This window comes from Gavia stellata, chromosome 5 (assembly GCF_030936135.1).
Source record: "Gavia stellata isolate bGavSte3 chromosome 5, bGavSte3.hap2, whole genome shotgun sequence".
Classification (NCBI taxonomy): Eukaryota; Metazoa; Chordata; class Aves; order Gaviiformes; family Gaviidae; genus Gavia; species Gavia stellata.
The window spans coordinates 48,457,623-48,745,980 of NC_082598.1; the positions used below are offsets into that span (position 1 = coordinate 48,457,623).

Consider the following 288,358-nt stretch of genomic DNA (forward strand, 5'->3'; position numbering starts at 1 on the left):
TTAATACAGATAGTAAGCAGAAGCATATGCATAAAATAATCCGATTGGGATAAAGTCTGTAGCAGAAGAGGGAGCCTGTCACCAGTCTTGCAGGTGTGTTGAATAAAGCAGATACTGACAACAGTAGTTCCCCAGCAAGGAAGCTTTGATCAAAGTTGTTCAAATGGGCTCCTTGAGTTGAAGGATAGGGAAGATTCATGCGTTCATTGACTGTGAGAATTACCACAGGCTTCTGTTCCAGGTATGCCACTGCCCAAAGTGACTTCATACCTTTCTCTGCTTCAGTTTTGTCATCTGCAGAATATGGAGAATGATGTTGATTCTCTTTGCAAAGCACATTGAGATCTGTGGTGGGAAAGTGCTACGTAACCGCAAAGTAGTATTTATTATTAGGCTATTGATAGTTATTACACGTAATTCAGATAGTTACTGTGGCTTTTCCTTGCTCTATTTGAGTGAAACTTCTGCCAGCCCCATTCCAAAACCATGTGTGTGTTTCCTTTACGCTCATGTTACTAGAAGTAGAGTCTCCATGTCTTGTCTCACCTTCCCATCTCCCCTGAGATCTCCTGGCTGGAGCAGAGATCAAGCGGATAAGTGGGAAGCAGGTTCTGAAAATGGGAGGAGTAAGAGATGTGTGCAAATTCTGGGAATCCACCTCAAACCCCTACCCCACCTCTTCCCGCCACCTCCCGGTGCCCGCCCCCAGCTTCAGCCTGCTCCCTTAAACTGCTGCTGCCCTGTGCTGGGTTGAACAGTTTCGGCTGCTGACTCCACAACTCGCACCGAGCAGTCAGCAGCGCCCGGTGGGACAGACATGATGGTGCAGAGGTTACGCAGCTGGGCTCCCCTGGGGCCTCTCCTCTCCCTGCTCTTTTCTGCCAGCACGGCGGTAAGTGAAGATACAGTGTTAGAAAACACGTCGGCGCGGAAAGCACTGTCAGAGAAAATTAACCGAAAATGGTCTTCTTTCTTCTCTTCAGTACATTGCTACCAGAGAAAACTGCTGCATATTAGATGAACGATTTGTAAGTACCTGGACGGTTTTCTTTTATCTTGAGAGTCTAATTAAAGCTTTCCTATGCTGATCATTAACTACCATTATCACTTGTAGCTTTTTTTGATCTTCATTGTTATTTTCGATATTTATTAAATGCACTGCGCTTAAACCTTTTATCTATTAATAGAGGTATAAGCTTGGTAAAAATGTAGGGGAGGCTGCACTGTTGGCAAAAGCATGTATCCAGAAGACGCTACAAGTAACAGCATGCACCATTTTCTTGCTCTGTGTGTGTATGTACACTCAGTGTGAAACTGAACTGCCCCTGTCAATCCAAATGCTGCAGACAAAGTGGCAAATGCCTGCCCTTTTTTGTCCACAATCGGTTGTATAAGCAGTGCCTGAAAGTTCCCCTGCCCAAATATTCTGCTCTCCTTTTTTTGCTCCTGAAGCATTGCCAGTTATTTTTCCTTCCTCTTTAGGGTAGCTACTGCCCAACGACCTGTGGCATTGCAGACTTCTTTAATAAATACCATCTCACTATGGATAATGAACTGCAGGAAATGGAGAGAATTTTGCGGCAAATTACTAACTCCACAGGAACAGTAGAACATTTGATTCAACACATCCAAAGCCTCTATCCTCCAGAGAAGCAGACACTATCAAGTGAGAATATTAAAATAACTACACAACTGAAAAACATAATTTATGTTGTTTTCTTGGTTTCTAATTTGCCTAATTGCAATAATTTTATACCTTTGTCTGTTTTACAGATTCAGTTGATGATTTTACTAAGAAGTCCAAGAAAATAATTGAAGAAATTATCAGATATGAAAACACTATTTTGTCACATGAAAGTACTATACAGTAGGTATCTTCCACCTTTTATATCACTTGACATTTCAAATTGTTTTCCTTCTGTTCTTTTATCAAGTGCAGCTAAGGCTCCCTCAGAAAGGTTTTTTGTGCTCATGTGGACCATTGTGTCCACACTGTCATTAGTCACAGAAGGATCATGAGGATCTGATACTGCATTCTCTGCTCATCTGCATAAGCCATTAATTGTGCAAGAAGTGCAAGATAAGAATGTCAGGAAACATGGCGATATTTTTATTTATGTTTCTTTTGCTGTGCCAGCTACTCCTAAATTTTTTTTCATGACCTTTGGATATTTTATTAATTTGAGATTGTGCTGTAATGCAGAGTGTGTGGAATATTCGTACAATCATTCACTCTGGCTAATTTTGCTGCATATATCCATGAAAATTAGCTCAGTTACATGGATATAAATCATAAGTAACTATAAACTCAGTGGTAGTCTTTTGTAAATTGGCATTGAAAATAAAATTGAAAACATCATTAACTTTTTTAAATCTTAAGGATACATTTTTTGACCTGAATGTAGAAAAATCTCCACTTCTATAACATTATATCAAAGATAATTTAAGCATTCTGACACTTGCAGCAGTTTATTTACAGCATTTATGTTTTACAAATGCATCCATAATTAAAGAAAGAGGCATAATTTATCATTTACTTCAGGCGAACAAAGAAAATCTTTCCATAGAGTTATATTCATACATTAATTACTGGTTTGAGTTTTGCTGATTAGAGTCAAGTTTTGCGTAAGATTAAGTGCGTACTTTCGCATTTTACCTGGTTTCCTCAACTTTAAATATCAGTGCTAACAGAGGCACCCCCTTTTACAGGGGTGTATGTAGCTGCATGCTACATAGGTGAGGCATGTGTGCAGGGGAATGTGGGTTACATATTCAGAAACAGCTGAAACAACAAGCCATTTTTATGTCTCTCTGTCCAGACAGTTGACAGATACACATATATTGAACAGCAACAGGATCACACAGCTGAAACAGAAGATTGCCCAACTTGAGTCACTCTGTCAGGAGCCATGTAGAGACACAGCTGAAATACAGGAGACAACTGGAAGAGGTGCACAAAATGCTTCTTGTATGGTGGAGGGTTAATTCAGTTACAAGTATCGCCAGTTTGGCATCACAGCTATGAGTTATTTGTAATCTTATGGGCCATAGATTTCTGCAAAGATATTTAAGTTAGCAAGTTATGAAAACAGTGCTTGGTTCAATATAAGTGCTAGGTAGATGGTCTGCAAACAAGGCATTCAGGTGGAACGGAGGTCTTGCTTGGTCCTTTGGTCTTTTTGGCCAAAATATGACTATCCCAAAATGTATGCAAAACATGAGGGACATGAGTAGACTTTCCATGGACATAGGACAAACAGAAAATAGCTCATTATCACATTTCTATTGAGTTACCTGAAAAAAATTTAATTATTCCATTAGTTCCGTAAGTGCCTTTTTTGTTGCTGCAGAAATTAATGCAATGACTATATTTTACATCTAAGTTGCTTAAACTCTTACGTGAGGCTGAATTCCTCCTCATCTTACACAAGTCCTGTGAACTTCAGTAGGATTTTTTATGGCAATGACATTAAAGTGTGTGGACTAAATAGCTAACTTTGCAACAATGACATTTAGATGAATCGTATTTCTTGCACTAAGAAAGTTAGAATATCAAATAAATGTGAGTTTGGAACTGTAGCTAGATTAATAACGAACCTTTGAATATCTTTACTTCAGATTGCCAAGACATTGCAAATAAAGGTGCCAGAAAAAGTGGTCTTTACTTTATCAAGCCTCAGAAAGCCAAGCAGTCATTCCTAGTCTACTGTGAGATTGACTCATATGGCAACGGCTGGACTGTATTACAGAGGGTATGCCACTTATGTATTATTACCATGAACAAGCTTATTGCATCAGCAGTTTTTATTTGCCTGCATAAGTTACATATCTTTTTGATCGAGGTTTTTGGTTTTGTTTTTGGCTTTTTTTCCCCCCAGAGACTGGATGGGAGTGAGGACTTCAAGAAAAATTGGGTTCAGTACAAGGAAGGATTTGGACATCTGTCTCCAGATGACACCACTGAGTTCTGGCTGGGCAATGAAAAGATTCATTTAATAACTACACAGTCCACTCTGCCATACACCTTACGAATAGAACTGGAGGACTGGAGTGGCAAAAAAGGGTATTTACTCATGATGCTTCTGAAAATGACAGCTTAAAACCTACTGCTCCCACTGCTGCATCAGTTTGTATGGCTCTCTGAAAAAATGATGAGCCCTTAGACCTGCTAACATGCATAGGACACTGCTTTGGCTGCCTGAACTCACTGCTGTGACATCAGTCACCGTGTGTGACTTGTTGGCAGGGACATGTGTGTGTCTGAAGGCCACATGCTGGCAGCCCTACTTTATTTGGCAGAAGAAATCTGTTTCTTCTCTTCAAGTTTCTTCACATCTTATGCATCCTATGGACAAGATGATCATTGTAGTCCCTTCCAACTGAACTGTTCTATTTATTCTTTTCTTTTCTGTTCTATGTATTCCATTCTCCAGGAGGGCTTACTATCCTTGCTATTTCTTGAGACATCCACTCCTTCCTCCCACCAATAATTTCCTCATGAACTAAGTAAGCCTAAGCATTATGAACCTGTGAGACTGACACCTAGACATCACTGAAGACTAGTAGTCAGAAAATGTGATACTGGAGCACAAAAGTTGCTTGGATGTGTGTCATTGAACTGAGGCACATAGTCATGCAAAACCAATTCCTTTTCAAATGCTAGGATGCCATAAGTGCCTTTTCTGCAGTTCAAACACCTCTGTATTTTTCATTCGTGCATGTACTGGGAATGCAGCATGCTCATATTCACCATTATCCTTTGTTAACAGCACTGCTGACTATGCTGTATTCAAAGTGGGAAGTGAAGAAGACAAGTATCGACTGACGTACGCCTACTTTATCGGTGGTGAAGCCGGGGATGCCTTTGATGGCTTTGATTTTGGAGATGATCCAAGTGACAAATCCTTTACCTATCACAATGGCATGCGGTTCAGTACCTATGATAACGACAATGATAACTTTGCTGGCAACTGTGCTGAGCAAGATGGATCTGGATGGTGGATGAATAGATGTCATGCTGGCCACCTCAATGGCAAATATTATATAGGTAAAATATCTTCTAAATACCTATAACCCAGGACACCATGTTTCAGTGACAAATTAAAATGGGTCGCTTTCATTCAGTATGTTTTGTCATCCAGATCTCCCAAAGCTGGTGTAGCCCATTCTTTACAATAACTGTTAATACCAGCAGTAGGAACTCACAGCTGCTTTCCAGCCCAAAGTGGGAGAATCAGTCCTGAGAGAAGCAAGCCAGGGGGAGAAGGGTGGTGAGCAGGGCCTGTTAGCATGCCCAGGGATGCCATGGAGGTGTTAGTACCAGAAAAATGTATGGACACGTACATTAGAAAGCAACTAACTTGTTTTGCTCCAATTGATATTTTTTAGATGGTGTGTACACATCGAAAGATGCTGGTCCATCTGGATATGACAATGGCATTATCTGGGCAACCTGGCGTGACCGGTGGTACTCCATGAAGAAAACTGCGATGAAAATCATCCCATTCAACAGACTGTCAGTAGATGGACAGCAGCACAACTTAGGCAGCGCCAAACAGGTTCGACCACAGGACCAAGGAGATACTTAAAATGACAACAGAACATAGTTATAATTTCAAACACTGAGCATCTATAGCTGAAGTGTTAAGCCCACTGTATCTTAAAGAAGTTGGCTTTGTTTACCATTTTGTCACAGAAATGTTTGTACTTTGATTTTAGTATACCTTCCACATTACTACTTCTTTTAACAGATAGTCTTGTGATCAGAAATAATCCCCTGCCTTCATGGGCTTTAAATGCTAGATTTTTAATTTCCAACTAGTGTAACTATGTATGAACACTATCAACATGTCATCATAGCCTTAGGTACTTCTTTCTTTAGAAGAACACTAAAATACTCTCTTTTTTTCTGTTGTAGGTTGGAGACTCGTGAAGCTACAAGTTCACAAAGACTGATCTGAACAGGGAAAACAAACCTATTATCGCTTAGACACCGAACTTACCTAACATTACACAGTTCCGTTTTGACTATAAAACACTGTTGAATGTAAAATGCCCAAGCCTCTTCCCTGAGCACTGCTTACCTCTGTACATGTTTTTTTTTTTCTGTACAAATTCTCAATAAATTTTTGATTATTACAAAAAATCTGAACTTGTTATCTGTGTTCTACTGTTGGCCAAACAAAACAAAGTAAACTTTATGATGGTTGGAAGGTTACTCTGATCAAACCTGTTCGATTCAGTCATTCCTGAATTGCATGCCAGTAGTTTCTGCTCTTTGTTTAGAGGCGAGTGTTGGAGCTATTTCTCCATAAAATGTGGCTTGTTTCCAAAAGTTTTCATTCTGTTTTCTGATTAAATTAATTTGTGACATAGGTCAAAGTACATAGCAATTTGAAAGAGGCCTAGTTTACTGCTGAAGGCTACTTGACTGAGCTTACCATGAAGTAATCAATACATTTTCAATCAGGATGTGTTGGGAAGTATACTATCAATGACCAAGAACAGATATTTCACTCCAGAGCATACATATTAACAAGTTTCTCAAATATTACTCAGAATAAAAGTTTCATTTGCTATATAGCACATAGTATTACACTGTACAATCATTATTCCTGAGTACCCCCTTTTTATTCATAAATATTTAAAAATTAATCTAATGTATCTAGTGCCATTATCCAACCAAAAAAATGTTAAAATTTGCAGCAGAAATTAATTGTATTTTACTTGCATTTTTTTTCCTAGATCTGGTAATAATTTTCCGTGTGATCCACATGAGCAAACTCACAGCACAGATCAAGAACAGCAAAGTTTGCGATGCTGTCTGAATGTATTCACTCAGAGTATGTGATAAGTGCATTTGAGGGGTGCATTAGCAAATCAAATTCGGTTTGTGGATAAATTGCCCAACAAAAAATACACCCAGAGCTAGAATCTATATCCCTATGTCTATAACTTATATATATCAAGTTGATATATTGAGAAGTGAAATACGAAGTGTATTCTGGTCTTTATTTTTAGCTACTAGTGAGAGGCCTGGTATTTCTGAATAGCACATTCAAATGCTGTATTTTAAAGACAGGGAGACATTACACTAATAAGACAGATCTTAAAGGCAGTTTGTGCTGCCTCAACACTTTTCCGGTTTTGGTGCCCATGTCTCTAGCGAGGCTGCTGCTGAGCCTCTTTCCCTGGATCTGCGTCTCCATAGCGTGATAAACTGCTGTCCCCCTGTCATTTTTACTGAGGTTGTTTTGACTTAGTTGAAGTTTTACCCTTGGGCCAAAATCTAAGAGGAAGGCAGGTTTCTCAGGAGTAGGTGAGAAGCAGCCATCGTTAGCATAGGGTCAGCATGGGGTTAACAACTGTTTGGGATGAGGGACAACCCCTCCACACCACTGAACTGGTATATTTGCACAGCTCTGTTGCACCCATGCAACCAGCCATGCTGCATGGCCCACCACCAGCCTTGACACCCAATTCCTCGCCGAGCCAAGCAGTTTTCCTGAACGCTTTGTGCGGTGAGGCCTCTCCCGTGGTTCCTTGTAGCTGAAGCAGTATGTGTAGAGAGGCCGGGGCGAAGGATTGCGAGCTGAGGGTTGGCCAGCCCAGTCTGATCCTGGTTCTGCAAACAGCCACTTGAGTGGCGTTGGCCAAGTGCCTTCCACTTTCTGTTTTCAGTTTATGCCACCTATGACATGACTTTAAGGTTGTTATTATTTATATATTTGCAACATGGAAGTAAAAAACATTCCTTTCCCCTCTGTCACTTTGACTTCTGTATCCACACTCTGCTAGTCTGAACTGTGATTTGCCTCTCCCGGTTTAGCTTTTGGCCACAATGATTTATCTCATGTCAACCTGCTGTAACCACACACATTTCACTGGTGTGAACTGGCATTTTATGGGTTGCTCACCAGAACTAAGATTGGCTTAGTCTTCCAGTTGATTTGTTGATTGGTGTCCTAAGTTTTCACAAATCATTTTGGCCTCTTTGAAGAGGTCTGCTCCAGGGGTCAGGAGGGTCAGAGCTATCGAATCCAAGAAGGCTGATCTTTCAAAGAAGTCCTGTGCCAGAGTTCATCAGGGAGTCTGCAGGATCCCAGCCTGCAGTTATATTCTCTGGGCCCTGAAAGAAGACTGGTGAGACTCATGCCTTTTGGAGCTCCCTTCTACTGTTTCGAACTCTCTATCAGAAAAGGGCCTGAAAAGATCTCCTATTTCTTCTGATCTTAGAGGGAGAATAATACTCTCGGTATTATTTTTTGCAAGTAAATACATTGCAATTTGACTTAATGCCCCTATTTTGTATACTGAGAAGTCATAGTTCTCTTTTCTAAATCAGTCTTTATCGTACATGACCCTCAGACCATAGCCTATAGTGAAAGTCATCGGTATTTAGGCAAGCCTGTCCCCCTCTGAGCTTATAGAAGTTCATGATAGGATTTGGCATCTACCATGAGTTTGCCTTTCTTTCATACTTTGTGCTTGTAGTCAGTCTTCCAAAGACCACTGTAGCACAAACCAGAGGAATTTGGAACAGAAATACTTTCTCTTTTGCATGCTCACTCCAAAGCAAAAAAAAAAAAAAAAGGAAAAGTGGACAAGGAAGGGATAGTGGTAGAAAGAGGCAAATAAGGTGGGCTGACTGGAGGACTTGCTGGGTCCCTCAGTCCCTGGGACATTGCATGGGGAAAATGGGGGACCAGATGCTGGGACTGGCTAGTAATGAATTCAAAAGAATTAAGTAGTCCGAGGAGCATGTGAAGAGAAAGTGGAGCTGGAGCTGGGGCTCAAGGAGAATGGAGTCTGAGACAAGGTATCCAGAGGAGGGACAGGAATGAGCAGGTAAGAGGAGGAGAAGGCACTGCTTGGAAACTGGCGGTGGGGACTGGTGGTAGGACAGGAGACAGGGCCGGTGCTGGGCAAACAAGGGCTGGCTCACATCTAGGGCACAAGAACCAGAGTTAAATCCCAGACTCCCCAACTATTACTGTGGCAACCTGCCAAGAGCAGGGCAGCTGAAGTAGTGAACTGCACTTCTGTCCTTTGACCGTGAATTAAAGTTAAATCCAAAGTTTATCTAGCTCTTGGCCTTTAGCCTTTCAAACAAACACAGGGAGAAGTGAGCGGATGATTGCAACATGAAAGCAAAGGTACAGGCTGAAGGTCAGGCCCGGACTCAGCCCTCAACTGGAAAGCCTGAGGAGCTCCTCCTTCACCCCATTTTCACCCACCAATCCCCTTCACATGAAGCAGGAAACCCCTCTTAGCTTACCTAATGTTTATGATTGATTATCATCTTTTTCTAGTCCCTCTAGACTTGGTGGCCGAGTTTTCCTTGGACCAGAGCTTAAATTTTCTGCGTTTGAAAGTCACCATAGAGCTGTGCCCTCCATCAGAGTCGGAGGAAACGTGGCACATGCTACTGCCATATCCAGTGTTACACTGGTAGCCGGTACCTGGGACACCACCTAGCAAATTGTCACATCCTCTGTTAGCATGGTTGAAAAGGCAGAAATTCTTCTGCTTGACGTTCTGTGACTGGTCTTGATTTTTAAGGCCTATTAAATTACAAAAATAATGTTCGTAAAGTACTGAAGATCACAAAATCTAGGTCTTACAAATTGGGAAAAGCCAGAACTAAGGTGACATGTCACATCTGAATTCTGAAGGATGTTTTAGTTGTTGTGTAGGTTGTAACAAATGCAGCGAATAAAACCGGGTAGGGCACAGCTGATACTCTGCAGAATTAGGTGCTATTCCTGCCCTCATCACCCGGTTCCTGTGGAACCAGAGGCTGCTGGATGTTCCTCCTGAGCCCCGGCGCAGGCACAGAGCTATAGCTGCTGTCAGTGGGATCTGCACATATGGTGTGCTCTGAAGACTCAGACTATCCAAATGAATCCCCAAAATTAACTACTTTTTAGCTTAACCTTCTCACCTGGCTGTTGCAGCTGTGAAAAGGGGAAAGTCGTGCCCAAGGAATGAATGTTTGTAAAGCACTGGGGTAGCTGAGTGATGAGCACTGTAGGGAAATCCTTGAAGCTTTAAACAGTCTGCAGAGGATCATCATACAATGAAAAGAGTGTACAGCTCTGGGCAGCTGCTTGCCTGTGGATCACAATCCATGCTCCATGTGAGGAGGAAGGGGTTCGGTGGAAGAAACATCACATGTGATTCTGCGGTAAAGCAAAGTCCACGAGTGTATGCACAAGGAGAGCATATGAAGGTTGTACCTGCAATTCTTGTGTTCCTGAGCACAGAGGTCCTAAAGTTGTGATCTTTGAGCAGAGTTTTGCATCTATTATGGAGGCTAAATTAGAGCTTGTTGGTTTGAGTGGGAGACTGTCCACGGACCCCAGTATATTTTGGATGAAGCCCATTTTACTCTGTTCTGTAAAATAATCCTAATCCTGCAAGGCTTCCTCTCATTGTGGTCTTTCCCTCCTTTAAGCATTTTATTGTTCTCTGAGCTTTTTATAATTCTTTCACAGAACTGCTGCAACAGAGTGAACAAAACTGTGTTGGACTTGGAGTAGGGAAACATCACCGATCTAACCCCTGCTGAAGTTAGCAGCTGAGCATTTTGGTGTGTAAGTATATTTATTATCTGCTTTGAGTTCAGGAGCTGCCTTACGGACATTTATAAACCAAACAACACAGCCATGGCTGGCTGATCTTCAAACTGAGCAAAGGTAAGATGTGGTCTGTTTGGACCTTTGTTGCTCAAGTTAGTTGGGCTGTCTTGTTGCTGAAATCAGAAGAGGTTTGTTGCACCATAGTATTACTGGCACTGCATGGGATTCAACAGAAGACTTTACAAAGCATGTTGCAGGGAATTGAACTAAACAAAACATCTTGTTTCAGAATATTCACAAATAAGATACGATTAAACCTTTAATATAATAGAAACCCTTTATCATGCAAAATCAGATCCTGGTGGTGTAGGTGTTAATCAATGTAGCACCATCTTATTGAGCTCTTCTGCTACCTGAGGATATGACTCGCTATTAGTGATATTGCTATAAGTTAAGTTAGGTTTAAGAGGGTTTTCCTAGATAAGAGAAGCATGAAATGTAAGGTCAGAAATGGGAGGAAACAAAGGGTCCAGTTCAACTGCAGTGAACTTTACATGGAGAGGGTTCAAGCCTCCTGAAGGCAGAAAACAAGAGGAAGAGCAGAGGAAAGGAGGATAAGACAAAATCTGAGAGGCTGCTGGAACTGATCCAAAGCTAAAATCAGCTATTTTGAATTAAATATGTTGTAAAATGCCAGAGTCAAGCTTAAACATGTCCCTCTAAAGCAGAATATGATAATGATAAGAGGTTGTAACCTGTAGATGATGGAGTTTTGTGGATGTCATGCTGTTTTAAAAAGCCAAGAGAGAATTTTGTTCTTTCAACTGATTAGGCCCACATTTGCTCGAGCAAGGGTTTTCTTGCTCTTTCCTTCTCACTGTGGTGGCAACTTTTGAGATGGGCAGCATCTCTCAAGTGTCTGTAAGCCACGTACAGCACTCCCCAGTAACAGTAAGGCTTGTTATAGAGCTCACAGCAGCAGCGCATTATCATCAATTGCCACACACAATCTATACCCATTATACAAATATTTAAGGAGCTGTGACTCCTTAGGAAGATTTAATTATGCTTAACATCTGTTCTGGGACATTTTCAAGTACCACTCTACTGTGCTCTTCATAAATATGTGTTCATTTCAAACAAATCCTACTTGATAAAAAATTATAATATACCATTTGTGTAAGAGACAGCATAATGTTAAATACATCATGCATTATACAAACACCAGTAAGGTCCAGCTGTAAAAACTGATGTCAACTGGGCTCTGCACTCCTCAGGAACTAATTTCAGTTGATGACCACATGGTCACTGTGATGACAGACTGTATGACCCTTTCTCAGGCTAGTACTTGCTTTGGAAAGGCCAGTGGATTTCACAGCAGTGGAACACAGTCACCCAGAAAGGGCAAACCAATGACTTCCTTTTCCAAATATCAACTCTTTGATTATGCTAGCTAAATACAGATCGCACAGAGTGTGTGTCTTCCAGCAGGTAAGTACTGCTAGATCCCACTAGGTCCTGCATACATTGTAGTTGAACATCCAGTTACGAGAAACTAAGCTTTAGACAGATTTTTTTCCTGGAATACATGGTGTTGCCTGCATGTTGGTGTTGTACAAACTTATCTGGAGCAAATAACCTCAGAAACTTGTGCAAGAGGCATTAGGTAATCACCTAAGGGGGACAGGAGCATTTGGCATGTTTTGTCTCCAAACAGAAGGGAGCATAATGATTAATCTCAGCTTCGCATTAAGGTTTAAATTGCACCAAAAGACTGGTGAAGAGCATCCTCTCAGTCAGAGTTCTGCTTGCTCTTCTCCTGAAGATGACATCAATGAGGATCCTCTGTGTGTTGCTGTGCCTCAACTTAGCCTGGGTATGAGTTTGCTTACTTGATTCTTTTCATAGCTTTCTGTTTTGAAGAGTGAGCATTTATTTAATGTTCATTCATTAGACAGATACATTTTGGCTGTCACCTAGCTCGTAAAATTCAATGCACACACATATGCACAAGCTTACTGTAACTACTTCACTGCTGGACTTTCATCAGTAGTCCTTGAGTATCCAGCTCTCTAGTTTTGCTTAATTCAGTTTTGCTGATTCTGCCTGGCTTCAGGAGCTGCAAAGGAGATACATTAGCATGAATTCAAAGGTTCATAGGTGATGCTGTAAGTCTTAAACCTAACTGACTGGATGCTAGTGGCTCCAGCCAGTTAGGAATTTTCATGTTTATTAGGGTGAATTCTACCTCCTTTGGACAGTACTTCAGCAGGATTTTACACCTACAGATGACTCACAATACCTTTATTATAAAATACACATAAAAAAAAATATTCCTGTGGCAGCAACATCAGGTTAAACTAGAGAACTAGAGCTAAGTAAGAATCAATTTTTAGATAAAGAAAGTGATAGACTTGATTTTCAACTCTGCTAATATAACCTTGCTCTTTTCTCATTTAGGTCTCAGCCCACAATCTTATGTTAGATTCTTTACATTTCTCTTTTTGACTGTTTTTTGAAGAATGTCAATGTTTTAACAAATGACAGAAATTATAGGGAGCAGATGTGACAAAACAGAAGCACTCATATTGGAGCTGTCAATGCTGAAAGGGCACAGAACACCTAAAAGTAAATTTTTTATTTGTTACTTCCAAGAGGCACTTGGCCCAGATCCTCAGGATGAATCAAAACAGCATGAATCTGCTGACTTTAATAATGACATTCCAGTTCCCCAGGTCCGAGGTTCTGGCACTGGAGGCTAGAATTACCAAAACTTTCTCTGCCGCAAAATTAAACAATAGTCATAATAGTAATTAATCATTAATCTTTTCAAGCATTAATTATGGTGCTTGAAAAGAACTTAAGGTGTGCAGAGGAATCCAGTCAGGCCTAATTACATCTCAAGCCCTAAAACAGGGCTTTCTTTTATGAGCAAGAATTATTTTCCAGTCCTTTACTGAGCGATAACACAGTAGGAATCCTTACAGTGTTTTAGCTTAGAATTAGCTTGTGTATATGCACTTTTGCTTCTCAGGTTTGAAGAAAATCTCAGTATGTTTCTCTTCTTTCCATTAGCACGGTGGAATCCATCCATCGCTGACATTGTTATGTTTATTACAATGTTATTAGCTTTCTTGCTCTTTATGCCAGGCAAAACAGTGCTACAAGTTTACAGTTAGCAACTGTGATTAAAATCAGAAACACTAATGGCAAAACTCTATTCATATATATCTTTAAGCCAGTTTTGTGTAGACTGAAGGTGGTAGAATGTAAATAGAAATTTAGGAATATTGCAGCAAATGGAAATAGATCATAGGATTTTTAAAGTATTTGCTTTAATTTAACCAGTTTCAATCTAATTCCAAGTTATTTTTATATTTACACACAGAACACAAGATTTCTGTGGAATAATATTATCATAATATACCCTGAGCATCATCAGCTTCCTTCATAGCAGCATTAATTTTAAGAGATGAAAAGCTTTATTCTAACAAAACAAACAAAATCATATCTTACAAGAAATGTCGTGAATAAAATCCTTGCACTGTTTGGTGTGATGCTTTTCAGGCGGCCGTAATTACCACGTCAGCTATGCAACTGAGTGTTTGAGGACATCAGCATTATGTTTCTGTTCTCTTGGCAGCTGTTTAGTTAATCTCAGTTTTGCTTTTCCCCTTTTTCCTCCTGGCAGGCACAAGATGCAGAAAGTACCTTTGAGAAGGAGGGTGCAGGAGTGCGTGGTCCCAGGATCGTGGAGCACATGTCCCAGTCCACCTGCCAGTATGAGAAGAACTGGCCCATCTGTGCCGATGATGACTGGGTGAGCAATGAGCTCTGGGGCAAAAGAGGGGCCCATCACTAGGGCGCTCACAGACCTCAGCCGGACCGCTACGACGGGTGCCACGCAGCCAGCATGCGGTTGGGCTTTAGGTCTGAGGGAGGACAGGTAACGCTTCACGTCAGGGCAGCCTGCAGAGATCTCCTACGGGAAAGAAAGAAAGAAAAAAAAGAGGAGAAAGAAGGAGGGAGAAGACAAGTTTGCAGGGGTGCAGGATCAGAAGAGAAAGTAAGTCTGGAAGAGAAGGATGAAATAAAAGAAGGCTATTCCTAGAAAAAAATGAGAAGGATTTCTTTTCAGAGTTTTGATATTGCCACTTTGGGACTTGGTAAGAGAAAGGCACGGGAAAGAAAGATGTGTGACAAAGAGGAGAAATAACTAGAAATAACTTACACTTCACAAGCCACTTTTTAGGAAGTCTGATGACAGAATGTGCAGTAAAAGATTCGTAATGATTGACTGTATGTCTTTATGTATAAGCTGTTAACTTGCCTCCCTCTCACCTCTTGCATCTCAGCCCATCTCTGTGCTACATTTATCTGATGAAACCTCGGTGAAGAGTTTTAGTCTGTAAGAACATTACGCTTTTCTGAGGAAAATTTTGCTTACATAAGTTGGCCTCTGACATCCTTGCTTGAACTGGACACCAAACTTCACCTTACAACAGCCCTTTGGGAAATATATATATATATAATTTCAGCCCTGAGGAACAGAGGAGAGGGAAAGTTAAGGGTTTACTTGATCCTCCCTTTATGGCAGGTTTCTGAGGATGCACTTCACTGATTTGATCACACCAGTGTCAGAGGCATAGGAGGTAAAGGATCAGCTCCCAGGTGGCTTGCTCTAAGTCACACAAGTCCTTGGAGAAGTCGTTGGATGAATAGTACAAGACATCTGAAGAGAATTAGCAGAATCTTGCCCTAATTTTTTTTAATACGTTTTCAGTGTTGGCCAAAAGTCTGCAAACATAATGTTCAAAAAAGGTTTACTTGTGAAGATTTTAACACAGTTATTTCCCTCTTCCAATCTTAGGGTACAAAATGTCCATCAGGCTGCAGAATGCAGGGACTGATTGATGAAACGGACCAGGATTATAGTCACAGAATAGACAAAATCAAGAAGCTGCTCGCAGAAAATCAAAACAACTATAAAAAATCCAATCGGGTAATTGTGGAAACCATAAATTTACTAAAACCAGACCTGGACAGTGCTCAGCGTGAGTATCTCACATCCAGTTTTATTATCCATTGCTGAATTATTCTCTTTTTTTGTGCATAAGCAATATGTAGTGAAAATATATACTGCACTGGACCTTGTTATCAAGAGCCAGAATGAACATAGTAATACAAGACTCTTAACTGCTAGCTAGTAAAATCTAATGTAATTTTTGCCTGCTCAATACTATGAGAAGTACATTCTTAATTACATGTTTTAATTACATATTTTAAAATACACTACTCTTTCAGGAAAGAAAATCACACATGCATAGGTGACTGTGATGCATTTCTGTTTCAGAGACTGATGAGACTTACGGTCATGTGTCAGGAGAACTGAGGCGGAGAATTGTGACATTAAAGCAGAGAGTTGTCACTCAAGTAAACAGAATTAAAGCTCTGCAGAGCAGCATCCAGGAACAGGTGGTGGAGATGAAGCGCTTGGAGGTAGGTAGCTGCTACGTAATTTCCGTTCTTTCCAGCGATTACATACAGAAAGAGGATCTATCCATTATACCATACATGGCGAGCGGTGCTCCCTGTGGAAAGAAAACATGATGCAACTCTCACAGGATCTGACCTGCTGATGCAAATCCCCAAATGAGATGGTTTCTGGGCATGTTTTTCTTTTCCTGCTGTGTGGGAACCAGCGTGAGCTCAGGAGGACTCCTAGTCCCATCTGCCACTTCTGCTCTCAAGCAGGCAGCAAGAATGTTGTATCTGCTGATAACTGGCTCTGTATGAGGCGTTTCTCCTCCTGTAATGAGTTGCTGAGCAGCTAGGATGAGGACAACGTGCCCTGTCCTTCCCCAGTGCTGCCACCAATGCCCACAGCCAGTGCTGGCATTAGAGCCCATGTTCCCAGGTTACAGCTGATTCCTCTGATGATAATGCAAGGAAAAGTCCTGGCTCAAACAGAGGTTTTGCTCAAAAGCCCATTTTGATCCCTGGATCAGAGATCCAGCTTTTGGATCATTTGGGAAAGCAATGGTACCCCCAGGACGGCAGGCCTCACAGCAGGGCCATGACAGGATCTGGGACAAGTCCAGTATCTTCCCCTCTCCTTGGAGGACCTGTTTCTGTCCTGGTCCCCAGGGAGTGTGCCCACCTCTGTAGCACTCCCGCCAAACCCAGGAAGACACCCCTATGTCCCAAGAATAAACGGAGCAGAGATTGGGAATGTGCTACAACATACTTCTCCATGGAGCTCATGCACGCTGTGCTATTGCACATGTCATATTTATAGTGGAAATAAACCCAGGGACGATTTCAAAACTGAGCTTTGCAAAAGCTCAGCCGTAGGTGGGAGGTACCAGGGCAGTTCCCACCTTTCCCCAGTCGAGTTAAAGAATACACTTGCTTGAGAAAGTCAGGAAAGCTCCCTAACCAAATTATTTCTGTTTATGTAGGTGGACATTGATATTAAGATCCGAGCTTGCAAAGGAACCTGTGCTAGAAGTTTTGATTACCAGGTGGACAAAGAAAGCTACGACAACATCCAGAAGCAGCTTACCCAAGCCAACTCCATCAACTTGCACCCAGAGCTTCAAACAATCACCTTGAGCACACTGAAAATGAGGCCACTTAAGGACTCGAATGTTCCTGAGCATTTTAAGCATAAGCCTCTGCCAGAAATGCAAGCTCTGAACATAGTTAATAACATCAGGCAGATGCAAGTGGTATTAGAAAGATCAGAAACAGACACAAACCCCTCCCGAGGTGACAGCTCGTACCCCATGGTAGAATCCAGGGGGGATGGACCTTCACACACCAGCAAATTAGTTACTTCCACTCATGGGAGAGAAGCCTTTAATCTGGGAGACAAAACCTCCTCCACTGTTCGTAGATGCACCAAAACTACCACCACAAAATTTGTCACTGGCCCTGATGGCCCTAGAGAAGAAGTAGTTGAAAAAATGGTTTCTTCTGATGGCTCAGACTGCTCCTTTTTACAAGGAGCAGGAAACGGAGGGGAAGGGAGCATGTACCATGTTGGTGGGACAGAGAGCTTCCACAAGCTAGAGAGTTTATTCCCTGATCTAGATTCATTTTTTACCCCTGACTCTACATCTACTGCTAGTAGGCACTTTGGTGGATCTAGCAGCGTTTCAACTAGCAGCCACGTAACTGGCACAGGCAGTAGTCGCTTCGGTAGTGGAGCATCCAGTCATTCAGGGAGTTACGGGGGGAAAGACAAATTTACAGACTTAGGAGAGGAGGAAGAAGATGACTTTGGAGGACTTCGCCTTCAGCCATCTGGATTCCCATCTGGCAGTGCAAGTCACTCCAAGACTGTAGTGACCAGCACCTCTTCTAGTTTCAACAAGGGAGGCTCCACTTTCGAAACCAAATCACTAAAGACCCGTGAAATAACTGGGCAGCTAGGTGGGGTGCAACATGATCAGAGTGCAGAGGATACCCCAGACTTTCAGGCACGCAGCTTCAGATCGTCAAGAGTGAAGCAAAGGACAGCCAGCACTGGGAAAGGTACACGGGCATCACAGAAGTAGTTATTGAGGTAGCAGAGCCAAACTCCATCCATAACCAAACTGACACATTGGTTTTGGATACTGCAGTACAACAGTGTGATGATAAATGCAAGCACTGTGTCAGTTTGTTGCCACCTCAGAAACAAAAAGGAAAATATTTCATTAATACTCGGGTATTATATAGACAATTCACAATTTAAGAAGTGTGTAAAGTTTTCTTTTCTGAATTCTTTTTAATGTTGCCTGTCAGTATACCTAGCGTAGTCCAAGACATGTTTAACAATTTTCCTCAGAACTATTGGTACTTGGATTCCTCTGAACCTTTTATTAAATTTTGCTGATAACTCCTGTCAAACCAGATCAACTTTTTTTTTTAGACTGTGATGATATCCGCCAGAAACACACTTTTGGTGCCAAAAGTGGCATTTTCAAAATCAAGCCAGCAGGATCCAGTAAGGTTTTATCAGTTTATTGCGACCAAGAGACCACTTTGGGAGGATGGCTATTGATCCAACAGAGAATGGATGGATCAGTGAATTTTAACCGGACCTGGCAAGACTACAAGAGAGGTTTCGGCAGCGTGGATGGCAGAGGGCGAGGAGAGTTCTGGCTGGGCAATGAAAACATACACTTGCTGACTCAGAATGACACTCTCCTTCGGGTAGAGTTAGAGGACTGGGATGGAAATGCTGTGTATGCAGAGTATATCGTACAGGTAGGGTCTGAAGCAGAAGGATACGCCCTTGCCGTGTCCTCCTACGAGGGGACCGCCGGGGACGCGCTGATCGCCGGCTGGCTGGAAGAGGGCACCGAATACACGTCCCATGCCCAGATGCGGTTCAGCACCTTCGACCGGGACCAGGACCGCTGGGAGGAGAGCTGCGCAGAGATGTACGGGGGTGGCTGGTGGTACAACAGCTGCCAGGCTGCCAACCTCAATGGCATTTACTACCTGGGGGGCCACTACGACCCCAGGTACAACATTCCTTATGAGATCGAAAACGGCGTGGTCTGGCTGCCATTTAGAGCTTCTGACTATTCCCTCAAAATTGTTAGAATGAAAATCAGGCCCATAGAAACGCTGTAGGAAGACAGGCTTTTAATATACATGTTACGACTACAAGTTGAAAAGGGTTTTTTTATATATATGTGTACGATGTACCTTTACCCTGTGAATTTGAAGGCAACTGGGCACATCTACGGCTTAAAAAATAAACACTGATTAATTAGCAACAAAACAGTTTTTTCATCTTACTTATAACTGACAAACCTTTTCAAGGAAATATTGATTTTAAAATCCTTTTTATATAAACTTTGTCTATGTCTTTGACTATGTCTTTGTCTATGTCTATGTCTGTGCATTTGGCAGCTCACACCTTGACTGGAGATAAAAATATTTATAATTGAATTATTTACTTTATTTAAAAGTGCTAAAGAAGTAAAAAAATTTAGAAGTATGCTCACCACAAACTCCTGCCTCCATGAACATGAACCATGAAAGTCTTATCGAGTTCGACAGTCATGCTTCTGGGCCATCTCCTCTCATTTCCATTTCAAGGGGAGCAGAACAGTGGTAGGAGTAAGTTCTCTCGCAGAGCCGCAGGTGGTTTGGGTTCTTACTTTTGCCACACACCTAACACGGAGTATACTTTGATAAGTGATGCATGCATTTTAGGACTGACTTTTAAGGATCTCCTAAGCTTTGGTTTTACAAATATGGAGATAGACCTTCCATCCCATTGATGAATTCTAGGTAGTTTACCATGTGTACTGTAGCTTCAGAATAAGATGGTTCATAACTCATCAAAATACAACTCCCAAAACAGGCTATAATTTTCTAGTGACCACTAAAAGGTTATGACTGTAACCAGCACAAGCAAGATGGGGAGCACCTGGATGGCTATGATATAGATTTCCTTGCTTTAGAATGTTTCTTGGCATGTGCCAAGCAAGGATTCTTCTACAGACAAGGGGTTTAAATCAGCAACTTGCTGACAGTGTGTGGTAAGGATTTTTCAGCAAGAAGTTGGCTGCATGGAAAACCAGTTATATTGGTTATACAATTACACAAGAACACGCTGTATATACCTTTATACCTTATGACATAAAATTACTCTGTTTAATATTTCTGTGCTTCTATTGAGAAACAAGCATGAGCAAACTTCCTCGCCTCCAATCTCACTGGCCAGCATGTTTCATACCATTTAACAATATCATCAAATACTGTCAAAGCAGCTCACTTTTAGCCTTCTTTCAGTGCTTCTCAAATACAGTCACTGCTAACATTTTCGGAGAGTTTGCTGAAGAGCAAAGACATCTTTACAGCCATGTGCGGAGAAGTGTCTGTGCTTTTGGAAAAGGCACTTCTGCTTTACGCCTTGTGTTTTTGTTCCCTAGCCTTAATGGAAGCCCTGCCTGTGGGCACGCTGAACATTTGTGCTCATGTAGTGAGATGCTACTATGATGTCTCCTCCTTGTCCTTCCGGGCTCCACAGATTAAATCAGCATAAGTGGTTTCAGATGGGAATCCATCTACCGCTAGTGATCTGGGTCCCCTCCCTTGTGGAGGAAGGCAGTCCCCTCTGAGAGATGGTTGATTCTGCCTACCAGGGTTGGGAAGTCCTGTCTTTGGGACAACCTCTGCTCCTGGCTACAGAGGGAGCCTAGATCACTAGCTTTGATGAAATACCCAACCTCCACCTACCCTATGACTGGAGTCGCTAATTGCTCTGGTCTGACGATAGTGATTGTGTGAAAGACATACCAGCCAGGTCTTCCAATACTGTATTTTATTCTATGATAAAAAGATGTGGGATGGTGGAAGGGATATTAAGAGGCACAGTATGTGAGCCAGGTCCCAGGAAAGGGCATATTTTACTCAGCATACAGGATCTGAACTAAGTGACTGGTGAACTACCCATTTGTTAGATACTATCTTTTCACTTTATTCCTTCTCAACTTGTTACACGGGTGGTTACCATACCTTTATGATATGAAAGAAAATGACCATCCCTTATTTGGTGGAATGTGTTTGCTTTTCCCTGGATAATACATAAATACTTAGGAATCATATGAAGAAAACTTTAGTTTCAAGGCTTTATTTAATTTTTAGAAAAAATTTTAAAATAATCCTCTCCCTCTTCAAATGTGGTATAGAAGTCCTTTGCAAACAAGTGAAACAAGTTGGGGTTTTTGCTTTTTTTTTATCAGCATTATTCTATAGTAGTTACTTCTGTCTTGTGAACAAATTAAAAATGGAACAAAATACACCTGTGAGTTATTTTCATCGGTCATATTTTGATTTACAGCTGACATAGCTTTTCACTTCACGTCACAATATGCTTGTACATACGTATTTGGTTCTCATATGTAAAGACAAGCCTGACTACCATGCCTAAAAAGATAACCATCTACAAATATTAAAAGAAAATCCCTGATGCTGTACGTTTTTATAACGGTTAATGTGGAAAGTATGGCCTGATTTTCATGCTCATCTTCTTCATGGAATACCACGATCCTTTCCAGTTCATCCATACAACACCATCATCTGTACCATGCTTTGCCATATCCCAGCTGTAGGTCCCTCCCCAATAGTATCTGCCGTTGGGGTTGGCGGAGTGGCAGCGGTTGTACCACCATCCACCACCATCTTCTTTGGAGCACTGTTTTCTTGGATCTGCAGTTAACCTGATGAGGGAAAAGAAAGTGTTAAGAGTGACAGATGAACTGTAAGCAAACAGATCATCAGAGTAGATAAACCTGCCCCTGTACTGAAATTTTCAAACCATGATAAACTTTTAAAATCCTCTACTGATGTAACTGTAAAAGATCGACCATGACAAGTGTGTGCTACACAGTACACTTAGAAGGTGAAGCAGCTAAGAAAAACAAGTCAAATTTTAGCTGCATCTCTTTGGGAAGTCATTTTAGTTTACCGATTATAATTACAATTACTTGCAGTTCATAATGAAAATTGCAATATCAATGCAATTTAAAGGTATAAACCAATGAGAACTGTACATCTTCCCCAATCTAAACAATTCCTTTATTCAAAAATATGTAATCAGGTATTAAGATAAAGACATAGCATATAGTTTAGAGATACAGTGCTAAATTAAGTGCTTTACAATTGAGCTCCTGTCTTCTGAGCAGGCAGAACTTTATTTTTCAAATAGGACATGCTACCTGTCTCTTTCCTCAGGACCAATTATGTGTTACTGGAGTGAGTACCAATATTCCTATTCAAGCAAGACAGTGGTCCTCAGCACTGCCACTATCAGTCTCTGACAATGAATGTATTGCATCCAGATTTGCCAATTTGTCTATGGTAACATCATTCACGGAATCAATAAAATTCAGTGTGCTCGCTTCTTACTTGGCTGTGGAGCAGCACCAACCTCATACATAGTTTTACCTGCCCCTGGCTACATCAGGGGAACTGCAGGGACATTTGGCTGGTAACTTGCAGGGATAAAACATATTTTAAGATATTATGAAATGCTGTGAAAACTAACAGCAAATTAGAGAAACAGTCTATATTCAGCTCTATTTTAAGGTCTATTTTTATTTTAAATGTCTAATGTAAGTACGTACCATCCATCATTGTCTCTGTCATAAGTACTGAAGAACATGCCATTGTGAATTGTCATCGTCCTGTTTTCTCCATGCACCTGTGAAGCTCCTTCCATTAGCGCGTTGCCTGCATTGCCTTTGTAGTTACTAACTGAAAGCTGATACTTGTTTCCTTCATTCTGTATGGTGAAACCTCCATAATGAGCTGATACTTTATCACCATTCCAGTCCTCCATTTCAATTAAAACTTCAGTTGGCCCTATTTTGGTAAGCTGACTGATCTTGTCATTTCCAAGCCAATATTCACCTGAGAAGCAACAAGTGAGAGCTCTGTGAAATAGACTTGACAATATACTTCATGGCAACTTTATGATTTGCCTATAGGTCTGCCGAAGCGGATTAGTTCATTTTAAAAAATCAAAGAGCTTCAAGAAATATGAGAAAACAGTTTCAGTAAGAAGAGTTCTTCATCTTTCATGCTCGGCGTTTTACCTGGTGTATCACAGTAGTTCTTCCCTCCACTCTTCGCAACATTTCCAAATCCTTTTTTATATTGATCCCATACTCTTCCGAAATTAACACTGCCATCCTGGCGGTTCTGAATCAAAGTCCAGCCTGCAGGAGCGACAGTATTTAGATTAAATTGCCATTGAGAAAGGAGCATGAAATGTTAAGATACAGCTCTTCTATCTTCATCTTAAGGTGAGCGGAGCATATGGCTTCCTTCCAGCAGGTCTGAGTTTTCACTGCTTACAAGCTCAGCCTTGCCATTCTTACTCACACTCGAGTAGCGCCTTGCTTCATAAGGAAAGGTGGAAAAAGCAGAACTTGAAGGACTGCCCTGGTCTTTTGTCTAGTGCATAGTAGCATGGCAAGAAATGAGCCAGGCCCTCCTTGCCTGCCCACTCATACATTGTCCATTCTCATCATAGTAAGATGTTTTTATCTACTAATCCCATCCCAACAATTTATTTCCATTTTCATTATAGAAGTGTCCTACTGTGCATCTGAAGATGACCAGCAAGACTTTTCCGAACAAGTCAATCAAACTTAATTCTCAAGTAATTACAAAAGTTATAACTCCATATTAGTTTGTATAAAATGCAAATTACTATTATGAATTTTTTGTAGCATCCACATTAATTAATATTTTAACAACATAGTTATTTCACACTAACCTCCATTATCTGTTTGCATGTCACAGTATGCTCTGTACGGTCTGGCGAAAGGATCTGGCTGGATGAGGTACATTTCGGATATCTCACCTCCCTTTCTGATAATATCCTCACATTCTGCAAGAATAAACCAGAGAGTCTGTTACTGAAAGACCTCTGAACTTCAACAATCTTCTTAACCTTGGGTTTGCTGATTATAAGCGAACAATTTTAAAGATATATCTAATTCTACTTTCATTTTGATTTCTGTCATACATCATGTGAAAGAATCAGGGAAGAAAGAACAGCGTACCTGCATTGTTCTACTTTTCCAAATAGAATGTCTAAAAGTTCAACCTGAGTGATGGAAGACTGTATACTTCTCAATGAGTTTTTGAATTAGACAAGCTTGTGAAAGAAAAACCTTTCTTGATTGAAAAAAATCAAGCGTACAGGTATGATAGTTGCAAAGGTATCACCTCCACGTTACAGAGACCCTGAAGCGCATATTTCTTTAAAATACTACTGGCCAATAATGAAGACTGATGCTGGGTAAGAGGATCTTTGGTCTGATCAATATAGGCATCCATGAAAGACTTTTCATTTAGGATCACTTTCTATTTTTTCTGCTATCCTAATCAATGACACAGGTTTCAGAGGAACGTTCACACAAATCAAATGATGCATCTATCAGTTTGCACAGTGATATAAATGGGAGAAGAGATGTTGTTACAGGTAAATGAGTACCTTTGCCTGAAACCACTGGAATATTACAGGAAACAACACATGGGGAGCGGCAGTAGTCCACCTGGGTTGCAATGGCATTTTCCAGTTTCTGTATCTTTTTGTGTAAAGAATCCACAACTGCACGGAGGACCCTGAGGCTAGAGGGGATGTTATTGTCCAGATTATCCTTTATGTAACTATAATGCAATTCCACTTCTGTGTTGTACTGAGAAAGTATATCATCGTTGTCTAGAAAAGCAAAGAGATGAAAACCAGATTAGTTTTCAACTTGTTTTCCAGTTATGAAATAATGAAAAGCAATGTGTAAGCACAATTTGAGAAGCCACTTCTTTCCTTAGCAGGGAGGAAGGATATGCATTTCCTTTGCATATTTTTCCACAATGTGCAAAAACTATACAGAGATTCTCAGGAAAGTGGTACATGTGTATTGTTACTTCTTTGCTAGCTAGTAGATTTATCAGTGGTGCTATATTCTGCCAAAAAAGTATAATTAGCTTCTTTCCAGGGAGCCATGGTGCCAAGCCAGGAGCTGGGCATAAAGGGATTGGATGGACATAGGAAAGCAGGTAAGGACGGAACACATGACCCTTATGTTTAGGGGCCTCATATGAACCTTGCCTTAGTATGCAATGCATTCCTTTGCCTCTCTCTAAGGATTTTTTCAAAGATTTAAGAAGACATGGTCATGGAACCCTACTTTGCTAGATATTCCACTGTATTTTTAATTTTGTTTAAAAGGTCCCATTAACAAGTAACAGTAACAATGCCAATAGAACTGCAATACCGTTTACACTAATAATTCATAGAAATAGCGTACCTTTTCTTTGTTTTTGCCTCTTTACCAATTTATCGTCTAGAACAGTCACATATTCATAGAAAGTTGTAGAGGTTTCAGACAGTTTGCTCACTTTGTCCTTTAGATCACGAACAACTGATTTCACATTTTTTTCCTGTTTTACCAGTGTAGTTTGCAGCTCACATCCAGTTGGACACAGCACTCCCTTAAAAAAAATAAAAAGGCCCATGAATAAAAGTCAAGATCAAAAGTTTCTAATCCCATCAGTAAATAACCATACCTTTGAACACACTGAATAGTTAGTAATGTGAGACCAGATATTTAAGCATCTAGATAAGAACTCAAGACATTCAACTTCTACAAAGAAGCTGCAGTCTGAAGAGCAGGAAGGAGCCCTGAGTGCCCCAGGAGGACTCTTTTGTTGAAGCTCTTGGGAAAAGCCCTCTCTCTTCACACTTTTTTGGTCCACTGTCTGCTTTACACTTTTCTGCGCTGTTAAATGTTCATGGTGTTAAGCCACCTGAACTATGATTAAAGCCTGTCAGGAACTACCGGGTGCCTCTGCATGTTTATATCTACCCCTTTCCTCTTTCACTAGCCGCAGGGAATCAGCCGTGTTCTCTACACCTTGTTATATGTATTTCACGTGAAATGGCCATATGGTTCATTAAAAAATTATCATCTCAAGAAGGTGAGCACCATTGTTTCTGCAACAAGCGCTGCACCGTCAAGGACAACAGGGTTTTAAAAAGAGGTGGGAAATTCTGAAGCCCCGTGGGAACCAAAATACACAGGCAGCAGTGGGAGTCTACCACAATCACGGATTCATTAAGCTTTAACAGACTTCATTTGTGGGAAACCTCCACACTCAAAATTTGCTGTCAGACACTAAGATGCCTCTCGGCGCTGTTACAGCTTGCATTTTCTGGCAGAGAGCACAGCAGGGACAGTGTGATAGACTACTGCAAGGCAGCAAGGAGGATGCTGGATCTCAGCGTGCCTGCAGGCTCTTCCTTAAGAGTTGGGGCAGTGGCTGAGGGTGGACTATAATTGCAGTTTGAAACAAATTTTGAGAAAGACATGGGAGGTAACTTTTTTTGGTCCCAAGGTTTCCATGATATTATCTGAAATTCAAGCCAGTTCTTCTGCAGAGCTTTTTTCCGTCCTTCTTAATAGTTACCTATGCAAAGCAATGGGGAAAGCGCAGACTAACCCCCAGATACATCCTTTCCTCATGTACGGTTCAAACCTCATCGCCCCATCTTCGCTGTAGGCTGTCTGACTGTGACTAATCCCACGGCCCCTGTGGCGTTACTCTTCTGAATGCAGTCCTACCAAGCTCAAGCAAAAAGATGCAAAGTTGGGCTGCTTTAAATGAATGACCGTCCCTCATTTGGTGAAGAAAAGTCCGAGCTGGGCACACTAGAAGAAGAGGACAGTCTGTTATCAGCTGCATCAACCGGCAGACACCCACCAGCTCCTCTAGAGGATGCTTGCAGCCACCAGCGTCGGGGTAGATGATACGTTCTTTCTTGTCGCCGGGCTTCACCCGCTTTGGGGGCCGGGGCTGGTATCCGAGTCCGCTGATGGGAGGTGCCACGGGTCGGAGCGTGGGGGCCGCTTCCCGCCTTTTGTCCAGGGGCCGGTGGCCTCGAACCCCGAGCTGAGGGCCCTCGTCCTGCAAAGCCAGAGGGAGAGGAAACTCGCTCAGTCTGGGATTGCTATTGTAAAATGTTATGCACAGGGTGGAGGCATCTGTTCAGCACTCTTTAGTATTTTAAACAGCAAAGAAAACCATGGAATGGAATGAAAAAAGCAATAATGGAAATATTGTACTGACATTATGTAAAAGTCATTGCTATGCCCTCCCTTGTAAGACTAGTCACACTCCCTCCACTTAGATATAGACAAACTAAAAAGCCTTCAAACCAAAGCAAAACAATATTTCAATAGTTCATTCTGACCAAGGAATAAAGTTTGTATAGTCCAGAGCCACTAAGCACCATGAAACCTGAAGTAGTAGGATATAAAAAAAAGTAAGTAGACGTTCTTGGGGCTAAGAAGAATATTCATCATCACATTATCAGTGTCCCAGTTTTTCATTGGGCTACAGGAAAATGTGTAAGGTCTCAGAAAATCAGGCCACAGTCAAATACATCATCAGGTCTCAGGGCACAAGCCAGCTATTAACTGATGGAACTGGGAAAACCATTCAATACCATCACTCAGGGCAGCTTTTTAGAGCTCCCTCTGATGCATACATTCCCCACCACTGCCAGAAATGAGAAAGTCCAAGAGGCCGAGCAAGGAAAACAGGCTTTGTTCTAAGCAGCTGTTGAAACTAAACCATTTGAACTAATTGTTGTTTGAAAAACTGGATCAAAATCTTCGACCAGCTCCAATCCCACTCAGACTTAGATACAATTAACAAACATTTGTAAGGATTCGGGATCAGAGGCTTCAAGTAGTTTCAAAAGTAGGCAGCACACAAATCACAAAATCGCTGAAAATGATTTAGCACAGTAGTCTTATCAGAGTCAATGTACAGACACAAATGCTTAGATTGTATAACAGAAAAAAATCTCATTTCTGATCACCCTGACCTATTTCATTTATGCAGGGATTTTCAAAATACGAAAAATGTACTGAGATCCTAAATTGTATTTCCCATTAAAATATTTTACTTAAACAAAACTAAATATAGGTTAAACTGTTATTTTAGATTGATCCACATTTGCCTTTTTGTTTAACAATTTTTACCTCTCCATTTCAAATGTAAAGCTATATGATCCGGCAGTCAATTTTTTTTTTCAATGTCTACTGAATCCATAGAAAAAGTTTTACTGTCTTTGAGACAGGACATGATTAATTACATATTTCTACTTTTTTGCACCTGACAAATTAATTGTCTTCAACATCATATGTCAACATTGCTAAATTAGTATCCTTAAATAAATTCAGCTAAACAACTAATCTTACCATCATATATTCTTCACTCCCTACAGAGAAAGAAAAGAAATAGGAAGAAAATATATCCACAACTAGAAAATAACTTTTGTGCAGTTACATATACACGAAGAAATAATAGAAATGTTATTTCTTTGAACAATTCAAGCGGAAAAAGAACGTGCACTGGATCATTTTTCCCCACAGCTTCTACCTTAGCTAACTCACATAAGCTGAGTAAGTCATGCATGCAATTAAATAAAATTAATCATTTTTACTCTTGTTATTATTATTAATTATGATCAGTATTACAACCTCCTCGTCATAGTCAGTAGAGGCCTGGGATTTAACGGAGGAAACACAGAGCAGGAAGAGCAGGAGTAGTTTCATGGTGCGGGCTTGCTTGAGCAGCTCAGTGACCTTCTCCCACCAGCAGCTCTGACAGGGAGAGGTCCTCTCTGTTCCTATATATTCAGGCAGCAACCCTCATTTCCCAGCTTGGCAGTGATAGGACCAACACTTCTGAGCAATCACGGTATCTCTGTTAATATTCAACCTTTCTCTTCACTGAACACCTGAATACATTTGTTGTTGAGCAATTTCTCTGGACAACTCTTATCTACATGTCCCAGAGACCTCTGTTGATGCTGGCATCAAATAAATGTTTAAATCCTTAAACGTACCTCCTGCTCAGATTACACAACGTTACCATTTTCTCAAAAATCACAAGCCTTTTAAAACAGCTGAAAAGGTGAACATCCAAAGAAAAGAAACATGGTCAGATGTCACAGTCTGTGACATCTCCTTTTTTTCCTCTCTGCTGAAAATTTGAATGTTTCAGAAATATCATATTAAATTTGAATTAAACTCACGTCATACAGATGGTTACATTGTTCTAAATAGTTCTGATGGTGCCTGGATAGGTATGCAAGCCTCTGAGTCTCTTTAAGTACAAGATAAAAAAAGAGTATATTATGTTCATTAAATTAATAATTTTGTGTGAAAACATTGTTTAGCTCTAATTAAAGATCAGGTTAATATTGTGAGCGCAAAACAATGTTATTCCATTACTTTAGAAATAGGACATTGCAAATGAATTAAAATAATTACATTTTACATATTAATTTGCTGTTTTCCTTTTTTAATAAAAAATGATATGTCATAAACATTATTTAAATATTTTTAATAATTTTTTAAAAGAACACAGCATGAAGTTATTTGTAATCATAGTGGAATACTCAAACATGTTTTCTGATGCTGTATAAGAATATGGCGTATCACTACTCTCATATTAGCAGAGTTTCAACATTTAGGTGTCTGAATATCCTGTGATTTTCTTGTGCATTATAAATGCTCATAATATACTGAATTAAATAAAATGTGCTGAGTGAGGGCCAGCACACTTTTCTAAAGTCATTCATATCAACGTCTGAAGACATGAAGACATACAAACCATGGGCTGAGGTCCCATTTCAAAGACCAACTTGATGGAGCGGGACATTTTGTGATAAACAGAGATGAGAACAGCTAAAATTGCTTGATTTAGGCCTTTTTCCTGTATTCGTGCTGTTGTCAGAGTTCTTGTAAACTAAATGGAGATTCCCAAAATATGAAAACTGTTTAACCTGGCTGGTTTAATTATTAAACAGCTTGGACTAAAATCAGCCATGGCTCAAGGAGCTGTTACTCCACTGAATTTGAACCCTTGCATGAGGATATCACCTCTACTATTAGATTTGGAAGAACACAAATTTCTCCCTACAGGCATTAAAGAAATCTGCCTGAGGCCAAAACTGACACCGTTAACATGTTATGTCCACTTAAATATGCTAGCCAAGATACTATCACTGATTCCGGACATCTAACCTTAAATACAGTTTTACCCCCATGTACCTCTGAGGGAAGTTCAGACACCCTCATCTTATGTATAAGGAAGGGACATAGTGATGCTGAAGCCTTGCCCAGGGCTTGGGGGTACCTCATGGTACAGTGGAAACACAACAAGGTCTCACCAGTCCTGAGCTAGAAACTTACTCTTAAATTACCCTGGCTCAGTCCAAACAAATCTTATGGTACGGTATTTGTCCTAAATCCATTCTGAAACCATCACCATGTTCTGCAGTAACTTACGGTGTCCCTCTTCACGCGTTAAGTGCTCTTCACCCCCTTATGAAGAAACATGGCTGTGTCCGTGCAGAGGGTGTCGGGGACCGGATGACGGGGGTTGGCACAGGACCCCCCAAGCCTGCTGCAGAGTCCCAGCACGGGAAACCTCCAGGCTTCATCTCCCTTCAGATGGGATTTCCCCTTTGAAACTCAGCCTTTGACCCTCCCAGCTCCAGTACTTCCCCAAGAGAGTTGGGTGGTTGTGTCTCCCTGGGGATTTACCATGAACGATACATGCATGTCATACCACAGCGGGTTTGCAGCTTTGTGTCAAATGAGCAGATGCCCCAGGATGGGGATCGTGCGACCGCTCATCTGGTAAGCGGAGGCCTTGTCTACGCTGCAAAGGTTTTGCCTGGAGAGTCTTATCAGCAAGAAACCAGTCCAAATCTGGAACCTCATACAGAGCACTCTATACTGGCAAACATACGCATATATAGAAAAACATTTTGCAGCAGAACTTAATCTACATTAGTTAGCATGCTGGTTATGAGATGTGATTTTTCTCTCATGCTTGCTTGCAACAATTACAGTTAGGCTGACGCTTTCTAAGGATTCAATGAAGCCTTGTGAATAACCAAAACCATGGCTTAAATTTCTTCTAAAAATTATATCAAAGAGGCTTTCTCTTCAAAACAGGACAACTAATCTTTTTTCCTTCATATTCCCTCCTCCAACTCACATGGTTAATGAGAAGCTGTTCCCGGACTTAACGTGGTAATGTTACCACAACACACCTGCTATTAGGAACTGTAATAATACAACATGGACCTGATGGTGTTCCAGGACATCCCTTTGTACAGTACTTTTGTACTGAAAAGGCACTTACTGGCAGAGATGTATGCATGTGTTTTTAGGAATGACTATTTGCTTACTGCCCCCGTGTTTGTCCTGCCGACGTGTCTGCCAGTGGTGCAACCCTCTTTACACAAAACCCCATTGGGCAAGTCACGGTCGCTGGATCACGGCACTTCAGAGCGGAATGTGCCCCCCAAGGCGGTCTTGGGATGGGGGAACAGAACCTTCTTGGGCCATGATGAGCTACAGTGTTTACGAAATTAAATATAAAAATAGCACTTGATTTAGAAATGTCCTTTTAAACAACTAGTGTTGTAATAGTGTCATACTATGAAAAGAAAACTGTAAACTTAAATGGTCATCTCTGGTGGGACGAACATCCTCATTTTTTGCTTTTACCAGCAACAAATATTACTTCAAAGGTTTCTTGTAAATGAGAATTAATGCTATCATTAATGAGTGGAGCTGTCACTTTGACGTTAAAACAGCACCAAAAGCACATGCAAACTACTAGTCATCTTCTTCTAAATAGTGATTTATAAAAAATTACATAGCTTGTTATTTCCAGAATTGCAGATGTAGGTGACATGCAAGGAGACATCAAGTAGCTGCATATAACAAAAATATTAATAAAGTGCATATTCTAATTAATATTGCTGACATGATTTATTGAAGTTGTGGGACTAAATTTCACCTTACACTAAATCTTCTAGAAAAAATGAAATCATTACAGAGATTAATTTGTCCTCTGGTTTTCTAAAGCATTACAAGGACACCAGGAAATAAGCAGAGATAATAAATTTCTGAGGGGAATGTTTACTTGTAAAAAAATGAGAACAACTACAGGGCCAGGGTGAACACTAATAATAATAGTAAAAAACAGCACATATGATTGAAGTTTTCTTACAAAATATAAACGGAGGTTTTTTTCTTGGACTGCTACAAGCATCTGTATTTCAAATTTGCTTTCCTTTAAAAAGGCAGTAAAAAGAAGTGTGATTTCTTTCAACAGACAATAGAAAGGAAACAACTGTACCACGATACTTTATATGTTGCCAGAGATTAGCCCTTAAACCATTTCAACACATCAAATCCACCAATCAGTCAACCAACCAGTCACCAGGCACACATTACTCTGTGTGTAAACTTAAAAAAACCCCTGTTTGAAATCCCTTGCTCCCAATATCTCCTTTTAAACCTTGTGTATCTTCAATCTAACCTTACCAGCCCAGGAGGACGCAACAGACTTGCCACATTTTGACACACTGCCCCATGGAGTTTGCACTCTAGGTTGCGATTTAAGCAAGGACAGATGATGCTCCCCCTCCTCGAGGTGCTGTGCTGACCTTTACTGGAGGCTCTGAAATCCAATGGGGATCCCCAGCATCACCGGTGGGACTACCGAAATAGGTCCTCGTGTTAAACACGAAACCTGGCTGGCTTGGCTTGAAACCGAGCTGGCAATGCTCCTCTGCCGTGGGTGGCACAACGTAATGGACATCTCACCCCCACCTCAACCCCAGACCAGGAACTGGGGTTTGAAGCCACTTGGAGCACATTTCTGGCTATCACCGAATCTCAAATAACTAAATATAAACCACCAGTGCAGCCACCAGAAATGATCCATCAGCTCTGGAAAAGAGAAGAGACGGTCATTATGTCAAGCAGGCAATTTGTGTGCCAGAAATAATCCCAGGCTAATCACTGAATCACTAAGGTTGGAAAAGACCTGCAAGATCATCAATGCCATCCTGTGGCTAATAAAGACGACAGGGTTGAATCAACAGATGTTGCACTGGATTATTTTTAGCCCAAATCAGTTTGCGCACAGACAGACGTAGAAAGGGTTCTGGGGTTGTTTAGCCTGGAGAAGAGGAGGCTGAGGGGACACCTCATAGCTCTCTACAACTACCTGAAAGGGGGTTGCAGAGAGGTGGGTGTTGGCCTCTTCTCCCAAGTGACGAGTGACAGGACAAGAGGAAACGGCCTCAAGTTGTGCCAGGGGAGATTCAGACTGGATATTAGGAAAAATTTCTTTACTGAAAGAGTGGTAACACAGTGGAATAGACTGCCCAGGGAGGTGGTGGAGTCACCCTCCCTGGAGGCGTTCAAGGAGCGTGTGGATGTGGCATTGTGGGACGTGGCTTGATGGGCATGGTGCTGTGTGGTGTGGGTGTTTTGGGTTTTTTTTGTTTGTGGTGGTGTGGGTTTTTTGTTTTGTTTTGTTTTGTTTTTTTGTAATGGTTGGACTTGAAGATCTTACAGGTCTTTTCCAACCTTAGTGATTCTGTGATTCTGTAAAGAAGAGTAATGTGGTGGCGGGGCTGCAAAAGATGTGCTTGCCAAATACCATCTTTAACTCTGGAGGACAAGACTTCCTGAATTTAAGAGCAGATGAGTGTGTGTGAAGAAACTAGGTGCGTATTTGCAATTTGCACATATGCGTTTGGTTATTCTGCTTATGAAGGCAAGTGAAAAATCTGCTGGAGCATCAGGATACATTTCGGAAAGAACCACAGCCTCTGCCCTTTCGCAACGCGCGCCTTGCCGTGAGACGGAGGGCTTGCCAGCTCGCTCACGCACAACTTCAGTCTTCGTGGAAAGGAGGTCCTGTGGACCTAAGCTAAAGATACTTTTTCCAGAAGGCAGTTAGCAGGTGTCACGGTTAGCATCCCGTATCACACTGTTTTCTCTTGTTTAGAGGTTGCATTTCAGTCCTGGGACTATTTTTCCACATCTGCCTCATTTTGTGTGGTTCCCTGGACAGGCTTTATCCTTGAGAACCCACGAAGAAAACAACACTTAAAAGCTGCAGCTGCACAACCCAAAAGAACGGCAAAGGCCAAGGATTTCTACACAACCAGGCGGACCGGAACGTATTCAGTCCCTCAGCGTGGGAACCATCGCGTAGACGTCACCTACTCCCTCATCACTCCGGGGCAGGTTTAGTGAAACAGCAGGTGCCTTTCAGAAAGCTGAATATTGCGCTCTTCTGGTCGGTACCCGCCACTGCAGCCCTCCCGCCGCGGGGGACGGCGCTTGGGGGGGCCGCCCGTAAGTGTCCCGCGTGGACGGCACCGCCCCCGAGTCGGACCTCACGGCCCGCCAGAGCCCGCGGGCCTCGAACCCGCAACCCGCCGCCCGCCGCGAGGGTGCTGGTAAGGCCCGCCACGCCACGCTAGGCCCCGCCCCTCTCCCTGTACCGAACCCGCCCCTCAAGCTCCCGCGCCCGTGCCTGCGCGCTCGCGACGCGTCGCTTCCGGTGCGGCGCGGGGCAGGCGCCGGAAGCGCCTCCATAGCGGCCCGCCGAGAGCCGTCGCGGGGGAAGTTCGCCGGCGCCATGGTGGAGGTGAGAGGCGAAGGGGTGGTCGGTCCGCCGCTGGGCCCCTCGCGTCCTGCCTGCCTCGCCGTTGAGGCGCCCCGGGCGGGACTGGAGAGCGCTCCCGGGGCAGCGGGGCGGATTGGGCCCGTGAGGGGACCGGGGCCGGCCGGGGCGGGGAAGCCGTGCGCGGACCACCGAGCGCCGCACCGCACCCCCCACCCTCACTTCCCCCTTGGTACGAAGGCGCTGCTGTGGGGATAGACCTTGGCGGTCCCTCCGCCTTCCCAGCCCCTGCCCGTTCCGCCCAGCGAGGTGCGCGCAGGAAGCGGGAGGGGTGTTTCTCGCCGGTCTGAGGGCTGTGGTCTCTGCCTCGCCGGGGCCGTGGTGCGGCTCCATGGGCCCTCTGGGTGTGGGGCAGGAGTAAGCAGTAGGCAGCAGTTTTGCTTTGCCAGACTTATGCCGGAAGCGGAATTGGTGCTGGAGCCTGGGGAGGTGATGCTGTGAGGTCCAGCCTCTGGTGGCTTCTTGGGTTTGTCAGCTAGTTAAGAAAACAGTAGCTTTTTTGGGAGGGTTGGGAAGTAAAGCTGGGGAGAAGGACACTGGTTTGATAGGCTGTGGCGTAGTTACTGTGGGGTGAGTATTGTGCAATTCCAAAAGGAAGTGGTGGTGTCAGGAGCATGGAGGAAAAGGCAAAGACTGCTACCGCACGTAACACTACTAGCTGTTTTCTACAGGACAGCATCTGTCAAAAATTATTTGTGGATGCTTCTTCCCTGTTGGGGAGGCATTGTGTTGTCTACTACTCATGTGGTGATTTCAACAGCTGCTGTTGTTGAATAGTAATTAGCTACTGTAATTCTTATTTCTTTCTCCAGTTGTATGAAATTCCTAACCCAATTCCGAATGCTGGTTTGTTTTTTTCATTTCATACTTGGAGCTTGCAGGAGCTCACTGAACCAGAGCAAAAAACTTTGTGTGGGTGCTGCTGAGTTAAGAGTGTAACAACCATTGCAAAATGTGTCAGTGAGTGGACAGCTTCCAGGGCAGGAAAACAGAACCTACAAAGAGCTTAGCAGGGGAAGCATCTGTGTAATGAATCTCGGAGACTGGGCAGCTGAGTGACACCCAGTGCCAAAGTTATTAATGTAGCTTCCAGTTTGTTGTCATTGTATGTCATACAGAACAAATACAGTCATGCAGAGGGTTTGGTTGTGTACCTAAGCAAGCAGACTGAGATTTCTAATGATTTTTTGCCCATTGGGAGGAAAAGATTAATAAAAAATTGATTTGTGCTGTTGATAAATATTCTATATAAGTTAATAGCTTTTTAATGCTGCTTGTTAGTTTCTGAATGAGATTTTGAATATGTTTTGATTTTAATAGCAAGCAAAAATTGTAAAAGGAAGACAAGTTTGGTCAGGTCTGATCCCAAGTTTTATCTCAGTAAACTGTGCTGTGCTTACGTAAAGTGATACAGTGCACAGACACTGATGATTGCTCTTGTTCTTTTTACAATGGTAGTGAAATAAAATTTACAGGAATGTTTTCAGAATCGGTTACTTTATTGCTTACCTATGAAAACAGAGCTGGAAAGCGTGAGGGGGAAAAAGCTTGCATGCTCATGGATTTGTCATGTAGGTGCCAGTGCAGAAAGTTTGATCGAAGTTTTTGGCTTGCTTTTTAAAGTCTTAACAGTTTCCAAGAAAGGGAGTGTTATTTTGAGTAAACACTGAATTGAAACAGTTAACAGATAAACTCAATTTTTTAGTCTCCAAGAAGAGCCATGTTTTCTGTGAACTAAATACTGCTATATCATCCAACAGTACTGACATCTGACATTGCTACTCAGTTCAATTTATGTTTCCATTTTCAATTTTTCATTTAGTAATGTCCAAATATATTTAAATATTCTTTTCTTTATTTTAGGAAGTCCAAAAGCATTCTGTGCACACACTTGTGTTCAGATCTTTGAAGAGAACCCATGATATGTTTGTAGCTGATAATGCCAAACCTATCCCATTAGATGAAGAAAGGTAAGTACTGCAATCAGTGAATTACTGGTATGTTTCAAAGTTTTAAATTATTTTAGTGATAGCACCACCCAAGTCAGAACTTCAGATGTTTCTGTAGAATTAACAGTGTAGTCTTGAGGGAAGAAAAAATACTAGAATTGTAAAGTAAGTTGCATAAAACCTTCTCTAAAATAGTTCAAAATTTAATAGTAATTAAGAAATTGAGGTTTAATCAGTATTATGCTTTACTCTTCCAACAGTCACAAAGTAAAGATGGCAGTCAAGCTGCGTACAGAGTACGGCTCAGTGTTACACATGCCTACTCTTAAAGAAAACTTGAGAGAGAAAGGAGGTCCAAACACCGGGGATCCTTACGGACACAAACAGTATTCTGGAAATCAAGGTTAGTTTGCTCTTAGTGGTATATTTGTCCTTTCTTTTGTGACAGTCTCACTGATGTAAAATCTGAAGAATGCAGTCCAGTGTTAATTATCGGAGATAAAGACGGAAATGAAAATACCATTTTTTTCATTGTTTGGTGTTGTTCTTGCTAGGGTCCACAGGAGGTAAGTGATTCAGAACAAGGAAGAAGTTTGTTTTGATAAAGGAATAATAGGATGCTGTGAATTTTTTACAGTAACTCATTAGTAAAATGAGAGATTTTTATGGTAACATTAGCATGTGCTGTACTTAAGTGTTAGAAAAGTCAGTAATGTATTTCTCCTTTTTAGAAGTTCACCACGGTCAAGGACATGTTCTTCTGTTGTTTTGTTTTTTCTTGTATTTTGTTTCATAGAATTTCTTCAGACTTCCTTTAGCTGTGCAACTCCTAAACCATAAAACTCTTTCTTTTAAATCCAGGGGGTTTTTCAGCCTATTTTTGATTATATATAAAACGTGTATGTATTGGGTAGATCCCATAAGGAAGCTTCTCTTCTAAAGAATGCCAAATGCCACCTTATATTAGTTGAGATTTTTTTTTAAGGTACTTCATTTGGAAGTATTCCGCGAGTAAAAGATGTTGAGAGATAATGAAACATTTTTTAAGAAGAAAAGAACCTTTTTCTTGTCCGATACCACACATAATCAATTGTCTTGAGTAGCTTAGGTTTCAGACACCCATGCTATTTGTGTACTTGAATCCTTTTCCATGATAGCTACTTCAAAAGGCATCTTTGGCAGTATGAAGATTTTTCTCTTGAGAGAGAGTCCCTCTTGATAACATGTGGCATCAGTATTTTAAAAATATTATTTTACTCTTGAGTTTTAGAAAACTGAGGTAACCAGAACAGATGAAATCAATGAAAATAAGAAAAGTTTAAGTGTAGTACACTAGCAGGAGAAACCAGTAATCGCTCCTATGTATGACCTGCTTTGTTTTCCTGTATTTCCTGTTTGAGTGCATCATTTGCAGTGCAGTATAAAATGTAATCATTAATACGACATTTTGTTGCTCTTCAGGACAAGAACTTGAGTATTTGATAACTGGTACGCATCCATACCCACCTGGTCCCGGTAAGTAAAATTCTGAGAGTGTTCACCTGGGATTTCTGCCTTCCTGTAAGAACTAGGCATCCTCCATCCTCACAGGAGCAGGCTTCCTGCTGCTGTAAATCCATAGCTAATACTAGTGGGAAATGCCATTGAAGTCTTTTGTAGTATTGATGCAGAGAGTTTTGCGGCTGATCAGTGCTCTGGGATAGGAGGGAGGAGGAGGATTTAGGTACAGATGCAGTCTTCTCACTAAGCCTCAGTGGATGTGAGCTTGCTGCGAGGCAGTCATTCATTTCCATGAGATTTCACCTCCTGTGGTAACATCATCACAAAAATGTTCTAGGAATCCCCTCTCTGATATTGTCTTCCCCTTTCTCTTGGAGAGCTTGACGAGACCCACATATCCCTGGTGCCTCCACTGTTGTGGCAGAGCTGCTCTTAGAATTTTGTTTTGAACAAGGCGGGAGAGGGGGGTGGTTCCAGCTAGAAAGAAGGTGAATGAAAAGAGGGAATGTATCCGGCTTTTCATTACCAGAGCAGAAAGGTGTAGGTATCACCACCTTGCTCTGAGAAAGAGACATTAGGGTCTAATAATTTTAGTGTCATTTGGTTTTGTCTGTGCTTGGAAGGGTTGTGTTTCTGTGTTGTTACATTGGACATTGCCAGTTGTCACTGATCAGTCCTGCTCTCTCCTTGTAGCAGTTTAGTTTTAGCTGCTGATCTTTTACTGTTAGTGCTTAAGTTTATTGCAAGTATGGTGGGGAATGTGTTATGGCTTGATTTGTAAGTTAACAAATGTGAGTGTTCAATGGACCCTCAGCCATTAAAAAAATGTGCATAGTTGACTAACTGTGGGGACAAGAATTGCACACAGAGGTTTCCTCAAGTTCAGTGTTCTTTTAATAGAATCAGATATGTCACGGTTAAGAATTAGATTTCTTTCATTGTTGTTTCTTGTTTTAACCTGAGCATCTCACTAAAAAGTTGTCTTTGTTGTCAACTGCCAGAGCTTTGGCTAGGAAAAGAAATAGAGAAATGGGAGCGGAATAAATTCACCACTCTGCACCAAAACTACACTTTGCAAAGAGTTTTAAAATTTTTTTTAAGAAGTGATCTGCCATTGTTAGGATGAGACTATAAATTTTAGATTGGGTATTAGGAAAAATTTCTTCACTGAAAGGGTTGTCAGACATTGGAACAGGCTGCCCAGGGAGGTGGTTGAGTCACCATGCCTGGAGGTTTTTAAAAGATGTGTGGATGAGGCGCTTAGGGACACGGTTTAGTGGTGGACTTAGCAGGCTTAGGTTTACAGTTGTACTTGATGATCTTAAAGGTCTTTTCCAACCTAAATGATTCTATGATTCTGTGATTATAAGTCATAGTCTGAAACTCTCACTTCAGCAGGGCTAAACCTTTTGTAGTTCTGGCACCGCTGCATGATGCCAATCACCACATAGGGATGGCATAATAAACCGCACTAAAGGACCTAAGTTAGCAAATACTTCTCAAGATCATGTTTACTTTTGTGATGTTTTTATTTCCATAGTAGTTGAAGCTGGATAAAAAGATGGACGCTACTCGTAGTTAGGCTTTTTTTGTTTCCAGTGACAGAATGATTAACATTTTCTGCTCTAGAAATTGTGTACCTGCATATGTAGTAGAATTAAGATGGAAAGGATTTGAGCCAAAATAAAAATATTAGTAGATTTGATTTGTGAAAAATGTCATTGAATGATGGGATTTAATATTAGAGGGGTGTGACAAGCCCTTGTTTGCAGGTGTATGTATACATATGTGTTTGTATAATATACTTTTTTTTTGTTTTTTTTTTTTTTTCCAAGGTGTGGCTCTGACAGCAGATACTAAGGTCCAGAGGATGCCTAGTGAATCTGCAGCACAGTCCTTAGCCGTAGCACTTCCTGCTTCTCAGTCCAGGTACTGCTGTGTTACTTTAACAGTTTTGTAAGGCAAGACACAGGAGTCAGGATAAGAGCTACTTTGAGTATTTTGAATGTGCTAATTTATAAAATGTTTAAAGACGCTACTTCTAGCGTGGCCAGGCGTCATTTTTCTATGCACATTTTTTGTCTTGGATGTCAGGAGAGGCAATGAGCAGAAGTTGGACAAGGGAAATTCTGTTTAGATAGAAGAGGAAAAAGTCGGGCTTTGTTTGTGGGTGTCTTCTATGTTGAGGTGGTCAGGCACCGGAACAGGTTGCCCAGAGAGGTTGTGGAGTCTCCATCCTTGGAGGTGTACAGCACTTGACTGGATGCAGCCCTCTGATACCTTATCACTTAGTGAAAGACAAAGTTGATTCCAATCCATCAACCATTTTCGTTCAACCTAGGCTGGATGCAAATCGGACAGCTGCTGGTGTGGGTGATATTTACAGGCATGCTGGAATATCTGAGCGTTCGCAGCCCCCTGGGATGTCTGTGGTGAGTTTGTTGCACATCTAACGTGAAAAGTACTAGTGTTCACCAGATTGCTTCTGGATTCATTTGTGTGTTGTGTGGAGATCTCCTGACTGAATAAATTTAATCAGTGTTGAGATGTCAGAGCGAGAAGGCTTTAGGTTTTAGGCAAAGAGGTAAGTTACAAAGCACAAGAGTAACCTTCCTTTTAACTTACAGGCTATGGTGGAAGCTGGTGGAAACAAAAATTCTGCGCTAATGGCAAAGAAGGCTCCAACCATGCCCAAACCTCAGTGGCATCCACCTTGGAAACTATACAGAGTAAGTTATGAATGTATGATGTGAACATGCATATGAAAGTAGATTAATATTTTATGTTTTATAAAGACCTCAAAGCCTAACTTTTGCTTCTCATTCACAAAAATGAAATCAAATAAAAAGTGATCACAATTAAGTTGTATATGCACTCTTTCCTTAAATAACAAAGAAATTGGATTACAAACATTTTTCATTCTATTTAGTAAATTATTTTGTGACTATTATTAATTTTATCCTTCTGTTTACATAGGTTTAGCTGTAGGATGATAAATTCATTAAAGAGTTTGTTTGTTTTTTCTTTCCTCGTCAGATTCTTTGGTAGAGGAACTCAAAGACAAGGTGCAAAATTTGAAACTAATAACATGTTAAAGAAATGCTCTAGCAATGTTAACATAATGAAATTGTCTCCAAAAACATTTAAAGGGAGTCAGTGTCTGAGTCAGCCAGACTTCTTTTACTTGCTATGAAAATGGGGAAAAAAGCTGAATACTTTAATCACAAATTATCTCTGCAGTTTAGATTGCTTGACTTCTAGTCTTGTTTTTGAATTAGTCTCATTTGCCTTTTAATTTTCTTAGGGAATAGTAATAGCTGTTCCCCCAAAATCTCATATGATCTTTAAACATTTTGGTGATGACCATGACAGGGTAGCTGAGTTGAAGGGAAAAATCTCTAAGCATATGTATTGGTTCAGATCTCGTAACTTCTCAGGTGCATCTGTTCGAATGTGTACATACTGTATTTTTCTTTTCCTAAGGGGCGGTTGCTTACTATGAAATTTAAGCAATTTTATAATTTGTCTGAGAAAGGGTGAATATTATTTTGGTAATGTCAGGCTTCCCTGATATTTAAAGATCTCATGCTCTAGTATCAGAATTGTATTGTTTTAGTACTGTTCATCTAAATATGAAGAAGTCTAGACAGCTATCTCAAATGTACATGGCTGTGGTCTCATCTAGTCAGAAGAATCCACCTTAGCTTTCCAAAGTATTTCTGCTTTATTTCTGCCTAAGAACTTTTGGTGTGTTCTAGGTTTTTTTGAAATGAGCTGTATGACAGTATGTGAAGTATGACATCCAATGAAAACACCTATGGGCTTTGATTTTAGCTGTCTGACCTCGGAGAAATTAGGGAAACAAAGGCTGATGTAAGCAAGCCATATATTGATAGAGCTTTTCTTGGGAGATCCATCTCCAGTATTTTGTTACCAGAAAGTTTCCAACATACTCATATTACCCCTTATTTGGGGAAAAGAACGTGGTGGTGTGCTTTAAGAGGTAGCTATTATATGGCAATGTGATTTAATAGCCAAGATTTTATATAATTGTTCTTTAAGTATTATTGTATAAGCACTATACAGCAGCATAAAGAACTTGTGCTTAAATACAGTCTTTTTCTGCAAAGCCTGCAGTGTTGAGCCACAGTGTTACTGACTCTCAAAGGATTTGAAAAAGTTGCTTATAGGAGCAGGGTCTTTCTGTACTGCAATTTCCTCGAGTCTGGTGTATGACCTGAATTTCTAGTAGTCTCTTCATTTAACTAAAGTAGAAATCAAGCTCTCTTCAGACCTGATTTCACATCTGACCTTTTTGGGGAGCATGCATTTCTTGGAGAAATTCCGATGTTGGAGAATGAAGATTGTATTGACAGATGTATGTGTATTATTTCTGATTTAGAAAAATTTTTGTTCTTCCTAAAGGTTATCAGTGGTCACCTGGGGTGGGTGAGATGTATTGCAGTAGAACCAGGAAATCAATGGTTTGTTACTGGCTCTGCTGACAGAACTATAAAGGTAAGAGGTTGGAAGAGAACACGATGAAGTTTGGGGGTGGTTTTTTGCTCTCTTATTTAAAAAAGTCTTCAGCCCTTGGAAACAATATCTTGGTTACTGCCTGCAGAATAATGCACTGCAGAAAATTTTTTATTACCTAGTCATAGAGGATTTCTGGAATGCTACTTCTTGAGATTTCATTTATTACATGGTAGTAGCTGGAAAGCAAATGTTTATGTTACTGTAATTTTTAACTTAAAATGCAGCAGGATCATTTACATCTGGGCTGGTTACCCAGACTCAACGTGTAGCTTTTACCTGTGTACCTCAGAATACCTATTTTGATGCAGATTTGGGACCTTGCTAGTGGCAAATTGAAATTGTCTTTGACGGGACACATCAGTACTGTACGAGGAGTGATAGTAAGTGCAAGAAGTCCGTACCTCTTTTCATGTGGAGAAGACAAGCAAGTGAAATGCTGGGATCTTGAATACAATAAGGTAAGCTGTAGTTTCTTTAATTGGAATTAATTGGTGGTGGCAAAAATAAAAATTAAAGCATTTAGAATATTCTTTCAAATATCCAGTTAAAGTGTGTATACGTTTTTTTTATTCATCTAGGTTATCAGACATTACCATGGTCATCTAAGTGCTGTTTATGGTTTAGACTTGCACCCAACAATAGATGTACTGGTAACATGTAGCAGAGATTCAACAGCACGAGTAAGTATAGCATTGTTACATTTTAACATCTTGATATGTCAGTGTGTTTCAACATCTTCCATTTGTGAAAGTGAATACTTACCAAAAATTAACATGAATCAAGATGAAAATACTAAGATTATTTACTCTAGCTTTGTCTTCCATTGTCAATAAAACTGAAGTGTCAATACACAAAAATGTAGTGTTACTTTCTGAGAATGTTTTATTTCTTAATTTATTAGGTAGACTGCATAGTATATATAGTATCCCTTAGTATCACTTAGCATTTAGAAGTTGGTATGGTTTTATGGTGACTAAGTTAACTGTATGCCTAGAAATTCAGTGGCAGGCTCCCTGCTCCCCTTGAAATTTGCCAGCTGAGGCAGTTGTGTGATGAATTGTTGGATGAAAAATACAACCTAAAAATAATTTTTTAATCTCTAGAACTATGGCAAGTTAATACATTGAATGTGCACCTGTTATTGACTTCTGTGACTTACTTACTGTGAATTCATAGATTTGGGATGTCAGGACGAAAGCCAGTGTGCACACACTATCAGGACACACAAATGCGGTAGCAACAGTGAAGTGCCAAGCTGCAGAACCACAAATTATTACAGGTATAGTGGGCATGGTTTCACAAGTAACATGATTGAAAAATCTGATCATGAGTGTATTTGTTCAGTAATTGTGAGGTTCATAATGTTATCTTTGTTAATTTACTCAATTTCTCTTACTAGTTTTCAGTTGAAAATGGGCCATTCAGTGGCTATTTCATACTATTAATGGAATGTTTAGGCAAATACAGCTATGCATTATTTGAACATTTTTCTGCACTTCCTTTGTTTCTGTTTTACATTTTTTGTTGTAGTATGTGTTGAGACTTGAATTTTCTGTGATATTTCACAGTTCTCCCCAATTCAGTTAAGAAGTGTCCAGTACCATGGTTAAATATAAGGTTCATCTTCTTTCCCATTATGTCAAAATCTAGCTTTGCTGTGTAACTACTTAGTTCTTGAATTTCAAACTGCATAAACAATTACAACCCAGCATCTTTCTCGTCTGAGGTGGCATTAGTATCATCTTTTTGTAACAAGCATAATATTTTTGTCTCTTTCACATGTAAAGTATTGGCTGCTTTATCAAAATAATAAGCATGAAAGAATCAATATGATGGTTTCTACTATTTTTTTTCTTTTCATTGTAGGCAGTCATGATACTACCATACGGCTCTGGGATTTAGTGGCAGGAAAAACTCGTGTTACTTTAACAAATCACAAGAAATCTGTAAGAGCAGTAGTGCTACATCCAAGACAGTAAGTTTTTCTCATTCTTTTACACTTTCACGGTTCATAACATTGGGTGGTGACAGAAAGCTAATGTGAGTGATGATTCACAGAAAGCTAATGTGAATGGTAAGGCATAATAATGTGAAAAACTAATGAGCTTAGAATGCTATAAAAATGTACATATCAGTTCTCAAATACCTTCGCTACACTGTGCTACCGAAGTATTGGCACTGGTGTACATAACAGTCCTGAGAATGTCTATATCCCACAGAATTTTTGTATGTGCCTTTGATGCAGTCCTTGAGAAATCAGTGACACTGGGCTTTGTAAGGCTAATAATAAATATGTAACTGAATGATTGTTAGCAGAAAGTGAAATAGTTTTGTAAAAGGGTACATGTGTGAATAATGCTAAAGGAGACAGTGATTACTACAAAGGGTTTTTTAATATGTGCTTCACTGCACAAGGCATTTCAGTCTAACTGGCCATAAAAAGAAACTTCTTATAAGTATTCAGTCTTTGAAGGTGGGTGTTGTTGGAAGTGCTCTGAATTTAGATACTATATTTGATGCATCGACAGTTGCCTGTTCAGATAAATCCCCATTAAAACAATGGAGAAAAGGAATTCACATAGAACTGCAGTACTTCAATATCTTAAAACAAAATTCTGTCAGTGCAGAAATTTAGAATCTTTGATGAGACTCAATTCTGATCCAATCTGTGTGTCTGAAAAATTATAAAAATCTCATGCTATGGCTGTTAGCTGTAGCAGAGAAAAACCCTAGTTTTACTTATATTCTGCAAAAAAATACTCTAGTTTCAGATTCATCAAGCGTATCTCTTTGAAAAAAAACTTGAAGTGTTTTTATCAAGCAGTAGCAAATGTCAGCCTAGTCTTTTTATATTTCACTATTTCTATTTTTTTAGTCTTCCAGTATTTTTTTTCCTCGTAATCCGTTTTTTATTGAAGAATCTATTAAATAGGCAGCAAATTGCTTAGATGTTGTGGCAACTGAAAATATTCCTACAGGTTTTTGTATGTGCTACCCAAATAACCCTGTGACTGCTTGCACATGTTAAAATGAGGGAATTGATTCTTTTGGGGTAACTCAGTAAAACAAATTCTCTTTCATAGTTCACTTTTTCACAGTGCTTTATTTTTGGTTTTGTAGTTTTGGAAGACTAGCCAATACTAGGGGGTTTTTGTTCTGTTTGTGGGGGTTTTTTTCCCTGTTACCTTTGATGATGCCCTTATACCTGAAAATTTGCCAGAATAACAATTGACGAGAACTTAATGTGCTTTTTACATATTTGTTTGCATATTAACATTCTATACGGCATAGGATTTATCATGTTTAGGTAGTCTATGGAAAGGAAAAGGAAGAGGAGAGATAAGTAATTCATGACTTCATAAAATTGCTTCATTTTATGTGAAGTAAAAATGTCAGAAAAGCAATTTTAGTGTTAAGTAACTTTGCAACTAGCGTTTAACAGTAGTTTCAATGGAGGACATTCGCTATCCCTGCAGCTATTTTGAACTTTAACGTACTGTGCTTATTTTGTTTCAGTTACACATTTGCATCTGGTTCTCCAGATAATATTAAACAGTGGAAATTCCCAGACGGAAACTTCATTCAGAACCTCTCTGGTCACAATGCTATTATCAACACACTGGCTGTAAATTCTGATGGTGTTCTGGTCTCCGGAGGTAAAAATGAGAAATACATGTTCATATTTCTTTCCCCTCTCCATGCCCCCACATATATATAGCTGGAGGTCCTTAGACAAAGGTGCTTGCTGAGCTCTCCCTTATCTGGACCTGTAAGCCTGCTACAGCATACAACTTCATTTGATAGTGAGTAGGGCCACTTTTATTTTCTTGGATGTTACTGAGCTGCATGCACAAAAATGTATTTGAAAGGACTTTTAATCTGCAGCAGGGAAGAGGTTTCCTTTTCTCAGTTCGCTGCTGCTGCAAGGCTTCAGAGTCCATCCTCTTGATCTTCTGAGTCTGAATCATTAGTGTCCCCTCGGGAGTGGTGTGGAAACTGGAAGCTGCCTGGGAGACATCTGGTTCTTTGGGGCTGCTCTCAGTTGGTAACATGTTGATGCAGTGAGAATGGATAGAGGGTATAGAAACATCTTGCTAAAGCTTGCTGTACTATTTAAACGTGAATTCTTCCCTGTTTTTTTTTTATGCAGTACAAATGTATTGGTTCTGTTGCCTCAGTTTCTTGCACACATTTTTTGATGTTATATTTGTATCATTTAAAAGATTGATAGCTAATCTCCAAATTTTATTTGGCTCTGTGAATCAAAACCATGTTTACTCAGCAATATTATATGTTCAAGTGTTCTGAAATTAAGGAACTAGCCACTTGGCTCCAGTGCCTATGGGAGGATTTTGTCTATTGTGATACATCGATTTAATTCTTTCACTCAAAAGCTTCAAGAATTTAATAATCATATGATATACTACAGTATTGTTAGTGGTCTGTGAGCCCCCAAAGTCTTGGAACTACTAGTTTGTGTTCATGTATCTGTGTTGTGGGGGTAGAAGGAGAATCCTGAATGCTTACTGTATCTGATCGGCTTAATGGGCATGGTGGTGGTTTTTCTTGGTTGATGGTTGGACTTGATGATCTTACAGGTCTTTTCCAACCTTAGTGATTCTGTGATTCTGTGAATAGTTTCATGTAAGAACATTTATTTCATATTGCAGGTAGCATTTTTGTATATATTAGTTACCCAAGCACTGTAATAAAAATATTTTGGTGGAAGTATGTGTTACTAAAACCATAATCTGTGATGTTCCTGAGAGTTTTATGTTTGTACAAAGCAAAGTACTTATGCAGACTTTTTTTAGTGACAAGCTTTTTTGAAAGTAGCTTCTAGAAATCCCAGCTGAAATCAGATCTTTTCATTAAGGCATTTTGTCTACATAGTAGGGAGATGGTGTGTTTTTAATGTAGATGCTGTTATAAACAGGAAATGAGTAAATACTGTGGAAAAAGGAAGTGCTAATATGACAGCTTGAGATCTGAGCTCTAGAGAAACAGTCCAAGATTCCATGGGAAACCAGAGTTAAAGTGGAAGGTTAAACCCAAATCTAAGCAGATACTTACGAAAAACATTTCTGTGTTTGTAAGCAGAGCATAACAAAACAAAGTAACAGTTAAGTTACACTTTGGATCACTGAAATGCATTTGGTCCCATTTAGTCCCACGTGCTTTTGATATGGTATGTTCTGTAGGCTAGGGATGTGGAGTAAGATGGAAGTGTGCTAAGCTGGAGTCGGAAGATAGCTAATTATATTGTCAGCTTACCCTGGTTATGTTTTCCAGTGTATATAAAGGGGGCCCTTGATTTTAAAATGTAGATAAAGCTCTATTTGACAACTGGCATGTTCATAGTGAGAGCAGGAACTTGACAAAATACTGGACTGGGCTCATATTTCATTCTTTATTATTTTGAAGATACTTCTAGAAGGTCTTTGTAGGACTTTTTTGTGTTAATAGTAGTTGAGGCTTTAGAAAAACTTGTTACTTCTCCACAGAAAAAAACCCTATCACTTATGAAGCAACTTACTACAATTGCCTTGTGATGTGGTGTGTTATCTCTGGGTTATCTGATGCAAAACCAGATGTGATTCTGAGGAAGCTTCCATCAGCCTTAGACAAGATCAGCCTTTCTTAACTAAGAAGGAAGCCAGTAGAAAATGGGAAACCTTGTAGGCTGTACTGAGCTATTCTACATGAATGTTATAGCTGATGTATTCCTGATGTACTAATTAGTTGTTCATGATACTGTTTTTAGAAAACTGATAGAAATTAACTGGTTAAAATACTAAGTATGTTTGTTTGTTTTAGCTGATAATGGTACTATGCATCTTTGGGACTGGAGAACTGGATACAATTTCCAGAGAGTACATGCAGCTGTACAGCCAGGCTCTTTGGACAGTGAATCAGGAATATTTGCTTGTGTTTTTGACCAGTCAGAAAGCAGATTGCTAACTGCTGAAGCTGATAAAACCATAAAAGTATACAAAGAAGATGATACTGCGGTATGTTAATGTGCCTTTTTTAATGTATTTTTATGAAATCAAAAAAATGTTACACATCAATAAGGGGCATGCAAAGACTTGCGTAATCCATTTTACTGAAGTTTGAAAGCAATGTGTATGTAATAACATTAAGAGGACAGCAGCTAGTTTCTGCACTCCTAATGTCTTATTAACTGCTGTAGTACAAATAAGTGTCAGGTATATCAACTCCTCTGCAAAAGTCCTGTGTGATAAAAGTTTGGAGAAATCTTAATACAATAATGTACATTGTGTTTTGAAGCCTGTAGGGGGCTGCATGTGGTTGTATTGATTAAAACATGGGAATTAGCAAAAAGATTAAATTTTAAGATTTATTGTACTTCTGTATATGATCTAGATTAGTCATTTGCCTTGACAGTTTTTAGAATTCAGAGTAAATAGCTTATTTTCAAACTGTTATTCTCAAATCTGAATCCATTTGCTAATGGAGAAGGCAATAGATTACTGTATAGTTTATTTGAGTATGTCTTCAGCAAAAAGAATATGAGGATTTTTATTAAACCTTGGAATTTTTGCATTAGTTAGACTTGGAGCAACTCTTAGATATAAAGGAATGTTTTATCCATTTTGCGATTGGGCAAACTGTAGACTCTGGCATCTGCCAATACTGATGTAGATATCGCTGGAAGGACTGTCTCTGGAATTTCTGTTCCTGTGCTTTGATCATTACAGTGTTGTTTCTGAAATGCCATTGGCAACCTTATTTTTTTCCTTGTTGGGGGAAAAAAAACCAACAGAACAAGACTTGTCATGTACTTCAGGCAGTGGGATGATACAAAATTTAATTTGGGTAAATTAATTACATAGTAGATTATCTAATTATAATGTTACATATGAAATAGGGTATATATACTATGAGAGTAATATTTTAAACTAAACCCTAATTACAGGTGAATTTCAAATTAAAAATAATCCTTATGAGATTTTTCTTTTTTCCCTTTAGACTGAAGAAACTCATCCTGTCAGCTGGAAACCAGAAATTATCAAGAGAAAGCGATTTTAGTGCAGCAACGTACTTATGCTGTAATTTTGTTTTGGCTTTCCGGAGAGCAGTCACATTTTGTTCTGCCTACAACGGCAGAGCAGGAAGTCAGTTAAGTCATTGCTATTTCAACATGTTTTATAATAAATTTTAATTCTCTTTCCCTTTGTCTTTTTTTGGTGTGATCCCAGCAAACCAGTTGCAGCTGTTAACTCTCTCTTTGTGGAGCATGTATAGTTCATGAAAACGATAGATGTGCAGGTGGTTACTTTTTTATATTAATCTATTGAGTTTAAGTCTAAAAATATTTTAATGAGCCAGGTTTTCTGAAAGACCCTTGCTTGACTCCAAAAGTTAATTGCAAATTTATGTATAGAAGCCATCTACTGGAAATTTCTCGAGTGACACTTTCAGATTTTAGACCAGTATTGTTTACTGTACATATGCTAAGTATATACTGTAATGGAACAGTATATATACTAAATTAGAGTAATAGAGTAATCAAGAAAGAAGCAAGACAATATAATAATAATGTAGTTTGCTTTATAAGCACAGCCACAGAACATTGCCAGTGCTGTGTTATTGAATGACATGGATCTTCAGAGTGTTTCTTTCCCTAGGAAAGCTTTCATATGCATCTACTCATCTTCACTCATTTCATTTCAGAGTGGACCTTCTATGGCAAGGACCCCTGCAAATCATACTGTTCACAGTCGTAACAGGGTTAGGACCAGTTGACTTTCTTTGTAAATCACCTGTTTGTTTTTTCTGGTTATCCAAAGCATGTATGACACTAGAGTACAGTGAACTTTTAAAACTGAGCTCTAAGATGAAAAGCTCTTAAGTCATTCCAGCCTTAATTTTACATGCTGCTGTGTCCCCATGACCTTTCATGAAAGAATTTAAAATATATAAGAAAAATATTACTGGAAGATAATTTGTACTCCTGAAGGGACAAATCTTTCATAGTGTTTACCAACAGTCACATAACAAGCAGTAAACATGTAAGCCTCCTTGCTTGCAGCTTATCTGTGATGTCTGTGCTGCTCTAAAGCACTTTTCCTTCACGGGGCATGGGGAGAAAAGTGTTAAGCCATCGAGCAATTCGGTTGTTGGCAACTTTGCTAGTGGTGTTAATAGCTGCAGTGGCAAGTGTGGTGCTGGGTAGATGCTGAGAATTGTTCTGTGGCCACAGCATTGATAGTAAGCAGTTCACAATAATTATTTCTATTCTCTGCCAGTCTGACATCTTTCAAATCTGGTATTTATGTTAAAGAAATGATGGTTACTTGCAATGTAACTTACAAAAAGCTAGTAAAACTAAGGGTTGTTTATATTATGAGAATTTTTGTCTTTTATGATGCACAGGAGGTCTTGTATTTATAATTTGAATGTTTGACAATGTTGTTTTAAGGCAGTCTGTGCTGCATAAATAACTGAATTTTGGTTGACAGCTATCGTCTGAAACATCTTCACAAAAAAGGGAGGAGAGTATTTGGTATTTACACGTTGGATTAAACATCTTTTATTTGGGTGATAATTTGTTTTTTTCTTCATTACAGCTGTTTTCATTTTAACTAACATAAGGGGAAAAAATACAGGTTGTGGCTTATGTGTATTTTATACTGCTGCTAATGCTTCATTGCAGAAATCGATGGAGCATTGGTGTGACGCAGAATTTTCTTGCTCACAGTGAAATACTCTGTAGGAAACCCAAGTGGAGAGGAATAACTTACTTGAAAAAAGGGGGTGGGTTTTTTGTTGTGGTTTGTTTTCTTGGGTTTGGGGTGTGTTTTTTTTTGAAGTGTCTATTACTTTTGATAATTTGGAATTGGGAAAGGGAAATTAGAGGTTTTGGCTCACAGTTCTAGCACATCTTCTCTGTACTGGCACTTTCCTTTAAAAACTGCATTTATTCCACTGTTTGTTGCTTTGAAGAGAGATTAGAAGGTCTCCTGCAGAACCTGTGTTTCTTCCCTGGACTTCACCAGGAAGCTGCTAGCATGGGGCAGTAGTTGCCAGGGCATTCTTTTTGTGCCCTGGGTAGAGATTTGGTTTGCAAATTAAAGGCTGTGCACTATTATTTGGAATAATACTTCTTTTTGGCTCTATAATATCCTGTCCAGTTCTAAGTGTGATTTTTTTTTAATTGTATTCTTTAACATTTTATTTGCACATTCATTTCCTTCTCAGCAGCTTTTTCTTCCACTTGACAGTAATGTGAATATCATCACACATACTTCTATAAGTATTATTTATGACACGTCAAGATTATCAGATTTCATTTAAGTGCTTCTCTAGTGCAAAGTAAGCCTAGATAGTGAGTTGTGATACACATAAATCTGATTGTGTAGGACGTAGTGACATTAGATTTGTCAACGTAAGTCATAAGATGAAGCAAAAGAGGAGGATCTGGTGCATTGGATGTATTTTCTGTGCTTCTGGAATGTGTCACGCTGCAATGTCAGTTAAAGTAATGTTGAACTGGAGTCTAATCTTAGAAAATTATTGTCACTTACTGCATAAAATTTGATGTTGTCTCCTGTATATGATCAAACCAAACACATTTCTACCACAAACCTTGGGTTTTGTTTTATACTGTACATAATTACAGAGAAGTAAGAAAATGTTTTTTGATTGTAACATAATTCAAAAAAGTGTAACTGGTAAAAGTGATAAATTTTAAGATCACTCTTTGCTGTATACTAAAGCATACAATGCAGCTAGAATACTGTCATTTGCTGGCAGCATGAAAGTTGTGCAGAACAGTATCTTTTTGGCAACTTTTTGGCTTACAGAAGTAAATCTTTAATAGACAGTTTCTTTTTAGTCCTGTTAGGTAAGAATTAAAGTGGTATGCCTGGTTTAAGTGACAGCAATTTAGCCATCAATAAAACCTTCAATACAATATGATTTCATGTCTCTTTTTCTGTTTTGTAGTAAAAAGAACAAAAAATAACTAAATATGTATTGAAAGTCAAAGTAATTTAGGATTAAAATTGATGACGGTTTCCCGTAGTACAGTAACAAATATTTTTGCAGATCAGCTGTAATGGAGAGAGAAAGTACTGATGCCTGTTTTATGAAGAGCTACCTATCTGCGTGAAGGGATTAGCAAAACAAATGCAGAATTTTTGATGAATTTTCTTTAATGTGTTTAAAATACATTGAAACCTCTCTGGACTTAAGTATGAGGTCTAGGACAGGATCTGGATGGGAGCAGTGTGGGTGGGAAAAAGCTTAAAGTTAAACTAATTTTGGTATGTCTGACTGGGAGCAAATTAAAGGGATATTTCTGTCCATGGCACATAACTGAAAATGTGGTCACAATGAAATCAATGGGAGTTTTATCATTGGTTTTTGTGTGGGTTTTTTTTTTTTCCTCAAGTGAGTTGGAAAAAACTATCAGTCTGGCACATCATGTATGTAAGTATCCACACAAGGTGCATTTTTTTTGTGCACAAGATGCATCATTCTTTTTTAGATGAGACTTTTAAATTTTTATTCATATGCCTAAGAAAATGGTGAGGATTTGGAAATTAATGAATGCCAGTAAGCCTGATCAGCTGAAAAGGGTCAACCTGCAATTTTGTTCTGTAAAATGTTACACTAGATTAGCAGGACTTGAAACTAGCATAAATACGACTTTCTAGGGAAGCTGTTCCATAAGCAGAATATGCAGCTGGTGAATCACTTCATTCCTTTGAAAGCAAACAAGCCTTCATGCAGTCTTCAAGCTCATTTCAGCTGAAGAGAGAGAAGCTTTTTGACTTGTTTTTTGTCTGTAGTTCAAAAACTTGGCAGGCAGGGAACTACCACTGGTGGTCATTTAGTTAGAGCTTATCACTTTGGGAGACTCCATCTGACACTTCTTTAATGGCAGCAGCTAAGAAACAGTTTTCTGGCCTTTATGTCTTGAAGCCTTATGAATTTAGTTCTGTGCTTAGTAGGTCAGATGTTGGCTGAAAACTGGCAAAAAAGCTGGATGAACAATGAATGGCCATCCCTGTCTAAAGATGATCCTTCCAAGAATTTTGATGCCCAGAGGGGAATCTGCATTTCTCTTTTTGATTTTCAGTAAGGTTCTGTAAGTAAACTCTGATTGCAGGGCTAGCAAAATGTAATTGCTTCTGTGAACACTTTTTAACATGCATTTTTCCTATGCTTCCTTATCTTAAAAAGAAAAAAAAGTTCATCAAGAGTCACTCGGTACTATAATTTCATCTAGGATGTGTCAGAAACTTGAAAAATACCAGCATAAGCATTCTCAAATTCTGATGGTGGAAATTACTTGAGAGGTTTTCCAGCAAAATGACGAAATGTAACCACGAGAATTTTCCCTTTAATTAATATGTCTTCTACCAATTGCTGCAAAGCAGCCCTCAGATCTAAAGCATGGATTAATTGGGGCACTTGCCTGCAAATCAGACCTCAACAGTACAAAAAATAATTGAGCTAAGTGCTTGTCTCCATCCAGGTAAGGAAGATTGAAATCACTGAGAAAACTACAGTTGAAAATAAGAAATCTTAAGTTTGCACAGGCTTGGGAAAACTGTACTGTGCTGGGGTTTTTCTTTCCTCAAAAAGCCCCACACCTTACACTTGTGTTTGAGAAGTGCAGATAATGTGTGTGAAACACTTGTTTTTGCAGCCTCTCTGCTTTATTTTCAGGGAGAGCATGTGTCCTTGCAAGACACCTCACCTTTACTCTTTCTGCTGCAGTAACAACTCTTGGGCTTTGGATGCTGCAAAAGTTGTGTTGTTTTGTTTTTTCCCCCAGCTGATGCAGAGGGCTGAAGGGTTAAGCCCTCCAGAGGAAGGGAGGGGCAATGCAGCATCAGCATGGATTGTGAATACCGAGGGCTACACCTAAAGAAAAGAAAGATGTTCTAGAGACCAGATAAGAAAGAGCTGTAATTAACTGAAATCTGTCAGGGAGGTGAAAAGGACAGTGGAAAAACTAAGGCTAGAAGAGACCAGAGCTATGACGTCTGAAAGGAAATACTTGAAAACATGCTACATCTACCTGCCAGGCTGGAGGAGAGGAGGTATTTCTGGATTAGATGAATGCTGCATGGGTATAAAAGAAAGAATGGGAGAGAATAGTGTGCTAATGTGGGTGCAGTCAATGGTGAAAATTAAAACGTCGGCATCCTGATGCAAATTCTTTTGACAGCAACCTATAAATGCATTTCTGAGAAGCGCTGGTGGTGTATGTATCTGCATGTTCTGGTACCCTCATGCTCTGAAGTATACTTTAGAAAATTCTGTGGCACATGAAGAATTGCAGAGCAATGCAGAGTGAGGAGTCTGGAGGGTTTTGCTGCTGCAGTGGGATTTCTACAGAGGAAGCACTTGAAAGTACAATTCTAAACAAGGCTTAAGAGGAAAGCGTGAAGAGTGAAGCCAAAGTTTGCACTGTGAATAGCTTAAAAAGATAGTGAGGGTGATTTTACAGCTGATTGAACGTAAGGATTACCTTACAACACTGAGTTTGTTTCTTTCTGACAGGTCAGTAGTGAGCTGTAGAATGAGACATGAGTTTATATCCACAGGGTATCATGCTGACAGGATGCATTGCTGTTGGGAGACTATCATGTGAAAAATAAGGGCGTAGCTCGTGCAATCAGAAAAACTTTGTGCTGCATCCAACAGCGCTTTTTTTTAACTAGGAAAAGACACTACGAATCATAATGTGACTTAACTATTTCCAAGTAAATCTCCTTGACAAGCAAGCTTCCTGCATTGACAACTAGAGATCTGCTCTCAATAAAGCAGCAATATAGAGTATGAATAGAAAAATTCCATACAAAAATTTGAACATGGCTTCGGCTGCCAGATGAGTCAAATTTCATGTCCTGTAAGTATATTAATTCTTTCCTGCTCATTCAATTTCTTTTCTTCCCATGCAACACAGTAATGAACATCTTTCTTTCAAAGAAAGCTTGGCAATGCAAACCTACCGGAATCGATCAATTCTGTTAATGACTCTTTTCTATTTTGGAACTGAAAATCCAAGTGAAGGAGTTTTATTATTCCGTGTTGCTCTAAATCAATGTTTAACAGGAAATTCAAAAGTAACTAGCGACTCAAACTCATCATGGTAGCTAAATGAAATTATAGATAAAAATGCTTGCTGCTAATTAAAATGAATGTAGTAAAATGAAGTGTATGTCTCCTCCTGAGCAAATCTGGGGTTTTTTAATTTATAGGTGAGGTTGTAAATGTCCTTTAATTACATAAGGGGAAAGAAAACTGCTCCTGGTGTTTCTCCAGTTTTAGTCGTGTTGGTACATGTGGTTGCCAGGTCAACAATGCAGTTTTTCTCCAGCCATTAAAATAGGATGACTGTGCTTAAAATGGCAAGATGCATTTCAAACTTTCACACATTGAAGAAAAGGTCCACACACTTTCGGTAACATAGTCCTGTGGTCTATGGTAGTGCGTTTTTAGTGTTTTGTTCTCTCTCACAGGTTTCAATTTCTCCTTGATTTTTTTTTTTTTTAAGGCAACTGTAGCCTTTAATGGGGGAAACACTGCAAAGAAATTGGAAGCTATCTATAGCCTGTATCTCCAGCCTGATTAATTATGACCTGGTAACGCCTTTTCTTTCTTTCCCCCAAACTTGTCCTGGCCTTCTTCCATCAACAGCATCCCCATGGAGCCTGCAAGATCCTTTGCTGTTCTGGAGAGCTTCACGTTGTCCAGGCGCAGTGTGCAGTGCTATGCATTGCTCTTCCAGGTCCTCACATGGCTCTGCATCAAACACGGTGACTGAACTATGCGGTGGGAGCACTTTGTGGTGGGAAGTTGTTCTTGGAGACGGGGAAAATACTGGCTGGATAAAAACTTACTTTCTCTCCTGATATGCAACCTGATGTTGACAGATGACTGTTCTCCCTCCATCCTCCCAGTTCTCACCACACTTGATTTTTCTTGAGCAATCCTTCTAGTGATACAGCACACTGTGTATAAAATGCTCCGGTGGTTGCTAGCAACGCCCCACACTGGTTTTAATAACAAAATCTGACAACAATTTTCACATTCTTGGCAGAATAAAGGCAAGTGATAAAGCCTAAGACTGAGTGAGACACACACTAAGGAAACCAAAACCAAAGTCAGGAAGACGTTCAAGTAAATCATGTCTGTGGGCTTTTCCTCTTTAACCTCCTGTTCTGCTCAGCGTCGTGCTCAGTAACAGTTTATTAGCCACAGCTTACTCTAGGATAAGTTCAGACCGACCCAGTTGAGACTGTCCTGGCAAATGCTTTGTATTGGTGAAGCTGAGCAGGGGAAGATGTGGTGGAGGAATGCCAAAATCTTTGCTAGTGAAAGGCTGTCCTCCTTGTGATGGGAAAGTGTCTAGCTATTTCTCTGTTTTACCAAGTGCTCTTTACTATTTTTGATTTCTTAAATCCCATAAATAGTTGCTATGAATAATGTAGTAAAAAGATCTAGTATTGCAGGTAATACAGGTCTTTAAATTAGGGTCAGAACTTCTAAGTTGTCTTAAAATTGTGAACATGTAAGGCTCATGATAATATGGTATCTCTTACTATAAAAAAATCACAGACAAGAAGCCGTTATCAATAACGGTCACAATTAGGAAACGGGAGAACTTTCTGCTCCTCAGAATATTGCATCTCCTTCCATGTCTTCAAAAAAAAGAAAAACCTGAATGTTGTTCTGTTCAAAGAGAAAACGGAAGGGGGGGGTGTGTGTTTAGAAAATTAATGGCCAGAACATAAATGTCCATGTGCTGTTCTGTAAATATATGCCTTACAGCCTGTTCATACTGAGGCAGTTCATTTGAAACAACTCTGATGATAACTGATACCTGTATGGAGAGAGGCACGTTGGATGTGAAAAACAAAACTGGTGATTATCTGTAGGACACACCTTACAATTAACCACCAGGAGCCAGCACATTTTAAAATAACACAGCTGTTGTCATTCATACCTCAGGGCAATACTGTGTTTTCACGCTGTCCTAGTTTTAAGACATGTCAGTTCACACATTTTTTAACATGGTGCATTTCTCTGGTGTAGGCATGGCCAAAGTAATATGTGGTGGAATTTAGAAATGTTCCTGTATGGAGAATACGCTTTGCCAAGAACAGGAAATCTCATCCTCTTTCATCTCTCTCCCTTGGTTTTTGTTGAAAGGTTTTCCTGCGCATTCTCACATGCAGTTCATGTAAAGTTACTTCTCTCCCTCAACAGAAGTGGAACAAAATTAGTATTAAGCAAGAGAGGGTAAAAGTAATGTTCCCTGAGACTTTACCTGGGAAAGATTAAAAAGTATTAGCTTTACTTTTTGTTGATAAGAAGATATAAAGTAGATACAGTCAGCTAAGCCTCTTGCAAGAATGCATTTGTCTCAGCTTTTTAAATTAATTTTCAGTGCTTTCAGATTTCCTTAGGCTGCTATAATTTCTCCCTGTGCAGGGGCCGATTAGGACATCGGCACAGCAGAGTGAAATTCTGCTTTCCTACTTCCTGGGCATACCATGTCCTTCCTCATCCTCATCCTACCTCTTCCAGAGAGGAGGGAGGTGGTGGGCAGAAACCCAGCCACAACCCTCTCCTCCTAACCCAGAGCTCTGCCCCTTCCTCCAGTTGTACCCGAAGCCTGTTTCTCTCTGTTTATTCATGAGCAGAATAAAGGAGTAATCTGTTGTTTCCCTCCTGTGCACCAGAGACCATCAGGGAGGTGAGTGTATAACAGGGAAAAAAGGAATGGTTTTCTTTTTTTCCTTTGGTGCTTAGAGGTGAGAAAGGGATCACCTGCTGGAAACACTGGAGCTGTGTTTGCAGGGTCATCTTCTAAAATTCACTGTGGAGTTTGTAGAAACATGAACTTTAAAAGTGCTTTGACAACTTTGTTTCTCCTGTCTGAAAGCATCACACAGGTAAAAATAGTGTTTGTGATCTACCATTTGCCACAATGAGCACTGAGTGCAGAGCTGCATTTTCACATGCTTTCCTCCAAAGAGTTTCATATGTATTTTTTTGCCTTTGAAATGGGCCTGGGCAGCATCACTGATTCACTCTGTTGGATTTCTAAGTTTTGTTTGGTGAAATCAATGTAGTTTAGGGAAAAGAAAGTCTACAGCTGAATATAAAACATAGCTGGCTTTGCTCACTGCCTCCCTACAGCAACTGTTGCTAGCAAACATAGAGCCTGAGCGGTAACTAAGCATGGCACCATGGGATCGTGCTCCTATAGCTATGACTATAGGACTGTATGACTATAGTTACTTGCAAAGCTTGGTCCTTACAAATTGCATTATCTCTGGTGATTGCTAGGATGGTTTTGCATCTAGGCTGCTGGTCCAAGATGCTAGTGTTGAAATATTTTTGCTGTTAAAAATAAAATGTTTCCCACATGGCTCGGGGTGGTCTAACCCTATCAGCCCTGGGGGCCATGTCCCAGTTTGGAGGTTTCCTCACAGGTGCAGAGGTAGATCCCTCCCTACGTGTCCCACCTCTTGCCTCCCTTTCCTAGGGATGAGTGGCAGTGACAGCAGCTTTGACAGTGCGGTATCAACTACTTGGAAGTGTGCCTGGCTGTTTGGTGCCTGAACATCCGTTCCCTGTCCCCTCTGGGACAGGGCCAGTAGGCTGAATGAAACATGTGCTAGATCAAGCCAGGCCACTGCTTTTGCCTGTGCTGCCAAACTTTGTTGGGGAGGTAGACTTCTTGCAGAGCTCCACCAGGCACCTGGGAGTGACAGTCTGTGGCCACCAAATTCCCAAAGTGCTGCTGATGGGCACCATGTCGGACTTGAACCGCTTCTTCTGGAGCAGCATCTTTCCTGGACTCCAGGACTGAAATCCTGGAGCCTTCCACCTTCTGGCTTCAGTGAAACCCCGAGACACAACTGGCCAAGGCTGATGTCCGTAGTAGCACAGCTTCCACTCAAAAAGCCCAGCCCCATCTCCCTTGTTATTAAAAATTTGAGATCTTTATGCCAAACCTAGCATGCTCCACAACTTAGCCATCTACTTTGCATGATGGACATTAAGCTAGAAAAATAAAGCATATGCACATTCCTGAGGAAATAAATTTGGGGAAGCTAAGTTTGCAGCTCCTCTTTCACATTCTTTTCTTCTCATTCTAAATGAAGCACCAAGACAGCAATGCTGTGAGTTGCACTGTGTGTGTGTGGCGAACCTTGCTGCTGCATCCCATAACGGAAGGAGGAGAGGAAGTGTTGCTTGTATATGCTCTGCTCTGAAGTCCTCTTTGCCTTGCCAAAATCTCTTCATTGGCATTTTCTCCATATCTGGCTCATTGGAGCCATGCATTTGTTTTCCATTAGTTGCCTCAGTTAATATGATGAGTTTCTTATTATTCTTAAATATTGCATTTTAAATGAAAAAATAACGCATGCTTTCGATGGTCTGATAAATTGTTGGAAGGTGATTTGCTCTCTTTGCCTCATGCTCCTCTTTTCACTCATTTTCCATCTTTTTTTCTTTGTTTCATTCTTTTTCTTTGAGCCAGACTTACTCACCCACACACCAAGTTTAATGTATTTTCATGTATGTTGTGCTGTACACAAAAACTCCCACTGTAAGCCCACGTCTGCCATGTACACCCTCAGGGAGAGCCCAGCTGACCTGTGTGCTGGGAACAGGACACTGGAGGTACCAGGGACAAGACGATGATAGGTGAAAAGAGCAAGGTGTGGTTAAGAAGCAGTATTATAATTTTTTAAATATTTGTCTTGCCTGGTTGCCTGACTCGCTTTCCATCTATCTCTACATTTTCCACATCTGTTCTGGGGTTTTGCTCCTTTAACAGAAGGAATTAGAAATAAAAAAATAAAAAAGAGTGCACAAGAGAATGAGTATTGAGAAATAATGTTGAAGTGAGATTTTTCATATGCTCTTTGTGTCCTATAAACCCACCACAGAAGTAGGACCATAGGATCAAGCCTTCCAAATTTCATACTATAAAGCTTCCTCTATGAAGCCCTTCGTTTTTCCTCTTTTCCCCTTTGCAAAGATTTAAGCCAACAGATAAGTCTTGCCTCATAGCCCAAAGGTCAATAAATCCACCCGATATACACCTGCGGGGAAATTAAAAAGTTACATTGTCCTCATGGCTGCATTTTCTAAAATATCTTCTCTCTGCCAGTACTTTTGGTCATAAGCCCTTTGCAGCAACTTCTGCAGTCATATTTGTGCCTTGTAGCTGTACTAGTAATAACAGGGGAGTTAATTTCTACCATACTGAGCAGTTTCATCTTTCAAAGTATATTCAGTTACAATCAGTTAATATTAATTGAGGCGAGGCAGAGAGAGAGGGTAAGCTAGACATGCTGGGGTGGGATGTTTTCATTCCTGTTAAAATGTTCTAACAGCATTAGTGCATTGCTTCTTTCTTTCATGTCCTTCCCCAGCTCAGAAAGCGATGAACTGAGGGATCAATATTTGTTCTGTCTAAACACCCATTTAAAACTCCAGTTTGAACCATTTTCTCATTTTTGTGCCCTCGCCTTTTTGCCGCATTTCTTCAAAGAGGGAAAAAATCCGCAGGCTGAGACATTACCCCAAGCGTTTTGTCTTTCTACCAGAGAGGTCAAATAACATGAAGTGGCTTCTGAACTTAGGCATACAAAAACTCCCTGCATCGAATGGCTGCTTTAGATCTAGGTTTTGAAGAGGGAATTGCATCTCTCAGCGCTGTGGTGAGGCTTTTTAATACCTAAACTAATGTGCAGGGGCAAAACCAGGCACAAGTTCACAGAGGAGTAATTTAGTAGGAAATCAAAGTCTCCCAGGGGAGAATCTTAACACATTTTCTCCTTCCCCAAAAGATACTTATTTTCCCAATGATCTCCCCCTCTTGGGGAGTTGGTTACCTGTTATCTGCACCAGTTGGATGTCCTCAGATATCCCACATTGCTGCCCGTGACTTGGGTGCATGGGAGAACAGGCTGCAGCCCCTGGGTCGTCACCCTGTACCTGCCTGGCCACGGTGCCCTGGCCAGAGGCAGCTGTTGGCAAGAGCCTGCCTATGACCCAGCCCACTGCAATTCACTGCCCGGTTTATTAGTACAAACTGAGGCAGTTAAGGTTAACTCACGGGAGCGTGGACTGGAGCAGATGAAATGCTGGCCTGGGTCTCGTCCTGTGGCTGCAGGGCAGCGACCTGTGCAGAGGAGCAGCAGAGAGCGGGGAGAGGTAAGTCGTGCGCCACTGCCGTGATGGCTAAGCATCCTCTCTGAACATTTTTCTCTGCCCCAACTTACTCTCCCTGGTGTTCAGGTAATTGCCCTTGCACTCATTGAGAGGAGTTTCAATACATTTCCCTGTCCTTAACCTTTCCACTTTACAGTTTATTCCTTGTTTCATGACTGACTGTGTTTGAAACTGGACATGGAGACGTGTACGAATGGAAAACCAAAGGACAGGTCCCAAACTGTGCTGTTACACACTATTAACAGCAGGGCTAGCATCCAACGAGTTCACTTGGTTATGCCAAACCCAGATTAGACAGTACAAACCCTGAAAATCTGGTATTGTTTTCTGAAGAAACTATTTTATGTCTATTTTCTAGCAGGGAGAGAAGACAGTGTTTTGGGGAAAGGAATAAATTTCTTCAGCTGTTGAGCAACTACAGAGCATCTGCCTAATATGCAGTATGCATATCCAAGGAAATGCAGGCAAAAAAGGTTTATTTTGGAATTTAGTGGATGAAATCCTGTCCAGTTAGAGTAAATGGGAGATTTGCCACTGAATTCAGTCAGGCCAGCGTTTCACCCAATACTTTTTACATATGTTTTTAAATGTTATGATATTTCATGAATGAACTGAAACAATCTCTGTAGAGAATATGAGAGGACTGTTCTCTACCTTGGGGGGGAGCAATCTTCATTTGTTGCTTACTCTATTGGGGTCCTTGGAAAGAAATATGGATGGGAGAGTCTTTACTACATCAATGATACATATTTTATCTTGTATCTCTCTTTTGTGTAATCCATCAACAGCAGCATTACACAGAGGTTAGCTGAGAAAGGAGCACAGATGGGAAGAAAATGTCTGACACCGGATCTGAAGGGGGCTGAGGTGGTGGTGTCTGGATGGGGCTTGAAACCCGAGGAGAAAGCAAAGAGAGTATCTTGCCCTTTGAGCGTGTCCATCTTAGGTTGTTCCAAGTCTAGGATCCAAAGGCCTGGTTGGGTTTCCAGTCTCATTCTGGCTGGATTTCTAAATGCTCAGGACAGCATTAGTAGCCAGGACAACCTTTTTTTTTCTTTTTTTTTTTTGTTTCTGTTTGTTGCCTGGCCAGGAGAGATTCTGATTAATCCTTCTGGAGACAGACCTTGTCATTTCATCCAGGCCTTTGCCTCCCAACAGCAGTTTCGTTCAACATGTTCCTTATGAAGATGCATGTTCCATCTGATCAGAAACCGATACCCATGGAGATCACGAGCTGGTTTTATCCCCCTGTGAGTGCATAGTGCCTGTGCTCCACAGTCTGCTTTGGCCACCTCTTGCCTTGATTTGAACATGTTAGTTTTGGCCTGGGAAGCTCCAGCAATCCGAGAGAGCTTGTCCTTTCCTGGCCCAGCCACCAGTTAGTGCTGGCCCCCAGCCTGGAAGGCTGCTAATGTGAGAGAGAAAAGGGGTAGCTGGAGAGCCATTTTCTGTTCAAGATGTTTGACTTAGAAACTCGCTTTCTCTTCTTGGTCAGAATGTCTCGAGTGGGGTGAATAAGTGGTTTGGAGCTTAGGGAAGGAGAGAAAGAGGATGAAGTTAATGTCCTGCTATTTTCTGTTGCAAGACTGCTGTTAGCAGGGAATTGGGGGAATCCTCTATTATTGTAACTGCAATCAGCTTAAATATTCAGCGAAGTGGAGTAAGAAGTGGCCACCCAGAGAAATAAAACCATAGCTAATATAAAGCCTATGTAAATCAGAGTGTGAGAAGGTATTACGAACAACTGGTAGGAGAAAAATGTCGGTGACGCTGTTGACTGGAGAGTGCAGAAGTCCCAAGCCTTTGCTGACAAATCGCCGTTGCCCAGCTCAGGTGTGGAAGCTGCAGGGCTGTTTGGGTGGTTTTGTGTGCAAGTAATAAGCTTGTTTTTTCAGAGCAACTTGGGTGTCTTCCATACCTGTGGTATGACTAATTCCCAGCCACGATAATTTACTTCCATGTAATTGAGAGCTGTCTACATTTCCAAATGGACCCTACAGTTATGACTATGTGGCTGTTATTTATGCAATTAAAAAGGTGTGTTTTAAATTAATAAGACAATTTAATTGCTCATTGCAAAAGACTTGCATCTGTTTAGCAGCCTAACAGTATGCAATTCTGAGTGGTCCAGATTATTCGTTTCCCCGGTACCTACTGAGTCCTGACTTCTAGTTGGTGCTTCTGCTACAGCTCTGTCAGGTAATTAACCTAGGCAATAACGGCATGAAATTGTTGCAGTAAATAAAGCATTTCAGATAAGTGCTTTGGTGCTCAAGCAAAGAAGCCCATGGGGATATTTCAACTCATTCTGATTTCCTTTAAAGATTATCTTGGCCACAAAGTGCTATTATTTGTCCTTGCAATATGAATTTTTTCTGGAAAGCTTTAACACAAGTTCTCTTATATCATAGTGTCTTATAATAAATTATCATGGTTTGGCTGATGTTCTGGTTTAAGTCTGCTCTAAAACAGAAGGAAGGAAAGTAGCCTAAAATAGCAATTAGAAGAAAGATTTGAGGGTCATGAATCATTTTCTATTTCTGTCACTACATTAGGTCTCAGCTCAGAATGCCTTGAAGCTGCAGGAAATCTTTTATTGATTTCAGTAGATTTTGGATCAGGTGCATTCGGTCTGACCTTGGACCCGTCAGGTGCCTTCTGTGTTTGGGAATGAAATGTGCATGCTCTGCTTACCCCTCTGACAGGATTGCTATAAAGCTTCCTTCATTCACATCTGTAGAGAGCTTTAGGACTCACAAATGAATGCAACTTCTTAAAGTACAAACGGTTATTTCAGTGCAGATTAATTCATTTTACCTTCCCACTGGCTGCCAATAATCTGTTCAGTGCAATGAAATCCTGACAGCCTGTGTCAACAACTGAGAGCAGCTCTTTCATGACAGAGAGAAAAAAGAGAGAGAAAAACAAAAAAGAGAAAACGCAGACCTGAACTCTTCCCCTTACAGAGAATGTCTTTGTGTATGAAAATAAAAATTGTGTCTGTCATTTCAAAAGGCCCTCTCATAAAAGAAATGCACGTTAAATTAAAACTGCTGTTATTTTTTTCATTCCATCGCAATACGGACCCCTCCTGGTTCTTGATGAAGAGCGAGGTGAAATATCGCACAAGTGAGCTACAGAGAAAATAACAGGCTGTTCCAAGCGCCTAAGCCAAAATGAGCATTCAGAGAGAGATCACTGTGTCATGAGCTCATGCTGGCAATATGTTTTTTTCTATGGGTGTAAACTGAGATTTGAGCCTGAGAGAGACCCTATATTGAGCCTCGCAGGAGCACTTTCATGCGTGTTTTCTTTAGCATCAGTGAAGAAGTTGCAAACTGCTCCCAGACCTAGAAAAATACCTACAGACCCCAGCGAGTCCCGCTGCCTGATGGTCTCCTCCCCTTCCCTCCCCACCACAAAACAATAAACTGAAGATGGAGCCGGAGATAAAACATCCAGATTTTACTGAGGGGACAATGTAATTTTGTCCTGTGTAACTATTTGGGTTTGTGTGGTGGTGTGAGAGACTTGCCCGTTTTCATGCGAGAGGTGGGGGGCAGATGTAGGGATGCAGTGGGCAGGGACATGATGGTCAGGGCTGGGAAGCCGAAAGGCAGAGCAAGACGCTGCGCAAGGCAGGCACGGTGCGGAGCCCGGTGTCCCTGCCCCTGTGCGGCAGCGGGGAGCCCACGTGTGTTGTCCCAGCAGCAGCTCTGCCTGTGCAGAGTGGAAGCCCCGGGGTGGCTGTGGCATCCCTGGGGAAGGTCCCTTCCTAGGGACCAGCCCAGAGGCCAGCTGCAGAAATGGTCTTTCTCTGGGTCGTGTGAAGGGGAAATGATGCCCTGGGCACAGCCCGAAGTCAGCAGAGCGCCCAATTTCTCTGTATTCTGAATTTTCAGTCAAGTAAGTACTGTGCTGCACAGGAATGATGGCATTTGAATTCACTAGGATATTTTACGCAATTCTCAGTGCTGTTTTGTTTCTGCTAGATGTGAGCGACACTGGGATTGCTGGTATGAACGTGTTCCTCCCCTCCCAGGCAGTTACACCTCCCTGCGCCTGAGGTCTGCTTCCAGCAGAGTGGAATCCATTGCTCATCCATTTCTACACCTAAACACTTTACAATTCCTTTTAAGAGTGTCGTATCTTTCTTACTGGCAAAGTCTGAAAAGCAGTAATTCTTTTCCTTGGTGTACTAAAAAAGGCTAGTCACTCTTGTTAGGAAAAATGTATTTAAAAGTAGATGCACTCTTCTAATCCCCAAAGTGCTGGCACCCAGTTTTAGAGTACGACTGAGGCCGGGGGGATCCCAGCGTTGGGAGGGGCCGTCCCCAGCTGTGCTGGCCCCGAGACACCTACTCTGACGGGCGGGTTTAGGAATCTGGTTTCATTTGCCTGATGGTATTGTTCAGCACAGTTCAGCAAAGGGATGCATTTCACGTTATTTTGAAAGAAGCAGCCATACAGCCTTTGATGCAGGAATGCAGGAGCAATGTGTTCAAGTCAGGCATGAACACATGGCAAGTGCAACTGAAATAGTGAGCTGGGCTTACAGACAGTTCTTGCCTAAAATTAGCTGTATGAATTTAGTCTTCCTATGACATTTTCTTGTTCCTGTAGCCACATTCTAGGGCATGTATGTATATGGGTTTAGAAGTACTGCTTTCCTTTTACAGTTGCCTATCAGTCTTCCTTTTTTCTCTAAATGCATTACAGAAGTTTATCTTAAGCCTTACTTAAAGGCTTGAGAAGCTTCTCCTTCCTATCCTTTTTGGCTGAGTTCATTCTGGAATACAAACACTGATTTCTATATTTATTGCTGAATGATACACGAAAGCATTGCAACCCATAAACAGTTAAAGGTAACATAGTCAGAGAGGTGAATATTCAGGAATACGACTGCAAGCGACGAAAAGACATTAAAAAAGAGATTTCATTGACAATTCTATGTTGGAGAACAATCTGCTTTGGGTGACTGTGTGATCTCCATGTTTGAAACTAAAACCACTGCTGTGACGCTGTGATCTCAAGCGTCTCATAGTTGACGTTCCAGCTACCAGAGCAGAAGATAGATAGCTGAAATTGGTAAAAGCCTGCGTTATTTTATTCTTGAGCACACCAGGAAAAAAAGGTCAGCAGTCACATACAGCTAGAACAGGCTGGGAAAAGCAAGCCCAAAGGCACTGCCTTGGGACGCAGGGGGTGTAGGTTGCATTGCTGACCCCCTGTGTGACTGTGGGCACACTGAGCTAGTGCGCAGCACACAGCTCTTCACCCCAACGCATTCACTATGCAAAGACACTAGTTGGGCTCTAGAAACTGTGATGGTGATATAGTTGGGGCTTTTCCAGCATATTACCCACCCTTTGGGTCTGTTATTTCAGGCTGGGGACCCTGAGGGTGGTGCTATGACAGCTCCAGCTGAAGAGCAGGGTCAGCATTACCTAAGGGCTCTCCGTCCATTGCAGGATGCAAATGTGCCCTATTATAAACATAATTTAATATCTGCGTGCGGTTTTCTGTGGAATGGTGATAATGAATCTTCTCAGCCCCATAAAGATTCTGTAAGGATATACTCAGTAAAAAAGGATGAGGACCTTGGATAATTCAGTGAGAGCACCATAAAAATAAGATTTCCCCCTACAGATGTGGAGTGGCTGGAGGAAGCTGGCAGAACTGCCTTTAAACGCAGCTTGTATGTGCTAAATTAAAATAGGCAATCAGCTTCTGTTTCTAGCACTCTGTTTAGCTTACTTTCAAGCAAATAGGATCCATTAATTAGGATTTGCACAAATGTGTTTTCACACATAGTAAAAATGGGTGCCTATCCAAAAGCTGCTAGGTGCTCCACTACCGCTTACTGAAATGAAATGAGCACAATTAGCCAGCAGCAGTTTACTGCCAGCGGCCAACAAAAACAAACCTGCTCCAGGAGGTAAGGCAAACATCTGCTCCCCTATGGCTTCTGGGGGGTTTCACCCCATCCAGCCGCTCCTCCAGCTGTCACCTCCCCTAAGAAACGTGTAGTACTGTATAACACCGTGCGCCCTGAAAATCAGCAGGTCAGGGCACTTGCGTACTGGGACAAGGATTGTGGATTTATAGCCTTATCTTAATAGACTCTTTAAGAAAGCAGGCAAACCTTTTAGGATTGTAATTGTGGTAGTGTCAGTTGGAGCACAGCAGCCAAGACTCAGGCATCCAAACTCCTTATGAAATTGTCATCTGGAAAAGGAGTGCAAAGGCTCAAAAACTGCTGGTGAATTAGTTGCTTTTAGTGTTAGTGTGCATGTGAGAAAAAAGAGAGAGAATAGCCAGGGGCCTTAATTCACACATGGATTACAGTATATTTTACTTTTAAAAGCAAAGCCCTTTTCTTATTTACAGCTATTTTAAATAATTACTTAGCTCAAACCGGCAAGGGAATCAGCTGGCATAGTGGCTTAGCATATTAAGATACAGCTTTATGTGTCGACCTTCTCTCCTCTCAGTGCCACAAGCTTGAGTCCTCAGCAGGGACTTCAGCTGATGAAGTGATAGCAGCAGGTTTCCAGATCTCAAGCACGCTGTGTGGGCTGCTCTTCTGCGATGAGGGCAGCTGCCCTGGGAAACTGCATTTTCATAGATGTGAAAGCCAGAAAGGAACAGTCTGATCATTTAGCCTGACTTCATTTTACTCGGTAATTCCTGCCTAAAGCCCTGTCATTTGTGGCTGAAACAGAACATGTCTGTTTGCTGTCTAACTTTGATTTAAAGACTGCAAGTGACAGAAAATGCATCCTGTCCCGTGGCATGTCATTGCAATCTTCCTTGCTATTTGCGTCCTGTTTGCAGTTTGAACTCAGTTAACAGACTTTTAACTTCCAAGTGCCGTATTTTGGCTTGCAGGCACCAATGGTGCTGTGCACAGCATTAGCCAACGTTAACATCGGCTAACTGACATCCCTGAAAGGAAATCTGGGAAGAGCTAATTCGAAGCAATCCTCTACTTGATGACTTCTTAGGTCTTCGGATATGATTGTAATGGTTTTGGTTTGCTTTCTCTCAGCCAGCTCTTGCTTTTCAAAGCCTCAGCGTTTAGAGAGAGAGATTTTGGAAGTGTAGGAAATGCTAGGATATCATATCCTGTAGATATGGAATAACGTCTCTAATGCTGCACTCACATCCCTGAGCTAAGAGGCTGCACCCGGATGAAGATTATCTGTGGATTTAGAGCTCATGCAACTACATTTGGTCATTGCATACTTTCGGTATCATCTGCAGTTCAGACAAACACATCGGATAACAAGGTTTAGTCCCTTTTTGTTTCTCACATCTGTGTCTTTTTTTCTTTTGTCCTTCTACACACATAGAATTTGACTACTGGATCTGATTGCAGGTTGTGATCTATTATTGTGTGAAAAAAGGTGATAATCTAGATAATCTCATACATTTTATGTGAAAATTCAACACAGCAGTAAAGGGAGGTATTATATCAAGGGAGTATTAAATCTGACCTGGGATTATATTTTATCAAGTTTTCTGGAGCTCACCTCTGAGTTTTAGAGAGACCGCTAAGCTCTGGATTCAGCCGTGGCAAGCAGATGGCAAAAGGCAGCTTTATGTGAAATGCAAGCCATGTAGTGGGAAGTTCTTGCGTGTTTATTCCTGGCCCAAAAAGGTGAACCTTTTGGCATCTTAAAAGGATTGCTTCAAATCTGCATCAGCTTGTCAGAATAACAGACAGCAAAAGAAAAAAGCCTTCCTTCTGTTTTAAAGATAACATTATATTAATTATGATATGGATTGCAAACCACATGAGGAAGTGAACAGCAAGCAAAAATAGGGTCCCACTGCTAGAGTAATAAAATCTGTGGGTAAGTTTATAAACTAAATGTAGATATATATATATATATAAAAATGGTTAGGATGTCAAAATCTGAATGAACACTTATCTAGCAGAATCTCATTTAATTCTGTTAATATTTATTTTCATATTTTATTTTATTTCCTGTTTTCTAGAAACTTTGTTCATAAAAAAGGATCAGTTACGTATTACGCATAACAAGAAATGTCTTCATCCTGCAGGGATAGTGGGATTAATATAATGTTAGTAGAAGAACATGTTCAAATTTTCCAGGCAGATCCAAATATACTTGAGCAATCATCTTGACACTTGGGTTTGCAGCTGGGAAGGTGTGGAGTAGAAACAGAATGGGACTGACAGCAAAGAGGCTAATGAAGATCCATAAGATGGAAACACAACATCTGGACGGATGGTTAGGCCTGGATGATAGCGTATGAGATAAGTGAACTAGAAATAAAGTTAATGTGAAAATATTGATCTGGGTAATCCTACTTAGACAGTTATATCTGAGTGACAAATTCTGAAATAATTGCCCACAGAAGGCAGCAGCAACATCCACTCCACAGACAGAGCAAAGGCATCACGGTACATCTGGAACGAAAGGAAAAAAAACCCACTACTACTCTTTGTACCATAGCCTCATAGCTCTCAAATCAGCATGGAAGTCTTTCCTACCTTTGAAGACAGACTCAGGTACATTATTTCCAATCAGATTCTGGCAACAACATGATTCTTCATCAGTGAAGGCAAAGCATCTCTTCCACAGCAAAATGAGTTCTGCAAATTAGTTTGTGATCAAGAGTGAAGGGATGGCAACCAGTAAAAAAAAATCACTCTTAAATACATTTCACTGCATTTATAAGGAAACCAGTCCTATACATATCTTTTTATTATAGTAACTGTGACAAGCCTTCATTTGGTCACCAGCAAATCTTTTGTGCAGCTGATACTCCTTGAAACAGGTGTTGCTGAAATCAATATACGTGTGCTTGGGGAACTATGAATAATGAAACACCTGATGCTCTGCAGAGTTAACGCTTTCTCCATACATGACGTATTCCAGGCTGAATATCCGTAGTGACCCCAGCCAGTAAGGCTGTAGACAGACATCCTTTCTTAGATCCAGCTGCAATAGTTGAAGACATTAGTGCTTCCTCACCCCACAATTTTGCCAGAAAGCTGATTTGTATGGGATCTCTGTAATAGGAAAAAAATCACTGGGGTTGACGGAAAGCATTGTTTCAGCATTGCCTAAACTAATCTTTGTCCTTAAAAGTAAACCCACAGAGGATCGGGGAACACCACCTGGTAGGCAGAAATGGAAGTGTGGTGCCCGCTGGCTTAAAGGCAGTAACAAGCAGCTGAGACTATACTGCCTTCAAACAGCACAGGAAATAACTTCATGAAAGATTTTTTATTTTTTTTTTTTAGATTTTATTTGCTTCAGCTCTGTCTGGAGCAGTTCAGCCACTCTCTGCCCTCAGCTGGCTGCTACCGCCCATCCGATGAGCACTGGAATGGATCCTGTAGGGCTCCCACCCTGCGTCAGCCCCGAGTCAGATGGTTTGGCTTAAGTTGCTGCTGCTGCTGCTGCTGCTGAAGATGGTTTGCCAGCGAGCTGCAGAAAAGGAAGTAGTCATGCTGCTTTACCACCTCAGCCCTCAACGTCTTCAGCGTGGGAGGGTCACATCTTAAGCTGCCACAGCTGTTGCGTGGGCAAGGCCATGTTTGTAGGTAGAATTAACTCTAATAATGATGGACTTTCATGGTTGTAACAACACTGTCTCTGTTTCAGTGATATTTTATGCTCTAGTATCCTACCACAGCTTTAGTTTGCTACAGTTTAATTCTCCTTGAAGGAAAAAGAATTTCCTATTAATCCAAGGAGGATTAAGCTACAGCAAATATTGATTTACAAATACAGGCCGATTAAATTGGAGCAGCTGATACAGTTATCACCTTCCAGTTCCCTTCCTTGTTCCTTTCCTGGAGGTTGGGTCCCTGCCACAAGGACAGCTGAACTGGCAAAGGGAGCTGCTCTGGGAGCACTGGAGTTCACTGCCTTGCGTAGTGGGGTAGAGCGATGCCCACGGAGGATTGCCTGAAGAGGCAGGGCTGGAAACTTCAATGGTTCAAAAGGGGCTTCACATGCTGTTCACCTGCCTACGAAGTCAGAGGTGGCCATCTCCAGGAAGGGGACGGGAGGACAGCTGGAGAAGTAACCATTATTGCTGTCTGACTGAGCATGCTGGCTCACAAACAGATGATGCCTTCTAAACTGGAACACAGAGGCATTTAGCATGCTTTAATCAACAGCCTTTGCCTTCAAAGAAGGTTATGCTCCTGTGCGCTTTTTACACTAGAAGACTTGGTAGATCTGAAGAGCTGGCAAGCGTCTTCACTGCGAGAGTGACCTGTTGAGGACATAGGAGGTAGCTAGTGCACGAAAACTTTGCAGCCTTACTTCTTTTGGGATAATGTCATTGCGGCAGCTTCCCTTCATGTCTTACGTGATGCCACTTCTCTTTTTTGTGTAGGTCAGCATGTCACTGGAAGACAGGGAACAGCAGGGGTAGCTAAATATATCCAGGAGACAGCAAACATCTCAAGATTTAGAAACTTCTGTTCATGATTTGTGGAAGAAAAGGAATGAGGTCATGAACATGGCAAAAGAGAGGGAGAGAAAAAAACTTGAGAAGGGAATGGAGGAAAGAAGAAAAGGCTCAGAGAAGACAGAAAGGCAAAGAAGGTGGAGGAACACTTACAAGGTAAGGCTCACGCTCACAGCAGACAGAACATCTGTAGTGTCCCAAAGATGTGGTACTCCTGGAAACATGCTGTAGTTGAGCAGTGCTTTTATACGACTTTACTTCTTATAAAACTGTTAAAAGTGCCCTGGTCTCACAAAATACACAAATACTGCCAGAACCACAGATAACTACGTCCATCTTATTTTTCCCCCCGCTATCTTCATGCATGCTGTATCTGAATACAGACCTTTGCTCTTTAGGCACTGCCTGACCTTGGCAACAGAAGGTTTTGTTTAGTTTTTCAGTGAATGTGCCTGATTGAACATGATTCACATGTTTTCTTAGTGACTGCATGGGCTGCATGGGACATGGCTGTTTTTCCAAACTTGTTGTGATTCAATGGAATTCAGGCATTTTCACATTGAACATCTGTGACTTGGGGAGGATCCATGTGTTTTCTCAATGAATATGAATGAAACTGGCAAGGGCCTCAGCATTTCCTTCTTGCTTCTATGCTTGTAATTATCGCAGTATATAAATATACAGAGACATTCTCAGAATGTGCCCAAGAAGATCTGACAAAATCTAGCTTTTGCTCAGCCCTGTCTCTTTATGCAAGGAGGCAAGTCAGATACAGTGGGTATGATCTCATGTGTCTCCCCTCCTGTGCATGCAGACACACACACGCACTAAGACTTCTAGACTTACTTGAGAACCTAATTCTCCCTCTTACCTGGATATGTGGAATTGTTAGGTCCTAACAGTGTTGGAAAAAACACTTCTCTTTCCCCTTCTCCTCCCCTGCGTGGATACATCAAGGGCTGTTACAGCAGCTTTGCCCCCTCCTCGGGGAATGGGTGCTCTGGCAGCGGTGCTCGGGTAGTTCTTCCGTGACTTGGAAAAGCGGCAAACAGCCAAACGGCTGCCCTCCCAAGTGCCCTTTCATAGGAGAGGACCGAGCTGCAGTAACTCCTCCTGCTACTTCCTTGTCTTTGCCTTGATTTTACTTGTCTGTCCTGGGATGAATTTACTTTTCTCTGACTGACTGCCAGACTCCCACCAGAAAGGTGAAATTAAGTTTGGTAAAGAACCAGTGGGAACAGCAAGAGACTGGTAACTGTTGAAGTATAGTACTTAGCTTTCGTAGAAAGATGGGTGGTTGGTACTTAGCATTTATATGATGCTGTATATTCTCAGTGTCACTGAAGAAACACTAATTCATCCTTAGACCATTCCCAGTTAGATATGGGAGTCAGGAAGAGTGAAAAAGGAAGGAAATTCTGAGCTCGCTGAAGCTGACGGAAGCTTCTCCTCAAAGCTTATTTCTGGTAAATGCTTCCCTGCCGTGCTGAGCACTACGTACTGACCTAATGCTAGGATAACGAGCAAGCCTCTTCGTGGAAAACGAGGACCAGAATATTAAGGCGAGAAAAATCCTTGCTGAATTGAGCAAACCCTTTTATCCTCGCAGATTTCTGTCTCATTTAAATTCTCCTCCTTCACGAGGCATGCCCCTGCATCTAGAGGCAGCCCGTGCGCTGATCACCGCTTTCCCCCATCAGCAGCTGAGCCAGCAGATTCCCTGAGGACTCAATTTCGGCCAAGACCTCTCCGACTTCAGGGCGGCCCTAGACCCTGCGCGACATGTCCGCGCGTGGGGGACGCCAGCCCCGGGGCGCGGGGTGGGCGGGAGGCCGCCCGGCAGCGCTGCGGGGGGCGGCGGGGCCCGGCGGGGCGGGGGCTGCGCGGGGCGGGGGCGGCGGCGGGGAGCCGCCCTCCCCGCCCCCTCGCACAGCCTTGTCCTTCCCGGCACCGGCGGCAGCGTACGGGATTTCCTCCCGCGGCGGCGGGGCGAAGCCACCTGCCCGGTGGCTGCGGCGGCGGCGGAGGGGAGCGGCGCGGTGCAGTGCAGGCTGCCCGCGATGCCGGCTTAGCGGCGGAGCATGGCGCGGCGGCTGCGGGGCGGCAGGTGCCGGGGCGGGCGCGGCGGCGGTCCCCCGACGGGGCGGGCGCTGGCGCTGCTGGTGCCGCTGTGGCTGTGCGCGGCGGGCGGCGGCGCGGCGCCGGTGTATAACCTCAGCCTGGCGGTGGACGAGGGGCTGCCGGCCGAGACGCTGGTGGGGGACATCCGCGCGGGGCTGCCGGCGGGCGCGGGGCCGCCGGGGGGCTTCCTGCTGTCGGAGGGGAGCGGCGAGTCGGCCGTGCTGGCGGACTTCCACGTCCAGCCGGAGACGGGCATCATCCGCACGGCGCGGCGGCTGGACCGGGAGCGGCGGGCGCGCTACAGCTTCGCGGCGGCCACGCTGCGCGGCGAGGTGGTGCAGGTGGAGATCGCGGTCACCGACGTGAACGACCACCCGCCGCGCTTCCCGCGGGACTGCCTGCAGCTGAACGTCTCCGAGCTCAGCCCGCCCGGCACCGCCTTCCGCCTCCCGGCCGCCCGCGACCCCGACGCCGGCCGCTTCGGCACGCAGGGCTACGCGCTGCTGGAGGAGGGCGGCGCGGCGGGGGAGCCGCCGCTCTTCCAGCTGCGCTACGGGCGGCCGGAGCCGCTGGAGCTGGTGCTGCTGCGGCGGCTGGACCGCGAGCGGGCGGAGGCGCACCGGCTGGTGGTGGAGGCGTGGGACGGCGGCAGCCCGCGGCGCCGCGGCCGCCTGCGGGTGTCGGTGCGGGTGCTGGACGAGAACGACAACGCGCCCGCCTTCAGCCGCGGCGAGTACCAGGCGCGGCTGCGGGAGGACGCGCCGCCGGGCACCGCCGTCTGCCGCCTGCGGGCCACCGACCCCGACCTGGGCGCCAACGGCGAGGTGCGCTACGCCATCAACCGCCGGCAGAGCGACCCCGACGGCTACTTCGCGGTGGAGGAGCGCAGCGGCGTGCTGCGCCTCCGCCGGCCGCTGGACCGCGAGGCGCGGGCCCTGCACCGCCTGGTCGTGGAGGCGCGGGACGGCGGCGCCCAGCCCGAGGTCTCCAGCGCCCTCGTCTCCGTGGCCGTGCTGGACGTGAACGACAACCGCCCCGCCATCCGCCTCCTCTACCTCACCGAGAGCGGCGGCCCGCGGGTCTCCGAGGGGGCGCGCCCCGGCGACTACGTGGCCCGCGTCTCCGTCTCGGACGCCGACGAGGGCGGCGGGGCGGAGGGCGGCGGCGGCATCGCGCTGGCCCTGCGGGGCGGCGACGGCGCCTTCGCGCTGCGGCCGGCCGGCGCCGGCGTCTTCTTCCTCTGCGTGGCGGGGCCGCTGGACCGCGAGAGCCGCGACCTCTACGAGCTGCGGCTGGTGGCCACGGACGGCGGCGCGCCGCCGCTCTCCACCGAGGAGCCGCTGCTGCTGCGCGTCGCCGACCTCAACGACGAGGCGCCCGCCTTCCCGCAGCCCCACTACCGCGCCGCCGTCTCCGAGGCCGCCTCCCCCGGCACCGCCGTGCTCCGCCTCAGCGCCTCCGACGCCGACGAGCCGGGCTCGCCCAACGCCGAGGTGCGGTACGCGCTGGAGGGCGAGCCGGCCGCCCTGGCCCTGCTGCGCATCGACGCGCGGAGCGGCGCCGTCAGCACCCGCGCCCGCCTGGACCGGGAGCGGCAGGCGGCGCTGGAGCTGCGCGTGGTGGCGCGGGACGGCGGGCGCCCGCCGCGCGCCGCCGCCTGCCGCCTCAGCGTCCGCGTGGAGGACGCCAACGACAACGAGCCCCGCTTCGAGCGGCAGGTCTACCGCGGGCGGCTGCCCGAGCACGCCGCGCCCGGCCGCTGCCTCCTGCAGGTGAGCCGCCGCCTCGCCGCGGAGGGGGGCTCGGCCGCCGCAGCGCGGGGCGGTCCAGCCGCCGCGGGGAGCGGCGGTGCCGTTGTTGAGCGCCCGGCCCGGGCGGGCGGCACGGAGCCGGTCTTTGGTTCGGCTCCCGGTGGGCACGCTCCGTGGCTTTCGGGCGGCTGCCCGCCGTGAGGTTGCCGCTGCTACTGAGCACTTCGACTGAACGCTGGAGCGCGATCCGTGGAGCGCAGTTAGTCGGTGCGTTCGTGATGCTCTAACCCCCACGAGTGCCCTTAAAAATACATTCCTTACCCCCTGAAACGTGTAGCATGGCGAAGGAGCGCAGAAGCTCGGACCTCCAGAGAGAACCAAGCATCCGCTCTCGTTAAATCCCAGAGGGAGCTAAACCGCCTGGGGTACTCGTGAGGGCTTGAGATGGTCCTCGGAGTGAAATCAGTGAGGGCCGTCTCTGAGGGTAAGCGGGCCCCACGCTAAAGCGGAGGGAAGGTAGCGCAGAGGGGTCTGAAATTGAGAAGCGCTTCTGGGGCTTTGTAGTATTTCCAGAGCCCTCTGCTAACGAAGAGAATCAATTCGCTCTGCCTTCACAGAAGCTGATTGGTGCTGGTAGAAAAAATGTTCCACTTGTCCATCGAAAACCCCCTTTATTCTTGGCCGGTGAGGTTGAGTGGAGGCTCTGCAGGGCCAGGAGTTGCCAGATAGCCCTTTTGCTCTTAGCTGGGAAGGACATTTCAGAATTTACACCTTTGAAGTGAGCAAAGGCTTTTCCAGCAGTAGAAGATTCACAGCCATTGATCCTAGGTGAAGGGACACATGTTTCAGAGTTTGTGCAGAAACTTACACGGATTTGGGGAAAACTCATGCTTAAAGAGGAGACCTAGGGAGAGTTGCAGTGTGTTTTCTCAGTGCTTTTGGAGAAAAACCATTCTGCTTTTATCTCCGGGTGGCCTACTTCATTTATTTATTTTTTTAAATCAGGAGTCGTCATTGGGAAGGTTGAGCTCGTGGAGCTTTTTATTTCGTATCCCAAGGCGAAAAGAAAATCCCATCACTACCCTTTCTTTTTCCTCCACCCCCGAGGAAAAAAAAAAAAAAGGATATCCTGCCCCGGTGGCCCCAGGAAAGCCCAGGAGAAAGCTGAAAACGTACTTCTAGAAGCCCACCTTCTCCCGGGGAGGAGCGAGGGGCCCTGCGGCCGCGCCGCCGGCGTCCGTGGTGCTGAAACGCAGCGGGGCAGAAGCTACCGGGGTGCCCTGCCGCAGCCCGATACCGCGGCTGGAGTTGATGAATAGCGATTTTTTCCTTTTGCTTTAATCAGATAGAAGCATACTGAAGGATTCCTGAAGCGTTTTAAAGAAAATAACCTGTGGTTGTGGTTTTATTAGTTTTTTCTTGTACTTTTTGGTATACTAATAGTGCAGATTTTCTAGCAGGTCAAACGTGTCACGTACTGTGGATATCATCCGTGGTGTACTGAATTTTGAAAGCGTCAGCATGCTGCCGTAATCCTCTTTGGAGAGTAGAAAGAAACAGTTAGGTCCTGATGGCTGAATGATCAAACCTGGGATATTAAAGCCAAAGGTGAACGCGAAGAAGGCCCAAGAGACGTGTGCAGGAGGAATAGCAGATGAGCATTCCATGGAGTGCCAGGGAAGGAAGCTGGTGTTTCTACTTGCTGGTTAATCTTGGATAGTCATAGTGATGTCCAAGTTTCATCCTGCATTGTATAGTAGGCTTAAGCTTTAAACACACCCACATTTTAAGCTTTAAACATACCCGCCTTGTAAAATTATCCTCATACCTTTCCCACCATTTTCCTTCTACTCAACCATCATGAGCAGGAAAAGCTATCATGAAGCAGGTGGCTTCATTTATGTTGCTCCAGGAGTTGCAGCTAGTGATAAGAATGAAGAAAATAGTTTTTAGTTTGGCCAAGGCGTTTTTCAGGGTCTGTGGTATGAGTCCTGTCTCTAACTGGGCTCTTGAACTTAAAAGCCAGCATGAAAAGGAAGTAACCACAGACTGTGTTATTGCTGCTCCTGGAGAACTGGAAACGAACCAAGACACCAAAGGAGGCTACTCATGTCACTTAGCTTCCTCTGCTCCACAACCCGGGGGGGCAGCAGAAGAGGACTACGATGGTTTATCACACATTTGTGATAAACATTTGTGCTCTGTTTTACATTTGGATCACAATCACAAGCTGGAAGTCTTGTAAACCTTCCAGTCTTTCCCCTCTGCAAGCAGAGGGGCTCTCGCAGTAGTGCATCACTGAAGTCTTGTTCATTGGTAACCTTTGCTTGGGGACCAACTGGTGACAAAGCATCGCTTCCTAGGTCGTGTGTTTAGAGCTTTCTGTCCTAGTGCTTTGCTGTAGCTCTGCCCAGCCACTAAATACTGTGCTTTTTATTCCCTTGTGTTCTTGATTGCGTGTTGATAATTGGAGGTTTCTTTCCTTCTGGGAAATCTTTTACTCCTGCTGTGGTTATTATTTAGGTTATTGTCATTCCTGCCCCACTCTCCACAAACCTAGCCCATAATGGGGTCTAGAGTTATGAAGTGGATCAACTTGCATATAAGTCTTTCTTTTACCAGTTTCTCCTACTCAGTAGGAATTCGCTGGTTGGAAGAATTAACTGTGCACTTAGGAGACACTGCTTTATTCCAGGCATACATATGGGCTTTTCTGTGTTGACAAAAGGCTCTACCTTCCAGTGCAGATCGATCAGTAAGGGAGAATCCGCATCCTGAAAAATAAGTGGAATGTGTTTGCATCAGCTAATACAAGAAAGAAATGTGGCAATGTAATAATTGCATCACTGGGGAAAACAACACAGGTGGAGATCAGAAATCTGAGTAGACAAACGGGAGAAAGTCTAAATGAAGAAAAGTGAAAATCAATGGGAAGGTAATGGGTTATCGGACATTAGAAAGTAGAGCAAAGGTAGGCAGTGAAACACGTAAGTAGATTTTGAAGATGTTAACAGCGTTTATCACATCTTTGTTCATTTTTGGGTACTGAACTTCTGGTTTATTACCGGTTGTTATAGACACACCTTTGTTAAAACTTAAGCTTCACTGGTGGGATGATTAAAAGAAGCAAAACAAAAAAAGATACAGGTATAGGGAGGAAAAGGTGAGCACAGCTGGAGAGAAACTGTAGACCAAGGCAATTTGCAGTAACAAAAGTGGAAGCAGCAGAAGCACTCTTTCTGTGATGTGATGTCAGCAGATGTTTTAGTAACGCTTTGATTTTTGCAGACATATCACTGTTCCTGTTTCCTCATGTAGAGGTACTGTATGTTATTTCTGAGTGGTCACTGGTCTTATGGATGACATTTCTTATTCAATTATTATGATGAACTTTCAGCATAATATGAATCTCTTTCCTCAAGATCTTCAGCATGACCTAGAAAGGGGATAAGATGGAGGAATGAGTGAGAGCACCTTGGGCTTTCTCCTGTTTTTCTTACTATACCTTTCATCCCATTCTCAAGGACGAATGTGATTACAAATGCCTGTGGACTGTTGAGTGATGGTGATGATTATGTCCTATTTCTGCACTCCTTGGTGTCAGCTTGGCAATTTTAGGTGAATTTAGCATCTGATGATGTATACCTCTATGATGATTGCACCTCTGTGGCCTAAGAGTGCGGAGTGTGACAGTGTCTCTCTTCTGAGCCATTCTCTTAATCTTATGAATGAATTAAGGAACAAAGCTTTGTTGTAGACCTGCCTTGCTAACATAGGTTTAATTCTGATTCCAAATTTTATTTTCAAGCTTTTTTAGGTGATTGCAGTGCCTCTCAATTGTTACGGTTCTCTTTTGAACAATATGTCTCCAAATTATAGTACTGGGTTGCCAGGTTTGTCAGAATTTTCAGTCTTCTAGCTGAAGCAGCAATATATTATATTCCTGTCTTTCATGGAGCAGGCTAAAACTTGATCTAAAGGGAAATAATTCAGCACATCAGGTTGGCACCAGTTTTCCTTGTGTTGTACATTTCGCCTTGATGGGGTGGAAACACCCCGTTCTGTTTTGTATCCTCCAGGGACTCCTGCATAAAAGAGTATTTCTCCCTTATTGGGCTGTGCAGAGCTTACAGTTAGGAAGAGATTTGGTGACTGTGGCAGCTCTCAGCTGAACTCGTATTTTGACCTTAATGAAGGTGTTTATTTTGTGTTACACAGCATAGCACCTTCTGTATATATATGTCTGAGGCTTGTGGGTTAAACTTGCTTCCACTGCCAGGGTATGCTGTAGCTTGTAAGGTACTCTGCAGCATAAATATAATTCACTTTATACTGCACATACATTCTTATGAAAAGTATAACAATTTATCTACTTGTAATTGCATCTTGAAGAGAACATTAATTGTCATGAATTAGTGACAGTCATGTCAGTAGTTTTTTTTACTAAATTTATTTTCTTTTATGGTTTACTAGAATATACATGTTTATTGGCTTCAGAGTCATCTCTGATGGAGCAAAGGAAGAGAAAAAACATATGTTATCTGTCTAATGACAAAGACCCATATGCATTCCACTGTGATGACAACTTGCACTTTTCTGGTCCATTAAGGAGGCTGTTTTAACTCACTGGTTAGAGCTCCTCAGTTCCTTTTATTTCAAAAATAACAGACTTTCTGATGCTGAGATTCTGGGGGGTTTGTAAATACAATGACAGCAAAGAAAGATTTTTGTTTAAAACTCTTGAAGCTAACCTAGGTATACCAGAAATTATGGAATAATAAACTTATGGGTTTTTAGAAAATAATATTTAAAGGTATAATGTATGTAAGAAGGATGCATGGGTTTTGAGGATTTTTTTAAGTCCTTAGTATATTTGAGAGAAATTGTTCATTCTTACTTGAAATACACATTTCCAAGAGGTACTTGCAGAATGAGAGAATTCTAAAAAAGATGTTTTAACATGCATCTTTTCCTAATTTTTCTCTGCCTTCTGCAAAAGAAGAAAACTAAGAGAACAGAAATGGATGCAGGATACATCCCTGCTCTGAGGGATGGAGACTTAGAGACTGTAATCTGTCGCTGAGCTGCTGAGCGGGTAGCAGCATTAGCTGCAGTCTGCATTTTTCTTCCTTTTCTTTCCCTGAATGTTGAAGCAAGGAGCTAAAAGGACAGTCCTCTCTCTGATGGTTTTGGTTCTGGATCATTTAGTCCACACTGCAATTACTGAAACCAGAAATGAAGTCAGCAAACCAGGTTCACATAAGTTATAAAGAGCTATAAAATCCAACTCATCCTAGTTAGAGGTAAGACAAAAAGAAGCTGGAAGAGATCAGGCCATGTATTCCTTTGTTGGCTTCTTGGGCTTTCCAGGTCTATTTTTCACTGTATCTGATTTAAAGAAGTCAGCTGCAGAAAAGACAGATTTTGTTTGTTGACTTAGAATGCTACTGAGTTTTAAAACTAATACAACTGACAACAGGAAGACCAAACCCCAGACTGAACTACAATTACAGCAAAGAAATACATCATCTAACCTATAACTACAATGCAAAACTATTTATTTGTTCATCCAATTCGTATTATTATTTTACTGAGTTTGAAAGCAGTTAACATGTCATCATTTATCTGTTTGGTATATGATTTTGTAGCAATTATTTCTTTCTACATTCACAGGAAATACCCCTTTGCACTCCAGAAGCCATTCAGTAGATTCTCAGCAGATTATAATATCTTTGTGGCTCTAAAATAATTTTTCATGGCTATGCACAACTTTTTGTAATCTCTTAATATGTAGCTTTAGAGGTATGGATGGTCTGGGCTCAGAGACTAATAAATGTCTCTTTGAATCTGTGCAGTAGTCTGCTGATTGCAGTGCTGAGCTGATTGCATGAAGGGAAAAAATGAAAAAAATCAGAAAATAAAATATATTATTTTAATAATTATTTTTAAGAAACTTTAAATGAACAGGATTTCGACATTATTCTTTTGCGTAAGAATTCTAATGATGGTGCCCTTCTAGCTTTTTAGCAATAGGAAAACCATTCTGTTTAATAATTGAAATGTTTATAAGAATGAGAGTCTGTTCCTTGATGCAGTCCTTTCAGTGCCAGCATCCAACACCGAATGGATGCTTTAAAGATGTAAGAAGCTCTGATCCTGAAAATGCAAGGATGTGAGAAATAGGAGGTGGCAGCCTTTGACTTTTGCTGCACTTAGTTTGTAGTTACTTTTAAATGTGGCAAGTGTTAAATTTTCAGTGTCCAACACCTGCGAAAAACGGATCTCTGGAGGTAAGTAATTCCCCCCTGCCCATGTGCTGAATCTACAGCTGTTTGCTAATCAAACCCACCACTTAGAGAACATATGAAACATTGAAACATAAAAAACATTGACATGGAAACATTTGGCTTTTATTTGAGAATTAAAAATTATGTGAAAGTTTGAGAACAAAAACATTTTTAAAAATACTGCAGAAAATTACCTTTTTTCTCAGTTCTCAGGGAAGTCTCTTAATTGACATAAGCAAGCTGGGTCTGGGAAGAGGGAAAGTTTGAAGGCTTGTGCGTGGCTAAGTCTGAAATTGTCTACACGCTTCGGTCTGTAGCCATGGTGAGAAAAGAGACATGCATGATAAAGGTATTGTTGTTAGAGAAATTAGATGTATCCCTATCTTTGGGGTAGTGGAAGAGGAGTAGTGGTATTAAATAATCTTAATCATGTGCTTTATATCGCAGAGATCGCTGTATTAAAATATTAGCTAAAAGACTACTCAGAGCATCAGTGGCAAACATAGAGTCCTTGAATACCTTTGGATGCTAAGTTTGTAGAGTTTTATGCAGCGTAATGAATAAATTCAGTTAAGCATCCAGCAAGTGTTCATTCATAGCCACTGACCTTCTGGAGTAATGATTGTCAACTACTTTTTTAGATGGAAAGCATTCCAATTCAGAAGTGTAGTGGTTTTGCTGGTGTTCACCTTTATGCAAAGAGCTGACTTCAGCAGTTTTCTTGTAACACACTCGAGCAAATTATTAATAAGCTGTAAATGGCTGGGTATGGCCTATCTGTTCATTTATCAAATATTAATGTCAGTTTATCATCCGTATAGATTTTCATAAATTGCTAGGTCAGCAGAAGGCTAAGTCTTTCCTGGAAGGTTTTAAGGCATTGGGATATAGATGAGTTAGGAATCTCTTAAGTTTCAGCTTACTATGCAAACAGATTGACACGCTGCAGAATGAGCCTTTTTATTTTACTTCGCTGCTCAATTCATTCTTGAAAACAAACTTCTAACTGCATGCTGAAAAAACATCAATGATTTACAGAGTCTGCATTTCTCTTTTAAAATGCACAAGTTTGATTTAGAACCTAGTCAGAACCTTATTGACTTCACTGTGCATGTAGATATCTTGGAGAAACTTCTTCTGCAGTGCGTTAATGATAGAGTTTGTCTGAGCAATTCCTACTCCACATTCAGCGTAAAACGGTAAGTAACGTGAACACTGCTGTAGAGAGAGAGGAGTGGTGCGCTCTGTCCAACTGATTCTTCAAATCCCACTGCAGGTGTCAACAGTATGGAGGCACAGAGAGCAGCTAACAAAACATCTGGGGGAAAATGTCACACAGCTCACTTGGCACAGGTGTTACATGTAAGAGCCTGTGTATGTATTGTATCAGACCAATATCCCATCTAGCCCCATATCCTTTTCCTCATAGACGCTAAAAGCGTATGCCCTGGACGAGTGTAAGATCAGGGCAAACACACGTGAATCTTTCCCTCCTGGATTCTCGGTGTTCAACCATTTTCAGCTCAAGGACATCCCCAGCAAGATAGAGTTGCTATGTATTTGTAACCCTGAATGGATTTTTTTCTGTGGAACACACCTAGCCCTCAGCTTTTCCCAAGTATCATCAGCCACAACGTGCTGTGGCAAGGGGTGTGCCGATCAGCTACCTGCTCCATGAGGAATCACCCCTTTGCTTTGAACTTGAAGACAGAGAGGATGATTGTTCCCAACTACTCGTGATTTCACACATCTGTTTCATCACCTCTCCATCTCATTTCCAGCACTCATTAGCTGGAAAAAGCCCTGACCATTTGGCTAGCAGCTACTCTTGAACGCCGAATGCTGAAATGTGCCACTGGTGAAAATACAAAATTAAGCCTTGTTTACAAAGGGGATATAGTAGAAGAAAGTTCACATTTTAGAGAATTTGATAGAAAATAGTATCCTTGCTCTTAGTCTACAAAGAAAGTTTACTAATCTGTGTGAAAAGGTGTTTCTTTTAGGAGGAGTAATAGATTTTTAAAATACTACTTATAAATCACAGTTCATTCAATCAGTTCTAAGCCCTTTGAGACTCCTCTATAAGAAGCTTTTTAATCACAAGCTTTTTAATTTCATTGGCACTTAGGCGAAATCATTCTTCTCTCGTGAATGTTGAATTGCAAGGGATTTACGTCATGCCTGGAGAAAGTGTCCAGTGGTGGTGTATTTAGCATTACAACAGGAGATGTGCAGATGCTTCTCACCTTTTTGTACAGAACTGCTCTCCTATATACATTTGTATATATGTATTTTTATATATATATATAAATGTGCAGCAGATTAAACAGTTGAATTCTATCTAACACATACATGACCAAATGTAGTAACTGTCAGCATTTACAGTAACTGCTAATGCACTCTAATGCAGAAGGGACGTTTGTAAGGACCCGTGTGCTGGCTGGCTATGCTTGGATGTAAAATCTCTGCCGATTCCTCTTGATAATTACTTGGTTAGGATTTTCAGGGTAGATGCAGGAACTACGTACCAAAGTAAGTGGATTACTGATGAAATTGTGCTGTGTACAAAGTCAATTCCTATTTCTCACTCAGTCCCATTTAAATCAAGTAGTGTAAAGAAAGTTTTAGCTAGGCTTTCTTTATGTGGGTAAACTTGACAGTACAACCCAAAGCCTCACACTGCATGGTAGCATCTGACAGTGAGACTTAGCAGAACATGTTTTAAGGGATGATGCTTATGTTGCAACCCTTTTCTGTGCCTATTTCCTCACTTCCACAAGCTTCCCATTGATATGAGGGTTACTGTAGATGGATCAAACCTATGGACTTTGAAATAGTGCTTTGTTTAGAAGTGGGTTTTTGTTCTGTAACTGAAAGTATAGCATTAGAGATGCAGCTCTAGGTTCTGTCTCTTCCTCTCCTTTGCACTAAATGAAAACAAGCATTACATTTATGCCAGACTTTACTAGCTCCATTTCCTGCTGGATATGGCTTAAAATAAAAATCAGGATACTGTCATGCCTATTTACTTGTGCTCACAGACGGCAGTGCTTTAAGCATAAAACTGTTGCAGTACCAACAATATTTGCTGTAATAACAGCAAATGTACTAACTTCCAGCCTTGACAGATGTCTCAATCTCCTGCACTGACCTTGTGTAAAGTGTTTTGGTCTCCCCTTACCCCTCTCTGTCCCCAGCTACTTCCTTCATGCAGAGAATTAGGTTGTCATGCTTATGTCTGCTCCACTTCCACTGGCTTGTGCCTACATCTGGTACTGGGAAAGGAGTAACAGGAAGGGCAGTTTTTTAACTAAAGTCTGACTAAACATATGCGAGACAAACAACTTGTGTATGCCCTGTGTTTTTTTTAACAGCTATAAGCAAACACATATGGTTTAATGTAGTGTCCAAGGAACTGGATGTATCTTACCAGTCAGAGAAACTGCCGGAGACGACTGCGGTCAGCCTCTGGTACATTGCCTTCTACGTGACCTTTTGTTTTCAAATGTGTAAACCCCCAATAAATACAATTCTATACTGCACATTCAGTTTTTCCTGCTATGTTTTGTAATTGCTTTGAATTCTGACTCATGTCCAGATGTACCGGAGTAATGATTTACCAAAGCCTTTTCTCCCAAGTGTCCTTCTGCAGTGTGGCTGCATTGATAATACCTATCGTTTGTACAAAACTAGGTTTTCTCATAGACTGTTAGCAGTCATAGATATATTGATATCTTTATCTCTGCTTCTGTACACAAATGGGGTTATGTATTCAACATTCTCCATAGATATATAAGCACCTAATTATTTTTACTTAGGGATACAATATTAATCTTTTGATAGGCTATTGCCTTGGACATTCATCCAGTTTGATTCTGTAAGAAATTCCCAACATTTTTATTAATCGGCTAATTTTATGGATACATTTCAGTTTGGTACTTTTATCACTATCGTGCTTAATGACATTTCTCTAGGATCGATGGGCATGGACTCAAGAGAGCATGTCTGTCGTTCTCTTCTGAAAAGATTTTCATTTCTCTCAAGATGCTCCCAAATGGAGGAGAATAAGATCTTTGAGATAAGGATTATCCCTTTGTTAATGCTTATGCTGTACATTGTACCATAAGTGCATGCTGTATAGATAGGGGTTTTTGGTGTACTATTAGAAAATATGTTAATCTCAAGAATGAATCAACACAGAATTTAAACCTTAAAATTTTCAGTTACGTTTGGGGGAAGGGGAGCAGTAGCCCGAATGTGCCAACTCAGCGCTTGCTCAGTTTTCAACAGCTTGGTTCCTGTTTTGCATGTTTTGTGTGCTGCACTGTTACTCTTGCTCATGAAGACATTGAATAGAATTTGATTTTACAGAGTTTTGAGAAATGAAATCACTGAAAGCACTTCAGATTTCTCGGGGCATGCTGTGCTTACACTTGTAGCTTCTCTACTGTGGTTCTGGGGTAGCTTTTTAGCACCATTAGTACCAAGGGTCAGTCAGTGTTTGGAGCCCCGTCAGGATCCAGTCTCCAGCTCATGGTGCAAAAATAGGACGGGGCAAAAATGGCTCAAATTGAAGACTGGCTGTTTAACTTGGAGCACAAGATTCAGTAATGCTGGCTTTTAAAAATAACCGAACCTGGTAATTCCTGCCTGCCTTCTGCTTTGTGTAGGTCTATAAGCCTGTGCAAAGTCAGTGTAAAATGCTACCATATGGTAATACTATGCAAAAACATCACGCCAATTGATGGCTGCACAAGTTGTTAGGCAGTGGGGAAATGGGAGGCTCTTTTCAAGAATGCTTTTGTTGCACAACTGTACAGGGAGCTTAGGAACATAAGCCGCAATGAAATCAACCACGACTTGTTCTTTGGGGGTTTTTCAGGTTCTCTGGATTTTGAAAATCCCAACTAATTTAATGTATGTCCGTGGGTTTCTGAGGCAGAGAGAGAGAGCTATATTCATGACACTGTAGGAGCAAGGAGATGAAATAAACTCCAATACAAATGTGACCTGCTTTCCCAGAGCACAGTACTTCTTAATGTAACATATTTTAAAACAATATGTGCTGCCATCACTAGTAATAGTAGAATAATTATTTTCCCCAAAATTTTAATTTGAAAACAAAGTCACAGCTTAGAAAATTCTTTTTCCTTTAGATTTACATTTGTATAATTTTTAAAGGATCTAAGAGAGAGTGTTTCATTCTGGTTTTAAAAAGAAAGAAGAAAGACAAAACCCCATGTTTTTGGCCTCTCTTGTTTGTTTGTTTGTTTGCTCCCTTCTGTTACTATTAAAGTAAAACTCCATATCCGGGAATTTGTTTCTTCTTTTCTTTATTTAGCTGTCTTTGAAGTTGATGTCTAGCAATAATTTTGGCAGTGCTGCAGTCTTGTAATGATTTTGCTGTGATATCAGGCTGCTTTTCTGTTCTCTTTCCATTAAAAAATAACAAACCCCAAATCTCTTAGGTTTGTAATTTGCAATTAAAGAAGTAAGGTTTAAAATTTCATGGAACTAATCAATAATTACTTTTTTTTTTTTTTTCCATTTTAATCTCCATTTGTGCCTGTATCTGAGGAGGGGGAAAAGACCTGACAGTTGAAACACACTTTTTGAAAAGCTGACTGCTTTTAATTTTCAGAAATGTTTGTTTGAAGGGAGGACCCAAGCCAATATCTGGGAGTTAGACCAGAACATGTATTACATTTCCAGAACCCTATGGTTATGGGACACAAGTTATCCCGCAGTTTCTAAAACTCTGTGTTTCCTGGGAGATTTTTGATGTCTATTGTATCTTATTGGAGGCCACTTAAAGTGTACTTTTTGAGACTTTGATTTTATGCTATAGCATTATTCTTACTAATTGCTTATAATGGAAACCATGTTTTAGGGCTATAAGCATGCACTAAATTGTGGGGTATTTTTTCTATAAAATGTGGATGAAAGTTAGAAACATTGCCGGGGATTATCAGGTGCAAATCTCAGTACCCACCGTCCCCAAGGGTGCCCAGGGACTACACCTCCCCTTGCCCACCCCACTTTTCTGAGAAGTGGAGTAGAACTGCTGCGACTTCGGAAATGCATGGGCAGGCAGGTGTTTTCATCAAGTCTCTGGCTCTAGTCGGACCACTGGACATCTCTGCCCCATCATCTGTACTCAGTATTTTCCAAATGAGAACTGACAAGTTATTTACACAGGAATGTTAGTACTTAACTGGTAATATCTCACCTAAATCAGTTTGCATTTGTGTTTTTTTTAGGCTGGATCACTTTGACTCATAGTCATCCATGCATTTTTTTTTTTTCCTCCTCTTTGGTTTCCAATTAATAAATTCCCAGCTTACAGCAAAAAATATTAATTTGTTGGTATGTAATGTCATATTTTGTCATTCTGTTTTTATTACTTCAGTCTTCTAGTTCTTCCATATAAAGATCTTCTTGATCTTCTACATTGACAGCACTTTCTAGTTTCAAGAACCAGTGAATGTTATTGAAGTGCTTATGTTCTGGGTTTTTTCTGGTTAATGAATAGACTTAACAAGCTGGTTATCAATACAACCAAGCCATTTGTTACTTCCCTTTTTCAAAACAACTTGCTTTGATTTCTTCTTTACCTAGTTTCTTATCATATGATTCTTTGACTAATAGCTGTGTTGTCCGTACTAAATAAAATGTAAAGAAATGTGATTTCCATTGGTTGCTTTACTAAATCCAGATCAACTTGTGTGTCTAGAAAATCTGTTATCGAAAGGATACTGAGGTACTTGGCAAAATGTTTTATTTTATCTTCTTTTCTATTTTCTCTTTATTCTTTGAAACTTGTTCTAGAATTTTTATCTGTTTATGTGTAGGCTGATAGGATTGTAGTGCCCACATTCAGTTGTTCTCCTTCTCTAAATGTAGTCCCTCCATTAGATATTTTCAAGAGAGGTGGTTTCATTAAGATCTAGAATGGTTATGGCTGCAAGCTTGTCATTTTATTTGTCAGTTCTTTAATAGTTCCAGGCTGGGTCCTCCCACTTTGAATGCTGTTTGAATTTTAACTTTAAGATGCATAATTTCCATTCCTGTATTGTCACTGTAGTTATGATGGCCACAATCATTGCTGATGGTAGAAGTGAGGAAGATACTCCTTCAGCTCTAGCACAATGGCCAATTTTAACAGTGTGCTATCTTCTCATCTTAGCACACCCATTTCTGCTTAGTCTCTTCTGTTCATGAATAACTATATATTTTTATCATGATTGACTGAAGTCGAGACTTCTCTTATATCCAACCCCCTTTTTTATTTGTCTTTGTTAATTTTTAACATTATGTATTTATCACTTAAAAACTTTGAGATACAGACTAACTGTTGTTTATTCCTCTGTTTAATTTAACTTAAGTTATAATTCCATGGTCTGAAGTATTCATGTCCAATGGCTTTATTATTTTCATTGATTTGTGAGTCTCTGAGAAGTTAAAGCTCCTCATAAAGAAATGATTCCTGGTGATATTCTTTCTTCAAGAGCATTATAATTCTCTCTGTGTATCTTCAAATCTAACCCTGGGGTTGAGGAGGCCTATAGCAGATACTCAGCTTTATTCTGTGTGATGCTGGGGAAAAAATGCACCGAACAACATATCCTCTGAGCATTAGCTCAACACTTTACAGCTGTTAAAATTTCATCTTCTTGCTCTGAGGACTAACCATCTATGTTTCTCTTGGCTCATAGACTTGCACGTGAATTCATTCTGTTTTTTTTTTTTTTTTTTTAATAACATACAGGTTAACTGGGGTTGCTAGTAGAGTTCCTCCTCTGGTGGGACATTTCAGTGCTGATGTGTTAGGGATTTATTTTGTTAGGCCATTCATTCTTTAAGCTCCTGGAATCTGAACCTCTGTGGGGTCTCTAAGCACCTTCTGGAGATACCATAAATCTTTCAAGTGACTGTTGGGATTCAGCCCAGTTCTTCTTGGCTTCAGAACCTTCTGGCTTTTCTTCATAACAAAGCTTTTCTCACATTTTGTTCTCACGTGGCTCTTACGAGACTCCAGTAAAATAAGACCACATACTCTTTCTCCCTTCTGAAAGTTACTGAGATTGCCCCTTATGTGGACTCTTCTTTCAAGTCTTTTCAAGCTTGTGTTTTATCTGCTTTTAGTGAATTTTTCTGGCTTGGGTATTATTCTCCGCTCTCTCCACTTCCTCCTTGTGGACAAGCAGGAGAAGACTCATTCCTGACTTCAATGAGCCTCACCCAATGAAGCAATTGTTATTCTTAATGGCCAGTCATTCTGTCTGGTTGGGGTGATATGGTTGGAAATGGTGTGTATGAGAGTTACTCGACGAAAAAACAATATTTATAAAACAACTTCCAAATGTCAGGCAAAGTTGATGAGTCATTTACAGGGAAGATTCCTGGACTGTCACAACAAGTGTGGATATTCTCCCTGGGCAGTACTAAAACTGCTTTTCTTGGGTTGAATTGTTAATGAAGCCTTCGGAGGGTGTCAAGAGGCAGACAGTCATCTGTCATACTCCTCATCCTACTTTAAAAAATGCTCTAGAAAATTCAGCACTTCTGAATATTTAGAATATCGGTAATCCATTTTAGAGTTAATATTTATTGAATTAAATAAGATGCCTCCCTAAAAAGCAAGAAATAGGAACTGTGACTGGGGACAATAAACATCTTAGTCCTATTCCCCTTGCATCTGTGAAGTTCTTAAGTATGAGTATGAGATCTTTGGTGTCTGTAATTCAACCCAATTTTGTTTATAACTTTGCTGTTGCATGTACCAAATGGGAGAAAAGAAGATGACCCAAGTAATTAAAGGACTGATGGAAGATAAAAATAGCCATAAGGTATAAGAAGGAGGCAGAGTAACAGAGACAGAGATGAGACTGGAATATTAAGCTGCCATCAGCAGTAGCCGGGAAAAAAAGGTATTTTGTCATTATCATGACTTGGTGGTCTGAAGAGAAAGATGACTAGAGCCAAGGGGAATGTGATGAATTGTCTCTGAAAAGAGTCCTGCACAGTGTTTAGGTTTGTGTGAGTTGTGTTGCAAATGTATGCGATTACTGTGCTTAAAATACTTGAAAGGAAAAAAGAAAGAATTTTAGTTTGGGGATGAATGCTGTTGTGAGAGTTCCACATGGTCGATAGGATTGAAGTAGAGTTCTACAAACTGCCAGAAATTCAATTAAGCTTTCAGAGCAAAAGGATGTATCAGTTTCCTTTTGTATGTAATTGAACATTGTCGAAGTGAAGGACGCTCACCCAGAAGAGTTGTGCTATGAAGTTAAGGATTTGTGCAAATGGTTTTGTAATGACATGAAGCTACATATGATTAGCATTAACTATACTGTTCTCCAGACTGATCTACTGGAACACTCTTCTAGTTGTGAGACAGGACCTGACCATCAGTTGCAGCAGCATCTTTTGGAGAGAGTCACAGTTCTAACAGGCGCTTCATGTGCTCAATATGTTCTGGTCATTTAAAAGACAATAATGTAAGAGTGTAGGTATATGAGGCTTCTGTTTGATACAAATTACCATTGTGTAACAAACTGTGATCTCAAAACAAATTCTGCAGTGAGTTGCTGGGGAAAAGGAGAGTAACACATTTCAGGGAAGAGATTTCCTCTAAAGCAGTAAATATTTTTGTTGCAAGCTATAGAAGGGGACATGCTCATAAAGTGATAGGCAGGCTCGCTTATTTTTGCTGTAAAAAGGTCCATTTCCAGAGCTCGGTGTTAAGCTGATAGCCCCATTTAATACCACACATACCTAGAACACTTTCTTCTCTTTAGATATCTGCATGCTTTTTACCAAGTATACAGTAATCTGTCCATTCAAGATTCTTGTCATAGTCTTTTGCAAAAATAAAGTGGTAGGGTTACTTCTCCCTTAAAAGATAATGAAAATGGGATTCAATCAGATACAGAAGCATAAGTTGAGTTCTAGTTATTTGGATACTCTTGTTTAAGATGTGAACTTCAAGAACACAATTTTGCATATAACTCCTCCAGAATTATTCATCTTGCTGGAATAGTACACGTCCTCTTCATATGTGCGGTCATTGTAGACCTTCTTGCAAACTGTAATGTAGTACACAGATTTAGATATTGGGAACATCGTGTGCATTTGTGACAATTCCAGGAGGATTTTGTATCTTCAGAGAGTAGGCTGTAAGCTCTTCTAGCTGTGGCATCAATAATATGGATAATCTTTATGTGATAAATTATTCAAAACTTAAAATACAAACATTAATTTAATGGAGCCATCTTTAACTTATTCTTTCAATCTTTTTTTTTAGGGTAATTTATCAATTTTCAGTAACTCCAGCATCATCAGTCAGAAGTTCTTTTAGGTGAATGTCAATATGATTTTGACATTTAGACCAACAGCACAGAATAAGTAGTAGCAGGATTAGGGTGTTACTGATATCTTCTCTGGTTCACATCCTCAGAGCCATGGCTTCTGTTAGCTCTTTTATCACACTTATTCTGTGCTTCAGTGCTTCAGATCCTATCCTGCCTTGTCTAAGCTGAAAAGTTAATACAGGCTTTCAGGTAGAATGAACCTGAAATTTATTTTATTGCTTTTTTCTATTTCAAATTAAATATGAAATTAACAAGGTATTGCAGGCTGAATGAAACATTGACATTCTTTGGAAATAAAGCAAATTTTTTTGATCCTTCAAGGAAAGCAAAGAAATTAATAAAGTAATTGTTCTCTCTCTTTTTCTGATAGCTCAGTTGTTAATTCAATTCATACAGGGACTGAGGCAGAAATCAAGCTCCCATTTCACATTTTCTGGAAGGGGGTGTGTGATATCTGTAAGTGAAGGCTTTTCCTGATCATTAAAACCAGACACAATTCAGACTGTATTTTCCACAACCACAGCTGTAGACTTGTGCTTGGAAAACATTTCTAGTCTTGAAGGTGTTCTTAATCATTGTGATATTTTTCTGTTGAGACACTGTAGCATGCCAGGATGTTTCCCAGGCAACTGATGATAAGAAAACCAGAACATGGAATTCATCTTGCGGAAATAAGACCTAAGAAAGGAAAGTTGAAAGAGAAATAAAAGTCCTGGACAGTAAAGCAAGTTCTCTTTCATAAAGGAGAGGTTACTGTGAAATTTCAGTTGTCTTTGTTTGTACTCCCACCCTGTCACTGCTGTTGGTTTATTTCCCCCAGAAGCCTCTTTAATACCGAAAGCCTGACTTAATTATCTTGAATTAATTAATTCAATATAAAGCGGTGGACACTGAATATCAGTGGTTGACTTGGGAGGGACCTGCAGTGAAGTTGTAGAAATGGCATAAAAATGTGAAAGTCTTCAGGAATGCTTCTGCAGGAGCACTTGCTGGGAATGGTAATGAGTTACTTCGGAGCCTAATTGCTTTGTTCAGGTGTTAACAATCTTAAAGGGTACAGCCTCAGCTGCAGTCACTGTAGTGGGCTGTAACACTTTAGGAAGTTAATAGCATAATAGATTTAATTTCTGCAGGAGAGATTATTGATGTACTCATTCCCATTCCCTAGAAATTTCACCTGTTCAGCATTTAATGTGCCCTGTGCCTTTGCTTGCCACTTAGTGGAGTATTATATTACTGACCTCTGCATTACATGTTAGTCTTTCTTTGGTTGGTATGTGCTGTGAGCAGGAAAAATGAATTACTGGAAACTTAAACCTGTGTATTGCAATTAAAACCTCAGTAATTTAGATAGCATCCTGAATGTCTGTTGATCACAAAGCTTTGCATTTTGATAGTTGTGTGTATTTTTAAGTCTCGCAGACTATTTTCCTTTGACAAGGATCGTATTTTAGTGAACTGTGCTTAACTAGAGTTCATGCTGTTGTTCCCTGCAGTTAGAAATGGATGGTTTGAGAAGTTAGCAGTAGATGTCTTTGTCATCTTTTTGTCTTCATTTAGCCATTTTGGTAGTTTCTGAAAGGTATTCTTAAGATACGGAGATGTGGTAAGTGCATGCCCAATTTAAAAGCCCCAGGTTAGGCTATAGAGATCATTAGAACAATGCGTTACAATAAGTCTGCTACCACATGGAAGTAGTCAAGTATTCTGCTGTTCACAAGCTTTATTATTTGTCTGGAAAGTTCCCCTTTAAAAATGAATGTTGGGTTGTGGTAAGCCTGCACAGCAAAAGTTAGGGTTTTTTTTTTACATCTTAGCAGAGGTGGTACCTAGAAAACTTGTAGAAGTCCAGCAGGTATTTGAAACAGATCTTTTGGTGAATTTTAGACATCAATATTTTCCATAGGAATTGTGCAAAAAGATACACCGATTCTTCTCTATGACACTGATGTTTGTAATAAAGGGAATTAAAAATAATTATTAGTTACCTTTCCCATTCCTACCTATGCCAGCGTCCAGCTCTGACCCATATCTAGCCTCATGTAAAGCTTTTGGCCTCTAAACCCAGCAATATGGAACACGGGGCGTGCCCAGGTTACTGAGGCTTTTCTGCAGTCGTGCTTTCAGGTAAGCCAGTGTTACTGAGCAGTGAGTGGGATGATTGATAGTGCTTAAATCATAATGGGAGGGAGGGTTCTTTGCTCCCAGTGCTGTACACAAACCACAAAACCTAATTTTATTTCTGCTGTATTTTTAATGTTTTATCAAGGTGTGTAGTATTGCTACCTTTTGACTGTGTGACTAGTTTATTTTTCTTATTTGATTTGCAACTGAAGCTGTTTCAGCTTCTTACATCTGTCTTGTACATTCTGTCTGGACAGACACTTTCCGCCCAAAGTCACTCACACAAAATGCACTTATTGCTGCACTGTGCTTTATCCTATGAAACTCTTCATGTTGTAAGCAAGAGCATAGTAAACTGACAGCTATATGAACTGTGAAGACTGACTTTGATAGAATGATGTTTCCAAGCATATAAAGAGATTTTAGTTACGTGGGGTTTCTTTCTAATTGTTCATGTTGAACTTTTGCATTATAATACTCATCAGCTCAATAGAATTATGTCAGAGTTTTTCATAACACGAGCCAGGATGGTGACTTGTTGTCTGTGCTGCTAAAGAACTTGCTCATATGAAAAATGTGTTTTTAATAATACGGATGGCAACAGATTATTGAAGAAGCTTTTATGTTTGTCAGCAACTTTTGCATTTTCATGCTTTAACAGTCAGGAACACTCAGTAACATCAACGTGACAAATACGGAACATTTAGTCCTGTCATGATGCATTTTTGGTGTGTGGCAGGGTTTCTCTTTTTCTAATTAAGTCAACCAAAGACCCTGTTCTGTTTTTTCTTGTCCTTCTGCAGTGTGGTTGGTAAGTCTCAAACAGTCTTATCCAAGATAGTGGTCAGTCTGTTTCATTCCTGCAGAGAATTGCTGACACGTATTGGCAAACTTTTCTAAATATCAAAGCTTAGTCTATTAACCGACATACTTCTCTGGTTCTGTCAGTGTTGTTATATTTTTATATCAAAAGGTACACTTTCTCCTGTGTTCCTGGCCATGATGATTCTCTACTTCTAGTTTAGTAATTGCGGCATTTAGTATATAGTCCTATTTCTGAACTCCTTGTCCACTCAAGTTGAAGTGGTGAAAATTGTGTGAAAATGGGCACTCGGGGATGATTTCTCAGCCATTTGTTCCTCTTACTGCTGTCATTCTTAATTTTCCCTTTTAGTACAATCTGACTTAAACAGAGAGCAAGTGTCTTGTGTCGAAGCTGTTGATTACCCTCGTTGGACAGTGCTGTCCAAAGTTTTAGAGCAAAAGAAAAAATATCTCTTCCAGTCTAGTCCTGTCTGATGCCCTTGAAAATGGCTAGTGCCCAGGGCTTTACTGAGACATTTAAGTACCTGTAATTATGTAGTAATCTAGGCTTTAAGTATAAAGATGAAGACCAGTTCTAATTTTATCACTATCAGTTCTCTGTTGTCTGTTATAATAATGCGATTCCTGTTTATTTAGGTCTGGCTTTGGATAGTGTACTCATATAGCAGTTTAAGGTATCTCATTGACTACAGTGGTACCAGCCATGAAGAACAGCAAAATTTAACAAGGTGGCGTCTGGTATTTAGATTTCCATTTGCTTCTGGAACTTGACAGTACTATTTTCATTAGCATTATAGTATAAATTCCTTATAATTTTAAGTAACCTTTGTAAAGTTTTCCACTTTATCAGTTTTGCTATTATGAATTTTTCTCTACATTTCTGTGGTATTGTGAGGAGAGATACTTTGAACAAAGTTTCTGATTCATTGCAGCCTGTCTTTAGATTCATACATAACATGAAGAGCAGCTTGATTTCACTGTCTGAGTCCAAGGATGCTTAACATAAGAATCAAAGCTTGAATTCTTTGATAGCAGTATTCCAGCAGGAATTGAAAAACTTTGTAAGGCTATTTTGGTTGACAGTAACTGCCAAATTTCCAGGTGTCTTTCTTGCAGAAAAATTCCCCCCCAGCTGTGTAGACTGCCTACGCATCTCACAGATACAGTTCCTCAACAACTGTCCTAAAAAAAATTTAAAGCCACACATTTTATACCTTCAAAATGACCATGGGCAGTATTTTATTACAGAATGAAATTGGCTTTCTTCCGGAGTTGAGCAGCTGTAGCGTGTCCAACTGCCTTCATCTGAGGAGCTCCAGAACCACCAGGTCAGGTCCTATCGTTAAAAAGAAACCAACCACCCACTTTCTTTGTAAAACAGGATACTGGCTCCTCACTGTGAAATCAGGGCTCAAAGGAGAATGAGAAATTTAACAGCTGGTTTTTAGCTTCTCTTGAGAAGGCTCACATGCTTCCCCAAGGCTTGTGTTCATTTCCTTAGGCAGCAAGAAACCTGACTGCTTGAAAAAACTCTCATTCCCTCCGCTTGTCTGGATATTATTCTCTGCACCTGGGTGATGAATGTTTCCATGGCTGCTTATCCTCAGCTCTGACTGTAGAGGTTGGGTAGATGTGAAGACGAGTAGGTGCAAGTAGACTCGTTTTCACAAGCAACTTTGTTATTGAGGCTACATGACAGAAGCAAACATGGATTTCTTGGGTGGAAGAAAACTCCACAGGGCAGAACTTGAAATAAACCATACAGAGTAGTTTTTTCCATGCTGGTACTAGAAGCGTGGAAGATGTAGTTACAGTAAAGAAGGAATTGTGCATGCATTATGTTCTGGGGCAAAAGCAGCCAGTGCAGCTGACCTACTTCTTGGGAGTAGAAAGTCTTTATGGAGCATGACAGGGCTCTGGTGCCACCTGGGACTGGAAGCCTGGCACTGCCAGATGACATACACAATGAAGTTACTTAAGTGTAAAATGAGACACTACTGTGTAACATTAATGACTGGAGAAGGAGTACCTTAAGTCTAATTTATAAAACTTGTCAATGTACTGGGTTTTTGTTGGTGTAAGGAAAAAAACCCCTTTTTTTGTTAAACATGTTGAATAACAGTACTATAAAAATACTGTTTTCATAATACATCCTTGTGAGATTTCCATTTAGTAGGCACATAAAAGCTTAGCTTGTTCAAATTGCCATATTGAAAAGATGCACTTCTGACTTTCTGTGTAGTGAAGTAATACCCTAAAAAGTTTTAAGCTCTCCTCATCAACTCTGTTCAATTCAATGTGGTTTTGAAAATGGAGGGATTTTTATGTCTGTCTGTAAGAATACATGAACTTCATAGGTAGATAGAGTAGGATAAATAGTGTTAAAACTGTGAGAATTCTTCTCCTCAACATGGCGTCATTTTTTTGTGGTGTTTTCCAAATATGGTTTACTTGGCAGGGGGGAGGATTTTGGTTTAGCTGTTACTGTCAAAAGAGTAGTTTAAGGAAATGGGTTTTGCTTTCTGTTTTGATAAAGCTAAGGTTTGCTGTTGTCTTCACCCCTTCTGGAAACGATCTCCAAATATTTTGTGCCCATCGTGGAGGGGGAAAAAGTGTTTGAACAGGTAACTTGAAAATGATGGTTCTGTCCTTTTAGAAAAGCAGTTTCTCTGGTAGGTGAGCCATTTCTAATTAAGAGTTCTGAAGGTAAGGAGAGGAACCTTGAGTTTGACCTGTTATTTAATGGAGACTTAGTCGAAGGAGCAAACTGAGAGCAGGTGTGCCGAGTGACTGTGTCTGTTGAGCAGCTGCTGTGCTGTGTTTGGATCTGGTTGGAGCCTTTGCCGGGTTTGAAGCCATGGGGTGTTTGGTTATCTGCTCCGTTGCAGTCGTGAGGCCTAAAGGTGAGAAAACTTGTGATCATTGCGATTAAGTCCAGCTGTGGCACGAACGGGCCCCTCTGAGTCGCTCTGACCTTCTGAGTGTTTGGGAAGAATGATAAATTCGGATGAGTACCAAAACAGGTAGTCTAATGTTCTGTGGGGAGATTACATTTGATATGGGTGATACTTGAAAGGTGGTAGGGTTTCTTAACAACCTCTCTTTTTCACTAGCACCACTTCAGGGTTGCTAGGGTTCAGCCAGCTGTCTAGTACCCATGGGAAAATCTTAATCACATCTTGGATACCTAGGAAATAGTGCTCTTATATGTGATAGCAAAGGGGGATGTTAGCAGTACATAAGCCATTATATTTAATTTTTCCCCAGTGGTTTTGTGGAGAGGAAGAGCAGGGATGTTTTATGATTTTCTGAAAAGAGCTCTGAAACCAGCTCAGTGCAAGCCCCGTAACCCCTGCGAGGTGTTTACAGCAGCAATGTCCCCAGCCAGGAGGAATCCCGCTTCTTGGCAGGTCCTGCGTAGACTTGGAGGCAATTCTTGTCAAGTCTCTTATTTGGCTTCCTCAGGAACTGGGAGGTTATATTACAGATGGTAAGTAAATAGAGGAGTTGAATAACGGGGAGCCAAATACGGTGCGCTTCAAAGGAGACTGTTTTCAAAAGAGTTTTAAAAGGGAATATGACATAACTGAAAAACACAGAAGAATTTAAGTTTGTCCTTATCTTAAAAACCCAGATCGATAGGAATAGCTTTGTAGCATCTTACTAATGAACATTTTTACTATTTGCTCTTTCATAGCCTTCAGAAATGGGGCTGAATGTCTCAGCCTGGTTAGTGCTGCTTCATTTGTCTTTGTCACAGAAACCACCATGAAAGAAGTTGGTCTTTTTGGAAGCCAAGCAAAAAAAGACCAAGAGTGTACAGATAGTGAAATATCTGTACTAAGAGTGTGTTCCTTTGTGGTTGGTGCAGATACACATCAACAGGAGCTTGTCCTGTCAGAAGAGAGAAGGGTTTTCATTTTGCCAGTGCTGTTAGGTTAGGGCTTTTATGGGAACCAAATGTATGTTAAGGAAATATCTGAGAGTTTCCCACAAAATTAATGAAGTCTTATTACAATTGTTTACATTAAAAGGTCCAAATGCAGTTGTTCACATGACATTATCCGGTCGCACACAAAATGACTGCTGTGTGACCTTTCAAATTGGATAAAAGTAGTATGTAATTGTGGACAGGTTAGCCCAATAGACAAAATAATAATAGTTACTTTACTGAGTGATTAAAGCCCCAAAAAGAGAGAAAATAGATCTGTTTAGATATTAGCCAGCCAAAGAAAATAAGGATTGAGATGTCAACAGTAGCTGAGATTTATGGGATTTTGATGCTTACAAAAAAAAAGGGATTATATCAACTGTATACTAGCTTAAAATTAATTCAACGTTTGTAACTTTACATCTAGACTGTAACTGTATTTATGTGTTTAAGCATGTTAATGTGAGACAGCTGCTACAGCTTCATATAGAGATGAAGTCCAAATGATGAGCCTTTTTGCATGCAATAGAGAGGATCCAGTACTATTCATACTTTAAAGTGTTGTAGCAAAATGCTGTTTCACCACAGAACTTTGTCTTGGCACCAAGCAAGTAGTAAGTTGTGTCTCGCTGCAGGTTTTTCTGATTTCCACTGGCTCAAAGTTCAAAACTGTAGATGCTTGTTATCTGCAAACCAGCAGAGGCAGCTTACTTTCCTATCTGACTGCTATTGCTGACGCATGTGAAGAGGACAAGCTTTTAAAGATTACCAAGGTGTCTATCAATGACCGATGTGCCTGTGGATGAAGTCAGATGATCTTTGGCGTTATCCTCAGTAACGCTAATTCTTCAAAGAATGCAGAGGGGCTGCGTGTAGAATAAAGCAGACAGACATGTTGCAAACACACTCATCACGGGACTTGTTCACTAAAAACCGTGCTCTTCTACACTTGATCTTTTGAGTTGTGTTACTGTCATTTGCTGTCATGTAATTCTTGCTTTTTGAATTATGACTTGGTTTTGGAGGTGAGTTCAGTCTGACAAACATGCTTAGATGACAAAGGGGGTATTCATTAAGGATTTAATTCTTCTGTTGAGTTCTGTGCTAATTTTATGTTCTTGAAGAGCACTTTGAAACACTGTATTTTGCAGCAAGAGGCATTTCTCACTTCAGTCATGAAATGATCCCATTCAGTATTGACATACCCTCTTTGCTTTTATTGCTGGGAGTCCAGAAATAAATAACCACAGAACTGAGTTTTAGAAGGGGAGTGTTTACACTTACTGCATGACTCCTACACCTTGTTGAATTCCTGAAATGCATTTTTTTTTTTCCCCTGTTGCATTCAATATTTGGGCATTGGTAGCCTGACCTGTGGGCAGGGCTCTTTGTCTGTAGTATTATCATCCATAGCATCAGTCACACCTGCCTGGAAGCAGAGGGCTCTCAGGGATTTGTAGTCCAAAACACCTGATCGTTCCAGGCTTCCCATAATTTCTCTTTATCCCTTCATTTTGCAAAACATTGTCAATACTTAGCAGTAATTTATTTTCATGGTCTTTGGGAAAGTTATCTTGACATGATTGATTTGGGCACATGTATTGGATGAATACATGCCAGCATGACTTTGCTCACATTTTATCACTGATGCTATTGCTATGGAGTGATGTTATTTTCTATACTGGGCGTGGAATGAGCCTTGATAAAGGCATAGAATCTGCGTTTCTTTTCCTTTAAATGCCAAGGTGATGACATTATAAAGCTAATGATTGCTCTTCTGAAATTTCACAGTCTGTTGCTAACATATTAAAAAATAGTGGAATTCTTTGCAAGGGGAAAGATTATTAAAGGAGGGTAACTGTACCACGGAACAGTTTGCCTTGAATTTTGTGTTAAATATATTTTTATTAATTCTATAATAAACAAGAAATTGTATAAGAGTATTTATTTGTGAAAAAATGTAGTTTAAGAATTTTGAAACACACTGAAGATGTAATTCTGTAATTAAAGGAGGCATTGAGACTGAAGGGAAGCTAAAGCTAGAGTAGTTTTTTTTTATCATGTTATAGATTAGATGGCAGGACAGAAAGGAGACACTTGAAGGGACGAAAATAATACTGAGACCTTTTTCTGCTTGCTGGCCTGCATAAAAGGTTTTTCTTTTGTCTGGAACCCACAGGTGGTGACAGTGGGGTTAGTTTCAAAATGTGTTGGAGTGCAGTCACGGTCAGTTCAAGTCAGTCCCTCAGGATTTCATGCCGTAACAGAGAATACTGCCTGCCCTGGGAAATGGATTTTGACGTACATTTTGCAAATGCCTTTGCTTGCTACTGTGATAGTGTTATTAAAATCCTGAATTCCTCATGCTGCAGAACAGTAGAAATTCACAGAAATGTTGCCCTGGGTTTTTTTTTCTTTGGCACAGAAGCTATCCTGTTTTTATATTTTTTATCTCTGTAGTATAATTTTAGATTAATTTTATAGTGGAATTTTGTAACTTCTTTCCTGCCCTTTCTTAGAATTGGGTGAAAAAAACTTTAACTGTATTTTCTGTCTCGTGGCTTTAGAAAGTGTTGTTATTTTTTTCTTTTCTCAGCCTATCCTTCCTTTGCTTTCTTTTCTATTATGTACTTTAAAAGGTATTGGCGTGTGGCTATGTATTTACAAAACAAATATTAACTTGAATTTGCTCTTGGGATTTTGAGTTTGCTGTGTGTGGAGCTGCACATCTTCCTGGAGAAGCTGTGGCATGCAATAGCAATGCATAATGCTGATGTCAGTGTCTTTACATGAAAGCTTATTCTTCTCCCCTTCAGTTGTTTCCCTTCTTTACACACTAGCAAAATTTGAATGGAATTTGCCCTTTTGACGTGTTCAATTTACTCTATTCGTTTGCTTTAAAGTTGTCTTTGTAGTGTAATTAATTTAGGCTGCTAAACTTTCTTTTTCTCTTGAAATGGAGAGGCCTCCTTTCTTTTTTTTTTTTTCCCCTCCTGCTAGTAGGCTGAGATGGAAGAACCATAATGATTTCAGAAAGAGTATTTTTTTGGCTCTGAAATTATCTTCAAAATTGATGTTATTTTTTATGAATGGATGAATTATTCTAATTTGGTGGAAATGGATCTTTATGGGATCAGAAAAGAAAGACCTTTGTGTTGTGTGCTGTGAAAAGCCTGATGCTGTAGCCCACACGGTATTAGTATTGAAGGCAGTTTTAGTACAAAGGACTGAACCACCTGGTACCCATGATCTGTCTCAATTGTTTTCTCTGAAGGCTGAAGACCTGGATTTCTCTGATCACCTAATTTTCCCGGAGTTTTGTGCTGAGTTTCCCCCTCGCTCCTTTTCTGTCTTTGTAATGAAATTGCTTAGCATTATGTTTCATAGTGCTCAGTCCATGGGTTGATATTCTCATAGTTTGTATTCATTATCACCAATCATAATAATTCAAGTGTTGGTCTGTCCTGCAGAGCATGACAGAGCAGCTCCTGATTTTGCTGTATTCCATAGCTGTGTAAGCAGTGCCTATAGAAGATGCCTGTGTAATTTAGTGGAAATTGAGTAAGTACTGTTTCACAGAAAAGAAGGTAAAATACCACAGGATTTTGTAGAGGACCAGTTTGCAGTTCTAGCTTTTTGAACTGCCACATAGAATAGCATTTTATAATTACACAGGAAATTTATGTAAGAAGTTAGGCTATATCTTAGAGAAGAAAACCTGATTTTTGTTGCATTTTGTAGTTTTATTCTCATTATAGATTTTATTCTGAAAATAAAAGGAAACATTATTTTAGCTACTTTTTAGTCATGTCTTTCCAGGCCAAGTATAGTACGACATGCGTGCCATGATCCTGCTATGATGTAGGAGGCATGGAAACCATTGATGACCCAAAAATCCCACTGTTACTCTTAGAACAAGTCAGCTGGGCCTTCTCACCATTATTTCTAATTAGAAGAAAGGTAAATTCGGGTTGTTACAGGACAGATGAACTGGCTTTCGGTACTTGCCTGTATTGTCAGCCATTCTGCCTATAATAACGTACAACACATAGCACTCCAGAAGATTTCAACTTGACCACCGGTTGATGAACAAGTGTGTGCATACAGAGCACTAGTGTTGTCACTGGGAGTTGCGCAGCCAGTGTTATGAACCTTCTGTCTCTAACTGGTGTCACTAAATGTGGAGAAGTAAACCGAATCCTGCAGAGGAGCAGTGGGTGAAAGGGAGAAGGCTGCAAGAAATGAGACCATGATGTTGACATTGGACAAGTGACACAAGAACCAGGAGATGAAGTGGAGGGTCTTTTATTAGTTTGTTTAACTAATGAATCTATCTTGTTTTGCTTTACTGGAGACTGCTTAAATAGTTTGAAGGAGTTGACACAGTCAACTTCCATTATTAGCTGTATTTGGGTGTTCCTAGCACAACAACGAGGCAAAAGCTCTAGGCGCTTCCTTGCCTTAATTTGTCAGCTTGGATTTTGTGTTACAAAGTATAGTAGTAGTAACAGTAGTGCGTGTGTGAGGCAGTGCATTTATTTGCCTGATATTTTCTCCTGATACTGGCAATCTTTTGTGAGTAAAGAATGCCACAGTTCCTATGCACATTTTTCAGACACAGAGAAACCATTTTAAATTGTCACTAGTGAAAGAAAAGAAATGTAAATCTTGCTGTTCCATCTTGTAGTACTTTCGGAGACTGCCTTTCTGGCAGATGGAGAATGCATTGTAACTTCAAAGAAAGCTCTGCCACTCAGTGAGAACACAAAGTATTGTTTTTTGTTGTTTATTTTTTTCTATAAATCTCTTATTTACCTTGCTTACAAATCTTTTTGAGCATATTGCACAGCCTAGCAGATAATGATGATAATCAAGTACTTGGCAAGCATCCCCTGCTGTGTGGCAATCCTGTTTAGCTCAGCTGCTGTCAAGAAGGAACAGTTTCTTTTTTTTCCATGTAGGCTATTTATGAGTGTGTGTTAATGGTAAAGTAGCTCCACCAAGAATTATTAAAGGCAGCTCACTGTTCATGAGCTTCGGCTGCTACTTACATGGTCACTGTGTTCAATTATTTCTCGATGTACTTCCAATCCATTCTGCATTCGCTTCAAAACACACTCGTTTTATGTGATCCCACCTGTATTCCTGGTGCATGCAACGTGCATGACATTACCAGATGTACGTTCAGGCTGGGCTGCTGGAGCATTAGGTTACAGATGTGAAAGCAGCTCAAATGACAGAGCTGTGAATCTTAATGGAGCACAGAGCATGGTGGCTATGTGGAGATCGTGTTTCTGTTTCCTGTCACAAAAACCTGCATCTGCAAAATATGGCAGCTGACTGCTAAAGTGTGCAGACTTCTTTAATTCTCTAAGTATGCATGCGTAGAGCTGGTGGGTCAGATTGACTACACTTACTTTGTGGTAGAGCAGGTGCTTTCCCACAAAACCCCATCACTCTCAGCACAATCTATTCTTTCATAAATTTCTGAAATGTCCTTTTTGACACCTTATAAGAAGAATTGCATTTAAAAATGTTATTTCCCTGATTTTTTCCTGTTAACATTGTTCTCCTCTCTTTTCATTCTTAGTTTTCATCTCTTTCTGAAAAGTCTAATTCTTTGATGGTAGCACACATGTGTATTCATGGTGGGTTTTTTCCCCTTGCAACTGACTTTTTTTAAAATGTCAATTTTTAATTTTAAGTTTTGCAGTTAAGACACTGGGTTTCCTCCAACTGCATGCCTTTTCCCCTGCCCCCTCATCACTTCTCTGCTGGAGTTAATTTGAGCTGTACAGGTGCCATGCTTGCTTTAGGCCACACATGTTCTTCCATTATTCCCTAATGACAATTGTATTCTTTAGCCTTTCTATCAGTCGATATCAGTTCTGTGCTCTGCACCATTATTGCACCCTACCTTTAAATCTGCACACTGAATGCTACTACTGTTACACTAAATGGTGTATTTCCAAATTTGAAACATCTGCCAATTAAGTGAGTTCTATAGTTTATGGTGAAGTGAATCTAAATGTCAGAAGTTGTTGTGGAGGTATGCCACAGCAGTGTCTGTTGATACCAACTCCCACATGGTAAAGATCTGAAGAAGGTAGACCAACCAGCTCCATCTTCCTTCTTGGCAGAGGACTCTGGCACATTAATTGGAGTCTCTGCTTTAAGAGATCACTTCATGCTTTTTCACCTTTCATGAGTAAGTGATCATTAGCAATGATTAGTTATTAATCATTACCAGTGTTCCCACAGGCTCAAGAGACCTGACTGCAATTCCTGTGGACAGAAGTATGGGTGGACATCAAGGCAGTGGAGAAAGATCTTAACTGGCAATGCTCCACCATTTTCTAGGACACTGTCAGAGGCTGAGATTTCCCTTTTCTACAGTGCTGACCAATGCCAGCTTCATACTCAGTCAAGGGAATGGGGATTTTTTAGTGCTGAATGATGGGAGTCTGCAGATCCATTAGCCCAGCTTCTCAACTCAAGCTGTGGCTGATGTAAAATATTTCCCATTTGAGAAATGGGAAAGAGAAGAGAAAGACTGGTATTGTTTATCTTGGCCGGAAAATGAATGAAGGACACTGTAAAGGAATTATGAAGTAATGAATAGTTCAGAGTAGATATTAGGAGCTTTTCACTCCTTGTCTAACAACATAAAATACTCCATTAAACTGAAAAGGCACAAATTAAAAAATGATTAAATAAAATTCTTCCTGAGTAGAAAATTTGTAGCCATGGCTTGTCTTGGTGAATAGTTTAACATTTTTGGAGAAAGCTTGGACATTTATGCACGTAACAAAAGTAAAGTCAGTTCATTCAGAAAAGTTTGGGATAGAATAAAAGCCTGACCTTTGGTGATTAGCCTATTTAACTATTAAACCTATGTTGAATCCTTCATGGGGGAGGAGAAGAAAGGAGAGGGGAAGAGAGTAGTTCTATCGACTGTGGAGCTCTTGCATCTTACTCTTCAGGCTCTGGCACTGGCCATTGTCCTGGACTAAAGACTCAGTCATTCTGCTCCAGTCTGGAAGTTTTATATCTTTATAATGTTCCTTCAAAAGCTAGTTTCACTTGGGAAAGAAGGAAGGAAAAAAAAAAAAAGAGGTTATAATGTGGTGGGACAAACTAGGAAACAAGCTCTGATTCTGTGCAGTGGAACAAGATCTTGACAATAAAATATGCTGGTGTATTTACAAGCGACGTGGAAACCAGTAGTGCAAAGTGGAAAGAGCCCACACTGTAGCCCAGATATCCCCATCTCTCTACTGTATGTTCTCCGGTGTCTCTTGTGTGGCTGGAATATAATAGTTCTGTTGTGAAATTTTAGCTGCTGTGCCTCCCAGTTGTGTAGTTTAACAGGAGGCAGGTCTCTGTAACAAACTGTTTGTTTAAAAAGTTTAATGAAGAGACTGTTGCTATGTGTCTGCTTTATAGCTGCTGGTGAGGGGGAGCTGCCACTCTCTGTGGAGGTACAGGGAAGGATGGGACCAGGGCTAGGGATGAAATGACATGGTGAGGTTTGGGAAAAACAAGCAATTTTTTTGGCCAGAAGGTGAAAAGCTCCAATAAAGGCAACTGAGATTAACTAGCATCACGGACAGGTACCAACAGCATGCAGGAGAGATGGAAGCGATTGAGAACAGAATCTCATTATTCCGCAGTTCCCTATTCTAATGTGTCCTTTTAGTTTCTCCAGAAAATGGAGGAACATTACACAACGATGAAAATTAGAGCTACAAATTTAGCACATGGATGTGACAAAACTGCAGGGATCCTTTTGGCTTAATAAGAATATCTGGTCTGTTTATAGTTTAAATACCATGCTACAAATGGTCTCATCCATTAGTCTGAGAGAAATGTAATGAGGAAATAGGGAATGGATCGTCTAAAAGTAGCACATGTGATAAAGTGATTTAGTATTAGAGACATACTGTCTGAATATTCAGGGAGGCCTCAATCCTCCCTAAACATATGGATGTACAAATTCTGCATACACCAAGTTGGTCATACACTTCTTTTCGGAGTTGCTGTGTTTTTAATTTTTGTTTCTGCAGAGCAGATACTGAAGAATGTTTCTACTTGCCAGCACCATCTCGCTCTTCTGATGGCTGAAGCTGAAATTCATTCCAGTTAGATGTTTTGATCACTGAAGGGGCTACATCCAAAGTGTTCAGAACCAGTCCCCAAAACAGAGTATTTCCTTTTCCTAAGAGAATGCAAAAGACTTCAGAGAATTCTGGAGCTGAGCAAATGGACCTAGCCATCTGGTTTTCATAATCTCTCACTTCAAAACAGTTCTGACTTCTGCTGTGCAAGAAGTATAGGAACTGTGTAGAACTCCAGTGTCCTGTTTGTGGGTGAATTCCTTATCGGAAGAAAATGGACGCTTCCGTCTGTATCAGTGATGTGGCCAATTTATACCCTGTCAGCCCTTCTCATTTCCTTGCCGGAAGTTAATCCATCTGCTGCTTTTACTAATTAAAATTTGCTGCTGGTACGTAGTGTGCTTTCCTTAGATGTTATACTATAAAACTAAGCCGCATTCTGTGCTTGTAGTCGTGCTTGAGCTACTCTCACATACAATGTTCCTTTTGTTATGTGGTGTATTTTGCAAAGGCTTAACGTTCATCAGGTATTAGATCATGCTATTTAAAAGCTCTCAACTCAGGCAGCAAAAGGTATCGATGAATAAAGTAAATGGAGTCTGAAATGGATCAGCTGTAATGGGCTGGGATCCACTTGTGCTGCAGGTTCATGGCTATTGCATTGGTTATTCTCTCCCCTTTCTCTTTGCTGTGACCCTCTTAGTTGGCTCTGGACTGTTCTGGCCTGGAAGCTTTTGTAACTTGGTGTTTCTCAACTGCTCAGCTGTGCAGTGGGTATGGCCCAGCAGGACAGTCTGCTCCTGGGTCCCCATCTGATGAAGGTGCATCTGTCATGTTGTCAAATGAAATGTGCATGTAATGCACCATCTGGCTGTGTATCCTGACTTGCATGCATGTAACATGCTGGTCTCGTGGCTGTCATGTAATTGGGGTGGTGCACGGAGGCCGTATGAACAGAGGTGGATTGCAGGAGAAGGAAGGCTGGTGCACCTCACTGCTCCATTCAGACATCCAGCGTTGTCTGCAAAGGGGGTGAATAGAGGTGCTTCTGGCCCTGTAATTCTGAGATGGTGTAGTTAATGACCTAGATGTTTCTGTGTTCATTTGAAGATCTGTAGCTTGTGAACACACAGGGTGTGTACACACAATTATTTTTGTTATTGATATGTAAGGCTTAGTTGGCATGATAATATGTATCAGTAAATTTTACTAGCCTTCCAGTGAACAGTTTTCATTGTATGCATGCTAAGCGTAATTCTCATAATACTAATTAGGATATGTAGTTTGGGAGCAGGAAGTAATTTATGGTAAGCTCTGTTTTAGATATTGAGAGTGTTTAAAAGCTCTGTCTTTAGAACAGCTTGTGTTAACTTCAGAGTGGTGGTGACTGGGGTGCTTCTGTATATCACTGCTTAAACATCATGGATCATACAGATTGTAGCTGATGTCCTTTTAACTTTTCGGGAATGGCTCTGCCACCTCCATATATTCAAAGCTGGGCCATCTGAATCATATTTGTAAAATACATAGCTAACTTAAATTGAAGAAATTGCTGGTTTAGTTACACACATTTATTGCGCACTTGGTGGGTTTTGTATTTCAGACCAAAGAAAGAAATAAAGGCTTCTTTTTTGTTAGACAGTATCCCAGATTTTGCTTCGTGTCACACGATTGAGGTTAATATTTTGCATGTTCTCTACATGTTCTGTGCCTTTTGATCTTTCTGATGATAGCTTATTGTTGCACATTGTAGTCTGCTAGCCTCTACATTGTGTGAGTGTGAGACTTGCATCGAGCAAAAATAGCTAGAAACTTAGACATGCAGCATTGGAGAGATGGGAAACAAAATTGGTGTGTATATGAAAAATCGATTTAGAAGGAAGGAGGGGAGAAATGTCTCTATACTTTGTGTCAGGCTTCATTTCTGTACCAATCCTTAGGAGATATATAGATCCCTTGCTGATTTTTTTGTCTACAATGAACAAAATACGAAAATATTTTTTTAAAGTGCTATGAATACATTATTCAAGCTGTGAGTTTGGCCATGTTTTAAATTTTCCATAAAAGCAGAAATGAAGTAAGAGAGCCATCATCTGCTTACTTCCAAATATAAATTGGCTATGATTTGTAAGACTGCTGTTACACAAAATACATGCTTTCCTTAGGAGAGAATTTATTCTTCTTTTTAACACTTAGGGACACAATTTTGCAGGGAATAACCGAAAGTAGTGCAGGCCGTATTTCTGAGAGCCAACCTAAGGTGCCCATTGATGATTAGAAGATGTTATTAATAGTGTGGTTTTGCACATAAACACATTAACGGATACTCATAAAGGGGCAGGGCAGTAGGGGCCAGCTTTCTGAAGAGATTCAGGTGCCACAACCTGCAGATCATTCCCTGTGTGATTTGCAAAGTTCAGTGACTTCTGTGGACACGCAAACACCTTAAGACAAAAGGAAAACAAAACAAAATGCCTCCCCCCCCCCCCCCAAACCAACCAACCAACAAACCAAACCCCATGCCCCCCCAATTCTAAATGACATCAGACTCTGAACAAAATGATGACCATCTTGCAGAGCAAGGAGCTGGAAACAGAAGCTTATCTTTTCGGTCATCCTAGCTGCAGGAGGACATGGGAGGATGGTCAGGATAAATGAGCGGTGGTCTGAACAGTGAAAGGCGTTTGGTATTTGTTAATATTTGGCAGACTATTTGAACAAGCAGACAGATTCAGAGCATTAGAGGTGCAAAGTGATAGAAATTTGTCTACCTACACTGATGTGTTCTGTAAAGCCGGTCTTGAAGTGGTGGCGTTGGACTTCACCATGCTGATCAAAACAGGAAACAAAAAACCACAGGGTGATTATAACGATATTGCTGTTATCTGACCTACATTAGTACCATCGGCTACAGCCATTAAAAAAACTGATTCTTAATAGATGTAAACAAAATACCTGTTTTTCAAGGGTGTGTGGATGGGAGTAGGTAAATTAAACAAATTTATTGTCACAGAAAGCAGTCAAAAGGATAAATACTTGTAAAAGAAGTATGGATAGAAGGACGCCCACCACTAATTGAAGAAATAAAACAAACTCGTCAAACAGCAGGTCAAAAGCTGGTGCGATGAAGAATGCAAAAGAACCTGTCTAGCTTTGTCTTGTTTGTTTTGTTTCTTTTTAAGGAGGACTCCTTCCTGATTTATGGAAAGGTGGTAGCCAGTCAACTCGCTGCTTCCGCAAACACCCGTGTGCAATGCATAGAATAGCCACAGCTGTAGTATAAGTGCAGGAGAGAGTGGGCTTTGGGTGGATCCCCTCTTAGACAATCTCTTGGCTCAAGCAAAGCTGTACATTTTCTGAGGTAACCTTCAGCTAAGGGTCTTTGGGCCAGTAATGGTATCTTGAAGGTTGCTTCTCCAGTGACAGCAGCCCTCCTGTTGGCCTGCCACGCTACCCTTTCCCCTATGTTAAACCACCACAGTTACCTAATGAGTGCAGCAATTTACAAGTGTATTTGTAAGTGGCAGTTTAAACAGCCCATGCATGGTCTTCGTTTACTATAAGGGTGCAATAACAAACCCTTTTTCTCTGACAGCAAAATCAATGTAGGAGATATCTACCCTGGCTGCTCATTGATCCTCGCTAGTGTGACTCTGAAGTGAAGCTAGGAAAAGAATTTTTGAAATAACCTGGCTAAATACAAATAAAGGTTTCTGGGTTTTATTCTGTTTTCTGTTTCTTTAAGTGGAGGATTTAAGCTCTGCTCTTAGTGATCTTGTTCACAACATGGTTCCATAAATAGTTGTATCAGTCTAACTAAAAGTATTGGTTGGATCACTGTGGTTTGTGGGCAGGAATTAGCAGCTCAGACTGGTTTTGGGGCTTGGAAAATGTTTGCACAAACACGTGTAAGCATGTAGTTTCAGCCTGTCTTAAGTTCATGCCACTGCCAAAAGAGCTTTTAGGCTCTACCTGGACTGCGCTTTCCTGCCATCCTCCTACCATTTGCCCTTGGGTCAGCTGCATGACGAACTGACTTGGCTGAAACCTAATGTTGCATCAATAATGAAGTTTTTATGATGAGTTCATATTGATGAGATCTTTATGAGATCATCTCCCTGATCTGACTCAAAGTCCACTTGCACAAACCTGAGTGCCAAAAGGAAGGGGCAGCTGGGTGCAATGCTGCTTATGAACTCCTGCAGTCTTGTTTCTATCCTTTGTAGCCTCCTCCTGCAATTTGTCTATTAGAGACACGAGTATAGTTGAAAGATCTTTTTATCATTAGTGTTCAGTTTTAAGGTCACACACCTCCTCTGCATTCAGGATATGTATTGACCATTTAGGCTCAGTTAGCTAGTATATCACATTACAGCTTTATAAATATAGTAATTATGTTGATTGATCTAAGCCAAAAATGGAATTCTTCTAATTAATTTTAATTAATGTAATAATACGTGCTGCCAGTAAAAGTCATATGATCAATTTAGTGTTCATGGTAAGGCATTCTAATGGAAAAAATGTCCTGAGCAACAAGATAGCCAGTACTTTGAGTTATGCTTTCTAAACCATCTTGTTAAATATATTTTTAAAATTAATCCTGCCACCGAAAGTTAAAACATGCTCTAGTGCAAGATCATTAAAATAACATGTTCTGTGCAAAATATTTCCTTATTTGTCTGAGAGATTATTAAACCCATGACTCCTTGCTTTGTGAAATTAGCACAGAATAGGGAAACTTTTGTGCTCTGCTGTTGCTTGGCAGAGGTACTCAGACTTGGAGCTCTGTAGCTTACTAAAGATAATGAATAAGAATGGATTTGTACTTAAACTCTTAGCTATGCATAGCAAGATTTTAGCATGTTATAAAATCTAAAATTATAGCAGAGTATGTGAACAGCATTAATGAATGGATGGAGCTGCTTTTACTGAAAAGTAGGGGTTTTAACTTTGATTAAATAAGGCTTTAGTCCTGCATATATTTGCTAGTCACTATGAAAATTATTTTTCCTTCCTTGGAAATATGTTCTCCTTTTGCTTCTGTTCTTCTAGTTTACATAGGCAATAAAAATAAATTATGTTATATTTGGTTATATTTGCGCAATAAGATGGAAGGTAATGTAGACCAAATAGACTGATCAAGTAGATGCTGGACCTTTAGCAGACATTTTCAGTGCTGGAACCTAAGCATCCTGCTCCCAAACCACTTTTCTAACCACTATTCTACCACATAATAAGTAGGCATTAGCAGCACTGCTGCTTGCTGCGAATTCAGACATCAATAACTGTGTTTTGTGATGGTCCGGATCCTGTTGGTGCGTTAAGTGTCATAAGGGCATGCCTTCCAGATTGGACCTGCTTCCCACACTTCTGGATCCTGGCTAGCATCAGTGGGGTTTAGCTGCTTGTGCTGTTTTGGGGGAGGCATAGAAACAAAACTGAAGGCATGTCAGGAATTTGTGGGTTAAACAGGAGTGAATTCAGGCTCTGGCTAGCGTCAGAGCAAGAATTGCAGATTACTGTATGTACTGACAAGCCCAGTTCTTTCTGGATCTGGACTTGGCTTGCTGCATGATGTCTGGTTTTCAGAATGAAAGCATGATGCTGTAATGTACTTATGCTGTTTTCTCTTCTGATGGTTTTCATCATTCTCTACTTTCTATAGACTAACTGAAAGCAGTAAATCAAAGATATGTCAATATTTTTATTGGCGGGTTTGTTCATTGTCATCAGTTACATACATAGAAGAGCAGAGAAGGCAAAAAGCTAGAATCTCATCATTGTTCATCAAGTAAAATATGTTTCTTTTCATTTACTTGTCTCAGGAAAGATACAGAATGTTACAAAAAAATCAACATTTTATTAAAACGATAAAAATCAGCGTGATCTTTTATGAGAGATTCATATGTGTAATGGAGTTAGTCTTACCTGATTTTAAAACCTTGTAGTTTATTAGGGCACCCACAAGCAAAAAAATGCAGGTAAGCACAAAAATGCATTTGCTGAACCATTTCATAACTGTTTGAAATGCCAAAACCAAAACCGTTATCATAACTAAGAAATACAATGCTTACTTGAGGTTACAGTGAATAGCACATTCTGCATGCTGTCATTCAGCCTTTGTATGATAATTGAGCACATTGTATGATATTTTGCACCTTCTAGCTTAGGAAGAGGAGTTGAATTCTCACTCTAGTGGATTGTAGGGAACACAGCTGAGAAAAAGCGAGTCGTTTTCCAGGCCTTTATGTTAGAGGCATGGGGGTTTCCTTGTTTGTTTTTTTTTCTTCACGCCAAAGGTGGTGAGTACAGAAGGAACAAGCAGGGTGGGAGCAGGGATGAGCAGCTCTTCCTCTCCAAATGGAGTGGCATGGCTACAAGGTTCCTCTTGTTTTCCAGGCATTTTTTTTTTCTGGGACTAACCTATCCATGTACTTTCTAAGGAGCCTGAATGCCATCCCTAATTATATGGTTGACATCTCTAGTGTGGGAATTGCGATGAGTCTTTTGACACTCATGTGTTTTTGTCTAGCCCTCTCTCTGCTTGTGTTTAGGTTTCTGTACTTGTAATTTAAAGGTTGTTGAGATTTAATTAATGAATGTTTCTGATGGAACTTGAATGAAGCAATTATGAGCACCTTTGGAAAACTGACAATAGTTCTGGGAGTGACCTAGGGGAATCAGCAACTGCTGCAGGATAGGTTAGCAAGGTCATGTCTGACTAGCGCTTACTGTCAGTTGTTCAGCTGTGGTAGTCTCTGTGCTATAGGAGGTGAAAAGAAAGGATAAAGATTGACATTAGTTAAGTCCATTGACCTGACTAGCACATTTTGCATCAGAGCAAGGATGAGGACTAAGGATTTTGCTATTCTTCATTTTTTTTTGAGTAGGTGGTAACTGTGGTGGTTGGCAAAGTGAGTGTCAATGCCAGTTGAATGTCCAGCTTAAATTCCAGATGTTATTTTGGTTTGTGGCTTTCCAGATATGACCCAGTTGTTTGAGGATTAGGAATGAGGCTTTCTCTGTTGTCACTACAAGTTGCTGTTCAAGGACAGGCTGTTAAGTCCTTAAGCAAACAGTTCCTGTTCTTGATGTCAAGGCTCATGCCTTCAGGACTTAAGCAAGTAGATCTGAAGCTTTGTTCCTGTTTCTGTGCGTTAAACCTGCAGGACGAGGTAGATGGGCAGTGATCAAGCATGTTGAGTCCGATAGATAAAAATCCAGAGAAGTAATGTATTTATTAAAACCCTTTTCAGGTTTGGCATCAACATTATTGTCCGCACTGCCTCAGGCAGCTATGGGGTGAAGATCATTGGTCTGTATTTTATATACTATTTTCTTGCCAAACAGGTTTGTAAGTCGGGGCACTGAATTAAAGACATCTGACCATGTGTGTTCCTGGCAGCTCATGTGCTAATATCACAGGCACAGTTACATCCAAACAACTCTTGAAGGATATCAACTACTGGTAATTCCACTACCAGTATTTCTACAACCTCATTTTACTGACAGCATGTCACCAACACAGGCTGCTTCTCTCCTTCCCTGTGGCCAGGGACCTGGCACGAAGGCCTGGTGTAGTGGCTACTTCCAAAATACTGGTGGTCAGCCATTCTAGTGGCATATGGGTTGCCTGCATGTGGAATTGCAGCACTCATCTGGTAAGAGTCTGCCATCGGGCATTGCCGTACTGCCATGAACAGGCCTGCTGTCCTTCAATCCTTTAACTGGAAGGATGTTGGATTTTGGGTTGGTGATGTCTGCAGGACAGGACTATTCTTTTACCATTCATTAGCAGTGTAACTCTCGCATTGAACCATTTCCTTTCAGTTTCCTGGTAGTTTCCCTATGTCTGTATCTATCTGTTGTGTCCTTATCTTACATTTTGATGATGAGGATTTTGGAGTAGTGGAGTATGTTTTTATTTATCCTACATTCCGATTTTCTTTGAAACTGACTGCTGGCAATTAACTTGCTTTTCATGAATCAGTAGAACTGAAAGAATTAAACACACTTTTTATGCACAAAATAAAAATCTGCCTTAAGCTCTTGACATTAAGGGTCCCCCAAACAGATTTTATGAGCTGTGAAAGCTGTATCTTGGTTAGCTGAAATCAAATGGAGTAAACTTCACAAAATATGTGGTATGGGAGCAATTCTTAAGCTATGAAAAATTGATTTAGTATTTTTTAGTCTCATTTCATTGTTATCAGAGATGACCACTGTCGTGAGTTATTTGGCCAAACTGCCTGCTCTTTCCCATTGTAGTCTGCTCTTGTTCTGTCAATCTGAAAGCCATAAAATGAATTCTGGTCATTCACATGTGAAATTCAGCATTGCAAAGCAGTCAGCTTTAAGGCTGCATACTCTCTAAATCCTAGAAATAGTCTTTACGTAGGATGCAAAGTGCATGGCCCTGAATTTTTGATCCACACAGTTAATAAAATAGTATTTTCTGATGTGGTTTTGTGTGCACAGGTAATTTCTCCCATTTTGCATATAATTAAAAATATTTGCTCTGCTCTTCAAAATATATTCAGTTGTTATAAACCAGGAAATAATGCCTAGGAAAGAAAGTGAAGAAATCTAAATCAATAGACAGGAACTTTATTTTAATCTGTTGAAATGGTAGGGTGGCACGGTTAAATATGTTCTTGAGGATTCTAAAGCAGTAGAAGCAAACAAAAAAATCAAGATGGGGGCTCTTCTTTTAAAACCAATCAGTGTTTTAAAAAGTCTGGGCTTTAGGAGCTGATATAATTCTCTATAATTTTGTTTGTTATTTATTGATAATATTGTTTCATGCCTGTAAAATACAGGGACAGATTGCCCATTGCTGTGAGTTGTCATAGTTCCACTGAAGTGAGTGGAACCAGCTTAGGATCTGCCAAATGTTTGCTTTCTATTAGCTGGAAAGTCTTTCCATACTTTTAGCCTAACACTGCAGAAGATGTTTCTGTTCCCTCCTATTTAAGTGTATTGCCGGCATTTTTTTCTTCATTCAAACCTGCACATGTGTTGTAGGATTAAAGTGTATATCTAGGTGAGGTTAATGATCCTTAATTACACAGTGGTTCCCTTTATTTTCTTTTCTCTGAGATTAGCCCCTCTTTCCATATACAAATAAAAGTAATTTCTGCGATTCTAACACTGTCTTAATCTGTCTCTTTAAGTGACTATTTTTCTTTCTTTATATTCTTACCCCCTTTGGTGTCTGCCAGTTTCCACCATTTATTGCCCTCATGCATTAGTCTGTCTGTTTAAGCATCACATTGAAGAATCAGCTGTTTTTTTAATTGTTCTCCATGGCGTTTCTCTTGGTCCCCCTTTTTCCTTCTCCTGAAAGGATGTCTGCGTTCTGACCATTTATTACTTTATTGTTAGTGTCAACAGGACAGAAGAAATCTTCTTTTTCTCTGGCGGATTTGCAGTCTAGACAGTGTACAGACTAAAGGATGTGTAGGCTACAGAAAGCGTGACTGACAGGAGAAGTCCAGCCAGTAGCTGTCCATACCATGACTTTTGTTGGCTTTTAAAAATGTTTCTTGGGAAGTACTTTGTCCTGTCTTTCCTTATTCCCAAGTTTGCACTCCTTAATAACATGCGTCTTCAACTTAGTGTATTGAAAACATATTTAGTGAAAGAATGAGAAGGGCCGCCTTTTTTCCCCCTCTTTCTTTTCTCCTAGATCCCAATCTCCTATTCAGCCTAACTCTCAGAACAGAGGTGTTACAGCTTGGTACTCTCTTGCCTCCCGCATCTCCAAGGTATATAAATCCTTTCAGCTCTATCACCTCCATGATATTGCCGACACACAACACTCTTGATCAATCCACTGTGAAAATTCCTGCTGCTGCCTTCATTTCCGTCTGTTTGGACTGCTGTAATTCACAGCTCTCGAGCACTTAACTGCTGTAATACTCCGTAGGATTGGTACTAGCGCAGTATGCTATCATAACCCGACATGTTTTGGACCATGACTACCGTGTGCTTTAACTTCTAAAATCTGTGGTAACTTGTTCCCTTCATCTGTATCTGAAAACTTGAATTTGTTAGCATGTTTTCACTGGGTTCCTCCTTCTAAATCAGCTTGCATCAATTATAGTTAATTGCTCCCCTGGCCTCAGGTGTAGTGCCATTCAACCTCAGTCCTGTCTGCTACAGTACATTTTTCATTCACTTCTAATTCCAGATTCTTCCCTCTTCAGATCGAAGGCTCCATGGTGAGTGATTAAAAAATGACTATTAAGTGGGTGGAAATTGGATGTGAAGGACTTGAACAGGGAGAAAGACCATATTTTTATAACTGCAGGAATTGATGCCACTTAGTGCTGCTGCCTGAGAGATGATTAAACTAATTGAAGTTGATCACAATTAGACCTTCAGATGTGTATCGCTTTGAACTGAAACATTTTTATTTAAATTCATATTTCATTATTCCTTTGCATGTACTGTTCAAAGTCTGAGGACTGCATAATTTACAAGAAAGAAAACAGGTCACTGAACATAAAGGGCTAAACTTCTAGCAATACCCTCGAATTTCACACTGTAATTAATCACCCACGCTCAATTGCAGACATAAATGTTAGCCTATACACATGTAACTGTGGGCAAGCACGGGGTGACAGAACCTTTCAGTATTGTCACCTGCATTAAATCTCAGGCACAAGAAATAAATTGAAATACTTTTCTTGTAAGGGCCAAGTGAATTATCGTTCCATTGCATCAGGGTGGCAGAGTACAGAGAACACACTAGGCTTATGTTTTACTTTTTTTTATGATAGAAATAACAAAGTACAAGGCTGGTGAAATAGGTGTGTTGTAGACTTGATTTATATATAGCTGTAAAGCATTTTTAGGGCTGGATCTTTGTTCTGCTGAAGTTGAGTGTAAGTTTTGCCCTCAACTTACCCAGAACGAGTGGTTGGGCTGGGGTCGGGAGCGGTTGTGCCTTGCACCCTGTCCTGCAGCCATGGGATGCAAACTGCAAGGGCGTGAAAGAAGCGTGAAGGGCTCTGCGGCCATAGGGCTCCCATGGAGGAGATTTCTATTTGCAGCACCAGAAACTCTGTTATAATGGCCTTCGGTGCTCTGAGAAACCATTTGAAAAAAAGGGATGCATTGGAGTATGTGGCGCAATCGCTGTTACAGCGATAATTCTTCTGAAATACAGCAAATCTCAAGCATCCCTTGCAGAAGTGGAGAAGTCCACAGGTGCTTAAAAACAAACAAATGAGCAAACAAAAAAAGAACCAACAAAGAAAAAAAACCCTGCTAATTGAAATAACACATGTATCTTTTGGGATGTCTGTCATTTTAAAATTCTGATGGAAGTAACTGGTCTAGAGTAAGTTTTAGCTTTATAATTTGCCTTGGCACTTTTTACATGATTTCCCTTTCCCTACTTCTATGCTTTTTAGCCTTCCCAAGCCATGTTTTCATTCATTTGGTTTTAATTCAGTCCCAGTTCACTATCTTAATGCCAAAACAATTCCTCTGTGGGCAAAGAAGTGAATGTGTGATGAAGGCACTGACTGGTCTTTAAAGCCATGTTTGTACTAGCAGGAGAAGCAGCCAAGGACTGTTCTAGGGCCCTAAGGCTAAATGACCTGGCACAGCTTGTGTCCATGCAGCTAAATTCATTTACGTCCCCAAAACAGGATGACCTCATCCAAACTTATTGCTAGGAATAGTCCCTGGCCTGTCCTGCTTGGTCTTTTTGAAAACCATGCCTAAAACTGCTGGATGTTCACCTGTACGGGAAGCCACGTGCAGATCCCTGCCTTTGCCTTGTCTGTGGTTGATGGCTGTGGGTCTCACCTTACCAACCTGGGTCGGGTGCAGGCGATGGCTGGCACAGGTCTTGTCTGTGAAATCCTGCCAGTTTTAACTCCCGGGCTTTGCAATAATAACGTTTCCAAAACTCCGTTAATGTCTTCAGGCATTGTACTTGCACAGGTAGGCTGGTGGAAAAAAACCAGGATTAATCTTCTTTGAAGAATAAGTAGAAAATGAAGCCAGCTGAGGAGCAGAAATCCTTTAAGTATCTCCAGTAATGACAAATTAGAGAACTAAAAATACTGGCTCTTTTAATGTTTACTTATTTTTGCAAATTATTTTCTTCTGAAATTTTTGTGAATTTAAGTGAAAACTTCCACAATGGAACATGCCAGAGAAAAGCCAAACTCGGCACAAAATATTTTGTTATCAGAGAACTGTAACATTGAAGGTGCGATGTAGAAAACTATTCTATTTATCAAATACTTATTTAACCAATCTACCCCTTGTCCAAAGAGCGAGAGTTTCACACTTGAATATCCTGTTGACTTGACTTTTGGTGGCTGGTGAAGCAGCACAGTTGTGTCGTGGTGCTAACACAGCCGGGCAGCATTTATTCCTTGGCCCCGCTGGGGATGGAGGGGGTGGTGGGAGGTCTCTGGCGCAGCCCTGGCTGCTCAGGCTCTGTCCAGTTGGGTCTCAACACCTGAAGATGGAGAGACACCCCAGCCCCTCTGGGCAGGAAGTCTCTTCTAGTGCTGAATCATCTTTGTAGTGAAAATATTGCTTTAGGTCCAGCCAGTTCCTCTCCAGCTTCAGCCTGTGACCACTGTTTTCCCATCTCCTGCCCTGCACCTGAGGACAGAACCTGGTGCTGTCTTTCCAGTAACCTCCTCTTGGGCACTGGGGGGCTTCTACTAAATTGCCCCGAAACCTTCTCTTCTCCAGGCTAAACAAACCAGTTCCCTCAGCCTCTTCTCACTCAGGGCATATGTATATGGTATTGGCAAAACCTATTGTTACAGTAAATATTTATTAAAATAATTTAAGGGATATGTTGATTTCTGTCTCCCCCCATGTGTGTAAAAAGAAAAAGTTTAGTGTTAGAAAAAACTTTCAGGTATGTTCTGTATTAAAATTTAAAATCATCTGATGGTTTTAAATTATTGGGGTTTTATGCTTTCTAGACTAGACAGTGCCTTAATCACATGTTCAGCTAAAGAGTGTTGACTCCCTACGGTTTGTGTAATCTTTGTGAGTCCTTTAAAGGGACTGAGGGAAGGTGATGCAGCATGTTGAAAGTCACCCCAGGATTTCATAGGCTTCTGAAAGCCTCTTGTATACATCTAGCATACTGGTCTAGTCTGATCCATTGGTAACACAAGAAGACTGAGCATAGCTGGAAAGAAGGGGAGGAGCCCATGTGTTTCTGTTTGGAAATAGCCATTTTGTGCCTGGGATATCAGGTTGTTCACCCCCCGGCTACTGTTGCCCTGCTGCCCCTAACCGTCACCCATTTAGGTTTTCGTCTGCCACCCATTTTCCTTGTCAGCAGGAGTTGGTATGTATGTATCTTTTCCCATTTGATGCCATGTGGTTGCAGAGGAATCTCCCTCTGAAGGAAGTCTTTCTTTAAAGTAGTTATTTACAACATTTGTTTGGGATTTACAGCAGAATTCATGCTGCTTATTAAATGTACTTAATATAGCTGAAAAGAAAAGATGTTAGGCTTATTTGTCATTCAGCGGTTATAGCTACATGCAAGGCTACACTGACAAGGTAATCAAGTCTCTCACAGGGGCTTCCTGCAGTCTGTGCATCTCTTGCTCTGTGCTGTGCATGTGTGTGACAGTCACGTTTAGTGGTGTTGGTAGAGCTCTGGCTCCTTGGAGAGAGGACTGGGAATTAAAACTCCCTCCAGTCCTTAACTTGTATGGACCACCGTGCCACCAAGCCCTCTTTCAAATGAAATACTAAATTAAGCTCTGGGGAGTCTTTTAGAAAATACGTAAGGTAAGAATGTCCTGCAGCACTTTTCTCATCTACGTGTGACGTGGTTTTCATAAGACCTACCTCCGCTGGTAAAAATAACGTGAAAGGAAAGTAGCTTAAGGCATGGCCTACTAACATGGCTTAATGGTATGGCTTTCCAGTCATGGGAAGCTCACTTGATTGAGATAATTATTGACAGATAAACAAGTAATGTTACAGACAAGTTTAATCGATCTTATAAGCTTGTTGCAATAATTACACTGTCAGTAGCTGAGTCATTACTTTACAAACTGCAAACAGACAGCATAGGTAGCAGAGTGTGTTTGTATTTATCACGTGTATGAACATTTGCTTTTACAACACAAACAGGTAACTTTAAAACAAAGTGTCTGTGAGTTTTGAATGAATGAGTAATAGTTTCGCTGGCTTCATTTTTTATCTCTGTTGTTTCCCTGCAGGTCAAGGCAACGGATGCAGATGCCGACCAGTTTGGTGAAATTGAGTATTTTCTTTACGATGGATTTCATTATTATGAAAAATCCAAAGCCTTCCACATTGACCCACGTACTGGTCAGATCTGTGTGTCTCAAGACATTGACAGAGAAGGAGATCCAACCACTTACGATCTCTTAGTAAAAGCTACAGATGGGGTAAGTTTTGCCTTTCCATACTGCCAGATTTGTGAATGCATTTGCAAATTTGGATGTGCCATATACTTTTAAATGAGAATGTAATGAGTATGTAAAAATTGCATGAATTTGAATAAAATTTCTTACCCTGACACAGGGCAGAAAGTGATACTTCATGAACCATAGATTTTGACCCAAAATTATAAAATTGGCTGTGAAATCCCCAATTACTCCTAAACAAGTTGTTGAAAACTGCTTCTAGGATGTGTTAGCCCCTGCTGATTTTCCTCCTCCTCTTGGAACCAGTGGACTCTGGGTTACCTCTGCTCCCTGCTTTCAAGATGACTGCAGCAGTAATAAACCAGTAACTTGTGCTAGAGCTGCGTGGCTACTGTGGGTGCCAGTGATTTCCTGGATAAATTCCTTGTCCTTTCCAGCTAGCTGATGCCATTGCTGCTGCTGTGGCTGGATACAGCCTCCCTGTAGTGGCATGTCTGAAAGTTTTCCCACTTTACAAGATCTGGTGCTTAGAAGTGGGTATTCATGGTACAGGGCGGGCAGGGTAGTTGTATGTGCCTGAAGTAGTCCATTTCAGGTCTCTGTTTGGCAAGGAGGGTGAGGAGATGTTCGTTGTGGTGGGAACACATTGAGATGTCTGGGTGTGGACTGTTGGTCTACCTGCTGCCACGTAACAGAAAATTTTGATAGTGCGACTCCTGAAAAAGATTGGAAGAAAATAATTCCCGGGTTCATTTTGTTACGAAAGTATCCAAAGGTGATTTGCAGTGAGAAGCTCAGAAGGAGACCAGCCGGTACTTTTCTTGACTTCCTTCAGCTTTAGTAGTGAACTGTGAAAAGGCTGAAGAAAAAGGTTACTGGTTGGCTTCAAATGTTAAAGTTAACATAAGGACACTTTTAAAAATGTTATTTAGGTCACATTTTGCAGCACAATTTGAGCTGAAAAACATTGAAAATAAATTATTTGAGGCTATACAGTCTTTATTTCATACTTTGAATATCAACCTTGCTTTTAAGGTATTGTCCTAAGCGTACCTACTATAAATTTTAAAAAATACAGTTGTGCTAGAAATACAGTTTTCATTAAAATTTCTGTGCTTTTTGTTACAGTACACTAAAGAAACTTGGTGAACTATGATTTCCATATTCATGAGTATTTCATACTCATGAGTGGATGAACTTAAATAGCTGCAGTTGATGCTTGGTATTAATTGTTGCATTTTGAGAATGTAGTAGTTGAGGGTATATTTGTATGCTGTTGAATTTGGATATAGTTAAGCAATTCATCTGCTTTTTTTCTTTAGCTATCACTATTCAGTGTTTATTTCAGAGGCTACAGAAACATTCTCTTGTATTAATAGTGCCTTTAGCAGTGTGCCTTTTTTCCCCATAGATTTGAGGAGAAACAATTATATACAAACAAACAAAAAATATTCTTATGTTTGTTTTCTGACTCTATCTTATTTGACTGTCTAATAATTTAAGAAAGTAAGTCTTTTAGTTAGGATAGTATCTGTAATCTTTCCAGCTGAAGTAAGTCTATGTGCCCATTTTCTGATTTGTGATTTCTGTCTTCAAAATGCCTTTCTAGGCAAAATTTTGTAGCATACACCTCAGTACAGATTTCCAAGCCTTGAAGAACAAAGCAGTCAGTATTACAACGTAAAACAGCAGAAAATTACGTATTCTGCTATAGTTAATCACTTCTTTTTTTTTCTCTCGTACACATGGTTTGAAACTGTATAAATGTAAAGAACACATACACGTATCTGGAATATCAAGATTAGTCTTATTAATAAAGGCTAAGTGAGAGCTAACAAAAGCAGTGAAATTCTGGCAAGTTTTTCAGATATCCAGTCTGGTCTGGAAGATTATTTTGAAAATGTGGAAGAAAATAGGTTTACATGAACAAAGCTTGATGCATTTTTTGGTTAAATTATTGCTCCAGTGATAAATCTTATGTCAAAAGTTAAAGGAAAACAGCTGATGCATTGAAACTATAGATTACTTCATTTTTGAACTGGTCTGTCATTTGTCTTCATTTAGGGACCTTGTGATTTCAGAAGTTCAATAATGGGAAGGGAGGTTCAATTTTTGATTGCCTTGTCCGTGACAGGCAGGACTTGATGTTCTTATTGGAACTCAGCACTTTGTAGATCCCATTGATTTCTTTTCTAAAAATTAGCTCAACTGACACCTAAATACTAAAGCACCTAAATTCAATATTAGCTTTTCAAAATTTTCAGTATACCTGAACTTATGTTGAGCCACTCTCAACACACTCCACAGCAGAATTGTAGTAGGATATTTTATCTTCTGGCATTCTGCTGCTGATTTTGATGGGTTAAAGATGTTAGGTGTGGGATTCAAAGTGGAGGCTGTGATCAGGGGAGAAATGTGTGCAGAAAAGACAGAGGAAGAGTGAAGGGTCACTGTTGACAAAGGGGGGGGAGAGAGATGAAATGGAAAGAAAATAACAAAGCTAATTAGAAGTAAGGAGGAAAAGAAAGCATTTTCCAGGTGGTGCTTGGTTTATCTTACAGCACAACTCTCAGTTTCCTCCACCTGTTCGTGCCTACTCCATTACATGGTTTTGCAGCTTGCTGGTCATGTCTTTTATGCACTGTGTAGAAAGCGTAATGGGAGAACTGAAACTGCACATGAGGCAAGTGGAAAACAGATTCTGTTGAACTGGTGTTAAATAAACATCCTGTGAGAGCTTGTGGGAGCACTCCCGCTGATTAAGTGGGGACAAGACTGATCATAATGTTAGTGTTAGCCTTTTCAGCTGGCAGCACTGATTTTGGTCCCAAAGTCACTTACTTCACATACATATTTAGTGGCACTCCTTGAAATGCTTTGATATGAAAAGAAATCATGTAGCTAGGTTTATAGAAAGGTGTTTGCACTGAATCCCACAGCATCTGTGTCTAATCTTCTCCTTGGGTCTCCATCTGGATTGTGGCAGGCTGAGAGCTGCTCCAGTAGTGAGGATGACCCTCCTGTGATTCACATGCCAGCTCTGCCTGGGACACCCCCCATTCAAACTGCACCCTTAGTCACTACAGCTGTATTTCTGCACTTGTGACAGATCAGAGACAGTTTCAGTAGGCGTTTGGGGCATCTTTGAATTTACAGTTAGCTGAAAATTTCTTATAATGATGTTAAAATTGTATTTTTTTTCTCTCTCTGGAAAAAAAAAGAAAATCAGATGAAAGTATGTTGCTTGGGGAACTTCACAAACACCTGAGAGATGTTTAGATGAGGCATACTGTGAAATCAAGTCTTGCAAGAAGGAAAATATGGAAAAACAGGATTTCTAATAAAAGTATTTCCATATTCTCAAAAGCAGTATAGGGGACAAAATTACTACTTTTTTGGTTTTGAATATGTGCAAATTGGGTCTGATATGTTTTAATTCTTCTGCTTGGCTTTTTTGTTTGCTTTCACAACATGACTGAAATGGACAGTCCATTGTGTGTTTTTCCCTATTTGCTTGGGGGTCTCTAAACTACTACATATGTAAATTTATGCTTCCTTTAAGGCAGAAGTACACAAAACAAGCATAAAGAGTCTTAATGTGAATTAATTTTCATACAGGAAACTTTTTTTAACAGCACCCATTTTAGCTGCTGTACAGTAGCAAATTTTATTGCTATGTATCATGCATAATTCAATCTTTTTGTTAATTCATTTGCATTTTTTATGATGCCCATCACCTCTCTCTTTCAACCAAATAAACAGTAATGCCTGCAGCTGTTGAAGAAAACCTGTCACAATCCAGAGAAATTTAATTGGAATAATGCTAGTTTAAATTCTGTCTAGTGGCACCTGTACTATCTGCTCACAGACTAATGCTTGTCTGGCTTTTAAAACTAAAATCTGAGTTGCACAATCTTGGGGTTGGTGCACAATAAGGGGCGCTCAGGAGTGTTCAGCCTTGACTATGCGAGGAGCTGGCCCACACAGTTTTCTTCAAAAGCTGGGGAAGATCAGATGACCTACACTTGTGAGAGCTGCTACCATGCATAGACCAATTCCAGCAACAAACATCTCTATATGTAACACAGTGCACGTACCAGCATACCACCTCTCTTCATCAGTATGGCAAGAAGTTTCAAAAACTGCAGAGCCCAGGCAAGGTGTTCTACCACTCCTTGTCCCCCACCACTGTAAGGAGTGCCACGCCACATCTGTATACCCTACTGAGAGTCCAGAGGTTTGGGTTTGGGTTTTTTTTTTGTCTTTTCCCTTTGCAGAGTGGACTGCCTTTGCCTTGTTTTCTCCAAGTGAGGTTCTTGAGTCCTGTGATAGGACTGCCCTTAATGATGATTTGAAGGCTGCCATTGAATGGTGGTGGGAGGCTTTTTGGTGGGTTTTTTGAAAATCTATGCCCCGGTGCCTTTTTGTCATTTTGCTTGTTTTTCCCCTGTCTGGCTCTGTTAGGCTCTGGTTTCGGCATATCCCAGGATTCACTAGCATGTAGTGCTTCAGGTACCTTCTAAATGTGTCCATGCTCCACAGCTTTTTTTTTTTTTCTTTTTTCCTTGGGCGCATTGTGAGTGAGAAGGGAAGGATGGAGCTTTTTGGTTGAGTTTCCTTTTTATTCTGGAGTACGATCGCAGTTTTTAGATGTTGTCAGGGTTGAAGACACTTCAGGGCACCTGTCTTTCATCGTAACTTGTTGGCCCAAGGAAGCCATGCCCACTGTAGCGGTAGAATAGAATAGACTATTTCAGTTGGAAGGGACATACAAGAATCATCTAGTCCAACTGCCTGACCAATTCAGGGCTGACCAAGTTAAAGCATGTTGTTATGGGCATTGTCCAAATGCCTCTTAAACACTGACAGGCTTGGGGCATCGGCCACCTCTCGAGGAAGCCTCTTCCAGTGTTTGACCACCCCGTCATTAAAGAAATGCTTCCTAATGTCCAGTCTAAACCTCCCCTGGCGCAGCTTTGAAACATTCCCACGTTTCCTATCACTGGATACCAGGGAAAAGAGATCAGCATAAAGACTGAGGCAAAAACCACATCGAATACCTCCACTTTTTCTTCATCCCTATTAGTCAGATGACCATCTTCAACAAGTATCACTTCAATATTTTCTTTAGACCTCCTCTTGCTGTTAGCATACTTTAAAAAAGCCCTTCTTGTTATCTAAAACAATGCTGGCCAGTTTCAACTCTAATAGAGCCTTGACCTTCCGTGTCTTCTCCCTGCGTGTACGAACCACAGCTCTGTACTGTTCCTGTGAAGCCTGACCTTTCTTCCAGAGATCATACAATTTCTTTTTCCCCTTGAACTCCACGAGGAGTTCCCCGTTCAGCCAAACTGGTCGTCTGCACTGCTTGCTTGACTGATGACACAGTGGAATTGCCTGCTCCTGTGCTTCTAAAAGGTGGTTCTTAAAGACTGACCAGCACTCGTGGACTCTTAAGCCTTCAAAAACAGATTCCCAGGGTACTCTGCTAAATAGCTCCCTGAATAGCTTAAAGTTTGCTCTTGTGAAGTCCAGGGTAGCAACTCTGCTGTCCTTTTTTCTCATTACACTGAAAACTTTAAGCTCAACCATTACATAATCACTGTGGCCAAGACAGCCACCTACCATTGCTTCTCCCATGAATCCTTCTTTGTTCACAAATGGAAAGTCTAGGAGGGCATCTTTCCTATTTGGCTCACTGAGTACCTGTGGCAAGAAGTTATCTCCTACAAAATTCAAGAGCTTCCAAGACCTGTTCATCACAGAAGTATGATATTCGCAGGTGATGTTTGGGAAATGGAAATCTGCCCTAAGGACCAGTGCTACTGATCAGAGATTTCTCCTAATTGCCTCTATAATAACTCATCAGTGCTTACATCCTAGCCGGGCGATCAGTAGTAGACACCCACTACAACATCTCCTTTGATTTACATCCCCCTAATCCTCACCCAGAGGGTCTCAACCAGTTCATCACTAACTGTAAGGGCTGTGCAATCAAACCTCTTCCTTACATAGCATGCAACACCTCAACCTCACCTGCCCTGCCTATCCCTCTTGAACAGCCTGTAGCCCTCCATCCCAGCATTCCAGTCATGGGACTCATTCCACCAGTGCTTCTCTCTTCCCTCCGCCCATCTGTTAGCCTTTGCCTGGACTAAGATCTGCTGATTTGGGGCCATATTTTCTCCAAGGCAAAGGGCGTCCATGTCATAGGACAAAACCCATGGAAATCATTTCTGTCAGGGAATGATGGAGTGAAGCAGAAGAGCATGCAGCCTGCCTTGGCTCTGGAGCGTGGGGGTAGAGCCCTGCAGCCCTCAGGAAGACCTGACTGTCTGACCTGGGGATGCAGCATGGAGGGATACTATCCCATATGTCCATCTGCTAATCTGGGCTGCTCCTTCCCTGTCCTCTTGTTAGAAGCTGCTGGCAGACAGCAACACAGTGGCACAGAGCTACTTTTGTATGTGCAGGCTACAGGATATGTCCAGTACTCAGGTTCAGCGAGGGTGCTCTGAAGATCTTGTGAGTGCTGCAAGGACTTACGGGGTATCTATTGTGACTGAGGTTGTTCTGCATAGCACAGTATGAAAGTGCTTTTGACAGCAGGGAGGTGGTCTGCAGACTTGCGATGCAGGCAGTTTCACTTGAGTGAATGGTGTATTGAACCTTTTGCAATGATTACGTGGCAGCTGAAAAACTGAAGACCTAGCATTCCCTATAAAAGAAACAAGGATGCTTCTTTTCATTGCCACTTGATTAGTATTAAGGTAATAAGACTTTTAATTGCCGTCTTTTCTAGATTTCTATTTTTGTGAGTCTTAAGTCTTTTTATCCTTTTCTGGATTTTTTTTTTTTAAAGATCAGGTTTTTGTGTGCTGAAAATGACTTCAAAATCAGATGCACTTGTAGAAACTGAAATAAAAACCTAAGGATTTTAAATACAGTGCTTTAAAGTAGATCATAAGTCTCATCTAATTGCATATACAAGTGCATCTGCTAAATATGAAGGTACAGTTATATAGAGGATTGTGATCACATCTGTACTGTATGCTCAAGGTTATCATTAATGAGTTTACTCAGAATTATGTGCTTCCTTACACAGATGGGTGTTACCACGTTTTCTTAGGAAGCAGTCTTTCAAAATTCAACTTAAATGCTTTGAGAATGTTTGTGTAGGTAATTAAAGTGCACATGCAAGAAATTTAAAAAAGAGAGGGAAGATGAGCTTTAGCTTTACATATTGTGCATAAACCAACCTCGCTGTCACAGAACACTTGGCTAAAGCTGCCTCATAGTATTGACTCCAATACTATGCCTGGTTTCTTCAAAACCATGTATTTTGTATGTAATTGCATGTAATGACTTTCAAGGTCTGTTGCTCAGAATAGGAGCTTTGACATACTGAGGGACAAGTAGGTAAGCAGTTCACCTAAATAGTAAGAGTATTTTTTCTTTCAAAAGGTGCGTTTCCTTTTAAAACAAGAACAAAATATAAACGGGCCTAATTCCCAATTTGACGTGATGAGATTGTAAGTGGAAGTTTTATCATGGAAAGAAGAGACCAGACTTGGGCTTCAAGGCTGAGGTGCAATGATATGTTTTGGGGGAATTTATAGCATATTCTGAACTGTTTCAATTTACATCACTTGCAGCAGATTATGAAATTGCTTATCAATGTAGAATATGGCATTACCATCTTTTATGTTACTGCTCATCTTTAAACAGGTACCGGAACAATGACTCATGAAACGTATAAACTCTGCCAGTTATGTAGGTTAGTATTTATTTAGACTCTGAAGAACTTCTAATACTATAGAAACCTTAATGACTCTCTTACTGCATTTCTGTATAGAAAAATATTTTGTTCTTCATCTCTTGCATTTTGGTAAACCACACTACTTGTCCAATTTTCTTTGTCTTTTACACTGAAGCCATTGAAATGTAGAGATAAGAGCTCAACACTCACAGGCAAAGCTTCTGAAGAAGTTAAGGCTTTTGAGATAATTGGCGGTGTCCCTCCATTTTGACAGCATTGTGACTTCAAGGCAACATATCTTTTAGGTTTCACACAGAAAAAAAGAAAATACGTCTTCATGTCAGAGAACCTGTATATTTCACAGTTTAGTTTGGAACAAAAATTTGACAGCACAATTCACCAACAAAAACATTGAAGGCTGTTGTGGAAATCTTGATGGATTCTTAAGCATTTTACAGCATCAAGATGAAGAAATACAGCTATTTGAAGTAGCACCATTTCTACTTATTAAGCTAAAGAGTCTCTCCTGCCAAAGGCAGGGTAATTATTTTTTTTTTTGAGACATGATAAAGAGGTGTACTAATAGCTTTCTATTTTCACACAAATTTGGTCCTTCCAAAGTAAAGAAAGTATCACTTGCGGTTATTCTGACTTGGTGGTAGTTCCTTATGTCCCCTTTTTGTTCCATGGGACACACAACTCTCAGGATTCTGACAAAGAAGCCATTGTAATTGTGACTTTTTCTTGCATCAAACAGCAGAACAGTAGTTAAAAAACATTTGAGAAAAGGGATTTCAAAATGAAAAACTGTGGCTTTCTGTTGTTTGTAACGTGTTGACTAGTGTAATTTTCTGTCAGCAACAGACTTGTTTAAATCAACCTTCATATTTTGAAAGATCTACTATGTTGTGCTTGCTTCTAAGTATATCCATGTGGTTAGAAATAGAAGCAGTTTATTCCTTCTCACCTGGGGTGATACTTAAAAATTTTCACAGCCAGAGCAAGAACTGGGCCATAACCAGTTAATATGGTAAGTTAATAAGTTAGTATTGCACTTGACTTGTGTGAGGAAATACACTGCTTCTTCAGGAAAAGAAGGATCTGTCTCCATCATAAAATTTGGTCAGTCTTCTGAGAGATTAGGTAGGTAGTAGGTCTCCAACTTGCTTCCCGCATATACTTAGGATTAATCCATTTCCAAAAACTTGGCAGTCTTTACATAACTCCATAGGATAAATACAAATTGGCTGGAGAGTGGGGGGTGTTTTATGTCTGTTTAGCAATAATGAAACTTGGAAGAAGCAGTTTAACACAAGTTCTCCTGAGTTTTTGCAGCTTGGTTTCATGCTGTTCCAACCTTTGCCTCTTTATAGATGCTTTTTATTCGTGATCTCACTTCTTTCTTGGCCCTCTTCCTTAAAAATCTTGTTTCTGATTCCTGTCCTAAAGTACCTGAAAGCTGTGGGGCCACAGAGCATCTTCTGACAGTGGGGTTGAACAGAGCACATAGGGCTCCCCTTTAGCTCCTATGCAGGGATTTCCTTCCTGTGGAAATCAAGGTGTTGGGGAAGGGGCTCACCCTGAAGTGGGACTGGGGTCTTGGCAGTCAGCACACTAGCTCTCCACATCTCCACTTCCCCATATCAGCACAGGGTTTCGTGGCTGTCTCAGTAGTTTGAGGCTGGTGCTGGCTCAGTACCCTCCGCAGTCCTGGTCCCCAGGCGCGTGTCCTGGCTGCCGGCTGCCTCCGCGGCAGCATGAGCCCTGGAAGCGTGCCATGCCTTATTTTCTTTGGAAGAGAACCCAAGCACGCCAGAAGGATGTGGGCCAGATCTCCTAGTCTGTGGGTGAAACACAGATGCGTAATGCACAAGATCATCTTAATTTTCCACATACTTGAGCTTTCATGGGAATGCCACTGCCACCCAACAGTGGTAATATTACTACATGGAAGAAACAAACAAAACAGAACAAAGCAAAAATCCCTATGGAAATGTGGGGGAGAATGCAGATAGTATTTTTGCCCCAAAATAAGTCAGACCCTGGGGACGTGATAAGCAAACCTTCAAAAATAGTTTTGGGGAAATTGTTATGCTGCAGGGCAAGTCTAAAGGAGTAGTATCCAGTCTGAATCTTTGGATAGATTCATGAAGGTCAGGTTTAAAAATAATTGACACGAACAATTAGGTTGCAGAAATATGCAACCTAGTTATTTTTTTATATCATAGCTACTGTGAGTGCAAAATTAAGTTTGTACTTGGTCAGCATAGCATGTCATGTGTATGCACCAACATCCGATCTGTGTCAGCGGTTTCAGTAAGTGACTAATTGGTACAAACACAGTGTTCTCAGCGTGACTTTGAAGAGCATGGGATTCTTCCTTAGTCTGTATATTAATGTACTGCGTACAGCACGCGCAGGCTATACATACGTGTGCTGCTTTGTGCCTCTGTTGTACACGTCAGTGCCTCAGCATCCACCATTAGCTGTGCCGCAGGTGGAGCTGCTTTCTTTTAAAAAAGTCTGTAGTTACGGCTGTAAAATAACCTTGGAAATATGAACCCCTCCAAACTGATGGAGGGAGTCCGCAGGGAGTCCGAGGTAGTGCCTCTGAGAAGTAAATTGCCATTTGTTTCACTCAGGGCCCTGTGGGGTCTACACTTCAGCACCATCTTTTTTCCAGATTGTCACAAAATCCAGTGCTTGGCCATGGCAAATCGTGATTTTGCTGTAGCATGGTTTGATAAGCCAGCTTGCCGTTGCTCCTCGCCTCTCCAGTTTCACGGCAGAGCAAGGCTAAATGTGGTCCCACGGCCGCCCACGTGGTATTTCCGTGGGCTCTTGGTGGGCACCTGTAGCAGGAGCTTCAGCCATGTGGACAGCAGCGCAGCGGCTGGGCTGGGGTCCCAAAGAGGCACAGTGCTGAAGCTGTGACCAAGGCCTGACTCTCTTCCCAGCTCTTTGTGTCGGGAAAAGAAACAAGAGCAGAGAAGTTGAGCCAAGCCCCCTAGAAAGCGTGGTGAGACCTCTTTCCCTGCAAAATTACAAACGCGCTGGAAATAATTTTATGTAGTCAGTTATGAATTTTACATCAACAAATTGTTTCAGCTATGTGCTTCAGTTGACTTTGGTATTGTTCTGTCACTGCGTACACAAAGTGAATTTGTGGGTATGTAGAGAAGCACACGTGCGTACATCCAGAGATTTATATATCCCCCCCCACCCCCCCAAATACATGTATATGTATAGACACACACACACTACATGAGCAGATCTGCTTAAACCTGCCAGGATGGTAAATTGAGGATAGGTCTTGCAGGCATCAGCCTGACAGGTCAGCTTTTGACTGTCCTGCACTGCTCTGCTCTCAGTCCGTGTTCCTAATCAACGGTTGAAAAAGCCTCGTATTCACTGTTATGATGGTCACACTTTCAAACCTGAAGGACTCATAGACAGAAAGAAGTTATTCCTGCTTTACTGGAGCACCACAGTCACCTGAGGGGCATGTGTTTCTGGGGCAGAAAGCCCCGACTTTTATCTGTGAAAGAATAAGTGGTGTGTAGGTGATTACTGTAAAAACAAGTGAGGTTAGACTAGCAAGGATTTGACATGTGTAGTGCTCGTTAGTATTAACAAAAGTAACTTTGAGTTCAGGCCTCACCACTGTAAGAACTTGAACTTCTTTGTGTAATCAGTCAGCCCACTGGAGTTGTTCTGAGCATATCACTTGCCTAAGTGCAGTATTTTAGGGTACTACAGATACCATTAAGTTGTTTTTAACAGACATTTTCGTTGCTCAATATTGTTGCAGCATGTTCTGCTTTCTAATGATGGGCTGAAGCCGGATGTGCATCATTCTATTGTGTCCACTTTTAAAATTGACCTTGTTCTTTGTTTTTATCTTTCTGATTCGTCCAACAGGGTGGGCTGAGTGCCCAAGCTTTTGTTCGCATTGAAATAGAAGATATTAATGATAATCTACCTGTTTTTGAACAAGCTGTCTATGTGACGAGCATCAGCAGTCACACACAGCCAGGAACAGAGATCATCAATGTTGTTGCCACAGACAGAGATTCGGGAATATATGGCGTTGTCACATATGAACTGGTCCCGGGAGAATTTTCTTCTTTTTTCACAGTGGATGCATCCACAGGTACTGTATGAGTCTATGATTCAGAAAGGCTATAATTGTACAACATGTATCTTTTCCTTGACAATGCTTTTTTATTTGGAGTCATGTCATACAGTTGAAACTTAGATTCTGCTGGAAAGTAATTCTAGAGGAAGATGGAGGATTTAGGTTTAACATGAAGCCTTTGCATTCATGGGAATAAACAGGAGAATGGGAAACATAGTACTTGCCAGTGCAATGCAGGATAAGCAGTATGCCACTTATCCACTCTTTTCAGCCATAAATCTATTCAACATTGTAAGAAATAATCAAACCATTATTTTTTACAATATCTGAATTCCTGATATGCTTAGGTCTTACTCTTGAGGAGCTATAAAAGACCCTTCAAGATGCTTGTCCTTTCATTTCACTCTGTTTCTGTCCTAATCTAGAATAAGTCCCCATTATGCTCACAGTCTTATATCCAGCTGCCTCCCTGTTTGACTCAATGATTAGCTTTGTAAATGTCTTTTTCTGCCTTTTACTTCCTGATGTGACTCTTCGTCCTTCTGGTTTCTGGAGAGAGATTCAATGAAGGAGTGACGATGAGAGCAAGAAAACAATTATGGCAAAAGCAAATCTGGATGAACTTTTTCGAAGACAAGTTGAATCTCACAGATTGAATTGCTTTTCTCATGGCCACAAAGCAGCCCCTGTAGTCTGCTCTCTAACCTTAAAATGGTTATCAACAACAGTTGGAAAGAACATGAGCATGTATCTACAAATGTCCATAGTGTCTTTCAGGGAGTGGTTAACTAAACTGCAGTTCCCGTTTTACTTGAGAGCCAGCCCTTGCATATGAATGTCTGCTGATCAACGTTTTTGTTCTAGGATGGTCATGGCACAGGGGATTATTTTACATGTTTGAAGAATTTTTTGGGCTGTTGTACATGTGTATATATTGGCTGTTTGGCATGTGAAACGTTGCAAGGCTCTATTCTTTCAAAATGGTGCCTATTTTCACTTTCTTACAGGGTCCCCCAAAATATTCTGATGAACAGAAGAAACTAATCTTCTTAGGAAGTTGGTCTGCTTGTCTTGGCTATTTCAGAATTTATTGAACTGTGGACTTTTAACTGCCTGTCAAATCAGATTCTCTGGGGCATAACTGATGCCAAAAACCTATAGGTCAATCAATAATTAGGGAGCCGGATCTCCACAGGCATTTAACTCCTCATTTTAAAACCGCCCCAGCAAGCTTGTCAGAGAGAGCCCCTGTGGATCGTGCTAGCAGCACGGGCTCTGCTGTGGTCCTCTCTTTTTGAAAGGCTTCTTCCTCAGATTGTGACCTTTTGGCCTTTTTTTCCAGTTTTGGCACTTAGTATAGGAAAAATGTCATGCTTAATCATGAAGACCCTATAAGTTTATAAGTTACTACTATCTTGCGGATCTATCATGGTATTTTATCAAAGGCAGACCAAATACAGGGTGACGTTGCTTGAGGTCATTATTGCTGACATTTCATGATGAAAAGAGCATTTAGGTCAGAGACACTATTCCCAAATTATAGTATTTGGAATCTGATTGCACGTAATCAGATCTCCCAGGTAATTCACCAGGTCAGGCTGTGTCTGATTTTAACTTTTTAATATTAACAGTGTGTGTGGGTTTTTTCTGAAGAATACACTGTTTACTTTTAATATTCTTCCACAGCTACCTACAATCACGCTTATGCTCAGTCACTGGCAAGCAGAATGATTTTTAAACTCTTGGCAAAAATAAACATTATAAACAAAATAACCATTAAAATTGCTAATCTATCACACAGAAGTTCTGCAGTCTTTGCGGGTTAAATAGCTGCGAAAGCTGTTCTGTATTCAGAAGGAGATGAAACAAGTGGCTCAGGGCACAGAGATTTTTGAGCTCTTCCTCCTTACTTCTTGTTAGAACAGGAACATTTTCCAGTTTTCATCGTGCTAAAGCTGCCTTCATATCCTTTGATATATGGCCTAATTTAGATGTGTCTCTCTGAAGGTTATGTGAGGGACTTTATGTAGTTATGTGGGCTGCATTTTGTGAACAGAAGGCAATGGACAAGTATGACAAGAAATAAGAATTCTTCAGGAGGTGAATCCCCAGACCCATAAGCCAAACAAGATCATATTACAGTTTTGATCTTTGGTTTTCTGTTCTTGTGGACGTGCGGTCTGTTACTGATGCGTCCTGCAGTTTTTCCAATTTGCAGTGTGGCATATTCTGGTTTATCTGCTCTTTTAATTATTAGAGGACCTAAAAGTAGGCACAGCGATGGTATTGGAGTCTTCCATGAATTTGCCTTCCTGATAAGTTTTATTTTTTAAATGATTAATTTTTCTCACTGATAGAGCCTTTAGAAATGAGGAATGAAAATCAGTGAATTAGTCTTTTTGACTTATTATGTTCATTGTAGCCCTTAGCACTATACGTAGAAGTGGACAGAGGTATTTAAGTAGTATGAGATTTAAATTAATTAGTAGCTAACAGTTTGTCACATTACACTACAGTACATTAAAATCATATGCAAGGTGACGCTGTTCTCCATGGCATATGTAATTTCTATTTTACGGCATCTAGATTGTGGATTTGAAAATCTATCTTACTGTAGTTTTCTTTGGGGGTGTTTTTGGAGTCCTGCACTTAGAATACTCACTAGAGATTTACTTTTTTCCCTGATTCCCTTTTTCATTTTTAAAAAAGAAAGTGATAAAATAATGAAATAAAAACTGTAACCCAAATTCTTCACTGCTATGGCTTGCTTCTGGCTGTTGGTTTCTTAAAGCAATTGTATAGATGTATCAAGAAAGCTTTTAGCTTTGCATAGTGAGCTGTGTTTACAACACATATCATACCAGGATATCATACCAGCTGGTCAACCACTGACTGTATAGAATATATCAATGGCACTTTTGATACATAGATATTATGACGTCAAGCCACATCCAAGCTCCTTGAAGGGACTCCAACTCCTGTTTCAAGCCCTGTGACATGTAGATGTCATATATAGATATATTCAATGGGAGTGGGAAGGAAGAGCCTTTCGTTGAGCAGATAGATATTCCATTAAAAAGTGTTTTTTTTAATTCTAAGCAAGTATTTATTAGTGGTATTTGTTTGCTATTTTAGCTTTTAGATACTGCATTTTTTGTTTGCGATATGCTCTTATACTCGTGAATAACATGTATTGCATTTCCCTTTGAGGAAAAAATTGAAATGAAGTATTTTTCATTTGATTGATGATAGACTGTCCACAAGAAAAACCACTTTAAGAACTGTGTAACTAGAAAAATGTATGGATAGGGAACTGTAAACCAGTTCCTCTGCTAGTTCGTGACTCTTGCTATCGTTTGTTTCTAGTGTTGGTGTAAACAACATCTTGGCTTCATTATGTTTCCTTTTGTAGATATCTGATCCATGCATGATCTATGAACAGCACTTGTGAATTGATTAGAACAGCGCAAGTCGAAGAGCCCTTCTGGCTAAGAAACTGTTTGAACTATGTTTGTTTATTTTCCCATCGTTACCTAACAAGCTATCTGAAAGACAGTGTATTTCTAGTTAGGGCTGAGCAGGTAATTAAAAATGTAAGTCATAGGATACAATCACAAGTGTGGCAGAAAATTTATGCAGTACTTAACTTTAAGACTTTGGGATTAACAACTGAATTTATGAACTTTCATTATGTTGCAAGCATTAATATTTTCCTTCACCCAAGGGCATATAGTTAATTTTTCCGTTGATCTTAGTGATACTCTTCTTGAGAGCTGGATAAAAAGACAGTTATCATCTTACTATAGCCCTGTTTCAAGGAAGCTGTTTCAAATCAACAAAATCAATAATAGTCTTTGAAAATTATTTTGGGTCAGTGTGACTTCATGTGTCAGTTTTCAGGTAAATGGTCTGTTCATATTCTTAGAACAAGTCCCTTAGCTAGTCACTCTGTGCAGAGAAAACTCTCATGAAGGCTAAGTAAAAGGGAGCAGCCATTGATTTGTGTTTATTTGGAGGTATTAGTCATTTAAACCTAGTATGAAAAGGATGTAGAGAAAGTAGCATTAACACAGTGTACATTACAGCAGTATAAGCATTTAACTGGGTTTCTGTGTTTCTTTCTTTAGACTATATAAGAATTTAGGCTTGTGTTTCTGTGAACCCTACCTAAATTAGATGCCTAAAACAGAGGCTGTGACTATGCTCCTTTGTATTTCACTGAGAATGCTTCTGTGAGGATTTTGGAGATCTTTCCATTGACTTGAAGATACTTGGATCAACCTTTTGTCATTATACCATCTGTTACTTATTTACACCAAAAAATACATATTGAGTACAACAGACAGGCTTTGTTGGAAGAGCTGGTCATTAATTTTTTTTTTTTCAGCACAAAGTACAGCTTTTGCAAAATGAGCATTCTTTTAAGCAAATTTTGGCTTGCTGAAAGTTCATTAATTTCCTTTAAGACGCATTCTGATTTCTTTTTATCTGATGAGCATAGGGCATCATGCAGCTAAAACGTCCTGGAAGAGATGTGGAAAAGTCTAGGAGCTTAATGCATTGGAGAAGAATGAATGGAGGAATACATCTGAAGGACATGCAAATTTAAGAATACAAGAGTTATTAACTTAATCAGCCAAAAGGCAGATTTAGGTCCAGTATTTTGTCCCTTTAACAGTGCTTGGTAACAGATGCAAAAGAAGGGGTTAAGAGTAGAGTTTGTGCAGAATGGTCCCTCCACTGGTATATTTTTTTTGTTTTGGCAGTGTGTAGTTTAGTGCTGTACTACTTCCATTACTGTACTATGGCACCATATGTAAATGCAACTTAATGTCAAACTGACTTAAAATAAACTTTTTTATTTGGTTCAGAGCACCAGAATAGATTCATTCCAGTTAAGGACGTTGACAAGTTTTGTTTTATTGAAGAAAATGGAAGTATTGTTGTTTAACAGTCGCATCTTAGGAGATTTTCATTGCATGAAAAAGTTTTGCTTTATTTTTATTACAATACAGGTTGAAAAAAAAAAAAATGAAATACCAAAATTTCTTTTGGAGGAAAAAAAAAAAATCCAAACTTTGCTTAACTCCATCTATTATACAATGTTTAATATATAGCAGATTGTAATATACATCAAAGTAAAATGGGGATGTATCCTTTCTAAAGAAAATAAGGCCATTTTTATTATGATTAATGATGTTTTCATATAGTATTGTAGGAAAAAATAGTTTATTTTTAAACTACTTTTGGCATTTTCATACAGCATGTAGTACATTTGCTAAACATATGAAGAGGTTCACATAAATAACATTTAAAATGAGGAGTGTTTTATTTTGGAACATTTTGAGGCCACTTTTTTTTTTAAACTGCAGTTTCTTCAATTACTGTTTTTCTGATCTTTCATACGAAATTGATAGCATATTCAGAATGCTGCAAATCAGAGGAATATGTCTGAAACATTGGTTTAGCTCACTAAGTTTTCACCTTTGAAGAATTTTTTTTGAGTTTAGTCACAAAGGAAAAACTAGCGGTCTCAGCTGAGTAATTGGTGGACGTTTACCTTCACTGAGATCTCCTCTAATGAGAAACCTAACATAAAGAATACAGTAAACAGTATATTCTCCTTGAAGCACACAAAATTTGCTGTAGTAAGTGTGAGAGTGCAGATTTTGGCCCTGATAGAAAGCTGTGTAGCAGAACAGCATGAAAAAATATCCCCAGTGCCAGGTCTTTAATGTATGTGTCTCTTTTCTTTTATGAATAAAATCCAATAGAATCAACCATCTAGAAAGAGAAAAATTCCTACAAGTTGTGTGCCAAAAACTCAACCATGCAATAGTGGGGTGACACATGTACTTGACATCCATTGTGCATGATACAATGCAAAGTATTTACAAAAACACTCTAGTCCACCCCCATTTCTTGTAGTTAAGTCAATGTCAGATCTCAGAAACAGAAGAACCCACCAGATGAGACAAAGAGCAAAATCCCATGGCATTGCACAGATGATGTGGGCTGACAAGAAAAATGGAGAAAAGGAAAAAATTATGCCCAAACCTCCCATTTTGGAGGGGAGGAATAACATGAGATTTGTACAGTAAAGTTAGACAATCAACGCTTTTCTTCAATAGAGACTGTATGGGTCTTAAGTGCAGATGTACTTAATGTACTTCATGTTCTCAGTTAACCTAAAGAAAAGAAGAAAGCAGCAGGTCACACAAAGAGAGCAGATAACCTTGGCAAAATGCCTTCACGCTGTTGGACTGTTAAAATTAACATAGTAGGGGAGTGAATGTAGCAGAAAATCAGTTTGTTAGGATTAAGATGAGCATCTGGAATGCTTCATAATGCTCTTAATATAAGAACAGCAAATATATCTTATTGGGCTTATATTAGGCTTCATTCTGTATCTGTGCTGGAAACATGCATCTTTTGGTACAGTGCCTTCAAAGAAATACCATCTCCGGTTACCATGGCAGTCGAGTTTTGCTACCAGGTTGTGCACTGAGCTATTTTTGGATCTGCAGGCTGGCAGCTTGATTGAAAAGGTCTTTGATTAAAAAGATGTTTTTGGAAAACATCAATAAGCTAAGCAAGCAAAGGTGACCCTGTAGGATGGTGTGGCAGTGCTGGAGCTGTGTAGATTGCATGGGGAAGGCTCTGCCTTTGTCTTTGAAAATACAGCCGTTCACCAGGGCAGAGTCCTGATTTTTGGTGTGTTTTTTTTTTAAAACTCATGTTTTATGTGGAAGTGTTCTTTTCGTATGCAATCAGACAACAAACATACTCTGAGTTACTATTATGTCAGATTAAAGGAAACAGGAAACAAAACAAGGCAGAACCAGAGGAGATCTTCCTGCAACAGCAAATTACGTCTCTTTGGTCATATGCTGCTTTACTGATAAATTAGTCTGTTTGGTGGTTTGTTTTTTTTTCTGTTAGGGAAGAATTATTTAAACACGTAATAGTACAATATAGAGAAAGCTACATCAAAGTAATACTTGTTTTTTCTGTATTAAGTTTAGTTTTGATGTCCTATGGTGAGTCATAAAACCTTTGTTGTACTAACATTAGCATTGTACTAAGCAAACAAAGAAACCTAGTCCTGTCCTGCGAGGTTTATAGTAGGTTGAAGTAGTGAGACAGCAATGGATTAACATGACAATCAGTCAGTTCAGTATCTCCAGGTTTCTTTTAATATGTACTGTAGAAAATGAGATGTTTTAGGAGCTGAATGTTAGATTTGACAGTATTCTGAAGAATATATAGCAAATACAAATTTGTTGACAATTTGAGGGTTTTTTATGTTGAAATTTAAAATGGGATGAAAAGGCTCAAGGGAAATGTTTCATTTGACTTGAACATTAAAAATAAAGCAAATGAAGCAATAGATTCACAAAGTAAGTGAGGAACTGAAATCCCTAACAGTTCAGTGATTGCTGTGGTCACCAGAAAGACCCAGTTGAGTTCTTCCTTTGCTTTGAGCAACATTGGATCTATTTGCCTTCTGGTGGGTGTTGTAATCACTTGATTAAAGTTGGAGTTGTAGGACTATTTTTTTTTACCCTATTAATATTTCTTTAAGCATTTTGGGCAAAGTGGAGCAGCCTCCTTGCTCAGAATAGCCACATGTACTGGGGACTTCATAGCTACAGCACTGCCATTTCTTGCTGAATGGGGAGCGTGGGGCCATTCTGCGGCTGGCAGCGTGTTGAGTGCTGCTGCCTGGCTTGTAGCTGGCAGGGGCACGTTCAGCTTGCTTTGCTCGCTCTTTGTTGAAAGCTTGTTCAATGAAACACTCATTTTAGTACGAATGTAGGGGTCTGGAAAACTCTGAATGTGTCTCATCCATCTTCTGTTAGAGACCTTTCTTTGATGGGCTCTTACTGTTGCATACATTTTCCTTAGGGATTCGTCATCTCTCATAAAATCAATAGGCAACCGAACTTTTTAAATACAATAGCATTAATTGGTAGAACCGCTGCTCTAAAAAATTTGCCTTCTTTAAATTCTCAGCTTCTCAAAATCATTGGAAAAAAGCATTATGAATTTTGCTTATCTGTCTGCAATTTTTCATGGGGTTCATGAGCATTGTTTTAGGTTGGTCCAGCACCTGAGGACATTTACAGAGGATGCTTTATAAATAAGTTCTTTCCATACAAAAAAACCAACCATCATGCTAACTTGTTTTGTAGTATACTTTGAACCATACATGGAAAGCACTACTAAAATATTAATATTGCCTGGAATTAAAATTGTGAAAAAAAAATATATAAAATTTAGATAGAGAATTTAAAATTTTGGTGGTGTTCAGATAACAAATAGGCTAAACACTTCATCCAAAAAGCTGGTTATGCAAATATAAGTACCACTTTATGTTTTTAAGTCCAGTCCTCTAGCTCACTTCTTCAAGTTGCGGAATTGTGTTCAACCTTTTCATGGTTAGATAGCAGATGGGAAGGCTCAAAGAGGCCAGCTTTACATGTTCCTTTACCTGCCTCTGAGCACTAGGAGGCATGTGACCTCCTAAACTAGCAGACTGTAGTCTCTAGAGACAAAAAATTTGCATCCCAAAATAGTGCATTGCAAGAATTTGTCTGAAAAGCACTTGTGTAACAGAAAATTGAGCCTAGATGATACAAAACCATTCTAATACTGGACTCATTCCCTCTCTTGCCTGACATTAGAGGCTGGTGCTCAAGTGGATATTCTGCTTGTGAATAATGAAACTGCCTTATTTGGAAATTAATATTTTGGGTGTTGATGAATACTTCTTAGCTCACTAAAATTGTGTGTAACCTGTAGTATTTAAAATAGTAATGTTGTGCTTCTGGGAGAGCCACAGTGTTAAAACTGTGTATAATACCTTATAGATCCAGGTACTGGTTCCTTATGTTGCAAATTACCAACCTGGTTGGATTTGGATTACATGCTCTGGAAAAGACTTTCATATGCTAAATGAAGTCTTGTGATTAAATACAGTATGTTTAAATAGTAGTGGTTGTAGACACTAAGCTATTTTATTTATATTTCCTTTTTTAAGAGGAAAACTATGAGATTAGCACAAAAATCTGCCAGAGAGGAGCTACTGTTGAAAGCATTCCCAGTGGAGGGGTATGAGGCTTCTGTACAAGTGTAGGTAGGAGATTGATACAAGTTGAATCAGTTATTTACTACAAAAACATTAAAATACCGAATTCTTTCAAACTTGCAATAGTCCTTTTATTCACTGAAACTCAAAAGAGTGTTTGTGCTGTCAAGATTAAGCTTTTTAAAGCCTTTTCCTATAAACTGAAGCTGTGTGTATTACAGCAGATAGACTGTAAATAACAATGTAATTCCCCATTAATTCTTTCCTTTCCCCTGACAGTTATTAAACCAGCTCTTCAAACAGCGCATTTTGCAGAGTGTTGTTATGGTTACCATCAAGAAAGCAGCTTCACTAAAAAAGGTGCATTTTAAATACAGGTAAATTGCTAAAACTGAAACCTAAATGCAATGCTGAGATTAGAGGATGGGCAATGAGTCAGATAAAGTTAAATAGAAATGTCAAGCAGAAACATTATCGTTCTTCCCTAGAACATTTTAATGTTAATGCAAAGTCTACACCCCCTAACTGCATCCTCCTTTTGGAGGATTACCCTGTCTATGCTCATCCTGAATATTTTTCAGACACATAAAAAGTGCATAAAAAGCAAAGCTGTACGTGTATCTCCACACTGAGAAGCTGGCGTGCTAGGTTGGGCGAGACATGCTCTGAGCAGGTCAGTGGGTCAGCGCTGACCTAGGCAGTATTAAACAGCAGGTCCAGTGGCTTTGAAGGTGAATTGGGGTGAAGAACTGTATGTACCTTTTTGCCATCTGCTTACTGTCTGAGCTGCGTGTCAGGTCATGCCAGCTGACCCATCCTAGGATATTTGCTGAAGAAATACTGCCATCATTTAAAGTTGTTAGGGCGTTCGGTTTCGTGGTCTTAGGGGAACGCTATTGATAGCTGTTGATTTTATTCCTCTTGCCATGTTCTAAAGTTGCTTTTTTATTTCATGAACAATGAGAAAATATTGGAAGCTATTTAAATGAGTACACATTTTTATGCAATCCAGACTTCGGTGTTGAAGTTGGTGCGTCCTGATTTTTAGCTTTTCATCTGCACTGCTTGACCAGTGGAAAATTTTTTTGTTTACCTACAAATGGCTATAAACTTAGGGCTTGTTTTTGCTTTGCTTATATGAGGACCCTGTGGAAAAACAGATAGGTTTTCAAAGTGGTCAGCTAGAGGTATGTGTGGAAATCCTATTGGGATAATCAGTATTATTTCTGCTGTACAAAAAGTGCTTTTGGTGAGTGAACCTACTTTGGTAATGTATGCTGTTATAATGTTAGGACTGAACACAGGGTCGTGAAGATGATCCGAAATGTATTTCAGAAGAATCATTATATGCGGGCCCCTGCTTCCTGCCTTTAACTCTTGATAAACAGCACTTAGCAGCTAACCTAACTGTGGAGTAGGGTGCATCTCCGTGACAATAAGAACAACAAAATCCCACAAGAAACTTTGTCATTGCCAGAGGACGGTGGGTGCCACAGAGTCCTGTCTTTCACTAATGCATTTTCACATTCTGGGCAAATGTTGGCTTCATTTATCTTTCGTTGTTCGTAGGCACAAAGTGGAGAGCAAGAACTTCTTGGAAGTTAGTGCCCTAGCACATACAGTGAGTGACGAAGTATGAAACAGGCCAAAGAGTTGACAGTCATGATTTCGCCCTTCATTAGTACTAGCTCTCACCATACATTGAAACCCCAAAACCATTGCAACGGTTTATGCTAGCCAGTATGTTCTGCAGCAAAACATCTGTAAATTCCAACTTGGCTGTGCTGAGCTCACCTGCCCTGGAGCAGAGCTGTTCCCAAACTACAGCTTGCGGTGGTGGCAGTTGCTAACATGCAACCAGCGTTGCAGATTCTGTTTAAAATGTGTATGCAAATCATGATAGGCAGTCTTTGGGTCATGTTCTTCATTTATAAAGGTTGGAATCTGCAGTCAGTTACACCCATGCAGATCTAGTCAAGAAAATGAGATTGCCAAGGTGTAAGTGAGGCTGGATGTTAATGCTTTATCTGTTATGTAATTATATGATTGCTCACCTATGAAGCAGAATTTATTCTGGCTCTCTCTCGTGCAGAATGCGGAATTACCAAAGGTAAAATCTTCAAGGCACTGCAGTAATATAAACAATAAATTTTAAAAGTGGGAATTAAATGTTAATAAAGGCAGCAGATAAGACTGTCCATATATAGGGGGAGCCAAGCTATAAGAAAGAAGGCGGCATTTTTCACACAGTGACTTCTGAAAGTGGAACCACGCTCGTGTCTGTGTGGTGCCCTGCTGGGAGCTCTGGTCTCGGTAACACGTTCCTCGCAGAGGAGCCATCTCATTATTCCCTTTCCATCATCAGCATTTCTAGGAACTGTTTTTCATAATGGAAGAATGTATTCTGTACCACAGCAACCTAATTGCCTTTTAAATTCTCTGACGCCACAAATTGCAGGCTGCAAATGACTATGGTAATAACAATAATAAGCCACTGTCTTTTCTTAATTACAGAACAGGAAAGAAAGGAATACTTTGACTCGTCTTCAGCCTGTTACTTAGTGAGGCATACCTCTGTTGAATTTCGCACACCGAATGTGTGACTTACACAGCTAGTTCCTGCCGTGTGCTTCTTGCAGTTAGCCCCGTGTTTCTGCCTTTGTGATGTAGTACTAGGGGATCTCCTGCACTGTACTTCAGCAGATCACATACAGCTAGCCAGGCTGCTCTGAGGTATGCTGGCAGCTACTTTTGACCCAAGTGGTCATCACTGTCCTTTTTAGTCACAGTCTGGTGTTTTTACCTAACCACATACAAAGTAGGATCCCAGATGCTGCTTACCCACCATATGGTGCCATAATAGAGCCTAATGTGGCATGTTCCCCAACATATGGTAGAGCTGTCTCAAATGTCTGTATAGATTATATATCACCAGATGCAAAGCTAATGCCCAGTCCTACAAATGCTGAAAGAAACAGAATATATATAATTAAAAATCAAACTGGGTTATAAAATTTCATGCATACTAGTTTTGAGGCTGGAAGGAACCATATGGAAGACATACGCTTTTTACTTGGAATCTGCCACTGTTCTTAGGGTGTCCCTGGTCCTGCAAGAGAGTCCTGAGTTGGTGAGATGTACTTGCCTAGTTCCTTCCCTCCCTAGGACACAGCAAAAGAATGAAGAGAGAAAGTAAACTCTTCTATCCATTTTATTTTCTGTCTGCTTTCTGTAGCTGAACTGGCATGGACTGTGCTGTAAGCTGTCTAGGTCAGCAGAGAAGGAAGTTTTGGTTCTGAAATATTTCTGTTCCACCAGGTCTTCGGAGTTCCTGGAGTAGAGCACTGTTTGCTCCACCCTTCAGGGATGTTCTGAAGTCATTAGTTATGGCTTTAGAGTAAAAATCTCAACATGATGCTTTTCTGTAGAAGTTTTCCCACTCTTCACATACATCTTGAAGTATCCAAAATGGGAATGAGATAATTTTGGCCTTGTCAATAGGAAAAATACCCAATTGGTCAAGTTAGTAAAATACAGTCCATTTGATTGGTTTCATTTAATTTGACAGTGACAGTGTTTAAAATCCATGTTTATACGCTTAACCTCTGGGAAAAAGAAGATCAAAACCCTTTTTCCTTCAAGCTACAGTTGCTCAGATTACCTCAGGAAATGCTGAAAGTTTATGTCCTTGGAAGACTACTTTGTTGAGCTGTCTAACTAATTGTAAAACCCAATCATCAGAAGACAAAAAAGAATAAAAAAAGGCCAAAATAAGGTTGATTCTTGGAAATGCATCAGTTATTGGCATAGGAGCTGGATTAGCAATGAATTCTGAATTCATCTGTATCTCTATTGAGATTTTACTGTAGTTTGTCACACTGGAATAAGTGTCCTCTGTTGTTAGTGGAAAGCATTCTTCCTTGATCCTGACGACCCTTTGAATGCATTTTGAGCATGTCAAGACACAGTTTGTTATTATATAATGTCCTGGCAGTATAGTTGGAAAGTATACCACATGTACATTTGAATATTTATAAGGATTTTATATATTTTCCATTATTCTGCTTTAAAATGCATTGTAGCAAATTAGTGTTGTGGCTCCACACTAAATTTTGAGAAGATATATTGTAATTGAATCATATACTGATTCTCTTAAGGCGCTTTGAGTTAAATGTAATTTTTACCTTGTCTGACAAATAGGACCACTAAATGTCCTACTTGAATGCCAAACGTTATTCCTACTAAACCTGTCTTGAGAGCCAGGAAATTACAAAGGTAGCTCAAAGTTTAACGGTTTGTTTTTACTGAGCTGCTAGAGGTTTTGTGTCTTCATCAGCTTCTACAAAAAGCATAGGTGTTTTCTTAAAAATACCTTTTGGTGTTCAGAGAATTGTCCCTATGAGTTGAATCGCTTGAGTTTACTGCAACCTTACTACTTAGCTCACTGCAATTTCAGCATTTAGTGTATATTTAGTTAAACTCAGCCACTGCTAAGAAGAATTTTCTTGCGTTTTTTCAGCCCTTGTCTTCATTTTCATGTTGAAAACCTTGCTTTACAAATAGCTCTCTGTGTGTGGCAAAAATCTGTGACTACCAAAGGGTCTTAGAATATTGAGGGATTTTTGCCACCTTAGAATAAGTTGAAAGTGTTCTTCCTCCTGCTCAGTGATAGAGAAGATGCTAGAAAGGATAAGACAAAACAGTATTAATGCTTTCTAGGACATAATTACATTTCCTTATTCCATCTTTTACCTGGCTGAAAGCACCTGGTCTTCAACTGTGTGCCTCAGGTTATAATTTAGTTATACTATTTATGAAATAACAAACATACTGTGATCTGCTGTATTTTTAAGTATTCATGTTCACTTCATCTAGATGAGACATTTCAGAGTTCTCTAAAGGCTAATGATTTATTTGTGGATTTATATCTTAATTTATAAATCCTTCATTTGCTTGCAAAGGACAACGAATGACTGTGTTTCACGGAACAATTAACAAGTATCAGTTTTGGATAATTGTTGTGGACCGTTATGAACATCCCATAGAGAGCTATGGTCTGGATGTAATTCTCATTGCTGAGACTGAAGTCTTCACTCAAACAAAGCTTTATTTGAAGTCCATACAAGCTTTTACTGTAGAAGATGGGACAGGATTCCTGCCATGTTCATTCTTTCTATTCATAGTACCATCTTAGGTAATAATAGTTAGATGTGGGTGTCTGTAATAATATACATAGTATTAGAAAATTGGGCATAATTACCTGATATTACTAAAGACTTATTTTAGCAATCAGAAGAGAGTGTATTTGGAGACTGCTAGTCTCATTCATCAGAGTTAAAGGATGAAAATGTATTTATCTTGAGGAAGGCACATCCAAAGTGCTGTATTTCTGGACAGAATGTTGCATTTTCTTTTCAAAGAATTACTTATTTCATATAGTTTATATAAAACATAATTGTTAGCAGCTTGCAAATTCAACAGACCTTGAAATTTACTATTAAAGGGTATTTTACCAGAAACTTGTGATCAGACATCAAGTGATTGCTTCCCAGATGCTTTCCACAGAGCTCACTGCTCCTAAGATTTGTGTTCTGGGGCTTCAATCCTGTTTGTGTGGATGTTTTATTTGAGGTCTTTTCTATATACTTTCAGGAATTATTTACCTGATCTCAGCTCTTGGCCACCTGGCGCGTTCTGCGCTCTTCCTGACTGTTTCTGCGCGGGATGGGGGTGGCCTGCCTTCTGCCACCAATGCAGCCGTCACGGTAAACATCCTTCAGACCACTTCAGCCCCTGCTGTATTTGAGAGATCCCGGTATACTTTTTCTGTTCCTGAAGATGCACCTGAAGACAGCCTGATTGGCACCGTAAAGGCCAGAGAGCCTCCAAGTAAGTTGCATGCTCAGTCAGAGATTACATTGCATTTTTGTTGTGACCGTTAACTGGAAATATCTGCAGATAATTTTTTTAAAACTTTCACATTATTAATTCAGTCTGTCAAGCATTAAATAGTATTTACTGTTGGTATTTACAGCAACTGGTGTAATCACTGCTGTATCAGGATGCTCTTTAGAACAGATGGAAATTCGTGGTACTCTCCGTGGTGGTCCATGGGGATTGGCAACTGCCTCCATTTTTTTCCAGATGGATTTCTATAATTGTAAATAGGGAGGTGGGAAGCCTGTGTAAGGAAGGGTCTGTGTGATGGTGTGGCTTGTGTTAAGGGATGTGAAGTGCTGCTAAAAAAACCCAAACAACCAACCCCCCTCAAAAACTCCAAACAAACAAAAAAACAAAAAAACCCCCACATTTTCTCAAATTAAGTGGTGAAGTCCAGATGCATGTTCATGGGACCTTTTGAAAATGTATTTAATCCATTTGGTTTCATTATCGTTTTTAGAGGGAAACGGTTAGCTCCTGCCAGGCTGTAGTCATAAAAGACCCTGTCCTGAGAGTCATATATATTTGGTTCCTATGCAGAGCAGTAGGAACCATGAGTCCACGTACCAGCTTGATGATGGATCTGTACATGTAAGGTGGTAGAGGCAGAGGTTTTACATAAGTTTGATTGTCAGGTCCTCCCATTTTTTTCTTCTTGGAAGGACAGTGCATTGACCACTGTCCTCAGGGTGAAGTAGCACCTGCGGAGTGGCCTTGGTAAGAAGCCTGAACCTTTAGACAGCTTTTGCTTTAGGTAGCATCTGTTGTATAAGGGTTATAGCAATGGTCATCCATGAACAGTAAGTTCAGTAAAATGCAGTTCTTTCAGAGAACTGCCACCTGTTTAATTCCTTGCTATAGCAAATGCCTGTGTGTAGTGAAATTACTCCCATAAGACTAACTTATAGGAGTGTTTTTTCTGTATTTTAGATCAGGGGAAAACAAGAGTCTATTATACTATTTTCTCTGTAGAGTTTTATCATACCAGTGAGATGAAAATCAAACAGTGCAGAAGAGGACAAACTGTATACAGTCATATTTTACTGAAGGGCTCCAGGGGCAGGAAGAAGGAAGCATAAAAAGCCCAAGAAAATCAAACATCTGTGTAGCTTACATTTATTCTGCTAAATTTAACAGCATGCATTCTTCACAGATGTCCTTACCAACCTTAATGTTATCACTTTCATATTTTTTTACATTTTTTGTTGTTATTTCCATTTCTAGATTCTTTAGAAGTGGTTTCTTACAGAATTTCCTCTGGTGATCCGCATGGAAGATTCTCTATTGACCCCCAGTTTGGTATCATCCGCATCAAAAAACAGCTTGACCATGAAACTCAGTCTGTTATGGTGCTCACCGTTCAGTCGCAGTTGGGTAACTCCCCTGTCTACAGTAGCACCCAGGTCAACATATCTGTGATAGATATTAATGACAATCCTCCAGTATTTCTTACCAAATCTGATAAGGTAACTATTTCACATACCCAGCCTCCTGGCTCTGCTGTCTACATTGCTCATGCAGAAGACAAAGATAGTGGCCTAAATGGGGCAATCAAATACAGTATTGCAAGCAAGCAGTCAAATGCATTTAGCATTGACCCAAGCCTTGGAGTAGTAAACCTCACCAGAACAGTGTTTGCGGATAAGCAGCAGGAATATACTCTACACATAGCAGCTGAAGACTGTGGAAGTCCTCCTCTGACTTCTTTGCTGATGCTGACGGTGATTATTGAAGAGCAGAAGATGAGCCGTACTTTGGTTTTTCAAAACTTGGTGTATCAAGTAGAAATCAGTGAAGCTACCTCTCCAGGTGCCCGAATACTTCAAGTTCAAGCCCACTCACTTGATCCACACAGCGTTACCTTCAAGCTGATGTATTCCTTAGAGCCTAGCACAGATTCTGTTGCGTTTGGAATCAGCTCTGATACTGGCTGGATTTATCTTCGGAAACATTTGGACTATGAATGTGCACAGATAATAAGTTTTAGAGTCCTGGTCAGCACCTCCGAGGACGAAAACTTCAGGCAAAATGCAAGTACATCGGTAATAGTTAATGTCCTGGATGAAAATGATAATTCTCCCATATTTATGCGTGAGAGCTACTTCTTTGAAATGGAGGAAAATCCAATTCCCAGGGGTGTGGTCGGCACCATTACAGCTGTTGACAAAGACTCAGGAAGAAATGGGCAACTTTCCTATTTCCTCTTGTCTGACGGAAAGTATTTCAAGATGAATTCCAACACAGGTAGCATTTTATGATTTGTAATCTGCCTAATATTGCTTTTGGAAAGCAGCCTTCCTTAAGGGAATGGAAGTAAAGTGTAGTAAAGCTTTCAGGAACTGCTGTGGATCTCGTGGGTTGATATGTGAATATTCTAACTCAGAGTTTCACAATTTGGGGAATGAAATAAATCTAATACATGTTCATGAAAAATGAACTAACCCTTAGGATTTGATTTTTTCATGACTTCATTCTGGTCACTTGGTCATAAGTTTCAGTGTTTGACTGTAAGAAATTAAAAGAAGTTTAAATTACAGCTTCAGTAGTTCATATGAGGAACTTAATTGCCTGTGATCAAGTACAGTTGAAAAGTACAGATCAGCCATAAATAACTGTAAAGGTAATTATGACATTTGACAGCTATAGTGATTTAAAATATTTGTGAAAACTTCTGTAAGTGACATCAAAACGGAGTTCATGTTGTACATGGCACCACAGAAATCAAATTGGCTGAGAGAAATTTTTCACGGCACAGGGTGTACTCTGCAGTGAATCCCAAATGCCTTGAGTAATAGGTACTATGTCCACACAGTATAACACCACAGACCACAGCATGTAGAGCCCAGAGGAAGGGAATTCTGTAGGGAACATAGGCACTGTAAATAATCCGTTTTAGCAAAATGATATGTAGTGAGCAAAGTCCTTCATTTAAAATTCCTGTTCCCAGATGTCCTGTCCTCATGGGGAGTGAATAGGCTCTCCCTGAAGTTCTCTGTATGAATCTCAAAATAAAATTGTCATTTCAAAGCAGGTTCCTATTGAGTATGTTTATGGAAGTTTAAAGGCAAACAGAGTACTAGGGGTTAACCAAGAAGATCTTAAAATAATATGTGGTTATCTGTATGAAGGACTTTGGTCAACCGCAAATCTACAGCTATATTGAGTATGGTTGAGCAGATGGAGAGAAGATTGGGTCAGATTTAGTCACTGAGTTTACCAGAATATGCAGGAGTCGTAAGGGTTCCTGTTTAATCTACAGACATGTTGAGAATTTGCTAACCCAGGGGCATAATAAAGGCCATTTGTCAGCAGTTAAAACACTGTGCTCATATATTATCTGTCCTGAAGTGTGGTGAAGAAAAGGCCAGATGGATTTCTTTGGAAGGTCAGCGCGTTGGTTCATGCGGTTTTATACCTTTGCTCCGGGGCATCCACTGTACAGTAAAGGATGTGATATGCTACTAAAAGTGCAAGTGCAAACTGTGATTGACAGAATGTTTCTATGGAATGGAGCTTGGAAAGCTGAGGTTTTAATGTCGGCAGTAAGGTGTATCAGAAGACATGTATCATTATTTCACGTTAAATTTAATGTATAATTGCATATAGCACGATGAGCGCTGTATCAGAAGACATGTATCATTATTTCACGTTAAATTTAACGTATAATTGCATATAGCAAGATGAACGCTATATCAGAAGACATGTATCATTATTTCACGTTAAATTTAATGTATAATTGCATATAGCAAGATGAGCGCTAGCATATAGTAAATGTCCGACTCCCTTTCTCTTTCGTTTTCTTTGTCCATCAGGTGAAATCATCAACTGGGTTGCACTAGACCGGGAAAAACAAGCTCACCACCAGCTGACGGTGCTAGTGACCGATCACGGGTCACCGCGGCTAAACGCCACCACAGCCGTGTACATCGCGGTGAGGGACCTCAACGACAACGAGCCCCTCTTCCCTCAGGTGGCACCCGGGCAGGAGCTGCACCTCAAGGTGGGTGCTGCCGGCGGGACACGCTGCTTTGCTCCGAGCACCACCCTGTGGCAGGAGCCCAAACCCCCCGTGCCGCGTATGGCACCGAAGTAGACACGTCACCCATTCTTAATCGAGACTCGGGTATATTCGGGAATTTCAAAATTTATCAAACGGTTACACTTCTCTGCCTTGTATACCGTTAGATGTAAAGAACACCCATGTATAATTTTATTTATGTATGCAGTAGAGTATCTTCTAATTTCTGACCTCTGAGTCTGCTGTACTAAAGATTTTTGAATTAGCAGACCGTAACAGAGGATAGCTAGAACTGTATTATTTAACCATTTCCTGAAATGCTCTTTGCACTGACTGTAAATATTACTGAAATGGAAAACAGAGCAACAGCTAAACTCTTGCGTTATGGCAAGGAATTTATTTTAAGACTCGCTGTTATCCATGTATATTTGCAAATTATTTATAAACTGCTTGATGACAGGTTTTGGAAGGGCAGCCGTCAGGGACACTTATTACCACTGTCTTTGCAAAAGACTTTGATTCTGGAAACAACGGTGTTGTATTATATTCGATAGAATCAGGTAAGAATTTAAAGTGTTACTCATAAGAAAAGATACATTGAAATAACGAGAGTTTTAGAGGTGCCGTGTATACATACAGAATTTTATGTCTATTTTGTGTCTGTTAGAAAAAAGGTCCCTGTGTAAATAGGAATCAGGACCATCACATGTCTTGCATATGTCTTGCATCACCTAAGGAGGCGTAAGCAGCTACCTTTCCTCCCTTCCTCCTCTGCCCCATCTTCCTGGGGGTTTGGTTGCTTGTGTGGCTGGCCAGAGAGCATTCAAACAGCACTCAGAAAAGATTAGGACTGTGATCTCGTACTGTACAGTTTAGTGATTCAGTCAGTTGTTTAACATCTTAAAGGAAAGATGATCTCCCTTTTCCCATGACTAATTGAAAATTTTCCTGCTAAAAGAATGGTTCATGACAGTCTGAGACAGGGATCAGAAGGATCAGCAGATAATCTGGGCAAACAATGAGGCTTGTGGTTTTTAGTTCATGTTTCACCCTTTGTTTAGCACTGTGTTAGCCGGACATAGCGTGGCTGCTTCAAAACACTTCTCCTCTTTAGTTTTCCCTGTAATTCCTACATATAGTAGTTCACTTCTGGGATAAGCTATAGGATCCAGTTTTGTTTGCAGCGAAATCAATAACAGAGCAGTCCTAAATTAGAACATGAGTGGGACTGGAGCATTAATACTGGTAAGAGGCATAGATATGATCTCTGGTTTTGCCGCGTACCACTTGCTACACTTTTACGCGCGAGAGAACTCAGTCCGTATCCAGGGAGGAAAACATGTCTGTTCCTCCTGCTTTGCTTCGCTTCACTATTGGTCCAAAACAGCAAGAGGTGCCAAGAACAGAACTGTTTCTTTTATTTTGTTACCTGCTCTTATTCTACCAGCTTAATGTAATCAATACCTTTTAAGCTTGGTATTTGTAGTCTATGGTAATTTGCACATAAAGCATACTGTTTCATCAGAGCAAGAAAACATTTCCAGTATTTCCATCCACTCAGTGCATTTCCTCAGGTGTTCTTTTCTGTGTAGGCAGAGCTCAAATGTGGGCTGGGTTGGTTTAAGCTCATTACAATTATTTGCCACTGCAGGGTAAAGAACAAAATACTGCAAAGCTACATTACTCCTCACTCTTAAAGAGCAAGGGAATCTGTAGCCTCTTCTTGTCAAGGCCGAAATTACCAAAAGATTCTCATGGTTTACGTTATAGTGTCTTTATGTACCCTTTTGACTTCTGTGGAGTAATGGAAGGACTTTAAGATCCAAATCCACACGGGCCAGAGAACCAACTCTGCTCTCTTCCACCAAGAGATGCTTAAAAAAAAAAAAAAGAGACATTTAACAACTCTATTGAAAATTTTGTCATTGAAATATATGTAGATAATAAAAGACTGTAGGGTCAGTTTATTGCCATACTATTATTCCCTTAATTTGGATACAAGTGACTGCCTCTTCCAGAGGGAATTGGAGACAATCGTAGACTTCTGCATTGTGCATAATAATATTTTGCACAAAATGATCCCTCTTAAGAAAAAGGGAATGAGTAGTACCCAACCCTTTGTTTGAAGGGTGATGGCCAGGCAACATGGAAAGTGTTCTTCAGGGGTCTCTGCCTGTCTGTATAGCTAACTATAACCCCTTCCTTCAATCAGCACATTGGATTTTCTTACTGGCTTCACTGTAGAGCCCCAGAGGGGAGTAAGCAAGAGTTCAAATTATAAAAATGACTAGCAACACAAAATATGACTGGTCTTGCAAATGCTGTCTCTAGAAAGAACAAAAGGATAAAAACAGCAGCAAAAAAAACACTAAAAGAGCCCTCCCAGCCTTGGAACTAGATATTTTCCTGATAAACAAATCCAGAAACAGCTGAGCTTCTCTGATACTAATTTTTGTTGTTGTTGTTAGTTGGCTCACAGCCTTTAACATCTGGTCCTCTGTTTCATGGCGAAGTTCTTGCCTGGTTTATATTTAAAATAGTATTTTCTAGTTCTGGGACATTGCTCAGTACTAAAATATGAAGAAGAAATATGATCTGATTTACAGCCATATTTGTTAAACACAAAGACATCAGGTTAATTAGAGGACTGCATGCAGACCAGTGCTCTTTTCAACAGTTGAGGGACTGCCACAAGATTAAAAGCTATGAATGTCAGTGTCAGCTGTTAAGCTTGTAAGAGTCACTGGGTAATTTTTAATGTTCTTGAGACCTTAAAGAAATGCCAAGATAGCAGCAATAGATTAAGCTATGCAGGAGGGCTCATGACAAATGCCAACAGATTACATAAGGAAAAATCTGTAAAAGAACTATGAGGTTTACACAACAGATGGATTTTAGTCTTCAGTGGAGAAATGTTTCCTTCAAAATGCCCCTCTCTTTTCCCAGAAAACCAAAACAAATCATCCTTAAACATTCATGTGTATGGAAATGCATGATCATATGGCCATACCTCCACTGAAAGAGTAACCGGATTCGGAGAGAGGTGAATCCCAGCTATGTGTACTATTCCTTAGTGACGCTGGCAATTGCAAAGTGATTTGCCTGGCCTTCTTTATGACTGTCAGTAGGTTTTGGTATAGCATTCATAACAAAAATTACTCTGTATTTATAGTGCATCATAAACTATTGCTTTGTGTGTTAAGACTAGCACTGGCAAAGTAGAGGTTTTCACAGTGATATTTGGACCAATTCTGCGGGTACATTAGCACCTGACCACCAGAGTGCTAGGAGAAGCCTAGTTTACACTGCTAAAACACACAAATTGGCAAGTGTTGTACGTATGTCTGTGGACAAGTACTTGTTCTCCAGGGTTATTAGCAAGCAGCATGCAGGAAGCATTCCTAGGCTTGCAGAGGACTGCGTTTCTGCAGCAGCCCCGCGGTGTTCAAGCTCTTTGGGAGCCATGATGTTGCCTTCCTTTTTTCTGTTAAGAGAAACCGCTTTCTTTCATCTCAAAGGAGAACGAGATGGCCAAGGCGCTAAGTATTTTAAAACCTCGGAAAGATACAGTTCTTCAGGAAATTAGGTAAAAATATGTAGCTAACTATTGCTGTGTACTGAGGTCACAAACATCTGAGAAAACTCTAATGTTACTTTTTGTCTGCTTTCTGGGCCATTTTGCCTGAATGCCAGTCCCTGGAAGGCTTGAATGTTCTGCCAAAGTTCACAGCCATACATTGCTTGGGATTTCTCAGGACTTTTTTTTTTTTATCCAAAACTCCATTTCTGTGGTTATGTTTGAGAGCACAGAGTTGAGAAAGTGCCTGGGCTTTGGAGAACCTCATGTAAATGAAAGCCTGGCCAACAGGTTGGACAATGCAGAGGTGGAAAATTTAAGTAGAAAAGCGCATCCATTTATTGGCAGGTTAGGGTGGAGTTGCAAGCACAAGAAGAGACTGGGGCCATTAGAGTCTAGTTATGGAGAGATTTAATTATTTATTTTTTTCTGTTCATCTGCTTTTCTCAATTTCCTTCTTTCTTATCCATTTCTCCTCCACTTTCTTCCTTTTCTCCTCATACAAAAAGGGACATCTTCAGGGTGTACGATATAAGCAGCAGTTACCTAATTCAGGTGATGTACAGAGATGAAAGCTGAGCAAATGTTTCTGGAAGCGCAGGGAACATGAGCTTTTAGAGCAGTGACTGGTGCTCTTTGAAGGTAAAACTTAAAACTGCCTTTTCGCTTATTCCTCACTTTGAACTTCCAAAAGAATGAGGAGGATTTGGAGTGTATTTAGAAAGTGAGCAAGCTACAACTCACATGCACATGCCCTTGGACAATCTTGGGCAAAAGTATTCAAAAGTGGTCTATCTCTTCTCCTAGTACATGTCATCTATTAAATCAGTTCAAAAGCCAGATCTGTCTTTAGGTAGGCTTTTGAAATTCAGAAATGGAAGAAATTGCTTTTAGCTACAAAACGTAGTATAAAAGTTCGATTAGTCTGCCTGTAGGTGAAGGGAAATCCATTTCATAAGGGTTTTTTTCTTGAAGTTTTTTTCTGATTTGGAATCAAATTGTCCATGAATAAATTAAAAAATAGACTGATAAAAATACCGGTGCAATAGAAATAAGATGCTTCAGTTTTGACTGGCTTTATAGTACAGTACCAGATAAAAAAGATGAAAATGAGAAACACTTTCAAAATGAAGGTCAGTCCCAAGGGGTTCTGGTTTTATACAATATCTCTTTCCAACATTATCAGACTTTTCTGTTACTTTTATCGCCACCAAAATATGTGCAAAACTGACCGTTTCATGCGGTATTTGGATTTTAGTGGAATTGTAGTCTCTAGTGAATAACGCTATTGGTAGTTTCTTTTCTAACCAGCTCTCTTTTGTTTTATTCAAAAATGTAGATTCTGACCATTCCTTTCTCCTATCAAATAAGCTTCAACCCTTCAGAAGCTCTGTGGACTGACACCTATTTCAGTTGAGCTTAGCTATCTATGTTCTGCTACTTGAAACAGAAAAACAAGTATTGGTCTTTATGCTAAGAGGTACTGAGCATCCTCATCATCGCTGAAGCAAGGGTGAATCCTCATAGCCTCGTGCTCAGATTGCAGTTATGTACTCGCAATATTTTTGTTCTCTGATTATTTTTTTTAACTACTTTTTATTTTTGTTTCAGTTTGGTAACTGTAGCTCCATTTTGGTAGAAAAATAAGGGAATAGTTTTCATGCACTTCTGTCTACCGTTTTCTTTTTCTTGTTAGTTCTCCCTATCAATTATTTTAAATGTCAGTTTTAGCAAAACGTTAAAAATATATGCATGCAATTCACATTATGTGTTCTGTTTTTCATATCTCCTCTGCCTTTTGCTTAGCTGGGATTTTGTGTCATGAAACATTATATGGAACAAAATAGCATATCTGTGAATGTAGACATACTGTTGGGACCTAAACCAGGAAAGAAACCAAAAGCTATTTATGAAAACAGTAAAATAGCAGTATTAATATTTTGAAACTATCATGAAAAATGCAGAATGCAGGACTGTCTCATTCAATATAATTGTCTCTACATATTGTTTCCTTTTGTTGGCAATTTCCTCGTTACGTTCCAGACTGCAAGAGTCAACCCAGAAGGGACTCATGGAGCATTAGAAACCTACAGTCAGTCAAAAATAGCAGAACAATATTGGAAAAAACTCCTATTTGTTGAGAGTGAAAACCCTGTTTTCTAACTAGCCTGCTCAGTGTTTTTATCAAACTCTACAGGTGTGAATATTTTACAGTTGCAGGTGAGGTGATTAGATATAAAAATGAACATCTATATGTGCAGCTAACTAATTTGCATGTGCCGATTTGGAGAACATAAACAGCTTCATGCTCATTTAGGTGCCTATGGAAATATAGTTCTTTAGGGGTGTTTTGTGTACTACATCTGCACTGAATTTATTTTTACCACAGTTGCATATTAGAATAGCAGCTGTTATGCTGCATGACTTTGTTTAACCCACTAGCACACCTTATTAAAAATTCACATAGCAAAAAGTTGTTTGCATAGTATTTTAAGAGAGAAGTAGTTATGACAAATTTGATTTTCTCAGTTTCTGGTAAGGTATACCAAGTAATAGATACTTTCCCATTTTACTAAAAATTGGAGAGAAATTTCTATGGCATTCTTTGAAAATGGGGGAGGTGCGTGTCGGTCTCTTTTCCCAGGTGACAAGTGATAGGACAAGAGGAAATGGCCTCAAGTTGTGCCAGGAGAGGTTTAGATTGGATGTTAGGAGAAATTTCTTCACTGATAGGGTTGTCAGACACTGGAACAGGCTGCCCAGGGAGGTGGTTGAGTCACCATCCCTGGAGGTATTTAAAAGACGTGTGGATGAGGCACTTAGGGGCATGGTTTAGTGGTGGACTTAGCAGTGTTAGGTTTATGGATGGACTCAATGATCTTAAAGGTCTTTTCCAACCTAAACAATTCTATGTTTCTAAGTCACAAAGAGCTATTTACTCTTCTATGGTAGAATTTTTCTTTGCAACTCTAGAATAAATGTAATATGATGTGGCTGCAAGTTGTAATTTTAATTATAAGTTGCTTGTTATTAGCATGCGGCCAGTCCTTGATGAGGGATGTAAGCATAATTTCCAGTATTCACATGTTGCTCTGCAACAATTTACTGTAAGATTTTAGCTACCCCTAGATAGCTCCTTCTTCAGAGCACAGACAGGGCAGGCAGCATCACTGCACTTGGTGTCTTAGGGGTAGATAGGGCCCTTTGGTGACCCATAGTCTGCGGGACAGCCGTGTATCCAGCATCACTTGCTTGACCCTTCATGCTAGTTCAGAGACTAAGACTTAATTCTTTCTCTGGCCCTGCCAACTTATGTGGGAAGTAGGAGTGCCAATCCTGGGGTGTCTGCTGCTCTCCTGATGCACACACCATAGGTGTGAATAACGTTGGTACAAAGTTGAGCAGTTGCTTTAGCACACCATAGCATTTCTCTCTGTAGCTTTCTAAATCCAGAGTAAGTGGTTTAGAATAATTATGTACTTGATGAAGGAAGAAGTAGTGAACCAAATGAGCCAGAGAGATCCAAATGAGTGCAGCAGGTTCCCTTTCCTCTGGGTCCTGCTCTTTTTTACCGTTAATTACAATGTTCAGTACTATGGAGGCAAGCTGAAGAGATCTGCAGTAACTCGTATGCATGTTTTCCCCATAGAAGAGGATATAGGATACTTCCAGATTGATGCTGTCAGTGGGGAGTTAAGAACAACCCGGTCTCTGTCACATGCTGAGAGACCAGACTACAGAATGATGGTCACAGCCAGGGACCAGGGGATGCCTTCGCTTCAAGGACATGCTGCTGTTTACATCCAGGTACTTGTTTATGTTACATGGATAGAGCAGTTATGTTAGATACTGAGGTTCTTTAAAAAAACAATTCTGGGAGAAGCTAGGGAAATAAGCTGAAGAAAGGAAGAAGTTCAAAATTATAAGCACCTTGTCTCATGGTAATTTTCTTTAGCCATTTTTCTGTTGAGGGAGGAAATGAGAGGGCAGGCTCATTTTGATTTCTTAAGAATACACAACAGCATTCTGGGTTGTCTTGCAAATAGATGAGGTTTGTACTTTAGTAAGAGGTCATTATGAACACCGGAAAAAAGAAGGAAACTACCCAGGAATGCAGAATGAAAAGCAAATATCAGCAGGGACTGAAAGTGGGGGAGAGAGTGGATTTTTTTTTTTTAATTCCCCCCCCCCCCGCCCTCCGCTATGTTACTGTCTTTTCTAAACTCTCTCTGTAACCCAGTATAAGGATAGCTCATTCCTTTGTGCTGGTTTATACAGGGCTGCTCTGCATGGGAGTGTGAAATCCAGCGTGTGCTCTTTCCACAGCCAGCCACCTGCTGTTCATCCAGCCGCAGCGGGGCTGCTTTGTCCAGGCTGCCTGTGCGCTCCTTTATCAGAGGTTGAATGTCACCAAGACTGCTATTTTCACGTCACCCAAAAGATGGTTAATTCTGGATAGCTTGGGAAAAAATGCTTTAGTCAAGACAAGGCAAATACAGTTCCCACAGTTAAAGAGATTCTTTCATTTTAAAGCATTAACTTGGAACACTGCAGCAATCCTTAACAAAAGAAACCCTGTAATGACATAAACAACCCTGTACAAAAACCCAGCTAGCTGTTTGTGTTTGGCAAACTGCATACCGTACTGTGCTTTCTTTGTCACATCTGTCCCTGTGATGCTGTCCTATGTAGAAAGACAGTTGAAGTGCTTCACAGTAGGGGCAGAGATAGCGGTGTTCAAGTCGTCTGTCTTTGGACCCCTGTGATTCAGAGGGTGAGAGACAGTCTTGTCCCTTTTTTTAATGTGGGAATGAAAGATAGAGTTATGGAATGACTGGCCAAGGACTATTTGAACTCTTACGGAGTATGTTGAGTTTGTTTTCTGGCTTTGAGGCATACTTAGTATAAATATAGTCTCAAATACTAAATGATTAAACTCTCAATTAAGGAAAACAATTTTCATTACACTATTCATAATAACAATGGGAAAATATTGCAGTCTTTGTGCTTTTGTTGCAGGTAAACCCACTTCCCAACAGGAGATCTGTCTTCTCTCAAGATTTCAAGCACTTTGTCGTACCTGAAAATTTTAAACCTGCACAGGTGTTGAGTTCTCTGAAGTGGCCCGATAATCATCTAACAGCTAACAGGAAACTGCATTTCAGTATCGCTAAAGATGATGATGATATTCATTTTGAAATAGATAGCTCGACAGGAGACCTTTTACTTTCCAAGGAACTTGACTATGAAACAGCTTCGCACTTCCTTTTGCAAGTTATTATAAAGGATTATAACAATAATCCTCCACAGAATAACACTGTCTTCCTAAGTATCGATGTAGAAGATCAGAATGATCATTCTCCGTATTTTCAAGATGACTTTGTAGTGATTGGCATAGACGAAAATGTACCTGTTGGCACTCTGGTTTACACATTCAATGCAAAAGATGGAGATGGTGGTTTTCAGAACAGCAAAATACAGTATTTCCTAGAAATTAATAACATGGATGAAAATCCATTTCTTATTCACCCTTCGCATGGCACCTTGACCACAGCTTTTCCACTAGACAGGGAGATTACTCGCTCTGTGATCCTTACAGTGTCTGCAGCAGACCAGGCAATAAATCTGACTGATCGCAGGCTTGATTCCCTGGCTGTGAAAATTGTTATTTTAGATATCAATGACAACAGTCCCAGTTTTACATCTTTGCCTCTTTCCTATGTCATGGAGGATGTGGAGGTGGGCTTCCTTGTGCACCGCATAATTGCAAAGGATCCTGATGAGGGAAGAAATGGACAAGTTACATATCACATTCTTTCAGGCAATGAAAACAAAGCATTTGTATTGGATAAAATCACAGGTACTGTAACTTTTGTTCTCTGGAGTTTCTTGTACTGTTCTTCTCATGGTAATATTTGGGAGTGCATACAATGTAATACTGAAATACCATATTACTATGGTACTCTACCCAGGTGACTTATCGTTCTCAGGTGTGATTACCTTGGGCAGAGTGCCACACAAGAATGGCAGTACTACGTGCAGTAGGCAAGCTCAGTGAGACTCAGCTCAAAAATTTCTGCATGACGCTATATTACTGTATAGTGTAGGTGTACTGGAGCGCCTTCCAATAGTGCATTAAGGAATGTAGGAAGAAAGTATGTGCAGTGAAATACTTCATTCTGATTTTTGCATGATGCATACCTAAAGCATGTGCATACACATATGGTGCTACACGTACACAGGAGGAAAGGCAAAGTCAAGATCAAGGAATGTGCATTATCACTGTGGGTAGAACATGTTCAGTGGAGGCTCAAAGCGCTGATGAATTTCTTTCTTCAGCCCTCTGAAATTCTCAGGTCCCTGAATGAATTCTGTAACTATTATACCATCTGCACACAAATGCAAATCTTACCCTAATAGTTGCAATATTTTCTGGTTCTTATTCTGATTTTGAATCCATTATGTGATACAGGTGACACTGATTTGTAGAGCTCCTAATTGCATAACTTATGTGCAAAAGTTAAATAAAGTTAAAAAGTTAAGCTCAAAGTTAAATAAAAAGGCATCTCTGAACTTCACTTGAATATTCCATGAATCTCAGTTTCCCTTGTTAAAATGAGTATTTCTGGGCCAATTAACACTCTAAAGGGAATCACAGGTAATGGTTGACTCCAAAGTCTGGAAGCCTTGCAGCAGTGGCACAGCGTGCATGGTGATGCTACATTAAAGCTGTGAGTGCTGGAACAACTGGAATCCTAACCTGGACCAGAATACTTTTTTAATACCTTCTTTCGTTACAATAGGACTCTTAACTACAGCCCAGCTTCTGGACCGTGAGATTCAGGAGCGCTACAGTTTGACAGTCATGGCTCTTGATGATGGCAGCCCAGCTCTTTCCGCCACGCAGGTTCTAACCATCATTGTTCTCGATGTGAATGATGAGACTCCGATATTTCTGAAGCAACTTTATGAGACTGCAGTTTATGAAAACCAAAATCCAGGGGAGTTTGTCATAAAGGTGGAAGCTGTGGACAAAGATGCAGGTAATTTCTGTCTTTTTGCTATTGATCTCGTTATGGACCATAGTAGACCAATAAAATCTTGCTGGCTGCTGTGCTTGTGTGTACAGCCAATGTGCTTTTCCCAAGGTAATGTACGAGTTTTGTGTTTCAAAACCTGGCTTTTGGTTCATACCCTGAACCTTTATTCAGGGCTTGGAGGTATTCTGACTTGCACACTGGGGTAGCTTCAGCTCTGACTGGTATGTTAAATGTAAAACGTGCGCTTGCGTGATGCAGAGTAGCTCAATGTACTATAGCTTTCATGTGAAGGTAGCCAGCGTGCTCCGGTTGTAAATCAGCAAACAATGTTCAACTCAGTTAAAGTTAATATTTGAACCTTTTGTTGCTCTCAGTCAGAGCATTTTGAATAGTTTAAAACAGTTCACTAGACAAGGGTCCTGAGTTTGTAACAGAACCGGCAAATATGCACTAATCCTTTCTGACCAGAGAGGGGCACTGTCATCCAAGATTTTCCATCTAGTTGAGCTGTGAAGGGTTCCTGGAAGCCGCTCTGGATTTCAAATAGGATTTTACATACATGAGAATGTTAACGCATTGCTTTTCAAACATATGCAGAATGGATGAGGGTCATATGCTCTTTGAATCACAGGTAAGGACTAAACGTGAGAGAGTCTTTGCTAAGCAACAAAAACAGCCCTCCAGTTCTTCAACTACCTGCTCTTTTGAAATATCTAAAATGCGTATGATGTTACAGGTAGTCTGCGTGCTGGAGAGACTCTTATCTTAAGTAATACCACTTACAGTGCATACAGTTTGTGTAACATGAAGCAGTTACACAGAGTCTGTGGTCTGCAGTAAAGATAGAATCTGGAAAGAGAATTAAGTATTACAATACTGCTGCAATTGGCCCAAAGGTTGTCACAGCTCTGTGAATGACTTTCTTTTTACTGTGGGTTCACTTTCTGCACGTCTTTAGAATTGTTTAAGGTTGTGCTATCCAAAAAATAGGTAAAACAATAGATCTTGTTAACAAAATGGTTTTCTGTATTCAGTAAGATTTGTCATTTTAATGTAGAGCACTTATTGATTACAAAAGGCTGATGTGAGCTCAATAGAGGTGCCATATAGAAGAGACATTTCCCCAAAAGTATGGAAAGTATTTAGAAATTAGGAATCAGTGGGTAGCCCTGTCTATGAAAATCTTCATGACAGCTGAGCAGCATTACAGTCTACCTCTGTACCTCGCTCTTCCAAGTATTTTTTCTTTTGTGGATCACACTGTAAAAAAAAAAAAAAAAAAAAGCAAGCAGTATTTGAAGTAAAAATTAGCAAGATAATAGAGAAAAGACGTGGGAATTTGCTTGAATTCCTCTCCCTCCTTTCTCCGTCCCTTATATTTATTTATTGCACATTTTGTGGGAAATATAGCAGAAGGGAAGTTTTGGGAGCTGTTAGGAGGAGGGAGCGGAGGTGGCTTGGCAGGGTGGAGAGAAAGGGAGTTCCAAGTGTACTGGGTGGCACAGTGTGCGCCTGCCTGTGCAGACACTTTGGGCTGGAGCACTGTTGTGGCTGGTGGTTCCTTCCTGCCTTTTTTTTTTTTTTTTTTTTTTTAAAAAAAAGAACATTTTCCAGTAACCACAGTCCTTCTGTTGGGTCTTTTTCTCACATTTGCCCAATTTGGCCCCATGTCATGTGCGTGTAACATTATTGTTCCAAACAAATACTGAAGTGATGCTCATAATGTAACAAAATAGGATTTATATAGGAGTCATATAAATATAATGCTACTCACTTTTCTTGTACTTTTGGAACAGAATTTTCAAATAAGATGACTCCTCTCATGGTGTTCTTTATTTTTTACACCACATTTTTTACTTTATTTTTATTTGCTCTTTAAATTTCAGTTCACATCCCAGTAATATTTGCACAGTCTCAGTGGAGGACTTTCCTCCCATCACTTTTTTTTTAAATTTTTTTTTCACTTCATATATTCCCTGACTGACCACAGGGAGGAATCATCTTTACTGACAATGTCTGTCATCATCAACCTTTTGTTTTATTTGTCTTTCTACTTCATTCCCTGTGAAAGGAAGAGGAAAAGCAAGCAGCTGTCACCTTCTTTGTGTTTGACCCAAGCTTTAAGCTTGCTTGTAATGATTGTTTTTCACTGTGGATATCCATGAAACATCTTGTTTGGCCAACTCCCTCCTGCACATTACAAGAGCTGCACTTACTGCAGATCTGTGTTGCCTCACTTTCTCTAAGTCCTCTTACATTGTGGGAGCTCTCCACCTGCCCCAAGGCCAACATCTAACAGTGCAACACAAGTAAATGCAAGTGTAAAGACACATGTAATACAGGTAAATGCTGGATAAAAATGCATGGGAAAGCAAAGACACCCGCAGCCTATTTAAGACAGGTCAGGGGTTTGTCTTGAGATATATCTTTGCAGAAGCTCTGAATGAACTGAACTAGCATTTGTCAAGGTCTGCTTTTAAGCTGATGTGCACCTCTGTGGTTCAGTAGTTAAGTCTGGAGCCTTAGGAGAAAAATCTCAGAAGTTTAATAGGGACCGCTGACTTAAAGTTATGAGACAGGGCTTACTGCCATTCACTGGACATTTTGTCTTGTTCATATTCATGGATGATCATGGTCTTAACAACACTAGTATTATAAAGATGAGACTTGAGTCTACATTTGGGGTGGGGGGGACATTGGTTCCCATTGCTTCTTCACTGGTGTTGGCACTAGACATATCCACAGTGTAATGCCACGGCTGCTGCTGCTTCCGAGAAGCTGTGGGGTGCAGGGGCTGCCCGTGCTGTGGCAGAGGAACAGGAAAAGGGGCTGAAGTTTTTCCTGGGCTGCAGCTCAGGTACCATGTCTCCAGGGAAAGGGGTCCTTGCCACTGGTGTCAAGGAAGGGGCTTAGCTCCTCTTTCAGCTAATAAAGCCCAGGAAGAATAGTTTGTTTCTCATTTCAGTTTGTAATTTCAGCCCCCAAAATGTGACTAGCACTGCTGAATAATTAACCAATAGGTTGGATCAAGTGCACACGTGTCAGCTGCCGTGCCGTGGTATGTGAATGCATAGAGTCATCGTGCTCCTCTCTTGGGCAGGGTGTGCAGCTTTCTCCTACTGCTAGGTGTATGCTCCTGGCAGATGGATATGAGAAAGGAGGCAGTAAGTGCTTGGTAAATAACTGTAATTAAGGTGTCACACATCTGTGTGCTTTAAGGGTTAAAAGCTTTAATTTCAACAGTGTATGAAGAGTCAACTTGGATGGCACCTGTGTGTTTTTTCAGCACTGTCTGTAAATAATGTCTGTTGTGAAATCTGCCAGTGAAGGCACTGGGTTGAAGCAGTTCGGTTGCAGGAGACCAAAGGCTAACTAATAGTTGATACCAGCCCTGCAGTGTCACATGTCTTTTTTTCCATCTGTAGTATATTGCTGATTAAGGATAGATAAATGTAGGCAGAGCTGTGAATATCTTTTTAAATGTAGTTGAATGGTATCTAATTTGGACAGATCAGAGAGTGTGTGTTGGTAACCCTAAACTTTCAAAGACATTCTCCTTGATTGTCCTTACTGCTGTGATTTTTTTCTCCTTTCTCCTGGAAAGCTGGAAGGATTTCTGTAACTCATTTTTCCTTCTGCTGTGTATTGTACGAATATGTCCCTCCCTTGACTTAGTTTAGGTGCAAATGCATTTACAATAATAATTCTCTTAATCAAATTCCAGTAACGTTGTCAACTATTTAACAAAGCTATTCAAAGGCAAATAAAGGAAGTCATGGATGTTAAAAACTGTAGGCTCTCTTTCTTCTCTCACACTGGTGTTTCTCCGTCAACTTCAGTACAGATTATCCTGTTTTCGACTGCAGCAGATGAGAACAGGCAGCCAGTGTTTGACTCTGAATAGCAGTTTTGGTATGACTAGGAATGCTGTAGTTTTCCAGGTGTGCCAACTGTCCCTACCCTACTAAAAGACTGATTGTTGGTTGGTAAAACACAGAATGATTGAGTGAAACTTGTACTATTGTGCTCTTTTCTTTTTTGCAAATTTGTCTAAGCCCTTCAAGTATAATGTAGGATTAAACTCATTAAAGTTAATAATACAAGTGTGATGGAGATGACATTATACTTTCCTCAGGAGGGTGTTGAAACCAGAAGAAATGTGAAAGAAATTATTTTATAACCATAATAGGTAAGAATGTGGAGTCACATTTCTTGTTCAAGTCAGGTGGGCAACTTTGAAAGAAAGGTTCTTAAAAGCCTGTGCAGTTTTAGCCTGTTTCCTAGAGAAAGAAAGGAAGACTAATATCCCTGTACTATATAGAAATGGTAAGTTTGATTAGGAACTGAATGGAATTGACATTCAGAACAACTTGGAGGGAAGGAAACTCTTTAACCTTCCCTTCTGGAAATCCTGCACAACTTTATAACACCAAGCAGTATCATTTCAGAGACTGGCTACAAGTGGGAGCAGTCTAGAAGGCTTGAGATATGCTGTTGGAATGTCCACCAAATTGGCTTTTCTGTTGAAGACAACTAGGAGATGGCTACCCTGTGAGCCCTGATGGGACTTAGGCACCTGCCTGCTCAGTGTTATGAATATTTAGAACTGGTCGGCGTGCCAAGAAGTGGATGTTTTCTCTGAATGTTTATACTATTCAGTATCATGCTGTACAGATACTTGCATTGGCTCTGAGTGAAGTTAAGTGGAGAACCAGAGCTGCCAGGGAGCCCAGTACTCTGCCTGACATCCTGTTGAGAAATAAACTAACTACTTCGGGGAGAGCAGAAGACAAACGCATGGATTCCACGGTCTAAGTTAATGCTTTCTTGCACCATGCTGGTGTGTCGGCTTGTTAGGAGACATGCCCTGAGTGCCTAAAAATGTTGCTGGGGTCACTTTGAGTGGCTGGAAAACTTAGGCACAAAGCAGCATCTGGAGAAGGATTTTGAAGAAGATCCAAATTTAAAATTTGGATCTTTTGTGCTAATGAAGAAGCAGTTACTCACTGCATTAAAAAAATAATTTCATCCATAACCCATTTCCCGGGGAGGGGGAGAAGAAAGAGACAAACCTCTAGACCTGAATGTGAAGAGAGTGGCTGTGTTTTACTAAGACTTCCATTCTGCTTTTAAGGACTGAATTCATTGCTTCAGTACGAAATCTTACCAGGATCTGGTTATGAGAAATTCAAGATGAACTCGGACAGTGGAGAACTCGTAACAACTGCATCACTGGACAGGGAAACCCAGGAGGTTTTCAGTATTAAAGGTAACAGTGTGAAATAGCTATGAGTGCTTGTAAAATGGGAAGTGAGAATGGGTGTGGTGTTACTATCAGCGTTACCTTTTTTCATGCTGTCTGAATAAGATGGAAGTGGTAAGATTTTTCAGGTACAGAAGAGCATGTGCTTTTTGCATAGCACAAGTAAGTCTCCTATTGTGCTATTATTAAGGAACATCTATTGTTGCACCCACAGCCACTGTATAAAATTTGCTTTCTTTTTATTAATCTTAGTTTTGGTTCGAGATAGTGGCACCCCATCGCTGTCAAGCACAGTGACAATTATCTGCACGGTGCTGGACGAAAACGATCACTCTCCCACGTTTCTTCTTCCCACCTCTGAGATCTGTATTCCAGAGAACCAACAGCCTTCTGTCATTTACATTACCCAGGCTGTAGATATGGACGCTGGCAATAACGGAGCTCTAAGATACAAAATAATTGGTAAGTTAAACTCCATCATTTTGTTAGTATAAATCAGGAAGTATATAAACAGCAGTATCCAAGTTTTAGACTAGTCTTGAACCAGGCCTCCCTAGCTCCCATCTTGTCCATATGCTTCTTTCATGTGGAAAAAAAAGATCTTTCACCCCTTTGTCAGCATTAATAAGCACTTTCCAGGCATACTTTCAGTCTGCTTTCTGGATTTGAAATAGTACAGAAAAGAAAAACAAAATAACTACCAAATGCTGGAAGGAGGCATTAATCATGAAGGCATAATTTTGTCCTTTTTGTTATAGTTGTAGAAGTTCTGAATGTAAATATACCCTTGCAAATAAGTACAAGAATTAATCTGATTTTATTCATTTAATTTTATTTATTTAATTTTATTTCATGAGAGCTTCTTTCACCCAGTAATTAGTAATGTCATACTTGGTTTTCATATTGCCAAACTCTCCCCCTGTCCACTATGCCAATGTAAGCTCCACAGTTGTTCAAAGCCTCCTGTAATATCTTTGCACAAATACAAGTTTGCTGTGCTTACTTTGGTTTGTGGCTCTCAGCAACAGCTCAAATGTAGGCAGATAGCTACTGTGGTAACAGCCAACACATTTTTCTTTGAAGATACAGTTATGAATTCCTTTATGTTTTCTTGGGTTTAATTTCACGATCTTTTATGATCTTTAATTTAATTACCTTTGGTCTTTCTACATGTTATAAAGTATGTACGCCATTCACTGTTACTAAGAATGCTGACTTTTCTGTCGACTGCTTCGTATTTACCACCCCCTCCCCCTGCCCCCCAAATCAAGTCCTTGCACAACTATTCACTTCCAAGAGACAGGTTTGTAGGAGAGAACAAGGAGCAAGTAATCACAATTGTCAGCAATGCTTTATAGGTTTCTGGAATTTGTAACTAAGGTTGGGAAGAGGTCACTTAATGCAGCAGCATAGTTGCAGGAGATTTTATAAGGTGTGCTGCTTTGGGAAAAAAGACATGCATCTGGCAAAATAGGCACTCTGTAAATTGATATGACATTCTGTATTTACTGTCATTGCCACCCACTGATTTAAATGAAATGCAGGTTTTAATTCATATAAGAGGAATAAAATATGTGAAAGGCACATAAGCGCACCAGCTGTACGAGCAATTGGATCGTGTTATTGCAATTAACACTGCGGTATTCACAAGGGATTCTTTTTTCAAAAGCAATTGTTTGTGATCATTTTATTTTTTATGTGTTTGAAAGGTGGAAATGTTGGAGAATACTTCACACTAAATAACACTTCAGGAAAACTGCTGGTCACTCGTAGCTTAGACAGAGAAGACGTCAGCAATTTCACTCTTGTAATTGAGTGCCGTGACCTAGGCAGTCCCTCGAGAAGCTCCACTGCACAGCTCTATCTGACGGTCTTAGATGAAAATGACCACAACCCATTGTTTGCAAAGACCCAGTATCAAATCTCCGTGAGAGAAGACCTAGAGGAAGGCTCAGCCATCCTGGACCTCTTTGCTTCTGATGAAGATGATGGCCTGAATGGCGAAGTTACGTACTCCCTCGTTGATGACACCTTCGGAGCGTTTGCTATCGACAGTGTAACGGGGACTATAGTTACAACAAAGGCACTGGACCGGGAGACCAAATCCCAGTACACATTTAGGGCTGTGGCAAGTGACAGTAGCACCCATTTGCCAAGAAGCACCACTGTCAGTGTTGTGGTGCACGTTGATGATGTCAATGACAATGATCCTGTTTTTTTGCAGAATCCTATCAGGGCCTTTGTGCCTGCTGAAACTCCTGTGAATGAGACAGTAGCCACTGTGAGAGTGGAGGATGTGGATCTGGGATCAAATGGAGCCGTTGTTTTTAGTTTGCTGATAGCCAAACCTGTATTTCAGATCGACACAAAGACAGGTGACATCATTCTTCAGGAGCCCTTGGCTTCTGAGGACTTCAGTACCCAGCTGCTAGTGACGGCTTCAGATCAAGGTCTCTCACCTCGAACAGCCACAGCTATGGTCATTATCTTTACAGAAGAACAAGAGGAGGAGATTTCATTCAGCCATAGCCTATATGAAGCAAGCGTGCCTGAGAACAGTGCAGCAGGTGGGCATCAAGTCCCAATTTGTGTTCTTGCAGTTCTCAATCTCCCCTCCTTTTGGAATGGTAATTGTAATGAACAGTATAGGGAAACCTTTTTCTTGTGCAGCAGCAGGGAGAAGTTAATTTGGATGTAGCAAATACCCATCTGCCCTTTTCTAGTGCAGCAGCATGAAAAAGGAGCATGGTGTGTTAGTTGGAGGCATTGTCTGGCTCTTGAGTTTACTGCCCATGTACAACAGTGATGACCACATTAAACAGAAAGCTCCTTTGTCAAAGGTGGTGTGTTTCCATCCCTCAGCCTGGGAAGCCCTGAGCATCAGCGGGTTCTCTCTTTTAGCAAAATGACTTTAATGATGGGTGGACAGCATTTACTCGTCGTTTCACTTGTCAACGCACACAACCTCAGTTGAGATGAGTGGTGTGTCCCAGTTGCAACATGACATTTCTTGGTTTTGCAAAACCCTTTGTGAACTGTAGTAGCTTTCAGAGATACTCTAAAACCTTACTGAAGTTTTGGACTTTCCAGAAGGAGAACAGGGGGTAGGGTGGGGTGAAGGGAAGAGAAGTTCGGAGGCTGTGGTACATTGTCACTTGGACAGGCTTCTGCGGTGTATGTCTAGGTACAGCCTGCACTACTGAATGATACCTATAGACAAACCAGCTTCAATCACAAGGTGCTTACAGATTTATCTATTTTTGTTCCATATAATGATGAGAATTACTGCTCTACTTTTTATCATTCAGTAAATATTAGTAATTATGCCTCCTGCCAATTAGATACGGTAAGTATCTTTTCCTGCTTTAGGGGATGGGGTCATCCTAATGAGGGGCAGAAAGGAGTGTCTTTCACATTTTTCTGCCCACAAATCCCACTCTACAATTGACCAGACGTATTTAGAAATGTGACCTGCGCGATATTCTTGACTCAAACACTGCCTCATGATGTTCACCGTGAACAAGTCATTTATCCTCTTTATAGTTCAAATTTCCCTTGGTAAAATGAAAGCAATATTCCTTTATATCCTAAGAATACTGTGAGACTAGTGAATTCTTAGATCTTGAGTAACAGCCTATATATTTGGTTAGGAATCAGTAAAAAAAAGAGGTTAATAATTTTGGAAAACCAATATTACTGGATAATTACAAACAGAATAGAGAATAAAGGGTGAAGATGGTTGTTGCAGTAATTAGTGCTGTGGTTACTCAGCTGTTCCTTCCTCTGTGCCTGTTTGGGACTACAAGTGAAATTTTCAGCAGTGTATTTTAAGATAAAGATAATGCTGTGACTATTAATGATGTTTCAATTAACAGATCGCATATAGGCAATAAGGTGAAAAAAAAAATTTTTAACTAAGTGACTTTTTTTTTAACTATAGATAAAATATTTTGGTTTCAGGCTATTTTTAAAAAGTTGTGATGAGGGATCAAACCACCAAGCTAGAGCATCCTTCTAGCTCTCTCACTGGCTGTCAAAAAACATGTGGGGTTTTGGATAAAGTGGAAGGCTTCCAACAGGAGAGAGAGAAGCTTGCAGTAGCCGGGTGGTTAAAACACTTTCCTGAAATATGAAGGGTGTAGATTCAGGTCTTCTCAGGCAGAGGAGTATTTCCCTTTCACTCCATACTGAGCACTCTGAGTACGAAACCTAGAGGAGAAGTTGTTCTTTAAAGTTCTTTATTTTTTTTTAAACCAGTGCTTCATTTATTGCTTCTATTACAAATGGAAAAAAAATAATCCCTAAACACCTTTGTCCTGACTTTTAAAAAATGCTTTTTATTCCACAAATTTGACCAGGATTTACAAGTAGTTTTGGACACCCTAAAATTGAATGTTTCTGTGAATGTGAGTCACAGATGCCCCAAGGCCTCCAAACCCTGTTTTACTAGAGTCAGCCCTGTACACTAATTGTGTGTCACTTTGCAAAGGAGAGTCTGCCTTGCGGGAATCGCTGCTTCCAGAAGATACATTTTGGATGTCACAGCAATGTGTGTTAATCTCTTGTTTTCTGCCTTTTCATTGATCTACCCATTGAGAGTCAATTCGTGGTGATGTCCAGGGCCCTCCATCCTAGGTGTCGGGTAAGCGGAGAGACCAGGGTGTTTCCAGAGACGAGCCCTGGGCTCTCAGCTTTGTCTGTCCCTTGCTGCAACAGGCTTCTATTTTCAGAAAGCGTCCTGAGAACTTGTTTGTCAAGCTTCCCAGAGGAGTAAGGTCAAGGCCCTGGGGTTTCAGTCTTTTCAGGAGAGATGGAGTTAACCTGCATTAATCCTGCATTAAAATTTATTTCTAGTTAAGAAAAAATAATAAGAGGGAAGATAGGTTTTGTTAGGAAACAAGTATCAGTTTAGAGAAAGAAAATAAAATTCCAAGCTTTATGGCAATAGATAAGCTAATCTGATCCTAAATTTTCTTAGGTGTAGATACATTCATGGGTCAGGCTAGACAATCCAGCCTGAAATTATGGAAAGGCCCCAAGGAACTGAGGTAACTGCCATAGTCAGATTGTTCTCCCATTCAATCCATAGAAAATATAAATAAGATTAAATTTAAGTTGTTTTGATTAAAGAAAATTTAGCAAAGCTTCAGGGTAAACAGGAGGGTTTAATCCCAAAATTTTAGTTTGTATATTTAATGAAAGTCTATTTGCTAAGAAGATCAAATTCTTTTATGAGAGATTTTACTAAATACTAATACTGTTTTGGCTCTGTTTGTAGTATTTTCTTATTTATATAAGCATAAGTAAACATCAAATATTTTACATTTCAGTGGGAAAAAAGCATGATTATAATTAAAGCTCTCATAGAATTTAGCTTACAGGATATATGTTATCCTGGGACCCCTACAAGTATGAATGGTACAAGTGTATTCAGGCCAGTGGAGATTTACATTACATACTGATTATTTGTAGAACTGGTATTAATAAATGTGGCTTTTCCTCCTAATTTTATTTCTACCTTAACTAATAGAGTGGGAACACTCTAAGTTTATTTTAAAAAGAATAAAAAAATCTGAATAGTGTAAACAACGAAAGTCAAAGCCAAGGCTCCTTAATTTTAATTTAGTCTAAACTTGTCAATTGGGTGAGTGCCTCAGGAATTGGTCCTTGTGGTCAGACCTTCAAGTTCAAGGACCTTCAGAAAACCCCATTCTTCTACTTTTTGTTTAATATTAAATATTTAATGTCTTTAAATATTATAAACTGCATTACAACAGGCACTTAGAAGCCAGTCAATAAATAATCAAGTCACTGCGGTCTCCAGAGGGTAAGAAACCTTTATTATTCACCAGGCTTTCACTTGAACGGTTGTTTGCATAGCACTTCACTGGAGACAGATTCACCAGTAAAACTTGTTGACTCATCTTTTTTTTTCTAATAGATATAAACTATGTTGCCTCTTATTCTGTAAGTCATCTCTTACTCTTTATGCTCAGTTAGCTTTTTCTTTCATTAGCAATTAAGAGGTCTCAAGAAATAATGGCAAGGATGAACTGGGGTTAGATGACAAAGGAGGGAAAAAGAGACTACTGTAATGAGTACAGAAGAAAGAAGAAAAACAATGATATAAATTTTACAGCAGCTCATTTCTGGTGTATGTGTTATGTGGAAACACAGAATACAACAGAAGTTTTTGAGTCTCTTTGGCCCGTTAAGCAAATACTGTCCACACTGCCATAATTCAGGTTGAAGTCAGTAGGCATAATGTAAAGACTGATATGTTGGCTATTATTTAAAATGCTTGAGATAATTCCAAATGCAATCAGGTTGCCTGACTGAACTGAAAAAACCCGAAATAAAAACATTTTAAATCACTCATCACTTCCTTTAATATTCTTAACTAATCCATAAGTTGATTGCACAGTGTTTCAAACCAACCTGACAGCTTTCTGCTATGGTCCTGTTCTCTCTCCTTCCTCGCGCTAGCTCCAGTGCTGATCTCATCCTTGTTGTGCCATTTCAGTGTATTTTGCAGCCAGAAAGCTACCTTTCTCTTAATTTTCTCCAGTTTAAGTGTCACATGTTATGACCTCTGCTTGAAGCAGTATTTGAATCACATAGATTTGAAATTGCAAGCTCCAGCAGATGGGTACTGCATTTTGCTATTTACCTGTATAGGACCTGTTTGTCATAACAGACCTCAGAGTTTGGTCATATTTTTTTGACAATGAACTGTAAAAATTCAGTTTGAAGGAGTCATTTTCTGTGAAAGGTATCAGAAACAGAAGAAATTTGTTCTCTGCCAAAAAGAAGTTGTAAACAATTTTGAAAACAATTCATGAAAATATGAAAAATATGAAACTTAAAGGATTAAGATTTGAGGGCCCAGAGCAACAGTTTATTAACCTAACCCCTGAAAAACAGGGATTCAAGTAGAAATGCTGCTGCTTCCTTTATTTCTGGTAGGTTTTCTTCTTAAACATGGAAACAAACAAAAAAAAAGACTGCTGACAGCATTAGAAGATAAATAGTGACATTCTTCGGACCTTGAATTTTTTTCTTATCTTTAACTCTGCTCTGAGGATGCTATGAATGATTGCTCTTGCAGGCTTCTGCAGTAAATCAAAGTTGCCTGGCAATGAAAATTCAACCTACAACCCCCTGGTTTAGTTTCTAAAACAACCCAGTGCAGCGTTCATATCAGTCTTTACCTGTTGGACATTTGGATCTTACTTCCAGAACTTTTCCAGTAAATATCTTATAAAGATATTGACTAGTACAGAAAATTATATCTGTCAAAATCAGCATATTTTTGCTTTTGACAGTCAGGTTTTAGGAGCAAATGACAAACAAAATTTCCTGGTTTTTTTCCTGTTAATAGCTAACAACGCTAAAATAAAAAAGGTAGCAGATAGTTTAAAGAGCAATGTTTCTTCTCATTTTTGCACTAAAGGTAAAGTCCTTTCTTCCGACATCCAGGACACTGAGTGTGAACAGCATGCCCTTTGTAATAAAATAAAATAGCTAGTTGTCTGTAATGCTGTTTGGAAGAGTTCAGGTTGCACAGTAACCACATTCCATCACAGTTGCATGGAATCAATTACAATTAAATTAAATAATTAAAGTCCATCAATTGCCATACAGAGTAAACAATTTCATAACTCACTTGAAAAGAATAATTGTTTGGAAATCATGATAATGCTTTTTAAGCTTGCTACATTTTTGTTAAATGTGATGATTCTGAGCAGGATAATGTATTCAGTTCCACATTTTTCCTCTAATCCTATTTCAAACAGGATTTTTATTTCATGTTTCTTGTATTCTATATTAAATCATTGCTCTTTTCATTGAATTTGGATTCTGCTTGAATTGACACATAGCTATGCATGTAGTTTCATCTTTTCATTTTCTTTGTCAGAAGATGTTTAATAAAAATTTTAAAGAGTATCTCATTTAAAATATTGTTCAAAAATCCAAATTGAATTCAGATAAATGAAGGAAAAATTAACTCTTTATGGTGATTCAGGGGTAACATGCATTCCTATGATGCACAAAAAAAGGCCTATTTTCCTTACAAGAATTCGTGAAAAGGTGAGATTTAAATGACCAGACAGCATAACCTGAATAAGACTTCAGGTAAGAGGTAATTCCAGTGGTACATGGGAGTTTTCAATTAGGAAAAGTTAAAACTCATCATTTTATTTAGGCAGGTGATGAAGCTGTGATCAGATGAGTAATTTATTGGGCAAGGAGGGATAGACAGTGCCTTGCTATGAAGTTGTAATGCAGTGAAAATCATGGAGGAGTCGTTTTTATTGTCTGCTATTTTAATTCATGAATAAGCACCTAACCTAGTACATAGGTGTTTGGCTGTGCATCTGCTATTAATCACAGTAATATAAAATTAGAATAAAACCTTCTAAAGTGGACATGATGAAAATGTCTTATTGCTTCCATAGGTACATCACTTCTAACTGTAGAAGCTTATGAACGAAAATTTACAGGAGAAAACATAAAATACAGCATCTTCAGTGACAAGGAAAGCATATTCTCCATACACCCCATTACAGGTACATTTTTATAATTGTTTTTTTTTTCAAGTGTCTGTGTGTAGCTTAAAGAGTGTGGTCTCTAAGATATAGCAAGTTCCTACCACAAGAACAAGGGGTATATATCTTAAGAGTATTACTCTCTTGTTACAATGAATAAATCATTAGTAAAACCAGGGATGTGGAGAGACCTGCACTACTGTAAACCTGGTATGGAAAAAAACTGAACACCAGTATACCTGTTTAAAATGCTCAGTTCTGATTAACTAATGATCACCACGTGTTGGGAGTTTATCAACTACTGGTTTGTGATCCAAGCTGAGACTCCATCTTGTTTCTCATCATAAAGTTGCACAAAAATTTGATAAACATAATCCTTCAAAACACGCCTAATGTAGGAAGTGTTAGACCCGTGTTGAGTTTAATGGTCTTTGTTTCAGGCAAACCTTGACAAGTCTGAAAGTCATGTTTGTTTATTTTTTTGGCGATCATATTTGCATTCTGCAGCAGTTCTACTTTCACCTGCTCTTCAGGCAGGAACTTCTGATGGCAGGAGAGCGGCGCGTTCCCTTTGTGCATTTACGTGCTCTCATCTAAGGCAGGTAACAGACCATAGCTACTGTGGTTGCCTCTCAGCTCCTAAACATCTGCAACAAAAGTTTGCCTTCTGAATAACTGGAGTCTTCCTTTGGTGGCATAGACAGTGTAAGCAGTTTTCCTCAGAAGTAGTGTAAATAGGTTGTACTCTTAACAAATGGCTTTCTCCCAGAGTTCCTGGAGGCTTTAATCGCTGATTATTCTGATGTCTCCAGGCATCAAGTGGTGTACTCCTGTGAAGCTATCATGTTTGATGCTGATGGACAGTTAAAATTATTTTGTTTTGTTTAGATGAGCGGCACTTACAGTGCATACACGTGATTTCCGAGTCCTTGTTATTTCACTGAAATAAAACTAGAGAGACTAATCTTAAAGAACATCTTAAAGCCAAGAAAGCGAATCTTTTCTGTTATCACCTCCAAAAAAAAAAAAAAAATCAAATGGGATTTTACTTTTTTTTATCAAGCCAGTCTGAAAAATGGTTACATGATGGTTTTTAAGAATCTCATAAGCACTGTCTTCACAAACAATAGTGGAATTTCTATAGCAGTGGATGTCACAAGTCGTCTTTTGAGATATGTGAGCCATTGTGGTTTCTTCTGTTTCCTTTCTTCTGAAACCTTTCTTCTGTTTCTTGGAAAACATTAATTGAAGTGCAGCCTTTCAGGTGGTGTACCTCAAACTTGATTATTTGCTCCACTCTATGGTAGAGTCTTTCAGTTACTCTCTGTCATCTTGAAGTGTATTCCTCCTGCCAATGTCTATTTTGCCTTTTCTGTATACAGAATGTGATAATTTGTAAGTGTTATGCTGAAGAGAGACCACTTGCCAGCTTTGAAATCTTTATGTTCAAGATGCAGTTCCTGACCACTGGGCAGATCCATAAACAATAGCCAATCATTGCTGCTTATCTTAGAAAACAGAAAATAAAAAGCACTAGCTTGGAGAGCCACGGTAGATGGGTTCTTATGCTATCACAGGTTTTGGATATAGATATTCATGGCATCACTGAAAAATCCATGCAAAACTGAATTTGAATTCTAATGAAATTAACATACAAATGAGCTATGTTTGAAGTTTAGATGTAATGAAGCGTTTTGAGTATATTACTATATTCCCTAGAATATCGAAACAATGACCACGGATTTCCAAGGACATTTCATGTTTAATGTAGAGATGTCTAGTTGTGAATCTCAATAATTTTCACTGATTATTTTTGATAGAATAACAGTTGGGGGCAGGACTCACTGCATCAGAAGGAGTCAGCATTTTACCTGTATGTCAGTCAGATACAGAAATTGATACAGCTATTGCCTGATTTGCATATAGATAGAGGGCTAGATGTAGCCACTCTCAGATGAGGGCCAAGAGTCTCTTTAGACACAGCTGGCTCACTGTCACGTGTCAAGGAGCACAGGTCACACAACCACTTTCTTCCTCTCTATCCCTCTACAAGTAAATCGGCTTTATTTTAGGAAATTGCCATCATGGTGGCTGATCAGTGAAAACTTAGCTGTCCAAAATTTGTACAGTGACTAGCATGTGGGGGGTGATGTTAGGTAGAGGAAGGACACGGTGGGGAGCTTGGTGGAATTCTGTCATGTGTTCAATGAAGGAGACGATATATGTTAGGGACTTCATAACTGCATTTGTGTGTGGTTTTGCCTGAATACATATGTCACTTCTCTATTTTTTTTAATTTTTATTTTAATAAACCAGGTACAATTACAGTAAAAGAGCCAAAGCTTCTTGATTATGAAGTTAAGAATAAAATACATCTTTCAGTGCTGGCTGAAAATGGCTTGAACTCAGCTCTCTGTGGAGTTACAGTTTCGATACAAGATGTGAATGACAATGTACCTAAATTTGAGCAAAGCTATTACAAAGCATCAGTATGGGAAAGCCAAAGTCCTAAAACGGGCATCATACAGGTAAGTGGAAATATATCTTCTCAAGCCCAGTGCTGTAGTTAAAAAGAAGTTTGGTTGATCTGTTCCTGACTACAGTCCTACTAGGTCTCTTCTGGACCACTCTCTCCTAAAAACTGAGAGTGGTGTTCTTTGTGTTGCTACTACTTAGCTGGAATGTCTAAAATATTCAATGACTTTTTTCTAGATCACATTTCAGATCTTCCATTCAGGTTTGTCAGTTGAAAGAGAATTCTTTATCTTCTTAATAGTTTTGCAGCTGGACTTAAAAAAAAAAAAAAAAAATTCTTTTTTTTAAATTTTCTGTTTCTCTCTTCAAGCAGTTGAAAAATACCATTCAGTTGTGGTTCTGGTTACAATATAGGCTGGGTCTTGCATTAATGCATCTACTGAAAGGGCTATAGCAATAAAAAGAATACTTTCAACTCATCAGACTAGTAGAGTCAAACCCAAGTGTTCAATTTAAAATCTGATGCCTTAAAGAGCAGCTTGTCTCAATTTAAATGTGCAAACACTTCTTCCTCTGAATGGATCCATTCTCCGAAAGTGTTTCCAGCTGGCCATGTTAGAGCAAAAGAAGACATCAGTTGGACTAGAAGAACGCATAATTTCTTCAGTACATGTTCTTGCATTGCAAGTCAGGTCACAGTGAGGGTCATGTTAGGTACTAAAGATATTCCTCCTCTAGAGAATAAATAAATGGAAAGCTACAAATGCCTCCAGGGCAAAGTGATTAGAAACTGATGGACATTGTATTTAGAGAAACATATGTCCAGGAATGGAGAAAAATCAAAAGACAGTCAACCCAGATGTGTAGTCAAAATTTTATGACAGAATACATTCCGTTATGTTTCCTTTATTCAGTCTGACTGGTTGCCTCTGCTACGGTTTGGACGCTGTACTCATTATAATGTTTGTTGAGGAACCAGAAAAATATGAAGACAACTCTTTGAAGAGTCAGAGGAGTCTTAGAGAAACCTGTTCACTGCTGTTGAATGTTATTTATTCTGTTGGTTTTATAGCTTGCCTCTGCCCTTTTTACACTTTCTGGTTCATATTTTAAAAAGTAATTAATGAACTATTCCATAAAATCTCTGAACACTTAATTATTTAATTATTTTATCCTTTGTTTGTATAACAGTAATACTTTTTGGGCTAGTCCCGATCCCCTGAGAAAGTGCATTTTTATGCACTAAACAGAGACAGCATTCTAACAACAACCATGTAGTAATATAAGCAGTGTAAAATTATTACATTCAGCCCTAGTACTTTATGTAGCTGAATTTCAAATTACTTGGGGAAAGAATTCATGTGCATCCTATTGCAATTCATGACCAGATTTTGTGACCTCACATGACAGTCATGTTGGGGACCAATATGATTATTCGTGTAAATCTGTGCAGTCGAAAGGAAAGTAACCAGAAATATGACTGTAGTATAAGGTTTTTCTTTCTGAAATCTCTTTCTGCCATTTTGAATTAAGCCTCAGTTTTGCTCCCAAACAGGTATTTGCAACTGACCTTGACAGTGGGCTGAATGGAGAAACTGAATACTCCATTTTATCTGGTAATGAAAATGCAACATTTCTAATTGATTCAGCACAAGGGATTTTAGCAACTAATACAGTCCTAGATCATGAAAACACTTCATCTTACAGGTATACAAAGTTCTTATAAAAACATATTCTTTTTTGTTCACTTTGACTTGAGATTGCTTGTGTTACGTATTTTATAGTTTTCTGTTGATATCATTACCCACAGAGCCTGGGTGCAAGCCAGACAGCATTGAGAACAGCACTAAAGCTGCCCATTTGTACCATGGACTCTTGCATACTTGTCAAATTTAAGGGAAGAAATATAGTCTTGTTTAATCAATGGCAACATTTACTGATATAAGTGAGTGTGATGATTCACTATAGGAATGATGACAGTTCCTGGATTTTATTTTATTAAGAACTGTACAGCCATTCCCTCTCTGGAACCCTTTTTTTATATATACGTAAAGACACAGAGAAAGCATTCAAACCAAATCCAAGAAATAGGGACGTGTTCGGTTCTTTAATTAAAATATAGTTCAAATTTTCTTCTCCATAATCTGATACAGATGCTTCTGTAAGCTGTTTTCATCTATAAGCTGTCTTGTACTGAGTATTAGTTTTTTCCTGTTTTCTAAGAAACTGTGAGTAAATATGATCAAATCGACATGACAATTTTTCTTTACAGGTCATACCATAATTGGAATTAGAAAGCAAATAAATCATGCCTTGAAGGGAAAATAAAGAGCATGCAGATTCATTAATAGACCCTTTTTATGTACTGCAATCTCTACTAAAATTAGATTTCTGTGTATGTGTCAGTAGAAATTACCTTTTTTTTTTTCAATATGGCTGTGACATGAATTAAAGTATTTGCAAGTTTTTCTATCTTCTGGGGCCTCAAAGTTTGAAACATCCAATCAGAATTCTTATGAACCAGAATAACTTCAGAAAACCACATCAAAAAGATCAACAAAATATGATTTTTTTTAAATATCAGTGCAATTTGATAATAGTGTCCTAAAGGAAATAATTTATTTTAACTTAATATACAGAACACTTCATTTGGAGTTTGTTTTTCACTGAATCAAAAACATCAGTTCTGATTTTTAGTCATTTAAATAGCGTAATACATTTTATTTGTAACTAGTACTTTAAAAGAATGTCTGGAATAAATCCTTCAAAGGAAGGATGTTTACTGTTGATGAAGCATTGAACATGTAAGCATAATAATTCTCATATCTGTCTTTAACTGGGAGCCTGATTTATTTCAGTATTTATGTTGGATTTGTTCGAAGAATCTGAAACTTCGTATTCCTTCTCTTTATTAATGTTATTGATCTGTACATTGTTAACTGAAAAGTGAATAGCAAAAGAAGCTTTCAAAACTGTTTTCCTGTTTAATTTCAAAATGTTACCACTGGTTCTTTCAAATTTGCAAGGAGTTGTTTGTTTTATCTAAATTGAACACTTTCATCCCCAGAAGTTCTAAGTCCCTTATAATAGGAGTTATAATGAAAGTGTTGACAGAACCTTAATTTTAATGCCTTGGCTGAGATGTTTTTATGAGAGTTTTTTCCTGAAACTTTAGAAAGTGATTATTTTTAGTAAAATATTTCCATATGTATACCTTACCAATATTCATTCTAGAAAAAATACACTTTCTATATGGAATTATGCATGGTCACTGATTGAGTACTAGCCTGCAATTCAATTTATGTGTTCTGTCAGCATCAGAAACCACAAGGACACCCAGACCAGGCCTGGTGTGGTTCAGGAATGGAAGTGCTGCAATCCACAGCTTGAGTTACAGCCTTGGTATTTCATATTGTCATGTGAACATTTAGGAAGTAATATCTATTTGACACTTTAGACAGAAGCTGTGACTTAGACAAAAGAGGAAGAAATAAAGCATTCAGAAGATCTGCAGGGAGACCCAGAAAATATGATGTGACATACAAACTGTTGTTAGTACACAAATCATTTAATTGAGATGCCAGGCTCTGACTTGTATATCTTTTCACATAGCCTGACGTTTTCTTTCTTTTGTCTGTTCCTTTTTTTAGAGCACCTGTTGAGTTAGATTTAATTTTGAATTCCCTTCTGGATAATTTTTAATACTGGGGAGGGGTGAAGTCTTCCAAATAATCTTTGCTTACAATAAACATCTGCTTTTTATTGTTCAGAAGCTAGTTCCCACGGAGAGTAAACATCCTTTTATCCATGTTTATCAGGGCGCTGCTTACCATTTTCTGTGCTACATTGTTTGTGGAAATCAAAAGGTTGATAACAGAATCTACTACCCATCCTTATTGCAGGCGTAAAATGGAAGCGCACAGGCAACCTCTCTTAATCTGACAGTGAGACTGTGGTCCCACTAAAATCAGTGGGAGCTTTGCCACTGTCAACTGGTACATGTATTCATTTTTTTCACTTTATCACTTCCATTTATTATATAATAGGGGGCCTATTCTATATCTCTGCAGACATTTTGGCTGAATATTACTTTGGATGTTTTCATATTACCCAATTTTCCTATTCCTGTTGTCCCTTCATAAACAATGAGGAGAGTCAGGTTCCTCCAATGGACAATTTAGTACTTAAGTTTTAATTCCTGCTCTGAATTACCAACTGGAGAAATGTGTCGTATTTGAAAGAGTCTTGCTAGCTTGTTTAATCACCTACATTTGGAAAGAAATTGGTTGAAATGAATACAGATGAATACTTCCTTTTCATTGTATGATTTTGTTATGTTTTTGCCACCTAGAATATCCTGGACGTTCTTCCTGCAAGACACAAAAATTGAAACTCCAGACAGTCAACCTTACAGAAAGAAAGATGCAATTTAAGACTTGCAATGAGAAGCAGAAAGGGCTAATCTTTTCCTTTGTAACTTTTTCCCTGCTTAAAACATTGGTGGATAATTCTGTGATTTCTGACCAATAGGGACAATTTACTGCTTCCTTTAATTGTAGGTTGGTTGTACAAGCTGCTGATAAAGGAAACCCCAGACTTTCTGCTACAAGTATTGTGAGGATACAAGTGTTAGATGTTAATGACAATGCTCCAGTTGTCCAACCACTACGTGAAGTGGAGGTCCCAGAAAGTAAGTGTGATGGTACAGTAAGTTTTGTCAAACAATAGTGCTTTTGGTGATTTGTGTAACCAAGCAACTCTAGTAAAAGGAATAATGGATCATATTAATACTGAAATATCAAAGTAAATTGTGATCTGCATTTGTTCTCAGAGGCATTATTCTTAATCTTTAGACATTGTGTTTAAGAATAGTTTAGAGCAAAACCATAGGCAATTCAGAAAGAGGAAAATAAACTGTACAGAAATACATCTGTAATCTGTTAATTTTGGACTGCAGTGTCATATTTTTCGGATGTCTTCAATTTCTGCTTTTCTCCAATAAAAATACTTGGTGTTAAAACCAGCATTGCTAGAAATGAGACATTTTTAACTTCATTGTGATGAAAGAAATAATTTCTGTAAATTTGAATGAAGCTTTAAAATGCTCTATAGCTTGATCCAGTTGATGATCATGAAGAGGAAGACCCAGGTTCTCCTGAGTTTTCATCCCAGCATACATCTGGTATATTGTGTGACATAAGCTCAACATTTGCAGACCTTGAATCTTAAGCCCAGCATTTTCAAATACAGACATCATATATGTGATGCATTAAGATATACAGCTGAACATTTATAAAGATTTAGGTGCTGAAATTCCAGCACTCCTGTTAACAAAAGATATCAAGGCTGTGTTTCTAGTGGTATTTTTTTAGCCTTTCCTAAATTTAGCTCCCATTGGTAATGACTGTATGGGAGTCATGGATGCACAGCAGCTGTAAACTGCTGGCTACTTATTTAGGTTTTTGTATTCTGTTTAAGGACGTTTGCTTTAGGACATCACACCGCATGTTTGAGGCTTAATGCCTCAGGCATGCAAATGGGGAATGGTTTAGCTTCTGTTAGCTCCAGACTTTGTTAGATGATCACTGATAGGTTCAGTTTGCAGTCCCTGGTACTGTCAATTTGGCACATGACAAAAGCTGTCTGTATCCAGTTTCTCAGTCTCATAGGAATATACCTTGAGCTCTTAAGATTTTTGTGCCACGTAGGTCTGGCTGGATGTCTCATGTCTCTCTAGTGGCCTTCTCCTCCCCTGGAAAAGCTTCAGAATTGTAGTCACTGGCTCTACAAAGACCAGGGGACTCTGATGCCTCAGTTAAATATTGTTGTCGAAGTTTGACACTGTTCAAAAAATTCATGTCACCTAAATGCATGTGGAAAACCATGGAAGTTCCTGTTGCTGGTGAAGAAACAGTTATGGCTACACTGAATCTGGGAAAGTCTAAAGAAAACACAAATTAAAACTGGGATAAAGCAGATGCATTTGAAGAAATCCATACTGTTTCCATAGCATTTCTGGATATTGCTCTTATTCTAAAACACAAAGTCAAAATACACCAAAAGCTAATACAGAAAGATTACATATATCTAAGATTCAATATTATGAAATTGGCAAGATCTTCAGAAGTTGTAACATCATCTTTTAGCTATGACTTACTCTGAAAATTATTGTTTCAGATGCCCTGCCTGGTTTTATAGTGACTCAGGTGTCAGCAAGTGATGTGGACTCCAGGCCAGCACTTCAGTTTGGTTTTATTTATGATAATAGTCCTGGAATGAAATTCACCATCAATCAACACACTGGTGTAGTCACAGTGGTGGAACCATTAGATTTTGAAGAAACTGCTGTGTACAAGCTGAGAATCATAGTTTCAGATTCTGTACATCAAACAGAAGCAGAACTCACCATCCTTGTTTTGGACATCAATGATAACCCACCTGTGTTTACTCAGGATTCGTATCAGGTGGGAACATGGCAAATGGACAACCAACATGTGATGTCTTTCCATATATGATGACAAATAGTAGGAGTGCTTGTTTATATTTGTCTTAAAAGTGCATTTGAGCACTGAGAAGGAAGGTCTCTGCAATCTATTACTGAGCAGAAACAGAGCAGAGCTCTTCTGGGAAACCCCAGCCCCTTCTAGGAATTCTGCCTAAAGGACTGAGGGAATCGTTCCATTTTCATGTTCATGGTTTCTGACTTCAGAAGGGAAGTGGTGTGAATGCTAGCTGTACTCCATGCACCATGCATTCATCACTAGGAGTTACTGGATACAATCAAAACAAGTTTAGGGAGCAGAGTCCAGTGTTCAGAACTTCCTTCTTCTGAGAGAATGGTAAGAAAGTTGGTACATTTATTCTGGGCCTGTTACTATGGCATGAATTTCTTCATTTTCAGTTACACAGCTCCACAGAGGTGTAGCAAATGCCCCTGTGGTAGGTTATGCACATACAGTTTGTAATGTGTAACCCTGCCTTATAGCAATGGCACTCATCTAGGGAGTCAGGGATATGAGTTTTGACCTCCCCAACATCTCTTACTAGACTGAGGAGGGTACAGAGCTCAGCTTTCGGACTTCTGGACAAGCATTTGAACTGCTAGACTCTTGTAGAAGTCAAGTTGTCTAGCAATGTTTTGAAACAAAGCTGTTTTAGTGACTATGGACAACTATGGGCCACTAAGACGATTAAAGGAGTTGGAGCATATATCATACAAGGCTCTCAAGGGTAGGCTACTAAAAGGGTTTTGGCCTGACTTCATCAGCCCTGAGGCTGTGGGGCTTGGCCTAAGGCTCAGCACATGTAATGGCTTGGAGTTAGGGTTAGGGGTGGGAGAGAGACAAAGCCTGGAGCTCTAGATGAGGTTAGGCTGCAATAAAGCTGCCACAGGAAAGGTGAGGCTGCCAGAGGAGTTGTTTCCGTAGGACTTGTTTGTGTGGGGCTAGGCTGTGGGGCTTGGGCTGAGACCCAAGAGAGCCTAGAGCATGGATCATTTAGCCTGAAGAAGAGAAGGCTCAGGGGGGATCTTACCAATGTGTGTAAATACTGGTGGGGGGGAGTAAAGAAGGCAGAGCCAGACTCTCCTCTGTGGTGTCCAGTGACAGGACAAGAGGCAGTGGAGACAAATGGAAAAACAGGAAATTCTGTTTGAACATCAGGAAAAACTTTTTTTTTAAAACTCAGTGACTGAGTAGTGGCACAGGTTGCCCAGGGAGGTTGTGGAGTCTCCACCTCTGGAGATATTAAAAACTCAACTATACACAGTCATGGCACCCTGCTCTAGGTGACTCTGCTCTGAGCAAACCTTGGTCAAGATGACCTCCAGAGGTGCCCACCAGCCTCAGCCATTCTGCAATCCTGTGAACTGATCTGTTTGCTTGACTTGGTGCTTGTTGTGTATGGTGAATGTGCTCAGAGCCAAAAATATGAGGCATCACAGAAGACTTGGATTTAATAATGCTTTATTTATAAATCTCAGACAGATTTAGTCAAGAAATAAGTCTAAACATTTGGCTTAGTAAAGAAATGTCAACCTCTGAGCATGCGCAGGCACCACAGTTTAGTCACTTAGATGACTGTGGGACAGACTGTAGGCACCTGTGAAACTTTCAGGTGTCTGAGTTGTCAGGATTCGTGTAAATTGCCCACTTAAACTCATGTTTAAATTCTTTAAAAAAAATGCACTGTTAACGCTCAAGTGATTTTTAGACCTTGCTTTAATTTTTCCTGAACCCTCATATGTCTGATTTTGGAGAATTGTTTAGGCAAGTACTTGTTTGTGCAAGTGCTAGAGATTTTTTTGTAGATTGGAGCACACATTACAAGCAGGGCAATTAACTCATGCAAAACAGCATAGCTCTATTGACTATGCTAATGTAAACAGCTGAGCTTCTCTTTCCACAATCCTGATGGTTTGATGTGTGGCTTGGACAGTAAGATACACTGCTTCTTTTCAGTCAATGATATGTATAATTCCCTATTCATCATCCTGTAATTTTTACCCTTTTATTGTCCTTTCAAGTGTTTTCATATTTATACTTTTCATATATAGTTTCATATATATGGCTATTATATAATCCCTCTGTTAAAATTATTTAAACTAACACTTGAAGTTATGACAAAGGTAGCTGTAGTATCATACTGTTCATTTGAAATTTGATTTATAAAGTGGAAGGAAACTTTGGTCACCAAAATACTGTGTCTGGACTTCAAATAATGGAAGCTCTTAAGAGGGAAAGTACTTTCTTGGTTTCCTAGATTATATGAAGAATAAAGGGAGCATTTTGAAAAACTAAATTCTAGGAATAATCCAGTGATGATTAAGTGCTCTGGTGCTGGAATTTTCAAGGTACATGTGCTGGTTTTTTTTAATGGTCAACCATATAGTCCAGATGGGGACTGCAGACTGTATTGCATGTATGAAAATCAAGGTGTTTCTGAAAGCAGGGAGAAAAACCGATTTTAGTTGCAGTCCATGGTAGGTATTCCTTCCATTAGTGTACTATTGAAAAAAGAGATTCAGTGATTCACTGAACTCATTGTCATAATGAACTAGAACTAGATGGATTTTACTACTGTTTAAAGTTTACTATAAATTTTGCCTGTATTGTATGCATTGTTTTCGATATCTCAATTCTTTATAGTTCTGTCCCAGAAGAAAATGGGTAGGTGAAACTTTTTCCAAAGCTGGGAACTGTGTTTGTTTTTTTCTAATAAGATCAAATGAAGGAAAAAGTATGTTTTATGTTCAAAATCTTTTATTAAGCTCCATCAAAACTGTAATTGTGCTTTATATGTCAGGTGAGCTTGCCAGAGCTCATTTCTATGGATGCCACTGTTCTGACAGTCTCTGCTGTGGATAGGGATTCGGAGCATAATGGAATGATTTCCTACAGAATCCTCTCTTCCGCTGAGGGATTTGCCATTGATCATAAGAATGGTGAGTCTGTAAGCATAGTCTATTATTTCAGCTTTTTCAGTTAAATTGAAGAGTCATATTGCACTTCCTCACCTGTTGCCAGTGATCACTTGAGTTCTGGAAATCTTTGGTGAGTAAAGTCCACCACATATTATGGCTAAATCTGCCATTATCGCTGAAGAACTGATAGCAAAGACTGCAGTTCTCAGTTTGTCCCTGAACCATGCACAAGTCACAACATCACATAGGTGCTATTCCTCTGAAGTGATTTAACAGAAAAGGTGTTGTACGTTTTGCATTGTTTGATAACATTTCAGCTCATGTATTAGGTTTCATTCAATTTAAGTTCATACTTATTATTTTTCAGTATAAGTTGAGGCTATCATAATGGAGCTTCTCTATAGCTTGGGCAGTATGTTTTTAAAATTGCTTCTTTAGAGAGCTTATTTTATCCTATAATCCTAAATGGAATTTAACAGTTTTCTAAACTGAGAACATTCTCTCCAAAGTACATATAATTTTCTTCAATAGTTAAGAGATTTACCATTTTAAATTTTCTGGCCTAATGTAATACTCTGGGAGGTAGAAAACTCTGCGTGTGTCTCTCTGTATGCATGTGTACATACGATTTTCGGTAATATCAGCTTCAGAGATTACTAGCTACTGCAAAAATGAGCAAGTTCTTACCACTTATTTGCTGTTCCCAGGTGTTTACACGAGGTGAATTTTTGAATGCAGTGTTTGTTGGGTGATGGTAACTACAAACGCTGAAAATACGAATGTCTTACCCAGTTAAAGCTGTTTTCTGTTTTACCCATTTGTTACTCTGTATTCACCAACTTGTCTTTATCTTTGGCTAATGGTTGTTTTTAACTGTGGTCGGAAAATCATCACACAGCATTGTCTCTGTGGTGCTTAGCTATATACCATGAAGAGTGAAGTAGAAGTAGATGGCTTATGAACATAGAGTCAGAATGGTTTGGGTTGGAAGGGACCTTTAAAGATCATCTAGTCCAACTCCCATGTTTAGATAAGCAATTTGAATGAAACATGTTTATATAACTTACTGGCAAACCTATCTAAATAACATGCCTATAATGCTGTCACTGGATTGCAAGCAAAACAGGAGAACTAACAACCTTCAGTAATGAACTTGCACAGCATAGCTACATCTAATAAGGAGCCTATATTTCCTTAGCTTTATTTTGCCTTTTATTTTCTGCAGTTGGCAAGTTCAGCCTGTTACAAGGAAGGTAAATTTTTGCTAGTCTAAATGAAGTACGTGTATTTGATACTGCATCACTGTGGGTAGGCTTTGCAGCATTAGCTCTGATTTCTTAGGGTTAATTTAGGGTGTGCAGCCATTACATTTGAGTAATTTTCAAATATGACTGATTAGATTCAGCTTTTGGAAACGTATTTACTTGCCTTAGTGAGTGTGGGTTTTTATTAATTCTGGTTTATTTTCAGGTTCAGTGTTTGCTACAGGACCAGTGACACAGCTGGAAAAGATTCCCACTATCCAGCTCGTGATAGAAGCCACAGACAGTGGCAGTCCCGCTCTGAGTGCGGTTACCTCCGTAGAGGTGCACATAGAAGATGTAAATAACTACGCCCCTCAGTTCACAAGGGCGCTGTACAATCTCAGTGTGAGTGAGGGTGCCTCAGTTGGAGAAAGTGTCCTCACGTTTTCAGCCATCGACTATGATTGGACACATGAAAACACATATGTTGAATACTCTATTATTGATGGGAATTCTGACAATTTATTCTCCGTAGAAACAAGTGTTGTGGAGTCAGAAACATCCTACAAGCTTGTTGGCAATCTTGTTTTGAGCAATATTCTCGACAGGGAAAGGGCTGCTTCTCACTGTTTGGTCCTCCTTGCCTCTGATCGTGGAACACCCTCCTTGAATTCAACTGCTACTGTGCTAATAACTGTACTGGATGTTAATGATAATCCTCCAGTATTTAGCAGCCCGGAGTACCATATTCATGTCAAAGAAAGCATCCCTCTAGGTAGTCATGTCACTGAAGTTTCAGCAAACGACTGCGATGCAGGCACTAACGCAGAGATCACTTACGCTATGATCTCTGGAAATGACAGGGGACATTTTCGCTTGGATGGGAAAACGGGATCAGTGGATTTGATGAAAACACTGGATTATGAGGATACCATGAAATTCACTTTGATCATCCAAGCCACAGATGGAGGAGCTGATGTAAAAAATGTGGCTTTTTCTGTTGTTCTTGTTAATGTCCTAGATGACAACGATTATTCCCCACTGTTTTTGTTTCCCAGCCTGAGCTGCATTGTCAGTGAAAATCTGCCTACCTTTTCTTTTGTGTGCACTGTTAATGCACTGGATTTTGATAAAGGCTCCTATGGCCACCTTACCTACTCCATCCAGTCTTCATGTCTGGCTCATCGTGAAGCTCCTAGAGACCATGACATGTTCTTCATTGATCCTTTGACAGGAGATATTCATACAAAGCAAATGTTTGACTACGAAAGTCAGAATAGGTACTGTCTCATAATCCAAGCAAAAGACAAAGGTGACTCACTGGCCACCGTTACAGTTCAGGTAGATATTGAGGGGAGAGATGAATTTGACCCAGTGTTTACACAAGATCAGTATTTCTTTAATCTCCCTGAGAAGAACGAAGCAGGCCAGTTTCTTGGCAGAGTGACAGCATCAGACAGCGATGGTGGACTGGACGGAGTTGTTCATTACTCCCTGCTAAAAATGTCTCCATTCTTTTCTGTGAACCAAACCAGTGGTAGTATTTATTTGACTCAGACTGTTCACAGAAAGAAAAACGGCAGCAAAAGGAATGATGACACCCTGGAATTGTTGGTAAGAGCTCATAGCCCCAAAATTGAGTCAAAGTTTACAGTATGCACTGTTTTGGTAAATGTTTCCAATTCTGCTGAGAGTTATCCCGTAGTGTCAGCATATAGCCTGACCATTAGCGTTTCGGTCTCCTTGGTAGTGTTGCTACTGCTTGTGGTCAGTCTTATTGCACTTATTCTGAGACATAAGCGGAAAGATCTGATGAACCTCTGTGTGAACAAAGAAGCAGTATCCTCCTCAGCTACTGATGTGAATTCAGCCAGCGAAGATAAGGACTGCCAGAAAATCCAAAGTACTGAGAGCAGTATGCTTCCCATGGGTGCCATAGCAGAATGGCTGAGCTTAGCAGGAATCAGAGAGGGGAAGGATGATGATGATGTCCCCTGCAGGCATTCAGACTCCAGTGGCCACAGTTCTGCTGAAGGAGAAACTGCAGAGGATGAGGAAATCAAAAGGATCAATGAGCATCCTTGCAGAAAAAGCACCGGCTCAGCGCTGAGCAAGTGCTGCTCACGGGTGTCAGATTCAGGGATCCCAAGAGAGTCTGATCAGCTCTCCTGTCAGTCTGGAGAAACAGACGTCATGACTACCATGCAAAGCATGGAAAGCGTGCAGGGCATTAAAGGAGAAGGTAGAGAAGAAGCCTGTGACACAGCCTATGCACATAACAAAATGTTGTCTCAAACACTTAAGAAAATTGGAATAAAAGAGAAAGACATAATGACAGACCTCACAAGAGAATATGTCTTGATGTCAGATAGGCAGGATGCTGGGTATGATTCGCTTGCAACTCTTGGCACCTCTGATGAGGATCTCGGAGGTGGTTATAACTGGGATTATGTGCTCAGCTGGGAACCCAGATTTCAACCTCTTGCCTCAGTGTTTATCGATATTGCTAAACTGAAAGATGAAAACATACACATTCATAGCTTCCCTAAGGAGAAGAAATCTCTTGTTTTCCCTCCTCCCTTGATAACATCAGTAGCTCAGCCTGGCATAAGGACAGTGCCACCACGAATGCCAAATATAATATCAGGGCAAGCATTTCAAAAATACCCTCGTTCTCCCATTATCCATAATCTTGGATACCCTCCACCAACCATGACCCCCAGTTTTTCTCCTTCTCTCTCTTTACTTACCATGCAGACGCCTACTGCTTCTCCAGTAATGTCTGATGGGAGAATGATAGGAACATGTCTTATTGATCCAAGCCATGAACTTGCAACAGAGGAAGAAATTCAGGTATAGATTATTAACTGACAGTAGTTTGTGGTAAAAACTGTGGCTTAAAATTTATTTTGTAATTGTTTAACAAGAAAATTATGCCTGTCAGAGCTATATCACCAGTATTATTTCTGTTTTCATGAGCTGAAAAAGTTAAAATACAAAATAGCCACAAACTTCGTAACTATCCATTTCGTTCTTCCCAGAATACACTGTGAGGCTATGAGGCTTCTCCTCTTTCAGCTCCCAACAACTGTGGTTTCCTATGTAAATCACACAGCCAGGTGCCTGATAACCAACTTGACCAATTTTACTGTTTTTCTCATAAAATATGTCAATAACAAATAAATGGTAGTAATTCTTTGCTGTGGGAAAAACTTTATTAGCATGCTGGTGGGTTCTGACTGCTTTTGTGGTGGTATTAGAAGAGGGTACTAGAGGGATGTGTAAGTACGGCAGGTTTGGGGGTGGGCAAAGAATAAAGCAAGGATTCCTATTGAGCTCTTTCTTGAGTGTTTGCCCAGACTTCCCGCATCTCAGCCTCTCGGTCCCAACAACCTGTTGGGCCTGGTGCAGTTTCATCATCTGCCATGCCTCCCCGGTGGGCTTTATTAAGTATCTTTGTGCTGTGGAAGCCCACTTAGCAGCTTCTGTGCACCGTTCATTTATCTCCTGGCCAGCAAGTCATGATTATCTGAATAATAATGGATTGCCCTTGGAAAACAGAATAACCAGTGGTAAGATAAAAGCAACAATCATCTCTATTACTAGTTCTAAAATAGGTACCTATTGTCTTTCTGTCCTGTTACAGAAGCTGTCCTGGTCCCCAGGCAGCTGTAGGGATGGACAATGTTACAGTTCTGAAGGGCTTGTATGCCTCCACCCTGGTCTTTCATCCTGTGCTGGGCATATCTGCAAGACCAGATAATCTGGTCTTGTTTGTTGTATGTATCATACATATGGCATGTTGTGTATGTATGTATATCCAGACACATACACATGCCTATACTGCTGTGTATGCTTGTATATTGTATCAGATCAATAAAATACACAGAAAATACATCTAGAGTAACTCTGGTTTCTCTTCAGTGTATATTTGAAAGTATTTTGCATCGTGTGTATTAAAACTGGGGCATAGGGCTAATTGGTGCCCAGGAATCTGTTACAGGTGGCATGGGTACAGAGGTATATATTGTAGAGTTCATAACAGAGGAAAAGCGTACAGTGCTGTTAGACTGAGTGATCTTGTGGGATTAGTATCATGTGTGCAGTGGCTTTTGTCATTTTCTCGGTCATGCATGTCAAGATTTGCAGCCTGTGGGCTCATAACCTGTCTTTGAATAAGACCCTGTTTGTAAGGCTACACCTGCACTGTACTGTCATGCAAAAGGATCCATGCTGCTATGCAAGTGTGCTTCTTTTAAAGCTGGCATTTGTTCTTTGTACTGCCATGGAGCATGAAACAGGACGTAGCTTAGGAATTCATCGAGATAGACAAATGTTACTAAGAAAGGAGACAGGATGATAAGTTTTATAGTCAGACAAAAACCTGTGCCAGGAAGAGGAAAGCAAAGAGGAGGAGTCATTCCCAGTTCATATCTGAACATGGAGTATCAGTTTAAGGCCATTATTTCAGAATTAATATTATTCTCCACCTGTTAACATTGTGCTATATACAGCCTGTTTGGTTTTGACTTGTATGTCTTAACTCGTAAAGTAATTTCTAACAGACTGAGAGCTGTTCTTTGTGGTGTTCAGTTCTGTGCAGTTATAGTTTCAGGAGGCAAACATGACACTCAGAAGTACCTTTTCTACATAGTCAACAACTTAGCTAATCTGATTTCAGTTTCAGGTGGTCATGGTCAAGTGGCAGCTATTGCTCTGAGGAGCAATGAGCACATGCTGTCCTGATAGAACATCTTTCCATTGGGTGATTGGTGGAAAAATAAATGCTTTACACAGCAAAACTGTGATTATCTTTCACATTGATGGATATGAAGTGGTAGGTAGGGCCTCATTTCATGTATAGAGTCTAGGTTAATGGATGAGTAGCTTTCTCTTCACTAATATTGCTGTTGCAAATGGAATACTATTAACATTAGAAATCATTAGAAAGCTTTCAGTCATCATATTTAGTGCAGATTTGGACCTCACCATGCTAATGTGTGCCCACTTCCTACAGTTCTGCTTGAAAAGTGAGAAAACCTGGTTTCTGTTTGTGCCCTTTTTGCTTCTTCGAATACAGCTTGGTTTTGATGCCTTTCTGAAAAGATTAGGTATGACTTGCATCCTATTTATCAAGTCCATGAGATAACCAATGCATACTTTGTGCTCCTCTTAAGTGTTACAGCAATCTTTTCCTTGTCTCTTATGTATTTGCTTATTCTCTGTCAAATGGGAAACAACACTTAGCTGCTATATTGTTGTTTCATATACAGTCAAGCTTAAAAATGTGACCATTGAAACAAGTGTCTGCAATAAAGTATGTGTAGTTCTTTTAACCTTACTGTTTTTTTTTCCCTAAGTAAACAGTATAACTTCTACAATTTACCGTGAGTTTAATATTAGCTTGCCTCAAAGAGGCTGCGTTACTTTGCAATTCTGCACACCAGTTTTAGCACTTTGGAGAAGGTACAGAACTTGTTAGTGGAAAATCATATTAAGCTCAAAATGCATAAGCTATAAAATAAAAGACAGTTGTCTCTTCTGGAATTTTGGCTGCCTGCCTTCTGGATTTGCTTGTTGGCAGCCTTGAAAACACTGGTGTAAATCATTACCAAATGGATATCAAAATTCCATCTACCAGTAGTAATCATTAAATTGACGTTCAAGCAGATTCCTGTACAAAGAGGAAAAACCTTCATACTTTCAGGGAATCCATCATTTACAGATTATAAAAATACATATACCTATTTTCTAAAATGGTACTAAAAACACTAGTTATCTACACAAGTCCGTATTTAATTTGTATTTTATCTTCAGCTGAAGACAGGAATTGTTTGTAAAGCAGTTTTAGATAAAAATAGTTCTGATAAAAATGAACCCTTGTTGCTAAGTCTATTTCACTGCTGATTCCCACTATCATTTATATTTGGTTGCCATCAATTCTCTGTGCTGTATGTCACTTGTTTTCTTTAACTGACATATAGCTTCCTGAAGAACTGTGTTTAACTCTTCTCTTTGTGAGACCTATAAGCCAAAAAATGCTGCCCTGACAAAAGAAAAGTTACTAGAACATCAGCTAGCACCAGACTGACGATTGTGCCCATATGGCTTTATACTTACACAGCTCACAGAGTCAAAGGCCAATTGGCAACCCAGTTGACCATCATAGGCGTGCAGGGCCATTGGGATTAGACCTCCTCTCAATGTGTGCTGACTACATCGCTCCTTGAAAACTGGCCTGTGGGAGTGAAGGGCACAAGGGAATCCTTGCAGAGAGGAAGCTGGCACCAGTTTGATGAGCGTGGAGGGTGGTGTTCCTTAAAATCCTGTAAAAACGCTAATTGGAATAGGAGGCAGTTGCAACTTTGTAATTGAATATACTGTGGTGGGAGGTTTATATTTAGAATTTGGCTTACTTTGCAAGTGAAATGGATTTGCAGCTTCTTGCTTTTAGTGTCTGGCACAACAGAAACAACTCACTATGGCAATATGTGGCTTAGTTCACTGTACATGATCTGGTTGGAATAACTAAGGTGTTGCAGAATCAAATTGAGTATACTTTTGGGTGTTGCATAGCTGCTAGCCCTGCTAGTTGTTCACTAGCACGTATACAAAGCCTAATGTATATTCAATCTGTGTATGGATTTGGATGTTCAGATCTCATTAAAAAGAGCTGCAGTCTGGCATCCAAATCCTCTTGGTGGCTTTGAAAATTCAACCATAAATACATACAACATTTTTAAAACATTGGAAAAAATATGGATGCCTAAGCAAAAGAAAAGGAGCCTTATAGAAAGGAAAATTGAGGATCTAAAACTTTCTGGTTTAGACTTGCACTTTACATTGCTGCTAGGGCTATTCCTCATAAAATGTCAGTTGCTTTTCTTCTAAAATATATAAAACATAATAGAAGAGCATCTGTAAGGAATAGAGAGAGGCATCAGGGTAGGCTAGAATTGTGAAATGGTTCTGTTTCTTGACATATACAAGTTACTTGAGCAACGTAGAAAATACCAAATCATTTAGCTGATGATAGTCACAAAAATAAAAATTGCTGCCCTGTTACTGTATAAATGTTTGGCTGACCCAAACAAGTCCTATGCTGGATGAAGCATTAGATGCCAAACCACATGCCTGAAAATGCAGATATCATGGTAAAGGACTGAAGTGATCCACCGTGGTATTCAAAACATCAGTTGAAAATCTCATTGCAATTAAGAAAACTCAAATGTCTTGAATATTATGTCCAAAGCAAAGGATTGCCACACTGCAAACTACATTTCAAACTGTCAGCCATGTCCATGTCACCTTATGCACTTGAAAATACTCTTACGTTTAATACTTTTTTTACAGCTTAGAGTATTTAACACAATCCTAGTCACCTTCCCTAAAACTGCATGTGAATTGCCTATGAAAAGCTCTCAGAAAACTCAGAAAATGGAAGTTGAGCTGTTGATTGTGAGACCTGGTCAGACAACAGTAGCTGTTACATAAAGGTGACATTTGAGAATGGATGGTGCAAGGTGATGCCGACCCACTAGCCCAACCTGGACAATACCTTGCTGTTACTTATATACACCTACAGCATTTAATTGAAAACTTTCAGATGGGAAGTTCAAGAGTTTCTAAAATGGTGTTACTGGTGCCATAACCAAAAGAAATGAGTAGCAAGTCAAGCCTGCTTGCGCTGACCTCAGAAATTCCTGTCTCAAGCCCCATCTAGCTGGGTGTAGACTCCTTTCCAGCATCTCCCTTTTAACAAACTGTAGGGTTAATTCAGTTTCAAAAGGTTTGAAAATACTGGGTTCTGATCCAACACCCCAAGACTTCTTCCACTGATTTCAGTGGGACTGGAATAAAAAACGCACCTGGAAGAAATGGACAACATGTGTGCCTCCCTGGTACTGTAACAAGAGTCACTGGCAGCAGAGAGCTGGCTCCCCAGTGTGCGGGGCTGTAAACCAGCAGGAAAGAGCATTAAAAGAAGGGAAATCAAGAGCCTGGAAAAGAAAGTAGAACCAGCATGGGGTGAGGGGGTGGGATTTGGAGGGGAGGTTCCTCTATGCTTCACGGTGATTGATGCAAGCCTTGCTTTATATGCTTATTTTGGAGTGACTTTTAGAGAAGTCTGAGCAGGTCTGTAAGTGAAAGGTCACTTACTGTTTCCTTGTTCTGCTTTTATGTAAACTACAGTCTGCTGCCTGATTTGCTACTGCTTTTACCGAATGCAAAGAATAATCATGCATTCAGACAGGGATTTCTCTACTTGTCTTTGTCTTGTAAGCACTTCACCTGAGGTCAAGTGGTGGGTAGAATTAGTCTTCAAAATGATTCTAACAACTGTTGACACTAAGGTAGCCAGGAAGGGTTTGGGGTTTGTTGAGTGGGTTGTTGAGTAGTTTTGGGGTGTTTTGGGCTTGTTTGGGTTTTGGTTTTTGTGGGTTTTTTTGAGAAGTGCATGTGGGTTTTTTTTAATATTAAGCTGAACTCTGCAGTCATATAGCTTTTGCACTTTGAATTTTGGCTTCTGTCACACTAATGGAGCATCTTGAGCCATTGGCTGATCACACATTCTCTGGGTAGAGATTGATAAGTTTCAGCAGCCTACTCTGTTCTCTGACAGCAGAATTGCAGGAAACTATATGTACCTTTGTCGCTGAATATCATACACTGTGCTCAATCAATGATATGTTTGAACTCACCTACTTTTCCCCCAGATTTTTTCCATATCTAGCTAAAATGTTCCAGTGTCCACCATTTTCATCCCTCATATGTTTCTTGTAACTTAGTTTTAATAACTGAAAATTGGGGATTCTGATCCCTAATAAGTTAAGGTGTGAAGCCAAGACATGAATGTTTCCTATTAAAAGAATGTGGTATGTTCCATGATTATAATTAGATATAAATGAGGGTTTAGTAACACAAGCCTCCTCTTACCAGCATTTTCCGGATGGGGTTTAATGAGGTATCTTGTGACTTAAATTGAGTTAGGTGGTGATGTTTATACCATAGAAACAAAAAGCAACAAGGAAATTTGATTACTGCAAAGTGTAAAGATGAAGTGATGAAGCAAGGAGAACATCTTGATAACTGAATTTTAAAAAATGAGACTGAATAAAAGGCATGTCCAGTTCTTCTGCTTGCTTGAGACATTAACTGCTTTGGAAGATTTTGTGATAGTCAAGATGGCTAGGTAGTGCTTTGGGGAGTGTGGGGCTGCTAGTCCTTTGTTACAGCTCTTTTGTTTTGTAGCAATGATAATGCTCATGTGTATAAACAAAAGTGCCTGGTATTGTATCCCATGGCAGGATCAGAGATGCTTTGTGGCAATAGTGGGGACTGGGAGAACACCATCAAACCCATCACCTGCTGAGCTGCTTAATTAACAAAAAAACTGCCTCAAATAAATAATAAAAAAGACAGATTTTGGGGTGTTCTTCCTAAGAGAGAAATTAATTATGAATAATCTGAGGAAAATCCTTCCAGTGACTGCTGATTACATGCTTCTGAAATGTGCATACGTTTGTCTACTGTGTGTATCTCCTAAGCAGAGATGTTGTGAGTCTTGTCAATGAACAAAGAGGGTGGTATGTGAAACTCTATGACAGAGAAGAGAAGATGGGATAAACTGCAGTTGAAAGGAAAAGCAAAGATACATACAGACATGGAGCAGATCTCTGTTAATGAGGACTCCCTGTTAAGAAGAACTGAGTGCTTCCAGCTCAGCTGGTCCAGAAGACAGTGTTGCACTGCCTGCCAGGGACAGAATGACATGTTAAAGACCTGACACTGAGAAATAACCTCTGAGGAACAAAAGAGCTTCCTTTGCTCACCTGCGGTCTCACAACAAAAGAAACTGTCTGCTGGCATCTATCAAGGATAGTGATGAGGGCTTGAGGCTTCAAGACCTTGCAGGCTACATGACCTTCAGCAGAGTTCTGCTGGTCTGTCAAGGAGAAAAGGATAGGGGAAGATGGTGCAGAGAAGGTCAGGGAGAACACACGTAATTTCTCAGGCCTGGTTCTATTACATGGAAGAGAAAAATCAGGTGAGTGGGGAGGGGCTAAGGGAGAAAGGAGTCACAAAGGCAAGGGGAATGGCAAGAGATTTGGAGGTTTGCAAAACTGAATGGGGCCCTGATCAAATTGATATAACTTTGAAGGTCATGCTGCTTTGAGCAGGAAGTTGAATTATAGACTTCAAAAGGTCCTTTCTGACCTAAATTGTTACGTAACTGTTACGGTAAGAAAGAAGTGTTAGCGCCAAGAATAGTGATCAGGTAGATGATGCAGTGGGTGATGAAAGGTCAGGTATGTTATTGAATGAGGTTAGACAGACACAACTGTATGTTTCTCAAAAAGATACTTTGCAGCATGGTGAAACTTCAACTGTTCATGTAGCATGTAAAATCAAGTATAATAATTACAATTGGAACATGAGTATCAAAAAAGTGTGTGCTGTCCAGGGAGAGCAGAACTAAAGGCAAAAGGTGATGTGGTAGCACTATACATTACTAATGTGGTAGGCTGTAAAGAAATGGAAAGAGACAGCAAACACAAAGCTGTTTTGGATTGCTGTCACTTTGGGAAAAGGTAGCCAAAGAGCTTTGTTTGCTTTTGGTGGGTGACAAAGCCTGCTGTAGTCTCTAAGGTTGGCTTAGACACAGGTACCCATAGGATTTTCTGTAACTGTACTACTGGGATGTTTCTCTGTAATAATATATGCATGGCTGGTGAACAGATATTACTAATCATGCTAGGACCATATAGAGCTAACACATTTATTCACAATTAATGACAAAAGGTGATCTTTATTATTTTTTATGGAAGTCTTGACTGTAGAAAACAAGCTTGTATCTGTAGTCAAAAGTTAGTTTTGTTTGAATTAAAAAAGACACAACTGTTCAGGTAAAAGGAAGAAATAGGTCTGTAACTAAGAATTATGTCTATACAACAGTATCCTGCCAGCGAAGAGAACCAAATTAGTTCTGAATGGGCTGATTTGAATATCTGAAGCTGTACTGGCACATGCTTTGCTCCGGCTAACAGATTCAAAGTATATTAGCTCAAGTGGAACATCACACTGACATAGCTAGACTACCCAAAATAGCTTTGATCATATTCCCTACTGTGTCATGTGAGCTAAATTCTGGGATTACTGACTTCAAAGAGCAAACTTTCCTAAATATAGAAGTGAAGCCATTGGGACCCAGCCGTCTGAATGCTGAGGAAGTTTAGAATTGTATTGAGCCAAAGATATGAACATTAGCTGGAACTGTCTGGATAGCAAAGATTATCCAGGACAAAGAAAACAGGGCATGGACTGTCCAGTAAGAAGTAGTTATGTTTTAAAGGGGAAAAAAATGTAAGGATTGCAGAAAGTCAGTGGATAGACTTAAGAAAATTACAACAAACTGCCAAAGGTTCTTTGCTTATAAAAAGGAAGAAAAGAAGTAGGACCCCTGAAAAATGAGGTAGAGGTTAAAAATAATCTCTCCTGGCTCAAGTGAAAGCGTTTGTAACCTTAATTTGCAGTTAAGTTAGTGATGATGTTGATCATGGGATGAATGACAGGACAGAGCTAATAGTAAGGGCAGGGAAGGAAAAGAGACCACACATAAGGTGAAAATATACCTCAAAGATCTTAATGTGCTCAAATAGAGGGGGGGAAAGAATAGTCCTTGTCCTAAGACTGTGAAAGAGTGTGTGTGGACTTAATATGCCCAACAGCATGGCATGGCATGGCTTTTAAATAATTTGATCAAGGAAGGGATGAGAGCACGCCCCTAGAAAATCATGATGGAGTCTCCCTAGCAAAAAAGGGGAAAATAAAGTGATTCACACAACCCTTGAATGGTTACCTCCATCAGATTAGAATCAGCTTTGGAGAAAAATTGTGACACACAGATGCAATAGTATTGTGCACAGGTTTCAGGGTAGGTCATGTGCCCAAATCCCGCAATCTTTGAAGAGGTAACTCAGTAGATAAATTTAGTTGAATTAATGTATTTGAGTTTCAGAAAAACACTTGACACAGTGCCAGCTAAGAGTTAATTCTAGAATGACAACATTGTACATTTATTGCAGAGTATATTGTCAGATGAATAGTGTGGTGGGGAGAGCACTACTAGAGAGGGAGCAAAGGGTGACCTTTAAAAGGGAAGAATAGAGCTGGAGCAAGGTCATTTGTAGAGACAGATAGATTTTTCTGGATTGTTTTTCACAGGCAGATTTTTTCTGGATTGTTTAATATTTTCCAATAGAGCCAGTGACAGAAACAAACCTGATTGGAACAGAGCTTGGTCAGTTTATAAGAGGGAATTCGGTTTAATTTCATATATGAATTTGTGAAACTTCCTGTTGCAGCTATTGGTTCTTATAATAATACCTTGTTCTGCTCTAGATTAACGAGCACCTGAATTTCTGATGTGATTGCTCACTGTAACCAAATCTATTTTAATCTCTTCTTTTACCTACTAAAAATATTGACCTTTTCTACTGTCACACCATGAGTCATTTTCTCTAGTCCTTCAGTAATTTTTGTGGCTCTCATCAGAACCTACTTTTTCAGCATCTTGAAATAAATCTAATTCAGTTGTTATTCCAATATTCTTATAATACCAGAAATTATTGCAAATTAACATTTGTAGACATGAAGCATTTGCAGCCAGTTCTTATTTGATTCTTGAATGCAAAATACCGCAGCTGTTAATTGAGCCATATTCATCCTCATATATGTTCTCTGACCTTAGTAACATTACCGTTCCCTTCACTTACTAATGAACTGGGTAATGCTTATTGTTCCTAAATGATGTTGGAGTTTCTTAAATAATGTTGGAGTTCCGTCATGTTTCTTCAGTAGTACAAACCAGAAAGATGTATTGAACACTTTTGAAGTAATAGTGCTTCACACGCTTGTATTTGAAGAAAGAATTTACCTTGATTTGCATGGAGAAAGAAAATACTATTGTTTGAAAAAGTTGCATAAAACATAAATGCAAATACAAAAGAGAATGTACTGAGATGGTGGTGTCCAAGATCGTGAGTATTGGCGCGGACTTCAGAACTCTTAAAGGCACCATAACTCACAGAGCTCTGTTTAATCCATTAGGCTATCTAGAACTGCCATTTCTTGATGTGAATTTTGGATTAATAGAGTTGTTTCAAAATTTGCCTAGGGATCCAAATATTTTAAAATATTTTGTTTGACTTTTCATCAAGGTATTTTGAACTGTAATAGAAGTGATCACATTTAATAAATAATGCATGAAAATTCAAAGGCAGGCACATTTTATTTAAGCTTCCAATTTCATGAATCTACCTCTTTTTCCTCTTCTGTTTCCCTGCCTCTGTTCCCCACCCACACCCCCCACACCCCCCCCGCCCCATATCTCTTCCTGCCAAAAAGTGTTTCAGGAATTGAACTGAAATTGGGGAGCTGTAGTCAGATGACTGAAGGCACATTTTTCTATTAAATATTGCATTACTGAATCATCTCACTCCATTTTAGAGATGTGAAAGTAAGAAAGATATGTATGTGGGATATGTATGAAGATTGTAACATTTTCAGAATGTGGTCTGAAAAAGTTTTGCAGCACATATTTGGAAAAATGCACTATTTCTGAGTAAAGATGCTATGAGTGAGTTATGTAGGTTGTCTCCAAGAAGCAGCAATAAGGCCTTTAGAGTATTTCACACCACAGTGTGCTCTGTAGATGCCTGATATTTTACAGCAGCTTATTCATAAAATATTTTAGTAAGTTTTAAAGTTTTATTGTTTCTATTTCTGTCTCTGCCTGTAAAGCCAAGCTCCATTAATGCTACAATTCCAACTATAAAGAATTTTGGGAGAGGAAAGGAACTTATAAATAATGTATTTAGAAACCTCTAAAAATTATTTGCAGAACTTTTTACACACTTCTTAAAGGAGAATATCTCATGATCAGCCACAGACAGAGATTTTCTTCAACCATAGACAGGTAGGAAGAGCTTCCTGGCTTTTTAATGGAATTCAATCTCTCGCTTGCACCCTAGGAGGGTCATTAAGCTTATCGGTAGTTTTTATTCGGAGCAGGCTAATTCCAAGGGGGAGATTCATAGTTTATTTTGGGGGGGGAAGAGTCTACTTGGGGAAAGTGGCATCCTGCTTGCAGGGATTGGGGTCTGAGTCCTCTGTGCAAAAGAAAAGTGTCATCTGTGGCTCAAGGGCTGAATCAGTCACTGGATGTTCTGTATTAGAGCCTAAAATCTGGATGGTTTCCTGTGGAAATTTTGGAGGAAACGCCCCAAATACAGCAATAGTATCTCTTCCCCGGGAACCTTTTCAACAGGCTTTGTTGTTGTTTTAAATGGATTGTTGGTGGTTTTATTAACTGTTTTTTCCTGTGGATGTTCCTCCTGGTCAGAGTGCTGCAATACAAGCACAAAACAAACAGTTCCCTTCCCCAAATGGCTTTCAAGCCAGGGGCCCATTTCTGTGATGGGACACAGGAGAGACAAGTCCCACTCTTTTTCTTCTCTAACATCTTTTCTGCTTCTTGGCATCATCTACAAGGTTTCCCTCTTTTCAATATCTGTAAGTATAAAACTGTAACTTAGCCATCTGGGAGTCATTCAGTTGAATCCAATTCTCCCCCAGGGCTTCAGTGGGAATTCTCACACAGGACAGTTCTCTTAGATACATGCAAGAGTGCTCACAACATGAAAATTACATCACTTTATGCTTCCCTCCACAATAAATCTATCACTTTATGATCTTCACAAAACTCACTAGTCAGAAACCAAATTTATGAGTCAGAAACAACTTTAATGAAGACACTGTAGAAGATGTAGAGGAACAAGAAGAAAAGAGGTAGCCTTCCTGTGGGAGTAGAAATTGCCAGTGGTTGAAATGCCTTTGGAAGCATATGCTTAAATCCTATGCAGTTTCACATTCAGATCTAGAAGATGTAGCTCAATGTAGCTTGAAGAATTTCAAGAATTCCCTGCTGGCTTTCACCAAAGGAAAAATAAATCTTTAACTTCTTTTATTTCCTTCTCTTTCTTTTATTGTAGACATTTTGAATGCTTTTCTCACTTTTTCGTCTTCCGATTCCTCGGTTTTGAAGTATTTCAACACTGTAAAAGCATCCTCAGTATTTAAGCTGCCCTAAGGAATGGAGGGCCAGATTCTTTTCTCTGTTACATTCCCATAAATGTTAAACAGTTCCTGTCATTTGCACAAAGTATAGGCAAAACAGAATACAATTCAAGGAATAACTCTTTGTTTGACAGTGGCTGCTGAAGAACAAACCTGGTGATCTTGAAGGGAAAAGCTGGAGGCTGGACAAACAGATAAAAAAGGAAGTGAGCTAAATGCTCTCCCAAATTCTGTGGTTGTCAGATGGCTTGGCACAAGTGTCAGGTTTCTTTTTTTGGTGAAGTCCCTGAATTGCAGCTCAGAGTTTTAAGCCAGGTCCTGCAATTTCTGTCTTTGGAATGTGCTTTGTTCTCTGGTCGGTTCCTGAGGTGATCCACCCACTGCTAGGACGGACTTTAAAGTTGTAATCCGGTCTTTGTGGGATCAAAGGCAACCCATCAAAATGAGAGGGACTCTTGAGGATAAATTCCTTATTCTGTATCTTGCTACTTGCAGTCCTACCCACTTACTGTAAAACCATTTAGCACATGATCAAAGTCTTTCTATGGCAAGTGACAAAAATTAAGAACTCAACTAGTGGGATTGGGAGCCCATAAAAGAAAAGACAATTTTGGGTTTCTAACAGAAACAACTGTATTATATTGCCAAAAGATTTCAAAGCTGGCTTTTTTCTTGGGTCTGACTTGATTCTTACTTGCCTATGCTGAGATGCTTCGGAGTGTTCTAGTCATTCCTACACCGGTAATTAGAGGTTGATTAACCCAACATTAAATATTTTTTTTGTTGTTTGGGAAAGAACACATAAGTTGCTTATTTTGTAGCAGATGCTTATTATACTTCAGTCTGGAAAACTGCTAAAATTAATACTGAAAGTAATTCCACATTTTGACAGAAATAGGAATTGTCATGGATTGTTTATCTTTGGATTTATGTTAACAGGTTTTATTCAGTTATAGCTGCATCTTTGCAAAAGGGTTGAAAGTTGTAAAGCAGTCAAAATCTAAGATTTTACAGAATTTAGGAAATTTTATTTTCTTCAAGCCTAACCCAGGTCATCCATTATAGCATTTTTAATATTGAAAGTGATTCTAGCATCATGTTCTTGAATAATTTTCTATGTAATATTACCTGGCCAACTTTTTTTGTGCACTTCAATTTCTCAAAGGGCTCAGAACATAACATTGTGTGCTTTGATGAAGGACAAAATAGATAAATATATTAAACTAGAAGAACAGATGAGCTCTTGAGGAAAAAAAAAAAGTACAGTAAGTGTAGATCATATAAATAATTTCTAGAGTTCTGTGTTTCAGTATTGCCTGCTGGATAACAGTGTTTCCTGGTGGTGCATAAATTCAAGGTAGAAATCTGTCATGCATTGTCCAAATGCTATAAAGACTTTAAAAATAGGAAAAAAGCACAACAGCAATTTTCAGATGAGTCAGAATGGTGTTATCTTTCTTTATTCTTGCATTTATAAATTCTGTCAAAAAAGGGTTGCTCTTGTAATTAGTTGTCCAAGGAAATGATTCCCAGAAGAGGAATCTTATTTTAAAGAGCTATAAATTGACATGGTGAAAATTGCTTCATAAGAATTTCTTTGAAGATTAATGCCAGAAGTGAAACCTTTCAGACATTGTGGGAACCATTTATTCATGTAAAGTAAACAAAGAAGTGCAAATGAGCTGCACCTAGGCATAATGAGAGATTTCAGGAGAACTCTCAGAAAATGTCACTGGGTGAAGCTGGGGCTGGTTTCTGTTTGTTGCTTTGCTGGACATTGTCTTACACACTTCCTTACATAGTTTCAAGCACAACCAAGCTTTTAAAAGAATCCCACCATTAAAGGAAATATTCATTCCAAAAAGCAGAGGGGGAAGTTCAAGTAGCCTAACTTGGTCACTGGCCTATCAGTTTCCTAAGTGTTTGGCTCCTACCAAGGTTCTTGCCTAGTCTGAATTATTTACTCAGGCAGTAAGCTCCTTACAGAGGCAACAGGTGCCTCTGGAGATGTGCAGATAAGCAATCAGCTGTTTAACTTCGTTGATTCCATAAAGTAACTGGTCATGCTCAGAAGATGACCCGGCCACCATCAGTGTCCCACGGAGTGCACAGAGAACAGCAAGAAACTCTATGTTCACCCAGGACTCATTCTGTTCCCTGTCTGCAAAGGAGTTAAAGCACTCATCCAAGAAATAAGAGTTATAAGGTAAGACCTATCTTAAGGGGTCCTAATCACCACGATTTGTATCCCAGGGGAGTCCCTCACTGCCAGGGGACCACTAGGTTTTCTGAGGGCATGACTCTCCCTTCTCCCCCGAAGCTGAGCTGCTGCAAGGATTTCCTTCCCAGAAGGAAAGAGTGAGAAACTGTCTCTTTCAGACTCAGTAGTGCTCTTGGAAAAGATTTCTTCCCTTTTACCTCTGCTACGCTATTCCCACAGTCTGGGCATGCACAGGGCCTTCTCACACCTGATGGAGGTTGGAGGAGGTTCAACCTGCTTGTGAAAGCAAGCCCTGGATGATACTTCTTTAACATCATACCCATAGAAGAGAATTATTCTTCTACGTGTTGCTTTCAGTGAGTGGCAGATTCTGCAGCAACATAGGAATCTCTTTGAAATCAGTACATGTGCTCATTGACCCCTGTAGTACATCCACCTGTAGACAACAACTATGCCGTGAGTATACAGCACACTGTTTTTGAAAAGCCACAATTTTGCTAAATTAAAGCCCATTCCTTTCAAAGCATGCAAGAGCACTAATTTTCATTGATTACTCACTCATGGCCAAGTTTCAAACTTCATCTGTTTTTACTGTAGTTCTTCTGGAAAAAGCTTGGTTAGAATCACTCTCCCATAACCTAAAAATAGTTGCAGGGATTTTGCTTTGACATTAAGGGGATAAGAAAAAAACCCTCTCTTTAGGCATGGAAAACTTCAGCCTGAACAATGAACGATTCAGAAGACTGTGGTTGTGAGAAAAATGGGCTTTTAATTGGATTCATTTTGCTTATGTAACCATTTGGCCCCTATCAAGCAGCTGCTCTAATAATTTTGCTTATCAATGACACGTAGTCTCCTGTAAACTAATGTATATATAGCAACAAAAATGTGCCATACGTATATATGCCTCTGTTTGTATGTAAGTTTTAAACAGTTCTTGCAAAAGTTTGTGGAAGAAAAGTCCGCCCAGGGGTCTTAATAGAAAGACATTGCTTCTGGCTCAGGAAATCCTTCAGCTGCAACTGGCTGGAGCTTGGGAATGCATTCTGGAAAAACTAGATTTGCTGGTTCAGATGAACCTTTGATCCAGTACACTCAAACTTGCGTGAACAAAACAACAGCAGCATGAAGAGAAACTTCCTTTGAGAAGGTTGAAAGTTGACTGCTTTATCCTGAGTTTCATGGAAGAAGCACAGGCTTAGCCCTCCCACTGTGGCTGCTGTCATTGCAAATATCCTGAGTACTTTTATCACCCTGCTCTGGAGTTAGATGGATCTGCTGAGTATGTTCTTGGTGAGCTCCTGCACAGGGTGGTTGGTGAAGGGTCTTGACTGCTTGCGGCTGTGTGACGATGAGGAGCTGGGGGTTGGTTCTTGGGTTTGTGGCTGGCTTTGCTGTTGAACGACTCAAGCCGTTAATCCTGCTGGGTCAGCCACAGTGGATGAAGCTAAGCAGAAAGACTTAGCACTGAAGTTCAGGTCAGGCAAATACTGGAGCTAACAGATAGAAGAGGCAAGCAGGCAATGCTTTTATGCTGGCTGATGGTGAAATACCTTCCGCTAACACAGCTAAGTAGGTTAAGCCACAGGTCACAATAATTAGATTGTAAGAGTTTTGAAAGAGCTACCTGAGAAGGGGCTGTTCTTTAAATATGGTGGTCCCCCACACCCTGGGGGACTCATATAAATGTAAATATTAAGTCAATGTTTAAATGGAGGCAACTGGAATCATCACTGTGGACTTGTCGGCCTGGCTGAACAAAATGCTGGAAAGGCTGAAGTGTGACTCAAGAGGGAATTAAGCAGCAATAAAATAAATAATGCCAGTTCACAAAGGCTGAAACAGAGACTTGAAGTGAGGGAAAAGAGAATTTACCAATTTAATTTTATAGAGCTTTGATGAGGCTGTGAATTTACTTGCTAATGATTGCTTTACTGATGTGAGGTTCCTGGTATTTTACTTGGTTTTCCCTGCTATATTTTAGTTTCAGCACAAGAAGAGTGCAAAATCTGTATGACCTAGTCAAAGAAATGATCAGCATCAGATCTTTGACCAGTGCAGTTTCCTACCTTTTATCAATGTCCTGAAAATGTAAGTTGCAGTTAACCCAGAGACCGGTGAATGAAAAATAGTCAAGGGACATGTTATGGAAAAAGGGGCTCAGTCAAACACTTTCTGCTCTAGTATGGCACTCTGTCTTGGCACAATGTTGACCACATTTGTCATAGCACTCAGGGATGCGAGGAAAAAGCTGGGAATCAGGGTGGCTCATGACTCAGGCTCCCTGTACAATCCTCTGGCTAAAACAGATGAGCCGAGTCTTCAGCCTTTCATCTGTAATCAAGGAGATATTATGTGGTGTGCGGACTTTTTCATTTTTGTACTTGGCATAGTGACTGCTTTGCAAATTCTGTCCTTTTCTGGCTCTCGCTATTCAAGAATATGTTGTATATGGGTTGGGTTTAGAGGTGAACCACGAGAGTGGTAACATTGTTAAGTGATGCTCATTTCCCTCTGCTGAAGTTGTACTGCTGAGCACCAAATAAATTCAGATACAGTCAGATGAGAAAGGCCTTATGAGAATGAGCCTGACCCTCTAAGCTGCTGATTAGGGCCTTTACCTCCAAGGTAACTGCTGAATTTAAAACACTGAAACACTGATAGGAGGCAATAGCATGACCCCATTTCACAAGTGAGACACTGCCTCTGCAGGCACGAGAAGTAGGGCCAAGAGGGCATTAAGAAATTCCTTTGTGAGATATTTAATGAAATAAAAGAAGCTCTAGACACACAAACAGTCTTATGTAGGTAAGAACAGACTCAACTCTAAGAAAACCATGCACCCAGATTTGGAGCATAGCACCCGTGCAGTGATCGTAAGTTCCCTGAACATTGTTTTGAGCACTGCCACTTTGCTTATGAACTCTCCTCTTGCGGATCAGCTGGATTGGGGAGTGATAATGCTTTGCAGCAGCAAGTCTCACTAGGAACGCATTTCTAAATTGCAGTAAGCAGGACAAATAGTTATGCCTGCCTGCCTGAATGGCAGAGATGCTAAGACAATAAGCTTTTGGTTTTGGTAGACAATCGCCAAAATTGGAGGAAGGGATGAAGAAGGTTCAATGAATTGAGTCATTATAAAATCATCACCACCACCAAAAATTGATTTAATTGGGAGTTGAATAAAAGCATTTTTAATTTTTAAAAATTCCTTAGTAAAGCAGGAAGCAAAACAGTTCAAGTTAATGACAAATCAAAACATTTAAACTTCTGAAATATTTGAAGGTTTAATTATTTTTGGCCAAAAAATATCAGCCAAATCACAAAGAATTTTGGTTGACTTAAATAAACATTTTTTGGAGGAAAAGCATTTCTTCCAAAAAAATGTCATCCTTGTCTAGTCAACAGAACATTATAAACAAGCCAAGTAAAATCATTAATTTGTTACGCAAAACTACATAAAGACCCCACCAGAGAATGATACTCCCCCTTCAGTATATCTGCTCCATCTGATCAAAAATGTGAGCAAGATCTTAGATATGATAATAAACTGAAGAGTTTAAGGCTGAAGTTCCCTCCCCGCCCCACCAAAATGATGAAGTTAGGCAGCTTAATCGAAGTGGTCTAGTTTTCAAAAGCTCAGAGCACATCTACTGATCTGCAAGATTTCTACATTTTTGTTCTGGTTTTGTTTGTTGCCATGGAGTCTATATAGGATATTTAGATATGTGACCGTTGAACAGGATGGTTAGGATTACAGCATGTGGCTGCTTGCCTTCTCTATATGGCAAGCGCAATGGACCTGCGTTCAAGTCCTTCAGCTGGGTCTTAGCTTTGGATGCTGGGTTAGGGCTTAGGCCCCAGTCTTCCACCATGTTGATCAGTGAAGTCCCAGCTACATTAAAAGGTTGAATTTCAGTCCGTGAGCCACCAGCACAGCTGTGACATTGCAGACTGGCACACCCAACTGCATTGTGTGATGGCTCAGTCACAAGGGTCTGGAAGAAACCAGACAAGTGTAGAGAGTGGCTCTTCTGAGGAAACACAGCAAAACCTCCATCTTTCCTACCTTCAGAATTGCCATTCACAAAATGTGTCTCCAAACCTCCCATCAACCACTGCTTGTCCCTCCAGCTCTTCTCAACCAGGTTTCCCTCGGAAAAAAAAACAAGTTAGAGATTGTAGAAAGGCTCTGTTGGATTTTAGTAATATATAAATAATGTGTGCTCAGATTTTTTTTTTCCTTAACGATGGGACAGCATTAGAAAATTCAAAGTTAGTTTGAGTAGAATGTGAAGATTTTGGGCAAACAGAGAGGCAATTAAAACAGTATTTTAAAAAGCAACAAATTATTTCACAATAAAAATGTCATCTTTGGAAATACTTTTCCTTTTTATTATACATAGAGAGATAAAGTAGATGGTAGAGTCCACTATTTGGCATTTCAGGCTGAAGGTATTTAGATTAAGGAGGAAGAGCAAAAAGAAATATTGCATCTCCAGTCTGCTGTTTCTTCAGGTGTCACTGCAGTCTGAGCACAGAGGCATCTCTTAAAGAACTGCCAGATACATCAATGTCTCTGTAAAAATGAACAAAATGAACTGTCAATTATTTACAAGTGTAGATGCAACAAGTAGTGAGCAGTTTGCTGTGTCTGGCATTCCTCATCAAGAGGGGTGCCAGAAATTTACTGGCAAAACACTTCAGCTAAGTGATCTCAGATGAAAAAATGACAGCTTCTGCTAATGAACAGTCAGTGCTGTGAGCATAAACATTCATCAATAGTCCCAGAGTGGAGGGACCGTGGTAGGATCTGGCTTTGCAAAGACTCTCCTTTTCTTTGCACCCATGCACATCTAGCCCAATTTTACTCTGTGATGGTACTGGAGCTGGAACACATACCACCAGAAGAAAAGAGCAATGGGCATCTGCTCCGAAGGACGCAGCTTAAACACGTTGGTGATCTCTTCCCAGAGTGTCATAACTTTGCTCCAAAGGCAGCTGCAGGAAGGCTTGCTGTACCCACAGCTCCCAAGGAAGGCAACGAAGATCATAGCAACTGTCACACGTCCTGCCCCAGCCATGGCCAACAGCAGATGCCCAGGAGAAGAGTACCAAAACCAGCACAGTATGGTCCATTGGGGGTCTGGCATCTGCTGTGACACATGGTAAGCTGAAAGCTGTATGGGCACAATTGTGTTTGAGAGCCACTGCGCTAACCTGTTTTCTGTTAACTACCCTAATCTCTTTCTGAATCTCTTTAAACCTCTGGTTTCCATAAGGTAATGGCGGTGCATTTCACCATTTAATTATGCACTGTGTGGGAAAAGGCCTTCCTTTCTCCTTGTGGCATTCAGAATGAATTGTTTGGGGTGATGTGTATGTTTGGGAATAGTTCTGTGCAACCGCAAATGAATTACTAAGGCTGATACAAGTGTCAACTTGATTTAAAACCTAAAGCGTTAGATCATTTATGCACTGCAGACACTAACAAACACTTTAAAGTGTTTTACAGTCAAAAACTTTAAAGAAAGAAGGCAGCTGTGGCTATGGTGCTAAAGGTTTAGTGTCTTTATTTGTGGGAAGCCCGTGTTAACTGGCACAAATAACATCCTGACATTGCCAAAAGGGGCCTTTGCAATGCCTTCCCCTCACCTCCAGATGACAAACACACAGCTGCCTACAGCATTTGCAAGTTGAATGCAAGCCTGGAAGAGATTTGGTATTTGCAGAAGGATTTTCTACACATTTGAGAAAAAGAACTAGGAATTGTACACATCAGCTTGATGTAAGAAACCTTGCCAAAAAGTTCAGTCTCTGAGAAAGTACACTCTGTGGTGGTCGGTCATGGTGTGGGGTTGAGATGCTTTAGAGTTATAGAATCATAGAATCATTTAGGTTGGAAAAGACCTTTAAGATCATCAAGTCCAACCATCAACCTAAACCTGCTAAGTTCACCACTAAAGCACCTCCCTAAGTGCCTCATCTACATGTCTTTTAAATACCTCCAGGGATGGTGACTCAACCACCTCCCTGGGCAGCCTGTTCCAGTGTCTGACAACCCTTGCAGTGAAGAAGTTTTTCCTAATATTCAATCTAAACGTCCCTTGATGCAACTTATGGCCATTTCCTCTTGTCCTATCACTTGTCACTTGGGAGAAGAGACCAACACCCACCTCACCACACCCCTCTTTCAGGTAGTTGTAGAGAGCGATGAGGTCTCCCCTCAGCCTCCTCTTCCCCAGGCTAAACAACCCCAATTCCCTCAGCTGCTCCTCATAAGACTTGTGCTCCTGACCACTCACCAGCTTCTCTGGACACGCTCCAGCACCTCAATGTCTTTCTTGTAGTGAGGGGCCCAAAACTGAACACAGGATTCGAGGTGCGGCCTCACCAGTGCCGAATACAAGGGTACAATCACTTCCCTAGTCCCGCTGGCCACACTGTTTCTGATACAGGCCAGGATGCTGTTGGCCTTCTTGGCCACCTGGGCACACTGCTGGCTCATATTCAGGTGGCTGTCGACCAACACCCCCAGGTCTTTTTCTGCAGGGCAGCTTTCTAGCCACTCTTCCCCAAGCCTGTAGCATTGCATGGGGTTGTTGTGACCCAAGTGCAGGACCTGGCACTTGGCCTTGTTGAACCTCATACAATTGGCCTCGGCCCATCGATCCAGCCTGTCCAGATCCCTCTGCAGAGCCTTCCTACCCTCGAGCAGACCAACACTCCCTCCCAACTTGGTGTCGTCTGCAAACTTACTGAGGGAGCACTCGATCCCCTCATCCAGATCATTGATAAATATATTAAACAAGACCGGCCCCAGTACCGAGCCCTGGGGAACACCACTTGTGACGGCTGCCAACTGGATTTAACTCCATTCACCACAACCCTTTGGGCCCGGCCATCCAGTCAGTTTTTTACCCAGCAAAAAGTATGCCCATCCAAGCCATGAGCTGCCAGTTTCTCCAGCAGAATGCTGTGGGAAACGGTGTCAAAGGCTTTACTAAAGTCTAGGTAGACTATATCCACAGTCTCTCCCTCATCCACTAAGCGTGTCACTTTTTCATAGAAGGAGATGAGGTTAGTCAGGCAGGACCTGCATTTCATAAACGTGTGCTGACTGGGCCTGATCTCCTGGTTGTTCTGTACATGCTGCGTGATGGCACTCAAGATGATCTGCTCCATAATTTTCCCTGGCACTGAGGTCAGACTGACAGGCCTGTGGTTCCCCGGATTCTCCTTCTGGCCCTTCTTGTAGATGGGCATCACATTTGCTAACCTTCAGTCAACTGGGTCCCCGGTTAGCCAGGACTGCTGGTAGACTGCTGAGGAAGTACAGTCTGTGGTGGCCAGTCATGGTGCAGGGTTGAGATGCTTTAGAAAGTTGCTGAGGCTGTTAGAGGGGACTGCTAGATGTGACTATAGCTGAACAGAAATAGGGTGCATCTAATTTAGTCAGACATTACTCAACACTTGTCTTTTATCATTAAATATTATCCACTTCGTATTTAACGTTTGGGGTTTTCTTGTACTCATACAATGCTTTACATGTCACTTTTCAGGGAGGAGGCATAATTTTAGCCAGTTTGCCGTCAAGTGCAGTTCTGGATAGGTAACTATTAACCTCTGTTGTGCTCAATCCACTGCATGGGGGAAAATGTTAGTAAATAATATATTGGCTCCTGAAGAAAACGGCACAGCCATCTAACTATCTATACACATCTAATCCATATAGAAACGTCAGGACAGCAAAAACAAAACCTTGCTGCTTGTGTATTTTTTTAAACAAAAAACCGAGAGCTGGAGTTCTGGTAGCTTTGGCAATTGAGGCCAGAGAAAGTGGAGCAAGGCAACAGTATGAACTGATAAAGGTTAAACCTAACACCACCATATCACTGTGATTTGTTGTCTCAGGACACAACACATTTATAATGGGTTTCTGCAACAATTTCAAGCAAAAGGGGTACCATAGAAAGACACCCATAAAAACATAACACACAAACAGCACAAGATAACCACAGCATGTAAAACACAACCAAGCACAATTGCCAACAGCAGTAGACTCACTGTTTTTTGACAGCTGCTCTAGTATTTCAAGAGGAACAGCAGGTCCAAGCAACAACAAAAGGCACTGCAGGGGTTGGTCATGCCATCGGTAGCAAGTTTAATTAGTTAGCAAGAGGTAATAAGTAGCCTTTGTAGGATCCAATGCAGTCAGTAAACATAATTCTTGGGCTAGCTCTCTCGGTCTAACTCACCAGTTATAATTTCTCATTAACCCCAGCCTTCAAACTGACCGCAGGGTCAGTCACACTAAATAAACTGGTTTAGCCTCTCTCTCTGCCCATGGCCTAACACAGAGCTTGTACTGCAGGGTCACTGTCTGTCTCAATGCCCCTGCATGGAGGCACCAGGATGTATCGTCCTTCCATGTGTCTCACTTTTGTTGCTTCAGTAAAAATAACACATTTTTCCAGTTTCATAAGTAATAGCTATTAGGTGAGGTGGTTATTAGCACATCTTCTCTGTTGTGGAGATATTTGGCATACCAAGGATGGACTGTTTCATCTGGTTTTATCCAGACCCAGAATATTTTCCAATTTGAGAGAGCTCAAGCTTTCCCCAAACATTTGTTTTCTCCAAGCAATTCAGTCCTCTAACTTGAATGTTGCATGTGTGACATCCGCAGTCATCCTCCCTGAAGAACTGGGAAAACAGAATTTTTTTACAGAGGCTTGGGAGAGTGTCCCCTGGTCCTAGATGCAAATTGAATGGTCTTCGGCAGTTCCTTTCCCTGGAGCATTTGCGGGGTTTCTGAGCAAAATCACAGCCTGTGAATGTAGGCAAAAATCCACATTAAAGCAGCTACAAAGCACCTTCCTCCAGATGCAGCAGTGTACTTGAAAAGTGATTTTTCTCCCCGTGAACTGGGCTCATACACCTACCAATGAGGTAGGCACCATAAAATGCACAGACTGTGAGTTAATAAATAATATTTTACCAGTCTTATGGGCTCTTTCCTCTACTGATGTTTATATAAAAATATTTTATAATCCTTGCTAGGTTTCTGGCTTTATTTACTCACCCACCATCTGTTCTTTGTCTTTTTTCTCTTTTTCCAGGGTTTGCTTCCTGTCCTCCTGCCCTCTTTCAGGGCAGCCCTTCCCTGCTGCTCCTGCACTCTTCCCAGTGATCTTCTCTTGCTTTACTGAGCTGTGGTATTCTTTCCCATGCACATTTTACATCTGTGGGGGTACTTAGGCTGCTATCTTTTCTTTCTTATTTTAAGAATGTGGTTTTTACTTTGTGGGATTAGGCTGATTTGCTTCATCTCAGTGGATTTTGCATCTTTTTTTGTGCTCTCTTGCAATCTGCTGGTGTAATTGCTTTAGTGCCGGGCACAGAGGGGCCAAGCAAGGCTCCTTGGGCTGATGCTAGACGGTCATCTAGCAAGGACTGTGGTGGTGCTCCTTGCTCTATCCTGCAGGAGAGGCAAGGGCAGGGAGACAAGGGGAAGTGGCTTGAAGTCACTCAGCTGTCAGATGTGACAGCAGGAATAGAAGTGGGGCTTCCACCTACTTCTTTCTTACTTCTGAAAATACCATGAACTGTCACTCTCATTGTAGTGTCCTTTAGGCACCTTCAGATATGGGCTGGGACAGGTACATAGGAGAAACACACCTGAGGAAGCCACCAAACATTGAAATTAGTCTGTTAGGTGTTAAATATAGACATTTCTAACCAATATGGCAGAAAAGAGACTGTAGCCAATTTTCCTCACATCAATCACTTGCAAAGTTGTGTTTTCAAAACAAATGTTAAACACAAAAAGATTGATCTGAGCTGTCTGAGGTGATCCATTGCATCTTTTCTGTAGCTATCCATTAATAGCAAGAAAGTTATTGATTGCTGTCTCACTGCCAACTAAGTAACAAAATTAATTGGCCATATTTAAGACAGCTACTCCCTACTTGTGAAAATTTTGGGGAAATCACTAGGAGGAAGAAAAATAGGGTTTGAGTGTTATTGAAAATAAATCTAGTTTTTAGACAATGAAAACATTTTATTCTCTAAGTTAAAACAGAATGTATGCAGCCTGTTTCTAATTCACATTGTCTATGAAATTGAAGCAATATATTCGTCTTAACTTCATGCTCATTGTCCCTAGTAAAAAATGCTCTACATCAATTGCTCATTATTTGCTGAGATTGTTTACTGTTAAGTTTGTGTATGATTGCAAATTAGACAAGCACATTGAATCACCATCATCTAACACATGGCCACTATTCATATCTGGCAAGGCCTGGTTTTCTCATTGAGCACTGAAAAACCACCTCAGATATAGTATTTGCCTTGATATTGAAAAAGTGCTGTGTTTCAAATCTTCTGCTGGACAGAAAGTACAGGAGATAAACATATAAAACCAAGCTACTTTAAAACTAAAATAATAGCTAAACCTGTTTTATGCAAGCAATTGAATATTAACATTAGCTTAATGAGAGGTAAGAAAATAATGATCTCATAAATGACTATATGTACAAATATCCAGCAGAATTTGATTAATTATTGCTACATCAAAATTATATTTCAATGATTCCCAGGTTATAGAAACATTTTCAAAAATAAGCTGTTATTTTAGGGGTCAAATTTCTTGGATACCTGTACTGAGTAACTTTAGAAAGGATTCATTTTCAGAAGGTTACTGCTTGATGCTTTCTGAAGACCTGACACTGTCAGAGCCTCTCGTGTTGAACATGTAAGGTGTATTATACTCAGTGTTCTTATTTTTAATTTTGCCCACTTTTGTTTATAAAAAGAATGAAAAAAATCTTTAGAAAATCAGCAGATTAATCAAAGGGGAAAAAAATCTTTTCTTCACCACTGCTTTTCCTGGCTGCTGGATGACTACTTTCTAAGCTTCAAGCCATGCAGGTAGATGAAAACCAGTATGATCTCTTCAAGGCCATATTTTCAGAGGCTTGTGAGTGAGCCAGGAGATGCTTCTGAGCTTGTCCTTGCTACGGAGGTGGCAGAGGGTGGGGTGAGACTCGCTCCTGGCACCACACTTGGCTGGTGGTGGACATTGGCTTTGCTGGCCATGGGTGTTTCACATGGCTGGAAACACCTCCTGAAAGTGAACTACAGCAGCTTCACGTGGACAATCATTGCATGCTGTAGGAGAGCTCGCTGGCTGTTTTTCTTTCCTTCACCTCCAACTGCTACCACTCATCTATGATGGTAATTGATATCTCTCCCTCGCTTGAAGACCTTCATCTAGTCTCTTCTTTTTGGAGCCTGATCTTACAGAAGTCTGGGAAGCTGCAGCCTATGGACACCTGTAACAGATAATGCAGTAAAAATGAAGGATGAGGCGCTGCCACCCTCGAGCAAAGCCCTCCACCTGTCACACTGCTGTCTCCAATTTGTTCGTATTCCCATTCCACTGCTGCTGCTCTTGGAAAGGTGGAGCCCTGTGGTGTTGGAGCCCAGCTGGTACAAAGGCACGACATTGTCCAATTGTTACTGGCTAATGACATGAGAAGCTGCAGCTTCAAGTTTGAAAATTACGTGACAGCATCGCAACGTTGGTGTTACTGCTCATCTTAAGCGCTGGATCTTCCTATTTCCAGTGGCCCGCCAGCAGGCTTCACAACGGGGCAATCGTTGGCTGCATCAGCAGGGTGGATGGCGTTGAGTCTTCCCCATGACCTACAGCCATGAGCATGCGAAATCACAGCAGATGGGCAGCCACTGCCGGGTAGATGAAAGCCGTGTAATCTGTGAATGGCATGAGACAAGCTGCTGGGGGAGAAACGACTGACAGCAAAACGGAGAGAGTAACGAGTTTTATCTTCCGCATGGCAGCACTTGGTGATAAAATAGCATTAGGATTCACGTCCCAGGATCTGACTTGCCACTGGCCAAGGAGAAACACTTCAAGGGACAAATAGCATTATCAACAGAGCATGCATGTGCAACTTGCTTACATTTCTGAATGATCCAAGAATGCCAGCACGAGGTAACAGCTGACATCAAACCATGACTTCTTTAGGCCTCCATTGGTTTATCTTGGCCTCATACCCTATGCAATTTAACCCTTGGGCCTCCATCTGTAAATTCATCTTCTGTAAGACAATATAACTGCACCAAAGGCATTGGAGAACAAGGTGACCCAGCTCAGTTAAATGGAAATTGAGATTGCTAAGTAGCCCAGGAGGTCAGGCTATGAATGATATATAATTGCTCATAAATGATATAGAATTTTGCAATACTACATTTGACTGTTCATGGCTTGGACAGGTGTGCTCTTTGCTGGGTAAAAAACTGGCTGGATGGCTGGGCCCAAAGGGTTGTGGTGAATGGAGTTAAATCCAGTTGGCGGCCGGTAACAAGTGGTGTTCCCCAGGGCTCGGTACTGGGGCCGGTCTTGTTTAGTATGTCTATCAGTGATCTGGACGAGGGGATTGAGTGCACCCTCAGTAAGTTTGCAGACGACACCAAGTTGGGCGGGAGTGTTGATCTGCTCGAGGGTAGGAAGGCTCTGCAGAGGAATCTGGACAGGCTGGATCGATGGGCCGAGGCCAATTGGATGAGGTTCAACAAGGCCAAGTGCCGGGTCCTGCACTTGGGTCACAACAACCCCATGCAACGCTACAGGCTTGGGGATGAGTGGCTGGAAAGCTGCCCCACAGAAAAGGACCTGGGGGTGCTGGTCGACAGCCACCTGAATATGAGCCAGCAGTGTGCCCAGGTGGCCAAGAAGGCCAACACCATCCTGGCCTGTATCAGAAATAGTGTGGGCAGCAGGAGTAGGGAGGTGATCGTGCCACTGTACTCGGTGCTGGTGAGGCCGCACCTCAAATCCTGTGTTCAGTTTTGTGCCCCTCACTACAAGAAGGACATTGAGGTGCTGGAGTGTGTCCAGAGAAGGGCGACGAAGCTGGTGAGTGGTCAGGAGCACAAGTCTTATGAGGAGCAGCTGAGGGAACTGGGGTTGTTTAGCCTGGAGAAGGGGAGGCTGAGGGGGAGACCTTATCGCTCTCTACAACTACCTGAAAGGGGGTTGCAGAGAGGTGGGTGTTGGTCTCTTCTCCCAAGTGACTAGTGATAGGACAAGAGGAAATGGCCTCAAGTTGTGCCAGGAGAGGTTTGGATTGGATGTTAGGAAAAACTTCTTCACTGCAAGGGTTGTCAGACACTGGAACAGGCTGCCCAGGGAGGTGGTTGAGTCACCATCCCTGAAGGTATTTAAAAGATGTGTGGATGAGGCGCTTAGTGGACATGGTTTAGTGGTAGACTTAGCAGGTTTAGGTTGATGGTTGGACTTGATGATCTTAAAGGTCTTTTCCAACCTAAATGATTCTATGATTCTATGACACAGGGATGAGGTTTCTTAAATTCCACTGTTAAGGAAGAAAATTATGCATTTTTCACCCCATAAGGGGAAGTCTTATTTGGCAGTGGAGCCAGATTTGCAGGAGCATGTAGGTGCCTTAAAGCTGGTGGCAGGCTCCTTGTGAAACTGATAAATGGAGGGAGCAGCTGTCTTGGTTCTCCAGTGGGAGCCCTGGCACTGCCAGCTCTTCCCCAGGGGCTCCAGCTGCAGCAAGGAGGCACTAACCTGCAGGTGGTTTGGCAACACTTGGGCACAGTCCAGCATATCAAATTAAATCGCCGGTGCAGGCAAGGGAGATACTTTTCAATTCATCCTAAAGAGGACCTGCCCTCCATTAAATTAAAATAAAAATTACAGATTGTTGCAGTCATCAGCCTATTTCCTGCTATGGTACGTTGGTGAGGAGGAGAATATCATATGTTACCATGTCAGGGATGTATATGAAATCTCGCTTTAGAGAAAGCTCAGGAGATATTTCTTGTCATCCTGACGCACTCAGTCCTACAAAAAAATTATTGTTTGCTACTTTCTACAAGAAAATGATTGCTTGCTGTGTTTTTTTTACTGGCACAGAGCAAAATGTGTTTTAATGCTTCACCTCCATTTCCCCGCTCTGGGTAAGGCTGTGGTTTGGGGTGGGAAGGAGAAAAGCTCCAGGCACAGGAATGAGACAAAATGTTCTTGTGGTCATGCGTGTGGCTTGTCACCAGCTACAGGGGAGGCAGGCACAGCTCTTGTGAAGGCTCTGACAGTGCTGAAACCAGCTGGGATTTCAAAAAAAATGCACAGGAGGAAAAGTCCCAGCATGAAGAACCTGTTTCTCATGAGGAGAAAGCCCATCGTAGAGTGTAAAGCCGATGCAGCAGTGCCGTTGCTCTGGAAGGACGCAGAGGGGTCTGAGTGCATGTTAACACTGGGTCACTGGTGCTTTTTCCTGATACTTTCTGCACCTGCACTGCACAGATGCACAGAGATACCTGCTTCTGCAGGGGCAGGTAGGAGACCTCCTGTTTGCTCGGAGCAGTGCACAGGCAGTGAAAAGGGCTGCGCTTCCCATCACAGTTGGTGGGGAGAGCCATGCGCCGCCCCACGGCTATCCACCTGCCCCAAAGCATGTGCCCCGCAGCCAAGAGACACTCTGACCTCTGGAGTACGTGGTCCACAGATGAAGCTTTTCCTGATGCAAAAGCAAATTATCCACACTTCAGCTCCATGGGGGAACTTTCCCAAAAGCAAGGAGTGCTGGAGGGAAAAAATGAAAATTACATTCTTCCCCTTCCAAAGAAAACTGCCCTCCTCCTGAACCCCTAATTAAAATGCAAAGGTTTAATATACAAACCAGCAGAAGGCTTAATCGTCATGACTCAGCTCACGGGAAAGATGTCCAGTGTTTCAGCTGAACAGCAGCACATTGTTGGCTTCCTGCGAGGAGAGACTACCGTTCATCATTCTCTGGAAAGCGCCTGATGTTTTGATTGTAGAGGATGTAAGCAATGGCCTGTTGTCTCTCACTTGCAAGGGAGGCAAATTCCACTAAAAGAAAGAGGTGAGGACAGCCAGGAGAGCAAGCCTGGAGTCCCAGGCTCACAGAGCTGGGGGTGGATTGTGGGCTCATGGACCACCCAGATGATCTTCCCTGTCATTCTGCAACATCAACCATACCCAAACCTTTTCCAACTGGCACTTCTCGGGGCTGATCTTGAGTATCTCCATGCTCCACAGGCAGGCTTGGACAGTGTTTAACTAGCTATGTTGTGAAAACTTTTTTCTTGGTATCTAACCTAAGCATCCCTAGGTACAGGTCTGTCCCGTTCATCTAGTGCCACGTGGGCACAAAGAACCTTGATTCTCCTTGCAGCCTTGCCCTTGTTCAACTGAACCGTGCCCTCTACGTGCCTTTACTGAGGTCCAGTTTTATGTCATTCAGCTTAGGCATTATATATTTTCAAGTAAACTATGGATGTTGGGCACCTAATAGCATACATGTATGTATATATCTGTGTGTGTGTATATAGATATGTGTGTGTTTACATACATATATGAAGTTAGCACCGATCTTTTCTTTTTATATCAACTTTATGGTATAAAATGAAGTTAATGACCTGTTTTAGATAAAAAATGAAGCTTCAAGGCAAGTAAATTTACTTGTAAATTCATATAAAATTTCATGAGCATTTCTGGTCAGAAAAGAAAAAGGAAAAACCAACAAAAAGGACACTTCTTCCAACATTTGCTAAGCAAATTAGAAACAAATAGATTTCTAATAGTTTTTCACCTGGAAATTAGTTTGTTCTGTTTTATGTAGAACACTTTAGTCCACTGGAAGTAACACTCAAAAAGGAAATATTCTGCTGATGAAACCAACAAATGCAATTTGGGATCAGTCTGAAACCATTTCCCCTCCATCTCTCCCAGTTTGGCTGGTGAATTGAGGAGAATTAATTGCACAGCATCCACTGCCCTTCAGCCCACGGATGCAGGAATCCTTGTACCCTGGATTTGTGACCACAGAAGCCTGTGAATCACAAAGGAACATTTAGGCACAAGACTCTGACTACAAATAAAAAAACACCTTTGTGGAAATCTAATGAGAAGATAATTCACAGGCACATTTATTAGTAGGAAGCAGTTGCATAAAATGTATGGGTAAGGCAGCCATTTATTAAAATACCACCCAGGTACATCAGTTTCCCAGGCAATATATGGAGAGCACTGCCATTTAACAGCTGTGAGGCAGCCAGCAAAAATGCTAGAGCAGCCTGCCAAATAGCTAGATGTTGCTGATGGAAAAAAATAGCCTCAGTACATTGGCATCTGGAGTCTGTGACTACCATCCAAAAAGAAAAGGGACTGGTGCTGTGGAATTGGGGTAATTGCACTCCAGCAGCCTACCACGAGTCTGCTGGGGCTTTGTCGCTAAAAAAAAATTAAAAAATTAAGTGTTTTTAATTAAAAAATAAGGCTTAGAAAGTAAGATGTTAGAGAAAGACATACAATTAACTGGATAAAAGGAATCACAGTTTCTGTCTGTGTCTGAGTAAAACACAGACAGACACAGACATATGCATATGCGTGCATGTGCCATTTTGTGTTTCTGAGTATTTGTTTCTGTGTTAACTCTGTGTCCATTTCACAAAGAATTATACACTTCATTTACTTGAGATTCCAATGTATATTACTTGGGGAAAAAAAAGCCATTTCTGACTACAGCCCATGTTTTAGCAATTATATTTCTTTCTCTCTTCCCCCCCCCCCCGCCCCTTTTTTTTGTTGTTTGTTTTGTTTTTATTATTTTGGAGGGAGCTGTCAGATGCAGGCGATCACCCCCTGTTGTGGTCCCCAGGGTGGGAGTGTAGCTGAAGCAACAACATTGGAGCAGCCAGTAGAGATAAATTACCAGTTCTTAATCTGAAAACATGCTTATTCCTAGGAGAAATTTACAGGAGTCATGATATATTAATACAAACCTTTCAGTTATCTGAATGTTCACAGTTTGCTTTACTGCTGATGCCTGGGGAAATGAGCAGTCTGCCTATGTTTCTGCATGGCTCTTTCTTTTGAAGACTTTAGTTGCAGGTGCTTAGAAGTCCTTCCCTCCAAAAGAGGAATGGTACATACTTCTCATATGTGAAACTTTAAGGAAAACCCACTTAGGCATTTTCCCATTAAATTAAAAATCGCTGTATTTCTTGTACAAGACTGACTGAAGGATGGTGTAGGTTTAAAACCTCAGGCCTAGTGAGCATCTAGTTCTCAGAGGAATATGCTCATTGTTAAGTTATCTTTTTCTAAGAATTCAAGAGTTTATCAATAATAGAAAACTGCACAACATGTGGACATAAGATACTATTTTACCTATTATTCCAAATATACATGGATCTGGTAAAATCTGATCTCTCCTCTCCCCTATCCACTGCAGAAGCAGTGAGAGGAAGCATATTATTTTCCATAGACTTCAATTGGACTAATCATATGCTTAAAGTTAGGGGAGTGCTTAAGTGCTTTGCTGGATGATGGCCTAAAGGACCATATGTGCTGCACCAGGTACTCATGAGAAGGATCAGTGAGGGATGCAATGCGATTGCATTGTAACTTAGACTTTTTTGGATTTTGTTTTTGTCCCTCGGTGCTATTTGTGTGTGTGTGTGACAGTAAATAAACCTCACTTTCTATAAACAGAGTAACAAATAGGAGGTGGTTCATATGCCATGGTGGAATACCCGCAGAACAAGCCAGGTACTTCTGCCTGCCACAGCCTTTCCACAATACAAGCCAATGTGCAGTAAGAGGCAGGAAAAAAATTAACTAGAGGTCACTAATGGGCGAAAATATCTAGTGTCAAGAGAGGTGTTCAGAGGTGCTGTGTTGGAAGACACATGCTCTTTGTGTGGGATGATAGACATACTGAAGTCAGTGTTAATTTTTAGGGACTGTTCTTATATGCTTTATTAATGGCAGATAAGAAATATTAGTGACAACTCTTTGAAAATGTTTTTAGCCATTTCTGGAAAACTGTTTTTCTTAAAAATCAAATGAAGCAGAAACAGAATGCATTCACTAAGAACAAGGCAAGACAAAGGCTATTACAGGAAAAACCCTCATTGACTTAAGCACAAACCTATGCAGCAAAGCACTTAAGCAGGTAGGGCATATCCCTAACTGCCTTCCTGAGTTACAGCCATGATTACAGGATGTTTCATTTGCTCTTTGTAGTGTCCTCAGGTCCAGAGATCTTTTTGCTTTCACAAAGAAATCACTGTAATCAATCAAATGACATTAGCATTCCCACCACTGGGATTATGAATTCCATTTCTGTAATATATGTGAATGCCATTTCCCTCATCTCCTGTTCTTTCAAGAGCCCTAAAAGTTTTATTTCAACTTTCAAACTTGCACTGAGAGCATTGGCTAGGAGTTAGTGCTTCTGGCTTGCTTGAGCTAATTTGGCAAGTAATTTTAAAACAACTTCTATTGTACATAGACTTGCAGGGCTTGAAATATTGATCAGTCAGCTCTTATTTCATGAATGGTTTGCTTGATTAGGCGCCCAGGTGAAACACAATCAGGAGAACCTGGTGAGCTGTAACCCCTCTGCGGAGAGGAGGAAATGAAGGGGATTTGCTTGCTCCTTGGCAGAGCATTACAGCTGCTCTGCTATTGTGCAAAGGGGTATCACCTCTCCTTGTCCACCTTCCAAGAGCGTTGCTGCTGTATTTTGTGAAAAGTCCTATTCTGACAACACCTATTAGGCATGCCCTTCGGTATCTACTGGAGTGTCCCTCTAAGGGGGTCTCGTTAGTGGGCCTTGACTCAGCTTAAGCTTGATGAGCTGCCAAGGCTTGGGGCAGCTCCCAGTATGGGCAGGATGACCATGCTCAGCCCTCATCGATGGGGCGTGCAGGTCCTGATGCTCCCAGGTAGGTCAGCTGCTTGCTGAGCATGAGCTGACAGGATTAGTGTTTTGGATTTGACCTTCTAAACTTGATCCAAGCCCCACTTTAGGTCTCTTAGGACTTCTTTTGGACGACTTCTTTTTGGCCTGTATCAGAAATAGTGTGGCCAGCAGGAGTAGGGGAGTGATGTTCCCCCTGTACTCGGCACTGGTGAGTCCGCACCTCGAATCCTGTGTTCAGTTTTGGGCCCCTCACTACAAGAAGGGCATTGAGGTGCTGGAGCGTGTCCAGAGAAGGGCGACGAAGCTGGTGAGGGGTCTGGAGCACAAGTCTGATGAGGAGTGGCTGAGGGAGCTGGACTTGTTCAGCCTGGAGAAGAGGAGGTTGAGGGGAGACCTCATCGCTCTCTACAACTACCTGAAAGGGGGTTGCAGAGAGGTGGGTGTTGGTCTCTTCTCCCAAGTGACAAGTGATAGGACAAGAGGAAATGGCCTCAAGTTGCACCAGGGGGGGTTTAGACTGGATATTAGGAAAAATTTCTTTACTGCATTGGAACAGGCTGTCCAGGCAGGTGGTGGAGTCACCCTCACTGGAGGTGTTCAAGGAAGGTGTGGACGTGGCATTGCGGGACATGGTTTAGTGGGCAGGTTGATGGCTGGACTTGATGATCTTACAGGTCTTTCCAACCTTAATGATTCTGTGATTCTGTGATGCCATCTCTTAGAGCTTCCTGAAAGCCTCTTCAGTCAGCGTGGAATTCACAGCATGCATATGGTGATAAGGCTGAGCTGGCAGAAAGGGCTGTGGTGGGATCAGGCTGTTCAGGCTGTCACCCATTTCTTGCTGGCCACGGTGGGCCCATGATGGAGACACAAGCCTGCAGGCTTCAGGTTGGTTTTAGGACATGCAGAAGCGTGGCAGCTGCAGGGAGCCTGGCTCGCCAGGTCTGCAAGGATGAGAAGTCCCCAAACCACTGACAGAAATCCCGACAATAAAGAAATTATCTTCAGCAAGGAATTAATAGAAAGTATAAGCATGAGCTGTAGGAAGAAAACCAAACCAAACAAAAAAATCCCAGAACATTTGTTTCCAAACTCTTAGTGAAGCAAGACATGCTATATCCTGAGGACAGAACAAGAAACTAGACCGAGTTTATATAAAGCTACATGCGGAAACCTCCCTGGTAACAAAATGAGCAATAAAAATCAAATATCAATGAGAATCCAAACATTCATCTTTAAAATCACTGAGCAGTAAATTACACATCACAGACATCTTCAGTCTTCTGGCAAAATCTGCACAAATGGAAACTCCTGAACACAAATAAAAAACAATGTGTTTGTTTAATTCTGCAGCTAGAACAAGACTTTGTACAAGCCACATTTTCTAAATAAGGCTTTTTTGTCACCTAGGTTGAAGAATGCCTTTTTACAGCATGACCTACAAAGCATTTAATCAATCCTGAGGGTAAAATTAAGATGGCAAATTCCTTCCTCCCTTCCCCAAAGTGAAGAGACAGGCACTTTTCCTAGGACAATTTGAAAGGATTTGTCAGACATTCTTTACCAAAACCCACAATCTTAAAATAAATCCAAAGGAACCGAGTGGGTTTGGTGTTTGCTCTCTGTCAGGAGCTTTTATTTGTTTTTTTCACCCAGGGCTGGATCACGTCATGGCCATGTGAGCGGGAGCCTGTTCAGCGTTGTGGTGTCCAGCTGTCATCTCCTAAAGCCCAAGTAGGAGAAAGAGGAGGCTCCGGCTGCCCCAGGAGGAGGAGGGAAGAAACACACGTGGCATTTGGAGGATAGCTTGAGCCCATCTTTTGCCTGTGAGCTGAAGCCGGTTTATGTCTAAGCCATCAGACTGGCATTTCACCTTAAAACCTCACTCTGAAGAATGATGTCCTTTACAGGTAAGGGACATTTCAAACAAGCCAATACTCAATTCCCCATTTTTCCCTCATCACAAGGTAACAGCAAGCCAAAGTGAAGGCAGCTGTTGGAGCAGTTTCTGCTCAATGTGGGAGGCTGCAGAGTCAGTCCCTTAGGAAGCAGTGCTCTTCTTACGTGGAGATTGATGGGATATGGGTCTTCCGTACCAACTTTATCCCTAACATGATGTGGCAGGCCCATGGTCCTGCGCTCCACTGGTGCTCTGGTTTTCTCAACGCTTTATGTGTTGGTGATAGCAAAGTCTCCACCAACTGAACTAGGCAGGGACAAAAGACCAGTGCCTTTCTGAACAACTAGTCATAAGATATCAGAAAGACCTTTGCATAACTCATTATTATTTTTATTAATTGGAAATAAAGCAGTATGACATCTGATATTTTATGAAGTAACACAGAGACACTCTTAATATGAGGAGCAGCATAATGGGGTTGCAAGCCCTTAAAAGCTGTTTTAGCAGTTCTCTTTCCCAAACTGTTTTAAGGTGACTAGCACAAAAAGCTATACTGATGACTATTTGGATCTTCCCCTTTCTCCCTTTGGTGAGCTGTGGTGAAACCATGTGAAATGCCCATTTTTGGTAGCATTTAATTGTGGATGTCTGCACAAGACATTTTAAAGCTTCAGTGATAGATTATGAACCTTTTTTTTTAAACATGCTATTACAATTTCCCATTATATTGTTGCAGTGGACTGAACATAGCAGCAAACCAAATCCTAAATCCATAAAAGCAGTAAATTAAATGTGGCTCCAGTGGTTTTGGAGCTTGACCAACAAGTTATCTTTATTAATGTATTCAGGGAAAAGGTCTCGTTTTATTACATTATTTTCTTAATGATAAAGGCAGTAATGGAATCTCAGCAGAACACACCAAAGGAATCTTAGTTTGCTGGCAGTTGGGTCACATTTTTGTCTGTGTGTGCTTGGTACAGGGTTAAGACTTGGCAGTGTCCGACTCACTGACTTCTGTCTTGAAAAGCACAGTCTTTTGCTGCTTCTCTGTACTTGCTAGTTGACATTTTCTTGGCTTTAAATAAAATTTTGACACATAAATCCCACATGTCAAATGATATTGTAAAACAAGCATCCAAGTGTCAGCACATAGCCCAATAGTCTAGGGAGTAGAGAATAGAATAAGGAACACCTTTATGCAGTCTTTCATCTACATCCAGCCATCTGCAAGTAATTTGAAACCAGTTTCAAATGAAGCTAGGTTGTTTGGCCTGTTAAGGCACACAAAGCCAAAGCAGAAGTTTGGAGTCTTCATGGCTTTTATTGACTTGCTAATAAGTAGATAAAGCCTTTATTTTCCAAAACCATTCTTTTCTCAGATAGCCCATTCCAAAGAAAGCCTAATTGAAATTACAGAAGTCTCTTGCGGAGTGCCACAAATTCCATTTTTAAATAGCCTGCTGATATTGAAAGACTTCATGATGAGCCTTTCACTTGCAAAGCAGGGCTGGTGGGTTCCCCACTGATGAGCTGTTTTGTTGGATTTGGGGAGATACTAATGGTACCAGGTTCCTACAAAACAACACCAACAAAGGAGTGTGGATTTACATGATGATGGGCTGGCCCAAGTTTCACCACTAAAATACTACAGCAAGCCTCAAGTAGCTGCCTGCTGCAGTGGGTACTTTGCCATACATACTCCTTTTCTCTGCGGTACCATTGGAAAAACAGAACCACAAGTAAGCCATGATTTAACAGGGGTTTCAAGGGCCTTCAGCTGTGGCAAGCTTGGATTCAGTAGAAATAAACAGCACATTCAATGATATTTTAGATATGAAGCCAGTTATGAATTTCAGATGATAAAGAAACATGGACCTTGAAAAAAACCAGCAGGATATACCTGTGTTCCCAAGGCGAAAGGTCCTGTGAACCTTAAGGTGTAGGCATTGTCAGTGTGACCAGAGAAATGTGAAAATGAGCACCATGACATGCAGAATCTCAACTGAGGTTTGTGAATGTACCCAGAACGTAATCAGTGTGAAGCAGGTGCGGATGTGAAGAGCCAGGAGATTGGGAGTACCTTAATTAAATGCAAATATTTCTGGCTGTCAATGTGTCAAATATGAAATACATGTGTATATATATGTGGATGTACATATATATATCTAAATATATAATTTCTAGGAAAAAATCAATATGATTTTAGGAAAGGGCCTGTTAGGTCTGACCAAAAAAAAGGATGCTGAGGAGGCTTAACCTTGAAGTACTTTTAAAGGGGAATAAAAAAAGAGCATTTGATTCCCATGTGATTTTACTGCGATTTATGTGATGTGACTGGTTTTACTTCACTTGCAGTGTCATGCTGGGGACAGCACACTGAGGTTTGTCAGAGGCTGACCGCACAGCTGGGATGCTCAGGCTGAGTGTGCCCCGAGGACAGGTCCAAGTGGCTTCTGACTGTCCCCACCCCGGGGCTCACTGGAGGTCAGTCCAGCACTGCCCAAGGGCCGCTCCTGCAGGCAACCTCCATCAAAGCTTGAGGAGGTCCAGCTACTGCCCTGCAACAAGGGGACGAAAGGGGATTGTGTGCAGCCAGCGGCGTCCAGTCTGAAGGCAATAATTTTGTACATCCTGGGCTTGGTATACGAAGAGCTGAGCTGGGCTTCCTTTGCTGAATGCCACTAACTGTGTATTTAGCTGTGTAACTGAGCTCTGGGATTTTAGTATTTTGCCTAGCACACTGACTTGCCCCTGGGCTGTAAAAATCCCAGAAACCCAATGGGCTTTACTGAAAACCACATGTCCGGAGCAAACAACCCACACCCATGTTACTAAGCACATCCCGTCCATTACTTAAGTTCTTAGCTGGGTAAACAGATAGTCTTTACAGTTGTGATTAAACTTGAAAAGAAACCAGCGGAGGCCGGCAAGGCAAATCTGTATGGACGGGAGTTTGGTAGTGCTTTTGGTTGTTTTTTAGCCCAGTGGGGCCTTTCAGCTACGTTTGGTATTCCTGTGTTTGGGAATCACAGAATCACAGAATCACTACGGTTGGAAAAGACCTGTAAGATCATCAAGTCCAACCTGGGGAAAAAAAAAAAAAAAAAACCACAAAAAAACCCCAAAAAGGTGCCAGAACTGAACAGCACAACTCATCTGAGGGTGTGGAGGTAGCTACCCCCTCCCCATGTGCTTTAAATGGTTGTTTGGACTTCAGCAAGTGCCTGAGATGCCTTCAATTTGTGCTGATTGTTTTCAAGGGGGAAAAAAGCCACTTACAGCCAATGTATACAGCAGAGCAAAACAAAAGATACTGATTTTGACAAGCAAACACTGATGGTACGAGGCTGGAGTTGAAACAAACTCTCTTGTGAACTACTCGTATGACTAAGGCTTTTAGAGATCTCAATCCTATTTGGTCTGATTCTTGGCTCTGTTTATCCTGCTGTCTTTTGACTTCTTGGAGTGACTTGTGATTCAGCATGTGTGCAAGCAAGTGGGGAATCAGATGTAACAATCAGAGGTGGTTTCATCCTGGCGCTGCATTCCTTAGCCTTGCACTGATGATGGCAGAGTGCTCGGCAGCTGCGCCTCCCTACGGTGCCCTCCGAATCCCTGGCAAAGGGTGGCACCAGCACAGCTCCCTGCCTGGGAGATCTGAGGGGAATGCAGTCCTGGGGCCTCGTACAGCTTGTTGACTCATCCCAGAAACTTGGGCAATAGGCACTGTCTGCTCCCCATAGGAGCGGCTGAAGTGGTTCTATTTGCTCGTGGCTCCTTGGGCAGGGCTGCTGGGTGCTATTGGGGAAGTGGATGCAGCCTCAGCAGGTAACGCTCCTATTGCATTGAAACATGCAGCTCTTACTCCTCAGCACCTGCAAAACCTGTTGAAGGAATCTGCCAAGCACAGTGGGGCAAGCAGGCAGGAGTGCTGCATGTACTGATGAAAGCCAGCTCTTTGCCCTCTGTTTCAGAGAATTTCACATTTCCAAGTGTGGGGCCAGTCCTGCAACCATCCAGGAGATGAGACTACAGTGAACATGGGAGGAACCCCTAAGAAGATCCTCACCTGGATCTCAGGGTCTTTTTCATCAAGCTATTTGCTGCAGTGACAGAGAGAGTCATTATGGGAGCGGTTAAAGCAAGAGGTACGCATCTGGTGGAAGATCCATACTGGTAAATATGGGCCCACCAAGGACAACGTGGAGGTAGCAATCTCTCTCCACCATGCCCAGGAGCTGTTTGGGAGAACAGGTAGGGACTGTTATAACAATATGTTTCCTGGTACTGCTTAATTTACTACCCTAGATGTAGGCTGTGGGAGCCTTGTCTGTTATCCTTGTAGAAATTTGGCCATTATTATTGGATTAGATTTCAAGCATCACTTTTTATCAGGTGCCTGGCTTTCTCAGGATTTGTCCTGCTATCATTTCAGAAACATCAAAACGTATTTAGCTGACTTAAAAATAATAACGGCTTTGACTTCCTCATGCCTAGTACAGCCAATGTCTTTCCTTGCTAATATCTAATACAGTACACTGCCTGGAATCCCTCTTTGCTCAACTGTGCAGCATAGAAATACAACATAACTGACATTTCTATGAGAACTCATGTAGAAGTCTTTCATGAGTTACTTTCCTTAGCATCTAGTGACTGTTAGTATCAAATAATTGGCCAGAAGCATTCTTGGTGTAACTCCCTTAAAATCCATGTAGTTCCTGTTAGGGAATATTTTTATTTACACATATTTATTTCACATTCCTGCAATGTTTTATTTTCATGAATTATAAATTTAAGATTCACAGTTTTAGCATACTTGAAGTTGAGTTCACTGATGGACACTCCTGTTACAAAATCATGCAGAAAAATCACAGGACCAAGTGTAAGATCTGGGATTTAAGACACACAGAGTTCAACCCATTTTTGATGATGACATAATTGTACCAAAAATGATTGTGATCCATTTTATGTACTAATCTCATTCAACAGCTAGCAAATTTGTAGGTGTGCTTTCAGAGATAAATTCCCCACCTTTCCAGTGAGCGGATATGGAGTTTTTCCAATACACTCAGTGTCTCCAGTTCACAAGACTACACCAGAAACTGGGTTCATTTCATACCTATGTGCAGCCAGCAAAGCATACCGACACACTTAAACAGTTTATTGATCTTGGCCGTTAACAACGGCATCACAAAACCAGTGATGTAAATTGCGTTTTGTGGAGTTTCAAAATTCTGTTCTTCCACGTTTTTGGAGCAATATTCCTAAGAGAAAGGGGAAAGAGCTAGCAGAAGTGTATATTTCTGCAATGACTGTAATTGTGTTAGGCCAACACAATCTACGGTTTTATAGAGTTTAACTAGCTTCACTCATTTTGTAATTAAAAGTTTCATCAACATAGTGGAAAGAATGCAGCATTTGTGGCCTCTTAAGACTTTGGTTTGTTTTCATTGCAATGTTGATGCAGTCCAGACAAATAGGAAACTAACACTATCTCAAGGCATAAGCTTTTGTAACAAATTTTACACTCAGTGCTTTTCTCCACTCAGGGGTCAGCTGTGTACCCTATATATTGGCAGGATACAGATAATAGTAAGATACAGAGTGATTTTTTTACAAAACTTGGTCTTCTTTCATAGTACTGAAATGTACAACAAGCAGCCTGGTGTGCTTTCAGGAAATTATTCATCGTCAGAGACTGTCCTTATTCAGAAAAAAATGTCCCCACATCCTGTACAGTCGTAACAAAGAAGCGTTCTCGTGCTACCATCTTGAAGATCACTGAGTTCATCCGTGCTTTGCTTGGATACATCTACACATAGATGTGCATAATAGACTCTGGAGAAACTTCCTACCATTTCTTTTTCTTATACATATCAGTAGCATTACCTGAAGTACATGAGCAGATCAGCCACATGCAACATATTCATCTATCTCACCAGCTGGATTAATCTACCTCTACAGCATTCAGGGCAGTTTCAAACAAATAACATTTTAAAAAACTTGTGGTTACAGCAGTGTTTCTTTTCTCCCCAAGTTTTTTCACTTACCATCGAAGGTACTATAAAGTGCCGATTAAACTTTAACCCTTGGCCAGAGACACATTTGAGACATTTGAGCCAACCATGGGGTTCTGCATGCAGGTTGAAATCCAGAGCTGAAGTATACATTTTTCTTCCAGACTTATACCCAAACAGGTGAGAGTGTAAGTTGGTATGAGTTACATATTGGGATCTAGGAGATGAGTTAGGAAGGTCTGATTTAAAAGAGGCTTGAATATTTGGCTCTTTATATTTTTTGGCCCTAGGTTTTTTCCTAGCTTGCTGGTCTGTGTCTTTCATCATTTTTTTCTATTATCCCTTTGCGTGAGTGCAAAATGCTGGATTTGTATGTTTTGTGAGGGAATGCTTTTACTGATCTGCCACATATATATAAAACATGTACGGTATTCTCAGGAGCTGCATGAAATAATAAAGGAACTTTCTTTAATATCCCTGAAGGCACTGTGCTGAAGAGATATTTTTACTGTTAATACCATGACTAAATAAACAAATAAAATATGAAAAGATAATAGCTGAATTGAAAACTTTTGCATATTAGCATGATTTCTATTAAGTGCACTGATGCTAGTGACAGAGATTTGGAAACATTTGAAACTTAGTCTTGCATTCAGTCTGCTATCTTTCCTTAAAAATTTCCTTGCTCTCCCCTTCCTCCCACATCTAGTTGTTGACCATGGGAATTCTCAATTTTGTGCAAACAAAGAGTCCTTATTGTCTACTCTAACACGGCAAATTTTCTGTCTGCCTGTTGGAGTCTAAAATGACCCTGAGATTTCCTAGCCAGATTTAGCTTATAAGGTTGAGAATATGTATAGAAATAACGCATGAAAATACAGCTGGGCCCTAAAATGTTAGGAGACACTGAACATGCTTAGACATTGGCCTGATCTTCATTAACATTAATCATGAGACTGTGATAGGGAGGACTAAACTTTAGCTCCAAAGTGGGAGAAAAAATATTTAAGAGGCTACAGTAGGACCTGGGCATAATTTCTGCCTAAATTTAAACCTGTAATTCTGGATGTCCACTTTCTCTTGCTCCATAACTTCATTCATAGCTTCTCTCCTATTCTCCAGACACCCAGGTTGTGCGTCTGAGAGGATAGATGTGTTTCCTGCTGGGAAGACTGCATCAGGGATGCATGAGTTTTCTCCCAGGAGACTAAGACTTACACAGTCGGAAAAGGATTTCAAGATCCACCCCCACGCACTGGAACAAGGTGAGTTATACCTCCCTCATTCTTGAGAAAAGCCTTACTTGGTACTGGCCATAGAGACCCCACACGCAACTCGACACAATGCTGTTCTATCCATCCTATTGGAAGGTCTCAAAAATGTCCAGTCTGAACCTTTTCCACGGTAAGTGGAGCCCTCTACACTTTGTCCTATTCCCAGGAACACAAAGAACAATGTATTGTTTCTCCTTGCAACGTGACAGGATAGTTACTTCCCTCTTTCTTGGTCTTTGCATCTCAAGGGCATCCTGAGCAGCCTCAGTTTGTTTGGCCTTTCCACAGAGGTCACATTTTTGAGATTGTTCTTGCTGGTCTCTTCTCTGCAGTCTCTCCAGTGTTTGTGTATTTTATCCAGTGACTATTAAATATAAAATGTGGCCATGCAAAAAGTTGCTTTTGGCGCCTGCAGATGCTCGAAGTCGTGGAGACCTCCACGCAAGCCAGGATTTCTCCACAGCTGCCTGGGCCCTTCTGTCCTCTGTGGAATGCATGTGGCAAGAAATGCGTACACAAACAGGGCTTGCAGCAGCTAATGTGGGGAAAGGGAACATATGCGAATGTCCTCTGACAGTTAAACAAGACAGACAGTGAAAGGATGCTTTATAGGGAGAATACTTACGGTAACATGCTGAGAAAAAATAAACATATTTAATTCTCCTGGCAGCCAATCAACCTTGCAAAAATGTATTCTCCTCCGCTCAGGGAAGGCCTCAGGCAAGGTCAGCGGTACCCAGAAAGCAAAAAATGTTGAGTTTGGGAAAACGATCGCGCTGTAAAAAGCGGCTGGTTTTGCTGAGGTGCTCACCTCTCCAGCGGATGCAAGCTCCAGCAGCGGCTGTGCGTTTCCCTCGTGCTCAGGTCATGGGGAAGCGGGAGCACAGGGGATGAACAGCCCTATGGGGCTGCTGGCTGAGAAGCGCCTCGGGGTGTGTGTCTGCACCCAGCTGTGCTCCCCAGGTGGGCCCAGTGTGCACGGGTGGGGAGCGTGGCTGGCAAGGATGGATCCCCGCTCTTGCAGCCCCCCGGGGCTCCAGCCGCTCTTTGGTGGAGGAAGAAGCTCACGCTCCTCCTGCTTCCCACATCCCCCCAGGCGATGCTGCCATGTCCCAAGCTCCCGGGTGAAGTGGGGGCAAGGATCCCTGGCCACCCTGTCGCTGCAGGGCAATAAAGCCACGGGTGCCCATGGGTTTGTGGGAGCAACCAAAATGTGTGGCGCCCCAACGCAAGCTGTCGGCGGAGTGGGTGCCAGCAGATGGTGCTCCAGCCCACGCTGCCTCGCTCTTAGGTTTGTCAAGGTTATTATTGAAAGTTATCGTCTTGTTTTGAGGAGCACCTTGCTTCCTCTGCCCTCTGGTTTGGAGTGTGGAGTTCTTTACAACACGTGTTTAGAGAGCGGTGAGGACAGGCTGAATTTTGGGTACCAGCTATCAAATATGTGCGGTCAATGGTTAATGACTGGTCTGTAGAATAGAAGCAGTCCTATAAGGACTGTGACAAATGTGGTGGACAAAACAACAGTTTGAGGAAAACACAATGTTCTTATGGCAACACTGAGGACAGACGAGGAATGAAATTAATTCTTAAAAAATAGACATGCTGTGATTTATTTTCTTAACTCAAAGGAGACCTCAGGAAGTCCTGCCCAGAAACAATTTCTACATCTCTTCTTTCCCTGCCGTTGCTTGTATTTTACTCTGCTCTACACCTTTTACTCTATCTGGACTGGGTCAATGGTGTTTAATCTGTTCACTTCAAACCAAAGAGAGAAATAAGGAAAAAAATGTTTTTACTCGGAGTATTTCAGCTCTTGGCTTTTGAGATGCAGTGTCAGCTCCACACTTTGCATCCCCTCCATAACACACACAGAGAGAGGATTTAAGTAAGATCTGATACTTGGTCCTGCAGTAGCCCAAGGTGGAAATGGAGCTACACAGCTTACAATGCTCAGTGACCCTGTGCCCCACTGTGACTGGGGATGGGATCAAGCTGCCAGATCTTGTTCCTCAGACCACTGTATGGTCAGGGATTTTGGAGACAGATTTTTACCTTGGCCTGTAAGAAGGTTACACAGCAGTAAGTCCAGAGGCTTCCAGGGATGGAGTGAGTTGAGGTTTCCTCCCTTGCCATTACATGTGAAATGGGCACTGTGGGCAGCAGAGGGGCTTCCTGGGCTCCATCTTTCAGCAAGAGAGCATTAGTTTGTCATCCTCAGCCTCTCTCTTTCCCACTGTTTAATTCATCCCTGCAGAGCCAGGGCTGGGACTGAAATGAAAAGAGATTCCTATGTCATGCATTCCTCTCTCTAGCTGTCTATCTCACTGCTCTTGCTTATTTTTGAAGAGATCAATGCAGGTGATACCTAGAAATTGCTTACGCTCTTTAATCTCTAAAATGTGTTTTAAATGGTACTGCCCTGCTGCTGCAGCTCTGCGATGCTTACTTAACATTTGCCCCCTTACCTCTCACACACTTCATTTACAAATGCTATTTACTTTGCTACATACCAAATAGACTCTTAAGGCAGGCAATAAAATCTTGTGGGAGTATCCCTCTGGGTGGAGGGGCAGTAATTTAGTGTAATACAATGAAGCATCAGTATATGCAACTTGAACCTGTACAACTTCTGTCAATAACTTTGATCCTCTGCATAGGGATGTGCAAAGAGCTGCTCAGCTGAGGAAGACAATGGACGTCACAGTCCATACGCACGTGTTTTGGGCTGCGTGAAACATCACGTGATATGGCAAAGGTATTTTATTTGCTCTTCTGATCATTTCTACTTTTATTCTTTAAATAAAATAACATTTCTCAAATTAATGCTGTTGCAAAACAAAACCACCCAAAGGTTTCATTCTGAAATTGTCAAAAGAAAATTATCTGAATGTACATAATTCCCCTCCTTGTATCTTCTCTTCTTTGGACCCAAATGACTCAGGAAATTTGAGCCAAATTTGGTATTGGTTCCGTCACCTAAAAAACTTTTGCTGTACCCAAACAATTTCTCAGCTAAACTCATGCAGCTTTGTGTTCAGCATCAATGCGTTTTCCAAAACTGCTCCCACAATTTTTATTGTTATTTATCATTTGCATTAGCACCTGTGGGTTTAGGGGTCCTTGTCTGGCTATGTAATAAAAACAGACTTTGTCTCTGAAATCTCATCTTTTTCAACATCTCTGAGGGATTCTGATGCTTGAAATAATTCAGTTCTGCTGCTCTGTTTGAATTAACTAGTTAGTTAATTCTTTGATTGATGTGCGTAAAATGTTGGATACTGTGAAAGAGACCGCAGGCATGACTGCTGACGAACCACTCCATAATATTTACCAGATTTAGATCTCCTCATTTTCATTCTATCTCCAGTCTAGAGTAGTCACATGAAAGACCAAATGAATGAGCTATAAGAAATTCACACCACGCAAGATTACTATAAGTAATAAATCTCCTGCAGTAAAGGAATTTGTATAGAAATAATAAAAGTATCGGATGCTAAGAAGAAGTAAAACCAGCTGTGTAATATAAAAGAAAATCTTTATCCTCATCTCACTGGTGAAAACTAATTCAAACAAAATCCATTACATAAATCATACACTTTGAAATTATTTACATAAAAACAGATGGAGAGAGTTCCTACTGCGATAATGATGTTTTAGCAAAGTATGTCTTCCACAGAATAACCATCTTTCTGCAAACAATGGCGTTTATTCTGCTGTTGTCAGGGGTGTAAATCTCCGATAGCTCCCTTGACTTCCCTGGGGGCTCAGGTACAAGGCAGGGCAGAGCCTGTTCTCATTGCCCGAGCATCCCGTGAGTTTCGTGGTTACAGCCTGCAGAAATGTTAGGGTCTACAGGAAGGCAGTTTTTGCATGCTCCCTGCTTTCTGGGGCCGGTGCAGCATGTGCTGGTGGTTCTCACAGCCCGTGGTAGAGCCCAAAGGAGCGTGTGGTCTACTGAGCATTACTCAGCTTTGCTATTAATTAGCCCAATGTGCTTTTATGTGTTAGCCCATTTATTAATTTATTTTCCCCCACGCTGATAAGATGTCAGCCCAAAGGCTTTTTTGTAAGCAGGCAGGTGGGACCATGTCCCTCTTGGATGCTATTTTCTGTCCCAGAGCGCATCGCAGCGTTTCAGCTGGGCTTTCACCAGTGGGTGCGGGATGCGCCCCTGCCTCCCCCCCTGCCTGCTGCCGCCGAGCTCTTGGCTCTGCTCCCACCAGCCTGGGGGCCACATCCCATGGCAGCTTGGGAAACCACGTCCTCCCTCTTTAAAGCTCTTCTGCTTCTCCCGGTTATTCTTCTTTTTAAAAATAAAAAAAAATCACTGTGATTTCTACCATGGTTCCTGGTGCTTCTGCCACCAAACAGAGCGTCCCCCGCAGCAGCTAATGCCACAGCCCCCGTGCTGCCGTCAAAAACTGCTGCATGTTAGAAACATATTATTCCTGTCAAAATAACAGCCTTCATTTCTTCCACATGATGGAAATATATGCTGCCCCTTTAAAAATGTATCACGAAAATAAATGTTCATAAAATATGAGTCAAGTTTCCATATACCTTAATCAAATTCTAGAGGGTCTCTGGGGGATGGCACTTACACTGCAGCTGTGCAATGTGAAGTTTGTTCCAGTACTGATTGAAAATATTTTTGTGCTTCCTTCATTTTCACCAGTGAAAACCCCAAGGCACTTTCTGCAGGCTGAAAGTGCTGTTATTTGGGGTGACAGTGATGGGTCACAGAGATGGTGCGGAGAACTAACTAGCGGATTGGAAACTAGCAGAGTCCCCAAACCAGTTGTCAGTCTTGAAACCTTCAGAATAAAATGTGTCTGTCTTTCTCATTCCCTATTTTTATTCCACAAGGGAACAGACAGGACCAGGTTTGCATGAGCTATAGAGGTTGTCTGTAAAAGCAATAATGTGATTGGGTGTCATAGTTTTTAACATGGTTTCTTTTAAAGGAACAGTAGTGTATCTGGACTTGCTCAGTGTGCTTTTTTCCCCTTCCTCCATTGCTTTCCCCAGCAGTAACCATCACCTGTGCTATCAGGTTGGTGTAGGACAGCCATGGCAGTACCCACGGTTTGTCCAGACTGTTGACTTTCTTCCCAGTCTGAGCATCTCCACCCAAATACAAATTTTCCATCAGGAAGCACATTACCTTTGTGGTCTTTGCTCTTTCCTGGTGTTCCCAGGGAGCTCATCTCTTTGCTTGCTGGGAAACTTCCTCCCTCTGGCGACACAGGACCCTCCAAGGTTCAGGGCAGCAGTAGCCTTTTTCAATGGAGGGTTCTCCGGTCTGGAAGCTCCAGGGAGCCCAAAGTTTTAATCACCAATTCAGGAAAGGTGTCTTCATTAGGTGCATTAGGTGAACAGTTGTACAAGTCATTCAGCTCCAGATAGACTTAAAAAAACTAAAATCAAATAAAAGTTCAGCCAAAACCCCTGGAATTCCAAAGAAGCAAAAGCCATCTCAATCTTCTAAAGATGCTGACCATGAGGCTCCAAACTTTGTGCTGTCGTGCCACATATGTAGTACCCACCTGGGTGAGGGGGAGGTAACCAGCGCATGTGGAGGCTGATGAATGTTGCACGTTGCCTGTTAGCCAAGTTCCTGGGTGCAGGGGCTGCTATCAGCTCCAGACCGACTCCCGTGATCGCAGCGGGACAAGTCCACATGTACCAAATGTGTCCCCCCGCCTTCCTGGTCGCTTTCAGATGTGACTGGTCTGGCATTATGAAGCCTTGGCACCCAAACTGCAGCAATCCGTCACTCCCAAAATGACACTGGTGGTAGCTTTTTGAAGAATTACAGAAATCAGAGATCTGCCAGTGGAAGGTGGTTCTCCATTCACAGCGTGTATTCCAGTGTTTTCTCCAATCCAGTTTTAAATTATTCAAGCAATTAGGCTTCCCTCTATCATTTCCCTGGGGTGGATATGCCACAGAATAATAGACTTCACTGTTAGGACTTTTTTCCTAATATTCCGCCTAAAATTTCCTTTATTGTTTTGCTGTCTCAAGAAAACTTTTTGGCTGTATGTCACTGTCAAACAAAAGAGAAAGTCAGCATTTTTAGCATCCGGAACAGCTGCCTCCCTAGTACTTGAACTGATGTTCATTTTGCAGTTGAGGAGATTTGTCAGGCTGCTTCACTGTTCCTCTCCAGGCGTGACTTTATTTTTATGAGCTACCAAACCCATCCGTTTATTATTACTGGCAACAAGTAAGTTCAATCCATCCTTGAGGACGTAAGAAATGATCCCACTCTAGACATCACCTGAGCAAAGGCACTTCATAAATGAGTGGAAACCACAGTTAGAATAGCCATGTTTCTCTTCAGCCTGCCAGATATTTGCAAAATGAGGAATTTTATGAAAAATTATCTTCACAACAATGTCAAATTCTTACTATTACACTTCAAGTTTGGTGATGATACCCCTTCTTCTTGGTCAAATTTCCAGTCACAGCTGCTTTAAGCTTTGACCCGGAAAACCTCTGCCTGCAAGCCCACGTTTGCTTGCTCCCTTCCTTGCTAGAGCATCCTTCCTAGACTTGTGCATTCAGAATCTGTGATTTTTGCACCCAGAAGCAGTTTTCAGGCGTGGCGGAGGCTGGCTGAAAACACAGCCTATGGTCTCTGGATTAATTGATGTGCACCCTTCAAATACAACTTGTGTCCAGAGTGAATACTGAATCAAAAGAAATGGTATGAGAAACTATTTCATGCATTGTCTACTTTTTTTGAAGTGAAGAGCGGCAGTTGTCTTTTTAATAGCTTAATTTTATGCTCACTAAGGATGGAGATTCTCACCATCTCTAAACATGCTTTTGCTTGAAATGAGGAAGGAAATGGGAATATTGATCTCTGATTTTTGGAGAAAAGTGTAGAGAGCCTGCTTGTGAGATTTGTATTTGTTTACAGACTATGAACGAAGCTTACGAAGATGCTGAAAGCGTGTGAACCGTGTATATTCTTCCCATAAAAGTAATTATATCCAGACGCAGAATAAAAATTACTACAACAGAATGTTGCTGCACAGACCCTTTCCACCTCTAACTATTGAACACTGAGCATAAAGTCCAATTTTTCCAAGTTTTGCAATGTCTGCTGTGAAAATACTCCAGGTGTCCTTTCACAAGGTACTCTCTGGAAGACCAGGAAAAAAAAGAAGAGAGGGAAAAAAGGTGCATACCTGTGACTGAAATTTGGATTCCCCCTGAAGTTCTTCGCTTGGAGTTCTGTTGGCAGCAAGGGATGCCAGGAGCGGAGATGGTTTGTAAGACTCGAAGCCAAAGATTTAAAGGGGTGCTGAAGGGGAGCACGTGCTGGGCCTTTTGTAGGCATTGCTGAAGGGTTTAACATGGTTTGCAAGATATTTTGTGCGTTCATCAGTGTGTAAGAGCACCCAAATGTTTTTTAATTTCCTATGCACTTCCAGTATGAAATTTCACAGCAATTTGCAAACGGGCCAGGGAAGCTTTGGCCCAAATCTTGCGGTCCTCACTTAAGCAAAATTTCCACTCACTCAGAAAGCATCTTGCTCAATGCCATTTATTGCTCAGGGTCAGACCTGGAGAGGAGCTGGACCTTCCCACCTGGCAAAGGCAGAGAAACCTGCTCTGATGCAGAGGGCAGGATCAGCTGCCTCACTACCTCAGCACTCCGTGTGACACAACTGGTTTTTTTAAAACCTAAGTAGGGTTGTCTGGAGACAGTATTTTACAATTTTCTTTGTATATCACCATAGCTTTCAGTGTTGGGTTTTTTTAATGCCCTCCTCTGTCAGCCTGATTGGTGTCAGTAGGACTTGGTTTTGAGGTTTTAGCTGGGGTTTTTTTTGAGATATTATTACCTTTGTGGACCTAGAATAAGAGATGCATGCTAAACGAAGTTGCAATTAAAGTGCTTATTAGAGCCAGTATGTTGGGTGGGAAGGAGGGTTGCTTCTTTGTTTCTGTGTTGGCAGCACTGGTCTGCCAGGAATGGAGAATAGAGTCGGGACGTGTTTGTGTGTGCTTCTTCGCACCGAGGTAATCTCTCCAGGAGTTGGGGGAAGCAACTGGGACTTCTGGAGGACAAGAAAGTTAGGTTTCTCTCTGCTGGGTGGATGTCCGAGAAAGGATTGCAGCAATGTGCTGTGACCCACTCTTGAGGAGGCAGCCGCAGCGCCCTGTTAGATATTACCAGGCATCTGTAAGCAAGTTAACCATTGCTGCTATATGTCTGAACAGGGTAATGATTGCTTGTAGACTTTCTGATTGCTATTGTGGATGGCAAAAAAAGCACCTTGTTATGCTTATATGCTGCCTGTCAGATTTACATATGTGCCTGCAGACCTAACGGGCTGAGCTGATCTCTCCCAGCAAGGCTGGAATTAATGAAAGGGCATCACAGAATTCAGTGGAGGTAAGCCCATGTCAAACCAATGTAAATACGTATGAAATCAGGTTTCAAGTAGCTTTTTTAGACAACGAAACTGTTTCAAAACTGCTCTGATTCTGTAAACCCTGTGCAGGTAAAACTCGGATCAGGCTCTCTTTACTCATAACACCATTACTGACAATTTTGTATGTCTGAGACACAAAGAATAGGGTCTGGCTTTATATGACATAGCCAAAGTAATAGATACAAAAATAATAATGGGTTATCTTTGATCCCACCCAGCAGTAAGTTAATTTAACTGATAAAGACAATTGATGCCTTTTAACTTGATCATCTGCTGTCAACAGACATCTGAGCCTTAGAATAAAAAAAAAAAAGCTTTGCTGATACTTCAGATGGGTTTCATTTCATGTTGCAAAGTTGCCAAGGGGAGAGGGGAGTGGTTGTAGGACTTTGCATCTTTACACACTTGGAGCAGCATTTGAGGAAAGCAAAGAGTGAGGGGTATAAGCTGGGGACTGGGCTACAGCCGTCTGCTGGAGCTCACGAAGTGTGTGTGTGCGCATCATCTGTGAGCTATTAAGCTCTCATTGCTTTTGCCATCTAATATCCGTGTTCAGGAATGTACATGCTTCAAAATAAATTAGACGGAGATATGGCATCTTGTATCTGTCTTAACTTATCTGTCTCTGCAGAAGGAAATTTTCCCACTCCTGGGGTCCAGATCTTCCTCGTTGCCCAGAAGTGGTGACAATGATGTTTGAAGTCACTATCAACTGCATTCAGAGGGAGACAATAAGCGGCAAGCACTCGTGTGGCTCATGAAGTGGTATGGGTGCATCAGGGTCCAGTGATGACTCAGGTGGACGCCGTGTAGGGTTTTCAAGACCTAAACCAATCTGGCCTATTTGCTTAGAAGTGCCCCTGACTTCCAAATATTTATTTATTATTCTAGTTGTGTTAAAAAAAGAAAAAAATAAAGAAAAAAGACAAGGCAGTGAAGTCCACATTTCCAAGAGCAGCAGGGGCGGGGGGTAGCCACCCGGCCGGGGTGCCCCAGGGCTGCCCCAAAGGAGGGCTGTGTCCTGACTGGGGGAAGCCAGCAAAGCCCTGCACCCCCTGGCTGGGGGCACCTCGGGTGCTGCCATAACCCTCTCCCAATTAACACTGACGAGGGACTTGTCAGACGTCTATTGGGCTGAAATTATGTTGCTTAGACTAAACATATTAAATGAATTACAGAAAATTAGTCCACATTCCCTGGTGACTTGAGTCCTGTTAAAAGGCAGCTATGGTAGTTATTAGAGCATTGCCTTTAGCTACTGCTTTGTGGATTCAGTGTTTCTTGCATGTAAGAAGTCTGATCAGAGGTGACAAACAGGTACTGATTACCAGCTCAAAGGGATGGGTATCACGCTCCACCACAGACAAAAGAGGTGTCTCCCGGGGCCCCAGGAGAGCTTTTCTGGAGCGGCACTGTAAGCACGAGTAGCTGCTGGGGGCTTTTCCCCAGGCACAGTAAAAACCCAGGTGGCTGAAGGAGGCTGTGACGCAGAGGGACCACTGAGAGCTGCATTAATACAAGCAGGAATAAGACTTACCGGGCTCTGCCCAAGCAGTTTTTGTAAGTCAGTGCTCTTCCCCTCAGAGGCTTCCTCCCGGTGGGAGAGGCAGTGGTGAAGGATGAGCTCGGGGAAAAACACCATTTCGGGGCAGTGTTCACCATGGTTTCCTATTGCGTATCCTTTGAGGGCTAAAAACATCTGCTGGGGACCGGAACTGCACTGCTGAGCATGTGGAAACTTGACATTTCCACAGGCTACGTAGGACAAGCCATGAGCAAAATGCCACAAGTTTTGAGTCCAGCTGTCATCTGCTTTTCTGAAAGACCATTTCTTGTAAAGTCAGGCTCACCCTGGGATGCTGGAAAACGCCCTTTTCTCCCCTGGGAGCCTTTCACCTGGAGCTCCTTGCTCTGTAACAGTGAGGTCAGTCCTAAGCGACTGCTAACATTTAACCATTCAGGTGAAATGGCAGCATGTCTCATATCACATATTAAGATTATTACTGAAAAACGCGCTGGGTTTGTTATTTATTAATTTTGAAGATGATGATACAGGTAATTGTGGTTTTTTTCTCTTGTAATTTCAACTAAAGAAAAAACCATGCTAAAGTGACCGTCTACAGAGATTTCCTGAAGACAGAACTACAAAGGTAGGTTAAAGGAACATTTCACTCCATCTATTAACCCAAAAAAACAGAAGTCATGTGTTTTTACTTATAAATGTTTTATTGAAAATGCGTTATGTGAAACATTTTGCAGTCAAGCAACGTAGCTGAGTATTTGCCTTCTCACGGCTTGGTGAGCCTCAGATGCTTATCATTTCAGTTTTCAATACATATAAAAAGAGTTGTTGTCAGTGATATAAAATTAGAGCATCACTGAACTGAGACTTCCTGGGATAAGCAGGACCCAGAAGGCTTCACTCCTGGCAGCCAGGGTTCTGCTTCGTATTGTGGTTAATTAGAAAAACCATGCAGCCCTGGCATGCCTCACTGATAGCCCTCCAGGTGGGTGAACCGCAAATCCACCTTGAGCTTCATTCTGATACCTCATCCCTTCACTGCTGCATCCTGATGTGCTCCCCAGGACCTCCTCGAAGTGCCTCTTCCCAGTTCTGTTGCTGAACCACTGGAGCCCCAGGTTCATGCCGAGACAATGCCCTGCGGCATCGAGGAGGGCTTGTGGGAAATGAATGGCTCCAGTGCTGTACTTCGGCCGAGGACTGTGTGGTCCTATTTCTAGGCTAACGGTTAATTTAATTTGGGTGGATGTTTGTCCTCAGAACAGCTCATTTCTCCTCAAAATAAGCTCCCCGTTCTCTCCCATCCAAACGAGTGCCGCTCGGATGCCCAGGCCGAGGAGCTGACACAGGAGCATTGTTCGACAGATAACATTGGGCTGATCCCAAATTCCCAAAGGAAGCAAATGGTGAAACAGGGCTGAGACAAGGTCAGATTCCAGTTTCCTCTGATGTTTGTATAAAGAGCAGATTGGATTTCTTTCTGTCAGCTAAGATACGGCTATGAGCACAGCACTGGAATAATTCATAAAATGACAATGTTTTCCCAAGTCTTCACTTGAACTGATCCTTTGGTGTTGGGTTTTTTTCCATTTTGTTCCTCACATCATTTTATTTCCTATTAAATTAAACAAAGTCACGGTGTGACATAAGCATAATAAGCCTTATACCTTAAAACCTAAAAAATCAGTGCTATTCCAGCCGATAGAGTGTGAGCCATGGCATGTGCAAGTGAGATTTTTTTTCACTTCATACTTCAAGAGGTTTCCTTTGTGAACAGTTTGGCAGTTTTAAGTTGGAAGACTGTCTTACAACTGTGAAATATATGCTACATATATATGCATATGCATTCACTTAATATGTATTCAGCTATACAAAGTTTACAGAAGGACAGACGTTTCCGTTCCTCTACAAGAAGGGTGGCAGGCCCAGATGCAATGGGATTACATACAGCACCATGAGTCCATGGGGAGGAGGGCTGGAAAGGGCATCTGGAGGCCCTTTCCCCATCCCAGGCAGGATTACCTATACCTACTGTGTTCATGGTTCATCTAACTTTTCTCTAAGCCCCCTGGTACTGAGGGCTGAAAAAATTTCTTCAGCAATTTATTGTATGACTCACTACCCTTTCTGGTAAAATACTTTTCTTAGTAAATAACCTAAGTCACTGCTGCTGAAGTGACAGCCCTTACTTCCATGTTTTATCTGCAATGCACACAGAGAAGAGTTTAGTCCACTCCTTTTGGCAAGAAGCTTTTACACGTACTCATATCTCCCCTACGTCTTCTCTGTTTGGGACTTCGTAACTCTCTGACCTTACCAGTCCTGTCGTGCAGTCTCCTTGCTCTTATCTGGACTGTCTCTAAATGAGCCATGAAGTGATCCACGGGATTCAACCCATGCTGGACTGAAGGAAGGAACAACATCTAAGACAATGTTCACAAGCCGTGGTGGCTGCTCCCACATGCACAGAAGGTCATGTGTGACCAGGATGGATCCAGGGGGCTGGTTGTACCAGTTGGAAGTTTTGTCCCTGCCAGGTTTCACATTTTCTTTGTCAGTATTTAGGGCTGCAGCCCCCAAACACTCAAACCAGGAAAGCTGTGCTGCAAAGCAAATCCATTCTTGCTAGGGCTAAGCCTTTACCTTTGCTCTGGGAGGAATGGAGATGCCCATTGCAGATGTGAGGCAGATGTACCCCATCTCCTAACACTACAGGTGAGCCAAAGAGCCCTCGGGGTGCCGATACCTAAAAAGGTTTGCAGGGTTCTGGCTGGGCTGCAAATGCCCTGTGCAACCACAGGCCAGAACTATATGTGTCCCAGGCTGCCCAGGTCCCACTGCCCCAGCAGGGAGGAATGGCCACTTCTGAGCGCCCATGCCTGTTGTTGTCTCCTGAGCCACCTCTGGCGACCAGAACTTGCTCTTTCCAAAATGCAGTGGGAGATGGGGACAATGATGAAGTGGCAAGACCATCAGTGCATACGGGACTGTTTCTTTTTTAAGTCTGGCTCTTGGGGGACGAGGGGGAGTGCAATGCCTCAACTGCCTCCCTGTGCCTGCCTCCGCCTCATTTTTGGGGTCTAAGGTGGGATCTGCAAGCTTTCAGGACCAAATGAGTCTTCATTTCCGGACAGGTTTCATGGCAATTGCAGCATGCTCTTTGTGGATACTTTCCTTGGACTGGGCCCTCAAACTCTGCCTCTGTCACACTGCAACTATTAAAAGAAGCCTTGCTGGGCCTTACTCTGCTTCTTCTACCAGGCTGCTCACTTATTCATTTCACTAAAAAGTATTCTAAAAGAAGTCTTGCTCTTTCTCCATAATTTGTGAATAGCGGAGTCCTAGTTATCTTCTACTCTTGGATTAGATCCATTTTCTAATTTCTTGTGGAAATCAGGTAAGAATCAGTGACGAGACGTTAGAACGAAAAATACCTCTAATCCTCCCTCAAAAAGTGGTGCACTACGGGATGAAACTGGAAAATATCGTGGATACGCAGTGGGATAGTTCATCCATTTCTACGGCAAGAGGCAGGGCAAGGGCGCTGCCAGCTCGCCGTTCTGCAGGGCTTGCGGGGCCGGGGAGCAGTGGCGGAGGGATGCGGTGCGGTGGGCACACGCTCTGCGGCTGCTTCCCCAGCAGCAGTTCGCTGCCCCGGCTGAAACCCCAGCGGCTATTTGCTGCAGGCAGCTGCCTGCCAGCCAGAGGTCACCAAGGCATGAGTCACCATGGCAAGGTCCCTGTCGGGAGGGAGAAAACATGAAAAAAAGTTTGCAGCTCTTAAATAGTTGGGGGATGAAAAAGCTGCTGCTGACGGCTGCTGAAACCCAGTCTTTCAAACACCGTGATGATCTTGAGTCCCTAGAATTTTAAACTAATTAAAATAAAACTGGATGGAATTAATATAAACAGCCTCAAACCAGGCAAAGGAAAAACAAAACCCCATGCAAGCTGATCTGATGAAGATTATGGAATGTAAGTGCCATTCAATTTTCTGGAATACCACATTATTTTTTATTCTGATGTTAATAGGAAAATATTTTACAGACTCTCTCAATAGGTTATGTTGGACTTGATTCCAGTGTCTCCTTTTGCAATAATGCTAATGGCAAAAGAAATGCACATCAATGTTGTTTTAGCTGCAGTAGAAAAGCCAGGGAACTCAGACCTACACTGTGCACTATCACCTCGTCAACTGGTAAATTACTAAATCGGAATTTTATGAAATTACTCAATCAATATTTGTGCAGATGGCTTCCAGGAAAAAGCACTTGTGTGTCTGTTTAACTCCAGAGTGTAACAGATGGCTAGAGACAAGGCATTTCTTTTCAGCCAGGCTCAAATTGACATTTTAAGATAGCTTCCTTTAGATGCTTATTAGTTCTTGTAAGCCAGCCATTAAATCTTGCCTTATGCATTACAGCTAAAATAAAATTCAGTCATATACCAGGCCTTTAAGAAATGTTATAGCATGTTACTTACAACGAAATTAAGTGCAAACCACCCCTTCAAATTCGTATTTAGTTTTAGCTTGTAGCATTTAGATGTTAGAAGTCAGTTACTTGTCTATACTTTTATACTGCTATTCTTTAACGAATTGTGGATCAGAGCAGTTCAGCCCTTATTTCTAATTGGCAGATGTGACGACTCCTTAGTCTTCTCTTCTTGCTACACTAAACACCAGTCAGGCTGTAGGCAGCCTGACAGGTCTCAAGGTGGACCAGCAAAGAGGACGCAACACCTAATTCTGCAGATTGCAACTTTAACCACTGCCTCAGGTTGCAGTGAGGGATGCCTCATGGGTGGGGATGCCTCATGGGTGAGGCTGCCAGAGAGCCTGTCCCCCTCGGGTCACAAGCAATGCCGGCAGCCCCCGCGTCTGCCCCAGCCACGATGGTGCGTGAGGAAACCTCACCTCTCTACGTACAGCTCTACTGCTGCGCCCTCAGCTTCAGCACCCTGTGCCAAAGCTGTCCAGGTTTAAACCTCTTCTCCACATGGCAATGAAGAAAAAGGTGGGAGACCCTTTCACAAGCCTCCAAACCACCCCATCGCTACATACAGCTCTGTTATTTATAGTACCACTGCACAGACAGAAGTGAGGCAGGTGCTGGGATCTAAAAAGCATGTTCTCTGTTTGACCCAAACCATTTCCACCAGCCTCAGGCTCTGTCGCCTCTAATGCACAGAAATGTATTTCTCCATAAGTGTTTCTCTTCCATCCGTTCCAGCCTCCCAGCCATGATTAGCCATGATTACTTACACAGGAGTTTTAGTTTTTAAGTGGCAAAACCTAACTGTCTGCTGTTTCACACTTGTTTCTGAAATGTTGTGACCACAAGGGAAAATAGGGGACAACACATTTCAGAAATTAATGGCAGCCAGTGAATGTAAATACAATTTCCCAGCATGTCCCCAAGCACCGAGTATCTGACTTCAGTGACTTTTAGATGAGTCCTTAATCTGCATGCATCTTTGTTGGGGTTTGTACATTAACCACACACTTCACTGAGTTTTACTGTGCAAGAATAACATTACCAGATGTATATTCTACTTTCTGATACCATCCTGAAAATGATTATGTAGTGACTTAAACATTAACTTAAAAGTCTTAGCTTTGTGATAATGAGTTGCTTGTCAGAAAACATTTATGATCGGACTCATTACAATTCACTGCCCGTTGAAGAACCACTATTAAACACCCAAACAGCTAGCATTTTTCACTACCATTGCACCCACCGCAGTTGAGACGTTAATGAGCGACGAACGACTTCTCTGCAAGATCCATGCTGTCACCGCTGTGTTTTGCTTTCCCGAGGGACACGTGCACCAAAGTGCTTTTGAAGTATTATTACAACCTTGCCATAAGGATGAAGAGCAGTTTCACTGCACTTCTTAGAATGGTTTTGCCATCCATAGCTGTGCACCACAGCCTAGCATCAGGATGCTCAGTCCTTTGGGGAGCTCCAAGGCTGGTCGCACACCCAGGACAGGTTCTGCCCACCAGAGATGCCTGTGCAAAAAAAAAAAAAAAAGAAAGGTCCAAGACTTTGTTTTGTTTGCTTTGACGAAGGGATTGAGAAAGAGACGCTCCCTTGAGCAGTGCATAGGTTCACAAGCATTTCTCATGAGTCACAGTGGAAAATGATAACAGTGTAATTCTCAAAATAAGATCAATTTTTGGTGATATTTCACACCAGGAAAATTCTTGCAGACTCCTCTGGTTATTTCAACATCACCCTATTAAACAAACCAAATCCTCACAGAAGTTCATAAGGCAAGTTTCTCCACCAGAGTCCACACAGGGCATCTCTGTCCCTTAAGAAAGAGGCTGACTACAAACAACAGAAAGGAAGACCCTCCAGTGATGCCCATTTCTAAATCTGCTTAGCCCTTGGTGGCTCTCTCATTCCTCTTCATCTCTCCTCTCCCCCTCCCTCTCTGTCTGGATAAGAACCACAGGACATGATAAAGACTGGAGTGCTAAGGTTTTATATTCACTACTCTGAAATGGAGAAGGAATTCCACATTGGTGTTTGAAGTTATCTTACAAAATTTTTTACTCGGATACTTTATCAGTATGTGTAACACTTTTCAGCTAAACCCCCTAGTGATACTTTGGCCATGATGACCTACACATACATTTGCAAGGACGCATTTCTCTAAAAATTAGTTTCTTCTCTCCCCACAAAACCTGCTGCCTCTGTGGAAATGTTATTGCTCTCTGCTGAGGAGAGTTCTCCCCATCTCTCTCTGACCCAGGCAGAAGGCAAGATTCGTTAAGCAAATGGGCCTGGGTTTAATGGATTTGATGAAGAGGAGCCTTCTATTATGGATATGGCAATAACAGCACAATATATACTGTAAGCACATGACCATTTTCCTTGGCCTAGGGATGTTGGGTTCTGATTTTTTTTTTCGTTTTTTGTTTTTTTTCATTTAATTTTTTTTGAAGAGCACATTTATGTCACTAGTATCTCTCTTCTCATTAATAGCCCATCTTAGAAGGAGTGTCTACACAAAAAAACCCAAAGCATTTAACATAATGGGGGGGCTTGCAAACTACATGAACTGCAGATTCATTTTCAAATAACCATGGAGAAAATACCCCTTTTATAGTACCCCTTACATAGCTCCACATAAATATTTACATATGGCCTATATTTTAAAAAGCCTTATCCTTCTGCTCCAGAATCTTTCAAAGGCAGCTGAAGTGAATACCTCCAGAGAGGTGACCTGTCCCAGCCGAAGCACAGCCACATCCCTGCTCCATCATTTAGGGCACAATGGGACTTTGTGGGCTGGTCCCCAGGAGGACGGCAGGTCTGCCCGCTACAAAGCTTCGCAGATTTCTGCATCCCGCGCACAGCGTAATTTGCAGCTGGACCCTTTCCGTGTGAGACACTTATTTTCCCTCTGAGGCTCCTTTGGCAGCGTATGCGGGGAGCCTCACTGCTTCCCCTGTTTTGGGGCTTGTAGGCGAGTGGGAAGGCAATTGCTGAATTTCAGCCGGCTCCGTCAGTGGGCCACAGAAAGGGAGGAGCAAGCCCCCACGCTGCCTCCCCGCTGGCAACCTGCCCCAGCCCAGGGCAGGGAGAAGCTGCTCCAAGACTGGTTCAGTGAGTGTCATTGCCAATTTATGGCCATTCCTTCATGTCCTTCTCTTTATTTTTAATCAACACTGAAAAGGCAGCTGTGAGGTGATTGTGCCATAGAACATTATTAAAGTCTACTGGAAGTATTCATTTAGTACCGGCAAGCTGGCTATTCATGTAACTGTTACTTTTTCATTATATAGCATGTCATTAAATGTGTTCTAAAAAACAGTTGTGGATCCCATTTTACCAGTTGTATTACACAGATACTTGTCTGTCCAAGCAAAGCAGCCCAATGCATCAATCTATTGAGGAGACATTTATGTGGGCAGGGTGCCCGCTGGGCTGAAATCTGCATTCAGACATCAGTTTCCTCCAAGTCTGGGGAATTTCTCAGTTGTCCTTTTTAGAGAAGTTTTTATGGCCGTTTGTGCTACCAGAGAAGCATTAAGGGGCCACTCAGGGCTGAGGGAGGAGAAAAGCAAAAGGATGGAAGTGACCACTTCCAGCTGGTCATGCCCTTATCCCGGGGGAGCTGGAGGAATAAAGGCTATCTGTCCAAGTGGCACTGCTCCAGGCTGTGTGCTCTGTGCCGAGGTGGCTGTGGATGTTATCCCCAGAGCCCGTCACACAAGCAGCACGACTAAATCTGGCTCCTTTATCTCCAACCGCAGACCCCTGCGTTCTACAGACAGGTGGTCTGAATCCTTTTCCAGCTAAACCACTGTCAGTTAAACAACGAAGCTTTATGTGTTTGCACCAACAGCATCCCCGCTGTTGGGTGACCGCTGCGGCTCACCATCCCTCTCCTCGTCCCAGGGGCTCCTTCCAGCACCTGGCTCGTGCGGTGTCAGCAGGCAGGAGCTCACCTCCCTCGCTACGGGGGAGCCCGAGACGCTATTGCACTCTGTGCACTGCAACCCATTACATCATTGGGACTGCGATTCTCAAAACCCCTCACGCCAGCAAGAACAAGAGTATGTTTTATTGCCTTGATGAGCAAAGGCAGCCCTTTGGGTTCGGAAACTCGCAGGTGGCTCCACAAGAACAAGACCTTGCATCTTAGCATCAAGCCCTCTACAGCTGGGACCCCATAAACTCCTTCCCCTGAGCAAGGATTAATAGTGATGCATGCCTGTGTGTATACTGTTAATGTGTGTGAGTAGGTTTTACTGAAGCTTAAAGGAAGTATGTGCCAAAGTACACACAACAATTCACTGATGGTCACTTTGTAAAAATTTATAATGAGGCAAATGAGAAAAAATACTTTTTCTTTAATTAATATGCAGAAAAATCTTTAAGCTGAGAAATGATCAGGCACTTTGAATGTATGAAAAATGCATGCCGATAAAGAAAAGGCTCGTCTCAGTGCCGGGAAGGCATTTGAATGCCCTGAAATCCCAGCCTTAGCCCCTGTTTCTAGGCAGACATTTTTCCAAGGCTACGCAGACAGCAGAATACGTGGCTGCGCCGCTCTCTGCTGAATAGGCTGTTATTCATCCTGCTAGAAAGGGTGTGCTGTGCACTTCTCAGAAGGGCACCCAAAGCATCCGCACTAATCTCTCAGCCTGTTAAATTCAAAATGTCACGCAGTCAATCACTACAGATTCCCCGTCCTTTTCCAGGAACCTGGGGGTGGGGAGCAGGGGGAAATACTCCAGCTTATTCTATCTTTGCAAACCAGTTTCATAATGATGAGCTACCATTTTTCAGAGTTCCAGAGCCCAGCTACCCCACCTTGGAAAGCACGTCCTGAGGAAAGCTTGCCCGTTCCTCTTTTAAGCACCATGTAATGCTGCATATTGCCTAGAGCCTCTTGAACACGAGACTTTCTGTCCCGTAGGAAATTCCAATGCAACATTTGGTTTTATCTGCAACTGGAACGAGATTTCCAAATGTCCATTTCCCATAGAGGTGAAAAGTTTAAGAGAAATATGATTTTAAAAAGTCAGAATACCCTATGACACTGCCACAGACTGGTCCACAAAAGTAAGTGGATCTGATACGGCTTTAAGTGTAGCTTTAGATACAGGAATAAACTAAAGTCCGGTGGCACAAGACCAGGCGGTGTATCCTCACATATCCTTGGTCACAGGCAGTTTCACCACAGCAGTGGTTTAGCTTCAGCACGCACAGCCGCTGCCTCCGTTGTACGGGCAGGACGTCAGGATGCACAGTAACCAGGTGGATTTGGCAGCTCGCGGCTTTTACAGCAACACGGCATTTTGGGGCAAGTGCAGAAGGGCGTGATGTCTGAGGTTCATCTGGTATGTTCCTGCGTTTTTCCCTTTTTTAGCCACAAAGTAAGTGATGACTTTAATGTTTGTCTTTATAAAGTGAGTAGGAGTTATATTGGCTATACTGTTACTTGGCAGTCTTAATGGCACTATGCTCACGATTAATAAGGACTAACTATCTTGCAATTCAGCCATAGAAAGAAATGGGAAATTTCGGTAGCAGTAACCAAAGAAAATGTTGGCAGTGAGTGCTGTCTTTGGGCTATTTTTGCCTAACTAGACTAATGTGAATAGATTTTTTAAATGGTTCAAGCATATAAATATTCAAAGTGATGGCAATATATTTTATTAAAACCAGTGCATTGCTTGGTAGGGCAGAAGGAAATAATGGCTCAAGGGTCTGGGAAGGGGAGATGGAACCATTTACATCTAAGTCACTCTTTCACATCCAGCCAAGGTCAGCAGTAAACAAGAATCATATCATTACCAGCTGGTGGCCCACAGAATGAGAAATAAATTGATAGTGTGAGTCCGGTTTCCATTAACGGAGGCAAATATCACAAAAACAGAACCAGAAGTGGAACTAATTGACACCGCTGCTGGCTCTACCTGGGAAGTTAAGGACAGACCCGTGGTGGGAACCTGACCACCTTCTCAGCGTGGCAGGTGGCCCCGCCAGAGCCAAGGTGGAGCCCGTTGGGCAACACGTGCTGCCCTTATTGCTGTCACGATAGCATGGTGCTGCGCCTTCTCCTCTGGGGCAATGCACCCAGTGTCCTGCACGAGCCCCACAGCAACACTAAACCCAGAGACCTGCCCCCAGTAGGGCAAGGAGGGACCCCCTCGCACCCCTGCCTTCCCTGGGAACCGTACGCTCCCAGGACAAACGCCTATGACCAAGGGATTTTCATTGGCATTTGCATCAATAATGGCCTCTTCCTCCACCTTCCTGTAATTATATGTCCACTTGGAATAATAAAGATTTAAAGTATAATACATGAGCTTAGACTGAGGTGGCAGCTGATGTTTATTATTATTTTTATTGTTTGTTTCTTCTGGATTTTCTGGTGTAATTAATTTATCTAGCCATACTATTTCAAAAACACAGTCAAATGTCATTTTAATTTGAAGCCAAAAAATACAGGCTTGTAATGTATGAAAGCTTAAAAAATGATGACTCTCTTTAAAAATACCACAAAGAGAACGTCAATTTAGCATAATTACATTAAAGAACAATCCCCTGAGAGAGAGAAAGAAAAAAAGAGAGTGAGGACCAGCCAAAAGACTGCATGGGTCAGTGGTAGCTTGATTACAATGTACACATTACAGTATGCATGTGTATATATAAGCACATACATGCTTGTACATAATCGTATATAAACCAGCATGCTTTAACACTTAGCTCCAAATTTATACTTTACAAAATGGTCCTTTCATAGGTATTAAGAGAGCATGAGATCCAGAACTACAAAAGGAAGTGTGCTGGTTTGTTTTTACTTTTCTCATATGACAGGCCAAATATTGCCTTTCTTGATGTTAATATCTGGAAATTTGTTACACAAGTAAGGTAGGGGGAAAAAATTAATAAATGGGACTCATTAAAGGTATTGCCAGAAAAAACTTACTAGATTTGGCCAGGCCACTGATTTAATCAACATTTTTTCTTATTGAAAGCAAATGTTCAAGTACGGTGGAGTTGAACTGGCTAACTGGGGAGTTTCAAAAGCGGAAAATGAGTCTGTATAAATCTGCATATACCAAATATTAAATGGAAGATAGCTCTGTCTGCATATTCTGGGCAAAGTAGAAATAAGGACAAAAGGCAGAAAAAAGCTCAGATGTCTGTGAAACAATGCTCTCCAAGGAATGAAGCACTGTTGTCCTTTTCTGTTTCTGGGCTGCTGGGGTAGTTGCTGGAGGTTGGCTACTCTGTGAGGACAAAACCGCTGTGAGCCGCTTTTCTCTCTCCCCAACATATTTGGATTTATAGAAGGTTTCCCTCCAAGAGCTGGAGACGTGCGCTGAGCAGCGGTCGCCAAGGCAAACACTCCACGCAGGAAGGCAAAGAGCTGCCCAACGTGCCCAGCAGCTCGGCGGCGGTGGGCTCAGCCGGCTGCGCCTCTGCACCCCATTGCCTTCCCTGGCAATGTTCCCCACGCATGTTCTCCTCTGAGAGCTGGCACCTGGTAGGGAAGTCCTGGTGACTCCAGCTCCCTGAAATACCACCTGGAGCATGCATGCACCTTTATGTACCTAAATCAGACCTTATAGCTCTGGGGAGATGGGGTGTGCAGTCCCGTACATCAGCTGGATGCAAATGCTACCATCGTCTGTGCCTGTAGGGAGGAACCTCTCCTGGTTTTCTTCACCAGGGCCAGTAAAAAGGGCCAGTCTATACCATCTTCTCTTGACACATCAGTGTGGGAAAGAACAGCAGCATGTAAGGTAAGAAGACAAGCACTTCCGTCTCATTTCATTTCCCCACCTGATATTCAGCAGGGAAACACTTCGTGCCATGTGACACCTGGCACGACAATGGGTTGAAGCAGATAAAAACACTGAGCAGAAACTATGTGAAATGCTACATCTACAAGAACCTTGTACAAGGCGGCTGTGCAAAGCTAAGTGTTTTCCTTACCCCTCTGTGTGTGTGTGATCTGCACCTTGAGCCAACTATGCCACCTTGCTATAGACAAAGATTTTGTTTTATGTACAGGAGTCTTAAAAATAGCCTTCACCTCCTGAACCTCTTTCTACAACTGCTCCTCCACTTAGCCACAAGCTGAAGCTAATTTTCACACAACATCTGCTGTAATCAAAACCATCTGTGTGGCTATAAGTTAAGGACAGAAAATTTATGGCCCATGTTCTTCTCATCTGACACTGGGAAGCTTTTGTGTGCATTGTCTATAGGTCTGCATTAGCTATATGACTTCACGTCCAGACAACCACACTGTTTCTTTTTCAAAAACACTCTTTTTTTTTTAAAGTCAACAAGGAATGCTCATTACCATGATGCTTAGGAAGGAGCAAGTGATGCCAAGCTGACTCTAGCAGAGATGCAGGCTACTGTGCACAATTAGTTGTTAGGTCCTGAAGAGGCCTGTCGCATTTTTTTGATCATCCAATCTATTTTTAGGAAGTTCCTCAGCTTGGACCAGCTTTCCCTCACTATAGGTAATTAAGAAAGAAAAATAAATGAAAGCAGGACTTCCCTGGCTGCAGAGGAGCGCTGTGCTCAACCTAACCCCCTCAGCTGTACAGCACCAGCGCGAGTTGCTAACAGCACTGACAGTTCAGGGAAGTGATTTATGAAGCTTGTCTTTTGTGAAAAGTTGGCATCTAGGCAAACTATGCCCCCACTGCTGCCTGTGTACACCTCTGGCAAATATAAAACCTGAGAATATTCTATAAATAAACCATTATACCCAGTGACTCCTCTTAAAAAGCATGATTAGAAACCAAAACAGCTTGATCTCTGTTCATTTAATATTTGTATCAAGGATTATGATACAGCGGCAGAAGAACAAGACACACATCATACCACCTGGTACAAGAGAAGATAAGTAACCATTTGTTTGCTTAGACATAAACCTGAAATTCTCCCCTGCTGAACATGTATTGCTGAACTAATCCACTCCGTTATACCAAACACATTTTTCTTAAAATATGTCACTAATGAACAGTTTCTCTGCTGGTCTGGATGCAGTGGTGACAAATCTCTGTCCATATAATTTACTGTGTCCCATTCCTGTCACCTCTACCACGGCAGTATGCACAAACTTTGCAGATTAGTACAGTGACAAGCACAAACTCAGATATCTCTTATACAGTTTTTAATATCCTCATTCAATTGCTCATAGATACCATGCTCAAATGCTCTCATTAGGTTAATGGGTATTATTGGGTATTAGTGCTTGCTTAGACACTACCCCACGGAGCAGCCCGTGCCCTCAGGAGGCAGAAAGTTATGCTGTATTTGTGACACTTTAAACAGTCAGTAAACTATTTTTAAGTAATCACTTGCTGGGAAGCTTAAAATTAAAAAAACCTCTGATAATGTATTTCTGTATTTCACAGGAAAGATGCAATCCAGCTTTGTAGTTGGAGATAACGTAGCACTAAGGAGATCTGCATTACAAGAAATCCATTTCCATGCAAGAACAACTGCAGAGGGAGATGAGGAAGAGTGCCACATGCACCCCTCAACTATTGCAAGGCTGCTCATAATTTGGGTGAAAAACAGTAACAGGGGTTTAAGGCAGCTTAAGAATGGGCTGATGTGTTTAACCTACAGATAACTCAATCAAAGCTTTCCATATCCTCCTGTAAGTGTACAATATACTTAATCCAGTGCAAGAGATGTCATCTCTCCAACCTCCACTGAGGTGTTTCTCTGCTCAGTTGAGCTGTTTTCATTAAGGTAAATGGACTGCACTGTTACAATCAGCACTGAACCCCCACACATTTCCAGGTATGAGTTGTGGTGGCTGGATCCTGCTTATGCCAAGGGGATGGAGAGTGATGAGAGTATGAGATGGAGAGTGATGAGAGTATGAGATGGAGAGGGGATGGAGAGGATGAGAGTAAGTGTGGGCACACTCACACTTACTCACTTGGTGGCTGGGCTGATGTAACACCAGCTGAGGAGCACCTGTATTGACCATGCTAGCATGAGATCCCCGAGCATCTCATGGCAGTGGTACCAGGCACAGTGGGGTCCTCCTCACCCTTTTGCTAGCTTGCCCCAACCTGGTCAGGAGGCAGCACTGGCAGCGGTGCTGCCCAGGTTGTACTGCATGGGCAAGGCTGGACCATCGACAGCCCAGGCACTGGACGTGAGCTCCATGGCACAACTGGTTTGGATTATCGTCCATCTGTGTCCCTTTGCCAACGCAACGTAGAACTAAACCCTTGTGTTTGTTACGAGGAGAAAAATGCAGGAATAGCATTACAAAACCTCTCACAAAAGAAGTTGCAGTGACTCTGTTTCACATCACTTCTAATTCATGAGTCTCTAGGTATTAGCGGATGCTCCAGCTAACAAGGGACTGGACAAAATGGGATAAGAATAAGGCAATGCCTGATCTCCAGGACTGCTGATAACTACTCTTCCAAAAATGTACTCAAGGGTGTCTATACAAGGGCACTGCTTACTGACTTAAAAATATCACAACATAATCATCTTGAGGATGCACTAATACCCATTCCCTCCAACCTTTATAGCGAATCACAGAATCACAGAATCACTAAGGTTGGAAAAGACCTGTAAGTTCATGAAGGCCAACCGTAATGAAGAAGCCCAGCCTTTAAATTATGCAGAATGTTTCCTCATGGCACAAAGGAGGACCATAAAGAAATACCTTCTCTGGGGACTTATTTCAGGAGGGCATAGTATCCTTCTTCCTATCCCATCACAATATTTAACTCTCACCAAAATCAGACATAGAGGCATGTTTGGCTGGAGAGCTACAGGAAAATAAAAATGAGGAATTGAGGTGGGTGTTTTCGATGACATCCATAGTGGGATACTATGGTTTCAGGCTGATGTTTTTGTCAGCTTTGCACCTGTCCTACCTGGGAAGCTGTGCCTGATTAACATGAGTGAGTTTAATCAGGGCTTGAGAGGTCACCTCCCTGCCAAAAATCTGGGAGGTTTTTATAACCCACCTATGCCATCACATCAGCTAAATAAACTCTCCCTGCTCTTTCTCAAGTGGTGACAACATTTATTTGGTCTGTTTGGCACCATAGATTAAATTCAAAGCTGCACAGTAAAGGGGAGAATTTTTTTTCAATTACATTTTAGGTGAGATAGAGCAAGAGTAAGAGAGAGAGAGAAAGAGCAAAGTCAAATAACCAAGGTGTTACGTTAGAAAAAAAGGCCTTTTCCTTGGCACAAAGTAATTGGAAGTAGAGCCAGGAAATTATGATTCTAATACCTAGTCTGTCATCCAATTCCCTGTGTGGTCTTGGGCAAGTCCTTTAACCTGCCTGTCTAATTTCTTCAACCTGTAAAATGGGGACAACCAACCACAGAGGAGTTCGATGAGTACTAGCAGATGTTTTCATAGCGCATTGAAAAAATGTGAGAATCCACGGATGTGCTATTATTATTCCCCAGGAGTAAACCTGAATGAAATTAATCTGAAATGAAAAAAATGTATATAAGATGCAAACAACACTCCTCTTTCTGCAGTGGGCAATTTTATTTATTTTTGACTGAGTTACAAAAGTATCCTTACTAAGAATTCTTGCTCTAATGCTCACTGGGAAATAGCTTGTTGCAACATTTTATCATCAGAAATTTTTGCTGTTTTAACTGGATCCCTAAGATTCTGTTTCTTAACTACTGGAGTATGACATTAAGGATTAAGTTGCTGGAGAAAATACCAGAATATTTTAAATTTGCTCGAAATTTGCTCATTCAGGATGAAATTCAATCCATTCCCTTCAAGATAGACATGACTGGAGGCTGCGTTCTGCTTCTTTGCATTTCTCTCTTCCTTCTGCCAGTTTTGACAATAAAAGCCCCTCCCCAGAGGCCTCACGTAAGAGAAATGCAGGAAGGCTGTGCACATAGACAAATGGAAGACACAAGAAATTAAAATGGGGAGTCAGCAGGAAGATGTGATGAGAACCTTCCCAGCTTTGCTACTTGAGTATTCAATAGCTTTTACTGCAACGAGATGAGCCACAGAACGGAAAGCTTAAATAAAGCAGTTTGATAACTTGATGTCTAAGTAATGTCCTTTGCTCTTAGTCAGTACCTTATTACGGGTCTGATTCGCAAAGATGCTGACCATTTGCCAGTCTTCACGGAAATCCACGGAAGCTGAGAGACACTGAGCAGGGTCAAAAAGCAAAGCCCTTGCCTAGGTGCCTCAGTCCAATGTGGAAATCCAACTCGTGGTGTCTCTGTTTGAAACTTCTGCCTTAAATTTGCTTTCAAATGTCTGCTATGCTAACTCTAGCTTTGGTACAAATCAGCGGATTTAGGGATTTCTTATTGGCTTGAGATATACTGTAAAGTCCATTTCCAGCAGCTGAAGAAAGGGTTAGGATTTCTAGCAGTGTGGAAGTCAGGGTGTGACAGTACAAATTCAGGCTAATGGAGCTGATCCTGTTCAAATTTCAAACATTTGCTATCCCCTGGAACAAGTGTTGCTTTAGACAAGTTGCGCAAAATAGTAGAAGAAAACTGGGACTTCATTGCTGTTCTCAAAGAAAGAGCATATTTGTTAGGAAAACCACCTCCTCCAAAGCACTTACACTGGCATGCGTTTCCTACAGACAGCAAGGGCTTCAAATCGTATCATATGTTACTCATTTACATATCATGTTAACTGGTGAAGACAGCAGAAACCTGATGTTACTTCCCAACCAGCTCAGGATCTCTCTGCAGCTTATTAGTCACCTCTTCCCTCAGAGGGCTTGTGCTGTGCTGCATGGTTGCAGTTAAGAAGTCACCAGATGGTGTAGACTCAGCACTCCAGCTTTTTACACCCAAAGCCCACTCTTTTTTTATAAGCAACAGGTTATTTTATGAAAATCCAGCTAAATGAGGAAGAAAGGAGTCTCAGTTCGGGAGAAGCATTCCAGTGGTGGGCGTGTGCATCAGTCGGTGAGGACAGTGCCACCGAGCAGCTGTGATGGTGTTGCTGTGTCCACACAGATGGGCCAGAGGTGGAAAGAGCTCACAGCGAGATGCTCCAACAGCACAGAACTGTGCATAACCTGTGCGCAAATGCCTCTCACCGCTTACCTTGCTAACACTCCCAGGGCTGTACAACCTCAACTACCCGGGTGTTGAAAGCACGGCCAGTAAAGGAATTTCACTGTCCTTCAGTAACAGCGGAGCAGCTCAAAGTGGCCGCAGAAACCAGTAAGAAACTTCTAAGCGGGGAGGTCTTTCAAGGGAGCCCACTGTTTTCCTCTAAGGACTCTGGGAACAATTTAATGTCTTTGCCAGGTGGAAGGGAGTTGTCATGAGCAATAGTTTAAACTTCCATGTGGCACGGCGTTGGTTTCATTTAAACCACTTAGCAGCCCTGCTTAAGGCATCTGCTTGTGTAACTGACCCTCCACTGGTGCTCCCATATCTCCAGAATTCATGTGCTGTTGTTGCCAGCACAATGAATGGCTTCCCAGCTCCAGAAATTGTGTGTTCACAATGCCTGAAAGACAAGTCATGTCTGTAGCTTGCCAAGTAAACTAGATTCAAGATCATTGTATTCTAATAGTGGTTTTAGGATATACATCAACAGCTTTCGTTTAGTGCAGTTTAGTTGGACCATCATACACGAGTGATGCGTTGGGAATTAACTCTGGGAGAGCTGAAGCAGGTCCCCATTTTGGAAGCATTAAGATAGGTGATTAGTCCTGTTAGAGCCGATGGGTTTCCTTAGGCAGGTAATTTTTTCAGGATCTTATGCTAAGCCACCATGGAGGGGGAGCTGGTGACTTCACCTGGAGCTCCACATTACAGAACAGGCTGCAATGTAGCCAGCGGCATTAGCAAGGAGTGACACACAGGCGAAGAATAAAATACCCTGGCAAAGCTTTTCAGGGAAGTTTACAAACTGTGCCTAAATTAAACTTGATTTAAGGTCACTGCTATTAGACTTTTGCTTTATCAAGCAACTTATTTAAAAGAAACGGTTCTTCTTATAATACTTGGATATTAGAACTTTGTTTTTTCAGCAATAATCTGTTTTCTGTGTTGGGATTTTAAATTAAAACCTTTTGCCTTGTAGTTTTTCCGCTTAGCAAGTGGATTATTGCCACTTAAAACAAGGACAGGCAAATATTACCCCTCGTGTTACAGAATGATCTGAAAAAATACAAAAGCAATAGAAATATGCCAACTTTTGTTTATACGTGTGCATATCAATGGTTTTCTGGTGTAGGCACATGAGAGGAGGGCTGGGAAGAAAGCACCGGCATGATTGATTGCGTTTTCCTGTTCATGCTCATCTGTCTATGTGACATACATACAACAGTACATATGGTTAGCACAGCCCTCCTGACTCAGTGTGAGTATATCCATCTCAAAACCAAAGCTATAACTCCTTGCACTTGTTTAATTTGCTGGGATAATATATAGGGAAAGGTGACCCAAAGAAAACAAAATTAATAATACCAGAGAATTCCATTTTCACTCAAAACTCAGCAAAAAACAGACTGTTTTCTGAGGCATAGAGAAGACGAGGGAGTACTGTGGCCACCTGACCCTTTTCCCATGGATGCTGCTGTCTCCATCATCAATCCTTTAACTTCTTACCTATTTTTGGAGAGCGTTCTCACACTAAATTTCCAAAAGTTGTTTCAGCTGGGGTAGAATGAATGAAAACTGAATTAGATACAACATCTTGTCTTTTATACTGGTAATATATTTGGAGAAAGGGCTATTTAAGCCTTTTGTCTTGCACAGAATGAAGCACATTGCCCCTGCTACACAACCTGCCCATGAATAACCACAGTCTTTCAAAGCTACTTTGTCCCCTCCCTCCAGCATTTTTCTCAGGTTTATATATCTTTTCTCAGGACTGCAGGAAGTATTGAAATCCCTTTGAGAGATGCTTTTTTGATAATATTTCTGCTCCAGTGCAAGGAAAAAGTAAACGAAAACAGAAAAGAAAATAAGAAAGATTGATTTGGGAATTTTGCCACTTAGTTTTTGGCTTTAGATGTAGAGTTCTTGTAATTTTCGGAAGTGTAACCAGGCAAGATCTCTTCTCTTTCAGGGCTTTTAGGTTTCTTGAAACACAGTGGCCTTGTTTTGATAGAGGAGCATTCAGACACATGCGTGGTTGTTGCATTATACATTTCCACTGTTGATCCTATGTTTGCATCAGCTCATGGACATGGCATTTAGAGAGAGACCCTCAGTCTCCCAGTGGATATCATTCTGACTGGGTAACACGGCAATCCAGCAGTGGTAGATTACACCTGATATCAGGATCTGGTCACTGTCTTCAAAATACACCTGTGTCTGTTCCCAGTTTTGTAGTTCATTTATCAGAGAGCCAAGGACAGAGAGAGGACTCAGAGTCTGGGTCCACAGATGTCCACTTTGCCCAAATACACATGAAAAAGGGTTTTCTCATATCTCCTTATACGTTTTTTTTAATTTTAATTTAGTTTAAATTAAGTTAATTTAAAATAAATTTAATAAAAATAATTTTATTTTTTTATTTATTACTTTTTAAAAAGCTCACTCAAAGCCTGTTATCAAGAAGTATGTTAGACCCAAAACATAGCTCTTGTTTCGTATGCAGTATGAAGAATAACAACTATTTTAAGAATAGAACTGATACTTGAACAAAATTCCGTTATACAATACTCCCCTGTTGGGGAAAGAAAATAAGCCATAACCAAGGCTTATCCACTTACTTTTTCCATTTCTAGTCTCTTTCTGTCTAAGGAACTTTGTCAACATTTTGCAGAGAGAACAAAGTGCCAGAGAAAGGAGTAAGAGAAATCTGATGGCTGTCTTTCCAGCCATGTGTTTGCTTGTCCAGTTATCTCCAGCCGTTTGATTCAGCTCTGTCTGGGAGTTCAGTGCCTGCCACCCTGTGCAAATATTACTATTTTTGGTGTGTGCTTTTAAGTGCAACTCCCATTTCCCAGGGTGCTCAGTATGATAATGGGGATCTGTCCTACCTCTTCCTCAACGTGTTTGGGCCAGAACCTCACCAGGGACTTTTTGCTGTGGCTTTTAGTTCATACATACCTTCACTGCAGATATCTCCCACTCAAATGCACCGGCAGCATTAGCTCTCCCAAACTTTGCAGGCTCTTGTCTCATCTTCTTTACAAAAGGGATTGCAGATTATTTTCGCAGCCTGACTGCCGTGTCCCGTTCCTGTTCCCTTTCCCTTACAAATATAGTGGACATGTTTGTTGCAAGAGTGTTTGCTAAAGCTGCAAGCTGGAAGAGAGTTTTGGAGACTATTTGAGAGCACAGGGCTTTTACCCCTACAATCACAGAAATATGCTATGTGGCTGATCACAACCAAGCAGGTTTGATCAGCAAGCTCTTCGCAAGCTGTTCACAAGCTCTCCACAGACCACAAACGGCTTGCAGACATTAAAAGGGGATGAGTTGTCAGTGGATAATACAAAATGCATGTATTTTGGAAATGCCAAATGAAAGCACTTGTTTTCCTTCAAAATGCATTTCTGCACTTAGTGCACCTTCTGCTAAGATAACAGCTGGAAAGAGTCTTCCTCTGTGTGATCTGTAGAAGGGTTAGAAACCATTATTATCCTTGTACTAAAGCCTCATCTACCTCCTCGGGGAGGGCACAGCAGCCTCCCAGCCATGCGGTATAGGGGCTCCTGTGCTCCCTCCCCTACACCAGCCCACGGAGCAGCACCGAGCCAGGGGAAGCTCTCTCCCCTGCGGATTTGTGGCAGGAGGATGCGCTGCCCTCGCACACCAAGAGGCTTGGGGCATGGGTCTGCTCAGAAAGCGGGTGCGTATACCTCTGCAGCGCAGACAGGGTCTGCTTTGAGGCCTCTGCCTTTCAAGACAGTCTGATAGGAAAAAGGTCCTCAGATCCCCACCCCCAGAACACGTCTTATACTAACCAAGGAAAACACACGTAATTAAATTAAGGCACTTTGTTTTTATATCAGTACAATTTATAAAGATACCAGTGTGACAGTTTCTAGGCACAGATATAGCCTTCATATTTTTCCTGGATGTAGCGCATTGTTTTCTCAGCCAGAAAGCTGTGCTAGGGAGACTCTTGGGCACAGAGCAACGCTCCAGGCCATCTTCCTTGGTAACGAGAAGGGGTGATATCTGCCCTTAAATTGTGTTTCTATCTAATTAAATTCAGCAAGAGTGCCTTCTTTAACCAAAGCCAGTCACATGGAAGTATTTGGAGTGGGGAACGCTGATATCTGATACAAAAGTTCACACCAGCTGTCATGCCTTTTAAAGATGATAAATCATTCAGTCAAGCCATAAGCTGGACCTTTATGTTTTGACAGCGTATTTCCTGCATCCAGTGTCTCTGGTTGTAATGGGGGACGTTTTCAGCACAGAGCCAGTTCACTTTGGGTGTAGGCAACTTTACAAGTGCAGTTACACGCCAATGTAACGTGACACTTAAGTTGAGAGCAAGATGTATCTCTGCTGCCACTAGCAGATGACCATGACACTTGCGAGGCATTGCTGTAGTGGCAGAGTTTGCTGGCAAGGCTCTCCATACCTCCTGCCTCAGTAGCATTAGGGGTTCTTCCCTTCCCACACTTTTCCCAGTAAAACTGAGCATTGTCTTGTTCTGTCCACTGTGCTTTTTTCCTGGAGAAGACATGGAAATGAAGAACAAAATTCAAACAATAGCATCCTGACCAGTGTCAGATCGTAGAGCAGCTGCAGGAGTGGGAGGTTCATCAGGGGGTAGCAAGCAGAGGAAGAAGGTTGGCTGAGGCTGACATGCTGCAAGAATAGAGTATGTCCAAAGGAGGAAGCATAGGTGGAAAGAGCGTGCAAAGCACTGATGGTCAAATGGGTTGTCTTGAAGTTTCCTTTCTAGATCTGTGGTCCCCTAAAAGGGAGGAGAATTTAATTTTCTCTCAGGTAAACAGCTCAGGATCTACATGCAGCATTTCCCTGAGCTTCCTACACTCTGCAGGACAGCTATTGTACCAAGTGAGGTTCAGAGCGGCCAACTTCGGGGCCAAAAATGGTGAAGAACTAGAAAAGGGTGTTCCAGCTTCTCAGTGCCTTGGCAGAATGTGGTTGCCACCAGCTGAGTTGTCTGTCCTGTACCACAAGAAGACGATCCTGGGGACTGCGAAGCACCCTCTCCAGCAGCACATGTCAAAAGACTGCTATAGCAGCCATGAGAAAACAGCATCTCTAGCCCCGTGAAGCACCTGTGTGAAGCAGGAGGAGTGGCACTGCACTGGGGCTGGAGGGCAGCCCACATTACCTCAAAGCCCTGGAAGAAATTTCTCCTTCAGGACAACCCCGTGTACTATGGATCAAGACCACACAGGACAGGTGCCTCCAGAGGCTGCACCTCTCCAGGAGAAGGCAGACCTTCCTCCCAGGTATGTGGGGAATGAGGTGCCCCCGTGCCCTCAGGAAGGCAAACTTCCATTTCGCTGGAAGACAGATGCTTGGGCATCATCTGGTGCCTGCAGGCAGCTGCCGGCTGAAGTGCTGAGTCCAAGCCTGGACTGGCAGCAGAAATGGCCCTGAATGAAGGCAGAATTATTGCTGATGTCATTTATAAATTACCATCTTTGATGTTTAACGAAACTGGACACGCTGTAAATTAAATTACTATTTGTTCATGGATTCATAAAATGCAGTCATTGTCAATTAGAGATTATAGCAATAACCCACAGGGGTTTATTAAATCCCATAACAAATGGGATTTGGCTTTAGTTTTTAATTTAGGGGCAGACTGCCATGCCCTTGTTCACAATGAAATAGTGACTAACTTTACAAAGATAATGTGTTTTTATTAGCGCAAAGCTTCCTTGGAGTGGAGGCCTTGCAATCAGCCTGGCCTTGATATTTATTGAAAATAGAATTATTTCATGTAGTCCTTGAAATAACAGCAACTAGGAAATTGTGCTTGATTTCTTTTACTACAGAGAATGAGCTGACCCAGTGGTGATTTGGGCTGGTCAGGGTTAATGTTATTGGTTGCACTGGGACTGAGCCTCTGCTAGATGTCCTATCTATATGACCTTAAGAAAGGGCAGCGAGAGTTATTTTGAGACAACCAGCTTTCTCATAAAATAAAACTAGATGATCCCAATAAATGTATTTCACTTAATTTACAGCCTCCTACACTTGCCTGTCAGAGCATACTGTGATATCTTTTTGTTGTGGGAGTGAGTTGCACAAAATCTAATCATTCCTGCTGAGTTGAGAAACTAATAAAAATAACTCAGGCACACATTTTATGTGTAATGTTTTCTTAATCTTATGGATTGACCTAGGCATATTACTCATACAATTGTAGCCACTAAAAAACTAAGGTCAGGCTGAAAAAACTAAGGACTAGAGGTGGAAAAGAGGACTGTCACAGTATTCTTCTTAGACTACTTTGTCTTTTTGTCATTGACCTGCTGGAAGCCACTGGGTTACTTTAGGGAAAAACTTCCTAAAAGCAAAGGCCCAATGATCTCAGATCGAGTTTACATTGAGCAAAAAAGCAGAGCATTTGACTTTCGTCTTAAGAGATCAACATCACACTCATCCATCTGTTTCCTTAACTAGCTTTTAGCTAGGAAAACAAGAGCAGTGAAGTGAATTTTGTGAAAGACTACAGGAGGAATATAGAGCATCGTGTACCAAACAGTAAATATTTGCTTCAGTATTACAATATATGCTTTGGCTGACAAGAACAAAAGAGAGTATCTGAGTAGTGACCAAGGCCCATGGTCTTGACGGGAAACACAATTTCACCTGCAAACTGGCTTGGTACTTTGGCCATAGGCCAGAGAAGGCCAAGGAGCAATGCTAGAGGGTAGAACTTTCAACCCCCCCTCTGAAAACAGAACAACCTCTGGTGTTTCAAATGAGTGTCTGGTACACCCACCTAACTTATGAGGCACCCAGCAATTTAACAGCTCTGACCCTGGGACAGCATGCTGTGTGCTTAAGCCATGAGTCCAGAGACATTAGCTTGGGAATAAACTTCACATATTCCAGGCTGGCTGGGCTGGACTCATATTCAACAGACTCAGAGCTGAGGAAAAGGAGATCAGATATTTGAACCTCTGCAGACCTATTCATTGGCTTTCACTGGAAATGCTTTTGAAAAATATAACCATTTTATGGCATGCTGTAAGAAAATAATACAAATGAGACATTTGTTTTATTGTGAAAATAGATTGCATTAGGAAAGGAAAGGTAGATAAAGCTCTTCAAGCCTCTTGTGCTTTACTTATAGGTACATAGGGTGGGCCTTTGGCTTGAGAATATTTTCTCCTCGCTACATATTCTCTCTAGTGCCTGTGTTAATGCATGGTTAGTGAAGAGTTCTTGTCCATCTGAGTGGGCTGGAACCTCTTGCATTAAGACCTGTGTCTGAGAGCCTTATAAAAATGTCATACTGCATGCTCACCTAATATCTTGATCCTAAAAGGCTCCCATTTGTGGAACTTGAAATTCATTAAAAAGTCAATACGTCCTCATTCATATCCTAAGTTGTTGAGAAAGAGATGTGTGAGGCACATTCTGAGTTTTGGGGTTTTTTTGCTTGTATTCAGTTTACTGAGATCATAATGAAACACATCATTCACGTACCCCATCCATCACACCAACATCAAAGTATTCATTTGGTCTTCTCTAATTAGGATCAAATTTTTAATAAGGAATTTGTACCTATGTAAAGATAAACTCTTAAGCTCTGCATTTGATTTTTCTCTGTGTTTCCAAAGAGCTAAAAATGTGATTCATCTTTTTCTGCATCTTGCAGATAATTTGATACAGGATATTTTAGAACATTTCTTCTGTATTTACATTTTGGCATGAGTACGTCATATTGTTACATTGTTCACAGCCTTTGTGTTGTCACTGCCAACTTCTTTTAGGGAAAATCAAAGAAAAGCTGAGACAAGATATATCAAGCCACAGTCATTTGGCTGCCTAATATTTTATTACTCCCTTCTTTCTTATTGGTTTCCAGTTCTCAATCTTGTCATTTAGTGCTTCTAAATAAACCATTTTTCTTGCTTGTTTAGTAAATAATTTTACAAACAGAGCATGCATCACACTCTTTATGTCACACAAGTTAAAACACTCTACAAGGCCATGCCATGGTTCACTAATGTTTGGAAGATTTCCTTTTTATGATGGCATATTCTAAAAAGTAAAATTAGGTGACTTTCACTGAGTTTTCTTAAAAACAAAGGATACTCATAATGTAACCATTTTGGGATCCTAGGACTCTGATTGTTGAAGCCTCCTGCCTCTAGACAGACTCACAAGAAATGAATGCAGTTGCCCTCACACATCTATTTTCTCCAAGTAGTCTTACGTATAATTATGTCTGTGCATATTTACATAAAAACAACCAGATCTGAGGGAGACAAATTGCTTATTCACCCATACGTCCCACCCACAGTCTTGCAGCAGTCTTTCTGTTCTTGGGGCTTTCACAGATTCAGTGAAGACTTCAGTGAACTGTTTGTGCCAACCTGACGTATTTCACAAGCTTCAGCCAGAAAAATATTCATAAACCTTAAAGAGAGTTTCTGCTAAGGTTTGGTTTTTGTATGTTGTTTCTCCATAACTTCCAGCCCAGCATAGCCAGTTTCCTAAGGAGCAATTCATTTCTGCCTGTGCTCCCTATATTGAATAGTCAAAGTCCGCTCAAACTTATTCTAAAGATTTCAGGTCTGGCACTTCAGGGGAATAGAAAAATCCCTACAGTGAGGAGTATCTCTTCAGAAATTTAGGGTGAAGCCATATGAGATGTGGTGAGCCAACCTCGAGCTGGTGGCAGCCCAAAGATTTTGCTCCCTCCTGCCATTTCCTTTGCACCCCTTTTCCACAGTGCGCTCCCTTAGCAAAACAAGTTAGCTCAGATATTTCTCTGCGTTATGAAGGCTTTCTGCCTCTGACTCCCCAGAGGCTCACAAAAGGTGCAGACACACAGGGTAATTTTGGGGCAGCAACCCAGTGGAGAATCAAAAGGTCTTTTCCATCAGGCAAGTGTTATCACGGAGCTGCTGGTTTTGTGATTCCCAAAGAGGCAGGAGGGCACCATCAGGCATCTCCAGTGCTTCTTGATGGCAGTTCAACAGTGGGTGCTAGCTGGCTTCAGGTGTTAAATAAATAAGACTAAATTGGACACAATTCTGAAGGCAAAGCTCCCTTTTCAATCAAGCCGTTCATGCACTCTACATAAATAGTCCCCTAAGGACCTCATTAGGCATTATTCTATTTTTTCAGTTATTCTCCCCTAGAGACTGGATGATACTGTTTGTTTAGCACACATAAATTTTTGGGTCTATTTTTATTTTTTTTTTTTTCTTGCTTCTATTTCATCGTATGCTTTTATTTAACTAGTAGGATTTAGTCCTACTCAGACTCAGTGAAGGTCTTTTTTTTTAATCTTTATCTTACACTATTGGCTCATTATGATTTCACCTGCTCTCTTAGGAGTCATTTCTCCTACATGCGGGGCAGTACTACAGCACTTCTCCATACAGCAAAACAGAGTCCACCCTTGCTAAAGGCCCCCAGGGTTGACGGAGATTTCGGTATCCCTCAGATGGGAAAAACGACCTGAATGGGAGGGTCAGCTCATGCTGCCTGAAGAGGCCTCTCAGCACGGCTCCTTGTGACAGATGATGTGATACCCACTGCCATAGTGAATCCCCAGGGATTTTAATCTCTCTGAAGGTTTATGCCGCATTTCACCAAAACATTTTGTATGGGCCTAATCCCGTCCACATTTGGGAGAGCACTTCAGCACATGCTTAGCCCAAAACATGTGCTCAGGGCCATTAAACTTAATGATGCTTAGGCAGATTTCAAAGTTAACTGTGTGTTAAGGGCCTCTCTGCAGCGATGGTTTCCAATGGTTTGCCTGGAAGAAACTCCATAAAATATAGCTGGATTGAACTGCGTAGTGTTTTCACTGCGGCAAATTTGTTTGCCGTGAAAACATGAATAGGGAAGTGTAAACCTCTGTACTAAATACTGCTAGAAGAATTATTTATACACAGTATTAAAAAAATATTGTTGCAATAGAATAGATTAGCATAAGCTCTCTGGGGAGAGAGTATGCTTTCCTTGGGTTTTGCACAGTGCCTGGCATACTATAGATGCCAGACTTAACAAATAGTTATTAATAATAATAAAATACTTCTACTGACAGAGTAGATGGCAGTTCTTCATATCAACCACACGTGTCACACAGATAAATATCAGACAGCTAAATATAAACCTGCTCAAATTAACTCTTTGTGAGTTAGTAATCTTTTTAAGATGGGACCAACTCTACTTTGCTTCTTTTCCCACCCCTTACTCTGTCTCCCTTCAGCTTAAATACTCTTTTATCAGCTCAGAAGAGCATTCTGCCTGAGTCAAATCAACCAGCATAAGTACAAAAGCATCAGACACTCCTATTTCACTATAGGAATAATGTAAAACAAACCCAAGTGTCAGCAGATCACAAGCTGTTGACAATGGCTCTACGGCTTGCATTTGACTTTTTGTCACAGTGTAGTTCCTAGATCTTGATTCATTAGAACCAGGAATGTCTTGTTTCATGTTCACTGCTTTACTGCCCAGCCACGAGATTTGCTGAAGGCTCCACCCTGCTGGAAACGGGTGACATCTGAGAGGGAGAGAGGGTGCAAGCTCTCAGACTAATGCTGCCAAATCCAGGTGAAAAAGGCAAATTTTACGGAGTTGCATGCTGCAGCAAAAATGTTGTACCGAGTCTTGCAAGCGTGTTACTACCAGACAACAAGGCTGGAGGTATCAAAACTTGAAAATGAAAATGCACCGTTACAAGGTTTGGGCTGGAAACATGATGTGAAAGCAAACTGACTTGCTATGAGAGGCAAACAACTCCCTTTCTAACTTTTTGGTCTTCTGTTGCCAACTGTCACCCAGGTGAGGAATGCCAGCACCAGCCCAGCCCTTGGGAAATGCTCACGAGACAGCAAGGCAGCAATACTGCAGCACGTGGTGAGGACACTGCGAGCATGTTCTTGACTTGCTGCCCTGTTGTGTCACCTCGGGCAAGCCGTGCCATGGCCTCGCACCTCTGCTAAAAGGATGATAACATGAAGCTATTGCAAGGCAGAGATAAAATCCAGAGTTTAAAAAAATGTGTCCTGTGCCTGCAGTCCTGGCTGGGCTCTGTTTGTTCCCTTCCTGATTTTAGCACATCCAAAGCACACTGCATGTTTTCAAGCTACTTTTTCCACAGCCACAAGGGCTAGAAACTTGCTTTAAAAAAAGCCCAAAAAACCGAAAGCTAGGATTCCAACTTAATCAAAGCACTCTGGAGACTGAGACAATAAACATAACCAGGGAAGTTATGAGAGCTGCCAATGCAGCCAGCGTCGCAGTTGTGCCCCTGCCACCTCTAGCTGCCTGAAGAGACAAGCGCTGAGTTTGTCAGGCACTCAGCCTTCTCGAGAGCCCAGAAACGCTCACATGTTTTGAGGAAAACAGGATTGTTTTGACAAGAGCTGCCAGAAACTAAAAGGTTCATACATGCGAGGAAGACTGACTCTTCTTTTTACAATAAACCAGCCTGGCGGCTCCCAGCCCAGCTCCTAAGGACTGTCCAGGGCAAAGGCACAAAAAGGTTTTTTTGGAAGCCTCCGTCTTCTCCAGCTGCCTCCAGGCAGCTGTCCTATATTTTCTCAACAGGACCCTCCCAGCCGAAGTAAATGTCCCTGGCCAGAAGTCAGGCACCCAGTGGTACCTTGGGGACCTGCCACTAATGATGCACACCCACTCACGCCTTCCCCTCCACAGCTCCTCCTGCAGCTCCCAGCCCATCGCTTTTCTCCTCAAAACAGCGTGTGGCTGCCCTTCCCGCACTGCTGGCATGGCAAGAGAGAGAGGGTGCAGGAGAGCAAGCCCTGCCTGCACATAGCAGGAGTGTAAGCTGTGAGAAAGGGGCCGGGCTCCTCCACAAGTGGACTTGGCCCTTCGCGCTTTGCCTTCTGCCGTCTACACTGGCTTTAAAAGCCATTTCACAAATAAATATATTAGTACGTAGAAAGTTGTCCTTAATAGAGTGTGTAAAGGGTTTTGGCACCGAAAAGGTGTGTGATAAAGTGCATTCCAAACCCCAGCCCTGAATTAAGTATTTAAGAATGTCTTCCAACAGGGAAAAGGGGTGAAGAAAAAAAGAAAGAAACAAAAAGAAAAGAACCGAAGCAGTTGGCAAAGGCACAGATGAATCATGAAACTCTACGTGGAGCTGCCAAAGTTTCAAAAACACTCTTAGGTACAATTTACTAAACCAACCAAGTAAGAGGTGCTCATAAATTACCGATGTATGCAGATGTTGGTGGACTCCAGAATTAACTCTAAGCCTATTAAAACTTTAAACACTCAATGTGCTTGACTGTCAACAAAAGTTTTAAATGGTGTTGCAGTTTGCAGATCACCAGGGATTCAAACTTTCCCAACTGAACACCTTTGGGTTGAGGGCTTGAGGGCTGCAGCCCGCTATGCTTTAACAGGATGCAAACCTCAAAATCATGGAACATACCCACAAATAAATCACTTCAGGGGAAGGTCCAGCAGAGCAGCTGAAACCATGAGATGTCACAGATGTAAGATCAAGATTCCTGTATGAACTTTTAAGACGTTTTGGATGCAGCATCTGCTGAGATGTCCAGTGCATCATGAGGTACGTCAGCAGGGCACAGACTGGGGACCACCCCCCCTCCTGCTCTGTGTATAGAAAAGGTTTAAACTTCCAGAAAGAAAGATACGACAGGTATCTCCCTTTAGGGAGGGTCTCTGAAGAGAGTGAAATTATTAGAGGACTAACTTACAAAGCACAACCTTTTTACAATGTAAAAATCATGCTTAGAGCATTTAAAAAAAAAAAAAGGACTATCATCTATTCCACTAAGCAAAATTCCAGCCCTAAAATAAGGGACCGTTTCGGAAAGAAAGGAGGTGCGCAACAGACCAGATTTGCAGTGTTCAGTAGGCACAAGCAGAATCTCAGCACTGATTTACACTAGTTGTGCCACTGGCCTCTGAATGCTGGAGGCTCTACCAAGGCTTGCCCTGTCCTGAAGACAAAAAACAGGAGAATGAATGCAGATACAGTATTGCCTTTTTTCAACGAAGTCCACCCATGCGCTACTTTTGGAGAAGGGTGAGGCAGAAATCCTCCTCCTTTGCCGATCTTAGCTTTCAAACTTTTTTTTTGCCTTCTGAACTTATTAAAACCCTTTATACACTTATAAATTCTTCTGTGGTATATGATATGTTTAAAGCCAAAATAATAAAAGAACTAGAGTGTCTCTGCCCAGAGATCCTTAAATATTGAATGCAAATTTCCTGATAAAAATCCTGAAGAATCACAACATAGTCTAGTGTACTATAAATTATGCTAAATCAAATAAATCAGGCTATATCGTCCCTAGTGGCTCCTACACAGTCTTTAAATATATTACCCACTCCTCATCAGTCCATTCCACTCAATAACCAGCTCTGTCTTCGGTCCCCAGGCCCACTTTAATTTAAACAATATATTAGCCTTTGCAGCATAAAGGAGAAAGAAACTTCAGGAAGAAGGTAGGCCGGCTTACAAATGAATATCCCGTGGCAGCTCACTCGGACATGTAGGATGGATGGTTATTCTGAGCGGTCTGCATCCCAAATGCAGCCAGGGCAATAAATCCTTCCCTGGCCTGCCAGCCGGCAGCTGGGAGCAGGAGTGGTCCCCACCTCTGCCTCCCCCAATCCTCACCCCCCTCGTCTCTCCCAAATACAAAGGGTTTCAGCCTCTCCGGCTCTGTTCAGAGGGCATATTTCATGGCAGACCTGGGAAGAGCAAAACCAGCAGCTCAGCCTCAAGGGAGAAGGGTCTCCCCTGGGGGGTCTCCCAACGTTGGGTGGCCGTGGCCATCCTTGCACAGGAGGTGGCCCTGGCTGGGTAGAGCCAGAGCCTGCATCTGCCATCCTCCCAAACGACCCGCAGGGCCACCCTGGGGAGTGCAGTGGAGAAGACGGACCTGAGCATCGCCTCCCATAAGATGCCCCCAAGGAGGCTGGAAGAGGGCAACCCAAGGCAGCCAGGCAAAAACCCACCCGTCCCTGAGGTGTCTTAAAACCAGCAAGACTTAAACCGCCCGGCCCCTTCCCAGGGTACAGGCTCGTGTACGACATGCCTGAGATGTAGGGTCACAAGCTAAAGGCTCGTGGTGCTGAGCCAAGGCTTCGCTCGTCCTTCCCCCGAGAAAAGAGCAAACGGCCCTGTGTCTAGCATCGTAAAACATCTGGTAGGGCTATCAGGAGGGAGACTGCTGAGGATACAGTTTAACAGAGCTGCTGGGATTTTTTTTTTTTATTGCATTTATTTTCACGAACCATAATAAAAAAAGGAAAAGTTGGAGTCCACTCAATTGAGTTAATGCTTTCGGAATTTTATTAATCAACGTCTCAGCATTCATAAAAAAATGACACCTTTTAAAACCAGTGGAGAGGAACATTTCCAAATACTTCCAATCAAAAGAAATTATTTTAAAACTCACATTACATGTATTTTTAAACCAAACCCTCAGGGAGATGGGTGTGAACTCTGAATTATCCCAATTAGCTTTAGTGCCAGAGATCAAGGCCAAAAAATGCAAAGTCAGCTCTAAGCTTTCTGAGTAGGTTGCTGAGGGTGCTACAAAGCCAGTAAAGCAGTGACCGTGTGCAGCTGAGCATTTTCATGCCCTGTGCCTGGGTCTGTCCTGAAGCACCACTAAGAAGAGCTCCAGCACAATAATACGGACCAGGGGGCATGGCGAAGGATAAAATGGTGCAGCCTCCGATAGACCCAGTACTGACCAAATAAAATCTGCCTGGTGAGGAGAAAATGGAAACCAACTTATTTTAATGCCCATAAAAAGATGTTTACTGACCAAGCAAATGCATTCCTTTTGTCTGGGCACATGGTTAGCATTCACTTAAGGGCAGTAATTTCAGTGCTGAATTAAGATGCTGTATTTCATGCCCAGAGCAGGGCTGAACACCAGCATTTTCACTGTGAGTCTGTGAGTAAGTGATGGGGCAGCACATTAAAAGTGCAAGCACCCTGTGATTCCCTGCGGGTCTTGTCCTCTCTAGCTCCAAATGCCAGATAATGCACCATGTCCTGTTATTTTCCCTGGAGATGGAAAAATTAGTAGAAAACCCCAAATTTGGAGCAGCAAAACTGAAGCCCAGGGTCAGGAAGGAGTTTCTTCCAGGGTGTACACACAGCTAGTGGGAGATCTGGGAAGAAACCAGAGTCTTTACCCTTGCTAGTTGCATTCAAGAAGCTGTTTCCCCTCTCTTCTTCCAAAGCTTAATTTCTCCTTTCTTTTTTCAGTCTCTCTTTCCCTGCTACCTGACTGCTTTGCTCTTTTCCCCAGAGGTTCAGTCTCCTTCTCATCCCATGATCCTTTCTCCTCCTGCACAATCTGCTTGGCCCCACTCCCCCAGCCAAGGGAACTCATGAGAGTTCAACCTGTCCTTCTCCAGGAAGGAGCAACATCTCTGCCTCTCCTGCTGCCTGGAAGGGCAGTGCAAACAGGAAAGTAATAATAATGAAATGGATGTGAAGTAAAAGATTTGGTGGACCTGCCCCAGGCTCTGAGGGTTGCACCATGCAGCTCAACCAAGCAGGTGAAAGAGCAGCTCTGATCTGTTGGGTAGGAGGGAAGCCCAGGTCTGATCATGATCAAGGGGACTTTTGGTGGACAAGACATAGTTACTCAGTCTGGAACATGACCTCTCCAAAGAAAGAAAATAGGATGCAGAGCCATGTCTTGCAGCAGCCCTCAGCAAGGTCCTGCCTCCCCATGGCACAGCTATCCCTGCAGGGGAGGTGCCATCTCCCTGCACTCTTCTGAGCCACTTCCAGCAGGTCCTAGAGAAACCAGACAGCCATTCAGTGCACTGACCTGATTCATCTTGTGAAATCAAATGGTGAAAGAGAGGAGTTGACAGAGGGGAGTGGTTGCCGTCGCCCCCCTGAGATACAGGAGCTCTTTTCTGACTACGAATGAAAGAAACTATTAAGGCTCTTCATTCAAACACATTTAAAGAGATACTATTGAGCATTATTCATGCCACAAAGGTTTATTTAACCAGAAGACAGTGAGAGTCCCGGAACAAACAAACACAGGGTTTGAAAGTTTTCAAGGGTGCTAAGTTAAATTCAGAATAATGACCTATGAAGGCTAACTGTGCTGTTCACAGAAGTCCATTGTGAGCTGAAAAGTTCATGCGAGCAAATGTTACTGTGCAATGCTCAAGCTTTAACACAGCACAAAGACCAGTCCAAGAGTCATTCGGCTACCTAGAGCAAAAGGCAAGGTTTTACCACAAGCCCCCGTTCTTCAAAGCGAGTTTTACTGCAACAGGCAAGACTTGGTGGGGTACTGTCTACAACAGCAGCCAAGTAGCCTGTGATCCTTGAAGGGCCAGATTTCTGTCAACCATGTTGAGCCAGTTCTCAAACCAACTTTGTGAAAGGAACTTCCAGTTGAAGTTAGTGGGAACCTACTCGCTTGGCAGCTGGCGCTGTTCAAGCAAGTGTCTGGGAGTAAGGAATTCAATAATTCAAAAAGCTGTTGGATCTTAACCAAATCCCATTGACTCATCTCTCAAATTATTCAGCAGACTGCAATATTTACAGTACATTGTTTTAAGAAAATTATGCAAACTATATGTCTTTGTCAGATAAATTATTCACAGTGACTAATACGACCCTGCCATCATTCATAAATATAGCTCCCTACCCAGTTATTTCTCCCGTTGTCTAACTACTGCTTCAGTTAGCTCAGGCTTTTGAGAAGCTCTAGGCTTCAGCAAAAATAACACAGCCATTTCAGATGATTTAGCTCTGCAGTGCCACAACTCCTTTGCCAGTGAGTCTCAGAGCGCTTTACAAAGAGGTTTAGGATTGTTACCTTCATTTTATGGATAAGGCAGCAGAGCCATGGTAAAGGCTGTGTCCTATCCAAACATAAACAGTGGCCAGTGATGGAGCCAGGAGCACAATCCTAGTCAAAGATGCTCAGTCCTGTACTGAAATGCATACTTCTCTTTTTAAGGTGTGGCTGGCAACTCTGCCCCTTTGGCAAACGCTCGTTTGTGTTTTCAGGTGTTTGAGCTGCTATTAAGCTGTTGGGTTGGGACTGGAGTCCCACAGGACGATGCTTGGGGATCCCAGCATCCACCGAGACCGGTGGCCACCCCAGAGAGCCCCAGACCCCATTTGAAGACATTCAGGTCAGAGAGGCACACAGAGCCTGAATCCAGGAGGATGGAGATACCTTTGTTGTGGCATATAACAGAAACCAAGCAGACAGCTGGCATTTGGAAAAAGAGGCCAGATCCATCATAAGCTTTCCTTGGAGTGTTCAAGCTCTAGACTAGACTAGTGCCAGAAAGAGTAACATTAACATTACAAGGAAAACCACAGGAAACAGGGTGTTAATGGCTAAACCGCAGGTCTTACCAAATTGAGGAAGGAGAAGCAAGGAAGCAGGGAGAAAAAGAAGAAGCTGTGAGTGCATAGTCTTTGCAGAGGGGGAGAAATGCAGCCAAACCTTTAAAAGCTTCATTTATGTACATTATTGAAAGAATGTAACATGGAAAAATGGAATTTTTCCCTCTGAGGGGAGAAGTCTTTGGGGAGGTGGTTGATGCCAAATGTTTTTACTGTGCTTGATACAAGGTTTTGGCAGGTACCACTACACAAATGGAGCACACATTTGTGCTCATTTAACGAAGGAGAAGACACCTCTTCTCCATGGTGATTGGAAGTCCAATGGCTTTGATGATTTGCATTAATGCATTATGTTTTTTATGGTGCACATTGTGCAAAGGTTTACAAAGTTTTGATCAGAAGGAAAATAGCAGAGGTAGAGGCCCTGCACAAGACTGAAAAAAACCAGAGTGCTGGCCTAAAGCTGAAAAAATAAAAATACACTTTGTGTGTAATAGAAATAAGATTCCTAGGAGAAAAATGAACACAGCAAAATGGCCAGAGCGGTACTAGAACTAAGACCATCACACTCAATGTACGCCAGCAGAGACAGGTACAAAAAGGACAAGCATCCCTCAAAATACTGAATGAGAAAAGGAAATTTATGCTTAATCCAGCTACTTGACCTGAGAGCCTGAAAGCGTGTCTCTGCAGATAGGACCATAAGATGCTGGTCACATTAAAAGGTCTGAGGTAGTTAAGCAGAGGACTGTATTGAAGAAGTTCAGCCCTGAGCTGCTAAGACAGTAAGTAAAAAACTGAGAAGCCCTTGGACACGTCCATGAGGGGTATTGGTGAGGTCCTCCGAAGAGCATGAATTTATGTCTCATGGATGCTAATAAAAATGTCAGCGTTTTGTAACAGAGAACAAGGTTTTGACTATGGCATTTGGGTGTCAAAGGTTTCATGTCTTCATCTTCCGGAGGCTCATAATAGCTGGAAAGGACATTACGCCACCTACTGCCACTGCTGAAAGGAGCATGACAAACTTACCCTGGGAACAGCGGAGATTTTTTTGTTATTGAGAGAGAGCATTTGTATATCAAATAAAAACCCAGAAGAGAGATCATAGTCAGAAACACAGCCTCTAGAGCAATAGTCTGAAATGCAACAGTGCAAAGACCAGAGGTGGGTGACATTGCAGTGGCCTCCAGTGAAGGGAACAGCTACCTCCTCCTGCATGGGTTACAGTTCAGGCCAAGGCGAAAGAGAGACAGAGATCTTCATGTTACAAGGAAAATTGCCCTTTCCTCCCCAGTAAGGCAGGGAGGGGAGATCAGCCAGGCATCTTTGGGATGCTCTTTTTGTACAGATTTTGACAGGGACACGGGACTTGCCCTGCTTTTACACCTCGAGCCCCAGCCCTGGGAACTGACCCACTCCAGGCTCTGCACCTGCAGTCCACCTCCTGGCACAGAGTATGTGGGGGCTGAGTGCCTCCTCATACAGCTCAACAACCCTCATTCCTGGAGAGAGGATTAGCAGCAGACAGCACCACTAAACAAGGGGCTGCTCTGCGCTCTACCTGTACTAAACATGGCACTCTTCACGTAAGAGTACATGACCACAGGCTGCTCCGGTGATCCGGAGTTTTAAACAGATTGTCGTCAAGTCCCAGACACACAGTTGCAGGTCTGCTTTATACCAGCGTAACAGGCCAGTGAGTGAAGCTATCAATGTAATAAAGCACCTATTGGCAAAGGAGGGAGAGAGGTAATCAGATCTATATTTAGTGCTTTTAAATTACAAAATCACAAGAGGGACATATGGGCTGTCAGCTGCAGACATATTTTTTTAAAAGAAATGAGAAATTGAGATTGCCTATGCTATTAGACAGTGAGCTCAGGGGGATCAGGAGCTTGCTGGTGCATGAAGAAATATTAAAGGAGAAGCCAAATATAAAACACAATGGGGCATCCTGAAAGCTGCTGCCGTGTACTGGAAGTGATGCTGTAGGTACCCATCCATACAGGAAACCAGAGGTGGCTCTGCAGGTGTGTGAAATAACCATACCAAGCTCCTTACGCAGACCTTAGGCAGGAGGAAATGAGGAGTGTGTCTATGGCATTTTTGACCGGAAAGGATACCTGCACCAGCCTGAGCTCCCCACAACACTAAATGGCTTTGCTTCTGCCCGGTGCTCATGGGGCCGCTCTCTGAAGACAGGAGTAGCCAGAACCTCAGATGTAAATTGGATGATCATGGTTACTTTGATTAACAAGTAAATTATAAGCTTTTCATATCATTTCTAATTGCAATGCTGTTTACTAAATGCCACTAGTACTATGAAGCTTAGCTGGGAAAGGACAAGGTAGGGAACTGTGCATTTATAAGTCTCTGGCATGACCTGGTTGGACTGACCACTGTGTTACACAATAGTGGGCATTTAAAAACCAGGCACTAAAAGAAATCATCTCTCTCAAACTGCATGGCCTCAGGGGCTTTTTGACCAAACACAGAAATGCCAGCTGAATTATAGGAAACTTTTGTTATTGTGCAGTCCATGCACATACTTCTGGGGTCTACTTGCTTCTCTCTGTTATCCCTAAAGGGGAGGCTGCAATACATTCAAAAGAGAGATGCTCTTTGAGAAAAAATGATGCCCAGAGATAGCACAGCTATTTCTTCATGTAGATATCCAACCAAATACGCAGATCCCTAAACTTTAAAGGAACACTAAATATCTCCAGATCTGGCCTGATCTGGTTAGAGGAAGTCTCCAGCTCCTTTATGGCAGGCAATCACTGGAAGGCTGTTTTGTTACTTGCTGCTACAAAAAATACTCCCACTAACTTAAGTCTTCTTTGACAGGACAGTTGATGTTTCCATGACTGAAACATCAGTTGAGGTTTCAACATAGTTGAGGTTTCTATCACTGAAAGATATGTCTCCGAATTTGCAGTTTCCTACAGACAGTTGTGAGCCAAAAGGCTCCCTGTCTCTGTCACACCAGAGTGGGATGTATGAAAGTCTGTTTCCCACAGATGCCACCACTCTTGCAGCACACACACATACACACACACGTAAATGAAGCAGTTCCTTTGGTCGCAACTATCTGTTTTCCTTTACACAAACAGCAAAGTATGAGAGAGAACAGGAGTCCTGGAGGATTATCCTGATTTCGCATGGGTGATCTGAAACCGTAGATGAGCTTTCTTGGTCAAAATAGTAAAACGTTTATTTCTTGTTTGCAGTTGCTTTGAGGGAAATTTGCAGCACGGGAGCAAGCGCACCTGAAGCCGTAGCAGACAGGAGTGCTGTGCTGAGAAAGGGGTCGTGTGCTCCCATCCCTGTGGAGTCATGAGTGGGCACAGACGTTAAGCCTTCCCTTTCCCTTCCTCTCCATATCCCTTCTTCCCCAGTCAGCCCCTCCTTGAGAAAGCAAGAAGATAATGTGCAGAAAGATGCATTTTCCCCCCTTTGTTTGGATATAATAGCGCATTTTTCTTTTATCCTTTGAAATACGGATTTGTTCCGTGGAGTCCATGGAGACTCAGAACCAGAAAATACCACCCCATGATGACGGCTGATGGTCTGTGTCTTGTGCGTGCCCGTCTCTGCCGGGCTCTAGCCTACACTGACGCTTCATGTGAGGCAAGACCGCTCTCCACAAGTGGATAGCAGCTTTATTCCTGTAAGAGATGCCATTTAAAGCAATGTTAAAGACAACTTTCTGGTAGCTGGTTTGTGTGTGTATAAAAAATATAACAAACCAAATAAAATTCTTGGTGTCCAGTGCAAAGTTACTGGATCTCAGACTTGCTGGCATTCGCTTTTGGACTGAAGAAGGAAATATCTCTGTAAAGTTTCCATTGATCTATAAAGCAGAAACATCTGCTGGAAGTGTTGTCCCAGGCTGTCTCCGACTGCAGTCAGCAGGAGGCGAGCCTGTGGTTAATAAGCTTTCTCTCTCCCTTCCACAGTAGATGTCATTGCAATGAGTATGAAGCACAATAAGAAAGTTTACAGGATACGGGCTAACTCAGCCAGAAAATACAAAACACAAACATGGAAAAAAAGCATCACTGAGAAGACTGTCAACAGCTTTCAGATTAGTGATGAACTCCTGCCAAAGCAAAAACAGAACCACTGGACCAGCTACCCCGAACCAGCCCTGGGACTTGCCTCTGTTAAAAAAGCCATAAGGACCATTTTAAAGCTCTCTTTTGCAATCCTATATAAAAGTGCTTGCAAGGCTGGGATTTAATCGGTAAAAGGCTGTCCTCTCTGGCAGGATTTTCGAAGAGTTTAATTCAATTTGCAGTGTAGTTTATGTCATGTACCCACACTGAGATTTTTAATTTCCTCAGTGATGCTAATCGGTATGCACTTCCAAAGTGACCAACAGTATCCCACAGGTACCAGAGGAGTGGAAACTCCCCCCACAGAGATGAGCCTGGGATTCACTGCTGCAATATTAAAGAAGCTGAGCAAAGCTGGTGCTCCCTTGGGCAAAGTTTGCATTCCCCCAGGCTGCTTTTTGCAACAAGATCCCTGTTTTTTTCCACCTACAGGAAACTTTGGAGGTAAGCCTCCAGCATTTCACCTAGACACCTCCCCGGTGAGGCTGGAGCCACTTCCCCACTGAAGCCATCAGCCCCACGACACAGGGCTCCAGTGGGTCCTCCACTGCTCCCACCACGCCGCCCGCAGCAGCCTCCTGCACCCTGCACCCGTGAACACCTACTGCTTCACTCTTCCTGCCCTTGGGAAAACAGAGGGGGCAAAGAGAGGGTCAGTTATCCGCACCTGCAGCGGTCAACGAGCTCCAGACCAGCTTGTGAAAAAGGCTTTTTTCTGCGCTGGAGGGACCTGCTGGTACAGCCCCCTGACTGGCGCATCATCCTGTCCGCCAAGGCTGAGGTGGGTGCTCAGTGTTCGGGGAGGGCTCCATTTGGACGAGCTCCCTGAGGCAAGTACCCCAGCAAGGTCCACCCGTGGCATGGCCAGTGGTGCTGCCCCCAAGGGCTGCCGGGACCTCTTGAGGCTCTGCCACCCCCAGCACCCTGACACCGCTAGGTCCTTAACTGCCTCTGGGTAAGCGTCCAGCAAATGTCACTGCTACAGACATAGAGTGCTTCTGTGAGGCTTAGCATAATTTCGCTTCTCCTGGGGAACCAAAAGTTAGCTGGTACAGAGAATGGCCTTTTTAACAGCAGGAACAAGAAGACTCTTCTTATTATGCCGTGCTGGTTATAGCATGTCACTCTGTCATCACCCTATCATTGCTCTGTTGTGCACACCACTTATTCTAACTTTAATGCTGTTACACTTACCAAGGTTATAATTACACATTATAGTGTGGCTTTCCTACGCCGAAAAAGGACTAAACATACAATTACACAGCTCATAAATAGAAGGACGCCGTACTACTGCATAAGCGCACATGCCACATAAAACCTTTAATTTTGGTTGCAAATAGAGATTTTACAAGGATGTTATTCTGACTGCAGTAATTATTAGCACCACCTCTTGGTGAAAACCTCCAACTGCACGGGACTTTTCCCCGCGATGCCTCTGTGTACGCGGGTGAGGACTATGGTTCCTGCAAAGCCAGACATGAATTAGAAAAGCATAGTGAGAAAAGGATTTGCTGGTTGTTATTGCTATTATTGTTGTTCCAAATATTTAAAGATAAATATCTGAACCTTCGTGTACCTCTTTAACTTATTTTCGGATTTTGAAACACCTACTGAACCCTAATAGTCAAGTGAAAAAGCATGTGTGCCAAATTCAGCACAACCCCTCAAAAGTTTAACATTAGAGCTATGGAGAAAAACATATGGCAAATACAAATGCCTAGACAACTATTGATGCTAACATTAACTGTCACTGTGGCAAAATGAGACCTAAGCACTTTCTTTCAAAAGCACCCCTCATTTGAGTCACAAATACCAGTCAAAGGGGACCGAAGGGCAAACTAATCTCATCTCCGATCCCCAGAGGGTTTCTGGGAGCAACACACTGCATGCTGTCAATGTGAAAATTCACAATGCAACCAGACTCTACCAAGAGGATCTCCCACACATTCAAAGGTTTTTAACACTCAGTAGTTCAGCTAAAATAAAAGCATATTGAATGGTAATGATCTTTCTTAGCCACTCCCTTGTCTAACAGCATTCAGTTGGGGCCATCCACATCTGAGGTTTCATGACCGCACAAAACTTTTTTCCTCAAACTGCCTTGCCAAGAAAACCACGTACATCCCACCATATGTGTTCAACAGTGTCCTTGCTGTTGTGGGACCACCAAGAGCACCAGCTGGGAAGGTCTTGGTGACCAGCTCCAGTGGGGCTGTGTGGGGTCACGGAGGATGAGGTGGTGGGAGGGGAGGGGGCAGAGCCTGTGGGCTCCAGGGCAGAGGGGCTCAGAGGCACCCAGAACCCCTGTCCTGGAGGACAGCACCAAGAACTTTTCCAGCGAAAGTAAGCCATTCCCCTTAGGCCTTTCCATGAAAAGCCCCAGGGCAGACCAGGTGGAGGCATCTGGGCAACAATCTCAAGTGACAATTCCAGTCATCCTATGGCTGTGTGTCTAACATCCACATGTTTTATAGGACTCAGGCAGATGGTTAAATTTCATTGTTTATCAAGTGACTATGTTGGCCAAAGGCTGAGCTATCAGTCCACATGCATGGATCCAGTCCATAGCATAAGAAGAGTGATATGACATCTTCAGTCTTATTTATGGAGGAAAGACTGAGAGGAGAGGGACAGAAGGATGGATGGAAGGCTACAAAAGGGAGAAAGAGAGAGAGAAAGAGAGAGAGAAAGAGAGAGAGAAAGAGAGAGAGAAAGAGAGAGAGAAAGAAAGAGAGAGAGAAAGAGAGAGAGAAAGAGAGAAAGAAAGAAAGAAAGAAAGAAAGAAAGAAAGAAAGAAAGAAAGAAAGAAAGAAAGAAAGAAAAAGAAAGAAAGAAAGAAAAAGAAAGAAAGAAAGAAAATATTATTCTATTCATTCCTTTCTGTTCATTTAATTTTCAATTTTAATTGTGCAGAACAGGCAAATAGAAATGAATGATTGATGTTTTTGGAAATGTATAAAACATGAAAAGTATGCACTACTCTTAAAGTAGCTTTTAAATTACTTACAGCACACTGCACTCAGAGTTGCTTGTTGTGTTGTACAGAGTCCTGTGATCTATGAGGGGCATGAGTTTCAGGAATG

General features: G+C 41.3%; 5 protein-coding genes across 6 annotated transcripts; 4 read left to right on the top strand and 1 right to left on the bottom strand.

Annotated features, from left to right (window-relative positions):
- The first annotated feature begins 785 nt into the window (after nt 1–785).
- On the top strand, nt 786–6,132 carry FGG (fibrinogen gamma chain). Its single transcript, XM_009815810.2, has 10 exons — nt 786–892; nt 984–1,028; nt 1,483–1,666; nt 1,774–1,867; nt 2,820–2,950; nt 3,619–3,752; nt 3,879–4,063; nt 4,770–5,047; nt 5,389–5,558; nt 5,918–6,132. Exons 1-10 carry the CDS (start codon nt 818–820, stop codon nt 5,930–5,932), a joined length of 1,311 nt encoding a protein of 436 aa, XP_009814112.1. The 5' UTR covers nt 786–817; the 3' UTR covers nt 5,933–6,132.
- Nucleotides 6,133–12,405: 6,273 nt separating this feature from the next.
- FGA (fibrinogen alpha chain) lies at nt 12,406–19,339 on the top strand. The gene is made up of 6 exons (XM_009815807.2): nt 12,406–12,456; nt 14,272–14,400; nt 15,451–15,634; nt 15,934–16,079; nt 17,042–18,119; nt 18,499–19,339. Exons 1-6 carry the CDS (start codon nt 12,406–12,408, stop codon nt 19,206–19,208), a joined length of 2,298 nt encoding a protein of 765 aa, XP_009814109.2. The 3' UTR covers nt 19,209–19,339.
- A 1,919-nt stretch (nt 19,340–21,258) lies between these two features.
- Nucleotides 21,259–28,726, bottom strand: FGB (fibrinogen beta chain). The gene is made up of 8 exons (XM_009815809.2): nt 28,652–28,726; nt 26,865–27,068; nt 25,412–25,595; nt 24,595–24,822; nt 23,872–23,985; nt 23,186–23,308; nt 22,715–23,000; nt 21,259–21,808 (listed from the first exon to the last, which is right to left on the bottom strand). Exons 1-8 carry the CDS (start codon nt 28,724–28,726, stop codon nt 21,580–21,582), a joined length of 1,443 nt encoding a protein of 480 aa, XP_009814111.1. The 3' UTR covers nt 21,259–21,579.
- A 5,871-nt stretch (nt 28,727–34,597) lies between these two features.
- On the top strand, nt 34,598–52,613 carry PLRG1 (pleiotropic regulator 1). Of its 2 annotated transcripts, none has more exons than XM_059817415.1 (15): nt 34,598–34,649; nt 36,549–36,655; nt 36,895–37,037; nt 38,096–38,149; nt 39,970–40,063; nt 40,476–40,566; nt 40,762–40,863; nt 42,560–42,652; nt 42,982–43,131; nt 43,252–43,353; nt 43,850–43,952; nt 44,540–44,648; nt 46,190–46,329; nt 48,491–48,684; nt 49,667–52,613. In XM_059817415.1, exons 1-15 carry the CDS (start codon nt 34,641–34,643, stop codon nt 49,724–49,726), a joined length of 1,551 nt encoding a protein of 516 aa, XP_059673398.1. In that variant the 5' UTR covers nt 34,598–34,640; the 3' UTR covers nt 49,727–52,613. The 2 variants fall into 2 exon arrangements, with proteins under 2 accessions (XP_059673398.1, XP_059673399.1); XM_059817416.1 differs by having other exon boundaries at nt 38,096–38,122.
- Nucleotides 52,614–74,502: 21,889 nt separating this feature from the next.
- On the top strand, nt 74,503–193,681 carry DCHS2 (dachsous cadherin-related 2; the record flags this gene model as incomplete). Its single annotated transcript, XM_059818211.1, has 20 exons — nt 74,503–76,272; nt 122,137–122,328; nt 133,988–134,219; nt 148,948–149,184; nt 150,460–151,479; nt 153,048–153,235; nt 153,714–153,813; nt 160,480–160,637; nt 161,850–162,690; nt 163,634–163,873; nt 169,005–169,139; nt 169,386–169,595; nt 170,843–171,700; nt 177,593–177,703; nt 179,999–180,210; nt 181,713–181,864; nt 184,717–184,847; nt 186,335–186,621; nt 189,461–189,599; nt 191,049–193,681. Coding segments are annotated over 20 exons (9,846 nt in total), but the record flags the coding sequence as incomplete, so codon positions are not given.
- Nucleotides 193,682–288,358: the final 94,677 nt, after the last annotated feature.

Coding starts and splice junctions, on each gene's coding strand:
- FGG (XM_009815810.2), top strand. CDS start 818: ATGATGGTGCAGAGGTTACGCAGCTGGGCTCCCCTGGGGCCTCTCCTC. Junction 1,029..1,482: donor GCATATTAGATGAACGATTT/GTAAGTACCTGG, acceptor CTTCCTCTTTAG/GGTAGCTACTGCCCAACGAC. Junction 1,667..1,773: donor AGAGAAGCAGACACTATCAA/GTGAGAATATTA, acceptor TCTGTTTTACAG/ATTCAGTTGATGATTTTACT.
- PLRG1 (XM_059817415.1), top strand. Junction 36,656..36,894: donor ATCCCATTAGATGAAGAAAG/GTAAGTACTGCA, acceptor CTCTTCCAACAG/TCACAAAGTAAAGATGGCAG. Junction 46,330..48,490: donor TGGTGTTCTGGTCTCCGGAG/GTAAAAATGAGA, acceptor TGTTTGTTTTAG/CTGATAATGGTACTATGCAT.
- FGA (XM_009815807.2), top strand. CDS start 12,406: ATGACATCAATGAGGATCCTCTGTGTGTTGCTGTGCCTCAACTTAGCC. Junction 12,457..14,271: donor TGTGCCTCAACTTAGCCTGG/GTATGAGTTTGC, acceptor TCCTCCTGGCAG/GCACAAGATGCAGAAAGTAC. Junction 15,635..15,933: donor AGACCTGGACAGTGCTCAGC/GTGAGTATCTCA, acceptor TTTCTGTTTCAG/AGACTGATGAGACTTACGGT.
- FGB (XM_009815809.2), bottom strand. CDS start 28,726: ATGAAACTACTCCTGCTCTTCCTGCTCTGTGTTTCCTCCGTTAAATCC. Junction 27,069..28,651: donor CTACTGACTATGACGAGGAG/GTTGTAATACTG, acceptor CTGGCTTTGCAG/GACGAGGGCCCTCAGCTCGG. Junction 24,823..25,411: donor GAGGCAAAAACAAAGAAAAG/GTACGCTATTTC, acceptor TTGCTTTTCTAG/ACAACGATGATATACTTTCT.